Source organism: Chelmon rostratus, chromosome 17, assembly GCF_017976325.1.
Source record: "Chelmon rostratus isolate fCheRos1 chromosome 17, fCheRos1.pri, whole genome shotgun sequence".
Lineage (NCBI taxonomy): Eukaryota > Metazoa > Chordata > Actinopteri > Chaetodontiformes > Chaetodontidae > Chelmon > Chelmon rostratus.
This window is the reverse complement of record NC_055674.1, coordinates 17188391-17450803: the sequence shown is the minus strand read 5'-3', so window position 1 is coordinate 17450803 and position 262413 is coordinate 17188391. Positions and strand designations below refer to the sequence as shown.

The window sequence follows — 262413 nt, the reverse complement described above, 5'->3', positions numbered from 1 at the left end:
GGAGGGCAGGGCAGGAAAGACTCCCACACTCCATCTGGACTGACGCCTTACTTAGAAAGAGATCATAATTCATCCTGTTCGTAAACAGGACGTTTAGGTCTGCCTCTTCATTACATCTCCTGTCTAAAACAAATGATCAAATAATCTTTGATCTGGTCTTTGGTGGCCAGTCTGTCTGTGACAGTGTCAGAATAAAACACCAGTATCTTTGTTCATTTGACAATAGCAGATTAACTGTAGTTGTGGCTTATAGAATGGCAAAAAGGGGAAAAAAACACAGTCAGTGGAATGAGGAACTAACATTTTACCTTTTTACGCAGTCTGATATGTTCTGGAGACTTTCTGTTCAGGGCAGAGGTGGGGGAAAGCTTGCAGCGAGAGAGGGGCAAAGGTCACAGGAGGCCATAAAAGTGAAGGCTTGTGTGGAGCTGATAAATATTGTCTGCTGTAAAAGATGGGTGGATTAAGCCTATAAAAGTCTTAGTCAAACAGCCCATAAACCTCTGTCACCTCATTTTGAGACAGCTAACTGTAATCCTCACAATACATTACAATACTGAGCCCAATCAGAAGTGTAGACTGCAGACAGACGCATTCATTTTTATTTGTTTGGGTGCAAGAGAGCCAGTAGAGTTACAGTGTTTTGTTGCTCCCATCCCAACTCGTTTGAAATGTGTTGCTGGCATCAGTTCAGAATAAGCGGATATTTACAAAAAGTTGATGAGTTGAAATATTAAATATGTTTTCATGTGTCACTGCCCTGCACAGCCTCAGGGAGCTGATTTGAATTTTCTTGAAGAGAAGAATCAAATTGTCACACAAGCTTTAAACGAGAGAATGTTTGGATTAGTGCTTGAAAATAACTTGAAATAGTTGCTGATTAGCTGCAAGTGAATTTAAACGATCTTGCTTTCTGAAGTTGTCAGTTAGATTTGCCGTCCTTCCAAAAACTTCAGCTGCGAACGTGGAGAAGGACACGGAAGATCACAAACGCATGTCGTGTCCTGTGTTATCACGCAGTGTGATTCTACCGCGCAATACAAACATTTATTCCCATTTGGCCTCATCCTCAACATTACCAGGAGAGTACATCGCCAGCTTCCGCCACCGCCACCTTGGGATCATAAACGTCTTGACCAAACACACATGTATGACGCTGTAATAGCGCGGTTGGCATGTAGTCGTTGCAGTTTCAAGAGGAAAGGAACACGACTCGTTGTTTTATTGTCTCGTCGTGGCTGTTTGACAGCAGCTGAGTGCTGTTAACGGTGGCTGTCATTGTGAGTGTGTGAAAATGGGTCCAACTAAGCACTTTGCCTGCATGATGGTAGATAAGAGGTGTTTTAATGGAGGTCTTCAAGTCATCTCACAGAGTACGGTGAGCATGTAGCCACACACACACACACACACACACACGTATATTTACTGTATATATACAAAAGTGGACGGTTTAGGAAAGAAGAGAACATTTTAAAGCAAAACCTCAAAGCTTTTAGAGAATATCTTGTCTGATGCACATTTTTTTTGTGAGTCTTCTCCTCAAACTCCAGAGGACTCTATTTCAAAGATCAGCAAGTTTCCACAGATACAACAAAGGCCTACACCGGTTGAATTACTGGCAAAAACACAAAAAGGATGCATATTGCATGAGGAATTTAGCCATAAAATGATGACCTTTTGAATTTGAGCGCATCACTCCATGTACATGTAACACATCTGGAACAAACACTTAGAGAACATAAATGTTTTATTGTCAAGCTCTCTCTTTTTTGACTACATTTCCTATTATTACACTTAGGAGTGTTGTAATAATATTGAATATTGTAAAAATGCTTACATTCACATCACATGTCACTGATATGAAGAAGAAACATGTGTGTGGATTAACCTGTGTCCAAAAACAAACCCACAGTGTCCAGCTGTTTTCGGAACAGCTGTTTTCAAGCCATTTTAAAGATTAAGCTGTTTATTGACACCGTCAGCAGGAACAAATAGGATCGGGGTGAAGTGACAGATTAGGGAAGTCACAAAGAGGTTTGGGTCTTTTCAATTATTCATTGACAATAAGAAGAAGGAAAAAATGCCAGCCTTATCCCTTGAATTAAGGTTGGGACTGGGATTAAGGCCAAAGTCAGATAAAGGGGCTTGTTCATAAATTCAGAAGCTAATGATTAGTCTTTTTATGATTCGTCAATAATTGCCCTCTGCTGCTGCTTTCCTCATGCAATTTGACCATATCAGTTGGCAGCGTGCAAATAAATCAGGACATAAATAACTGACTGACCCCGATGACATCAAATTACTTGGCTTTTGCCACACTGAAGTGAACTCATTCAATCAAACATTAATAGCAGAAGGTGGCCAGGCTGCTCAAAAAACAGACAACCTACACATGCCAAGATACATAACATATAATATGAGACCAAAAGCAGTCATGCATCCCTCATTTTGAGCCCCAGGTCATGGCATTACTGATTTAAGATTGTCGTGAAATGCAAAAAAGAGAAGACATGCAAGCGATTTATGGCGCCCAAGACAAGAAGTCCTACAAACTGTTTTATCAGATGTTGGCAGAGGCTTCAGTCTGATGGTCCTGTCAGCACTGATGCAAGGGTTGAAATGGAAAATTTCAGTATTAGAGTATGCACTTAGTGACAATTCTTTACTTCTCTGTTTCTCTCGTTGTGAGAAGCCTCCTGTTTTGTCTTTGCTGACACGGAGCGCCAGTCAAGGTAACAGCTTATCTTGACTAACAGAGTGGGTGAGACCTTCAACTTCTCCTCATCCTCAAGCTCAGTGCCAGCGCAACATGTCTTCATGACCAAATATGGTAGTGTGCCTTATATCATTTCTTGTTTCTGTCTTTCCTGAATAAAAGAGTGGTGTAGCACTGAGAGGGCAGACTCTCAGCTGTAAAGCTGGGAGGCTTTGACTGAGTGCTTTATTTCTCATCTCACATTGGCAGGCATAGATGTGGGATTTCCACTACAAACTTGGTGTCAGAACAGGATATCTCTGTGACCAGCTGGACTTCTCAGGACAATGGTGACTGATTATCTGGAAGATAATTCCACCTCTACCTCCTTAGGCTGCAGAGAAGAGCGGGGCCGTTGACTGAGGAGGACGGGCCGCCGCTGCAGATATCCAACGGGCCGACGGACCCTAACTGTTTGACATAAAATTTTGATATCTGGCACACTAATTTGAAATAATTGTTATATAATAATATAATAATTGTATATTTGAAAGTCATATACTACTAAGGGACAAGGTGATTTTCCCACAACCCTTTTCCTACAGTGGTCTAAGACCACCAGCCTGGGGCCGAAAAAGAGTAATTTTTGGAAAACTACAGTGGTCTGGGACCACAGAGGTCTGGGACCTCCGACCTGGGGTTGCAGGGATAGTTTAAACAAGTTTTTAACCCTGATACTAAATAAGAAACAACACGGAGATGTCTGTGTCTAAAGCAGATTAAGTTGGACTTAAGTCTGCAGCGAAGAGCTCTTCCTAGGATGGGGAACGACAGTGGAAAATCACAACCTCCTCTGGAGGGTCCCATAGTGGATGTCATGACGAACAAATACTCACCAAATGCAGTGAAATTTCTCAATGGTTGGTCACACAAACATGGGTTTCCAAATGGAGGCTCGTTCAGTCGGAACTTAGAAGACTCAGAGAGAAGTTAGAAAAACAAGAAGATAAAGAAAAAGAAAAAGAAAAGAAAAAAGAAAAAGAAAAAAGTTAAGACTACCGCACGGAAGGAAGCAGATGGACAGAGGAAGTGTTTAGAGATGGACAGTGGAAGTGTTTAGAGATGGACAGAGAAAGAGTTAAGAGATGGACAGAGGAAATGTAAAGAGATGGACAGAGAAAGAGTTAAGAGATGGACAGAGGAAGTGTTAAGAGATGGACAGAGGAAATGTAAAGAGATGGACAGGGGAGTGTTTAGAGATGGACCGAGGAAGTGTTTAGAGATGGACAGAGGAAGTGTTTAGAGATGAACAGAGGAAATGTAAAGAGATGGACAGAGAAAGAGTTAAGAGATGGACAGAGGAAGTGTTAAGAGATGGACAGAGGAAGTGTTTAGAGATGGACAGAGGAAGTGTTAAGAGATGGACAGAGGAAGTGTTTAGAGATGTGGGAGAAAGAGGCTGAAGCAAGGGAAGGATGCATTGCAAAGTCAAATGGTGAAAATGAATATGAATGATGATAAGAATGTTAATGAACAGGGAAAATCTAAGATGTATGCTTCTCTGTCTGGTCACAAGGCTCCTCTCCTTGACTCGTGCCCGCCAGTGCCACCTCAAACAACTCCTCCACTGTACCTGCCAGCCACCACACGGCAGGCCACACCTGCACCTACAGCAGCAGTGTCCTCACCAGATGTCCTACCTCCGGCCCAGCCACCATCTGCCCTGAATCTGGACGAGCTCGAGGGAGCAGTTGGGGGTCGAGGGGGGCAGACAGCTGACTCCACCACAGGCTGGTCACGGACCAACCCCTTTAGCGAGGGTGCTGAGATCCAGTTCTCGCCAATTCGCACCCACTCCCACACCGTGGGAGAACGGCGCCCAATATTCCAAGACCCAGTGGTTCAGGTCACCAGGGCTGCTGGACCCGTGGTTGTCTTCCATCCATGGACTGATGGTGACATGAAAGACGTGGTCGAGGAGGTCCAGGACGTGGGGGCTCAAGCCGCAGACGCGGCCACACCGGGTGGTCAGCTGGATGTTTCATTTGGGGAAAAGCTGGACACTGGGCCAGAGACTGCCCTCAAACTCAACCAGCCCATCACCAGCTCAGATTGAGAGGATTAGGCGGGGGCACGGGGAGAGGAGACGAGCCAAAACCTGATCTATACTCAGAAAGAGGGAAGTGATACACACACACACTCACACACACGCTTGCAATGAAGATTTGCTTTCTGCACTAACCACTGCTGATACACAGACACAACTAGCTATGATACAGCAAGCAATTGATCATTTAGAGAAACAAAGACCACCTGTGGTAGGAACATATACAAAATACCACACTAATGCATTTTTTGCTCATGCCATTAGGATAGGGGGAACAGATTTTTCTTTCTTGGTGGATTCAGGAGCCACACACACTGTGCTAAAAGCTTTAGAGCTCACTACAAAAACAAAACTGAGCGGAAATTACGTGCACTCTATTGGCTCATCAACTTACTCTGACTCACATTTATTGGACACAACATAAATGTGCTTTATCAGTCTCTCTTACTCCAGCCTAATGTGGTGTGTACACCATGGATCATTCTGTCCCACACATCACACCTGCAAAACACGCATCAGACAACTGGAAACATCTGGGCCCATTTGTAAAATATGTCAGCGTGCAGCCGATTTGCAAGAAACATCTGATCAATCAATTTGTTTTTTCCACCAACACAGTAGTGCTATTATAAGACTTTAACATCTGTTGTGCTCACTCAAAGAACAACCCACCTGGTTTCACAAAGCACTTCTAAATCTTTTTCTTTTCTGACTGAAGAACAAGCTATAGAAATTCAGGCCTACAGGAGATCCCTAAGACACTGTGGGCTGTCAGCAAATATGATGTTGGCTTCATCAAAGATTGCGAACTTGTTGTCATTACTCCAAAATCAAACTTTAGACCTTGCAAGGCTCAATACCCACTGAAACAAGAAGCCATTGACGGCATAACACTGGTATTTGAGTCTCTTAAAGCAGCAGGACGGTGAACAACATGATTGTCTGGCTGAGTTACACGTCCAGTGCACACCTCGAGAGGACCTGTCAGACACTGTACTCTCTAACGCAGACTTTGTGTTTTATGTTGATGGATCTGCCTCCCGGGATGAAACCGGCTCTAACCATGTTGGTTGCTCTGTTGTTTCTGACAGTGAAGTTCTTCTCTCTGGTCCTCTCCCATGTCATCTCTCCGCACAGGCAGCTGAGCTGATTGCTCTCACAGAGGAAATGCAAAATGGCCAAAGGGAAGTCTGTTAACATATTATGTGGCTAATCTATAACATATTATACTATGAGGGAACCCAGATGCAGACACAACGGGGACGTAGATTCAAAAATAAGCGAATTTATTAAACACGAAGATAAAACAACAAAAACCAAAACTCGGGGAACTATGACTAAAGACACACTAGGGGAAAAGGATTCACACAACAATGAAACAACACAGGGAATGACCACACATGAACACAAGACACAACGGAGCTGGGGACAAGACTAAGAACAACTATCAATACAAAATAAAGAACAGAAAACGCTTCCGAAGGAGGAAGAAACAAACAGCTATGAAAGATCTAAGAACTACACTAATAACATAACAGAAACAAAAGATCACTCCTGAAACACGGAGGAAAAATGGCACTATGAAGAATAACAAACAAGGATACTACTACAATAAACTGAAAATCGGCTATCAAGCGGAAACCAAACAACAAAACTAGACTATGGAAAATACAATAAAAGGAAAACTCACAGGGGACATGGCACGGACATGAACACAGACAAACCAAGGGATAACACAGACATGAACAGAGACACAAACATGAACTAAGAAAACACTACGATGAAACACTCACATGAAACACGACTCGGACACGACAAAGAAATCACAACGACAAACACACACTATGGGGGCTATGGCTATGACTATGACTATGGCTATGGCTATGGCTATGGCTATGACTATGGAAATGCAGACAGCAAGGTAGCACAGACAACGACCAAACCAAGACAGGGGGGAAGACACAGACTTATATACACAAGGAGGGATCACTAATGACACACAGGTGGAAACAATCAGACAGGGACGGAAAACACAGGAAGTAAAGTAAACCAAAGACACATAACATGAACCTTCAAAATAAAACAGAATGTGACAAAAACCAGGCAAAGACAACGCACAATGGGACACTTAACAAAAAAACGCTGGTCATGAGACTCCAGCTCCCCCTCACGTAGGATTGAGTAAAGATTCCACTAGGGTGTCACCATAAGGGTGAGCGTCAAACTTGACGTATGCAGTTACGCTGGTCTCACACCAGCTGACCTGATCGCCAGCATGGAGCGAAGACGACCGTGGCATCCCTTCCGTCAGCCCGGACTCTGTGGTGTTAGAGGAACTGTTTGTTGTTTGTTAGTGGTGACGATTATCACCGTACTGCCTGTTCTGTTTTCTTTTACTCCACACCACACAGAGCAAAACAAAACTCTACCGCTCCAGTTATTGACACACACACCAGAACATGTAGATCTCCATTACCACGAACACGTAGAGGTCTTGATTGGTGCTCAACATTTCCGATTTGAGATCGTTTCAAACCCTCTGACTTAGCAGGCTCAAGCTGTATGTCCTGGTTTGAAGAAACTTTTGGCCCATGGGGTATGATTCTGTTTCAAATTCTGGTGCCTATCTCTGTTGTTCTGTTCTTAGCTATTTGCTTTTTCTCGTTATTACTCACATGCATGCGTGCATTAATGTTGAAATGGGTAGGTCAGACTCTAGGCAACTATATGCTTTTACCAGTCACTCCAGATGATACTTCAGTGAAAGATAATGATGTCTCCACAACTCCCTATGTCCCTGACCTTTTCCCCATCCTTCACTATGACTCTGATGATTCTGCTGCTGTGTGAAAATGCTTTCCATTCTACTGTACGAGCTCTAATGATGTAGCTGTTTAATCCTAGTGAAATGCACAACTGGACAACTTTGTGCTCAGAATTTTTTTGACATCTAAGGGGGGAAGTGTAATGGAAAATTTCAGTATAAGAGTATGCACTTAGTGAGGATACTTTACTTCTCTGTTATTCACGTTGTGAGAAGCCTCCTGTTTTGTCCTGTCTTTGCTGATATGGAGCGCCAGTCAAGGTAACAGCTTATCTTGACTAACAGAGTGGGTGAGACCTTCAACTTCTCCTCATCCTCACGCTCAGTGCCAGCGCAAAATGTCTTCATGACCAAATATGGTAGTGTGCCTTATATCATTTCTTGTTTCAGGCTCGCTCTGCACAGAGCTAATGGCCACGACAAAGACAATACCGTTTGACTGAGTGCTTCATTTCTCATCTCACATGGGCAGGCATAGATGTGGGATTTCCACTACAGGGTCCAGGTGATTAAAGGACTAACAAACAACAGACAGTAAATAAGGATCATCAATCAGATCAATCCAAGCTCTGGTCTCTGCTTCAGTACAGATTTAGGGTACTTGTGCTTGAGTATTTCCATTTCATGGCACTTTATTGTACACTCCACTGCAGTGATCTGTAGCTGGAGTTTCTTTTAAGATGAATGTTTCACATACAAAGTATCAGATACTTCTCAGATGGCTTTATTGAAATAACGAGGCTCAAAGAGGTAAGATTCTCCAATATTTAACTTTAACATTTATGTATCAGATCTTTGTTTTTCTTCATCTTTTCAACCCCATTAATTATCTCATCAACCTCAGATTGCGTGCATCAGTATAAACAATCAAATAATATCATATGTTATAATATATCACTCATAGGGATCATTGTAAAGCTGAATTGGTACTTATAGTTCTGTTCTTCAAGTATATTTATCTGATAACACTTAGGTGGGATTTTGAATGAACAACTTACAGCAGTATTTTTACATTGTTGAACTGGTGCTTGTTTTGGTTTGTTGTATTTTGGTATTTTCTTGCTTTTTCCATCTTCCTATAAAACAAAAACAAAGGAATTATGTTTACTTCCATGTATACTTGTACTCTTGTCAACAAAGTGTTTATCTAATGTTGCTTTATTTGTTAATATGAATGAAAAAATAGTTTCTTCTTCTCATGTAAACATTTCTCATTCACACGTGTCAAACAAATATTGTTAGAAATAATGGAAAGGGCCTGGCTGTTTGTTGTTTGAGCACTCTGCCCTCTTCTGGCAAACACGACCAGTTCATTCATCGCTTCAATCAACACAGTGTGACCACGCTGGACTTCGTACGAGAAATGTGGTGATAGCAGATCTGGACTGAGATGATTACCTGAAAGTCAGTAATTCACTGTGTTACAATACCTGCTTTGTTTTGGAGCTCATGGTAAAACTCAGGTAATCTTCTCAGATTTCTGCACAACTTGCTCGCCAAACTGAGGGAGGATAACACCACTGCTGAGGAGTGCCATCTCTACCCTCTGCCACTCTGCCCTCTTGTGTTGGCTCATTGGAGATACAGAGAAGTTGCTTTATATGAGGCACTTTGCACTATCAGTGAAAATGTGCATGCTGTTTTTGAAGACATTAAGCTCATAAAATGAGTTTTATGGCTGCATTACAGTTTGTTTTGGTAACGTGTGGCTGTGTCCTGGTTTACCGTTGGCACCAGTGAGTCACCTGTCAAACACTGAACTGTCTGTGATGTGTTGTTTGTCAGAGTGTTGACATGTTTGTTGTCTCATGGGAAACTATGCAGGTGACACATAACAAACTGAACATAAGAAATCTGACAGTACGGTACAGTCTAGTAAAAGGCACAGGCTAATCTATCGCAAATCCACTGCCATCTAATCTCATATAAATTCATCATGAGCAAATCTATTTCCATCTAATCGACCTAATCTATTCTAATCTACCTACTATATATTCCTCTAATCTATCTAATCTAATCTAATCTGAAATAATAAAATATACCTAATCTAATCTGCTCTAATCTAATCTACTATATAATCTACCTAAAATAATCTAATCTAATCTACGTAATCTATATTTATCTAATCTATCTAATATAATATAATATAATATAATTTTATCTAATCTACGTGATCTATTTTCATCTAATCTATCTAATCTCATACAATATGATATAACATTATATACCTAACATTTTGTAATGTGATTCTAGTTAATCTCATGTACATAATCTATGTTAATCTATTTCATGTAGTCCAATCTAATGTAATTTAGTCTAATCTAATGACAATGTAATGTAATTAAATCAAATGTAATCTAATCTATTTGTACATAATGCATTGTAACATTTATGTTATGTAATGTAATCCTAAATAATCTTGTTTTAAATAACCTAATTAAATCCAATATAGTTTCATCTAATTTTAGATCATCTAAAATAAATCCCATATTAGCTTGCAGAATAAGAATAGAATGAATTTATATATATGTGTGTGTTTTTGTCCCTTTCCCAAAGGTTCGGAGGTCGTCTGAGCAGTGATGCAGTGATGTTGTCAACAGAAGATGGGAGCAGCTCTGGTTGTTAAATTTGTTTGAGGCTATGATCTCATTAGTTGAAGGCTGCCTTCCTTAATGTAGAGCCATCAGTCGGCCTCGTGGAAGACCTCATGCAGAGATTTAATCAAGATGGAAGTCATCGACGCTAATACATAAATCAGAATGCAGTGATGTGTGGGGCTGGTGTAGCAGGCAGCAAAGGTGGGCTTTGATTAGTTAATTACTACTAATTAAAATGCATTACGAAACATTAACAAATGAGCAAGAAATGTCACTAAAATGGTGTTTCTCATCATCCATCTCTAAACATGTCAAACAATGAGGAACAGTCTGCCACACATGATCTGTTTAGATAAGCAACATTCTCCACAACTTGGGAGACTTTTCATTAAGTACAAAATACCTGCATCTATAGTCTTATCGACGCTGGTCTTCACTGGTTTCTCTATGACAAAGTTCCAGCTGTGATGACCCCTGGTGTCCTCTTGCAGTTTATCAGCCTGCATTTGGCCGATCAGTGTGACCCTGAGCAGGTGTGGCGCTCAGCTGTGCTGTAGGCTGCAGAAGTGTTGGCTGCAGTCTGATCACTGTCTCTCTGCTGCTCTTCACAGACACGCCACATCTTTGTTTGGTTACGTTGCTTTACTATATCCTTTTTCGCACCTTAAAACAGCCGCACCCACACCCTTCACTCACGCACATCACATACAGTGTTGACTTAACTGATTTCCAGTCACCACGCAGTGAATACCTTATCTGGTCTTCTTCAGTTTAATTTGATGTGTGACTCAGTGTTTCTCCCTTTTGTTATGGCAAAGTCGTAACACTCAACACAACACGAATTACTGTGACTGGTCAATAACTGAGTAATTATAGCCATCTCAAATTTACATAATTTCAAGACATACATGGCAAGTTTCATAGATAATGTTGTACAAATATATCGCTGTATATGAATATTATCATATCTTTTGGAACTTACTTGCACTTTTGTGATTTTAACATCTATTACATGTTTATTACTGATCAGCAGGCGATGCAGTCCACTACTGTCATGCGTTTTCCTCTCATTGACAACTTCTCCTCTGTAATAAACACAGTGTTTACATCACATAAACTGGCTGGCATTTAACTCACCCGCCCCGCCCCTTTATCTACGTCACGCCGAACACCTTGGCTGTGATTGGCTACCGTGAGCTACAGTGTTGCAAAAGAGAGCCGACACACACCGCGCAGTGTTTGTGTGCGAGCTGTGTGGGGCCACTGAGCCGAGCCGAGCCGAGTCAACAAGCCTGTGGGACTCGAAGAAGAAGGAGAAGAAGTGTCTGTCAGCGCGCAACAGAAACAGATTATTTCCTTTCTTTAAAACCTGTTTTATTTATTGCAACATTTCATTTCCCTCGCGTGAATTGTGCGCATTTTTAACGTGTTTGCTCGCACGAGCGTGGAGCTGTTGTGACACCGTGAGCTGAGGTGCGATGTGGAAACAGGAGAAAAAGCTCAGAGGAGGAGAAGGGACGGAGAAATCAAACGGCTTCTCGTCCGACCGAAACATCCTCTGCCTGTTTGACGTGGACGGCACTTTGACACCGCCCAGAGAGGTGAGCCCACATCCGATCAATCAATCAATCAATCAATACACAGGGTTTCGGTGCAGCTTCTGCTCCTCTCCGTCCTGTGCCGTCGGAATCAGCCTGTGAATTGTTTTTCAGGGTGGAAGACAGTATCTGTTCTCATTAACTCATGCACTGATTTCATTAATGTGAGTTTTTTCCTCCCCCCCTGCACAAACACCAGTGTCACATCATTGCCCTTTACCCTCCACCCTTGCTGTGACACGTGGGGTCTGTGTTGCATGGTGATGTAAAGGTCTGATGGTGTCTGCTGACCTATTTACTGTCTATCCTGCCTAAAGACACGTGTTTTGTCCTAAAACAAGCACTTCACGTGGGCTGTAATTAGTGTTTTTTTTTAATTATATACTCCAAATCCTCTGGAGAAAGACTGAAATAAATTACATGTTTCTGAACCTCTTCTTTAAGATGAAGCAAGTTAGACATTTGTGTAGGGTGTAGGGGAGAAATCATCTCTTTTATTATTCACTCTCAATTATTTTGTAATCATTTATGTTTCTTCCTTTCTTCTTTCTTCTTTTCTTTTGTCATTGGGTTTGAATGCTTGAGTTCATCTAGGGTAGCTGGTGTGTGTGTGTGTGTGTGTGTGTGTGTGTGTGTGTGTGTGTGAGTAGGCCAGCTCCCTCCTATTACATAACACAGCCTCCCTTGTGTGCAGCCCTGACGTTTGTCCTCCATATGTTTGAGATAATTGGAAATCTGTTCCAAATTGCCATATCACAAAGGCAGATTCTGCGGTCACGTCCGTGGCCCTCAGCTCTTTCTGTGTAATGATGCTTCAGTAACACGCTGCAGCACACTCGTCTTCATTTTTAACCACGGTGATGTAACGTGCGGTTCATTGTCCTGTGATTTGCAGAAAATCGACCCACAGCTGGACGAGTTTTTCCAGACCCTGCGGAGCAAAGTGAAGATCGGCATCGTTGGCGGGTCGGACTACTCCAAGATAGCAGAGCAGCTGGGCGAGGGGGATGATGGTGAGCAGCCCCCTTCCTGTCTTAACTTTGGATGGTTTATGCACTGTATGCTGTGTCAGTCATCCAGCTGGTTCACACTATATGACCTGACGCTTTTTACTATAACTTCTGCTTAATGGACACCAGTCCACAGGGGGAGTAAAGTAGGATTTAGGCCATGTATACTGACTCAGACTTGGTGCCTTGAGTATCTGTTATGCATCTTAAAAGAGAGTAACGCAACATCTTTCTAACAGCCTTACAGCGACCCACTATAAAAGGGTAATAACACAGGACTAGCAGTTAGCTCAGCCTGCCTTTTTTCCCTTCCCTTTATCTCTGTACGCCTTGGCTAATGAGTGTGTCATGCAGACTTATTGCTGCATTTCAACTCATCGTGGATGTCTAAGAATGATTTCACAACAGCGCTTTGGGAGCTGCGGTTAAAAAAAAGGGCGAACATGCAAAGACACCATCAACCTGTCATCAACCTGTGACTTCCACACTTCCCGGCTGAGTGAACACGCGGCTGCGCCAACGGGCTCGTCCGTGACTAAATATTAGACGACAACCGGAATGCAGACGTGTTGTGCCAAGAGGGAGCCGTGTTTTTTTCTTAACCACGCCAAGTGTGCTAAAGGTGAATCTTTGCACACTTGTGTTTGCCGTAGCAGCCGTATACTGCGGTGATCTGTCACAGTATTTAACAGAATCGCGCTCCAAACGGGTCGAACGTGCAGTGAAAAGCGGTTCATGTTGTTATGTCATTACATTATAACTGTATTGTTCATGGCATTATCAGTTAAAATGTGTTACACCCTGTAGGAACAATATAACCACTTAAAAATTAACTCCCAGAACAGCAACAATCATATCGCACTACCTTTTAACCCAGTCAGAGGAACATTTTATTGTTTTTTGTCAAGCAAAGCAGCTCCTTCATTAAGGCAGCGGTGTTGCTGGCAGAGAACACACAGAGCAAAGCGAGTGGAAAGGTCAGAGAGATTAGACCTGACTTTTCCAGGCGCTGTTACACACACTGTAATCTGCTTCCAGGTAAATATAGCAGGCCTTTCTGTTCTTCCAGTTCCGGGCCTTCGAGTAGGAGACCCTGCTAATTTAGCTGAGTGAAGAATCAGACGTGCTCATTTAGCCACATTTCACCTGCCTCCTCTTTTGCAGTGATACACAAGTTTGACTACGTGTTTGCCGAGAACGGGACAGTGCAGTACAAGGATGGGAAACTCCTCACAAAGCATGTAAGTGGACATACGCAGTCACATGTCATAACATCAGCTGGTGTGCAGCACACTTGCAGGTAGAGCAGATAGATAGATCTCATATGAACATAGATCAGGGTGGAATAAGATCCGTTCATGGTCGAAGTCAGCGTCTTCATATTACATGTGATTAGAACTAAGATGAATGTTCCACAGTTATGTTCCGTAGGTCGATACAAAATAATCATTTTGTTTCAGGCTGCATTAAGAAAACCATTTTCTACCAAGTCTGTGTTTTCTGATAAAAAAGTCCATGAATCAGCCTCTTTTCCTCCGTCCTGACTAGCCATTTTGATACACAGGCAATTTCATATCACTTAATCACTTTCAGTTAAAAACTGTGGGTTCAGTCTGTCACTTTGTTTATGGACAAAGTGCATTTTCATCCCATCAGGCCATTCAAAACCAGATCGGGGAGGAGCTGCTGCAGGACCTGATCAACTTCTGCCTCAGCTACATGGGGCTCATCAAGCTGCCTAAGAAAAGGTGAAACTTTGACTCACAAGACCATTAGGCCACTAGTTACTTATATCCTCAGGGACACACACACTCGCTCACCTTTGACCTGCATTCCTGGAACACAGGAATGCCAATTCTCTTTATTCACCAGCACTGACCTGTTGAAGCAGAAAAAAACATGCCTCCTGTGATCTCTTTGTAGGAAGACTCAGCTGTATTGTGTCAAATTAGATCCAGGTTTCTGCCTCAGTTAAGCCTTTAGAACAAGCATCGTGCCCTTTAACCATCCGTCCCGTGTTGCCTGCAGGGGAACGTTCATTGAGTTCAGGAACGGAATGCTCAACATTTCCCCCATTGGTCGGAGCTGCACGCTGGAGGAGCGGCTTGAATTCTCTGAAATCGACAAGGTAAAACCCTTCACGTGCTAAAAGAGACCAAATCATCACCGTGCTGTAAAGGCAGAAGTCAAACAAAGCATCTGCAGTGTCGGACGGAGTGGACACATTCCTGCGTTCAAACACTCGGAGCCCTGTGATCATGTGGTTTGTGGGTTTGCACACCATTCCCCCTGCTGTGAGCACTGTTCTCGTTTGTGCACGCTAGATCTGGGTTATGGCACACATGACAACGTTAAAACTGCACTCATTCATCTGGCTGCTTGTAATGTTCAAACTTATTCTGCTGCTTTTGTTGGCTTCTTTACCTTAATTGGGCTCAAGTTGAAACCTACTAGAACTTTATGAAAATGCGCAGTAGCCAGATTCAGCAGCTGAGATAAACAAACTATGTTTTTACACATCATGCTCTGAGAGTCGTGGACCGCCTCTCGGTCTCTGTCCCTCTGTGTCATGAAATGTGCTCAATTAAGCAGACAAAGAGAGGTCGAACAAGGTTGAGCTTTCAGGACAGCTTAACAGGCTGTCCATTGATGGTTCACAGAGCCGGGCGGAGGAGGCAGATAGCGGCAGAGGAGGAGAGGTTTAACCCTTCAGCAACCTGCTAACATTTATGCAGTCAGATCCTCTGCTACACTCACGAATAAAATAATTTATCGTCAGTTTGTCTGTACATGACATATTGCACGCATTTAACTTCTTGGTGCAGAGTAAGAAAGCTGACAATGTCTGACTGATCCGTTATTTTCTCCACAGAAAGAGAAGATCAGAGAGAAATTTGTCGCTGCGCTGAAGGAGGAGTTTGCGGGAAAGGGACTGCGGTTCACTAAAGGTGAGAGAGTCGACAGCTGAAAGGCCTTTTACAAAATCTCACATGTGCAGCCATCCTGCAGTGATACGGCAGACCAGCAGTGTTCCTGAGTGATGGCTCATATCTGATAAATGTGTCACTGAAGCCAAAATAACTTCCGCAGTGTTTGTCACCAACACTTCAGTTGAGTGCTGTAGCCAATACTGTTTTTAATTTAGTAAATAACCACCATGTGATGAGGTACAGGAGTGAGCTAACACTTGATTCACATGTCTGATGAGAGAGAGAAATCACATCTGCATCAAAACATACAACCCCGATTCCGAAAAATGTGCAGAACAAATTAAACAATGTGATTGGTGAATTGATCGGTGAACTGAATAGCATCAGCAGTGAGGGCAATGAGAGACACAATGACACCTGGCTGGTAGGTATGGCCTTGGTGGAGGCCTGCACAGGTGCCACCACATTGCCTTAACAATCCTCCCTGACGGCAAGCTCATGCAGAAAGAGACCAGCTGAACCGCCGCAGGCAGAGCAGGAGGGGTCGTAACAATGTGCTAATCCAGGCATGTCAAACTGATTCCATAAAGGGCCGTGTGGCTGCAGGTTTTCGTTCCAACCAAGGAGGAGCACACCAGGCTGGAATCAATTAATCAGCTGATCTCAGTCTTCAGCTGATAACTAAGTGATCCCATGATGTTGATTGGTTGGCTTGGTGTGTTCCTCCTTGGTTGGAACGAAAACCTGCAGCCACACGGCCCTTTATGGAATCAGTTTGACATGCCTGTGCTAATCCCTTTTGACATACACTCAACTGAAAACAGTACAAAGACAGTTGTCAGTAAGCCTCCCTGCTGCCTCAAAACACAGGAGGAGCACAGATTTTGAGCTGTTGGATAAAGCGAGCACTGAAGCACATCAGTATTGGCAGATACCCAAAGTTTAGAAATCGGTGTGTTAAGATCTGAATGCTAAAGAAGTCCATGGCCCTGAAAACCACATGTTGTGTTTAACCCTCTGAACCCTGATACTACCCTCTAATGTCTCCTGAAGTGGAGTGCAGGAGTTCAAAACACTGGGTGACAGTATTCTGCATGACTTTTACTAAACTATTTCATGTACTTAACCTTGGTAACCTTGGATATTGTGACTGCCTCTAGAATTTAAAATACAGCTCTGAATAAAGCTCGGATCCTGTTTATCCTCATGAACCCTGCGGTGGGTCTTACAGGCTTTGTGTTTTCAGGAGGAAAAACCAGCTCATGTTTACAGAAGTGTAGTTTAATGACAAACCAGTTTTACAGCATATCTGTCAGTCTGTTATCTCTGTTTAAGAAAGACCCTCTGCCTCACTACTGTGATGTGTGGAGGACCTTGTGGCAGACATTGGAGCCCTCAGTTAGCTATTACACACACACACTTGAATGCACTGTTTCCACACACAGCGCAGAAGCAGCAGTGAGGTGAATCGGGAACCTGCTGTTTGCTTACGTGCCGTGCGAAGCCTGAGCCTCCGCTGATGACGTGAAAGCTCACAGTTCACAGTTTAACAGAAGAGACAGACAAGCTTGTTTTCCCCCTCTGTTCTTCCTGTTATCGATCTCTGACGCGCAGCTGAAAACACAAAAGAGTTCATGGCTGCTGACTGAGTTCACAGAGGTCACCATGTATGTGTCATACGACACAAAGTTTAGCTGTCAAAGCCCAGGCTTTTTATTGTTTTTAAGGGTCAGCCACACTGCTGTAAATCATTATTTTCAGCTCCTAATTTTCTTAAAGCAGCTTTGACTTTGGATAGTATGCACCGCACACACACTCAGGCTGCTGAGGTGGAAAGCAGCAGCGACATCGGGGCCATTTGCAGATATTTTACTGGTGACACTGTTGACTCTGACAGTGAGGAAACAGCCGACGTGTCCGGAGGATGTGCAGAGCTAGAGGATCATTTGTTTGCCTTCCTCTGTGTTGATCTGCTTCTGCACGGCTGCCCTCATGAGATGATGCCTCTGATCTGTGCAGCGGCTGTTATATAAACCTAACGCTCTATCCATCTGCGCTGAGACTACAGAATGTATGGAACACTCAGAGGTTTCATTACAGAGGCCGATGATGGGAGGTAAAAGCTATTATTCTGGACTGACTTTTCCTTATTAAATGATAACAGTCACAGAGGATGAGATGCAGGCGAAGAGAAGCTATCAGTGTTTGCATTCAATTACTGGTTTTCCACACAGTGGTTGTTATGGTTTTATTACATTTAACAAGTGCTTAGTAACTCTTTTACATTTATGCAGGTTGTGTAATTAATTTAGAGTATTTGGGGATTAGCGTGCACATCTATGCATTGTCAGCAGCGTAGCAGCCCTTCACTCTGCTCAGGAGGGGCAAAGGCAGGCTGGGGGATGGGCTGCAGCAGATGTGGCTGAAGCACTGTGGTGCTTACAGTGTAAGGTTGAAGGTGTTTGGGATGGAGGCGTGTGGAGGGTGTGTGAGTGGAACAGCCCTCCGATTGGCTGGGCACTCCTCAGCTGTTGCCTTTGTTATTGGCTCTTTAAAACCCATCAGCTGAGCGATGGGAAGTGAGAAGAATCCGAGGGGGGAGGGGCGAGAGAGCGAATGAAAAGGGAAGCGCTGCAGAGAAGTTTGGAGACTTTTCAGCTGCATTTCACAGGTCAAAGGTCACCACGGTCATTCGATTGCAACAACGGAGCGGTTTCTAATGCTTGGCGTTGTTGGCTCCACTCTTGCTTCTTGTGCCGCATACTTTTTCCAAAAGCAGTGTGTCTCTCTGCCAGCAAGTTCAACAAGTCAGAACCCTGCCGGACAAGAGCTAACAAAGCCCCCATCGTCACAGCCGCTGCATAGGGCGTAAATAACATTTGTTCTGCAGAGCCGGATGGGTCGAGTGTTAATACAGGTGGAAGCATGCAGGAGGGAAAGTGTTCACCGACATATTGACTGTACTCGTGCATCAAATGGTGAGAAAGAGGCATATGTGTGTTAACTGGTCCCAGAATTGATTTTGTTGTAATTATACTTGGTAATCACAGTTGTCACCATCTTGTTTTAGGTGGTCTCATCAGCTTTGACGTTTTTCCAGAGGGCTGGGATAAGAGACTGTGTCTAGAGGTGCTGGAGAGGGAGGGCCTGGACACCATCTACTTCTTTGGCAATGAGACCTCAGATGTAAGTTCACTGGATAAAATGACTCATTTTAAAGGGGTGGCTCAGGCAGCTGACACCACTCTTAAGAAGGGGTGTCCACACGCTTTTGGCCATATATTAATTGCAACAGGCCACCATGTAGAAGCATATCTGTTTACAGTTCTGGTGACTCTCTCTTTAGGGAGGAAACGACTATGAAATTTTCAACGACCCTCGGACCATCGGTTTCACGGTCTACTCTCCGAAGGACACGGCCAGGCTCTGTCGGGAACTTTTCTTTGATGTTCCACCACACGAATCCTGATGCCCTGAGCCGCTCCCGCCCCTGCCCCCGACCCCTGCCCCCGACCCCTTTACCCACAAACCCCTCTGAACGCCTGCCTGTGGGCCTCTGCTGGTACGACAACAAGCCCCCTCAAACCCAGGCTGATATTCAGCTGCTGAAAGGTAGCACTACTGATTTTCTCCATGTTGTTAATATGCTTACTTACTTGAAATACAAACGGGCAGCAGCAGGGATATTTGACTGAACTTGGACAATAAATCCTGCTGTTTTTTTTTAAAGGGACATTTACTGAGGAAGTTTCAAATGCTGTGTTTGAAGGTGTGTTTCTCTGCAGTGTCACACCACTGCGACGTGTAGCATGTAACATAGAATTAACCAAAAAGCTTAGAGAGATCCTAAAACATTCTGCAGTGTTGAAAGTCAGTACTCCAGATGGAGAGTATAGAATGATGTTTTGCACTAAGGTTGGTATATTGTCATACCAGTCGTTGGCGTGGTCTTACTGAACACTACTGAAGGAGATGATACAAGTGAGAGAGAGCCGCATTGAAACAGGTGAGGCGTCCTTTTAGGAAATGAGATATGAGCGAAGCATTAAAGACAGTTGAGGATATGTGAATCATTCCAGGTACTCTAACGTCTCTGCAGCTTTTGAACTGGATGTGTTTTACTGTTGGTGTACTGTATGAGTGTCAAATGTCTGTTTTAACCTTGTGAGGTGCTGCTGGAAATGACAGAAGTTTGCTGGCGTTGCTTGTTTTGGTTCTCTGAAGATTTATCAGATTTCTATTTAAAACTGAACATTACTGACTCAATGAATTCATCCTAACCAGTGAATTAAGCTACTGTGACCTGGTCACTCGACGAACCCTCGTCAGTCAGTACGACGGCTTTTTATGTAAAATATTTTCACGCTGTATGCTGGGTGATGTATTCATGCCCGTTGCTTGGTTTCTTCTGTGTCTGTGATTTTCCCACAACAAGTGTTATGGGGAATAATCAGTCATAATCAGTGTTCTGACTGAAAAATAATGCCTCCAATGGAGCATTATTGCAAATATGATGTGATGATTTGATAAATCAGCTGTAAGCAGCCTTCCACCCTCAAAGACTACAAAGATCATGCAGACAAGGCTTGTATGCACAGGAAACATGTCTGATGATAGCTGTAAGATCGATCTTGTCATTGATGGTTAAAAACGTATTTTGTGTCTGTTCATTGTAATAAAACGGTTTTGATATCATTTCACTGACCTCCGCTCTCCAGTGTCATCCTTTACCCTGTTGGAACAAACATGTAACTCAGCACGCCCAGGCTGCAGATTCTCTCCTGGTTTACCAGCGAGCGCCTCAGTCTGCCACAGTGTCATTTTTTACCACTTGGAGTCGCCAAACACAACACAATTCAACTTGTGGCTGTGAAAACACCAAATGCATCATTTCCTCTCCAGTACAATCATCAGTGTGTTCTTCCAGTTGTATTCAGCAGTGACCAGACGGTGAGCAGACAAGTGGGCCACGGCGTTAACTGATTCACCTGTCCAGAGGGAACTCTTCTACCAATAAATAACTGATAAGCAGATAATTAGCACTCAAGTTTATATTTCAGTTATTTAGCAATAAAGACACCCAACATTGCTGATCTTATTATATTGACTTCTTTTGGTGTTTTTTGTCTGCATGGTGTCGAGGTGAGCTCTTAGCAATATCCAGCTGTTTACAGACTGATGATGTTATGCAGACACAAACAGCAGCTTTAAAAGAAAAACTGCAGTTATAGCACTCATTACTAACATGTAGCACAATTTCATTTATGCTTTTAATCAAGGAATTTACAGGAAACGGCAGGAAAAGGCTTCAGTAATAAAGCATTTCATCAAATGCAGTAAAGAGAAAATGTAATATGCTAAATATGCTATAAACATGGGCATTAAATGGCATGAAGGACACAAAAAGGCTTGTATCTGCAGCTGCTCTGCATTGCATTGGAGTGTTTCAAGCTTGGCGTTCACTGTATGTTGATGAAATTCAGGAAGTGACATGATAAATATGTCAGAACAAATGATGCATTTATCGCATCTTTCTTTTTCCTTCCTCTGATTTATCCAGAAATTCAAATATAAAAGGAATGCACTGAAATCAAGGAATGATACGAATCAAAGTGTCAGTTCAGTCTCATCATCAGGCTTTGACAGGACACGCTGGCTCTTCAAAACCAAACCTGTGACCTCCTCATTATGGAAGTGTCTCTCTCACCACACGCTGACCAGTCTCACGCACACCCACATGCATCTAAAGAAACACAGCTGTCAGATCTGTGAATCATAAAATGCTTTAATGTACTTTCAAGGCTCAGTAGAAGTAATGGTGTGGATCACCACCACAGTGACTCGTCCACAAAAGAAAGTGGCTGTGACAGAAATAAACCAGATTTAACAGATTCAGGCAGCGACGCTGACAGAGAGACGAGATGCATAGAGATATATGGAACAGATAGAATAGAAAACGACATACAGTCCAGTACATAACTGAGAAAACCTGAATAACTACATACAACAGCTCTGTGACAATGATCTCTATTGGCACAAACTATGAAGTCATGTAGTTCACCATCACGCGGACGACACTCGACACATCACACACAGACACATGTTTCTCTAAGAATAGAAAAAGAGGTTTAGAAATAGTTTCGTTTCTCAGCAAGTCGTGGCTCCAGGCGCTTTCAGAGCAGGAGCCTTCAAGCAGAACACCAAACGGAGAAGAGCCTGACGCGGACGTCGGCCGCACTGTGGCAGTTTTCTAAGTGGAACTTCAAATTTCTGAAGTGCAACTTTTGACTGTATTACCCAAAATATAGAGCTTGATCTGAGGACACACACAAATCTGAAGAAAAAAAAAACATCGAATAAATAAGTCAAATAAATAATCACAAACAAGACAATACAACCAAGGATATGCGTTTTTAAGGAAAATCGCTTTCCATTCACAGTAAAATATGTGGGTTTTTTTATGTTTTTCGGTGGACTTAATGTAATCGGCCTCCTTTCTCTCCAGTGAAGTCCTAACTTCTAACTTACTCTCACCTTCAGTCCTCTTCTCCATCTCAAAACAAAACTTTCCTCTTTTTGTCCCTTTAGGTCATCAAGGCTGCAAGCATAGGACGATGTTCTGCATGTTTTTTAGAGCTTTCTATTATTGTATAGATTTAATTTTCACTTGACTTCAGCTTTGCTTTACTGCTCTGAGAATTATCAACCTGCCCTCTCAGCTGTATTTTCCCCTACCACTACTTGCTTTTACCTCTTCTGTCTCTATTGTTGAATTCAGAGTTTCTTCTCATCTTTCCAAAGTCTGCACTCGATGTAAAAACAGAAATAACATGACAGCAAGTCATCAGACACACGCTTGCACTCAACATGTGATCCTGGAAACTTGGGTGAGGTAAGTGCACAACAGCTGCAAAGACGGGAAGTAAAACTGAATCCAGCCTTTTGTCCTAAGTCGCTCTCTTCCTCGCACACGCACACTCAGCTTGCGGGCCTCAGTTTGCAGATCTGCGGCACGGTTGTTTTTGCAGTTTTGTTGGCATTTTGCGCAGCTGATCCACATGAAAAATGAGGCCCACGAGCTCTACCTTGTCACATCACCCTTCCATCTCTGATCTGATTTTTATTACTGCTGTCATGACAAAACTTTAAATGCATTTGTTTTAAAAAAGTCTTTTTCCTAACAGTGAGTAAGTGGTCAGTTTCACATACACAGCAAATACATCAGTGCAGCAGACAGACAGTTTGAACAGAACATCAGCTGTGAGTGGACAATCTGTCGACACCACCCGCAGCTGAACTGTTGACACCTGTTAACGCTTTGCTGTGCAGGTAAAAAGAGCACAGAATGTACACTTTCAGTCCCACGACAGGTCCTCCACCCCCCACCCACCCACCCAGCCCTGCTTGGCACCACCCACCAGGCCCCAGAGCTCAGGCCTACGAGCTGATGATCTGCCCGGACCAGGTCTCGTGTTTCGTCCCTGGATTGAGATGTGTGATCTTCACCTCCACCGCCTGCACCTTCAGGTTTTTGGGCGGGACGCGGGAAACTTTGTACGTGACCTCGTCGCCCTCGACCGGGACATACTCCCCCTCGATGCTGAAACAGAGAAAAATCAGGACAAGGGTGAGTTCTGTGTCTTGGAAGGTTACAGGCAAATCATCACACAGTTTGTTTATTTCACTTTCACGGTGCAACAATGTGTTACTCCACAGGTACTGACTGAAAGCCCTCAACATTTTTTCTTATCATTTATCTCGATGTTATCTGTCCAGAGATAACACGTCTGCCTATCACCTCTGCATCCTTTGACCTTGGGTTTGACACTGTTTCTTGGCTCACAGCAGCCAGACACAGTGATTTCCTGACTTTCAACCAGCAGAGCCTGAAGGAAGTCACCATGTCCACTTCCTGTTTGCCAAAGAAATGCGAACAGCAAGTAAACCCCCATAATACCACAAGATGCAGTTTTTGGATTATTCTTTAAAGGAATAGCTCACTTCACAGAGTCTGGTTGTACACACACACACACACAGATTGTAGAAGCAAACACAGAAATCTGCTGGAGATCTGATAAGGAGGAAATTTGAGACAAGATAAATGTTGGACTTTCAGACCCATGATGCCGATGCTTGGCGATAACTTATCATCCTGCATAATCTGCTTGCTGGAATTTCACAAATTTGCTCTTGCTTGTCCTGAATAAAACCAGAACAGAGAAGTCGCTGTACTCTCTGTGCAAGTCTGCTTATTGCAGGTGGCACAGAGTCCTTGGAGAGTTGGGAAAAATAGTTTTCCATTTGAAAAAAAAAGAGCACACGTAAACCGTATTGTTTGCTGAGTTCTTACAGTCCTGTGAGTTGATGCAGGTCTGCACCAAGTTTGTGATGCTGTTTGCAATTCAGAGAAGGTGTGACGTCCTTGTCTGAGAGCTGCGACATCTTCATGATTTTGTCTTTGGAGAGTGTGTTCAGTGTTATCGCCACTCACTCTGAGATGTGAACGAAGATGTCTTCACCGCCGTGGGAGGGTCGGATGAAGCCGTGACCTTGTGACCTGGAGAAGTTCTTACACACTCCCTTAAACACTGGACCTGAGTGAGCACGTACCGTACTGCAGGCGAAGACAGAAAAGACAGGACGTTCTGCCATTAACCATAAAATGACTCATCTCGGTACAATCAGGACAGGTAAGACGTGAAGGAGCGGTTTAGAGGAACATGAGGACAGAGAGGAGGACTCATGCCACGATGCGTCCATGATTAGTAACAATTAATCAATTATAAAATCAGTTTGGTTAATGACTAATCGTTGAGTGTAAGTATTCAGATCCTTTACGCAAGTAAACACAGCAATGCCACAATTTAAAAATACTCCATTAGAAGTACAGTACAGACGTGTGCATCATTCAAGATTTTACAGACATATCAGCATCAAAAGGCTCCTGTCAGTGTTATATAACCACATATTATGTTATTATCATTATTATTACTGTTATGATCAAGATGAATTCAACTGTAACTACTTCACAAACTTTTATATGCATAACCATCATATTTAAGCTCATCATATGTTTGTATGTAAAATCTTTAAAATGACTTCAGCTGTCAGATAAATAGGTACCACTTTCTTAAAAAGCACTCTACAGAACGTTAATAGCTTGTAACCAGTGGATTTATTAATATTAGTCATTCAATCATCATCAATCAATCATTAACATTGCTTTATAGAGAAGTTATTATTATAATTTTTCCACAAATGTCCATAAATTGATATCAAAGGTTGTACCTGTTATTATCTTAGAATATCTTTTCTTTCCACCACACAGTGATATATGATAAAATAATCATGCTTACGCTGAGTAGGTGCGGGTGCGTTTGGTTGGCAGGGGGCTGGGCAAATCCCTGGGCAGCGGCTGCTCCTTCCCTTCCTCCCATACCCGGCTCCCCTCCCTCAGGAAGGGGAAGGACAGGGTGAGAGAGGTGCTCGGGGAACGCAGCGGTGTCCCGGAGGGCGACGTGAGGCTGGGGTCTGCCATGTCAGACGTGACGAGGAGGAGGAGGAGGAGGATGGGGGAGGATGGTGTGGATGCAGTGTCGGATGGTGCCGTTGATGGGCTGCTGACACCGTTGTCTGTATGCTGGCGTATCTGTAAGTCCGTCTGCTTGAAGAGGCCTCAGCGTGGGACACAGGCTCAGCGGATAGATCCAGGTCAGCTCTGTCGCTTCAAGTCTGTCAGGAGGACTTGCTGTGAGGAGAGGGACCACAGAGAAAGAACGGAGGAAGAGCAGAGAGTTGTCATGTGGCTTTAGACATGATGGGGGAAGGTGGGATGAGAGAGGTCACCCAGCCAAGAATATTCAAGTCAGAAACCACAAAGAGTTGAGCAACCTATGTGGGGAAAAAAATCAGTGTTCTGTCTTTTTGTCTATGAACATATTGTTTGATCACTATGCTAAATTCAAGTTGAGGTGACGCAGCTAGCCCTCCTCAGTCAAGTCTCAATTTCCTTTAATGAACATTGCAGCAAAGGCCAAGATATTCTGACTTTTAATGCACATGGGTCCAAAAACAGTGCATCGTACACTTCCCATAATGCAACTCAATTGCATGTTTCATCAGACCAAACCTCCAGTTTGCAGCAGAGGCTTTCTGTTAAAACGGTGTAGTCACTGAGATGTCAGTGGCAGAGAAAGATCCAGCTGTACTCCCCAGGACAAGTGGACTGATCTCCTTTAAAACCAGCCCAGAATTTTATCTAATGCTGAAAAAAAGATAAGAAAAATCAACTTTTCTTTTTTCACCTGGAGCTTTTGGGAATTTCCCTTCGGCTCAGTGTAGAGAGCTGCATCCCACCGCAATCCCCCACGATTACCATAATGCAAGGTTTATCTCTGAAGCCACCCGAAGCACAGTATTAATACATGCGGAGATTAATTTTTCACATCCACTTGGCGGGGCGCGATCATTGGACGGTGAATATTCAACACATGTGGGAGGTCATTAGTTCTGTCTCTCTTTTTGATTTTGTTGCAGTTATTAAATTATTAATTCGCTAATACTAAAATCCACTACATATTCCCGTTTAGTCGGGTGACCTCGCCGCCTTAATCTGGTTTCTCTCTACAGTGATATTCTCAAGGTTAGAATAAGGAGGCAACTGGCTGATCTCCTGTCAGTTTTCAAGGTTGAATTCACCTCAGGGACGCAAAGAACACAATCCGGACAACAACAACCGTGCCCATCTATACATGTATACGTGGGTGTGTGTTTATAGGATTTTTTTTTTTTTACGCCCACTCCTCTGTGATGATGCCGAGCTGGAGCACCGCACGCGGCGTGACGTCAGGACCGCCGCAGCACGCCGCCTTCAGTGGTGCGCTCGTGACGTGGTGCCCTGTTCCCAAAAGAACAATTAGATGTCCTCCGGGAGTACTCCAGCCTGGATGACCACAGCCTCTCCACGGCGTGGGTTATGATAACGCGCACAGAGGTCCAGACAAACACCGAGCTCCAGCGCCATTGTTGCCGTAATGATGATAATTAATCACCGTGCTGAGAAAGTAGTGAACGGGCACAGACATACAGAGCAGCTCAGAGTTTACATCCGCTCACAGACAGCAGCTGGAGAACATCTGGATGCGCCGAAATGACGCTACAGAATTAAGAGGGTCATGGCTCCTCTGGTCCGGGTCGAGGACAGATCTCTTCCCCGGCCCCTCAATACGAAAAGGCACGGCTAACGTGTGTGTGTGTGTGTGTGGAGTTTGTCCCGAGAGTTGAATCCATGCACCTCACTTTCCTCACAACACCTAACCATAAAATCTCACGCGCATTGATACACATTCACCTGTTTACTTTCCCCTTGTTTTGATTTTATCCGGTAACGAAACGTGTGAAGAAGTGAACCCCCACCGTCACCGCGATTTTATCAAAAAAAAAAAAAAAATGGGGGAAAGGGAGGAAAATGAAACCAACGCTGGTGGATAAAATAACTTGGGACAAAAGCAGGTGGAGAGGTCCGCTCACAAAGAGCAGCAGGCGGTCAGAGATGGAGGCGGCGTTACATCCATCAGCCCTTACACACAAAATCACAGATCCATGATAATAAAATGTCTCTTTCATTTAGCGGGTCAAGCATGCAAAGAATACAAACAAAGACACACTGGCACGCTCCCCCTCCGCGCGCGCGCGGGCACTTCAACATGCATATATTGGCAGAAATGTTACTTACTTGAGGACGATCGGTGTGTGTGTGTGTGAGTGAGTGTGTGTCTTCAAAGTCGGTGTGTATTATATAACGTTATAATTAAATAAATAAGTCGACCAAATCCGCGCAGAGCGACGGAAAACCCTGGTGTGACGGCGTGAGGGGCTGCTGAGTCTGCGCAGCTGGCGGAGATTCCGATGGCGTGATGCGACTGTGTGCGCGTGCGTGCGCGCGCGCGCAGAAAATGACTTTCTTCATTCCTTATCACGTATGTAATCTGCTGGGGTAACAGTGGGCTCAGTGTATAGAGCTGTTTCTTGCCTTTGCCATGATGTCCTGATGTTTATCACATTGCTCTCCTCCTGCGGTTCTTCCTGTCCTGCTCTCTTTTAAAGGATGCTTTATGTGGAAGACTTTACCCCTGTAACACTATGGATTTGGGATTTTACAAGTTCATTACCCTAAATACGTACGTTTCAGTAAAAAGCATAAATACGGCTTAAATGCTCAGAGGTGTTCGCATCATGTATGAGCCAGTATCTCAGTAACAGTAGTTATTCACATGGTAAATTATTTCATCCTGTTCTTAAGCTATAAGCATTCTGTAGGCAATATTTCTGAGTCCGGGGTCACATGCATGCTCTCTGTTTTTGTTGATGAAAACTTTAAGCAGGCCAACCTCGTTACCCAGCAGGTGACTGAGACAAACACTAGCCCGCTGCCTTCCTGCCTGGACAACAAACAGTATGCAAGTATGTGTGTGAGCTGCAAACTAAGACCGAGTGACAGAGCGAGAGCACAGATCTGCTCTGTGTCCTTCGCTGCCCTTCAAACTGTGGGATTTAAAGGCTGGTCACTAATCCCTTTTTTTTATGTACTTCCTATAATCACACAAATTCACAAACCGCTCGAGCTGATGATACGCCCTTTTACTGTGAGACAAAAACAGGAATACAAAATATTTCAAGGCTGTTAAATAAACTGAGGGTGTGTGCACAGACAATGAGGGTGGAGGTGACATTTCAAATAAAAGGGAACTCTAAATTTGACAAATTTGACTCCTACCAGAAAAAAAGACTGCTGCCACATTACCTTCGTTTGGATCATGATGATACATCAGAAATCTGACCCACAGGTCAGTTTATATATATATATATTTAAGAAAAAAGTCACTCCACCTTGATTCTCTAATCATAAAACTCAAGTCTGTGTTCTCACATCGTGAGGCAACACATTTATTCTTCCCTGACAAAGCTGTTCTAGTAAGTCAGATTTAGTAACCTGTGTATTTGTGACTATCATAAAGCAATGATAAGATTCACATAATGACAGACTTAATCATTATTTTGTTTTTTTTTTAACTGGGGGTCAAAATCTCACATGAAACATACCAAATGAATTTAAGTGTCCATCAGTCATTATCTTGTTAAATATACAGTATATTTTACATGTAAACATGAAGCTGGTGTGTTGAGGGCAGTATTTAAAACACCGTCAGGCTCAGGCACGTTGCGTCCACAGTATGGCGGTCCAGAAAGCAGCGTGACTTTGTGTCTTTTTAACCCTGACAGCAAGGTTCAGTGTCTCCAGCCGCCCGTCCCTCGTCCGGCCGATCAGTCGCGATGGTCGATCTGTTCATAACCACCAAATATCCTGCTGATCCGCGGCGGTGCTAATTGTTCCACCATGACAGCAGCCCCAGGCCCGGCTCACAGATGGTCCCCTGAAACAGCAGTGCAGGGGGTCAGTGCGGTTGTCCCGTTTTGTGTGTTTTACGTGGCGTTTTCAGCCATTTTGAAGAATTAGTCACTAAATGTTTTTAGACTTGTGATCAGGATGTGCACTGAGTGAGAAAAACAAACACATCTCTGGCATTTTGCTTCTGCAATTTCCCGTGACCTATTGGCCAACACACTTTATGTGCGCATACTGACATATCTGTGGCAAGTGTATGAGCCAAATGTGGTATTGTGAGACTGTTTATTTGACCACGGGGTGGCGCTATGGGTATTTAAGGGGACATTTCCTGTTAGAAAGGGTTTGACCCGGAAGGGCAAACAGGTTTTTGACCGCTGTCTTTGCCGCTGTGCCACGAAATTTGAATATGTGTTTTTTGACTCAGGTAAATCAAGCTGCTGTATTTTTCACTGTAGAATTAATAAAGTACTTTTTGCAATAAGAGGAACCGGTATATGGACATTTTTTAACTTTACACAACGACGGAAGGGTTTACAGGAGGCACAACAGGTGCTCCGGTCAGGAGTCGATGGTACCCATACATCTGCTTTAATGAACTGTGTTAAAGGTTCTCTGTAGAGTTTTATGCCTCTAATGTCACTATGGAGCCATTTTTCACTGATTGGGAGTCACTCTATTCAACTGACCTGCAGGTGGTGTTAACACGCCAAGATATGCAGCAATGCACCAACAAAGGGAGCAATTTCAATTACAATTACATCAAGCTCTCCATTTATGACACATTCAGTCCAGAATCTGCCAAAATAATGTTTTTATGAGAAACATTCAAGCAGATGTCCTGGTGATGTGAATGTGTGTCAGTCGTGAAGTGTGTTCTTACAATCAGAGTGTACGGCGCCTCCTTCTTCTCCCTGCTTTCCTCTGCAGGCGGTGCCGTCGACTGTCCCGGCTGTGCCGGTGTGTCCGTCGCTGCAGTGGCCGGGCCCGTTGGCGACGTATCCACAAAGACTTCATCCGTCACCCGGAAACGGATCTCCTCTCCCTGGTCCATGTAGAGGTCATGGGCCCCCTCGTCCGTCTCATACTCCCAAAGCCAAACTTGCTCTGCTTCGTCACTGGGGCTGTAGCTAAGGACGGCCCAACAGTTACACTCAATCCTACAAACCTGATTCCAGCAGGGATGCTGACGTTTGAAACACAAATAAAATCCTTTGCAAATAAAAAACTGTGTTTACTGACAACAGTTTTACAAAGTGTTCCTGAGCTCATGTAGTAACATCCTTTATACAATCATGAGTTGACAAAGTGGTGAACCTCGCTCCATCCTTGCTTGTGAATGACTGAGCCTTTTATTCCCAATCACGATACGATCACCTGTTACCAAGCAACCTGTTTACTTTCAGTCAGGATACAATTTTGCAGGCTGTTGAAGTGACTCTGGTGGAATGAGGATGTCATCAAAGAAGCCCATCGTCACTGTGAGACAGAGAGGATACAGTCAGTGATTCTATGTCATCTGGTACGGGTGACTGCAGGGACATGTGAGCGCAGACCGTTCTTAATGTTTTCTCTTTTTAAGCACAATTCAAACTTTTTAGTGAAGCTTAACTTGTTTTTCATAAACCAGATCTTCTTATCATTCCTACATTTAAGCGACTTTATATAAAAACGGAATATGACTAAGACTGATCTATCTGAGTGTGCTGCATGCACCAGGCAAACTTTTTTGACCACCTTTTACTTTTGGCTAAATGGTTGCAAATTCATGATAAATACTCTAGACGCTGAAATTATAAGTAAGGAACATGTGTAAGAAATGTCTGACTAAATTCAGTAGATACACAGTGCTATCTGCTACAGCTGACTAATTAGGATCATCAAAATCCAGAAAAGTGTGAAACATAAACATAACACGTCATCACTTCGTCATTTTATCCTATGTGACATTTGTGTGTTTTGTCAGAATTTGCACATGAACTCTTGAGTTATGGTCAAAAATGTGTTTGGTGAGGTCACAGTGACCTCTGACACTAAAATCTAAGTTCATCCTCGAGTCCAAGTGGACGTTTGTGCCAAATTTGAAGAAATTCTCTCTTCCTGAGATAACGACTTCACAAAAATGGGACATGCAGACAACCCAAAAACATAATGCCTCGGGCCACAGCTGTCACCCGTGCAGAGGCATATTAACGGTCCAATTAACTGACAATTACAATAACAGAGACTGAATCAAAGAGGCTGAAAACAGAAGAACATAAGTTACCATGGACTCCTTCTTGGCTGCAGTACTTGATCTTGCCAACCAGGATCTCATCGAGAAAAGGGTGAAAAACCACATACCTGAAATGAACTGACAGAGAGAAACAAATCAAAACCACGAAACTAAGAGGAAAAGGGCTCAAGTTACGATCAGGTTGCAATACTCTGAAACGTGTCTAAAATCTTGAAACCAGTAAAAACGCAGTGCATGGCTTGATGGGTGACGCATGAGGAAATAAGAGAGCACCGCTCAGAGCTACGTCACCATCATGGCACCTTTAGTGTGTGAGGCTCCGTCTCCTGGGAATATATAGGAGTCGTCCAGTTTAGTGATGTCGTATAAGCAGATGCACAGGCCGACATTGTAGACCACCTGAGGTGATGAGAGCAGGTCACAGTTCGGAAATCACACCGGGGGCTTTGGCTTGACTGCCACAACAGACGCTCAACAATCCAAACAGACGTGTTGCCTTAACTTTAAGCACAAGATTCTGTCCTCACATACAAAGAACAAAACACTGAATCATAAGCTCAGTCCTCAGAACACACCTGCCTGATGCTACCTGTGTGTTTTAGCGCTAGAGATTTTAGATTCTATGAGGCGTGTTTGTGATCTATACAAATAAAGAAATAAAGAAAGTCTTCAGTAGCAGCTGGAGGATAACTACTGATAACCCCCCCCCCCCCCCCCCCCCACACACACACACACACACACACACACACACACCTTGTTGGCCAGTTTCTTGTTCAGCTCCTCTGCTATGGCCTCGTTCAGTTGTCTCTGGAAGTTCCACGGAGGGATCCTGACGGTGTCGACCATCTCCACCAACACGAACATGATGCAGGCGGCAGCCTGAGCAGATACACACACCCAGAGAGACACAGAAACACACGCACTCAGAAACACTCACGCACGGGGCTGCTGCGGTAAAACAGCTGCTGAGGTGTTTTCAGGACAACATTTCCTGTTATTTCACCGCGGAGACAAACAGCAACGACTGTTCACAACCTAGCTAAAGGGAGAAAAGTCCATTATCGACAGCAGACCCACAAGTATCCATGATGTCTCCACGTGACGATTTACGGCAGGGCGCTTTTACGACGTGACGTAAATCTTAAAGGTACAGCGCACATTTTTAAAGCCCGATTATTGTTATTATATGTAATGATTTTTCTTTGCGTTAACATAACGAGCTATTTGGCTTCCATAATTTCCACAAACAAAAAAGTCTTAGTTTTAACATATTTTATCCTAATTTCATACAAATAGATGCACATTTTCTGTTTTTTGTTTTCTTAAAGGTATGGAAGCTCGATGTCAAAACTACTGAATCCTCTGTTAACGCAAAGGCTTTGAAAATGCACTCAAAATTACTTTAGGTTGTCATTAAATTGTTCCCATCTGTTTATTCTGTGTGTCTATATTACTGTTTAAATAATTATTACTGTTTGAATTATTCTCATGGACATATTTTTCATTTATTTCTGTTACTTCTTTGCATGCATTTTTGAATTCTATAAAGTGGCCAAAACACTATACTAACTCTATATTTACAACAAAGTTGTAAAAAAAAAAAAATGGTCATGAAGTTTAACATATCAAGTCTCCTTAGCTGTTTTTAGTCACATCTTTGATTAACTTTGACAATAAAACAACAAAACAGGTATTCAGCCCATTTAGATTTATGTTGGTGAAATTCACCCAGAATAATCAGCAACTGAATTGCTTAAAATATTCACCTCCCACTAATTACATTACAAGTAATTTCAATTTCATACTGTGTAAACACAGTGGAGAAAAAGATGCATTTTATGTTATGCATTTAATGTTTTCTAATTTCATCTTTCTTCTTCATCTTCATCTTTAATTTTTCTCTTATTTTTATTAATATTAAGTGGGCTTTTTTTTCTCTAGTTTATTTTACACATATTTTACAATTATGGCATTCTAGCAATGTTTTATGTCCATTTTGTATCGCCTTTTTTATTTCAAACACTTGGTTCATGTCATTTGTTTGTTGTAATGCACTTTGAGCTGCATTTAGGTGATTAAAGTTAACTATGCACCATAGCTGCTCTCTAATATTGGTATGGCAAGGTGTTTGTTAATGACAGGTGATGATTACTTAATCATATAGTAAACAGAATGTATGCCCTCAGATATGTACAGGTATGTGTTATACCAGTGTGAGTAAATAGATGTACAAACATGTATGTATGTATATTTTTAAGAGAAAAACATCATATAATAATCAGTGAATGTGTATCAAGTATGCCAAACATGGCTGAAGTTTACATGGAGCACATGAAGGCAGCATTCACAACTGAGGTGAATTCTTCCTCAGCTGCCAGGACAGTATATATGTATTGTAACACTGCAACTCTTACAATCACATGATCAATCTCTTTGCTGATTTCATAAAAAGAGTAAAGAAAAACACAAACAGTCATTTCAGAATTGAATCTTTATTAATATATCGTCTACTTTTACAAAATCAGGTTTAATGCTGAAACAGGAGTGTGAGGGGAATCATCACTATGAGAAAACATCTGCTCATAATCCATTTTTTTATTTGCTGTATCTGAACAAATGAAGCATGTCGAAAATTGATTTTCACACACATTAGAGGAAGCCTGACCAAACAAAGCACACCTGAGTACAAAATGACAGAATAGGCATGCCACCACACAATGCCTTCATGAACAACATCATTCCATTTGTCACTTTACAGTAGCGCTTTGAAAACTCAACGCCTGAACAACAAAGCATCATCTTACATCACAGTCGAAGCAAACTGCTTCTCAAGCAGCTGTTTTAAATGTGCAGACAAAAGAAAAAATCATGATCAAATGAATCAGTATTTTTAAGATGCTTGAAGAATTAACATTGATCCATTGTACAACAACCTGTACATAATCAGATAATTATGGACCTTTGGATGGGTGATTTTTCAAACACTTATGGATAACCATCATTTCTTAACACCGCAGTGTTTTCATTAGCCATCCTTGGCAATGAGTCTGATACATTGATGAGGAGGAGTGTTAACCAACCAGTATCTGAACACATAACCCCTATATGGAGCCATGAATGTCCAAGTCTTTACAGTTGGGATGCTCATATCATCTCTGTCCCTTAAAATAATTTGAACAAAACCAAAATGAAGAAAAATACACAAAGCCATCAAGACTAACATTCCTGAAAAATAACTGGTCAGTTTTGACTGTTAAAGCCCAGCAGAAACCAACAGCCACAACTCAACATCTGTGCTTTCATTTAACCCACAATCCACATGTCAACTGCTCTGTGAAACCATTAGATTACTGGAGCTTCAGTTCAATGAAGATCACACAGGAGACTAGTTCGCATGACACAATGTTACGTCACAAACACAGTTAACAGCTGTCGTTTAGATGGGCAGCATAAAGCATGTTATTTGCTCTCTCTCTCTCTGTTTATATATCTCTATATAATGATTTATCATATATGTACACACCCCTATATAAAGTGCAGTTATGTATCACATCATTTACACACAGGTCCAAACTCTGTGACTTCAGGAACTATAATTATTCATCCAAAGCCATGAGACAGCAGAATAAAGAAGTGACGGATTTATAGACTTTCTGGAAGATGATGAGAATTGAACACAGAGGACCAGCAGGACTCCCATATAAAACATAGAAGCAGAGACCTAGAATGTCCCTAAGCCCACAAAAATATATAATATACACTGTTTCAGTGGCGCATACTAAGTATACATCATGGCGAAATCCTGGTTTATACCAAACTAAATACAAGAGTGATCTTCAATATAAATGTTCTACTGTCTCAAAACTCATTTATCATTAATGAATATTATAAATTGTATGTCAGTCCTATAGAGTCACACACAACAGAGCTGTTCACTGAAGAGTAAAACATTTGTGAAGGATGAAGGAAGCGAGGCAAAGCACACCTAATACAACTTTGCTAACTCTACAAAGTGCTAGTGTACAGGCATCTGGACACTAGATTGTGCGTATGTTTGTGTAAGAAGACAGCAGACCTTCTCATATCACGGCAGACCAAACCTCAACCTGGAAAAACATTCATCTCAAAGACAAACACAACCTGTCATCTCCCATTACAGCTACACGAGGTCATTTCACACACTGGCAGCTCCAGATCATAGTGAGGACTGGCTGAAAGACTGAGACTTCAACACAGAGAAAAAGCACAACGTCTGAACTGGATGGCCAACTGATCTGTGCAGCTGTATTCCAGAGGATTTACTGCTATAGAAGTGTAGAGCTGTTTTATTACACTGATATGCTGCAATTTCCTAAGTAAATTTACATTAAAAATCTTGCCCGGTGCAGCTACAATGTCTAGCAACACACATCTGATTACAGTCTATTTCCATAAACTTTCCATATCAGGTTGTGGTTTGGACTGCTTGAACCAGCCTGGTGAGAGCAAAAAGAGAGAGAGGATGAGCAAAGAGGGACAGACAGATCCCAACTCAGACTGATGTTAACTTGATAAAAACAGTCATGCATCACACACGCACATACGCACACACAGGACAAAACACAGATGGAAAGGAAAAAATGGCAAGGCTAGCGCTAACACAATGGCAGTATGTGTTACGGCATGTTGTCCCGTCAGTGACGGACAACCACTCAGGACAGTTTTCTTACAATGGGGTTTTATATCGTGCAAAAAAACAGAGAGCAGGCAAGAAGGCATTGGAAGAGCAGGAGGGAGTGAACACAGATTCACGTCATGGCTGAAATGTGCCGGAGTGAACCACCAACTGGGTCAGCTCTAAATGTTCAACAACAACAGCATGAAAAGACAAGATCTCAGGCTGAGTGACAACAGGGTGGGCTGCAGTTGTACCATGACAGTGCAGGGGCTGATGGGATACTGTTTACAGTAAATAAGTGAGCGTGGTAGTTCGTTTACAGTGTGGCTCCAATCTACAACGGGTTCAAGTCTATAATGTCGTCAGAAAGCAGCAAATCCAGCAGCCCAGTTCAATGGGGGACAACTGGCCCCATTTGGTGAATCATGATTATAGAGAACGTGTAGAAAAGATGTTCTTCAGGTGAAAAGTCTGAACATAATGGAAAGGAAAAGTACATTCATATGAGTTGAACTCAGTCAGCTTATTGAGCTGTTTGGATGGAAACTACTGAGACGTACATTAAAGAGGAGGTGTAATGGAGTGGTCTTGGGGTGGATTTTGCAGTTAATGATATTAAAGCAGGAAGCTGTGAATTTGTCTCTGTATCTAATTTTTTAGGGTCTGAATTAGGTTTGTATCCTGCTAGATACAGTCATTCAAGATGGCATACAGTGTGGTGGACAATAATTAATGCTTCCGACAAGCCTGTTTCTGTAGGCGGGAGCTTGGAAAGACTTACCAAAAAACTTCCGCTTTAGAGAAAAACAGTGATTGAAGAGTGAACAGTGATAATGTCGCCACATTCAGTGGAGAAAGATGGCCGTCTGTGCATGAAACGGTCAGCTGAATGCTACAGGGTTACACTCAATGAACGGCCAAGCTTGACAAATCTGATTTGAAACTGAGGAGTGCTGCCAGTACGAACGGTTCTGCCTATAGCAGGGACATACGCTGCAAAGCTGCGCTTATGTGTGCTTGTTTGACTGTGTTTGTGTACGATATTTCTGGCTGCCTGGGGATAGCTTTCACAGTAATCCTGTTCATGCGTGTATGTGCTCGTGCTTATGTGTGTGTGCGCTTTTCATCTTAACAGCGACCTTGTGTGTGCATGTGTGTGTGTGCGTGTGTGAGCGGGTATTTGTGTGTGTTCTTTCTTTCACTGAGCATAAACAGGTGTCTCTGAACCAACATTATCTGTTCACATCGTCTCTTCCTCTTTGCTAAGCCCCTCTCTAGGCCCACATCTTTCTCCCTTGTAACCCACTCAAAGGCCCCTCAGCGGCCCCTACAGGCCCCACATCTCTCCTCTCCCACCAATTACTGGAGCTCCTTCATTCTGTTGAGGGCGGAGCCAGCCTGGAACCACTCGATCTGCGTCTCATTGAAGGTGTGGTTGACAGAGAACGACTCCTGGCTGCCGTCGCTGTGCTTGATCACTGCTGTCAGGGGCTGGTGGAGGACAAAGGAGGCAAACAAAATCATGTGTGAATCACTTCACCATCATCCGGTTTTCTTCAACATAATGTTAAGAGAAGCTAGGATGTCCTCAGGATCAATGTTTCATTTGTGCAGAATATTGCTCACCTTGCCGGGAACAAAGGATTTCAGCCCAACGATTGAGATTTTGTCATCAGGGCGAATTCTGTCATAGTCGCTGGGGTCGTCAAAGGTCAGAGGGAGCAGGCCCTGCTTCTTCAGGTTAGTCTCTGTAAGGAGGAAATATCAGACATAACGGCAAGACACTGACTCACACTGTACCTCCTTGACGTAACCAGAGAAGGACTCTTTGTCTGACAGGAGTATATCTGTTACACAGCAGTACAAAGTCATGGAGAATAATGCATGCGAGTATGTGTGTCTGGTGTCATTGATTCTCATAAGAAATTAGATTTTCCATTTACACAATTGGAAATCTAAGCTTTGTATACAGCTCTGTAACCTGTATAAACAGCATTTATTTAATGTGTTTGTGGAGGTTCTGAGGAAATCTTTCGAATGAACAAATGAAAGCAACATTCCTTACATCAGATCAGGCTTTTAACTGCCCACTTACCTACATCCAGCCACCTACATGCAACAAAGTGGCATTGACTGACTTTAATTATAACCTGGAGACTCTCTTAAATGCTGCTGGAGACATCCATATTCTGGAAGGACTGTAAATAGACTATTATTTGCTCTGGAACCCAATAACAACTATTCAGATACATCTTCCCTGTTAGCTCTAGCTTCCACAGAGATAATAAATTAACGTTTTGAGTGGAAGCATGACAACACTGCATATGACTCCAGCAGTGCCAGGAAATCTCAGAAATATGAGAGACGGATTGATGTTTGCTCTTTTTTTCTGTTCCCATGAAACTTACCATGGATTCTGGCAAAGCTCTTGACGATGATGGCGCGCCCTCCAAGGTGTCGTGGCTCCAACGCAGCATGCTCTCTGCTGGACCCCTCTCCATAGTTCTCGTCTCCAACCACCACCCAGCTCTCTCCTTTGGCCTGGAGCGTGTGTAAATACATACATACAAACTTAAACTGCTGTCAGGGCAAGGACAGAGTGCAGGGTAGAGAGAGGGATGTCGATCAGAGTTACATCTGACAAATAATTAAAAAAAAGGAGAAAATAGCACCGTCAAACCATATAAAACAATAAAGCAAATAGTAATTAGCCAAGAAATATGTCACCAAAAAACAGCACTGCAAAAACTAATAGACAACAACTCAATTCAGTTTTCAATAGGTGTACTGAATCAAGCAAGCAAAGCTAATTTGCTGTGCACATGTGTGTGTGTGTGTTTGTGTGTGTGTGTGTGAGTGCATGTGAAAGACTCATCCCACTGTCTCAGAGTTCAATCCACTGAGTAAAGAGTTTGTTGTGTTTTCACCCACAATCGTGAAACAGTTCAGTTCGGTACCATCAATCAGTCAGTCTGCAGTCAGCAGTCAGGTTTGCAGCGTCGGCCTTAGCTCTGCCAAGACCGGCAACTCCTGGAGAGACTCTGACCGGGAAATAGACCCATCCACCAGATTATTCCTCCTCTTGCCAGACTCCAGAAACAAGGCTTATGTTGAGGTGTCGAGGTGGCTACAGTGACACGGACTTTACAACGTGATCTGATACAGAGGGTAAACCTAGCTCTCCTCCAGTCATTCCAAAAACAGAGATTGGTGGCTCTGAGACACATTAATAAATTCCCCAGAGGTTGGTTTCACACTGCACAGGTTGGTTTGGGGGGGTTGATTGGATTATTGGAAGATTGTAGGTGTTCTGTGCTAATCCTGGTTATGGCTGGCTGCACATAGCTAACATTATTATTGTCTAATACAACAATTAATTAAAGTTAATACCTTAACTTGAACCGTAATGTTAATGAGAGGTGTTAATTGAACTGTATGATATCAGTTTGTGGTGCTGTTGAATTGTATTGCGTTATACTGACTGGTGTTTCAATTATTTCATCCACCCCATTTACATCGATAAGCAACAGAAGTACGTTTCTGTATAATGCAAAACAGTCCTACAGCAGCTGAAGTGTTGTATTAAACTGCGTCTGTTTTAGGTAGGTGAACCTAATAAACTGGCAACTGAGTGTATGTGTGATATTTAAGTCAATGTAATGTACATAAGACTTGTAAAACTCACCTTGTAGTGGCGGGCAACATCGGGCACACCTCCGTATTCTCCTGTCAGCTGGTTCTTGATCTTGTTGACGGCATCATTCTCGATGTTGACTGCACCAATCAGCAGATTGTTGGAGATGTTGTCCAGGTGGCCGCGGAACTTCAGCCAGGGCCCGGCAGCACTGATGTGGTCAGTGGTGCACTTTCCCTTAACCTACAGCAGCAGAGAAAAAGGGAGAAAGGCGAGGAGCAGGAGATACAGAGGATGAGCAAAGAAATGAAACAACAGCTATTTAGCACAACAACATTTCTATAATTCAGTGGAGTTTCACTTTTCAATCCCATTCTCTCCTACTGAAGACATAAATCTTTAAACTGCTGCGCTCATGTTCGTTGTAATGAAGAGGCATATGTCCTATTGCAAGTGTGTGTGCGGCTCACTGATGTGTTTTTAATAGTTACTGGACAACCATGGAGCTCGAGGAATGAGATACTTTTTTTTTTTTAATCATCTCCCCCAGTGGCTTTAAGATGCCATTTAGCTCTACTAGTTTGCCATTATCTGTACATCCACCATGACTTTGCTTCCGTTTCCTGCTCACCTTGATGAGGACCCTCATGTCCTCCAGGTCTTTTCCATGCCACTTGTCGAAGGGCTCCAGCAGCTGCAAACGGTTGCTGGAGGGGCTCACGTCCACCTGAGCAACATCAAATTGGGGTTAGATATTAAGGTTCTTCAAAGAATAAATAATTAAGAAGCGGGGCTGGAATTAAACCCGGGACGCAGTGGAAAGGACTCAGCCTTTATATGTTGTACTAGATCCTGTAACGTTTTTAAAAATGACCTTGACTGAGCTGCCCTCTGCCGGGGGGTGCTGGTAGGTGTCCTGGCCTGGGTCAAAGTCTCTGGCTGGCAGCTCGTCACCGGTGGGGGGTTCCAGCTTGAACTTCTCTCCATTGGGAGCAGTCAGGTAGTCAGTCTCTGGGTTGAAGTTGAGGGTCCCAGCGATGGCCATGGCAGTGACAATCTAGATTGAATTACATAATAGCCATTATGCAACAATGACAGTAAAATGTGATTATATCTGTGTGTTTAGACCACCAACATTAGGAGACAGTGTGCAAAGGAATACAGAAATAAGAACTCCACTGATACACACCCACCATGCTCATCATGAGCTAGTCCCTGTATTGATGTCCATATAATTATAATGACTATCTGAGCTTGGACTGTGCAGTACACATGCAGTACCTCTTACCTCAGGAGAGGTGACAAAAGCATGAGTAGCTGGGTTAGCATCATTCCTGGCAGTGAAGTTTCTGTTGAAGGATGTGACAATTGTATTCTTCTCTCCTTTTTTCACATCCTTCCTGAAGAGAGTCCAAATGCAGAGCGGGTTAGTCCGAGGCGCCAGTTTACAAGATTAAAAGCCTAAAGCCCTGCTATAAACCGACATCTGCATTTGACTGCAGAATCTGTAGGCAAGAGACAAGATTTTGGAATCTGAAAGGTCTGGTTTCAGTTTATAGTCCTTTTGTAGTATTGACCAATCCCGTTTCAGTGGGCTTTTGTTGCATGCAGCAAGCAAAAGAGATGGAAGGCCTTGATCAAAATGCAATCTAGAAACCCATCAGCCATCATCTGGCAATGTCATCTGAAAACGTTTTAAATTGCTAATTGACCTGTAAATAATGGCCGGTGCATGGAACAGGAAGTCTTGGCCTGGTTCATTCCCTTAAAAAGCATAAATGTGCTCAGGAAATTTCATTGCAATCTGCTTCTGAGGGATTATGAGATATACTGTATGTAAAATAGAGAGCAAAGTTTATGAATTGTCCAAAATGGGTTGAGAGAACAAAAATAAGTTCTGGTTAGCACAAATAAGTTTTTGTACAAATCTTCTTCTTTAGATTGATATTTCTTGTGTGAAGAAATGCTGGCCAAGTGGTACTGTGAGGGATATTTTGCTCTAGACCAAAGTGTTAGCAAAACAGATGAATCAACTGTCCCGACCCTGTTGCCAGTGTCGCACAATTAGCCTTCACAAACAAGGCTCATACCTGTCCCACTGGCCGATGCAGGGCCCACAAGCATTGGCTAGTACAATTCCACCAACATCACTCAGGATCTTGGCCTGAAAGGGGACAACATAAATTTGAAGAAATTCTTTCCTGCATCTTTCAAACACACACAATTTTATAAATGATATATGTAAGAAAAACCCTGCTGAAAAAAAGACTGGGGATCCTCTTGCTAAAAAATTGGTGAGATGTGTACTCACATATCCATCCCTCTCAATAGTGGCGCGGATCTGTTCAGATCCAGGGGTGACTGTGAACTGGGCCTTGCACTTCAGACCTTTATCCAGAGCCTGCTTAGCCAGAGAAGCTGCTCTGCCCATGTCCTCGTAGCTCGAGTTGGTACAGCTGCCGATCAGACCTGCAAGAGACAAGTTCGATGTTTGGTCGAGGGGTCCTGATGACGAGGAAACTAAAGTGAGGGCGTACACAGTTACAGTGGCAGACTGGAAGCACTAATCTATTTTTAATAACACGTCTTGCACATAAAATGAGAGCAAATTGTTGAAGAGGACAAGGCACAAAAGACGAGCATGTCTGTAATTATATATTTTGATCATCATAATTATACTATTCTATCTCATTCTGTCAGTGGCTGGAATTCTATTGTGCTCAGCTGTGCTCTTGTAGGCCACAATGGAAGACCACATGACAGGGCTGTAACGTGATGTGGACATATCTGGTCAATAACACGGCTACTAGGAACAAAGGAAAACTATCACATTTCGCTCGACATGGCATTAAAAATAGAAAAACAGGACAGATAATACAGCTGCATCACAAATACTGACCAACTTTAACCTCCAAGGGCCAGCCGCTCTTCTGAGCTATAGCCCCAATATCAGACACAGGATGGGCCAGGTCAGGGGTGAACGGCCCGTTAATGTGGGGCTTCAGCTGTCAGAGGAGGACGGAAACAAGGCAGAATGAAGCACAGTCATAATTTGGGTTAAGTGGGACATGTTTGTGTATGCTATAAATACTGTTTTCTATATTTGGAAACTTTTAAAAGAGGAACACTAATAAGCACTTAAGCTGCCTCGTGCATCATCATAACCGCATGACACAGAACAAGACGAGGCAAAAGTTTGGGACTACTTGAGAGGTGGATGCTGTAGTGTTTTTTAGAGGACAGGAGAGCTTTTACTCAACATAAGTAAAATTTGGCAGGTCAGTGATTCTTAATGATATCTAGACATTTCTGGTTTACTTTCTTCTTCTCCAGTGAAAGCTTTCACAAGCAGGTTTCTATCCTGAAATGCTTGTCTTAACATAACACACGCATGTTAGCAGCTCAAAAATAGAATCCAATCATCTACTCCACAACTTAAAATAATACTGTCCTGACTTCTCCTGATTTCCTGTGTCCACAAACAGACAACACAGTCAGCCTGATACCATTTATAATGGTGGTAGGATGTACCAGTGTGTCCCAAATCCAGACCACATCCCCATTCTGGGCAGGCTTTGAGTATGTACTATATTCACACTCGAAAAGTGATGCGATGAATTATATCCAAACCAGACAGCATGCATAATCAATCTGCTTAATTTTTGAGTGTGCTGTTAATGGATATTACTCTCCCACAATGCAATGCACAAAGCAAATGGAAAAGCTGTTCTGCTAGAATGAATTTCTTTGGGAAGTTTGATGGGCTTTGAAATCCTAAAGTCACAGATTTACCCTTTCACATACTGTATTGAACAATTTCCTGTTAGTATAAAATTGTAGTTGATTCTCTTTTGCATACTATGCAGCATTCTGCGACAATTTTCATTTCGTAAATACTCTGAATAATTAGTAGGCAGTATGGGTTTTTGCGACATGCCGATCATTATGTCCTACATCCGTCTATGTCCAAGTGTTTTGACTCACCTCGCTCAGGTTAATCTCAATGACCTGGTCGTATTCACAGCCATTATCTGGGACCAAGTCATCTTTGAACTGATCAGTCAAAGAGGCAATCTCTGAGAGGGGATGAAGGACACAAAATTGGAGGTAAAACACAATGAGTGAAGACTAGACATACAGAAACTTAACGGTAAGAGACTGACCTTCACGGCCCGTCTTCTTCAGATACGTCCTCATGCGGTGGTTGTAGGGGAACAGAGATGTAGTGGCTCCAATCTCCGCACCCATGTTACAGATGGTGGCCATTCCTGAAAAGTCAGTGTCATTTTAGTCTTGGAGTAAAATATACTGCACTAAAGTAAGACATTTATTACCAAATCAATCAAGATATAGATGGTAGTTGAGGCTGTTATTATTCTTCCTTTCTTCGGTTTTTATATCTAAAGACAGAGAATGTCTTTCACCAGCGTTCTAAATCTTGTAGTGTTTCTCATCTTTTACCAGTGCAGGAGATGGAGTCAACTCCAGGGCCGTGATACTCCACAATGGCTCCAGTGCCGCCCTTCACAGTCAGGATGCCAGCCACCTTCAGAATGACATCCTTCGGAGAGGTCCAGCCAGACAAGGTTCCTGTCAGCTTCACTCCAATCACCTGATGGAAAAACACACACAGGCTTAAACAAAGAAACAAACAGAGACATTCGGGGACACATTTAGTGGTTAGAAACCGGGTCAAAACTGAAATGCAAAGAAATTTGAGAAAGATCAGAGATCAGTCAAGAACTCACTTTAGGACATTTGAGCTCCCAAGGGATCCCAGCCATGACGTCCACGGCATCAGCTCCACCCACTCCAATGCAAACGGAACCCAGGCCACCGCCATTGGGAGTGTGGGAGTCTGTACCAATCAGCATCACTCCAGGATAGGCATAATTCTCCAGGATGATCTGTTCAAAGAAAGGGACATTCACAGTCAGACACACTTAAAATGTGCCTTGGACCTTAAAATGTTTTCTATTACTTGAAATGGACGACTTCTCTGGAAATGTCCTTTTCTGAAAGCACTAGACAAGAAGTTATATTAACCACTCTGGCACAAATTCTGTTTGGAAGCAAATGCATGATGTGAAGTTCACTGAAAAGAATTCATTAAAAAATCCCTCCACAGAAGTGTTTTAGGACATACTCAAATTATAATTTCTCTTTGGCATGGTTCAAAAGTTATACTACCAAGTTAAAATTAAATCTACTTTTCCTCTTTGAAAAAACCCAGAATCTATGAACATGCAAATGCTATCATTCTGGAAAGTAAAGGAAAAATATCCCAGAGAAATAACAATATGCAAAAATGTGTTTGTTAGTACCAGAAAAGCCACTTATAGCATCATTATGAATCAATGGACTGTACCTGATGGATGATCCCTGATCCGGGTTTCCAGAAGCCAACTCCATATTTTGCAGCAGCAGTTGAAAGAAAGTTGTACACTTCCTCATTTATTTCCTGTATTAAGAGTAATTTGGGAAAAGTTAAGGCTGCTGTTGAGTTATTTTCATCCATGATACATGAGTATCCCTGATAAACTTGGCTGCAGCACTTAATCCTAAATTTTGTTATTCAACATGACCTCCAGGCTCATGGTTAACCAGACTATTAGATCAAACTGTCAGGTTCTGAACCAAACAATGGTATCTACCGTGTCTGCAGACAACTGTTACTAGCTGCTACCTCCACCACCACATCAGTGTCTACTTGCTGAGAATCAAATCCTGCACAAACAATGTTAAAACACTCGCACCTGCCTGAATATGCCCTTGAGAAAAAAGTGTTGCCCAATTTTTAAATGAGTCTCAAGGCGTTAGTTCAAGACAATATATGATACCATTAGTTTAAAATATACTGAAAAATCATCTTAAAATGCAACTGCATGAACAACTCAAAGCAGGAATTGGCTGTGTTAATGTGTTAATTGACAGAACCTCATAATAAACTGAGCAACAAGTCAGAGGAGAAACTTCCATCACCACATCTCGCCAACACAGCAATTAGTTTGAGGCTGTTGTCGGATACATTCTTTGCAAGCGTACAGGCTTATTGTTGGTTGGCATCTGTTGTTTTTGGGATCAACTGTGTGTGCGTGACTGGCTGTGAAAACGTGAGCCAGCTCTAGTCACCTAAAATCAGCCTTACATGGTTATTTTCCATCCAACTACCACTTTCACAACAAAGAGCCGTCTGTCATTCCTCGTTTTGATATCCATAGTTTGTGGAAATTTGCACCCGATGACTGTACCATAACAATATATAGTCCATAATACTACATTCATCTACCCTCTGTCAGTTCTCACCTTAGCCCTCTGCAGGTCCTGAGCCCCTCCGATCTGAGCCTCAATCAGGTGATCACAGTGGATGGTGGAGGGGACCGCCACCTTCAGCAGACCACTGCTGATGAACTGAAGCATTGCCATCTGAGCAGTAGCATCCTGCATGGCCACGCGGTCTGGACGCAGTCGCAGATAGGTGCGGCCGCGATCAATCTCCTGCCCCACTGGGTCATCCAGGTGGCCGTACACAATCTTCTCTGACAGAGTCAGAGGCCTGCCAAGCCTGGTGGGGTGGATTAAGGGAAAGATGTGGTTAAAACTATATTTGGTTGGACACTGAGTGTGTGTAGTGTCAGATACAAGTTTTATCAATTTGGCTAAAAAAGTCTTTCATATAGTAGCTCTTTTACATGTTCTTGCAGTGTCCTTCTGTGTTACACTTTTGGAAAGTACCTTATGTACCAAAAGTAACTGTGGCGTCATATATCTAATAGTCATAGTCTACCAGCCACACAAAAAAAGGCTTTTCATATTCCTGGATCACAGCATGCAGTAAGCTCACTAAGAGAGGAACACTAGGTCTTCCAAAGTTAGCTCTCTGGAGCTTGCTGCCGCTGACAAGTCAACAATATAAATGTCACAAGATTTAAAGTGCAGCTGCAATAAACACCAGCCAATCCTCATGAGCCAAACTGCTATCAGCAAGGACTCTCTGTATGATCATGTGGATTTCTAAGAAGGGCAACTGCTGACCTCCTGCGTACAATGTTGATGTTCTCGTGCATCTTCTCATAGTTAATGCTGGAGCCGGGCTCAAAGCGGCTCATGGCCACCTTGGCCTTGGCGCTGAATGCTGCGGAGACATGAAATCGCCTTGCTCCGGTTCCGAGGGCCAGCTAGACCAGAGAAAACAGAGGTCAATTTTGAGAGATAACACCATAAACAAATCTTTATTGTACAGTTTAGGAGTAACACAATATGTTTTGAGTCATATAATAACTGTGCAGAGGAAAGAGAGGTAATTAAGTTATACAAGACTGAGACCACAAGTAAGGACAGTTAAAATGTTATCTTGCAAATGGCACCCGTAAAAATGTGGCCTATAGAAACACAGAAGAGGACTCTTCCATTTTGGTCACCAAAGCTTCAGTCAGGCTGATTAGACATCAGATCAGAAAGACAACTCTGAATGTCCCAAGCCGCTCTAAAAGAGCATTATTGGAGCCAAACAAGGCATATTTTCAATGATCAGTCACTGTTAATTGAGCTTATCTTATCCCACTGTACTCCAGCTACACTAGCTGAAAAAAATTCCCAACTGGCCTTTGTTGAAATACTAGAGGTCATTTCTAACACATGGCTTTGCCACGTAAGTAACAGCCCATAGTTTAAAAAAAAGCCAACAAAGCCAGTGGAAAAATTATGGGTTTGAAACTCTTTCACTTTGCCTCCGCTTTAGCAAAAACTTTCAGGGTATTTTTGGTGCTGTGTTGTGAAGAATGGCTTTGAATGTCAGGATTTTGTTCATGCTGGTAATGAAAAGAAGCTGTCAAAATACTGTCCAAACCTTCCTGCTACAACAGTATCAGATTGTCACTCATCTTGCAGTGGAGACTATATAAAGCATTACAAGATCTTTCTTCAGTTACTTTTAATGTACTTAAAGTGTGCAATGCACAGCTTTACTATGTAGTAAAATACATTACACATATATATACAGAATACTGCATAAAACTGGCAGCGACCCAATATTAGAAATGTAGTCAGGATACAGCTTCAAGCTTTTGAGGCATTTTATTAGTTGATGTCTTTTGCAAGCAGAGTAAACCATCAGAGGAATGGATTTAAACAACCTTGAACCAGCTATGTTCACTTGCTTAATATCTGTCCCTTGGTGTTGATATTCAGCGGAGAGTCACAGTGCTCAGAGGAAACTGGGTGAAAGTTTATACAGCTCATATTGCAGGGGTTAGCCTCACCCTCTTGGCTGTTGACAGGCTGACAAACAGAGTGGGTTCAACATTTCCCTGTGCTGTTAACTATGAATGAGCACTGGAAGTACACAAATACTGTCGGTACAATCAGTACTGGAACCATTACAGAGCCTTAATGCCAGTACCTCTCATCCGCAAATCAATTTGTTTGATTCAGACACTATGAGAGATACATTTAATGGCATGTAATTTTATATGATACAATATGATGTTAAGGAGAGCCTGCTGTGATCAAATGGTTATCATGAAATCATATGCAATGTTATTACCCAGTGTAGCAAACCAAAGGAGCACAGTCAATGTTCAATTGAAACAAGGTCAGCATAAATAGCAGTGGAAAATTTTAGTCAGTCAGTTTTGTCTTTTGCAGGCATTTCATTAGCAGAAACAGATATTTTGGGATGTCATTTTCCTTTGCAATTTATAGAGTAGCTTAAACCTAAATGAGGAAAATCTCCATCTAGTCCTACAAACTGTGTCCAGGTGTGTTTAAAACATTCACACCTGCCTTGGGAGAGGACTCTTTGACAAAGTGAGGTGGCAACACCATAACACAGTGAGACTACTGAGCAGCAGAGCCAGTGTTCAGGTGGTAACGGGCAGTAGGTGCAAGTGGTCACGGCACAGTGGTACAGTGGTTAATACTGTTGCCTCAATTATCATCTCACAGCAAGAAGGTTATGGATTAGAACCTGCAAGCCCCCAGGTGCTCCTGCTTTCTCCCACAGTCCAAAGATAAGCAGGTCTACTGGTGACTCAGAATTGTAGGTGTGAATGTGAGCATGAATGGTTGTTTGTCTCTATGTGTCAGCCCTGTGATGGACTGGCAACCTGTACAGGGTGCACCCCGCCTCTCGCCCAAAGCCAGCTGGGATCAGCTCCAACTCCAACCCCAACCCCCTGTGACACTCCAGAGGATAAGTGGTTGTAGATAATAGTTGGATAAATTGCTTGAATGCCAAGTGTTTCTCTTAAAATACAAAAAGACCACAGCGCCATCTCATAAACACTGGCTGAAAGAGGTGATGTTGCAGCTGAAACACAACACTCAGGCAACCATTTTAGTCTTATTTTAAACCTGATGTGTCTCCATTATTTTGTGTAATATAACAGGTGCATTCTGCTACCTGTATTTATTTCTCCTTTATGCCATATGATATTTATTCATGGAAACGATGGATGTAGGTATATATTACTATTTATATGTGTGATGACATAATCTGTGAGTACAGTATGTTTATTGATTTATGTTAATAAAAATATGGAGATGATAAATTGACAAAACACAGAGAAAAGCAAGACCTCACCCAGCAGTCACCTAAACAAAACGTGGTTCTCATTTACAGGACATGACATACAGTGCTTTGTTTTGTTTTGTCTTGTTTTGTTTTGTTTTGCATTGCCATGTGCTTAGTTGATGAAGTCTGCATCAGGGAAAGCAGGTTCATCAAAAGCGCGTGCTAAATCCAAAGGAATGACGGCTAGTTATTTTGTAAGCAACAGACTTATTTGTGTTTACATCCTCCTGTAAACACTTCCTTACCCATGGACCTGTGCTATTCAAAATAAACATAATAAGCGATTTGGTCCACTACCCAGCCCAAGGCCAGAAACACACCGCTGCGCATCAGTCCCAGCGGTCGCGAGAGAGCTGTCATGAAGTGCGCGTTGAGAAAACTCCGTAACCTTGCGATCACCTTGCAAACGTTAGGGCGCCTAGGGCGGTTTACTGTCACTACCGGCAGGTGCTGACTAATCTTGATACAGGTATTAACAATAACATGACACAATATTCGTTGCTGTCGGGTCGGACGTTGTTTATGACCGTTCCAATGCGTCGCTATCAAGAGTCAAACGGGGACACTGTGACCTGACTGACAGCGGCTCGGTGCGCACTCAGCTCTGCCTATACCCGCTAAAAGGCATCTTTAAAGCGACGGCGGCTGGACTACACGACAGAACATAACTGTTGTCACTTATGCACTCGATAGTAAGGCAGTTAAAAACTGTGCAAAAACAAAATAACGTTTTCTTACCCGCAGCCTAGTGACAGTCAAACAGTAAGACGCCATTTTGTTCACTGACAAAGATGATTGTCGCCCCGATGTGACGTCACTGGCTTAAGGAGCCCGTTATTTTACACTTTAGAATGTTAAACAATGTGTTAAATAAAAATTATTATTATTATTATTATTATTGTTGTTGTTGTTGTTGCTGCTGCTGCTGCTGTTGTCAATATTACATGAACATATTGAAGTGACATAAAAAGCAGTTAAATTCTCTACAGTCATCTCTTTCTATCAACATTTTTGAAAATTTGAAAAATGTCTATATAATTTCTATAAATTGCAAGTAACTTAACATCCAGTTACTTTTCTGTTTCAGATTTTTCTTAGGCTTACAACCCATATAATCAACAAATAAAATATTGTGCATTAATATCAATTGTGAGATTGAATTACCCCATAAATATATACAAAGTAGCCGGGACATGGAGCTAAAACTGGCTCCACTTCCACCAGATACACCATGCTGTTTACACAGTGACGTATGAGTAATGACCAGTAATGTTACACTTTGTCAGGGGCCATTCTGTTCTATAAGAGGTCATTTAAATTTGGACACTTCAAGTACATTTTACAGATATTTCTTTTACTTCTATTTAGGTAAATAAATGCTAGGAGTTTTTTGTTTTTTTTTACAGTGTAGTATTGTTTCTTTTCTTTTTAATAATATTTCTTCCCCCACTGGAACTACACTATATACAAAACACATAACATAATATCACAAATAGGATGATTCATGTAATGTATTATTGCTTAATGCAATAAGACACTCTTTTCACTCAAGGAATATAGCATGAAGGCCTTTCCTGAAGTAAACAAGCATAAAAATGTGTTTTTGGTAGGCTTCCTTTGTACTATCTGTGCCCCTTATTTGTCATTTCCAACCTTTTCTTATTTTGAAATTATTACACACAAAATTTAAAAATACACTCTGTCCTATTAAAAATAATGACAGTGATGCCAATCAATGTCAATAACTCATATATGCCTGAAACTGATCTTGTTTTACACCTTGTGAAATAAGACTCTTCAAATGAAAACAAATACTTTGATTTTGTGTAAATTTAAGTGATGACGTAAAAATAAGCTGATGAACATTTAAAAACTCTTCCAGTACGTCAATTCTAAACTGACTTTGGAATGTTTTTTTGTGCAAAATATGGCAATCCAATTCTAATCCAATTTTCTCGTGTAAACCTAAGATTTTGTGATGTGTGTATTTTAATTCATACAATTCAAAATAATTCATTTTGTGAATACAGAGTCCATCTCTTAACGCCTACAGTGAATAAAACTCTATTTTTGAATGCATAATAATAAACAATATAATAATAAACACGGAGTAAAAAAAAAAAAAAAAGCTGAAGCACGTCTTATTATTTAATACTCTCATTACCACACGCCATTTCGTGATAAGAACATCATTTCCCATAAGCCCTTGGTGAAAGTCAGGTTGCTTGAATGGCTGTATGGACGATGTAGCCCAATAATCTGCGGGTCCTCCCCCCTCTCAGCCAATAGAGACTCTGTTGCTATCACCACTTATATTTTTAGCAAATTGTTCAGCGCCGTGGGGAACTACAAATATCCCTCCGCCAATTAAACTAGAGCCCATTGGTTAAACTTGGACTTTATATAAGGAAAAGGCATCATAATTTTCTGTGTTTCTGGCGTCGCTACTTTACGAGGAACACGTGAATCTAAATCTAGTGTATAAAGTGAGGAGTGACGTTTTTATCATTCTTTATGTCTTTAAATGGGCAACATTAAAATAAGGGTTAATTTGGAATAGATAGTGTCCACAGGGGTGGCATTAATTATTTGCTGACGGGAAAACAGATGCATACATACGTTTAGATGGAAAACATCATAATAAAGCAGCAGCTACTACAATACGAAGAAAGTAGTCCCTGCCGTGACGGGCGTGTGGGCGAGTCACACTGTATAAATACGCCGGGTTGTCAAACAGTAAAGTTTCTCTGGACCTTCCATGCTTGTGTCAGCTGAAGACAAACTGGGAAAGCCTTTCACCATCTGAGAAGAGGGGCAGCATTTAAAAAAAATCAACAGCACTAAGGTGAAAAAAATCTACTGGTCAGCATCTGCGCCAAAGACTCGACAGATCCGCCTTGAAATCCGAGAAAACACAAGGGAATTAAAACAGAAACGCAGGAGTACAAGTCAAGCTAGGGCATCACTAACGATAGGTGAGTAAATGAATGGCAGCCGGTGCGCGAAATGGGCTAATCTAAATATCCTCATAGGCGTGTGCACTGACAACAGCATGTCGCTGTGTGTTGGTGTTTGTCTTTCCAGAAGCCCTGTCTATCCGTCAAAATGCGCTGGCTGTAATGAATGACTGCTAACGGCTCAGCCGTTGAATAAAAGCTCCGCTTTTGTTTTTGTATTAGCGCGTCAAATATATATTAGCTCGAGCTAGCTGCTGAAGTCTGGTAAGCTGTCACGCTTATTTCTCGTTTCTGTTTGTTGTTTGAACGGGTTGTTTATGCTGATGACGGACCCTCCTCTTCGATGCTCAGCGCACATACGCTGTCGATAGGTTGTTCGCCACTTAATTAGCTTTATAATTTAATTCTCAGCGACAGTTTGGCACGGAGGGATTCTTCACTGACCAGCGTCCTCTCTGCTCCCTATGACTGACATATGGCAGTAATCCCCAGGTAGACCCCCCGCTCCCTTATTGTCATCTTACATGCAAAGCTGGATGGTTTCCTCCAGCTCTTCTTGCATATTTACCTCCATTATTTGGCATCTGGTAGAGGTCGCAACACATTCCCAGCTCAAATCTATATTTATATATATTCTATTTAACATCCAGTTGGGTGAAAGCTGAATTCATCAAGACAAGAGGAAAAATCACAATAATATTCTGTCCTAATGTGTTGAGCTTTTGTGTGTGGTGGCCACTTGAGTTCAGACAGGCCTGTATGTTGCCCTTAACCCTCAGATCTAATATTTTTTTAAGGTGCTTTTGCTTTCATGTATTTGTTGGAGCTTGTGCTTCTTGTAAGATCGCAGCAGATCTGCTGCTTAATAGATGCAACCTGACATGTAGTGGATGCCTTGCAGAACACAGTGCCACACATTTGCAGCTCTGATAATGAGCCCATGTAAACAATAATAGCTCTATAGATCCCGCTGTAGCTCTGACCCGCAACAATAGGCCTGTAGAAGTGAATCCAAGCCGTGGAGCAAATGTGCATGTGAACAACGCACATAACAACATTAAAGATTTTGATGTTTTTTATGTAAATTGCAAGCTGTGGTTTTGTTATTTCGACTGTTTATTGCTCTCCTGAAGCAACACATCTGCTCACATTAACTGAGCTATGCCTCTAATGTCATTGGATGACATTGAATCTTGTGTATCGTCCTGTTGTCTTTTTGTAATGAGAGCTACGAAATGCAGTAGATGCTGTAGGTAGCTTAGCCGTGTGTGCACTCATTGTTTTTACTGATGATGGCTGTTGCAGGTGATGGAGCCGGGGACTCTCCTGTGCTCAAACATCCTTTCCTACAGCCACTTTTAATCATTCTTGACTCAGGTGGTGGAGAGGAATTTGCACCATGGATGATGCAAAGACGGGGCCCTATTTATAGCCCATTCTAACCAACCCCCATCTTATCCTTCAATGTCACCTTTTTTTCTTGTGATAGGGGAAATGTAAATCTCGTCTTGAACTGTCACTCCGGCAGCCCTTCATCCAGCCTGTGCAGCTTTATCTGTAATAACATTAGAATTGTCTTTAATCGGAGGCGTCTTTCTAATCTTAGCTGCTGAATCCCCATCTGGCAGGGAAGTGAATGTGAGTGAATTGTTTGTGTGCGCGTATTGGGGGAGGGGAGGGGAGGAGAGGGGGACTGATCGTTCGCACTGCATGTTGGGAAATGGTGTTCTGTGAAGTCGACTAACTGTCCTGCCATTTTACACTTCTTTCATTGCGAGTCCTGTGGCGTTGTTTTTTTCTCCTTGCATGTAATCTTTCACTCAGTTTGACTCGGCATGGTGATGAATGGACTGTGTGACTGTATTAAAGCATTAAGCGGGAGGCACTCCACGGGATCGGATTCAGATTATAAAGGATTTATGCAGCCCACAACACAGCATCTGCCACATCCGTCGGTACGCCCTGCGGTTGATAAACCAAAATATAAAAGGCATATAATTGCTGTGTGTTACTAAATAAGGATGGTGGTTGTGTAAATAAGTTTGTTCACCTCTTATCAAATGATATGCAGTATGTACAGTCAGTCAAACTGTGATGTTTTTCCCTCATCCTTCTTAAGTATTCACACACCTAGCAAATATGCTACATTTGTGCTGTACTGTGTTATAGAAAAAGAAGGCATGGTGTACACTGTTTCCTCAAGCTCTTTGAATTTATTTTTAATGGTTCACAACAGATTAGACAAGTGTCAAGTTTTGTATTTCAATCAATGTTTGGCCTCACAGGTCAGTAAAGAAGCGTTTCAGTCCATGTCACATTAAGCAGCGACTCCTCCACTGGTCTCAAACCTGCAGATGTGTCAATTTCTTGCTTTAATAAGAGCCTGTATGGAGGCCCGAGTGTGCCTCTCAAATAATTCTACAAATCAGTTAAGCGTTCACTTAACTGATGTACCAAACCATTCTGCCAGGATCTGTTGTGTGAGTTCATTAGGACCAAAAGTGCCTTAATTAGCAGCATGTCTTGACTGTGAGGCCATTTGTAATCGCTGCAATTATTCAAAAGACCTTCAGAAAATAATGATATGAAAGTTTCAGTATGTTCAAGTGCTGTTGGTGGTGAGACAAAAACCAAACATGTAAATGATGAAAAATTCTGTTCATTCTGATGACATTCTTAAGGCCCCATACGCCTGAGGCTTTCCATATCTGTGTGTGATTAACTGTCTGCAGCTGGATTAAAGTGTCTTCCCCACTTCGCTCTTGATCACCACTCAGATCTTCCTCTGTTTCTTGCCAGGTTGAGTGACAGCCTTCTTCTGTTTTTGTTTTTCACAGTTGGAACCCAAAACCGTCATTACATATTCGTGACAACGAAAAACCAGCCTGCAACCTGCTGCCCCTGCCGTCAAGGTGCCTTTACCATGGTGACACTAAAAGAATCATACACTTTACAATAAGCCAGAGGAAGAACTCCTTGTTACAGTTGCATTGCCTCACTTTCAGCATCATCTTGATCACTTTGCTCCCACGACGGCGCTAATCTGGTGCAGCCATGCATCTAGAAGTTAAGGTCGCCCTCAACTTCATCGTGTCCTACCTGTACAACAAGCTGCCTCGGCGTCGAGCCGACCTGTTTGGCGAGGAGCTGGAGAGGATACTGGTGTCTCGTTTTGAGGGTCACTGGTACCCTGAGGCCCCTCTCAGGGGTTCTGCCTTCCGCTGCATTCACCTGGGAGCGCCGAGGGACCCAGTGGTGGAGTTGGCCGCCAAGAGAAGTGGACTGGACACGGAAGAAGTGCGCGCAAATGTTCCTGCAGAACTCAGTGTGTGGATTGACCCTTACGAGGTGTCCTACCAGATTGGAGAGAAGGGGGCAGTGAAGGTTCTCTACCTGGAGGACCCTCCAGGCCTCGGCTGTGACAGTGAGAGGGCTGAGGGGGTGATCAGAGAGGGTAAGGGAGATGCAGAGGTGGAGGAGGCCAAGAGTCTGGGCTTCAACCCAGATGCTCAGGTGTTTGTGCCAGTTGGAAGCCAGGCATCTCCGGCCCTCATGCCATCGCTCTCTAGCTCTCCCACACCTCTGTCTGCCCAGTCCTGCTCCGGGCTCTTCAGCTACCCCAGCTCCAGCACGCCCACCGACCCTGCCGCCCACTCCTCCAACACCTCTACCCCTTCTCCTCCCAGCGGCGGATTGCCCTACCTCTCCACTCAGCAGCCACCCTCTGCTCTTCCCGCTGCCCGTCCTCAGCCCATCACCTTCACCACCGCCAGCTTCGCCGCCACTAAATTCGGCTCAACCAAGATGAAGAAGTGCAGTGGGGCCGGGTCGGCAGCCGGCTCTGCAGTCAGCTTACCGCCTGCCCAGAGGATGCTGTCCCGCTCTCCCACCACCATCTCTGCCCCAGAGCTGCTCAAGCACAAGCCCCTGTCCCTCTCCTTGCACTCCCTCGGAGGTCCCATCGCCAGCCAGCTCTCTCCCAACGCCAAAGAGTTTGTCTACCCAGGATCCCCAGGCCCCCTTTACTTCGATGCTGACACCCAGCCCATGCAGCCTCACGCCAGCCCATTCCAACCCCCCCACACTGTTAATGCCCATCCATCCTTTGACCCCTTCTCCAGCCCTCCTCCTGCCCAGAGCGTGGGCATCATTGGCAGCAACGGAGGAATCCCCTACATTGAGAAGCCGCCGTTTGTCGAGGGTTTAGGAAGCTACAACCTGCAATATCCCAGCCAGTCCTTCCAGCCCGTCGTGCTGGCCAACTAAGCCTTCATTTGTAATGATAAGAATTGTAGGTGGAGGAGGTGGGTGTTGGACAATGACGCTCCAGATATTTTCAGTTTTTCTAACGAATTGTTCTAATACTAATACAAGTTAAGAATTAGTTTTACTACAAAGATTTAAAATAACATGTCCACTGAATACTTCATGTGATTTGTTTTGTTCCTCCATTACTCCCAACTCCACCCTGCCTGTCCATCGCTGTTACTGTTCTGTGTGTTGGCTTTGATGACGGGGGAGGGGGGGTGGTTCCTTTGTACCTTGAGTCGTTGCCAATCTCTTTATGTTTATTATTTTGCATTGAATGTTAATGTGAGGGTTTTTTTTTTTATTCTTGTAGTTTAATGGACCCGGCTCTAGTATAGCTCCATTTTGCACTGCACTGTCATGCTGTGAAAAAGGACCTCGCCAAGTCCTGCAGGGAACGACGGCTGTGGAAAGCTCAGCACTTTGCTCTGCAATCTGCTGTGCCCTACTTGCCACAAATACAGAGAGGGGGGCTCTGCTCTGTGTGTGTGTAGTCCTGTTCTGTTTTGTTGTGGCTCAGCGTGATTGAGAGACTCATTGTTTGTACGGTGGGCCCGTTACCCTTGAAACGCGCTCGTGCACAGGCACAATTTGACTCCGTTGTTGTCACCGGGTGTATACTGGAAGCAGTTTATCGTCAGTTTAAATAAAATGAGAGCAGCGGAGGGAGCAGAAAACGAGCATCGGGGTGTTAAGGGAGTGATGTAGTGGAATGTGTTGTACCTGTCAGGGGAAACTGCAGCTGGGAAGGTCGGGGAAACCTTGGTGAATGTGAAACGCAAATAAATCTTGGCATTTTAAGAAAATAAGCACGTGCTGAGCCCTCAGTTATACACACGGATATGCAAGCTGTGGTTTCAAGCAGTATATGTATGCAAACGGACGGCCAATGCGCACACACGTGCAGAAATGCGTGCACATAAACACAGCTCCCCATCAGCAGTGTTTGTGTGAAGGTGAACAGGCGGAGGAGGAGCTGAGGGGGAGGGATGCAGCAGTTAAGCAGTAGGGATTGTGATAAATGGCTTAGCATGACTTTGACTATGAAGGAGAGGTTTTCCTCTGCATGGAGAGGAGAGAGGGCGACGGGAGAGAAGGGGAGAGGCAGCTCGAGGGTTCTGCTGCCTCGGCGGCGTCCGGGCTGTATTGGCTTCGAGAGTGACACTTTAAAACCCAGAGCACGTTTCTGGTGAGCTTAAACAGTACTGAAGCCAAACCCTCACACTATTCTCTCCCTCCTCTTGAAATTCTTCAGTGATCTCTGCTCCTCTGGCTGTGAACAAAGAAAAAACAGAATATACATACAGTCCAGGTCGTCTCTTTTCCCAGCTGCAGCGACGTGGACAAAGATGAATGTTCTTTCACGGTGTGTGGCTTCTGTCACTTCATCGGATAGCGTGTCAGATCTCTGGAAGTCTGCCGTTTCTAGCTATGGTTTGCTTACCAGCCGGGTCCTCGTGATCGTTGGTTAGTCGCTGCAGGGAAGGGCAACCCCCAGATGTCCATTTGAGCCGTCCAGCACTTTATTACTGGGCTCCCGATGCTGTGTGTCGGCCACAGGCACGAGCATTAAACCATTCCTTTGCCCTCTGTTTGGTAATGGCACATTTTATTCAGCCGTCAGTAAATGCTTTAGAGATTGAAGCGGGAGCTTAATTTGCATTCAGATGCATCACGCTGGTGAGGAGGCACCGTCAGTGTTGTCCGTTTATTTGAATGTTTTCTAGACTTGTACGGATAAGTGTTTTTGTATAAGATGACCCAAGGACCCTTGACTTGTGCACACGCTGGTTTGGCAATGTGACAGCTTGTCATATGCATGCAGGTTTTATTTGTTTTTGTCTTCTTTTCAAGGGAACGGGTGGGGAGATCCACATCTCTGTAAATGTTGACGATTGTGAGGGAAAGCGGCATTTATAATTTTTGTTTTGTAATTTATTTCCAATATTTCTATATTTTTGTTTTTGCAAATGATCACTTACATTTGTATGAGTAAGACATGACAAGTCCAGGAATATGTATATAAAAAGTTCTTATGTTCAGATTCTTTGTTTAGTTTCTTACATGCTGAGGTTATTTTTTCAGAAAATAACATGAATATATGCAAACTGAGACAAAAATAAAGATGTACAGAATAAAGTATTGAATGTGTATTGTACCTTGTACAGCATTTGTCTAATAAGACGGGTAAATGTATTCATTCTTCAAGTTGGATTTGGAGTTTAAGATGTGAATGTTTACAGTGGGTTTGTGTAGGAAAAGATGGCTGATCACTTCCTCTGTGCTCCCAGGGCAGTCTGGCAACACTACTCCCACAGGCAGTACATTTAAACCAAAAATCTCCACCTTTCGCATCCTCTTTTTCAGTGCAATGACCATCCTGACTTATGTGACTTCACTTAATATTGTGTGGCCACCATGCCTGTTTTGTTTTTGTTTCGTTCTTTTTCCTGAAAGACCTTTTTTTTCCTAAAACCATGATAGCACCTAACCCAGATATATTCAGATTTACATTAACAAAATGTGTTTTAACCTCCCTCATATTATATTTCCCATCAAATGGATCTTTTTTACCCCTCACTTTTTTTTTTTTTCCATTGGGTAATCTTCTCCCCATCATCCTTTGGTCCTGATACTAGAGCCATATCCCAGACTGTCTTTGCTTACACAGATGCTCACCCTTCTCCAGTGCAATGTAATGCCATAATTTAAATTACCCTGAAGGATTAAAGGGGTTACTACCTCTCTGCACCCTGGAAAAAAAATCTAATATATTTCCTCAATAGGAAGACAGTGTTAACGGCAGGTTTAGAAGGATGAGGGACATGAATGTGCTGTGAATGTGACTCTGATCTGTTGTTAGTTAACCCTGTTTGAGATGGCCTGCGGGGGGGAAAAAAGGGGGAAACTGCTCATTTTATTTAGTCTAAGAGTCAGAGATTTTTAGTCACACGCACGTTCGAAATGACTCCTTTTCCTCTCTTCTTTTTCCGACATTTGTCAGATTATTCAGCGCAAAAGAGGTGTGCTGTTAAATTTCCTCTGCATACAAATGGGACTGTTGAGGCGAGCGGTCTGAGGGTGTGAATGATTATTGTAAAAGCTGGTTTCCCCTCACATCCTTAAGAATCCATCCGTGGTTTGTGTTTCACACTTGGAGCACAGATTATAGTGTTTTAAATGCACCACAAATCCGCTCTGAACGCAGGCTATTCTCCAACCAGGGTTGAACGTGAATGAAGAGGGGGGAAAAAAGAATTTTGTATTCTGATGTCCTTTGCTTATATCGACGTGTGCGTTTTGTTTTGCACTTTGGAATATTTCATTGTCATAAAAGAAGTTTATTTTCTATGTAAGATTTAACATTTAAGAGTAAAATAGATATAATTAAAAGTTCAGATGATGTATAAATATAGTGCTTTCTTTCCTGCCTGTATTTTATTATTTTTCCTATTTTGTATCTGATCTGTACACCCTGTAGATGTGTAATGAATCTTTCACTACAGAAATGCAATGACCTGTTTTCTGTGCTGCCCCTCGGGAATGGGGAGTTACTACTGCAGTTTCTTATTGTATCAGATTCTTTTTTAAGTTTGTAATAAAAAAAACAGATTGGCAAAAAATAAGCATGGAAAATAAGCTAATTGTGTCGTCCTCATTGTTTACGGGTATGCAGAGATGTGGACCGCTGCGTGAGCGATGATGCAGATAAACGCAGGTGTCTCTCGCCTCCTCGCATCTTTGTGTGTCATGCTCGCTTTTTAACGCGCTGCAGATCAAAGGTTCTGGAAAGCAGATCCCCGTGAAGAGCCTCAGATTGAAACGCTGGAGCAACGTGTCCTCTTAACGCAGTAAACAAACTCGAGTGATGTTTGATCAATAATTCAAAGCGAGGATGAAAATTCTCCAACGGTGAGGAGCCAGATTGCTCACCACCCACCTCAAGCTGGACCCATCCCAGCAGATATTACTTTATATTTCATCACCCAGCGCTGTCTGTCTGTCTGCCTGTCTGTCCTGTGCTCGTGTCTCTGTCGGCTGCAGCCAGCTGTGAGGTTGGCTCGCTCGTGTGAACGCGCAGGGCCGTGCTTTCTATAGTAACATGTAGTGGTGTGATATTAACATGCATGGCCGGGCTCCTCCTTGGCTCTCCTCTGCATCTTCATCGCCCACTCACTGCATCCCATCTCCCTCCCTCCCTCCCTCGGCTCACATGTCTTTAGCTGCATCCCCGTTCTCCATCTCTCTCCATCCATCCCCCTTGCCGTTTTCTTTGCCCCATCCCGTTCTCCTTCGTCCCCCTGCTCTTCCCTCCTTCTGCCTCCATCCTTCCAACCACCTGATCCTTTCCTCTCCTTGGCCCCCCTCCCGATTCCCTCCCGAGCCCCTCCCTTGCTCGCTTTCTTTTCTCTGTCTTCCACACACACACACGCACACACACACACACCCATCCCGCTGGTCTTTGAGGCTGCTGCCGCTGTTACGCAACGCTGCTCCCCAGTGTGTCGATGTGATCATTACGCAACATCTCCTACTCCTCTGGAATACTGATGAGCAGCAGGACCGAGGCAGCGAGGGGACAGCGGAAAACAAGGAGGCGTCTGCAAGAAAACAGAATTGGAGGTTGTGTGTGCACATGTGCACTCGGGGTGCTTGTGCATCGAGGATAAGGTTGGATTAGCTCTCCATTTATCCCCCCCCCCCCAAACTGTCCTCCTCGTGTTATGTATTGTTTCTTTGTCTCTCAGCGGCACCAGCGTGCCTCCCATTAGAGCCGCCGCAGCTGTCCGATGACTCAGGCAAGGTCAAACCACAAGCCAACATGTCATTTCATCCCAATTTATTTCATATGCATGATACAAGATACAGTTAGGACATGGTACTGCAGTTGCATGTATCCTGTACATAGTTAGGACAATACAAAAACACCCAACATATGTTTATATAAAAAGAGAAAATAAAGCAAAACACCACAAACAAACAAAACTTTAAAAATGTTTTCAATAGAGACTTTTAAATATTTTTCCAGGAGTACTATAGCTACTTTGAATAGTAAACAAGGACATAGTGTCACTGATGCGAAGCACCCAAAGGCAGAGCCAACAGTTTTGTTTGTTTTGGTGGAACATTTGCAAGTGGGGAGGCGAGCCCTGCTATTAAAATGACTAAATCCCAGCAAAAAGAAAAGGTAACAGCTGCTAGCCTGGTTACGCTCACACTGTTACCGACCACGTTAGGCTAACTTGACATTTTCAGTGCAGATCTAAACCGCTGCTAATATTTTTCCCCTTTCTTGGAGAATTTGCAGCCTGCTAAACATCAATGAGCAGAGTTGCAAGCTTGTTCCATGAGGTGCTACGCATCAAAAAACAAAACAAAAGGAGGAAGAGGAAAGATTGCTACATACTGTATGCAGTACTATAAACGATCTTGACGTGTTGTCCTCTAAAAGGCTCTCCTGGCCAGTACCTTTACTCAGCCTTAGGCAGAACATTTTCAATTTAGTTAAAAAAAAGCCAAAAGTTTGCATTCGTCAGCTACATCGACATATAAACAGCGTAATGCAGCCAATGTCGAGTTTGAATGTCAATGCAAAATCAAACACATCGCTGAGAGATGTGTGTTATATTACGCCATCAGGAAACTTAAGCAGAGAATCTCTCAAGAAAACACAAAATCACCAACTGATCCAGTGTATCTAGATATAGATCAATCTTTAGTAAATAGAAAACAATCCACACAGTGATCAAAAGATGCTGTTTTCAGCTGATGTTCGCCCCAAGGTCAAGCACTGGCTGCACAAGGATAGGTGCTGCTTTTACGCGAGTCATAAACACAGGACATCAGAGAAAAGATGCCCTGCTTTCCTTTTGACAGAACTGTACAACAGACCATCAACCAACCCATCCAGAAACATATCGAGTTTTCAGTGATGGTTTACAGACGTAAGTACACTTGGTGTAAAATATGCAAAGAAAAGGAAAAAGAGACAAGTTTACTGGGTTTCATGCATTAGGATCCTGGACTACAGAGGATCTAAACTGGAAGCACAAATGACTTTGGGGCATGTCTATTTAGTACATCATAGCAACTTTACATACAACATCATCACTGAAATAAAACGAGCATTACATAACAGAGTATTATTGCCACATTTATTTTCTTTCCGAGATCACGGCGATAATGAGCACGAGCCGACCGATCACAAAATCCGCATCAGCCAAAGACACTTGAGATATAGAGTCCCATAACAGTCTGCAATGCATTTACTAATTTAGACACAGACTCAGCTGCTTTGGCAAAAATAACTCAATTTATCACCTCGGATTCAAGGTTTTGCCAAATGGAACTAAGCTGCTTTTTATGTGCTCTCTGTTTCAACCAACACCACTTTGTAGCCCTACTAAAACTTTTACCCATTCAAAACAGGAGGTGTTGGATGAGGTAAATAAGAGTGTGCCTTGTCCTCTGTGTGTACAGACACATATTGTATGTATATAGAGAAAAAAATCCCATAAAACTATATAAATCTGTTTTTAAAACAAACATCCAAAAGCACAGTTTACCCATTGAATTCCCTGCATTGGTTTCATAGAAGTATTGTTCCTCAAAGGAAATAGAATTATCTGACATATTGTTGTACATCACAATCAACAGATGCATTATTACCATCAGAATAAATACAGCACTCTTTGACTATTTGGCAAATATAAGGAATAGTACTAGGTTAATAAAGACACAGTCAGAATCCCTGCCTCAGGAAATAAAGACCATGAGACAATCAGTATTTACAAGATCAGAAGCAGTCAGCTTTGGGCCTGCCTAAATTTAAAAAACAAAACAAAACCAAAAATCAATCCAGCCATCACTACACCAGATCAGGCAGGTAGCGGCTCTAGCGCCCTCTACCTGCAGTGTGCAGTAAAATAAACATCCCTACCGTTGAACATACCCCTCCACCGGCGAGGGCCCTGGGGATCATCAGACATATGCCTTCAGGAGTAACCTACCGAACAAAAACGACTACTCTCTCTCCGTTTGTAAAATCATCATCTCTTAAGGAATCCCAAAATCTCGTGTGGGGCTCTGGAAGCTGATCTGAGGTTAGTAGAAAAGGATACTACGTAGCTTTTAAACCGGAGGACATGCATGTTTTTTTTTTCTTTTTTCCTCCTAACAAGAAGCTACCGTGTCTCCCATGGGGTTTGTGGTACATAAAGGTAGATACCTGCCACCACTGTAATCTTTACGCATTGTGGTTTTTTTTGAGAAAAAGTGCAAAAATGGATTCGACACTGATACACGCCACATATCTCTGTGGTGCAGGGAGATGACTATATATACAAACAGTTTAAATAGTGTTTGTGTGCGCAGAGGCGTGCATGTTGGTTACAAGAAGGAAGAACTGTGACTGAATCACACCGCTAACGGACTCTCATCCTCACCCCTCTGCCGACGTGGGGTCTTTGCTTCCTTTCTCTCCGGCCTAGAAGCGCCGCTGCGACTCTGATGCTGCCCCTTCATTCGTCTGTCCCTCTCCTGCACTGCCGTGAGTTCATCAGCGCCCTTCTTCTGAGCATCAGTATTTTAAAGGAAGTACGGACACAACAGACACTAAGTACAACACAAGGAAATGTGAGGGACGGCGAGTGTGCACCATTCTAAATACACAACTTCTAACTCATGCTTTGGTCCACTAAGTGCTGTGCAGTGATAAAAACTGATTTGTGTGGTATCTGAAAGCCTGTGATTCTTTTGTACCTGTCTGCTTTTCATATTTCCTGACTTTGTTGAAACCGTCTTTTGAGACGGACCATTTTTTCCACGTGTGTTTGACCATGGGAGTGTCCACAATCGTCCCCTTCCTGTCTGAGTGTAGGAGCCAGGCGCTCTCCACAGGCCTTCCTGTGACCTCCGCTCCCATCGCGCCTTGCTGCCTGCCAGTGTGTGTCCAAAACTCAGAGCTTGACACAGTGACTGGAGGTCAGCAAAGACAACAGTGCAAATTTAGATTCCCTCGGTGTTTGTGTCTGTGTTGAATTCTGCGGGGAAGGGAGTTCTGCTTTTTGTCTCATTGATACTTTGTGTGATTTATTCAGAGTTCTTTTACAGTGGGCCGTACTTAGCCTCATACCGGGCCAGGATGTTCTTGCAGCGGCCGCAGTCCTTCCGCAGCTCGGCCACTTGCTGCCGCAGCGCCGCGTTTTCCCGCTCCAGGAAGGAGGCGCGCACCGTGATCTGGTTCTCCTTCAGCCGCCGTGCGTCGCGAGAGCGCTTTGCTGCCACGTTGTTCTTCTTTCTCCTGGACCAGTATCTCTCATCCTGGGGGCGGGAGAGGGAAAGCGTGTGAAAAAAGACGGCTTTAATCGACAAGCCACTACCGTTTGCCGATGCTGAACCAGGACTGACCATAACACTGAGTCCAACTGCAAACATCATCGCTTTCTGCAGTCAAAAATAATGAAAACACGTGTTTTTTTTTTATGTATTGTTAACAGATTCCTTTCTCTCTCAGCAGGCTGGAGGGGCGTGCCTAACCAAAATAATGATCAATAAGTCACACACATTTGCTTCTTTGGTGCGCGCCACCAACAGACTGAGGAACAGCTTCTTCCCCAGAGCTGTCAGAGCTATTACCCCCTGCAGCCCCTCACTGGAGTGAGAGACTGTGAGAACTAGGAGCCACTGCACACTGCACTTTTACACCTTCACCTGCACCTTCTGTGTACTTAACATTTAAGCACACACACGCCTACCTAATTGTCAGCTGCATTTCATCATATACATTTTAGTATATATTCAGCTGTTGTTGGTATATTGCATTGTTTCAGTATATTTTTATTGTCTTAGTATGTTTTTATTTCTGGTATATATTTTCTATTGCATTTTCGCATATTTTTACTTCATGTTAGTCTATTTTATTCCCATATCTTTGTTTTATTTTCGTATCTTTCTTATTATCTACAGGGGGTTGCAATGCAAATTTCGTTGACATGCTCAATGACAATAAAGGGAATCTTGAATCAATGATCCTACCTTCTGCTCATCTGGAACAAACACTTTCTTGGCCTTCTTGATCATAGGCTGAGGTTTCAGCTCCTCCTCGGAGAACTTGTGCTTGCGCGGGTTGAACAGCTCTCCCCCCGGCACACTGGACAGGACCAGGTCTGTGGGGTCCGGCTGGAAATTAATGTCCACCTCAATGGCGTCTGGGTCGATGGGGGAGGGTGTGTTGCGCTCTGCAGAGTTAGAATCTGTGGGAATGGAAAGAAAAAGTCAGGCTGGATACGGGGGAGACCACTCAGATAAAACACTACTAACCATCAGGGACTTAACAGGTGTGTCATGTAAGAGCTGGCCACCTGTTGAGGGTCACCTTTAACAAATAGGGAGCAGCATATCACCAGAGTAAACGCTAACTACTGTTTTCCAGCGAGTTAATGCAGTTAAACTCTTCTGAGTTCTGTAGAAGAGAAGAACTTGAATTTAAAAGGTGTGAAGATGCATTTTTCTGTTAAATAAGGACAACGGGTGTAAGATTATTTGCTTGACAGTTTGTGAGTTTATTTTGTTTATTTATTGGACTTAAAAGCGAGGAGAGTGAAACGTCGCAGTCTCACCGACATCTAGCTGAAACTACGGGGGACTTTAACAGACTGTTGCCTCTTGAGGTACAGAGTGGTATCACCGGACAGGACGGCCACAGCTAGCAGCTTAGCATGCTAATGTCAGTAGCTATCTCTGAAACATGATAGATGTCTTTGACCTAACGTTCTTCTCATTCTGTTGATAATTTTGGTTTATTTTTGAATGTTTTAAACTAAAATTATTTGCATACGCATCACATATTGCACTGATTGCAAGTACAATACTGGAGCTCAAACGTGCACTGAACAGTAAAGACCAAACATCTGCTGGTCACTACAGGTCAAACACAACAGATTGATTACTTTGGGTACTTGTCTACTAATTCCTCAATAATCAAATATAATTCTAACAGCACTTCTATCTTTCTAGAGTGGCAAGAAACTAAACATAGATTGTAATTCAAAACAAAACAAAGGTCCTGTATAACGTCCTCTCTTTTAACGTTCAGTTTCTGTCTTTGTCTGGGAGGTGTTGATGCAGTTGCAAAAGAGAAAAACCTACCTACCCAGTAAGAACTATGTTGCCATTTTATTCTGATAACTTCAATGGCTGCATGTTTGGGCCTCTGTGTGCACACATGCAAACATTTTCAGGGATTGGGAGAGTTGATTTTCCCTCTGAGGGCTGTGAATCTGATATTTGCATGAACACATTACATTGATTTTTCATCATTGCTAACCTTTAGGATGTTTAAGTCAACAGGTGACATGATTTCTCTCAACAGTCCATGACAGTGTGTGCTTTTAGTTCACAGGGTTTTGCATATCACAGTGATATGGGCTGTCGTGCTGGCCACATGCCAAACATATAAAAGCTACAGCATGGGCTCAAAGGTCGGGGCTTTGCATGTGTCTACACATGCAATATTAGTTAATGGAACACCAGCATCTAGATGGCTACAGAAACACTTCACTTAACTACTAACCAACTACAGGCAGCTTAAATAAAGGCTTCACTGTCCAGTACTCAGGAGAGCATAATAACCAGTATAAGTTATCTAAAATGTCATAAATAAAGAGGAAGACACATTCACAAAGAAGCCATCAGCAGTCCAAATGTTCAACAAACACAAGCCCCTATAAATTCCTCACCTGTTTGCTTCTCTTTCACTTCCACTTCTGCTGTTGCCTCCTCAGACGAAGGGTCCTCATCTTGTCCTTCCTCTTCTTCCTCCTCTTCCTCCTCATCTTCTTCTTCCAGTTTAGCTGGTTGTAGCGTAGTGACCGTCACAGGTTCCTCTGGATCTGAGGTGACCAGAGAGGTGGCAGAGACAGAGGAGGAAGATGCTGAGGCGGAGTCGGAGTCGGGGGCAGCAGCAGCAGCAGCGGGGGCAGGGGGGGGCGGAGTAGCAGATGCTGTAGCTGTAACCTTGGGGATGAATTTGCCTTTGCTTGCCACTGAGGTGAGAGTCTTCTGCAGCTCCTCCTCCTCCAGGGTCACGGGGATCCCGTTCTCCAGGAGGAACTCATCCAGGTCCATGTACTCCAAGTGGAAGGTCTCCCCATCATAGGGAATGGTTTTCTCCCAAATGGCCGGGGTCAAGGAGGCCGATACCCCTCCACTGCTGCCGCTGCCTCCTCTGGAACCTCCACCAGCACTGGTCGCCCCAGCCCCGCCTCCCTCCACATCTTCAGATGTGCACAGCTTCTCCTTCTCTATTTCTGCATTAAAGACAGGAGGGAACAGTGGTGTGATGAATGTCTTTTTTCTTGTGCACACATGATTTCAAGGGTCCTTTCAAGAGTCTAAGACACGTGCATGCACAGGAAGAGCTAAGAATAGATGGAGAGAGGCAGGGTGGGAAGAATGGGGTTGTGACAGCAGTGTGAAATCTGACAAAAAAGGGGGTTGCAACCAAAGAGCCTGTCAATGAGTATGAAAGTGACAAAGTAGATGTGTAAATTGAATAAAGGACCGAATGAGTCTTCGGGGAAACCAGACAGTGGAACCGGAAAGGCACAGAAACAGCCGAGAGAGAGAGACCTGCTTGTTCCGCTCATGCACCCCAAACCACCACCACAAAAACTAGAGACCACATAACACTGGACCACAGTGATGGATGAAAAACCACGCAGTGTCTTTATCTTTCTGTGTGTTTCCAGTGTGTGTGCGCTGCTCGCAGAGCGGCACAGACCAGTTGGAACTTTTTGTTCTTTTTTTGTTTCCTCGCAGCCTCGGGTGAAACTGCTCTGCGCGACATATGGCATGTCCGTCCTAATCTGGCTCCATTAGCGGTCACACTTACAATCAAACTGCAGCAAACAGCCCGTGGTACAGCACTGAAGATTATGCACATCTATCTGAGTACTATGTTTTCAAAACCGTCGACAAAAGTCGCAGCTAATTCACAAGGCAAGAAACAAACTGGAAAAAGAGAGCGCTCGTTTTCGCGTTCGGGTCTTACCGTCGTCGCCTTCCTCCAGGATGTTTGGAGGCGGTATGTCCATAATCTTCTTTATAACAAACGGGAAGGACTTCTGCGGAGCCGCCGGAGCGGCGGTGCCGCTGGGCTGAAGCGCCACTGTCACCGCGGCTTTGCCAGGCATTGTTCGCCGTCAAGCTCCGAGCACACCGAGCGGTAACGTTACCGAGAGCCGCCGCCTCCACCGGGAAACGAGAGTAACAAACGGAACGCGGCTCCGAGCTCGTTTCAACACTGCTGTTGATGTCAGGCCAGTGTGACAAATTCAACGCGTTTGGATGCAAAAACAACACTACAGAGACCCCTTGTTCTCCTTGCCCACCGAGCGCCTTTGCCACGCCCACTCGCGGAATGGTAGCAGCTGGTTGGCTGTCAGTGCTGTCCGTATGAATGTTAATGATGTGGCTGTGCGTGCACAGAGTACATGGACACTGTTGTCAGTGTAGTAGTTCTACGACTGCTCATTGGCCGCATATTGTCCATATGGCGCTCAATTGTTTATATAGAAAACAACGTAATAAGAACACACAGTCTCGTGCTGGCAGCGTATGAATATACTTTAAGTAGAAAGTGTCAGTTCTCGCGCGTACAAACTGCATGAAAAGGATGCGGGGAGCACGCGCCTGAAAAATACTCGATCACACATGTGCAAAGTTTCATCATGCGCGCAGATTAAACTGCAAGTCTACACCCGCACGGATTCTCGATACACCCAAAAATCACAGCGCAATGTGCTCGTGCAAACACGCTCAGCCGCTTCCACGATCTTGTCCTCCGCAAGAACATAATCGTGGCCAAACACGTGCCCCCGCCCCTACAGGACTCACGTGAATGTACAATCTGTCGAGAGGCGTGGCTCCAGACATTTAGCACGTGTGGGCCAAGGCGAGCTGGAGCGGGCACGCGCCCATCTTTCGAACAGCTGGCACGGGACCCAGAGGTAACAGAGTACATGTTGTTTACTAGACGGTTCTGAATAATACTGCTCAGTATCTTTATAATAATTTACCACATTTCGTTTATACTTCACAACAAAACTACAATGTTTCGACCACATTAGTTTATAGTTCCACAACTCGATTTTAAGGGATTAACCCTCTAAAATTCAGCGTTAGTAGTGTGAAGTCGTCGTGCCATCTATTATTTCAAACAACTGCATATTTAACCAAAAACATTTACTGCTCTTTAAAATAAACGAATTTCTTCCACATCAATAATCCCAGCGCCGCAACAATAGAGGAAACCTCACGTTTCCGTGCACGCGCTGCTTTGTTGCACGCGACAGTGAGCGCGCGAGGCTCCGTCGCTCTTTTCAACAGGATGTTTGCGTCCAGGAACACGATGTTCAAACCGCGCAACACCCCACCTTCACCACTGATCTGTGGGTTTTTTCCCCAAGTTCTCCGCACGGTAAACAAAGCGCAGCGTGTCTGCTGCAGCAGCTCCAGCAGAGAGGAGGCCAGGCACATCCGTAACGCAGCAGCTTGAGTACAGAGAGGGCACTGCCTACACTCCCGTCCTATAGAAATGATTGTTGCAAGAGGCATAGATAAGTCTAGTTACTGTACAGCGTTTGAGTTGCCTCAGCCATAGTATTGCCCAGTTGAGACATACTGTCATACAATCATGTCAAGATTTTTTTTAGCAACGTTACCATGATTTGATCATGTCAAGTGTAGACGGATGGAAAATGCATAGAGAGAGTGAGTTATAATGATCCGTTCTGATTCAATCTTGTTGCATGCTATGCACCAACCAAGAAACCTATGTGAACCAGACACGCTGTCACACATAAGGTTTAGAAACAAACCAAACACAAGAGACTTTTTTTAACTTGCCCCAATCCAACTCTATGGTATTTTCTGAATATTTTAAAAAAAACACCAAAATGTCACATTTCATGTATCCATTCAGCTGGTCTGTTGTATTATCTGTAAAAGTATCTCACTAAATTATGGTCATGGTCAAATGTTGCTTTGGAAAGTTGTTTCCAAAATAAGTTCACAAAGAGAAAGACAGTTTTTATTCTTAAGATTTATTGTTTTTCTCATAAGATCTTATGTTAGTGGTCTCGCTACCATCTGCAAATTTGTCTTTGATTTTGTTTGCATTGCAATGTAGGAGTTCACTTTATTTTCTCAGTGTTAACATATAAACACTCCACAAACTCCCAACTTGTTTAAAATGGCGATGTAGCCTAGAACTGCTGCGTAGTTTGCGACTGCCTCTTTGTCAGGATGATTAATATCAAAGTGTCTTGTGGCAGGGGTAACTGGGTCAGTCTGGCTGCGTGTGTGGCACAATAACCACAACCCTTTCTCAAATAATGTGGGCTACCTTGCCTGTACTTGTACATACAGTTCACAAGGACGTCCTTGTTACTTGCTAAATATGATGCAGAGTTTATTGAAAAGCCTTGGGCTCCAGTCTGTTAGAATCTCAGAATAAACAATTCTAACACTGATGAAAACAGTATTTACTCTCATGAAGCAGCTCAGACAAGAGGGGGCCTCGTGGTCCAACGTTTGTTTCAGGACAAATGGGAACAGGAAGTTAAGCACAGCGAGATGATTGTGTAGCAAGATGAGAAAATTCAGCATGCAAACACCTTGTGTGCAAATACAAGTCTGAAGCTTCTCTCTCCTCAACATTAATCCTTGTTAGACCTGTTTACTGTCCTGATCAGATCATTTACTGATTGATCTTTATTTTGGTCTTCATGTTAAAATCGATCATCCTCAAAATAGAGATTTTTCCTTTTTCTGAATTGCAGCATGTTCTTGTTAAAGAATCTGCAACAATAATGCTGGATAAGGACAAGAGTCATGGCATCACCAAAATAATACACATAGTATTGACTGCAACTAAAGGAAAAGACCGGACATCAAGGTGAGCCATCAGTGTCATATTATCAACAGGCACAACAAACTGAAACTCGATCCACAAGTGTGAACAAGTATGTGTCTAAATCAATGATATGAATAAATCCATGCACCAAAGGCAAGTAAAAGTTGGAGGAATGAATTATACCACTTTGTTACTTCAATCAATTGAATATTTCTGTCAGTATCTTTTCATAAGTCATGTCTAATGATAAATAATTAATATGCTGAGTGGAATCGATGAGGAGGCCAACAGCTATGAGGCCAAGCTTGTACAGGTTATATTCATGTCACAGTTTTCATATCCAAACAAGTTATGCCAGTCGGATAATTAAAAAAAACTATGCTGTCAAGTGTATTTTGTCAAGCTTGAAACATGCAGCTGAATTAGATTCTGCTTTACGTTGCAGGTATAGCAGCAAATGCATCAATGCCTGCCCAAGAAAATGAAATCCAATGAATGATGCCATTTGTTTAGATTTGAGATCACAAGATGATAATTATTTTGCATTTGTTCCAATGGGACAAATATGTAGCTTCATAGATGTACCAGAAATAAGATGTTAGTCCATTCTTACATGCTGAATCCTAAATCCCTGCATTGTTGACCGAGGTCAGGGGTCAGTGTGAGTGGCCCCACTGTCCCTCTACCTATCCAAACCCTCCACACACCCAGACAGAAGATGAGCTTATACAGCTACTTCCACATTCTTCATCTGCATACCAGCAGTTTATAGGCAAATGTATGGTCCGTGATGGGAACTTTGAGGTGTGCAACATATATTTTTTCAAATTTAATGACAAAATATGCTGGCTGCATAGTAAAAGAGTGAAGAAACACAACACATTTTCTCTGTGTCACAGAGAGTGCCTTTGGCTGGGATGTGGAAGCCTGAGCATACACAGTAAGCTGAGCGTACAGCATGATGTACTAACCATCTGGAGGAGTGCTGTGGAGTGCAGGTGAGGAAAAAAACAAAACAACAACGCTCGAATGAAGAAAGAAAGGCAACTATTGAGTAAAAACTAAACTAAAATAAAAAAAGTAAGCGAGGAAGTACACATAAAGAGCGCAGGGAGAATGTAATGATGTGATGAAACCCGGAGTGAGGACTGTTTCAGTGCTGTTGCATCAGTTGCAGGCTGCTGTGTTGTCACTGCATGGAGGAACCACGCAGACAGTGCGCTGACTTAATGTGTGCACATTATGAGTGATCAAAGCAGCTGGACACATTTCCATGCAGGCCTGGACCTGCAACAGGAAGAGCTTCAACATGCAACCATGGTCACCGTTACTACAGTGACCGCTGCCACAATGAGGTCCTGTTTACAGCAGGAGTGATGATGAGACCAGGCTGCATTTAATCCCACTGTATTGAGTGTTATGAGGTGTTTTTCTAGTTATCTAGTTGTCCACTAGTTCTATTAGCTTTAAACCAATGCTGCAGGAAATACTGGGATCTTTAACTGGAATAATGATAGTAGCGATGGCTCAATGCAAAAAATACCAGACCTGCATTCCTGATTTTACTTGAGTAGCTTTAACAACAAAACATACTTGGAGCATCAAAAGTAAAGTATTTATTAGGAGAGTGACACAAGACTGTAGTGTATGATTGGATAACAGTGTGAATTGAGGCTAATTCCAACTGCTTTACATACTAGTTTAATCTATAAAAATGCAATGTGAATCATGTCACATTAAGTTAGTAAAAAGTACAATTCTCTTCTTAAATGTAGTGGAGTATTAGTAAAGTTGCATAAAATGACTCAGTAATATTCAAGTAGAGTTTAAGTACCTTAAAAGTGCTCTTACAATACTTGACACAAGTCAGACCACTACAGTTTACACAATACAATAACATGTGCAACGCTCTGACAAGCGTCCAGCCTGTTTTTGTGCTTGAAAAAGCATCAAAAAATATTCTTACCTGTGTCATCAAAGGCAGGGAAGGAGAAGGGGTAGTCTGCCAGGGACTTGAGCAGATCAGGAACGTCGCTGCTGTCCCCAAACAAGAGTTGCTGAGCCGATGTCATGATGACCGAGCCGTGAAACTAACTACTAATGTCTGAGAGACGAGAGTCCAGCTGAGAGAGAAGCGCTCCAGCAGGGAGTGAGTGCGCCGTCAGCTCCTCACTTCAGTCACTTTTCAATAACTTTGCAGCAGGTCACATCACGGGGACGCCTGCATGTGCCCAAACAACATGTATTACAATGAGTACAGAGAGCCACGCCCCCCAGATCCTGCTGCGCCGTTGACAGCGGAGCACGCGCCCGTCACTCACACCACAGAGCCAATAAGAAAGCAGGGGGCGGGTTACGACGAATGATCCTCACAACATCCCAGTTCTAGCGAGCACATTTCTCTCCACGCACGGCCGCACGTGCAAACTGGAGGAGGCTCGAGGCCAGCGCCACGCCATCTAGTGACGTGTTGGAGTAGTGCACGAACAGGTGCGGTGAAGTTTTACGTAGGTGGAGGAAGCGTTAGTGGCAATACCACACTGTAAAAATCCAGAAAGTCTTTCCACAGTGCTTCTGATGGATAAGCACTGCTTCACTTGGTTTACTTCTCATTTTGTTAAAACAATGATCAAAACTATAACTCTCATAATCATAATAATTTGGCCATCATGGCAACAACCCTCTCTGATGATGGAAATAATATAATATGAACAAGAATAAGACACACATGCTCCACATAAAATATACAAATTGAATCATATGACCAAAAACGCATGTCTTTGCTTGCGTACAACTCAGAACTGACTGTGACCATTTTAATTCATGTCAAAGGTTAAAACTTTGAGAAATCATGTGTAGGGAGTACAGTATCCTACAGTTAAGGCTTTAAATATCCTCTTTAAGTGAACCCTGGAGCGAATGCTCTCTTAACACTCCCTCCTCAGACACAAACAGAAGGGAAAAGAAAAAAACAGTATAAGAAAATTATGAATGTCACCCAGAACACAAAAAAGGCTGCATGTATGGTTAAATCTCTTTTCGAATATTCTTTGAGGAACTGTGTGTGTTTCCATCTGCTGTGTTTTTATTATTGGTGTTTTAACTGAACAGACATGAGCAATACAGGTAGCTCGGAAAATGTCCCATGACAGAAGAAATGAAAATATTTACCAATTTAAAGTGAAGAGTATATGGCATGTTTTAAAATGCAAATAAACATGCTTCATGTGTCAAGTGATCTACTGGCAAATTTCCACCTGCTGCTAGTTTAATCCCGTCACCTGCTGATTATCGTATTAAAATACTAGTTTGGCAGTTACAAAAATGGCTCACAAAATTAAAAGCATTTCTTCTCAGTCCTGAAGAAGAAAGTTGAACTTCCCAAAGTCAAACTCATCAGGCATGATGAGCATGTCTTCCCTGGCTTTGGCCAGCTTCTGGCGCAGGAAGTCCCGTCTCTCGGTCCACTCCTGCAGCTCCTCCGGACTGTGGGCGTAGTCGCAGCTCACGCCGTCGGGACAGCCGCCATCTGACCTGTCGAACGTGTACAAAATGCAGAACGTTTCAGTTTTTTTTCATTGGACCTTTACACGTTTACAAAACAGGATTTTCCTAACAAACAATGTTCGGACTCATACAAAAGTAATCTCTCTCAATCAGCCAGTATGACCCACTAGACGTGTGTGTGGCGCTGTGTTTGTCTGCAGAGACTCTGCGCTCTGCCTGTGTTTTCTTCTTATTTTGCTGTGTTCGGGATGGTTCTGGGCTGCAGCCTTTGGGCACTGGGTGTGTAGCTCCAAGCCAATAACAGCGCACAACTTTATAAAAAGGTAGCGACAAGATGCCACACCATAAGCGGCACGCATCCAAGACAAAGCTACGGCAATGGCAGACAGCGCTGAAATGTTGTGTTTACTAACAGTAACCAACATTTCCTGCACAGTATACTTTCAAACCTGCATGGTTAATTTTTGGACCACTGGAGGGCAGCACAACAAGTAGTAAACAAAACACTGACATATTATAGCAATATAAATAAACTGGTACACTGTGACAAAAATCAGAAATGCACCTTTGTGTACCAGGCAGCAACTGAACTGGGTCTGGGTTATAGAATGGACAGTGTCATGAATGGGATCACTTTGGGAGGACACTGTAAACAGTTTGCACAGTGAAGTTGCCATGGCTTGACGCTAACGATGAGTGATGAGTGCACCGAAATGTGGTGCAAGATGTCGGCCGCATCCACATCTAGCAGACAAAACAGGAGTGTTTTGTACAGCCTCAAAGAATTTCAATCATCCATCATCTGATAAGGGCAAAAAGAGCGAAGAGCACGTGGGTGTAGCACACGCTATTGCTAACAAACAAGCTAGTCCAATTAAGTTGGATGAAGACCGGGTCTTACTTGGGGCAGAGTTCAAAGCAAGTGCCAGGGAAGCGGTAGCTCCACGTCAGGGCTTCGTCTTCTCCCTCACAGCTGAACACTCGGTCCTTGTGCTTCTCAGACGAGATGTGCTGCTGCCACTGCCGCTCACCGTTGCTGTGCTTACCGCACAGACGGCAGTGGAGGCCACTCTGAAACGCAGATGGGAGGCATCATCGTCAGCTTCCTCTTACACATAGAAACCGATGCGGCAGTTTTTGGGCTCTGATTGTACGGAACTGAAAAACAAATGCATAACCACCATTGGCTCAGCGCAGTCAGTTGGCATGACGATGCATTTCTCTTCTGGGACGGGCTGGGTGAGCACGGATCCATCTGTTTGGCGGCTCTGGTTGTTTAATACCAGCCACATGTTGTATACCTGCTGCATGTCCAGCACTAGAGGCACAAATACAGATGTGTTACCACTGTGAGGAAGCTCAGTGACAGACAGAGCCAAAGACAACAGATCAAGGCAGAGCGATCGGGCACCGTGCTCCTCAGTGGAGACTTGAGATCATGCATTTACAGATTTCCATCTACATTCTGGCCATTTTAGCAACAACAAAGGCAGCAGGACACAATGTACTATTTACAGTAATTTAGCATAATAATTAAGCACTTTTAAGCCACAATTCAGTAGGAAGCTGCATTTAACACCATCAGCAACATCAGGTCAAGAGTTCACATTGTCCAACACTTTATGACCAAACATCTGCATTACATTAATAATCACATTCCCATCATCCTCAGCATGTTAACACTGTCACTGTGAGCATGTTAGCATGCTGACGTTAGTATTTAATTCAAAGCGCTGTTGTGTTTGAGTACAGCCTGGATACACAAGTAGCTCTTCAAACAGGGCTTTGTGATGTTGGGTAGGCTTCATATATTGCTTTGAGATGCATTCTGGGTAATCCAAGCGCCAGGTTTGGACAAAGAATAAAACAAGACTATTTCTCTGGTTCTGTTCCATCAAGTTTGACCTTCTTTGACTGTACATGAGGAATCTGGCAATGTTATGGGAGAGCAAAGCTAAATCAGTGTAGTAGAGTTTTAAAAGCAATATTTCAATCACTCACGGTCATTTTTCTTCATATACATCCACATCTCCTTCTCCTCTTGGCTGTGGGCAAAGGTGCATTTCCCCGTGTAGTTACATTTCCTTTTCTCCAAAATCTGGGTACACATCTGCCAGGAGGAAACGTAATGCTGTCAAACACAAACTGACACCATAATCACCATCAACAGGCAATTTTCAGCTTTAAAGCACCGGATACTGTACGCGAAACATACAAGACAAGAATAGCAAGAAAGCCTGGGGGGACAGAGCGCCTAGTTGAAGCACACCTACATCGTACTGCAAAGGGAAGTTCTTGACATGTGGCAGCGGTCGGACCTGAACCCATTTGCTTCTCTCCAGCGACTTGACCAACAATATCCGTCTCTCTTTAGTCCACCTGAAGATCACAACAGAGGAGGACAAAGGCTAAAATTAAAGACGGCCACCAAACACAGACCTGATCAGAGGCAGAAAATAGATGGATCATGTTGGCTCAATGTGATTCATCAGTTTTATATGTGGACAACACTTAACCTTTCACCTTTTTTCAGGCAGGCTTGAAAAGCTGTGGTTGATATTAAATAGGATATCAGATAAAACTTTGTGGCATGGCTACACTGAGAGATGACTTCTGTAATTTAAGAAACAAATTATTAAATGCAGTACACTTTCCACCATTTTCCAGACTTGTGTAGGAATTGTGCAAATATATTGCAACCCTGATTCCAAAAAAGCTGGGATGCTGTACCTAACACAAATAAAACAGAATGTGATCATTTGCTCATCCTTTTTGATATAACTGAAAACAGTACAAAGCCAATATATTTACTGTTTGACCTCATTGATTTCTGTAAATATCTGCTTATTCTGCTGAGTCTGATGCAGCAACATATTTCAAACAAGTTGGGACAGGAGCAACTAAAGACTGGGAAAGATGTGGAACGCACTAAAAACACCTGTTTGGATCATTCCACAGGTAAACAGGTTGATTGGTAACAGGTGATAGTATCATGATTGGATTAAGGCTGTTACTGCATGGGCTCTTTGAACTCTTTGACAGAGTTTGTTTGCAAATGATCGTATTCTGTTTTTATTTCCGTTTCACACAGCGTCCCGACTTTTTTGTGGAATCGCGTTTGTGTTTTTACTCACGCGTGTCGGGCCTTGGCAGTGCAGTACTTGAGGGCTCTGTCAGGTTCACTGATCAGGCCGCCCGACCAGCACTGAGCACAGACAAACTTCATCTTCATGTTGAGACTCCTCCCAGCTCCTGCTCCTCCTCTTGGTTTGCTGCCACCACCTCCGGAAGACAACTGATTAAAATCAAATGAGAAAGTCAGGCTAGCCAACAATTACACTGATTGTTCACAAGCTGCATCTGCACAATCTGTTTGCTGCGAGCACAGTACATTTGATTAATATCTCTGATAAATATTACAGTCTTTACATTTAAAGGTCTGTAAATGACAACTAAGTCCTAAAATGATTAAGAACAGTTTCTTACTCTATTTCCTTTCTGTTTGCTTGAGTTTTGCTCCTGTTTGTCAAAATACCGTGTGGATACTTTGACAATCTCATCAGGGCTGATACCTGTAAACACACACACACACACACACACACACACACACACACACACACTCTTACATATTTTTATTCAAGTGAACAAATAGAATTCAAACATCTTTATTCTAATATTTCACTCTTTGTGTCTGATCGACTGCACCTGTGTCCCGCTGCACCCTCCACGTTTTGAGCTCTATGACCGAGTGGGCATAAAAGCAGCTGTCCTCTCTCTGGCAGCCGTATCGGATGGCTTGGCGGCACAAATCCAAGCAGCACCTGACGCTCAGCGGGCGGACCTTGCTGTAGTGCACACTGTGGGTCCTCACCATGAACGCCAAGCACCTGATGGGCACAGATGTCGAGATTCAACAAGTGTTTAAAGATACGCAGAAAGACGTGAGAGTTTAAGAGCTGGCACGCGCTCACTTATTGGCATCGAAGGCGTGGCGAGCGTCCAAGTTCGAGCAGATGGTGGGCTTGTCCTTGCAGCGCTCGCTGATAATTCTGGGTTTACTGTCATAGCATTGCTTAGGACAAAGAAAGACAAAAATACGAAGATAAGTGCAGTGTCAGAGCTACAAGGATGAAAACACACACTGGCAACTGGTACTTCTTAGGATTCCTCTTTTTTTAATACACAACCAAGCTGTGCTGGAGTTTGTGCTCAGTTAAACACAGAAAAAGATGGCTTAGAATAAAAAAAAAAAAAGTTAATATACAACTATATAAATAATAAAAAAATAGGACATGAATGAATACTAATAATGAAAATAACAATAATCTTATTTTGACATTTCTATACATCTAAATATACTTATTTCATATATTTTAAGCCAACCCCTGTGAAGCATGATTGTCCTGCCTTACAGGGAGGTTAGTACAAACTGCACATCTAATTCTCATGCAAAAACAGAAATAAAGTAGAAATATAGCATACAAAAATGAATACAATATAGATAAATAATAATAAAAGCCACCATGTACATATTTATATATTCTTTCAGCTGGTATTATACTAAAATATTAATTAAATATGTATTAATGTACTTCTGTATTTATTCCAGCATTTCTGCATATATTTATTTCCTGATGAATAAGTAATGAGACACGGGATAAAAGCGATCAAACAAAGGTTGACTACAGTAAATGTACTACAGCTTTTTACTGGTTTAACCCTTTGTTGCTGGGCAGAAACTCCAGCCACGGTTGTATTATTTCTCTAACAGTATTGTATTTTTTAGAAGAATAGTAATAACACATATATTAGAACATATTAAACAGCAAGATTCATGCAACAAAATTCATTATTACCCCTAATAAATGACAGAACATTAAAATGACTGTCTAAGCGCACTGACCTGACAGAGGAACAGGAACCTGCCCTTGTTTTCGTGGAGAAGGCGTATGATGCTGTTTGCAGGGTCCAGTCTGCCAGCTGCTGTTTCAAACAGCAGGTTTCTGTCCAGCGTCCCCTTCCTCTCTTCCGTCCAAACGTCGATCTCCAGCTGGTTGTAGGCAAACATGCATTTCTCGCCGTAAAAACACAGGCCCAGATCCCCGGACTTCAGCAGCTCTGGACACGGGAGAACTCATTCAGTCGTGCGCTCACGGCCACATGTGACATAAACACAGTCCAGTTAATCACTCGCGTTTACTGCAAGTTCACTCTTTAACTGTGCAGATGTTTGAAGGCATTTCCTGACTTCATCTGTCATCAGCACTTCACATCCAACTGATTCTGACCAAAGGGGCCAAAGTGGAAGTTTCAGGATATGCATCATGATTTGTAGCTGAGTAATTCTGAAAGCTACATCTACCGTTAGCTCCACATGTGTATGGTCCATGTGCCAGATAGTCAGTGCTAGTGTCTATACTGTGAATTCCTGGATATCAGATGCAAATTTTGTCAGACTGATTGTTAGTCAGGGTGCTTTAACTGCTTGCTCTCCCTCTTGCCTCCAGCTGCATGGAGAGCTGCTTTCTCTCCTACTCTGCTCTCTGCTCCTCACTGCAGCTGCTTTTATCTTCTTTTCAGTTTCATTCCCTCATGGTGAGTATCAGGTACTGTACTGTCTGGAACTGAACGTTCACATCCGCTCATTTTGATAAAGCGATGACCAATGGGGAAACGCCAACACTCTGCGGTCCAGCCAAAAACTGCGTGTCTGTTCAGTTAATTCATTTATTCGACATGGACGTTACTCTGCAGCAAACTAATTACACTGCATGCACACAGTAAAACGCCATGTTCAGGAAATTCTGTCCACACACAGACACACACAAGACACGTTTTGTTGTCATGATACATGCGCTATGCAAATCAACGTATCTCCAATAATGAGCAAAGAGCAATGATTACCAATGAACTAATCACCAGAAGAGATGATTTTGAGATCCTTACCCTTGCATAGTACAAACGGCCCGTTGAAGGAAGTGTTGGCAGGAAGCTGACGCACTCTGGTCCACTCCGAAGGATGCGCTGCCTTCCGTCTACATAACAGAATGTCTCGCTTACAGCTGTGGACCAGGTCGGGCATGTGAACGAACGTGTATATCCCTTTACCTGAAAGTGGAAAAAATGCAAGCTATTCAACGTTGGATGTTGTTTGTGATGTACATTTGCAGCTTGTAGGACATATTTAGCTATCACCACCTCAGGATAAACATGAAAACACAAGATCATTTTAAGATATGCTCAAAACCGGGAACATCAAAGGGCATGAAGCAGCAGCTGGATCATTATGATTTTCACAACAGTTAGTTTGAGACAGTGCTGGACCGTTAACGCACCTTTCCGAGGGAAACAGGCCGAGCAGGCCTGCAGGAACTCGTGGGTGGAGGACAGGGGATTGTAGACAGAAACCTGCGATTGGTTGTTCCTCTCCTTTGTTACCTTGGCGAGAAAATTTCGGTTAATGCTAACAAAACAGACAAAAATAGAGCAGATAACACAAGCCAGATAACCGGTCTTACTTTGTAGTTATTCTTTGGAGATCGTGTTACAGGAGCTGCAGCACCTTGAGAGCCTGTGATACCTGAGGAGCAAAGACAGAAGTACAGCTGTGATGGTTGCACACTTCGTAGCATATGGGCTAAAACATGTGCAAACTTTTTAAAAAGGGAGCACATATTTATTTTGCTTGAAATTCAAACGTAGTGTTTTGTTTTCTCGTTTCGTTTCGTTTCTCCTGTAACTCAGCATAAATGTATGGACAACTGCTTTGTTGAGCCATGACATGCTCAAAGTGTTTCCTGCTCTCCTCAAAGTTGGCAAGTTTTCTAATTTTCATTTTTTTTCCTTGTGAGATACTGCTGACTTTCACTTCCTCTGGGCTCTAAAGTCCTTCAAATGAAGCAACGTCACAGACGTCGCTTCATTTTGATGCGCATCAAAACCATTCAAGCTAAATTTCAGAATCTATTAGTGGTCATGACACCTAAAACAACAGCCTTTACCAATAATATGTCACCAATAAATCATAATTACCGGCTGAGCGGAAACTAGAGAGCAAGTCCAGGCCTGTTAACCCAATGGAGACTGCTGGCAAAGCTGCCACACCACCTTCTTCTGAGGGGAACGAGTCCAGGACATCAAGGGAGTCAAGCTGGTCCACAGCTTTCACACCGAGTTTAGGGACATCACCCCTCAGACCAGCTGGTTTAGAAACAGCGTCCAGGGGATCGAGTTCATCTAGCAAATCATCAAGGGACTTTTCCCCTGCGCCCAGTTCTGTTTGGGATTCACTCTTGGCGGCAGCAGCATTTGGAATCGGATCCGAGAAGTCATCCAGGGAATCCAGGCCATCCAGAGCATCCAGCGCCGTGGAGGTCAGGCCTAAGTTCGGAACGCCTCCGCCGCCTCCGATTCCAGAGGTCCGGAGGTCGTCCAGCGCATCCAGCGTCGCCGCTGTGGTGCCGAGTCCGCCGCCTGAAAAGGAGTCCAGGGAGTTGAGCTGGCTGACGACTGAGCTGAAGAAGGCCGGGGGTAGCTGGGGCGTTGGAGGGGGCAGGACAAACGGGACTGTGTGTGTGCAAGTTGATGTCCTACTGGGGGCTGAGAGTGCCACCTGGGTGTGGGTCTGGAAAACATGGAGAGGGAAACTTCAGTGAAGATACATGAAAAAAAGAAATGAGACAGAATGTGAAAAACTGTGAACCAAGTGTGTCCTGAAAGGGGACCCGACTCTGCAGTTTCCCTCAGCTCTGCATGCAGGAGGTGTAAAAGCTTCCAGCATGTTAGCAAATTCCCTTTCTAAGGTTCTGAGGATATTACCAAGACATTTTGTTAGCTGCCTTCAAGTGGCCAAAATAAATAAAAAAAGAATGAAGCTTTGAAGGAAGTTTCGCTTTTTTCAATGAAAAAAGCAAACAAATGCAGATTGTGTGTTTCATGATCTCCATGTTTGCTTTTATTATTGGCTTTCTCGGTTTCATTTTCACTCATTTGGCAGAACAGCCATAACTAAAAATATACACAGATATTTGAGCTTCTAATTCAGAGAACATCTTAAAATTTATAATTCAACTGCATCACCAAGAGATAAAAAAGGTCTGATTAGCTATCCAAAGCAAGATTCAACTTTTCATTCTAGTGCACTGAAATGAATGACAATGTGGGGACAATCTTCTCTTCCAGACTTTCCAGCTTCGCAATCTTCTACACCCAAGGACACCTTCGTCCCATTATCAGTGGCACCTCGCAGAAGTTCACTGGTCTGCGAGGACAAACGCAGCACAAACACAGATTTTTACCTCAGCTGGCTCCTGCTCATTAGGGAAGCAGTCGAGCAGGCAGTCCAAGTCATCACCCATCAGCTCGTCCTCCAAAGAGTCCACTGCGTCAGGAGTGGTGGAGGGAACGGGGGACGGAGACATGCTGGAAAAGCTGACTGAAGGGAAGCAGGGGGACATTTATTTAGATCTTAGTCGGATTTGTGCAGATTGCAAACACACCTGCTGCCTGTAGTGTTAATGAGATACAATTCAGATTTAGTCAAAGTCAAGGGTTCACACCTGGTGCAAGGCCGCTCAGAGGATTCACACCATTTCCTGAATGAGCATCGGGAACCTGTGTGAGAAGGTACGAAAACAAGTACAATCAAGCATAAATGGAATAAAAGCCTGAGAAGAGGATCTGCATCTGCTGAACAGGACAACGTGCACGATCACTCATTCTGTGATAAACGGCTGTCAGAAAATTTAAATGTGAACTTTGCACAGCTTTTAGTTTTTGAACATCTGGCGGTGAACGTCAGAGATGATGTGGAACTTGCCTTGATGGCTTCAGGAGTCGTGCCTCCATTTGTGACCTCTCTCCTGATGAGTGTGTCCTCCTGGGAAAGACATGATAACAGACTGGATTCAAGAGACGCAGCAAACTGAGGACCAAATAAGAACAAATGCGCACCATGTCTGCAAACTGTGAGACAACAGAAATTAGTCAATCGTCAGGGAGTTTTTTTAGCGTATATACACCATTATAGCTATTTCTTTAATATCTCTGGGTGCTTCTTGTGCACTGCATAGCATATTTACAGGATTTTAGCATCAATGGAATAAAACAACTTGATTTTTAAAGTATTTAATTTGCTACATAATAAGTCATTGTGCATAAGCCAATCACAAAATAAAACTACTTACACTACGATATACGATTTTATCCATGTCCACCCCATGACTGATCCCTTAACATTATTCATTTATATTCCTCAGGAAACCAAATATAAACAATAATAATATGGAGAAACTTATTGTCCCTTACAATCATACAATGCGCAAAATCTGGATCTGAATCGGGACAGACTCCAGCTCTAATCCAGTCCCTTGGTCACGGGCCCTGTCCGGATAATCAACCTCAGACTTTACTAACCTTTGCGCTGACATAGGGTTTTCGAATTTTTAGTCCAAGGTGGACGGCCAGCTCCTGTGCGAGCTCATTCACCTGTTTGTCCTGTCAAGAGTCAAACAGAAAAAAAGAGAATCCATTGCTTTCATTTTAAAGGTTGATCTATTTCATACTAACTTTGTATTTAGATTTACAGTCAGGCATTTTCTCATGTCTGTCAGCATGAACTTCCTGTACCAGACGGCTGATGAGCAGACAGTCGGTGGTGCAGTCGTAGGCCTCCCTGTACTTCCCAAGCTCCTTCAGGCAAAGTGCCTTCCTGTACAGAGCCCTGCGGCTTTCCTTACACACTTCCAGAGCTCTGTCGCAGTCCGTCACGGCTTGGTCGTATTCAGCCTGTGGAAAACAATTGAGATAAAAGTCAAGGACAAGGAGCAGTTCAGATGAGGGGCACGGAGTAGGGTACGGCAAACTAATCCACAAATAAGGGAACCTGCCCCAAAAAAGCCTTCATTTCAGAATGTGGAACTACTGAGCATCACATCGACCGCAAATCAACAGGAAAGGAAGAATAGTTAAGTTACTGTGCTATACTGAGTTTATAGCACTTTTATGAACTTATGTGATGGTTAAATAGCTGTAGGAATATGTTTATGTTTATGTTTATATCGTCTTTGTACTGTTTTCAGTTGAGTATATGTCAAAACTGATCAGCAAATGATCATATTCTGTTTTATTGATGTTTTACAGTGTCCCAAATTTTTTTGGAATTGACGTTGTACCTTTTCTTCACATTACACTTTTAGCATTATCTGAAGTGTAACTTGACTAATATCATTGAATATAAATTATCAGTTCTTTCCCTTTTGTTTCTGACATTATTTGTCACTTCCATCAGAGGCTGCTGCGGACTACTGCAGGTCAAAGGTTCTGGTTTTCCCAGTTCCAGCATGTTGTAATAATGTTGTATGTTTTTTTTGTTTTTTTTTTAAGTGTGGATATGAGTGTATCTGTATCGATGGTCGGCTTGGCTGGATGATCAAGGACACGGGAATGTTATAGACCTCTGAATAGCCACATTAATCCTTAACAGCTTCAGTGGGATGATCACCAGCCTGAACTTGGTAGTGCTTTTGTAAACTTTGTGCCCCTGGTACTCTGCCAGACTGGCAGGCGGAAAAGGGGGACTACCTGTTTGACAAGCACACCCTGGGGGACAAGAGCTAAACGCAGAGCTCGGGGGTTGAGCCTCAAATTACAATCTGAATGATACGCCGGCTTTGAACTAAACTCACCCCTCTGCTCCTGCTGTTCATTCACAGTATCTCTTCTCCAGCTCAGAATGTTTATTAATGTGTAAAAAATCTTTACACTTCTCTTTTTTGAGGTCTGCTGACCGTCACATCCAAAAACACAAGCCCAGAAGGTTTAGCTTAATACAGATTCATAATTCATAGTAATCTGAAAATTAGTTTTTTGTTTCTTCTTATTTTGTCAGTTGTGACATCTGTTGGATATTATTACAAGTCTGTCATACTGTTTCTACAATGTGATAATCTAAACATCAGCAGATTTTTGTGATGATGATGATGATGAGGGTGATGATGCACTTAACTGGTAAACTTTCTTGGAATGACAATGGCAACTGTACCCCCCCCCCCCTCTTTTTGTCTTCTCTCACCACTGATGAAGGAACACTTATAATCTGTCGTTAGAGTATCTATAGAGTGATTGCTGGTTCAAAATTATTAAGATTTCAAAAATAATGTACGCATTATTTTCTAATCAAGTGTATAAAACACTCAAATCGCCACCGTAATAGCAAGAACCACATATTATCTCTTAACAGCTCTGCACTGGCAGCTCTGTGAGGCTGGACTCAGCACAGCAGTGCCTTGAGCTAAAAGCTATGGTAACATGTTGGTAGCATTACTATTATAAGTATTATATCTAACATTCACTTTGCACTAAACAGAAAGTACAGCGGAGGATGACGGGAAAGTTGTTAGTTTCACAGGTTCTCTGTCATAAAGGAAATGATTATTACCTGTTGATCCACTTTAATCTGACTCACACACGCATCAGGTTTGGGTGTGGAAAAGTGTTTGTAACAAGCCAAACACATAGCTGCATCTTCTAATCTTAATGTTGTTCTTTTAATATTATCTTTCATCTCTGTCTATTTAACCACTTGTTAATATCCCTGCTTTTACTGCAGTTCCTGTGTATGATACTCCTTTAAGTTTTGTTTTATTTCTCTATGACTGGCTAACTTTGACCATATATTGCATGGTACTGGAGTTTGTAAAGCACCTTGTAACGCTGGTGTTGAAAGGCACTATAAGTTTATTATTTTATCACTTCGTGAGTGTCTGTCTGAGCAGAACCGATGTGCACTGTAACCATCTGCTGCTAATTTGCATGACGTGGCGTCTCAGAAGCCCACAGGACCAAACGCGTCTCACCATACTGTGGTAGGCAGCAGCCCGGTTGACATACAGGCTCTCCAGCAGCACCTCGGAGATGTGGAGGTCCTCTGCTGCAGCGTAGAGTGAGACATTCAAGCCTTCAGTGAACTCTCTGGCCGCCTGCTCCCACTCTCCATCTCTGAACAAGGCGTTGCCCTCATCGAGCAGGTTGCACACCAACCGGGTCAGGAATTCCTGGGTCAGTGGATCACAAAAGTCATTAGGGATACATCGCCTGGGAACCATGAATGTCAATCCATAAAATAATTGTTGAAATATGTGCTTCTTTTTTGTTTCCCAGTACTGTTTTCTTGAAAGAACGGAAGGATGACATGAAGAGCTTCAGAGAGATACAGCACAGAAACCACTTACGACCAAGTGGCTGTATATCATAAACGCATGAAACCAACAAGGCAGGAGTGAGGAGACATTGTGGCATAACATTGTTTGTAATATGAGCTGGTACCTGATAGCCCTCAGGATCTGGATAAGCAAGGGGAGACCTGAAACACAAGATTAGACAAATACAGAGACAGCTCACTTATCAAGGATATGAGTCATCCGGGCACAAGGTAGGTTTCACTTTCCGCCTTCAAACAAAAAAAAAAAGTATCTCACTGTATGAATGCCAGAGATTTGCTGATCTCCTCTTTGCGTTTCACTCTGGCAGGGTCCATCGCTTGTTCACTGGGGAGAAAACAAAGACCACCTCTGGATTAGCAGCAACGACAGGCAGATGTTAGGCTGTCAGTGGCTCTGAACCGCGGCTGATGTACGCCCACTTGCTCCACAAGTACAACAAACACCAGCATTCATTCTCTGCACCGACATACAGCATGCAACCCCCAACCCGATCCTGCCTGCTCCCCTGCTGCCCCTGGCTTGTCCGTATCATGGCGCGACTGGGCCAACTTCTGACACACCTACCTGATGAAGTGAGGAAGTTCATTGAACCGAAGCAAAGTTTACAAGCGTGTCATTTGGAGTCCGAGAGGAGGGAAAGACGGGAGAAGTGTGGGCCGGTGAGCGGTGGAGCTGACGGTGGCTGACAGCGAGCCGCGGAGGAGGAAACCCGCCGAGGGTCCTGGTCGGATTTAACGCTCCCCGCTTAAGTTTCGATTCCCAGCAGCTCAGCACCAGTCCAGCCGTCTTCTTCTCTGCGTTGCAATACCAACTTTTTGGTGCGTACCGCCACCTACCGGACTGGAGTATGTAGAACAGGATATACTGCGTGTTGTTTTATAGTAAAAAAATACTTCCACATTCTATTAAACACTCAGTCTGTGTCTCCCACACATTACCTCTATTTGTTTAAAGTTTCCTTTCCAAATCATATTACACATATTACAATGTGCCCACACTTTTTTAAACAAGAGAATGACATGCACTCAAACCGGGCACAATTCAGTTCACGGTCAGCGCCTTTCATTTTATACTCTTTTGAACATGTCTTTTAGTGCTTCTTTTATAGGCATTCCTCCATGCTTTCGTTTTTTTCCCTCACTGATGTCACATTTGAGATCTCTCTTTTAGATCCACTCATTTGTTCTCATCCACTTTGGATTATTAAATGAACCAACGAACACACTTTAAAGCATATGATATAGATTCAAGATTCAAGATTCAAGAGTCTTTATTGTCATTGCACATGTCAATGAAATTTTCATTGCAACCCCCATGTTAGATGGTAAGAAAGATAAGACTAGAAAGAGTGAATAAAATTAAGATAACTACAATAAAATAAAATAAACCAACATGCAATAAAAAAAAATATTCGTGAAGCAATTAAAAATATAACAGAATGAAAATATACTTAGGCAATAAAATATACTAAACAATAAACAATAAAATATGGAAGTGAAATGTGCAAACAGAATAAAATATACAAGCAGAATAAAACATAAAATATACACAGTGAAATGTACCGACAGAATAAAATATGCCACTGAAACTGAAATGTGCTGATATACTAAAATGTATATAATTATAGTATATGTGTGTACATAAAAGTCAAGTACACAGAAGGTGCAGGTGGAGGTAGAGGTGTCGGTGTAGGTGTAAAGTGCGGTGTGCAGTGTTCACAGTTCACACAGTCTCTCACTGCAGTGAGGGGCTGCTGGGGGTGATAGCTCTAACAGCTCTGGGGAAGAAGCTGTCCCTCAGTCTGTTAGTGGTGGTGCAGATGTTCCTGTACCGCTTTCCTGATGGAAGCGGTACAAACAGTCTGTGGCCCGGGTGGCTGGGGTCCGTGGCGATGGATCTCGCCCTCTTTCTGACCCGACCTTCATATATAGAGTCTAGGTCAGGGAGGGGGCAGCCCACGATGCCCTGTGCAGTTTTAACCACCCGTGCCAGTTGTTTCCTCTCCTGTGCCGTGCAGCTGCCATACCACACTGTCACACTGAGGCAGAGGATGCTTTCAATTGTGGCCCTGTAGAAGTTAACGAGCAACCGAGAGGAGAGTCCAGCCCGTTTCAGCTTCCTGAGGAAGAAGAGCCTTTGTTGTGCCTTCTTCACCAGGCGGGAGGTGTTCATGGACCAGGAGAGGTCAGATGTGATGTGGAGGCCCAGGAACCTGATGTTGTCCACACGCTCCACCACTTCTCCGTCCATGAGGAGGGGGGCGTGATCCGTCTTCCTGGACCTCCTGAAGTCCACAATGACCTCCTTGGTTTTCCCTGTGTTCAGCACCAGGTTGTTGGCTGAACACCACTGGGTGAGCTGGTGTATCTCCTCTCTGTAGTGGGTCTCGTTGTTATCTGAGATGAGACCCACTACTGTAGTGTCGTCCGCAAACTTCACGACTGTGTTGGTGGGGTGGATGGCAGCACAGTCGTGAGTAAACAGGGTGAAGAGGGCTGGGCTGAGCACACAACCCTGTGGCGTGCCCGTGCTGAGGACCAGAGGGGATGATGTGATGTTCCCTATTCTCACCACCTGAGGCCTGTTGGTGAGAAAGTCTCTGATCCAGTGGCACAGAGACGCAGGCAGACCCACCGTGTGTAGCTTCAGCGCCAGCTTGTCTGGGATGACGGTGTTAAAAGCTGAGCTAAAGTCTACAAATAGCATCCTGACGTAGGTGTTGGGCTGCTGCAGGTGGGTCAGGGCTGTGTGCAGGGTGATGGAGACAGCATCCTCTGTGGACCGATTCCCTCTGTAAGCAAACTGAAGGCTGTCTAGGTCCGAGGGGATGAAGTCTCTGATGTACCTGAGAATAATCCGCTCAAAGCACTTCATGATTACCGGGGTCAGTGCAACAGGCCGGTAGTCATTCAGGCAGGTGATGGATGTCTTCTTCGGTACCGGAATGATGGTGGAGGACTTGAGGCACTCAGGAACCGTAGACAGCTGCAGGGACAGGTTGAAAATGTCCAGGAACACTCCTGCTAGCTGGTCAGCGCATGTCCTCAAAGTCTTGCCTGACACCTTATCCGGTCCTGCAGCTCTGCGGGTGTTGATCCTCCTCAGGGTGGATGACACCTGGTGCTGCTGCAGGACGAGGGGCTGGTGCTGCTCCTCCAGCTGGGGTAGGTGTGTGACTTCTCTGCTGCCTGATGTGTCGAAGCGGGCAAAGAAGCTGTTCAAGGTGTCAGGCAGGGCGGGGTCGTGGCTGGTGAGCTGAGTGTTCGGCTTGTAGTCCGTTATGGTTCTGATGCCTCTCCACATGCTCTGTGGGTTGTTGTTCTTGAAGTGATCTTCAATTTTGTTTTTGTACTGGAGCTTGGCCTGCTTGATTCCTTTCTTCAGCTCTGCTCGAGCCCTGCTATAAGCCAGCCTGTCTCCAGATCTGTAGGCAGTATCCCGGGCTTTCAGCAGGGACCGCACTGTGTTGTCCAGCCATGGTTTCTGGCTGGGAAACACTGTGATGGTCTTAACAGGGAGGACAGCATCAGTGCAGAACTGAACATAAGACAATACAGATGATGTGTACTCCTCAAGGTCTGCCTCTTCTCTGAACACAGTCCAGTCTGTCAGTTCGAAGCAGTCCTGAAGTCTTAAATAAGTATTAAATCAAAATTTAAATTAAATTAAAAGTAGTAAATAAGTCTTAAATAAGTTATTATGCACCCTTCATCAAACTAAATTTTCTTCCATTTTAGAACAGACACAGTTGAGTTTTAAAGTTAGTTATTGACCTTGGAAACAGTGATGTTTATCAGCCAGGTCCTGCCGAGCACCCGTGTGATGATGATGTAGGAAGAACTCTGCTGATACAAGCTTGAGTTGAAGAGACCTTTATTAGGCATGGCGTTATGTCTTACTCCACCCATTTCTTTCCTAACTCAAAAACAAGGTCATATTTTAAGAACTGTCTTACTGAGAGGTGTTTTCCTCTGCTGTTACCAATTATACGTGTTGACCTATGTCCATCTTCAGGGAGGATTGATGTCCAGATAGGTCCCTATAGATCCCTGTTTTTACCACCACATCTGGCCTCCCTCTTACTGACCTGACCCTGCGAGACCTCACATACCACAACCAAGAGTGGTCAATATTTTAGACCTCAGTTCACCTCTTATCATGCTTACTCTAACCTATATTTGATATTGGATTCATCTGATCATATACCTCAACAGCATAATCCATAATTTTCTGATGTGATTGAATTTTTAGCATTTGCATTTTCCAACTGTGCTGATGGAGATCAAGCGATGGCAAGAGGGGGTGTTTTGGAGAAGCACGCGAACGCACCGTTGTAGTCTGAATGAACTACAAGTCCCTTGTCTCCCGGCACTGTGGTCGTCAAGTCAGGTCGTCTGCTGGATTTGGTTTTGAACGACAAGAGCGAGCGGGAGCGGGGTTGGATTCAACCAGCAGAGCAGTGTTGTGGTAATGATTATATTCATTTCTGTCAGGCGTAGACCAAGTTCTGGGTCAGACTTTCTGTAATGACGAACGTAAACCAAGGGCCGGAAGGGTCAGACTAACTGCAGTGTGGGTAACTTAGTCGGCGGTTTTTCGATGCTCGACTGAAGAGGCCGAGTAAAAGCCACGCCGTGTAACACGCACCCGTGTTAGCTCACGGTAGCTCACTTAAATTTCCATTTTCTAACCCTATAAATACCGGTCTAAGATTGTCAAATATCTAGTAAACATGTGACATGTTACTGAACCGACAGGTGTCAACAACGGCTCCGCCGGCATCAAAGCATTTCGAAGTGTGTTAGCATAACGTTAGCAGCGATCTGCTAATGCTAGCCGCCGTCTGCGTATTGGGGGAAATGTACCCCAAAACAACTTTCAAACCTGATGACTGTAGATCGTAAAGTTTGTATTTATAAAACCCGGCGACTACCACAATGTGTTAAAGGAACTTAAACTCGTGTTTTTGAGTCAAGCTGGACGCCGAATTAGTGACTGACTCCAGCAAGATCTCGTCCCACTTTGTTAAAGTTACCTGTTAAATACCGTTTAACCTAGCTTGTTCGGTGTATACAGAGGAACTCCAGGATGTGGCCCTAACCTAATGTTAGGTGACATATTTACCATCCGTATGCGTTACAGCGTACAAAGAGACATGTTCAGATCCGTGAATGAAATCTAAGGTGCACAGTATTATCGTGCAGCAGGTGTAAATACTGTTTTATGGTGGATTGTCACTCAGCGTGAACTAGCGCTTTCAGCAGTTTCTGCCTAGTAGAAAGGTGGACCAAGCTTTCTAGAAAAACGTGGTGGTTACAGCCAGAATGATCACGCATAACAATATGTTTTGGAGTTTAAATTGCTTCTGTTAGGTGGTTTGTGTTTTGGATCTTTAGTGGTAAAGAGTGCTACATGTCGGCCAGACAAACCAGCTCTGTCAATGAAACAAACTGGTTGCAGACACCATGACTATCATGAAGCAGAATAACAGGTAAATCTCGTGTGTTTGTCCCTCAGGTGTCCCGATGGCGGCAGACATTGTTGCGCAGTTGGCCGACTCTCTGGCCAAGACTGGCGTAGAGGAAGGAGAGCTGAGCTTCAAAGGTCAGGGAAGAAAGCTGGATAATGCCAAATCAGGTGAGTGCATCAGCTGTCACTGGGAACACTTAGCGTCCCAGAAACACTGCCAATAAAGCAGTGAGGCCTCATTAGATTTGGTAAGTGCTGAAACACACTGTCTTGGTTTTAATAATTTTCCTTTCTCAACCCCTCTCCAGTGGAGGAGATTGTGGTGGAGATCCAGAACTTCGAGGGCTTGCAGGCTCTGAGGTTGGAGGGAAACACTGTAGGTGTGGAGGCAGCACAGGCCATCGCCAAAGCCCTAGAGACAAAGAGCGAGCTCAAGGTTTGGAGGGCCTACTCTTGACCTTTTTGGTCATCTTGCAGTCAAATTCATCACTTTTTTTGATACTGTGACCAAGACATGTTTGGTAATTAACTTGTTAAATATCGACTGATCTATAAAATATCAAAACATAGTTAAAAAATGTCCATAGTGATGTCAAAAAAATGCTTTTGTACCCAGTCAAGAAAATACTTGTCTTTGAAAAGCAGGGACTAGGAAATCTTTTGCATTTTTGCTGGAAAAATGACTTCAACAACTCATGGATTATTAAAATATATGAAGATTATTTTTGCCTAGTTGCTCTTTAGTTTTTGTTTGTTTGTAAATAGTGGAATATATGCAAGATTGTCTCTTGGCTGTCATTGACACTGTTAATCTTTATTCTCTCCTTTCAGCGCTGTTACTGGAGTGACATGTTCACCGGTCGCCTCCGTTCTGAGATCCCACCTGCCTTGGTAATGTCCGTCTTAACATTATTGTCTAAATCAAAAACAAGTATAGGCCTCCATTCCGAACTTGTTGAAATATTGCACACTTTCCATGACTGGCCTTTGAACTATTGCATAGCTGTAACTATGTCTGTTTTCTTTGTTTTGGTACACAGCCCTGCTTATCCTGACGTTAAGTTTTAGCCTTTTCTGTCCTTGTGTAGAATGCACTGGGTGACGCTGTGATGCTGGCTGGTGCCAGGCTGACTGTTTTAGACCTCAGTGATAACGCCTTCGGACCAGATGGGGTGAAAGGCATCGAGAAGTTGCTCAAGAGCACCGCCTGCTACACTTTACAGGAGCTACGGCTCAACAACTGTGGCATGGGCATCGGAGGTGGGAAGGTAAGTCATGGGGACGGCTTCTGAAGATGAGGCTCTTCTCCATCTGCACTGTTTGGTAATATACACTCAGTGGTCAAGATATGAGGCACACATGCACAGTCTAATGCCATTCAGTGCAATCTTTCTGTCAAAAAGTAGTTTTACGATGCCTATAAAGTCCAGTTTTCTTAACACTGTCATAGAGGTGTTAATTCTACTCCATGCTTTAGCATCAAGGTCATAATTAGTGATGGAGTGTACTGAATGCTGTCATATTCACAGTAATTTCTAATATCCTGCCCCCCTCATGTATGTAAATGGAAATGATGAAAAAATGTAAATACTAACTAATTTGATGGCAGTTTAAGTGGAAGTCTAAACTTAGACGAGTCGGCTCGTCTAAAAGTAAGAAAACACTCCGAAAACAGTCAAGCACAATTTGATCCGGTTAAACATTGTCTGAAAATATATTGTGTGTATTGTAAGAGCCATTTAAAACCAAATTGCATTTGCAATGCTGCTGAAGTGTGTGGCCCTTGGCTCTGTGCATTGTGAAGGTTGCAACCTTTTCTGAAGAAAATGCTGCCATTTTGAAGTAGTTGAAATATTAAAACGGCTGGATGAATGTTCTCGAACACATCTCTGTGTATGTTCTCCTCAGATCTTGGCTGCTTCATTGATGCAGTGCCACAAAAAATCTAGTTCAGAGGGTGCCCCCCTCAGCCTGAAGGTATTTGTTGCTGGGAGGAACCGCCTGGAGAACGATGGAGCCACCGCCCTTGCTCAAGCCTTCCAGGTACAAGACTGATGACTCTTTGAGCCTTGAACATTAAACTTGTAGACTGACAGTATTCTTTTACTACAGCTTGCCTTCCAGGAGCTATACTATAGTGTTAGAGTGTTATAGACAAAGCAGGTAGCAGGTCTCTGTGTAGAAGTATTCTACATACAATAACAATTTTTTTTTTCATAGTTGATGGGCAGCCTGGAGGAGGTTCACATGCCCCAGAATGGCATCAATCACCCTGGTGTAACAGCTCTGGCCACAGCAATGCAGCACAACACAGGCCTCCGTATCCTCAACCTCAACGACAACACCTTCACTGAGAAGGGGGCTATCGCCATGGCTCAGGTACAGAGACGTCTGATATTTGTACCATGACTGTTGGTAATTGAGGGGGCAGGTGCTGCCAGTGGTTTGCTCCTTCTTGAAATTATTGCTGAAATATTTTTTTTTTATTTATTAATGTATTTGGCCACGTGTGGGGAGCACAACTCCACAACAGGCTGCAAAACATAGACTTGAATATATTATCATCTTTATATTGTTATGGTGAATATATTATAAACAGTCACAGTTCGAGACCCCTTTGAGTCATTTCAGCCATTGTTTATGTACAATAAAACTTTTAAGTGGAGCTTTAAGAGTGATGAATAAGTAATAAAAATGTTGATGTTTTTTATATCCATGTTGGAGATGGACTTAAGTTGTGGCATGAGATCAAAATGTAGAATTCATCTGGAATTTTGCTCTCTTTAAAAAAGAAATCCGCAGCCACCAATTTGCCCATTTCCATCAGTTTTACTTCTTCCAGTGATTTTTCTCTTTTTGGGCTTTGAAATTGGTGAAGCTATAGCCAATAATGTGTGTATCCCTCACAGGCCCTGAAACACCTTCGCAGCATCCAGGTGATAAACTTTGGAGACTGTCTGGTGCGGCCAGCAGGAGCCATTGCTATTGCAGAAAGTGTATCAGAGGGACTGCCAATCCTCAAGGTGAGTGAGAAATACACTTTACTAACTGATCAGACCTGAGCTGTCACGAGTCTCAGTATGATAGTTTTTTTTGGCAAAGAGCCATCTTAGATTGTGTTTTTTAGGTCTTTTTTTTCTTAGCTTTTGTTGGACATTGTTCTTCCATTCTGAGCAGATATTCTGTTTTGTTTAACAGGAACTCAATCTGTCGTTTGGCGAGATTACAGAAGAAGCTGCCCTGGCTGTGGCCCACGCAGTAAAGGACAAGAACCAGCTGGACAAACTGGACCTAAATGGTAGAAACTTGCAAAGAGCTGACTCAACTCTTTATACATCTGCCTTTTTCATATTAGGTTGTAGAATTTCTGTCTTTCATGATCATAAAAAATTAGGTGATGATTCACATTTCAATCAAGGTGCAAATCGCTGTTAGCCTTTTCAAAAGTATAAAATCTGCCTTTTTGTGATTATAGAAGAATAGATGACTTTTCATCTCCAGTGCCTCTGATTAGTGTGTCATTTAGACATTTTCTTTTTGCTTAATATGGCTCCCCTGACTACACTTTACATTGATCTCTTTGGTCGTCAGGTAACTGTCTAGGAGAGGATGGATGCAAAGCTCTGAAAGACTGCATGGAAGGCATGAAGATGGGAGAGCTTCTAGGATCACTCAGGTAATCACATTGTACTCCTGCCCTGTTGTCATGGCTGCCAGGACAGGATGCTAGTTTAGGACAGAGTTCACACACACACACACACACACACACACACACACACACACACACACACACACACACACAATGCTTAATGTGGAGTCAGAATGTTTGTGTGTGGATTGTGGTAGGAAACAGCAAAGATGAGAGAACTCATTTTTTAATGATGTGTTCTCAGGAATTGAGGCCTTTATAACAAGAGACAGGACAATGCAACAGTAAGACATGAGGTTTTGAATGGAGCTCAAGTACACAGCAGGAATTTGACAATCTGATGCATATTTAACCCAGGTTTCCATTGTCATTACATAAAAATGCACACAGATGAAAATCAGCCCTGTGAACATGTCAGAGATAAAGCAGTAATACAGTACAGTAGATAATATTAATGCAGAAAAACAACTTGCACACATGTTTTGACATTATAGGGTAAAACAGACCCTACTGATCTTTTTAGCATTTCATCACTCCTCCAGAACTGGAAACATGTTGCATTGTGTAGAAGGACATCTGCTGCTTCTGATCCTCTTGCATAGACATTTTAACGAATATTAGATGAGTTTTATAATGTAGCATACAATGATAAGGACTGACAGAGCTGGAAGTAAATGAGAGAGTTCCTCTAAGACAGTCTTACGAACAGCTACCACTTTTTACACGCTGGCACTAATGAGAACAGTTCTCCGCCCACACAGTGCTGGGATCAGCTGGTTATGCCACTCATTTAATAGCCACGGTGAGCGGACGGAATGATCTGGTATTTGTGTTTTATAGCAATATCTAAGACTTATCGAAGTCATGTAAAATATGCACAAGCCACAGGGAGTGAGAGTTTGAAAACAGAGACGAGCACAAGCCGGTGTTATTTTACAGTCAATTTTGTTTTTTAGAATATAATTCTAATACTTGATATTATCTACTATTATTATTGAATACTGTTATTTGCTCTAATGTTCAAAGTATCTGGGGCAGTGTGCATCATGTCTGCACCTGGAAAAGCTGATGCAATCTGCCCCTACAGTGACTTTACACATGATTTTAGCCTTGTCTCCGCTGCATGGTGTGGCTTGGCTTGACTCACCTTTGGTACTAGTACTTTTCTTGATCAAGTTTTTGACTGTAGATAGTATCCCCTCAGTGTGGGCAGGATTCTTAGCTGGTCATCATTCCAAGCGAGTCGAGCTGAGGTGTACCGTTCAGTGGAAAAGAGGCATTTCTCCAACTCAAAAGATGCGTGTCGTCCCAAACAAAATCCTGACTAATGAGCGCCGTTTTCAATTTGCCTCAGTGACGATGAGGGCGAGCCAGAAGATGACGATGACGACGAAGATGAAGATGAGGAAGAGGATGACGAGGAAGTGGATGAGGAGGAAATAGAGGAGGAAGAAGAAGAGGAGGAGGAGGAGGAAGAGGATAGCAGTAGCATCAAGGTCAGAGAAATGATGGGGTGATGATGATGTGCATACACAAGTTGAGAGAAGGTTAAATTTCCACCGAACACATCGGAAGTTCACAATGAATGGCTGCTGCCAACAACCAAATTAACGACAAATTAAACGCCACTAGCTGCTGTTGTATGTACGTGTTTGTTTGGTGTTGTGGTCTTGTTGACTGTCTCTTCTCTCCCCGTCCACTCATAGTTATCCACACCTGCATCAGCACCCCGGCCGCCAGACGTCTCCTCCTTCCTCAGCTTTCCGTCCCCGGACAAGCTGCTCAAACTGGGAGCCAAGAGAGCGTTGCTGATCGAGCAGCAGGTAGACGCAAATAAGATGCCACGAGTACATGCACATCAGCTTCAGTTCTCACAGTCTGTTAATGAGAACTACTAAAGGCTAAAAGAGAGGTCTTGAAGTTGTCATGTGACCTCTGTCCTTTACTTCAGTTTGTGTGTAAGACAGTCATCAGTACACGCTTCTTCTTTTCTCTGTGTCGAGGTGGATGTGTCAGATGCTGCAAAAACAGCTGAAGCCTTCCTCAAGATTTCATCTGTGTACAAGGAGGAGAATAACGAGGTTAAGAATGCCGTGTTGGACAGCATAGGTGAGACACTTTGTTGATTTGATTGGTGTTGTGTACGCCTTTGCCGACAGAAGTGCTTGATTTACCAGGAGGAAACCTCAAAGTATTACAAATTATTTTATGCTGCTCAGCATCTTCTAGTCATTTTTTGTTTTTTACGTTCATGTACTCTCAACCTGTCTTATCCAGTGGTTCCCAGAATGAGTTTGAATTTGTTGTTTTTTGGGCAGATATGTGCAGCAGTATTTCTTGGCTGGGATGAGTTAATCTGTTAATTAGTGAGATTCAGGGGTGCTAGTAGGGGGGTTTGTTCATGTTGGACAGATCCAGGCTAGCTGTATCCCCTTGTTTTTAGTTTTTATGCTAAGATAACATAACAAGCTGCTGACAACAACTTCATATTTAGCTCTATTTTACCCTTAACTTTGTCTTTAAACAACTCTGGTTCATCATCTTCCTTTTTCTTTCTATTTCCTGTCCCTTTCCACTCTATTACTACTGCTACGTAGTAGTAATAACTAGAGATGCAAGTTAGATCATTTGATTCTGTATATTTAAAATGTTTTAGGGTGGATTTTTCCTTTTTTAATACTCCACAATGTGACAGTGTTAGGATATCATTCTGTAATAAGTTGTTGGTGTTTTTTCCCCTCACAGATGCCCTTCTCAGGAAAGCTTTTGCTACTCCTTCCTTCCAAGGCTACAGCTTCGTATCATCTTTGTTAGTGCTGCTCGGACTTCTCAAGGTATGCTTAGCCTGCACGTATTCACCAGTGTTTGCTGCAGTACAGAAACATGTCTTTCATCACCGTCACTTTGTGGTGTCATTTGTTGCCTTTACATTTCTCTTCCCAACATTCCTCATTTTGGCCTTTTAACTGTGTTTACCATTCTTGCTAACACTCCTCTCCGTCCTCACTGTCTGTCCCTCTGGCTGCTCAGAGTGAGGACAAGGTGAAGCCTGTGCTCGTGGTTCCCGGACACCTCCACGCCTTGGAGCACGTCGTTCGACAGGACTACTTCCCCAAAGAGAACGTGGCTGTGCTGCAGGCCTTCATGTCCCGGTAAGGACGTGACAGAATCAGCAGGCATCTTGCAGGTACAAAATACAGCGATTACCATCCCATCATCAGGAATGAGGCACATACATGAATGTTTTTGCACTTGGGAGCACATATTAACGGCAGTGGACACACTCTGGTGATTGCTTGTTTTTGTGTTGGAATGGGTTTATGGACGTTTTTGTTATTTAAATGTTTTGAATTCAACCCCTCAGTTTCAGTGGACTCACATGTTATCCTAAATATCAGTGTCCACGTATAAAGACGAGAGGGTCACACTCTGTGCATGCATTGTTTAATAACTTCAGTCTTGGCAAAACAGAAATCGTTTTGTGTATGGCCGTGACTGAAAGAACTCATTAAACAATATCTTCATATCTGTCCTTAAAGTTAGAATCCTTAAGATTTCACTCCTGGTTAATTTAGCAACACCAGTGGTTACCTTGGTAACAGCAAGTGTGGTTTAACACTGCAGGTCCCAGAGTTCAGGGGGCAGCAAACACTTGTTGAGCAGCTACTTTGTTAGAGATGCAACAAAACAGCCACCCTGTATATCAGTTTCCAGTCAAACATTGTTTTAATGAAGAAGCCAGTCCGTAATTGGACTTTTCCCATCATGCCTCGAGTAACACTAATATGATTTCAGATTACTTTTCCACACAACAGCCGGGCACAGTAAAATGAGTTGTTACCATGCTGAGGAGCTGGAGGTGCTCAGCCTGTCGCTCTCGGCTCCTCATCTAACAGCTCACTGTGGCTGCTCCTTCTGGTTTCATTACTCACTGCAATATTTCAAACTGATGCACTCTCTGAAAAAAAAAAGAGCAGAAAATGTCTGTTAGCGATCAGTGCTAGCCTTGGTGACAAGTACATTGGGTTGCGAGTGCTTTACAATAAAAGCCACACACACTTCTCATCGAAGGAATGTTTTGAATGTGCAGCAGCAGGAAATGTTGGGTTTGTTTTAGCAGTCACTTAGTACAGCCCTGATATGGCTGGAGGAGAGTAAACAGTGAGGCTCAGTAAGGTAAAATTGTAACCAGTGACTGTGGATCATATGCTGCATTGTTTCCTGTGAATCCCCTGTGTGTTGGTGGCCAGCTTGGGTCCAGCACAGGAACGTGGACTCCACCACTAACAGTGAAAGCTACTATATAGAGAGATCATTCCAGACTGGGAATACACTGAATGGCTCTTGCTGAAAAATGCAGAGCATAAATAGCTTCAATGATGAGCTTGATTTGATGTCGGGTAAAGCTAAAGGTGTTATTTTGTGTTATTTTTTCCTTAGTCAACAAATTCCATGTAAAGACCTAAACAAACAATGTGTTGGTCTTCACAAACCTGTCTGTGGCTCTCAGTGCCAGGCCAGTTTCCTTGTACTGATTACTTAAGAACAGGTCACAAATATGTTGTTTGATCTAGAAAAGAAAGTTTCCTTGAACAGCTAGGCCCACTTTTAGCAAACCGAAGGAAATGCTGCACATGTTGGGGCCTATTTTCAGCTGTAGATTAATACACATTTGGTGCAGTAGTGAGTATTTACAGCAGCAGGGTTGTGGACTGTACGTGGGATTGACTCAAACTGCAGTGCCAGTGATCATAACAAAGGAACAGGTACAAGAGTGGCTCACTGTGGGATTTTTGGACCACAGTATCTTGAGCTTTGGCCGCGTAGACGATGCTTGTTAGTATGTACATAGATCAATGCATTGTTAGATTTGGTGTTTCATGGGATTTGTTGACAATAGGAGAAATAAAAGAATATCACCTGACACCTGAGAAAGAACAATGAGTTAAAGGCTGAATAATATATCACGTGTGTGTGTTGTCGTTCACAGAAACAACAAAGCCCTGGAGTCATGTGGCAGTGCCAGAAACAGCCTCCAGTCCACACTGCAGAGGGTCAGGTCCGAGGGCTGAGGGCTGTGGAAAGACACACACACACACACACAAAAAAAACACACACACAGACTGAACACTGATGGACCTTTGAGAAACCAGCACAAATGAGCTCATATTTGAAGCAGAGCAGCACGTAAGATGAACAGACTCCACTCAGACACACTTGGCTGGTTCAAAATCGTCCTTCACAAGCTCAGCAGCACACCTCTTTCTGGACTCTGGACTGGACTTGAATGCTTTGTGTTTTGAAGTAGACTATGCGCTTATGGTGTGGACTAACTGAAGCGCTTCATATTCGCTCATATAACCACAGGACAGTGCTGACCACTTTGTCTTAACGCTCTTAGTATTCAGGTGAATAGGAAAAGGCCTCATTCCACACATAACCGTAGATCTGTGAGTCGTCTCCTGGTCACTTCCACCTGATTGGCTGAGGCACAGATTACACTTCAGTGCGAACTAGAAAAGCGCTGACGAGAACTGATCTGGGCTTGAGGCATCAGCTGTTGTACATTTTATATTTCATATCTACCTTTGCTATTTTGTTGTTTTATATTAAATGTATATTAAAGTCAATGACATGGTCAAACAATGTTAAAATATGTGTTGACCGATAAATATTCTCAAAACTAGACTTACAAGTACACTAGAACAATCACAAGGGTTGAAATAAGTTAAAATGTATTTCCTGCCTCTAATGAGGCGCAAGGTGCTGTGTTTTTGGATTGTGTTGTGAAAATAAAGCTGATTTGAGTGTTGGATATCTTTCGCGTATTATCTGCATAGAATTTTAATTAGAAAAATGAAGGTTGCTTTAAAGAGGTGATGTCTGAAGATCATACATTCTGTACATGAAAACATCTGTTTTATCCAGACTGCTCATGGCTTTATGAAAGAAACTCAGATTCATGTTCTACATATTTCGTTGTTCTGTTGTGAATTGTTTTGTGCCATTTGGGGTCAAAGATGTAAAAATCTGCCTTACACGTATCAATGAATGCAAATCAATTCGACCAACATGCTCAGCTGCCGGCTCTCTCTGTTTCAGCCTCTAACTGGACAGAAAATGTAAAGCCAAGGTGTTAATTTGCAGTGAGGGGGCTCGGGGATCAGGGGTCAAAGCGGAAGAATTTACCAAAGCCTTGTTTGTTAGCCAGCTGGACCACAGACCAAGTGCTGGACGCATTCAGAGTGAAATTTAAAAAAAGTCACCGGTAGATAATTGAAGCCTGAACTGGCAGATTCACATATAATCCGCCTTAAATGCGTGTTTGCAAGCGAGCCGTGACGGTGTGATATTCTGCTTGAAGGTAAGCCAGTGTTTGGTTTTTTCTTTCTCCAGTTTATGGTTGAGGCTTTGGATCTTTCTTTGAGTGATTTTTCACCTGATGAGCTAACACTTCTGGTTGTTCTTCAAGTGCAGATTTGAGATATTGAGAAGTAATACAGCATTTGACGACCAACAATATGTTTTTAGATACATGCATATTATTTCCAGCAATATCCGCATTAATATTTTCAAATTACTTCAAACAGCAAAGAAAATAATGTGTTCTCATCCAGCAAATTAAATATCAAAAGGCAAATAGATTATTGTCCAAAATTAGACCTTTGACTTGTCAGACATTTGGGAGATGACAAAAGAACAATAAGAAATAAAATTAAAACACATAAATGAATAAAAATAATTCATAGAACAACAAATAAAAATCACAAGTTTCAACAGTTCCTATATATATTAAGTCAGTTGTGTGTTGACAGTTTGTGCTTCAGCACATGCTGCTTCCCGGTCCTGGTTGGGGAAATCCTCCTCTATCCTCCTCTTCTCTCCAGGCATTAAGTTTTAGTGGAGAGGACTCGGAGGATCCTTTAACTAAAAGATAATATAGTTTTGAGATGATACGCTTTACAAAGTGGTTGTTCAGCATTTCTGTTTCCAAAATAGATCTAATAAAGTTTTACACCTGTAGGTATTTGAAGAGAAGTTTCCCTGGGATGTCATACCTGGCAGCCAACTCCTCAGATGATTTAAGGTCCCATTAACTGACACCATTAGATCCCCTAACGTCTTTAGACCTTTTTCAGTCCACTTCATAAAACTGGAATCTGCTCTGCCTGGTGGGAAAGAGTGCTTACCTCATGATGGCCTGAGGCATGAGAGAGAGGGTTTCACCCAAATATTTCTTCACCTGATACCACACTGTAATCATATTTCTAAATGTGGGATTTTATGTATTCTTTTTCAACATTTTGACTTTTGCTAAGTATAAATACTGAGGGAGAGACACTGTGACAGTTCAATATCTATCCAAGGTCGAGAGCGTTTATCTGAAAAAAAACCCACCATTGTTCTTTGAAGTTTTTAGAAATAAGAAAACAGCACACAAGCATGTTCAGATATAATCAGATTTGCAACAGAAAACGCCAAATTTAGGAAACTAATTATCCTCAAGTCGTAAATAATCACAAGTAGTTTGAACGTTGTAGCATTAACCATAGATTTTGTTTCAAGTGCTGTTTAGTTGTCCTGCATTCTTGCATATACACTGAATGGTGAAGAGTTTTGACTCCAGCTTTGACTTTTTAAATATCACATTTCTAACACGTGTTTTACCGGCACAGATGCATTTCCTCTCTGCTGCCGCCGTCCTGCTGATATTAGCACTGAGTTCACCTGCTGAAGCAGGCAAATGTCCCAGAGTGTGCAGCTGTGACGCCACCAAACTCACGGTCGCCTGCGTTGGCAAGAACCTGACGGAGGTTCCCCCGACTGTAGATGAGGTAAATGAAAGGTCAAGTGAGTCCTTTTTATTTCACACAGCTGTTCGAAGTAGACTGAATGACAGCTGTGGACTATCACTACACTCACACTGCTGTGCAGCCATACAGCAGAACTGTAGCAGGGGCCTCCTCTTGATTTCAGTCCTGTCCTTAGTGTGTCAGGTCTTCCTCGGATCCATCCTCTGTTCCGTGTTATTGCTCTCACAGATTACAGTGAAACTCGACCTGAGGAATAACAACCTGCAGCAGCTGTCCAGGGGGGCGTTTGTCCTCACGCCCTACCTCACCCACCTCAACCTGCAGCGCTGCAACATTATCAAGGTGAAGGAGGGCGCTTTCCGGACCCTGGGCCGCGTCGTCTCCCTGAACCTGGCTTACAACAAAATCGACATCCTTTACCAGGTAAGCGGAGAGGGCAAAGCCGCATCTCTAGGGAGGTTGAGTTGATATTTTTGGAGATACGATGTTACTTCCTGCCCCTCCCTCTCTCTTCCTCCTACCTCTGGACTGACTGTCACAGGAGTCCTTCGATGGCCTCTCCTCCCTGAAGGAGCTGCATCTGGACCACAACCGTGTGGAGGAGATCCAGCCTGGAGCCTTCGCACAGCTCGGTTTCCTTAACATGCTGGCCCTCACCCACAACCAGCTGGTTTACATTCCCAACATGGCCTTCCAGGTACTTGTGGACGAAGACTTTTTATTATTATTACGAACGGACACAAATGCAAAACGGTGTGAAACAAACATACATGTTTGCCATTAAGATCTCACGAGGATCTGACCCCCTCTCCTCCAGGGCCTGAACAACATCAAGTGGCTTCGCCTGAGCCATAACTCCCTGAACAACTTGGCCCCTGAGGCATTTGCTGGTCTGTTCAGCCTCAGCCGCCTCAGCTTGGACCACAATGAGCTGCAGTTCTTCCCCTCTCAGACCATGAACAGGTGGGACGATCTGAAGGATTATTATGGGTGGTAATACACATGACAGCACAAGTATTACATTAGCATTCAGCTTAAAGTGTTACCGCGCCTGAGTACAGCTCCACAGACCGGCTGCCATGGCTGCAGACTCTGTCTTGTTCTGAGTAAAGAGGTGGTGGACCATCCATTAATCTTTATATTTATTGCTTTTAGTCAAGATATTATTTGGGATAGATGAAGGGAGAAAAAAGAAAACAACAGAAAAGAGAGAAAACCAGAGGGAGATCCATGAATCTCACCTCTGGTCACTCATAACATCCCAGGCCAGATTCACCCACTGGGGTGAAAATGACCTACCGACACTGATAGCGACACTGCACCACCCTCTACAAGATGAGGCATCAAGGTTAGGTAGTGATATGCGTGTTGTTTTGGAGGATAAGTCAGGCGATGTCATACATTTCTCTTATTGTATTGTGTGTGTCCGAAGTCTGATATGTCTCATTCCTCTGTGTCACAGAGCGCCCCCGTTACTACCACCACTACTATACCGCGAGCTGCGACTCGCGGTATAGCGCCACTACTATAAACACCAGTGAGACACAGTGTTGCACTGGGTGGCATGTTCCTTCATTACCATAAATTTCATTATCTGTGTAGTTCATTTTTAATTGACAGAAATACCCACTAGTGCACCAAATGTGTATTAATCCGCTGCTGAAAATAGTCCCCAGCAAATGCGTACTCTTTACCTTTGTGTGAGTGACGTTTGATAACAACTGCAATGCCCACTTGTTTGGTATATGGTAAAGAATTACAGTAACAGAGGTAAGTCCAAACGTAAAAACTCCTGGAGGAGCTCCCTCTGAGAGACAGCAGAAGGAGGACACGGTGAATAATTGAATGTACAGCAGTAAATGTGTCTTAGATAGTTTAACTTTTTACTTTACTGTCTCCTCTCTGTAAAGACTACGTGAGGTCACGCGCCTCGACATGAGCCACAACCCCATGATCTACCTCGGGGAGGAATCCGTCACCATGGCTAAGCTCACACACCTCTACCTCGACCACATGTCCCTTCAGGACCTGTCAGATCGGGCCTTGTCCGGCGCCCCCCTCCTCTCCCACTTGGACCTCAGCCACAATCAGCTTCGTTACCTGGAGCCCCTCTCAGGCCCCAAGCAGCTGCGTAGCCTCAACCTGACTGGTACAACTGTGTTCTGACATTTTTCCCTGACACAAATGTATATTTAAACGCGGGGGATAATAACCCCTCATATGTCTTCTTTGATGCATCATGGTCATCACTCGTTGTCCTTAAAGGCAACCCAGTCTACTGTAACTGCTACATGCGGCCCCTGAGGGACTGGGCCAGTGTTGGTGGGCTGAAGCTGCTGGGAGCCTGTGCTGGACCTCCTCACCTCTCAGATGAGCCGCTGCAGGCTGTGGCCCCTCTGGACCTGCGCTGCCGCAGCCGGGGGGAGCCGCCGAAGGACGAGTTCGAGACGGACGACGAGAGCGCAGGAAGCACTCCGCCCACAGCCAAGCCCAAGCAGAACGTCAAGTGTCCTGTTGACTGTGACTGTGATGTGAGTGTTTTCTGTGCAGACACTGCTGGTGACAGACACGATATTTCTCTTTGGTGGGACAGATTTTGTGCACTTCCACAAGTTTTAAGCAGCAGTCCACCTCCTGTATGAGCTGCTTTCTCGAGAAATGGCTGCAGACAGTTTCCACTGTCCCAAAGTTATGTTTTGAGTAAAACATCTGAATACAGAATTTTTTTGATTTTGCGATTACAGTATGAGCCATAGTTTTAGTGGGAATGATAATTTTTGCATTTAATTTTCAATTCTAAAAAAATCTAAAAATGATGATTTTTTGAAGGCTCAGCACCAAACAAGCACGTCTCCATATGTCTGGAGACAATGATTTGTAGGCTGAGAAATCTCTGCAGCAGCACAATGCTTCCTACACTGTCACACATTTTATTTTTTATTGTATTTTAAGTGCAGTTCCTGTGATTTGGATATGGATCTTGGCCATATTGCAATTTCGCTAATATTTCAGTTAATTATTCAGTCCCACTGCTCCCCCGCTGTTTGTAATATACCGTTCTGATTTGAACCCTCCCCAGATTGATGCCCAGCATGCCACATGTGAAGGTCGGGGTCACACCAAAGTCCCACGAGGCTTCCCCGCCAAGACGCAGCTGCTTGACCTCCGCGGTAACCACTTCCACTACCTTCCTGCCAACAGCTTCCCAGGCGCCAGCCAAGTTGTGTCTCTTCACCTGGAGTTCTGCAAAATCCACGAAATTGAAGCCGGCGCCTTTCGGGGAATGAAGAACCTCTTTTATTTGTATCTGTCTGACAATGACCTCACAACCTTGGACCCCGGAGCTTTTGCTGGAGCCCCTGAGCTCACCTACCTTCACCTGGAGGGGAACTGGCTGGCAAAGTTCCCTGGATCAGGTCAGTGCTTAGTCAAGTCAAGTCTGGCTGTATGTGAATTAAAGTTAAAGGAATTTCCATGTTATACGCTGTATGTATGTAAAAAACACAGGGAACTAAAACACCAATATTTTCTGTGTCTTTGTGTCTCTCTGCAGCTCTGGCACTCTTACCAAGCCTGTTTGTGTTACACCTGGAGCGAAATGCCATCTCCAAACTGGAGCCCACTGGTTTGCTGTCCTCAGTAACCCCTAACCTCAGGGAACTTTACTTGACCAATAACACCATTACTTCTATTGCCAAGGGTGCCCTGGACTCTGCTTTCCTTGGTACACTTCACCTGGATTCAAACCAGCTGACGGAGATGCCGACCCACGCTCTGACCGTGGCCCCTAACCTGGAGGAGCTCAGCCTGTCTCAGAATTCAGTTCGCTGGGTGGGACCGAATGCATTCCAGCCCATGTCCCAAAGCCTGAAGAGGCTTCACATGGATCACATGGGCATGGAGAAGGTACAACAGACATGTTGTAATTGTGGCTCACTCTATGAGACTAAATGCTAATGCTAGCATGGTAATATGCTCACACTGACAATGCTAACATGCTGATGTTTTGCAGGATTAATGTTTAGCATGTTTGCATGATAACATTTGCTAATTAGCACTAAACACAAAGTGCAGCTGACTGAATGTCATTAGTTATGAACCAGAAAACTGGAATATTGACCTGATGATGGTGCCAGAAAAAAAGTTCACCAAACTTATTACAATTCATCCTGAGTGCACCGTGAATATCTGTACCAGATTTCAAGGCAATGCATCCAATACTGTCAATGCATGTCTCCAAAAAACAAAAATGTGAACCTTGTGGTTGCACTAGAGTAAAAGTCAGAGGATCAGCAAGGTCAGCAAAGACATGTGATTCCATGTAGTCTAGATGTGACGATATGTGGATGTTGGATTAATATTGCAGGCCTTGTTGCTGATGAGCTCCCTTAAATTACACCTCTGTCCAGATGTCCGGGGACTCTTTGGCGGGTCTGGGTCCAGGGCTGAGGGCTCTGACTGTGAGAGGAAATCAGCTAGAGGGGCTTCCTGACCTGAGCCCACTCACTGGTCTGGAGGTGGTTGACCTGCAGGACAACCCCCTGCGGTGTGACTGTACTCTGCTGCCGCTACGCAGGTCAGTGCAGAGAATTAGGGTTTTGCAAATCATTTGGTGGAGAAAGTTTGCCCAACATCATCCTCTTGGGAACAAATGAGCTGTTATTAGCAAATTAACTTTAAGGATTGTCCCCATAAACTGCAGGAGAGTTACTGCTTAGCTTTAAAAAAAAATGTGACAAATTCACCCAGATTATAAACTGTTATTAAAAGCTACATTTTTGACAGTAATTTTATGACTGGTTGTTCTCTGTCTTCGTCTGTTTCTTTGTCTCCGTCTCTCAGGTGGATGGAGAATGTAAGTTTTGAGATGATTGCCACCTGCGGTCACCCTCCTGAGGTCAGAGGTCAGAAGGTCAGGGACGTCCATGTTTTCACGTCCTGCCCAGAAAGCGCCTCTCCTCCAGTTGGGAAGGTTGTTGGGGCCCCCAGATCTCCAAAAGTGAAGAAACCCACACCCAGCCTCTCAAAGGGCCCTGGGGTCAAAGCAAGGCCTGCAAAGCCAAAAGCCAAACTCCCCAAACCGCCCAAGACAAGGCCTCAGCGGAAACCCGTGGCAATGAAAGTGACTAAGAACAAGAAAACCCAGCAATAAATCAACATAACAATTAGTCTTGGCACCGTAATACTGGATTTGTTATTGCAGCCTATCTGTGTGAAGATCCTTTTCTTTTTAAATAAAGCTCTTAAGATTAGGAATTTGCATGCAGTCTGTTATCTGAACATAATAAACACAGCAAGGTGAAACCTGAGTAATCAGCCAATTCCCCTCCCAGTCCTATAGTGGATGCACATGTTGCATCTGCGACAGACAGTCAAAATAGTCCCATTGAACATATAGAAGATAAAGGTGACATATGGTCGTTTTTGTATTTTATGTCAAATAAGAGCTGCAGTGAAATAATATTATAAACTAAATGTTTACTCTGAACTAAACATTTAACTGCACATGTGAGTCAGTTACGGGTTTTTATAAATTAACTCGATAGATGGTTGTCAGTGCTGTGCCATCCGTATTTGGAAGACAACATGAAGTCCACTTTTAGGAATTAAGTGTTCAGAGTGTGTTGGCAGAATCAGCGGCAGTTCAGTCACTCTGTTAGCTGTCCGAGATGCTGAATGTGTCTCAGCACAGGGCCTCTTTTTCACTCTCAGACACTCTTTGGCGTCCTTTATTTCTGTTTTCTCTCATTATAAACTGAATAAATTTGGTCTGCTGGGTCTGATAAAAAACACATCGGCTTGGTTTGATGTATCCGCATTTCATTCACAACCTAAACCTGCAGTGTGGGACGTCTCGTTGTAAAACACCCTGATCCCGTCCAGCTGAAGCTCCCTGTCTCCGTGGTCGGTTCCTGATCACCTCCCAGAACTGAACACACAAAAGCCCAGGCCAACACACCATCTGTCAGGAAGCTGTGGACTGTGATGAGGGCTGCAGTAAAAGCTGTGTGCGACCCTGTGCTGAATTCAAGACCTCTCTGTAATAAATACAAACGTCAATGTTTTGTATTGAAGCAGAATTGGAAAGTGTTAAAATCAACCGACGCGCTACAGTCGTCTGAGGGAGACTAGCTGGAAACAGCAGTAACTTCTGTAATGAAAAGGCCCAGCTAAAATGGTTTTGACCCATCCAACAATGAAATCCTGAATGGGAACAGACTGTTTAGGCCTTTCACTGGGGAGCAAGTGATATGTAGTTTCAGCTAATATAAATAAATAGCACTACCAAGTGTAGAAATACTCTATTACAAGAAAAGGTCCATCAGTATTTGCATCAAAATGGACTTAAAATAGCAAAAGTAAGATTATTCATTATGCAAAATGGCCCATTTAAAAAATGATAAATAGTACATAATTGGATTCGAATTATTGATGGGTTAATGTGTAAGCATCAGTTAAATGCTGCGTCTAGTAAAGGTCTTTTTAAGGACTTTATGCTGCTGGGTAGCCTCACCTATAATAATCATCACAACAATCATCATAACACAGCAACAGGCCTGTTTGTTGCTGATCTGTCTCAATTCTTTGTGGTGCTGCTGTCCAAAGTCCTGTTTTCTTGTCTCAGCCACTGACATCAGTTTGACCTGTTTCCCTGGAGACAGTCTTTGTTTTCCATCTGCTATTAGGAAAATACTTTTTATGACTCTCATCATTGAAATTCTTTAAAAGCACCTGTTGACACAGCAAAAGAAGATCACAGCTAAAGGAAAATCAGAAGACAAATCTAGCGAAGCATCCTGCTGGAAAAGGGTGGGAAGTCAACTCAAAGCCTTTGTTTTCCGCAGAGTCATTCATACACTCTCTGGCAAGGCTGAGGAAGAATTGTGACCGCATCCAAGCACCTGAAGAAGCATCCTCACTGAAGCAGCTGATGGATGTGGTGGACTGGATGGCGGAGGACATGATCTCACCACAGAAAGATCAGGCGACATCGAAGGGCACAGATGACTTGTGCCTCTACAAAAGAATTGCCAGCGACATTTCCTACTACACCTTTTTCAACTTGTGATTGTGGGTTTTCTCAGAGTGCTTCGGTTTCCTCCCACTAGTAAAAAAAATTTCACAACATAATAAGATGATGAGTTGTTATAAACAAAGTAGACAGATAATTGTCAGTGCTGTGCCATCCATTTTTGGAAGACAAACATTAAATTCAGTTTTAACAATGAAGTGTTCAGAGTGTGTTGGCAGAGTCAGCAGCAGTTCAGTCATAATGTGAGCTGCCTCTGTCCGAGGTGCTCAATGTTTCTCAGCTCTTTGCGCTGCTGCCAACCAAGGTTCTGATCTTTGGTTTGAGCCAGAAGAATCAGTTTTATTGGCAAATAGCTTTTTACATAGGATGAATTGGCCTTGGCGTTTTGGTGCATAACAATAAACATGGAAGCAGGACAATATAAAAAGCGAGAACTGCAGGTGAAGATGCACCAACAGGAAATAGGAAATTGACAACAAAACATGAACACTGTTGACACTCAGGGTTTGGATTGCCTACATTTAATCATACTTAATCATATTTTAGTAACCGCATTGTGGCTTGCTTACATGGCAGAAGAGCATAGTGTATTTGCACCTGCACTCCTCCGAGCAACACTCTTCAGTTGAGCCTCCATACTGCCTGGGGGGGGGGGGGCTCTAAGTCACTATGCATGATTAATTCATACCTCTTCAAGACACAAGTGTGTTGCTGAAACATGGTCAGTGTTCAGACCTTGTAGGTAATTGGATGATTTAATCGTGTGTGATTGTGCCCTACTCAGAGAAAGCAAAGTAAGTATTTATCAGTCCATGTAACAGGTGTGGTATTTCAGGAAAATCAGCATTAAAGAAATAACATACTGTATATACTGACAAATATAGTGTGTTCCTGGCAAAGTGTGTCGATATAATGTATGTATATTGTAGAGCAGTGTTTCCTAGCTTTAATTATTAGATTTTGTATTCAATTTATTTATTAAATTTGTTTTATATATTTATTTTAATAATTTGTGTGTGTGTGTGTGTGTGTGTGTGTGTGTGTTATGGTTACAATGAGAGAGTTAAGGTGTTTATTTTCTTATAAATTTGAAATATATTTCTACAGTACTTTTGAATTATTTCGACTAAACATATCTGTAAAAATAGGAGTCAGGTAAAGTTTAGGTTTTTGCAAACTCAAGCAGACAATGAAATAAGAAGACGGAACCAAACAGTATTGCAAACAGTTTCACATTGTACAGCAGCTATAACGGCAGATGCATTTTTACAGTGCTTTATCCATTAGTTTTTAATTAGATTGTATCCTTAAATTGCATCTTTTCTTAAAGAAAACTAACACACATTGCTACATTATGCAACCATTAAATACAACAGAGAATTACTATTTGGTTGTATGCCATTCGTAATAACCGTTCCTATTCAAATCGCCTTTTAAGTGATGTTTGAACGATTCATAGCACTTGGTAAGAGTTCGGGTTAGTGGAGATATGGTCCATGTTGGGATCGAACCGGCGACCTTTAGAACTAGAGTTCCCCCTACTGTACGCCAGCAAAAGTTCACATTTGGACGTATTTCTCAAACGATTGAGCATGAAAACTCGGTCCCATAACTTCCGGCGCGCAACAGAGCCAATAGTAACACTTATTTCACTTCATGTCCTCCTTTCATCTCTCTTTTTCTTCCCTCCCCATTACCCTTCTTTCCACTTTCTCCACCCCTATATTGACTATTATTCTCGACGGTAAGCGCCACATTGGTTCTATGGTGTAATGGTTAGCACTCTGGACTCTGAATCCAGCGATCCGAGTTCAAATCTCGGTGGAACCTGACTTTTCTATTTTTTTTTAACTTCACATTAACTTGAATTGCGCATTTCTTTTCGGGCGTCATGAGCAATTAATCTCCAGAATGACCATATAATATAAACGAATCAGTCTCGGGCTAACACACACTAACGTTAATACGCAGACGGAAATAGCTGTGTTTCTTCCGGGTAACTTGCTCATCACGTCAAACTTCTCCTTTCAAGATGGCAGCAGCTATGGATGTGGATACGCCGAGCGGCACAAACAGCGGAGCCAGCAAGAAGCGATTTGAAGTTAAAAAGGTAACTGTTACGGTTGAATAAAGTAACTCATTGTCGTGTTGTTAATAAACACTATAACCCTCCAGCAACCCCCAAATCACCGGTAACACAACTCACTGCCACGAACGAGCTACCTGCCGCTAGCATTCTAGCGCTTGCTAACTGTAACTAGCTTTATGTCTGTAGCTAGTTAGCTGTTAGCTTGACTCAAACGGGGCATGAATTTGCACTTCTCTTTTGGGACATGCGCTACCTAAAATTAAATCATAAAAAACCTAGAGTGATGTAATGGAGACCACCACCTCACACCGCAGTGTAATCAGAAAGCCATCGTAATGTCAACATTCACTAGTTCATTAAACATGAACTAGTGAACGTTAATCAGCCAAGCTCGAAACTCTGCGAGCTAACGTTAAACTAGCCTAGCCTACTCACCAGATAGAGTCGAGAACTGAGCTTAGAAGGCGTCTTCAAATGTAATATCATACTATGTAGGAAACCTAAAATAAGGTGTGATTGAACTTTGCTCTTACTTTTCAACGAATTAACTACTTAATTATCTAACTGCTAACCGTGACGTTATCTGTTTTGAAAACCCCAAATTAAAAGATAGCATCGTCAATCATTGCAGCAAACACATAGCTAGCTGTGATATCTATTATTTTTTGAAAGTATAAGGACTGTAATAATCCCGCTTGGGGAAATTCAATCTTAAATATTGTGTAATAGTCTAATAGTATCAGTGTTGGGATGTCAGTGTCTTGAATGCGGGGTATGACAAAGTTATGATAACCTAACATTTAATTAAATCTTAATCTTAATTTTGTTCTTTTCTCGTAATTATAATTGAATCAAAAATATGTCTTAAATGTTCTTGTGGAGTTCTGATTAAATGAGACTTTCTTTGCATTTCTCCATTGGTGTCCACAAGACAACCTGCAGGGAGTGTGTTGGTCAGATAACGTTTCTTTATGATTCTGATCTCCCACTAGTGGAATGCTGTGGCGCTGTGGGCCTGGGACATAGTGGTGGATAACTGCGCAATCTGTCGGAACCACATCATGGATCTTTGTGAGTTCACTTTCACACAGTTTTGGACATATTGGACTGTGCCCATCAGCAGAGATGTTGATCTTGACTGACATTCATCAGGTATTTCTCCCTCCCCCCACAGGTATAGAGTGCCAGGCCAACCAAGCTTCTGCAACCTCTGAGGAGTGCACTGTAGCTTGGGGTGTCTGCAATGTGAGTTTCCCTACCCGCCTCTAATATATGTAGCTAATCAGGTCTGTTAGTGCTATGCTGTACATTATTTTTTTCCCTCAAGTGCAAAATAGTTCCCAATGACAGCTTTTCACAAGATCTGCAGGGTATCCCTGCAAACATGGGCATTGTCTCTGGAAAAGCATGTTTTTAACAATGTAGCTTTTAATGCTATAAGTATCACAAGTGTCTTAAGTGTCTACAAAATTTAGTAAGATTTGATCATTTACACATAGTTTTCTTAACATAAACCCATATAAATAATTTCTAAGCATATACAGTCTGAATTTATGATGAAAGTTTTCCTAAGGTTTATTTGTGTTTCTCAATAATCTGCATGTTCTCATCCAAAATCCTAATTCCTTCAATATTTTTTGTCTGCAACATTTGTATCTGATGTAGAAAACTAATCCCAGAGGCCAGGTGGACGACAGCTTCAGCAAGGGTTAATTCTTTTTTATCAATGAAAGATTCCAAATGTTCATTAGCATCCGTGTTGATTGAGGCTACACTGAAAATCACTTAACACTCTTTGCTCTTGGATAACTGTTTTCGTTAAGCGTGCATTTTGCAGGTTTGAGCTGAAGAAAATGTTGCTCTGACAACAACTCTAGATACATTTTAAGATATCTTGAAGAAGAAAAAAATACAGACTCATTTCAAATCACCAAGATAAGATCTAACTTTATTGATAAAAAGGAATCAACAATTAAATCAAGCTGTCACTTCACTTTCTGTCTGTCATCGGACCTTTCTGTGAACTATGAAACATTTCGCAATACCAACGCTCCTGGTAGCATTAGAACTGTAGGACCCTTTCAGGAGTATGAGAGTTAACGTGCTTATTTATGCAAATCTCTCCCTCATAAAAATGCAGGAAATTGTTGTTTTTTCTCCTGTATTTTGAAACATTTCTGATGTAAACAAACCCATTACATTAAAGTTTAAGTACAGACGACAATTACCAACAAATCATGCAAGCTTACGTTATTTATTGGGGTAATTGGTTATTGTAAGCAATGTGAACAGTTGTGTTGAACTGTTGCCCTAACCTGTTTGTGCTCAGCTGCATGGAGCATATATTCATGTGTCTTTCTATGTTTTTGTTTTCTCTTGCTCAGCATGCCTTCCATTTCCACTGTATCTCTCGCTGGCTGAAAACCAGACAGGTGTGCCCACTGGACAACAGGGAGTGGGAGTTTCAGAAGTGAGTATCATTACTTTGTAGTGAGATACAAATGTGTGATTTTTTTGTTCGGTGAATCTTTCTTTGTTGCTCATTCGTTGTGAATATTTCTTGAATTGAACGTCTGGTTTTGATGGAATGTCCTCTCCCTCTCTCTCTCTCATTTGTTTTTACAGATACGGACACTAGCTGTATTATTGTTGACCTTTTTCTCGGCTACTTGAAGAGGCACCCTTACTGCTCCTGTCCCCTCCCGCTTGTAATCCTAGTTTTTATTTTTCACCCATGTCTTTGTTTTGGTATGTTGTAAGTACACAAATAAAAATGAATGTTGTCAGAAAAGAAGTCGTGTTTTTCTTGTTCAGGTTCTAGTGGTTTCTAACCGTATTAAGTGAAAATCGCCATCAACATAAGAGGTGCTGACTTACAGCTGCTGAAAACAACATGCAGTCGTCCACCATTCACTTTGGTTGTGTGCAGTCATGACTTGGTTAACAGTTAAACTATACTCTGGTGGACAAAAAGCTGTCCTCAGTGAGTGGAATTTGCTGTCAGATCAGCTTTGAGGCAGTGATTCAGGGCTCTATGAGAACTGGGGCTGATCGTGTGTTACAGAGCACTAATCCTCTGGCGGAAAGACAGATGCCCTGGGCGGATTAAGTGGCCCGGTGACCCACTCTCCCTCTGGGCCTGATTTATACTCCGGCACCTGTAGGGACTCACTTGTATATTCAGAGTAACTGTTAAAAAGGTATCTGCCAGAAGATAATTAAAACCAGTGTGTTCATTAAATAACAACCTGATTAAGGCTGTAACCTATATTTATTTTCATTACTGGCCAGACTCTAAAATAACCATTTGACAGAAAATAAGTGGCAACCACATTAACCAAAGATGCCTGGAAACTCTTGATTGGTTCATTGGTACAAAATCTTTTAAATTCCACTATTTTGCCCCCAAAACTCTGTCAGATTGCAACTAATCTGGTATAGTTAAACCTGTTTCTTGAGTACAGGAAGGTAAAGCAAACAAAAACCAACTGAACTAGAAACGATTGCAAACCTGCTTTGCAGCAACAGAGGTTTTATTATTGTGAATCATTTTTCAACAGGATCAGACATCAAGAAGAACTTTTTATAATAATCTGTTAACAAAAAGGTACAGACAGCTGTGTGTGAGAGTTCTGTTCAGAGAAAGAAAAGCCTGGCAGCTAAACCATTACCACGTAATAAATGGCTGTACAAATGTTTGTGAGCTAGCGTCTGAATGCAGGAGCTCCCGGTTTAGCTGTTCCAGATAACAGGTTAAGAAACGTCAACCTGTGGTTAAGTGAAGCCCCGGCTGAGACCAGTCAGAAGAGGTTGTGAGGCCTGGCTCCTAACCATGGGGTTGCTTTGTTGAGATTTGCTAAGTGCTAACAGGCTGATTAAGAACATTTAAAAAGTTGCCCTGCTTTCTCTACATCACACCAATGAACCCGCTCCCCTGTTTGAACTGAACACAGTGGAATAATTGTTGAAAAGCGTTGCGGCTCTCCAGATTGATTGAGCACGTATCCCCTCTCCTCTCGGCTTTGGTCCGTTTCCTGTCTATGGCTGCGGTGAAGCGCCAAATTTGGCGCTCAGCTTGGTGACCAGGGCCATGATTTTGGGGTTGTTCTGGTACTTGGCGATGTTGGCTGGGTTCTGTGCCACATCCTGGAAGGCAGCCATCACCTCGGGGTCCTGGAGTTAAACACAGATTAACAGGGTCACCTTTGTATAAATCAGCTGTAAAGACACAGTGAAAATGAAAAATATGTTGTTGAGGTTGTATTCCCGGGAGATGTGGGGAGATATATTTGATTTAAGCAGCATCCTCAGACCCTTTCTGACCACTGAGAGTATGGTTACAGAGTCAGGTGTGTTATGCTGTTAAGCTTCATGCAGCCTAACTGGTGTGTTCTGGGTAGAAAACGGGTGGAGCTTACGGGGCTTGCCTCTCAGGGTGGTGGTGGCTGTGAGAGTAAACTGGTTGTTCTGTGTAGACAGGATCTTTCCCCCCTCTAGCTTGTTAAATCTCTTTGAGTGAACAACAGGATAATGCATCTAAGTCCATCTCTATGTCGCACTGCCAAAGGCTCAAATACACATGGTCTGCTGAGTGGAATTAAAACATGTCCCTCCCCTCATCATCCTCCTCCGCCTGTGTAAGTGGGGATGATGATTTTGTCATGGTTGTCCTGAACCTGTTACATGTGAAAATACTGTATGTCTACACTAGCTGTGTTTTCGTAAGGCCTTCTGCGTGTTTGAAGCAGTATGCCAGCAGTGGAAGTGGTGGGATGTTGAGCAGTTAAATCACCTTCATGGCGTTGAGCAACTCAGGATCCTTCAGGAAATCCCCAAGACCAGGCATGCCAGCGGGGGCTCCGCCTGGGAACCCAGCAGGACCTGCAGAGCAACAGTGACACTCGGTAAACGTAGCAGCCCTCATTATTGCACTTAAAGAGAGCAATCGCAACATCGGAGAGAAAAAACTTTGGAGTGTTGTTGGCTGGAGCTGGAAATCTGAGACTTCTGATACAAACTCCTGTGACCTGTAATTCTCAAGGATGTGACTCCTAATATGAGAATCGCTCACTGTTTTGACCTTGAATGTTATAGCGAGTTGGATTATTGTTTATGTGTCTCTCCTGAATGACCTTTTGAGTGTTCGTCTCAGCCCGTCATGCAGTGAACTGGCTTGTTTTACACTCTCCTACCTGGGAAGAATCCTCCTCCTCCTCCTCCTCCTCCTCCGAACTGCCGTGCCTCTTCCTCCTGTCGAGGGACAAAAGAATGGATTGTGAGTTAATCAGCGTTGGAATCATGGACATAAGCAGTGAAGTATTGTACTTAAGTGTGCAGCTTTTATCAGCCAACTTTAGTACGCTGTTACCGTTGAGCATGTGGGCAGAACAGTTCAACTTAAAGGGCCATCCATTGTATTTTTCTCTCATGGCAACTCACCCTTTGAGCCCGTGCGTGCTCCTCTCTGGCTTTCTTTACCCGCTCTTGCTTCTCCTTGATCTCCTTCTCTTCTCTCTTGCGCTCGTATTTGCGTCTGTGCTCTATGATTTTGTTCGCCTGAAAACAAAGGACGATTATCACAAACTCATAGCTGGGAGCATCATCTTTGATTCCCTGTCTGCCATTGGTGGGCTCTGAAGACTTATGGTTGATCTGTATCAGGATCATGTAAACGCAGAGGGAGATCGTAAACACACTCCTCTATTCTGAACTCGCACACATTACAATAACATATCTGCATTACAATTACTACTGACAAATTAAAAAAGGCTGCAATGTGGTTTTCATTCCCTGTCGTTTCTGGTATTATACCTTAGGCTGGACCTCCTTCAGCATCGCATCTGCAGCATCATCATAGTCCAGTTTACAGGCTGTGGCCAGGTCTCTGGCTGCCTCCTCCCAGTGCCCCAGCAGCCTACACCAACACATTGTGCATGAAATTCGCAGTTTTGTCGCGATAAAATAACATTTAGTTTTCTCTCGCCTCGCGCAATACGTGTCACGAACACAACACCGTGGCATATTTCACAGGGGAAAAGTATTTTTAAAGAGATAAAACACATGCAGAGTTTGGCCACGTTATGAGCTGCAGCTACATGAAAGGAGAGTCGGTAAGAGCTAGCATGCTGGACCGACTCTACAAAGTTTTCAGTGACTGGTCATTGACCTCATGTATTTTTTCAGAAATTAGGTGCCTTGGTGGTCCACTGGAAGGGGACGGACTTCACCTCTCCATGCTACTGAGTTTAAGGTGAGCAGCACAGATGCAGGTTAATTCTACATCCCTGCTGTAGCCACAGTTAGCTCTGCCGAAGAAATATCAATATCTGCCCTGTGGAAGATTTCTGAACTATAACCGCACCTGTGAGCTTTTCCCCTCCACTTGTAAGGCTGTGCAGAGTCTGGGTTGATCTTGATGGCTCTGTCACAGTCTCTTATGGCTGCGTTGGGTTTCTGCATCTGGATGAAAACACTGACACAAAAGGGACAACTGATCACATGACGCTCTGCCATGGATGGCCTGAACGAAGCACTCTGAGGACTCTCACCTTGCCCTCTTGGCGTACAGGATGGCCAGGCAGGGGTTCAACTTGATGGCTTCAGTAAAAAGATCCAGAGCTTTCGGCAGATCACCTGGAAGAGAAAAAGTATTTTAAACGGGTTTTTGAGATCATATATCTAATTTATTTTGTGCATCTTTCTATTGATCTGCAAGCACTGTTGACCCTCCAAACAGAATAATCAACCTACCTTCCCCTAGAGCATTGATGGCATCCATCTTCTTCTCATTGGCCTGATCTATCATCTGCTCTGTGACCTGAGGAAACACGTGGACACAGATGCTCAAACAAATCCTGTCTCAAGTGTCAAAAGCTTATTTTCCCAGCTTTGAATCTCCTCTAATAAACTGGTTTTCACAAGAGAATAGGGTCTGAATTTGAGTAAATGTGTGCTTGATTCATAGATAATATAAGAAAGTTCAATATTTTACCTCAATGTTTTCAAACTCCCCCATCTCCTGTGGTTCATCAGTGTCTGGCTCGATCACTCCCTCATTGTCAATTTCTGGAAAAAGCAAACAGATGATGGGACACACAAACAACATCCAGTACTTTCATTTTTTAGAACCATTTTGCTAAATTTTGGTGAATTTCTCTAATATCTGTACAGTATCATCAGCAAATACGTAGCTGGAGTCAGCAACTGCTTAGCTTAGCATAAGACTGAAAACAGGGATACGGCTAGCCTGGCTGTGTCAAAAGGCAACGAAAACACAAGTGTAAAAGCGACAATTCATTGTTGGGCAGAGGGTTGTGCGCCAGGCTGCTTCTTGGACGGGACCGGCAACTTCCTGGGTTCTCCACGGTTGCCTGGCAACTCATCCTAGCTAAGAAATAGTAAATTGTATACATCCCTCTGTACCTATTTCACTCTCCTCACTCTCAGACTGCACAGGAGGCTCGGGCTCGGGAGGTGAAGCTGATGTAGGGGGAGGACCACAGGGACAGCCACCCTACAGTTGAGAGAGCGCTCTGTTACAACGTGGTGTGATGCGTGTGACAAACTTATAGGCATCTCATCAGCTGACAGTGCTATTCAACTCCAACTCCCTTGTGTTTCACAGTTTTTGTCTCTGAACAAATAGGAGAACTTAATACAATGACTAACAATATATATGAATAACAATATTTATGTGTCACCTGGCATGAATCCTTTGTCTTCTGAAGGGGAGGGATTGTGGCACCCATACTGCAATATAAAATTATGGAGAACAATTCAGCGAGCAACATAAGGACCCTGATTTTTCAGGTGTTCTATTTGCTGGGCAGGCCGAAACACATATTTCAATGTGGCTATTTTTTCTATGAACATTTTCTCAATTGACTTGCCCAAAATGTACTTTATGTCACAAAATATACACATCGATGTCACAATACAAACATATGTGTACATGATAAGGTTAAGGCTGCTGCTCCCAGGGCCCCACCGGTGCTGCTTCAAATCGCTTTCTCTAATCAAAAGTCCCTAAAGATTTTCACCAGAAAATATTCATATTAGAGAAACTAGAATTTGAAAAACTTTGGTGACTTTTGATGAGAAAATTATCAAGCTTGCTGTAGAATGTTCTAATCAATCGACTAATTCATTAACATTGAATTATCGTTTTTTCCTTTCACTTTTACTATTCACTTGGTGGCAAGAAGGCTTAACCACCCCTTGGTTTTTAAACAAAACTGTGACCTTCCTGATCTCAGAGCTTTGAAAAAGTAAGAATGGTTTCAATGTGTTTTGATTTTAATTCTACCTTTTAATAAATTTGGGAAAATTTAGTTGTGGTAGTGTAAATAATTAAAGATGAATAAATAATGCTGCCCTGTTGATTGCATGTTTAGTGTGCTCTTGACTGACAATACATGAGATTATTTGACTGCGCGCGCGCGCGCACACACACACACACACACATACATACACGCACACACCTTGTAGTCCAAGGTTTTTAACTGAGCGGTGGGCGGGACTGGGCACGTGGTAAACCTGCAGTTTGTTTGAGACTTAATCTAATATCTTCAGTGACATATTTAAATAATAAATCTTTTACGTAACGATCCGGATATTAGTGCAGTTCGTTTACAGGCCAGTGCCACAGTCCTGCTCCGAGGCATACTGACCTCTGCAACCATGTCCGGAGGAAGCCCATCTCTGGAAGGTGCAAGATGTTAGGGTTGGACTCGCACATTTGCACAAAGCCCCTTAACTCTGACAGTTTCCGTGGGTCCATACTGCCCTGTCACGTCCAGCACACCGCGCGCTGCATGTGGGGAAAACCAGAGAGAAAAACAATCAGCAACTCATCCAAATCTGGCTTTGTTAAACTTGCGTGCTCAGCTGCTAACGTTGATGCCAGCGATGTTAAGCTAGATATGCTAACGAGCAGGTTTGGATGAGTGTGCGCTAATAACAACCTTACTTTGTTCTATGCACAAAAATTCAACAATATTGGCATTTAAGGCGTTAGCAATGAAGCAACCACGCACAACTAGCATTAACGACTGTTTATATCACGATCGCAAATCAAACCAGAACTTTCTGGAAATGTGAATCCGTCCGTGACGCGGTAACGTTAACCAACTGTTTTGACGCATGATAACGTCGTTAGCTAGCGTTAGCTGCAATACGGGGCGCGATTAGCGCTTCTTTACAGCCATACATTCGAGCAATCGAAGTGAAACGCACCCGATCGAAAATACGCACCGTTGACCACCGACAAGAAAAGCCGCAGAGTGAGGATGCAGTTGTTTTTCTTTTTATCACCACAACACAGCCTCACTAGTGGTGGCGTCGCTCCTGTGTTTTCATTCAGGCGAGTTGCCGGACAGACCGACCGCGAAAGGTGGAACTTTATGGACCTGAGTTTGGCCTGTCAGGCAGCTGTCAGGATACCACATATCCGCAAGTTTTAAAAAGCTGGAGTATGCCATTACATTATGATAGTGGTTGATTCCAAACGATTAAAAAAATTTAACACCATTTTAATCAATAAAACATAATTAGCACATTGAATTACATTTGCATTACCGAATTGCATCATTGTAATACAATTTTAAGTAAGCACATTGTAATTTGTAGTGTTGCATATGTGCATCACAAATAGAATTAAACCTTGAAAAGCCTATTTTGCATAACCTCTCCCCTCACATATGCGTTTCATAGTGCTCCCTGACAGGCCAAAGTCAGGGAACAATTTAGTCATTGTAAACTGTCAGTTTATATCCCCTCATCTACCAACTTTTCTCCTGAGTGTGGGCTCTCAGGTAGCCCTCCCAGGCTGTTACTCACCAGGGCTTCCAGCAATCAATTGGTTATGTTTAGGTTTCAAGTGCTGCCAATCATTTATAGATCCATAGATTCCAGGTGGTAGATAAATTATAAAATATAAAAAAAATGTTTGAGGGGACAAGATTGGTACATTTTAGAAGATAAGAAATGTTAGTACTGATCACACTCACAAAATATTGCACATTACTTGATGCTGCCCAGAACAACCACATTCATCTGCCATTGGCCGCTGAATTTAAATAAAATTTTATATGATGTTATCATGCACATAGACATACATTCGTTTATATGTCTATGACCATGCAGACATGAGTAATTGTAAGATTTCATGGCTGGTCCACACTCCCAGATGGCAGAGGGAGGCGGTAGTGCAGCTTTTTCGCTGCTTGCCACGCGCCACTAAAAACCAAAGAGGAGAAGAAGAATAAGATTTGGGTCTTCCAATCGTAGCGAAGGAGGCGGGATTAAGCGTCTCTGCCTGGGAGGCGAAACTGAGGGCTACAATGCCATGCCTATACGAATGAATGCGGCTAGCAAATGCGAGGGCAGCAAGCTAACGAGGGTGTTTGACAACTGAAGGTAAATATTGTCTGAGAAGATTTTAAATGCTGCTAAGTCGATACAACGTGTCGCTGTGTGTTTCCGTAAATATCCAGTGTCGGCTGACTTCTTTGTACTGACTGGGCTTCGTGTCTACAGGCGGACGACATGCTGTAACCGGCTGGTGTCCTCCAGCCGCAGCAACAATGTTGCCCTCAAGCAGCACCTTGGTCCGGTCTGCTTTCAGGCTGCTGCCGCGGCGTGACTGGAGTCGAGGTGAGCCCGGTTTGCTGCTCTTAGTTTTGTCGCCAACTGCTTGAGTATTTCCATTTTTGTAAATGTGTAACTTTATACTTCTACTCCACAAACAGCCACTACTATATGGAAATACGAAGCCGTTACCCCACTACGTTTGTTTGACAGTTACTGGTTAGTTTTCAGATCATGTTTTTACATAAAAAAAACACGTGTTAAACTTGTAATATAATGTTACAGTCCAGTGTTAAAGATTAAATCAGTGGTTCCTTCCTCACCTGTCTGGCTTGTGACCCTTACAGTAAAGCAGTGTCTGGTTTGGGTCACATTTCAGTTGTTAATGAGTCATTAGTTCCTCTCTGTCTTTCTCACGTGGGTTCATTTAATTAGCTGGTCGAGGCCCAAATACATCAAATTATTATCTTAACTCAAAAATTAGTCCAAAAAAGTCCAAAATATTGATTTACATTTGTGTAGCAGAACTTTCTTTAAATTTCCTGTTGCATTATCTCATGATGCCTCAGATTTGCCTGACCCCTTGTATTGGAGCCACAGGACTAAACTACTGAAATGTGCATTTGACCAGCCACAATATGAAAATGCTGCTTTCAGTCAGTATAAATACTTCAATGTAGTATAATACTTGTGTACTAAGTACTTTTGAGTGCATCACTGTGAATACTGGAATATTTTTACAGTGTTGTATGTGGTGCTTTTGCTTGCATAAAGGATCCAAGTACATCTTCCAACAGTGATCTCAACTATAACTTTTATTATTAAAATAGTTCACCCCCTAATTGAAAAGTCAGTCATTGGCATTCATCAATACATAGCTGATTCATGTATTTCAATAACAGTACAAGCACATTATATTATAAATAAATCAAATTATAGTATTAGTAAAGAAAATGTACATGTTGTTGGCACTTAATTGATGAAGGGAAACCATATTCTGTGATTTTAAAAGGAAACCTCACTTCTTTCAGTTTGGAGATACATCATGACCTCCCTGCTCTGTTGTATAGAACAGGGAGCATTGTAATTAATCATCAGGCTAACAAATAAGCAAATGCTTTAGCACTCAGCTGATATGAAGTGACGCTATGACATGTAGAAGGTACACCAGATGTTGTTATAAATGTGTTTGGATCTATTGTTTTGCCAGAGATTTATGGGAACATTTTAAATACTGAGATCCAGGAATGTTGTGCATGACTTGTCGGCTTTGGCATTTCTGCGCTGCAGTTTCTTGTCAATTATCCGCCGAAATATGCAGTGCACCAATAGTGATGCATCTGTGATGAGCTAAAATCATAGAGTTGTGAAGGTCTACTTTGTAAAACATCTACAGACTGAAGGTGGAAAAGGATTAGCAGTTAAACCGACTGCATGCAGCATCATAGGTGCCGACAGTCTTTAGCATCTGTGTTGTGTGGCTGTCTGTAGGTTGTGTCTGGTGCCCGTGCAGAAACATTTCTGTGAAACCTGGAGGTTTGAAACCAAAGATGGTTCCACCTCGGTACCTGGGCCAGCCCAGCCCTTTCACCCACCCACACCTCATCAAACATGGTGAGTATTGTTTACAGTGGAATGCTAAGCCAGTACATTTCAATTTTTTTGTATATGGTCTGTAGTCACATCAGCAAAAGGGAGTTTGGATTCATCCTCTGTGGTGGTACAGGAACTAGTCAAGCACACATAGAGCATCAGAAGTTGTACACCACAAGGAGTGATTAGTGCACAGTGTAAGTGTAGGTGATGAGCTGCTGTTTGACACCACACATGTGATCTCTGCTCCTCAGGTGAGGTGACCCCAGGCTTGAGCCAGACAGAATATGAGCTCCGCAGACACAGGCTGGCCTCCCTTATCGAGGCCCAGGCAGACAGGCTGGGACCCTCTGCCTCCACGAGCACCCATGTGGTCATTGTTTTGTCCCATCCGACCCGCTACATGACCAATGACATCCCTTATCCCTTCCACCAGAACCAGGTGCATGTTTGGTCTCAAGTTGCATTTCTTCATCTTCAGTTTAATACTTTTGTGTCTGTGTGGGTTTGTCAGCTTAACAGGCTACAACATTTACATATTGTTCAATACTAACAGTTTAAAACACCTTATTTACACAAGGGAAGAGCGTGTGAGTAGTAGCATACTTCAGGTATAAAGGTGTACTCTGTTATGTGTGACTGCTCTTGCATTCCTGTTTGTTATTTATTGTCAATTGGGACACTGAATTTAGCAAGGATTTGCTTATTAACCTGGAGCCAAATGTTCCCCAGGATTTCCTCTACCTCAGTGGCATCCTAGAGCCTGACAGTGCCTTGGTCCTTTATGGGAAAGGGCGTCCAGACCAGGCCATCTTGTTCGTCCCCCGCAGAGACCCGGGGAGAGAGCTGTGGGATGGGCCCCGGTCGGGGAAGGATGGGGCGACTGCTTTGACTGGCATTGAAAGAGTTCATAGCACAGAAGAACTGGGTGTTGTGCTCAAGAGCCTGAAAGGTGGGTGGATGGGAGTGTGAGGCCGCATGCTCAGCAGAAACAGCAGCTCACAGAACATTATCTGATTTTTGTCATTGAACAAGATGTCCCTTTGCTTCATTTGAGCGGTTTGTGAAGCCCTGCACCTCTTAGTTACTGTTGCTAAGCCTGTCAACCTTTCTACTTCACTATAACCTGCAAGTATACAGATGATAACGGTGGGATATTCAGTATTTTTTTTTTTGAATGATGGCTTTGAGAAGCTAGCTAGAGTAAGCTAATGCCAAGGCTAAAACTATGCGAGTGGATTGAAACTTCTCTCCAGCTGACTTTTTAACAGCTCGATTATACCTGTTTTAAAACGGAAACCCTGCAAAAGGGTCTTGAATATGTACATTGTGGCTATGTGCAAAAAGACAGAGGCTAAAGCCACGTCCCCTCAGGCACAAAGTCAGATTCCTCTTCAGGAGCAGCACTGTTTGTGTACAGCTGTGTAGAGCTTAAACAGTATTATAGGACAGTATTGTAAATGAAAGTATTATTTGCTCCGACACAACCCTTGAGGGGTTTCAAGTCTTGCCATAGAAAAATATACTTGGATAAGCAACACAGACGTTGGATTTATGCTTTTCATCTTTGTGTTTTCAGACAGTATGTTTTACTTTTACAAAGAAATGTGACAGTATTTTACCCAATTTTAGCTGGAGATGTTGGAATATGAACTCCCCCAAACCAAAGAAAGAAAATATGGAAACATGGAAATTATGCTAAGATACTACTAAAGCTATTGGCTGTTTAATCTAATCGTTACACTTCTGCTCTTGTGCTTTTGGTTTTGGATGGGCCTGAAAACACGATTACATACCAAACTCTTTAAATGCTGCATATCGCTCTTACAACAGCCCCATGTGTGGCACATCAACAAGTGGAGAAATTCAAAGCCGAGCAGGTCTGCTGTGTGTAGCTGCAGTTTCAGGAAGTGACATTTGACCACTTGAACTCACTGTTCTCATTTCCTCTCCACTCTGATCCTCTTCTAGGCACAGTGCTGTGGTACGACAGTTCTCAGCCCACCCACCCGCGCCTCCACCAGACACACGTGTGTCCCGTGCTGGAGGCGGGGTCGATGCCGCGCTCTCTCAGGCCCCTCATACACTCTCTCAGGGCCATCAAGAGCTCAGCTGAGGTGGCACTCATGCAAGAAGCAGGTCACATCACAGCACAGGTTGGTGTTTTAATTACTTAAAGTGTCAATGTCATGAAGTTTATTTGTATTATACGAATAAACGCCTGCATTTTGGTTCTTGTATTGTTATGCAGCAGTGTCTCTTTATCATTTTTTCGCTGTTTGTTTTCTTTCAGGCTTTTAGGAGGACGATGGCTCTGTCTCAAGGAGACGTGGATGAAGCTGTGCTCTTTGCTAAGGTAACTGAAAATATTTGAGGACCTCTGTGTGGCTCTTCACAGCCTCTCTGTCGTGTGTGGCCTGTTATAATCTTCATGTCTTTAATTGATCAGGCTCTTCAATGTAATCACTGAGACAACAAGTGCCATCCATTGATTATTCAGTCAAATGCTTAAGCAATGAGCTGATGCTCAAGTGACAAATTGATTCACATTATTCTAACATTTTCAACAGAAACAACATGTAATATTCAGTATTGACAACTGAGGATCACACAGAAAATAATTTTCTCTGTGCTCCTCAAGCATTTTAGACTGAGGTCACTTTGATAAAACAGGCCAGCAGTGGCTGTTAGTCAGGGACTATTAATTATGTAGTTAGGATTTATGCATTGTTGTGGCACAGCAAAAGACCAGCTTGTATACACCACCATTAACAACAAATATCTATTCAAAACAACAGCTCGATAACCACTGCCTTCTTGTATATATGACACACTTGATCCATTAACCACTGACTCTTATTGTTTAAAAATTGGTCCCCAGCGTAGGACAGAATCTTACGCAGGCAAACTGTATAACAGATAATGCAATGCAGTATGTACAAACAACAACTTGTTTATATTAGAAAAGAAAATTTATTTAGATTATCTAGAGTCCAAATCTTACAGGAGTTAAATGTCTTCATTTTGCTTGGTGTCTGTGTCCGTTTACATTGAAATCTAATAATCGAGAAATATAGTTAATTAAAACTTGTATGTGATGCATAGATAGCTTAACCACAGCATGTTACAGTATTTACACTTTAGCCAAAAGTTGAGCAGGTAACTCCTGAGATCCGCTCACATAGTGGGTGCTTTAGTGGGTGTTCAGGTCGGGTATTTATTTTCTTCATCGTGATCGAATCTACAGGAGCTGATTTAGTTTTAGCTTTAGCGGGTGAGCGTATCTCTCTCAGCAGGCATGGCATCAAGGTCATTAAAGTCAATCTTGACCAAATATGTAGCTTTGCTTTTATAAGCAAACATGAAGCTCACAGTCCTGTTTCAATTAGAAAGGCTTTTTTTTAACATACCATCTTATTCCAGTTTGATTTTGAGAATCGGATCCATGGCGCCAACTTCCTGGCCTATCCCCCTGTTGTTGCTGGAGGGAATCGAGCCAATACTCTGCACTACATAAACAACAACCAGATTATCAAGGTAAAGGAAGGTGTTGACGGTGCTAAAGGATCAGCCCTGTCACATGGTGCACTGAACATCCACATTAACCATTCCAAAAGTAGTGAGTGGTTACATATATAAAGTCATCATTGAGTAGCCTGAACGACTGTTTTTCCCCCTGTTCCTCTCCTCCATCAGGATGGTGAAATGGTGCTGCTTGATGGTGGATGTGAATACTTCGGTTATGTCAGTGACATCACGCGAACGTGGCCAGTGAACGGAACGTAAGTTTGACAAAACCATCTTGAGCAATAAGTTGTGCTGCTCAAAGAAAATAATCCACATCCCCTTCTTAAAGTACGCAATTGAGTTGGCTTCACAGGTAAACAGAAGGTACGCCATCCTTATCGTGCTGATGCCAGATCACTACACAGCACAACAACACAGCACTGCCTGAAGTTCATTTTTATGTTGGAGTTTTATGAGTCGCAACCTGTGCTACAAATCTTTAAACCTTCGCTGTTGCCATGAAATATAGACTGAAATCCATCTGTTCTTTACATTACTCATCTCATCTTCTTCTTGTTCTTGTTCTAATCAATGTTCTTACTCTCATTGGATTATTTCAGGTAATGACATGCCTTCTTAAATTAATACATGATTTGTTACAGCTCTCTAGATTTTAGTGCTTTTTGAGAATGGTTGTTTACCAATAACAGACATAAACTGTCTTCTGCCCCCGCTTGCGTCCTACCAGATTCAGCCCGTCCCAGGCTGAGCTGTATGAGGCTGTCCTGGAGGTCCAGCACTCCTGTTTGTCCCTGTGCTCCCCGGGTATCAGCCTGGACCACATCTACAGTACCATGCTGGCTTTGTTGGGACGACAGCTCAGGCGGCTTGGCATCCTCAAGGCCAGTACCAGTGACGCTGATGCGCTCAAGGTAAGAATCAAAGAAACAGAAGAAGAGTGGATTAGGGCTGCAACTAACTGTTATTTTTGTTATTGATTCATCTGCTGATTATTTTCACGATAAACTAAAACAAAGTTCTTGTGCAGCAAGTAACAGGATTCCTCAAGGCGAGCTGCTGTACAAGAAAGTTATGTTTCCCAGATCCAAATATTCAGCTGCTCCTTCAATTTAGAGTCCTGATGAACAAAGATGCCCAAGATCATATTTCAGTCCACTAATGAGTAAAAATGTTGTGTATTTCTGCTTACAGACACACACAAACACACCGTATTTTGTATTTTGATATTGCTAATGCAAATTAAAGTCTATCAATCAACTACACCAGAGGGACACAAGATCAGATTATCACTGTTACCATGTCAGCTGGGCATTGAATTTAAACACTTTTGCTAAAGTTTATTTATGTCCTTACCAGTGGTTTGTGGTCAGGGAATAGCCATAAGCTTCATTGGCCAATGTAAATGATGAAATGACCTAATTACAGCCCTCCATGAAACACAATATGCTTGCATAACTCTGCATATTACTCTGCAGTCATTTCCTGCAGTGGTTCCTTTCAGGGAAATAAAATGAACAAGCCAAACCAAAGCTGAATGTAGATGTATCCACTGGTTTCTCATAAAAAGACAGAAAAAACAAGCATTGTGGGGGAATAAAGGGTGTGTTTTTGACTGCCAAGAATCTGATGCACAGCAAACTGAGATATTAATTCTTCATCAAGACACAGTATCAGGCACTGCGCACACTTCTGGATCGGCAAACTAATTGATGATGGGTTCCCTTGTGAGAGACCTTCATTCAATGCTGGGCTCATAATTATCAGCCCTCTGAGTGCATGAGTTTTAGCCATGCTCGCGGCATGACTCTGGAGATGTCAGTCTGTCATGTGGTCTGCCAGTTGGGGTACCACTTTGGTCCAGACCGAAATGCAACTACTGAAATGCAGACACAGTACTGTATCACACACATTCATGCATCCCAGAGGATGAATCCTACTGATTTTGGGGATTATATGTCATTTTCTCTCTGCAGCTACCAGCAGGTCAATGTTTTCACTATGCCAACATCTATCAGATGGATTGGAACCAAAGTTTGTACAGACGTCCATGGTCGCCAGACAGATGTATCTGCTGTTTTTGGTGATCATCTTTTCCTCATGGCGCCACCATGAGGTTTACATTTGTGGTTTTGAGTGATATGGCTAGACCATTATTTAAATCTAGTGTAGACGTGTCCTCTTCAGGATGAACTGTAATTGTTGTCATTTGGTCAAGATTTAAATTTATCCAGTACTTTGGTTTATGACCAAATGCCAACCAAACCAGTGAAATTCCCATCAGTCTTCATTCTACTTTGTGTTAAGTGCTAATAAGCAAATATTAGCATTCAGCTCAAAGCACGGCTGTGCCTCAGTGCAGCCTCACAGAGTCATTATCATGGCTGTAGACTTTGTGTTGATGCAGAACAACCACTTACGGTACTTGATCCACTTGGCCTCATCTCTCATAACAGATGCTAATGGGGTGGATGCGGTTTAGCCAAGTCATGCAAATTTCACTTTTCAGAACAGTTGTTAACAAATGCAGCTGGCAGGGATCTATGAAGTCAACAACATCTATTTGAGTCATTTATTTTAGGCCAGAGAAGCATCAGAAGCAGTGCTGGCTGACCTTCTTCCTAATAAAGTTTACAGGTTAAAGGGCAAATCCTACTTCCTATATATTTTTGACTTGGTAGCCAAGTCAATCAAAAATATTGGCTGTTTATCCTAACATTTGAGATTCAGCAATGTTCTATTTTAATTCTCGCGTCACATTTATACAGAGCGCAAGTGATCTCATATATGGAGCAACTTTTGATGTTGTTTAGCTGCTCCTGGATGATCTGATGAGGCTCATTCACCACAGTGAGCCCCTTCAATGCGTGGCACCCCTGACTTTCATGCTATTAATGTTTAGCAACAAGCTGCGACTGCTGTTAGGCAATGGCAAACTTCTATACAACTGCTCAAAGCTTTATTTTTGTTTGTGCTTGTCCCAGGCTGCACGGCGGTACTGCCCGCACCACGTTGGCCATTACCTGGGCATGGACGTCCACGACACTCCTGAGCTGTCCCGCTCACAACCTCTTCAGCCAGGAATGGTCATCACTATAGAACCAGGTATAGACTAACTAGGCTTTTAAATGCCCTCTTCCTATCTTGGTTTTTACCAAAGATGTCCAGCTTTGGCTGTTAATCAAGAATCTGGGTGAAATTGACCTTTAAAAATCTGCTGCACAAACACTCACAGCGTTACATTCCCCATTACACATTATCTATTCTACACTCTCTTTTATGTTCATGTTGTCCCTGTTTCAATACATTTACCACTTTTTTCCCTCTGTTGTCACAGGGTTGTACATCAGCGAGGACAATGACCAGGTGCCAAAGCGTTTCCGCGGCCTGGGTGTCAGGATTGAGGACGACGTGGTGATCCGAGACAAGGGAGGTCCTCTGATTCTGTCCCATGACGCACCAAAGACCATCGCTGATGTAGAGCATGCCTGCGCCCAGAGATAGGGCAGGGAGAGACAGACAGGTGACCAAGTGAGCCACAGCGCCGACAGCAGCCGGTGTGCCGTGCTTTTCCACTGTCTCGGGGGTGATGACATCATCAGGCTCAGAGCCCAGGTACATGAAAGGTGGGAGCACACTGCAAGACTCTGGTTTTACTCTCAGCAATGCCTCGAAAGTATCTGGTGTGGAAGGTCATAGACTTGCTGATGCTTTTGTTGTCTGCCGGTATGTTTAAAGACGTCTGCGGATAAAGGCTGATTTAGCTGTGTGTTAAGAGGTTACGGTGTAGCTTTGGAGCCTACACACGTATGCTACACCCCAGCTGATGTGTTCCTGCTCAAAAATGGAGACCAATCCTGATCAGGTACCAAACATCCATTTTGTGTTGAGATGGTGCTATATGGCGGGTGAAATCAACAGTGAACTGTAGATAAAAACCTAGGAACAACAGACAACCTCTCACATCAAGTACATATTCAGCTGAAGACCCGATGGTTAGATCCTACAGTATATTCCCCACACCATGTGTTTCAGTATTGCCACCATCATGGCACACAATTGTTTGTTGTCTCACTCAAAACATTTTAAAGCCCACACACACACACACACACACACACACACACACACACACACATCTGGCTCTTACACATGGAAATGCATCACTCTTTCCCGGCTCATGCTACAGTACAAAAGATAAAAACGGCAAATGTTAACATGCACCCACCTATCGCATTCATGTGGTGTCGGAATAATTGAAAAAAAATGAGTTCCTGACTGGGAAAATTCACGTGAAGGCCCCCTAAAGTCAAACACAACAGCCCAGAAAGTCAGCGGAAATGTTGGTACAAGACTTGCCAACTTTGATGTCATCCATGCAGAAACATGGTGGACAAAAGTGAGCATTTGGTTGATGGTAAGATTATTAATTATTGTCTTTCATAACATTGTTTTACTCTCATAGAATTTGTAAAACTGTATGAGTTTATGACCATTAGTTGCTGTCCATGTAGAGTAACCTTGATTGGTTAAAGTACAGCACATCTTCTTTGTCGTGTCCACCTTGTTTCCACATTGCGACTCATGAACACACCGAAGTTGAAAGAACGTCTTCCAAACTCGGAAAAAGTGACCATCCAAGGAGCACGTGAACGCACAGACTGTGCTTCAGATCACCATGACATCATGTTTATGCACACGTGATGAAAAAAGAGGAATGTGTCTTATGCAGCTGCTGCTGCTGATAAACCTGGATTGATAGTAATAATGACACCAATACACTGAAATGGCTGAAAAAGAATAGACTGAAAAGAGTTGGTGTGTGTTGTTGTGTATGTGTGTGTGAGAAAAATGTGACCTCTTTTAAGAATGTTTATTAAAAAGATCTCATTATTCCTTCTTTCAGAACAAATAAATTCTGTTGGTTTGACTGAAGTTGCTCATGACGGACGTCATGACGCGCGAGGTGACAATGACAATAAAGGTGGCTGTGTTGAACTAGGTTTTAAAAACCTTGACCGTAACACGGATGGAAGTACATGTTTCACCTCAGGGTTAGGTCACACAGGCATAGATTTGAGTAGAGACATCCCCCTCAGCTATAGGGGAAGGGTCACTTGTGGCCTTCTTTGTCTTGGTTAGTTCTATGAGCAAGCTGGGTTTTAATCTGTAACTCACAATAATTCACATACATTGTCACAGTTTTCTTTGAGAATTTAAGGTATGCCTACTCCACACAGAGGGAAGAATCTGTTCACAACCTAATCTGATGATCGTGTGTGTGGTTTTTGTTTTTTTTTCTACCACATACAACAAACAAGACTTGATTATGATTGGCTGGCTGGTGCCCATAGAAATAATTCAGGATAGCACAAGTATAATAATTACATTAAACAACGTTGTGTGAAATTCTCAAATCCAAAGCTCATTTTGCAGTAAACAAGTGTAAAAGAGTTAGCTCATCCTTTTTCGACATGTACTCAATTGAAAACAGCACAAAGTCAATATATTTAATGTTTGACCTCATCAGCTTCATTGATTTTTGTTAATATCTGATTATTCTGAATTTGATGCAGCAACACGTTTCAAACAAGTTGGGACAGGAGCAACAAAAGACTGGAAAGATGTGGAACGCTCCAAAAACACCTGTTTGGATCATTCCACAGGTAAACAGGTTGATTGGTAACAGGTGATAGTATCATGATTGGGTATGAAAGGAGCATCCTGGAAAGGCTCAGTGGTTCACAAGCGAGGATGGAGCGAGGTTCAACACTTTGTGAACACATTATTGTATATGTGTAAAATCATCGAATCATCCAAATGTTTAAGTAAATTTAATCTCCAGTTGACCCACTGACACATTGAGTTGATGTCTGTGACCAAAATGGATTACACTGACGTCCAAATGGTTTACAAACATGTTGTCTGTGAGCAGGACACAGCCCAGACATGTGGGAGAGGGTAGCACCAAACTGTGTATTCACCATGACGACATGAGCGATACATAGTAAATACAGCGTCTTTATCACTGACATTCATTCAGTCACAGTGCCTGCCAGCTCCACTGTCACAGCAATCCCTGGCCTCATGTTGCTTTACTGTACATAAAATGATCCCCATGAGTCCCAAGAGTCAGGGATACAGATTTTAAATGTGGGGAAAGAGAGAGCACTGTAGATCAGCAGATACCATCTGAGGGACTGGAAGAGAAAAGATTTGATCTTTTATACTTTACTAAATGATTGTGAAAGTCCACCGCCACCGTGCTGAGTTTGACACTAAAAAGCTGTTTTCACATTCATCAGCTAAAGGGGGAAAGTTTCTCTGTGCTCACCTTAAAATCACAGTTTGACGTGTACGAACAAACATTGCTGTGAGATTGTAACTTGTGTGGAAGCCAAGCACACACACTGAAAATTAACTTTCCAGCAAGGAAGGAGACCAGCATTAAAAAATAATAATCATATTTTGGTGGTAGGGATGCTTTTGACACAAGTCGATGTTTTCAGTTAGTGACAAACAAATAGCGTTGCACAGCTGTGTATCAACAGACGTGATGAATGAACATGTACTGAGGTATGAATTAGAGGAACTTGTACTTTCCTATTTTCATTTAACATTGTACTTCTACTGCACTTTATTTTAGAATTAAATATACTTTTTAGTTACAGGTACTTTATGTAGTAGTTACTTTGTATATTCATATTTTACAACAAAACATGAATTTATAAAGTATGTTGCATGGTTATAAATTAAACGACCCAATGCCATTTGCCCAGTACGGCATAAGCAACAACAATCCAATGATATAATTACTATAACACTCACAGAATCCATTTTTCTGCTAAGTGTTTTGATATTGAAGTACATTTTGCTGATAATATGTATTTTTTACATGCAGCATTCTGAATGCAGGCTGCTTGTAATGGAGTATTTATACACTGGGAAAGGATCTGAGTGTCTGAAGTATTCAGACTTTTGACTTTAGGGAAAGAAGTAAGACCAAAAATAGTCCATTGCAGGTAAAGGAGTTCAAAATGTTACTTATGTAAAAGTTCAGAAGTATTACTAACAAAAAGTACTTAAAGTACCAACCTTGAGTATTTTATACACTGTTGGTTCATTATAACAGATCATGTTGTAATTACTGATCAGATTTATAGCTGTCAGATAAATGTAGTGGAGTAAAACGCGTAGTATTTCCCACTAAAACGCAGTGGAGTGAATGCATAAAGTAGCATAAAATGTAAAAAGCAAGTACAAGCAGAATTACCTCAAAACTGTACTTCAGTAAATGTAATCAGTTACTTTCCACCACTAATGAAAGCTGTGTTTGCCTGAGGGAGAGTGAAGTGGAGCGCCACTGTCACCTACAGATTGAAAACAGCGACGGCCGAAAGAGCCCGGAACCGGTTTCCGGACAATTCCGAACACCTCCGAAGACAACCTCCCCTCTTCTTCCCTTCCTCCCTCCCTCCTCCCCTTCACGCCTAATGTTGCTGTACCTCCAACCCTCCCCCCCGTATCAGAGGAGTAGAAACAACAAGCCGCCATTTTGTTTGTGCGGACAGACCGTCAGAAACAGGAGGAGATAACCGAGGGAAGGAGCGACTCCGGCAGCCGACTGCAGCCGCTCCGGGAACCGCCGCGGGAAGAAAGAGTGGCGAAATCCCGTCCGTGTTATCAAGAGAGAGAGCAAGCATCGCCAAAAAGATAAGACGTCAGTGGAGGGAAAACCGAGTCGGCGATCTATATGTGTGCATGAGAAGGAAATACTCCGAAAAATCCAAGGAAGGGGTAATTTTGCGGAGCGGAGCCAGAGGAGAGGCGGAAGAGAGCTATATATTATCATAGCGAGGAGAAAAAAAAAGCTGCGAAAAAGGGGAAAACATCAACATGAAAAATCAGTATGTGTCCGTCGCGGAGGAAGGAAAGAGTCCGCATAGACAATTATATAAATAAATTGCTGCCGGGCAGAAGGGAGAGGTGGAAAGAAAGACGGGTTTAAAGAGAAGGGGGGAAATTGCCAGGATCAACACGAAGGGGGGCATTCTCCATCACAAAGAGTCAATGAGAGGATTTTGTCAGCCCAAAATATTTTAGAGGGGTGTCAGCGTTAGTGTGCCGATCTGAAGCTTTCCGCTTCCGAAATAGCCATAAATTCTCAGCGAGCCGCCGTCAGTTTTTATCACATTTTCGCCTGTCGCCGTAGCTGTGCTCCGTTTTTTCTTTCTGCTACAGATCTCTCTTTTTTTCTCTTCACTTTCCTTGCCAAGACATCCTATAAGCAGTGGGTGGTCGGCATGTTTTTCTTGAGAATATTACCCATTCTTTGCATTATCTGAGATTTGTTTTAACCACGCGAAAACCGGAGGAGGAACCCTCTTCTGGAGCACAACATAAGTAACCCCGCGGATCGTCCTCTGCAAAATAAAACTAATTGGATCAATCTGACTGCCCGCTGATTGGCAATCCGCGCTGTGATTGCCCCCAAGAACTGTTCAGTCACACAAATAAAAGTCTGCATCAGAATCGATTGCACAAGAGGAGCGATTTTTTTTTTTTTGGGACAAGATTTTTCTATATCCAACCTTTGCCAAACCCCGCTGACTGCAATAGGCATAATCGCGCAAAAAAAGGTTGCAACAACTAAATGTGCAATACGACTCTGTTCTTTCTGACCCAGTGCCTTGCATGGTCGAACACTAAGTGCACAATTTAGTCTGCATGCACATGCAAAAGAGACCTCATGCACGGAAATATAAATCCAGCTGAGTAAGTGCAAGTGTGGGAGTTCAGTGTTTTCATCTTTCTGCAGAACTGTTGTACTATTTAATCAGTTACTGTTAAGCCAATGCAAGTTGTTTCTCTCAGTATTGCACCTGGGAGTACCACTGACGCTTGAATTGTATTTTAAAACGATTGCTGGTGGTCTCCACACACCGGTTGACTGCCTTTTTGCTCTTGGAGACGCGAAGGAACCGGCGGCATTGCCAGCAGTGAAATGTCCGGTCAGGTGAGAGAAACTGTAAATGCGACCGAGGATCTGGTAACTGTTGCATGAGAGAACGGCCTCCAGAAGTTAACGCAGGAACACTCCTGGCTTGTGTTGTCGGATCACAATTAACATTTTCCTGCCCTGACCGACACTCTCCGCTGGAGCGATTCAGACCTGAAATGCAGGATTTCTTTGCCGACTATGGCGGACAGGACTGAGTGCAGCACGGATCTTGGGACAATTTTTGAGTCGCAGAAGAGGCTACATGAGGTTGTCAGAGGGCCGCACGCTTGCCTTTTTTGCCGACTCCACCTTCCCACCTCCTCCTGTTGAAATCTGTGAAGAAACAAAATCTCCGACAGGGGAGGGAGACTGATATCTGCTGAGAGGGAGAGCTGTGAGGGAAGGAGTTCAACATTGCTGTCTTCTCCCCTACCGTCCCCCGAGCGGTGGGGGAACGTTCAGAAGCATTTTTAAAGGGACAAGGAGACGCAAATAACGGAAATATCGTTTGCCCTCCGTGGATCTAAAGCATTTTTTTGAATTCGTCAAAAAATATGGCCGATAATGTCCTGGAGTCCGGCCCGCCTTCAGCCAAGAGGCCCAAGCTGTCCTCTCCAGCTCTGTCGGTGTCTGCGAGTGATGGAAATGGTAAGTATATTGCATGCATTACTTAGCTGAAGATTAAACATAAATTAGCTTTGGCTGTTTGTGTATAAATTACTGGCCAGTCTTGGTAGTCCCTGCAGAGTTGCACACTAACTTAGTTGGTTTGACACAGAGCTGGTCCATAACTAATGGTTTTAAACATGCATATATTCGTTGCTTGGTTTAAAATGGGCTGGTTTGAAAAAATTGGATTGTTTAGACAGAATATGATGGACAGCTGGCGGTTGGAGCAACTTTCCAACAGGGATGTTTTGATGTGTTAGCCTCAACAGGCTAACTAGCTAGTAACTATAAGGTCCACCTCCAAACAATGGAAGAGTCGAGTCACCCCAGTTCGCTTTAAGTTCTCTAGTTACTATAAAAGTCAATCAGTTTCAAGGATGATGGCGCATACTCATTAAACAACGGGCGTCACAAATACGCCGTAAACACAGAGGCAAATAACCATTTCCTAACTAGCTTTAGGAGAAAGTAACGGTAACCGAGCTAGCTAGCTAAGTAGCTAATTTCGGCAGATAACCCTACCGGACCGGCTCAGCTGTGCTCGGTAGCTGGCTAGCAAACAAAAATAAGTGATGGTTAACAAGCTAGACCCTGCTGCTCACCAGTGTAACGTTTTCTGTGTGCGCTAACCATTGTCGTTCTTACAGTAAAAACGTTGGTGGTCATGAATTTCGTGTACTTCACGTGTTGTTAGCCGATGTTGTTTTTCGTGAACTATTGTCGTACACCGGCTAGCTATTGTTCGACACTTCATTGAAGTTGCGCAGAGCGCTGTTGTTCAGACGAACATGTAGCCGTTTTTCCATTTTAACTGCTACCGCGTTGAAATGAAAAAGCAAAGTCGGCCGCCGTCTTTGAAACGTCTTCTTTCATGTCTTTTGTTCTCAGGTTTTTAGTTTCTCAATTGTACTACCGACGAAGCCCATTCTTGTCCTCCCTCCATTGTCTGACTGCACGGTGACACCGCGCCGCACTGTTTGCAGTTTACTTTTCAAAGTGATTTAACACTTATCCCAAGCAGACCCTGAATGCATTACACCTTGATTGTGAATTAAACTGTTATTGCAACCGAATTATTTTACACATATTGAGCAAGAAGCCGTGAACTCTTCGCATCACCTCCCCTTTTTGCATCCAGTTTTAACGGGAAGCAGAACTATAATGAGGGGATGGGGCTGTTTTTCCTCTGTGCTACGTTATACAATTACTGTCTTCAGCACAACAATTATTTCTTATTGCACAAACTTTACAGATCTTTGAAAGTTTTTCACGTAAACCGTGCAAAGTTGCAGACCGGCAGCTGCGTCACTAAATGTAGATTTTGATCTTGGTGCATGTTTAGATTTCCACCAGTATCTGGGCTCCTAATGCAGTCAGAACAAGTGAAGAGAAAAGTCAGGACGGGGTGCAACTAGTCTCTTGAATCAAGTCAAACGCTGGCACAGCGCATCTATGGTGGCATCGATTTTTGAGAGTATTTAGAGAGCTGTTACCAGGCCAGAAGCCACCATAACCAGCCAAACTGTGCATGTTTTCATGAGGCCTTCTGAAGAGAACAACTTGGTTTGTGACTGTTAAAAGTGGAAGTAGGACTGCTTTTTCAAGATCTACTTGAGGAAAATGATCAAGAGTGCACTAAAATATATATAAATCACAACAACTTTGCCTTTTTTGAATTGGCCTCCTGTCGCAGTAGATAAGACATTTTCAAGATAAGACCTTTTCTGTTTCATGCACTACATAACTGTAGATCTAATGCACACACCTACAGAGGCACTGCAGTGTTTACCCCTCTGCGGCTTCTCACCCTGACCCGACCACGTTCACTCTCCATGTTTGGCGCCCCATCAAACCACAAACTGATGCCCAGGAGAGAGGTCCAGGTTGTGAGAGGCAGCTACTCCTGCACTGGCTGCCTACCTGTGTGCTTTAGATTAATGGTTGATAGTTTTCAGACTAATGTCAGAGCTGTGTCACACTTACAAGACACAAGGCACTTCAATTATTCTTGCAAAACTGACTGTATTCAGTGAAGATTTTAGTTGAACTCAGCTACGTGAACCAAATTTTTATACTTCTAGTTGGTATGAATTTTGCTTCTTTTCCTCCATGCCTAGATTTTGGTTCACTCTTTGACCTGGAGCACGACCTCCCAGACGAGCTCATCAGTTCCTCGGACCTGGGGCTAACCAATGGAGGAGATGTCAACCAACTCCACACCAGTCTTACAGGGCTCGGAGGAGGCATTGGTTTGGGAGGCCAGGATGCAGCTGCGAAACACAAACAGCTGTCTGAACTCTTGCGCGCTGGAGCACCAGCACAGCAGGGCGGCCCTACTTCCAACAGCACAGCACCCGGGGCTTCCATGGGGATGATGGGGGGTGTCGGTGTCTCCCCTGGTGGACCTCAAGGCATGCCCCCACAGGGCCAGCAACAGCAGCAGCCTGGACTAATGCAGCAGGTTGGAATGGTTGGAGGGGTGGCAGCGCTCAATCGGGCAGCTGCCATGATGGGTGCCCAGAAGGGCAGTCCTGGACAGCAACAGCAAGGCCCGATGGGGGGGCAGGTGATGAATGGCTCCCCAAGAATGGGTTACCCTGGCAGTGCAGGCATGGGTAACAATACTAATCTTTTGGCGGAAACCCTACAGCAGCAGCAGGGCGGTCAGCAAATTGGACCTGGGGGTCAGGCAGGGATGAGACCGCAGCAACCTGGAGCACTGAACAAGGTAAGGACACACAGCACAGCAGGGCCAGACCTTACAGATGCTCTGGTTGTCAGCCAGAAGTTGGCATCTCAGTAGCAACTATTTTATCGTGAACTCTAGGCTAAGCTGAAAACTTTAACAGAGACTTCCAAATGCTGATAAACAAAGTGTGGTTTTGGTGCATGTAGATTTCTTCCAGTATAAATATTTTTACATTTTTTTTACATTAGAAAAGTTGTAGCATTCTTAATTTGAATGTATGTATTGTCAGGGATGTTCCTGTTACAGCCCACTGCCCCATATATACTGCATGTAAAATGTTAAAGTTTGAAATTGCTGCTAAAAATGGTGGAAATGTGCCTGATTGGTCTGGATACAATTTAAAAATATGACCTCTTTAGTTTAGTTAATTCATTCAAAAGGGAAAATTCATGGTAGTTTCACTCTAAAAGTCAGGTTTGTTTCAGTTAAACAGTATTTTCAGGTTTTGGGTCTTTTCAGATCCACATGACGCTGCAAACTGTAGCGCGTACTTATGTCAGACTGCTGAAAAAAATTTCCAGAGCAGGTGCAGGCGCGAGTGTGGTTATGTGTTGGACTCACAGCCACATCACTGTTGGCTCTGTGGTATTGATGGTTAACCTCCTCGCTAGTCAATATGTCACACGAAAGTTGTGATTTTGATCTAAAGTTGTGAAGACAGTATTGCAAACTATGGTAGATTGTTTAGCATAACTGTCTTGGCCTGACCACTGCAGCGGTGCACCAGCAATTTTTTTTTTAAGTAATATCCTGCCGTTAAAATGTGCATTATTATCCATGTAAATGCAGACTGTCCCCAGTTGTGCACAAATGAAACACTGCAGTTAAAGCAAATTTTAATCTAAAGTTAATACAGTTCAACATAGTTGGATACAAATTTACTAAGATGATCTTGTTGTATCTCCATATTTCTTCCTTGAATGTTTTGATATCAGCTGACTGGGTACTGAAATCATGCTTCCATAGGTCATGAAAAGTTTGTTATTTTGATCTTCTAATTTATTTCTTCCTCTTCTTTCATCTCCATACACTCTCTCCTTCTTCTCATCTCTCTCATTTCCTCTTTGCCTCCCTACATCCTGGTCTCCAGATGAATATGATGGCCAACGCGGGCCCCTATGGTGGTCCGTACGGCCAGTCTGCAGGCCAGGGACTGCCTGGAGCAGGGCTGGGCCCACAGCTCCAGAATAAGGCGGGCCTGCCCAACAATATGGCCACCCAGTTCAACATGGACAAGAAGGCACCACCGGGTCAAGGCATGCCTGGGATGGTAGGAATTGTTTGTATCTGTTCTGCACAGGTGGATAAACTCTGCAGCCACCATAAAAGCCACTTATTTAACCACTTATCAAGTATAACTAAAAATACATTTTAACGTCGCTCGTTTTCTCGTTTTCCATCCTTTGACACATCTTTGCATTTACGTCCTCACTTAAACCAGAACGCAGTTTAATTTTTGGTCTAACACATTATGGCCAGAAGTGTGTCTCAATGGCATTTTGCGTCAGTCATCCAAGTTATTGTAGTTTTCAGTTGCCACTGAAGTCTCATGTGGGTGAGATTCCAGTTCCTGGTGAAAGGATGAGTCTGATGATACTCTGCATTTTTCTCCCTGCCAAGAGCCCAAAACCAACAATGGACTGCGCCCAGCAATTTGTGTAACTTTCCGTTTGTCGACTATTTTCACAATCCCACCCACTTCAGGCAGTGATTGGCCTACTGTTTGAAGGTACTAGGCAGGAAGTGAATTTCACTTTCAAGCTTTTTTTTTTCCTTTCATTTTTCACACAACTTCTCCCATTACTTCTCATATGTACAAACAAGTACAGCACACCCTCAGCAAGACTGCAGGCCTTTTCTAACCCACTTTGCAGCGTTGCAAAGTTTGCAAGTGGTTTGATAATTACAAACACGCTCATTCAGACGCGATCAGATAATCTGTCATACAAACTAGTTTGTCTCGTGCAAGGAAAAATGCCAACGCACCTGCATGAATGTTATTACGTCACCTTTACTGTAGAAAAGAAAAATCATGAAGGTTGCAGAAGGTCTGATAGATGAGGTGGCTGAGGAGAGACTAGATAAATGATTATTCATGTTTCTGAGGAGAGGAGGTAGAGAGACCAGTTCCTCCACAACAAAACTATTCAAAATACATAAACACAGTGTAGAAAAGCACTTTTTATTTTGTTTTAATGATTTTATTATCTCTATGCAAGTCACAGTCCAGGCGAGCACCCTCTGTTGCACCTGTCTAACCCATCAAAGTCACGGACCACTTTGCTTGAACAAGATGTGTTTTGGCAACTTTATGTCAAACTTTTTCCTCTCGCTCTCTGTCACTGTACAGCTCTGTGTTCACAGTATGGACAACTGCAGTTTGTTTGTTTTTTTCCCTTAACACCACCACTGACAATGATGCATTTGTTATTTTTCCGTCTGCTAAGTCCTCACAGCAGGACTTCAAACTCTAACTGTAAAAGTCTCCTTTTTACTCTTTGGTAGTATTTTGTGATTCTAAACTGTCCATAAAATAGAGTGGAACTAGTGGCATATACTTTACAGTACCTTTAGGGCATCATTAATAGTAAAAATCAAGTCAATAAGGAGTGTACGGGTGGTACAGATGTACGTGGCTATTTAACATTTTAATGCGGAAATGACTCACTTTTACAGACAAATCTGAAATTGACTGTGGGATATTTTTGACAAACTCAGTTGTCTCAAAAGGGAAGCAGCTCTGGCTGAGTCCTCTAAGTAAGGAGGAAAACCATTGATAGGGTTGTCTTAAATGGATTTTTTGTAAAGCAGTAACTCAAATCACCATTACAGTTGTCTTACCCACCTCAGTGACAACAAACTAGGTGTGAGGTAAATTACAGTTTGTCCACGAGAGAGATCTGAGGGACAATGTACCAGGAGTGTGGTCCATTTTATGTGTTTTACTTCCAAAAAAAAGAGAATAAGCCAATATATTGTTATCCGATTTTTAAACTCTCACATATCTGTTGGTTTTGGCAGAGCTGCAATTTGAACAATAGTTGGACGATAGGGATGAATTGATAAATGAGGCAGTCATCAGTAGGCAGCAGAGCACTGTGTCAACTGCACTCTTGCATTACAAGCTTTCATTACTTATTATACTTATTATTATTATTTGACCATAATTAAAAACAGATTCTATTTTTTTTCAACCAAGAACGGTCCTATTCATTCTCTAGATGCTAGTCTCCTGTTTTTGATTACAGAATAGCTGTAAGCAGAGATCTGAAACTGACTTTCTGCTCCTTTATTCATAGAGCATTTTAGAGTGTTTGATTGTTGAATCCTTTCGCTACTTTTCTTTTTTCTTTAAGCTTTAAGGTATTAGACAAAAGCCATGGCCTTTGCTACATTGATAAAAAGCTTTACATGTTCTTTCAACAGTTAACGCTTCATCTATATCTACACGTAGTGACAACAGTAATTTTGTAGTTAGAAAATCTGCTGCACATGCAAACGAGTTGCAATGTTCTTTTTCCCCGACGTAGGGCTACAAAGTCCAGGAAAAATTGGTCATCGAATTGATTTATTAGTTGTCAAGCTGTGAATAAATAAGGCAGTGGAAGTGGTCCCATAACGCCTGATCATTGCAATGTTGTAAATAATTCTTTCTAAAACCACGTCTATGCCTCCTGTGTGTCCCAAGGCCGCCCAGCAGCCGCAGCCAACAGCGGTTGGTGGCGTATCCGTCGGCGGAGCGGCAGCGGTGGGAGGGGCCCAGGTCGGGCTCAATGCCGTCGGGGCAGGTCCCGGCGCAGCGCCCCCTACCGCAGACCCCGAGAAACGGAAGCTGATCCAACAACAGCTGGTCCTCTTGCTCCACGCGCACAAGTGCCAGCGGAGGGAGCAGGCCAATGGGGAAGTGCGGCAGTGCAACCTGCCTCACTGTCGCACCATGAAGAACGTGCTCAACCACATGACTCATTGCCAGGCTGGCAAGTCCTGCCATGGTGAGTCTGTTGAATTATGCTGATTGCCTGCTTTATGGTGTGTGGTTTATATAAACACTAGTCAGTGTTTAAAGTTGTCATGTATCTGCAGCAATTCATTTTTTCCTTGTTTGTTGTTTATATCCCTCTCGGTTTGCCTTCCAGTTACTTGTTGTATCAGAATGAGTTATTCTCTCTCTGGCTGGCTGTTCTACTGTAATTTTTCATTTCTCCTTCTCTCATCTGGACATAGTTTCTTGTGCTGAATGACTCATACAATAACTTTCTTGGTGTCTGGCTTCTCCCTCTTCCTTTTGACTCTTCTGTTTTCTTTTTTTCCCCTCTCATCCTTTTCTTGTCTCATTATTCATCTTCCTCCGTAACTTTCACGATTTCTCATTTCACTTGTTCTCCCTCTCTCTGCTCCTCTTGTCTTTCGCTTCTCTTCCCTTTTCTCAAACTTCTCTCCATTTTCTGTCTCTTCTCCCCCCAGTGGCGCACTGTGCCTCATCCAGACAGATCATTTCTCATTGGAAGAATTGCACACGACACGACTGTCCTGTGTGCCTGCCTCTGAAAAATGCTGGAGACAAGAGGAATCAGCAGTGTGAGTGTGTGTGTCTCGAGCAGTATGCATGCTCATGGCTCTTATTGAATTATTACACATCACCTACCTTAAAATGATTTGAGAATCCTGTGACTAAACAGAAGCGCACAACAGTAGGCTTGAGTCCACAGATCCTCACCCTTTGTTATCTCTCCACCTCTCTTTCTCCCATCAACACCACCCGTTCTCTCGGCAGCTCTTGTTAACAGTGCAGGGGTGGGTTTGGTGAACGCCTTAGGTACAGGGGTACCTGGTGGGCAGTCCAACACTCCGAACCTGAACCCTCCCAACCAGATTGACCCCAGCTCCATAGAGAGGGCCTACGCTGCTCTGGGTCTCACTTACCAGGGCAACCAGATGCCGCAGCAGCCACAACAGGCCAACATGCCAAACCAGGGGCTGCAGGGCCAGCCTGGGATGAGACCTCTAAACACCATGGGTTAGTTTGTTATGCCATTGTCCATCATTGGATTGTCCTTCTTGACCTCTCCCAGCTGTTAGCTGACATGTGGTCAACGACTTTGTCACATAAGATGACTTGTATTTCAGGGGATAGATTCACATTAATGCGTTAATGGGGATTATTATACTTTTCAGTCATATCCTTCAAACTCTGCAACTATCTCTTTCCAGGAGGAAACTCTATGGGAGTGAATGGTGGAGTGGGTGTGCAACCCCCCAACCAGCAGTCCAACCTACTGCCAAACGCCATGTTGCACAGCAACATGAATGCACAGAGGTAGGACTGCGCCTCACTGCTCACAGCTTTTTACTTCTTGCTGCTGTCATATAACAGACTTAAACCAAGTCAAAATTAGTTCTGTATTGGCTATAGTCTTACTCCTCGCTTCCCTTCCTGTCTGTCGCTTTCCCCAGCTTGATGAATGATGGTGTGGGGAACCTGGGCTCCATGCCCACGGCGACTCCTCCTTCTGCTGCAGGCATGAGGAAGTCTTGGCATGAAGACATCACGCAGGACCTCCGCAACCACCTTGTTCACAAGCTGTGAGTCTGCTGATCCGCGAGCCCCCCCCCAAAAAAAATCTCACTATGGCCACAAGCTAATAAAATAAATCTAATTTGTGTATCAGATCATTTTAAGCCCTGAATGTGAATTGGGTGCCCTTGTCCTCCATTTAATTGTAGCTGTGTGTCCTTTCTGTTTGTGCATGTGTGAGAGCAGCGTGCAGGCCATCTTCCCCACTCCTGATCCAGCTGCGCTGAAGGATCGGCGGATGGAGAATTTGGTGGCTTACGCTCGAAAAGTAGAGGGGGACATGTACGAGTCAGCCAACAGTAGGGTAAGAAACCAACCCACGTAGAGTGTAAGGTATTGTAGTATGACCATCAGTTTCCACTTAAGGGCTGATGAAGTAAAAGTATTTGATTATTTTGTGCACTGTTACAATGTATCCTGTAACAGCCTCCCTCTCTTGTGTTGCATCCCTTCTAGGCGGAGTATTACCACCTGCTGGCAGAGAAGATCTACAAGATCCAGAAGGAGCTGGAGGAAAAGAGGAGGACACGACTCCAGAAGCAGGGCATGATGCCGGGACAACCTGGCATAGGCTCCCCAGGCCTCCCGCAGGGGCCGCCCAGCATGGGACAGCCGCCCATGGCCCCGGGGCAACCTGCAAGTATGTAAACATACTGTCTTTACCTCCCTCGCACACTTCTGTACGTGCATAGACACATGATTGCATGCACATACTCGCTGGTATATAAATAATAGAAAAGAATTTGACCGCTCTGCTTTTAGATCAGTGACATTGATGTTGCTTGGGACGTATCTATATACATGATACTAAACACTGATCAAAAAAGAGAACATGCAGACTTGCACACCACTTTTCTCATTCATTAAAGTGTAATGAAGTTTGTGTGCCCCACTCTAGTTTTTCTCACCTTTTAAACATTTTTCAGTCATCTGTGGTTTTACTGGTGTTCAGTGATCTTGAAGGCAACATGTGTGTGATTCTTGTTACTCTTCTCACCCTGTCAGATGGTCCTCACGCTGATCCGTCCATGGTCCGACCAACTGGACCCAATCAGATGGTCAACAGAATGCAGAACCCAGCAGGTGTGTGTCTAATACGTGTAACTGACGTCATTACAAATGCTTGTTGAGCAGCCAGACTTACAGAAAGTTATTTTTACAGGAGTTTTGTGGAGGGTAATAACAAGTGTTTGATATAACTGTGTACTTCTGTTGTTAGCCTGTTAGCACATTAATCCTGCACATTTTTTTGCCTCAACACTCGAGTAAATTTCGCCAGGAGAACAGTTGTCTGACTGGCCAAGATTGTGCATTTGGTGATGTTACTTTAGAGCAATTGTGTGCAGCAAAGTCAGCAAACATGCGTCCCTTACTTCAGTCTGTGGTGCCAAATTCAAAATGCTTCCACACTTTACTTCAGATGTTATGGCGTCGAGATTATCTGTTCAGATGACTCACTTTTTCTTTCTATTTTGTGTTGGCAAAGAGAACATGCTGCCCTCCAAAGGTAAAATGCTGTAACTACAGATTTGCTAACTAGACAGCTAAAGTAAGAGGGCCTATATCAAATGGAAAGCTAGCTGGCGAGATAGCCACAACTTGCCTCAGCTAAACTAAAGTTTAGTTATTGATTTTCCCCTGGTTGTTATCTGTAAATGAAAGTTCATCCATTTAGATAAACTGACACATTGATATTCACATAGTCATATGGATATTCATAGCAGCAAAATCAATTTATGATTGTCACACAGTCACACAGTGACACAGATGTCCAACAGACCTTTACCAGTTGTTTATTTTCTTCCCACATTCAAATGATGAGTTTCAAATAACGAGCAACAACCCTGGTGTGAACACACCATCAGTGTTTTGTCTCATTCTAACTTGTCTCATTTCTGTCCCCCTTCATCTCTAGGAATTAACCAGTTTGGTCAAATGGGGATGCAGTCGATGGGTCAGAGGTCGACACCGCCTCTTCCTCTGAATGCTCCAATGAACCAGGTTGGCATCACTGTCACCATCTCTATCACAGACTACTTGAGGGTTATATGAGCTTCATGTATGAAAGTCCCAAATAGATAGTTTCCCAAAGTTGGTACTCAGGTATGCTAAAGGATAAAGTGATGTAAGTTCAAAAACAAGTATGTGAGGTTAATTCTCCTGTCAGTCTGTCCCTGGTGCTACACAGTGCCCACTGCTCATAATGTTAAGAATGGGTTATTTTCAGAGATCAGATTTCACTGTGTGTCGCACTGTGTATGATTCTGTGTATGTGCCAATAAACTTGATTTCGTTTTAACCTAAGTACTGTGAGAAGTCTCAGCTGCGATCTGTGTGGAGGAGGGTGCACAAAAGACAGAGAATGAGAAAAATCAGAAAAAGCATGTTTAGTGTATTCAAGATCACATTTGCATAAAAACACAGTTTGCTGAAATGCTTTTTTCCATCCCAGACTTCACATGTCCCTTGTTGTCTCGTTTCCAGATGGGTATGGGACCAACAAGGATGGGTCAGCCCAATGCCACGCAGTTACAGAACCAGTACCTCCCTCCAGGCCAGTTTCCTGGGTCCAGTCCTGGACGTGGTTCTGGTCCTGTTGGCATGAACCAGCCAGGAGCGCAGACTGCAGTGCCACCGGTACGGATTTAGTGACAGTAGCTTGTAATGCAGAGATGAGTTCGATTGCCAAGGGTCTTTGCAAAAGCAGAATAAGAATGTGATTCAAACATATCTTCAGTCGGATGTGGGGCACCTGCTGAATGACAGCAAATGAGGACGAACGCGGGCATCAACCCGCAGAGCTGCTTTGCAGGAATTGATGGATAATGATGAATATTGTATAATCAGTTGAACTGTCTTCAGGATTTTGGCACATAATTCTTGTCCGCTGTGAGAGATGGATCACAGTTCTTTATTGGCTCTATCAAGAAGTTTAAAGACCGATTACTTGTGCGTTTTGCAGTCTTCCCTATATCATTAATTTATGTTCTAGCTTTCAAAGAGGCCGATTAAAAATAAAATGTCACACAAAGTTCCAGAGTTGTGTCTAGTAAAACCTTTCTCTATAATTAGTCAGACCCATGTTGTTCTTAATGGAGATTCATCTTTAACAGAGGTTCTATAAGAAAAGATAATTTTTTTCTTAAAGAAGAGTAGGGACCTCCGGCTTTTCTTCTTTCTCTAACCTCTGTGTCCTATCCTCTGTAGCAGAACCAGATGTCAACACCGCCTTCCCTCCCAGCCAGTAGCCCCGCAGCACAGGCTGCCTCTTCTGCACCGGGCTCTGGAGCCCCTGGAAGTTCCATGGGGCCTGGTAGTGCCAGTGGTGCTGGGCCTTTACCCAACCTGCCTCCATCCTCTACCTCCACCCAGCCTAACTCCTACCCTCACTGTCCACCCATCCGAACAAACTCCCCCTCACCAGCACGCAGCTTAACGCCTCAGCCGCATCAGACGCCCCCCACGTTACCTAGATCTCAGACCCCGCAACCACAGACTCCTGGCACACCCCAGCTGCCCCCTCCCCAGCACCCCCAACAGCAGCAGCAGCAACAACAGCAGCAGCAGCAACAACAGCAGCAACAACAAGCTTCACAGCAGCAGTCATCAGGGCAGGCGGTGACCTCTGAGAAGACTAATCACCTGCCACAGCAGACGCTTGGGGGTGTGGCTTCCTCAGGCCCCCAAGCAGGTCAGGCTTCGTTGGTGCCTACCCAGAATGCTCATGTGCCATTGCAGCTGCCTCAGACCCCAGTGAGTAGATCACCCTGCTTCCATTACTTTTCCCACTCTTCCAAAGTCAGACTCCTTTTCCTGAAACCACCTGCAGAAGCCTCATTCAGTGATGCTCCTGGCTTCCTGCTTACTCTGGTTCAGTGAGCCTTCGGTTCTCAATTGCATGAGGGGCTTATCCCTGTGACAGCAGCAAGTGAGTCTAGTTGTTCTATAGTTTCGTCTTTCACATAGGGAATAAGAAAAATGCATAAAAATTCAAATGAAAAGTTTGCCAAAGTTTGTCAGTATTAAAAAAAAAACAGAGGTTTAGGTTTTGCAAATGAATGAATTATCTTCAAACTACTGAACTTTCTTTTGAAAAATTCACTGTTCCACAAATGAGTTTGAGGAAGCATTACCTGATTGTCCATGATTGACATTACAAAGTGAGTGGAACAAAAAAAACAAATGTTCCCTTTTTGTGGATTCTAACCTGCCATTTCTAAACTTCACTCCATCTCTGTCCCGCTGCCACAGCTATCTGCGAAGCCTTCTCTGACGGCAGATGGTCAGGTGTCCTCTCCAGCCTCGGTCAGTAGCAGTACCAACCCCAATTCCCAGCTCGCCCAGGCGGACTGTCCCGGTCCCAGCCAAGAAGACGTGAAAATGGAGGTGAAAAAGCAGGAGGACGACGACGAAGGGACTGACAGCCAAGGAGAAGGCAAGGGGAAGATGGGAAAGGGTCAGCCTGATATGAAGACGGAGGAGAAACCTGAGGTAAAATTGTCCACGCTGACTCACTGACGCTCTTATGAAGGTGTCTGAAAATCCTGGAAAATGTCTAACTTTCAGGTCTACATGGTTTTGAGTAGTTTAGAGTTTAATATTGTTTTTAAGGTCTTTATATATGCATTATATGCAATATGCATTATGCTGAATTTTTCTCTCAGATAAAGAAAGAAAAGCCGTCAGGAGATGGATGTAAAGGTGAGCCCATGGATACGTCTTCATCCTCGGTGTCATCGTCAGTAGCGACAGGTGAAGACAAGAAGCCGGAGGTGAAGAAAGAGCCCAAAGAGGAAGAGGAGGGGTCAGGGTCAACAGCCACCAACAGCTCCCCAGCCAGCGCTCAGAGCAAGAAGAAAAGTAAGTGTACTGATTAAACAGCGGCCTGCTCATTGATGGGTGGGTAGAGGGGCCAAAGAGTGTGCTCAAAAAATGGGCACAATTAAAATGATTTAGCCCTCAGTGTCAGGGTAAAAATTGCTCCACAACAAAGGAATGATTTGCAGACAGTTATGAGACAGTTATGCATCTTTTAAATGAAGTGTATGAATTTTCTTTTTAACAACCAAGCTGACTAACAAACGATGGGAGAGCTTTGTTTTCCCCCTTTAGAAACTGTTCTGAGCAAAATGCTGCCTGGGCCAGTGATTTAATAGTTAACTCACCACCCAGCCCTGTGAGTAGTAGTAGTAGTGACCTGAGTGGTGAGTAAATATAGCTCCAAACTTGAATGCGTGTCCAAAGTGAGCCATCTTTAACGCAGTGGTTCGTTGAAACTTGCAGAGATTCAGTCAAGGCGTTGTTGCCAACAGCGTACGATGTGCCTGGAACCACCCGTGCCTTCTGTTTTGTCTGTGTTGACTGTGTCACCAGAAAAGCACCAGTTTTATCACATTTACTGTGGCCTGACACAACTCCGCTACTGCAGCCTTAACACTCAGTCTCTTCTGTTGAATGACGTAACACGACGTGATGCAGTCAGTGGAGTTTTGCTGCCAGCCGTCCTCAGATGCAGCAGAGAGGAGCGTCTGCTACGCAATTTGCACCCCTTCCTCTCTTCCCCCTTTACCTTACGTCTCTAAACCTCTTCCATTTCTCATTTGCTCCCTCGCTTCCAGTCTTTAAGCCGGAGGAGCTGCGTCAGGCTCTCATGCCCACCCTGGAAGCTTTGTACCGGCAGGACCCTGAGTCCCTTCCCTTCCGTCAGCCGGTGGACCCCCAGTTACTGGGAATACCCGTACGTATTCGAACTAGTAACAAAACTAACCTGGTAAGGGACTGCACTGGCTGCCATTTTGCTTCAACTCCTTTGAAAACGTAGCTTTTTCTTTGTTTTTATTTCTGTTTTCCTTTTTTCATCATTAATGTTTTTTTCTCCTTTGTCATAGTTGTCATATTATCTGGATTTATTTTATATATCTGCTTCCAGTTTCTTTAATCTTTTAGTTGATTTTTCTCCCATTGCATGTCAGAAGTTGAGAAAATGAGATTTTGAAGTGTATGTGTGTGTGCGTGCGCACGTGTGTATGAGTGTGTGCGTGCGTGCTCTCTTTTTTGAAACTTCTTGTCATTTGTAAATCAAAGCAATGACTCATATGAACATTTGCCTTTACTTTGATGGAACTGTAGCAAAGGAAAAAAGTAAATGATATATGCAAATCAGATAAACAACATTAAAATTTTGCCTGAGTAATTACAGATTTTGACATTGAAATTTAGGTTTTTTTAATATTATTATTATTATTATATGGCCCAAGCATCCATCAGAGTATTATTACTAATTAAACCATAGCTGTTTGTCTTTCATTGCACTCCAAATCCAATAAGGAGAGAATGGAGACATGTCAACACTATGTATTTCAATGAGCAAAGTCCAAAGGAAGAACATCATTTGAACAACAGTTCATGAGCCAATTGCTTTCATTTATCACTTTAATCTTGTTTGACGTTTGCCTTTTTCCACATCAAATTTTAGGCTTTAATTTGAATCTTGATTTTTGTAGTTTTCATCCTAGCCCTCCATTGCTAGCTTTCTAGTTCAGTTCCTCACCAGTAGTAGTGTGTCAGTGTTCAGGTGGGCAGTGTGTAGAGGTGGGACAATACCTTTACCTTTAAAAGCCTCAGTATGTGCTTCAATAGATGTAAAAGTCATTGCTGCATTGAAAACAGAGCGACAGCGTCCGTCTTACCACTGCCTCATGCAGTATGAAGTTTGATAAATGCCATTTTTAGAGCGGTGATGAGCAAGCACCAGGCTATTGGCTCACCTCCCTTCAGGAACCTCCACAGTCAAGTGATGCAACTTTCCGCTGTTGTATAATCATATAACACCAGATAATCGTTCAGCCGCTTATTGAAAATGTAAGTTCCTCACAACCCGGTTGGATTTCCAAACACTGTTGTGATATTAATCATAAATTTGGCTCTCTAGGCTGACATGGTAATATGCATCACTTGTTTGTTCATGTGAGTGGATCCGTTCAGAGATGAGGGTCTGTTTCCTAACTCTTGTTGCCATGGTGACACCGAGATGGACCCTGCTCTTTGAAACTCACACCTCCTCCTCTCTTTTTTTTTTTTTTTTTTTTGAATCTCTAAAAAGCCTTTCATTTTCTCGCCCTCTTCTCTGCTGCTTTCTCAAATGGCGTTTTTAGTTTGAGACAAAGCGGAGGGCAGACGACGGGAAAAGGAAAAACAACTTGGAGGCCAATCCGTCCCTCTTACATTTGCCTTCACCTCGGCACTGTTGGCTTTAACTCTGCCATCATATTGCCACTCACGCTGCTGGCATTGTTAACGCCAACCACTATGTTGCTAAAAACAGTAAATCTGTGTCTGCCTGTTGCTGTTGCCGCTGCTCTGTTCTTCTTGGTTTTGCACCTTGATCGCTTCCTGGGCCTGAAAGCTTTGTTTGCTTTCATTCTTCAGCAGAGAGCCGTTCCCCCCCCAGCTGTTGGACAGTGTTCAGCACTGTGTTGCAAAATAAGCAAATGTACTATTACTCAAATTGATGATTTCTAATGATTTTCGTATGGCTTGGCTTCAGTTGCAATAAGATGTGTCAAATGCAATCTCATCCGTAATTTTTTTGACTGTGGTTATATGAGCGGCAGAGGACCGGACAGACTTGTGGCGGTCGCCTGGTCCCTGTCTGCAGCACAGATAGTACTTAAAGTGTAGGGTGCAAAGCGGAGAGCTGGAGGGCAGAAGTTGTCATGTCTCTCTGTTTGCACGTGAACCTTCTTTTCTGCAGCGCTCAACAACATTGTCCCCCTGCACCCTCTTCTCTCCCTACTCTGGTCCCACTCGGTCGACGCCTTCATCACACCTTCACCTGATGACCTCAACGCTGATGATGATGATGATGATGATCATGCTCTTCTCCCCCATCTCTCTCATCTTGGTCCCTCGGACGACCAAACCCTCCCACCATGTCGCTGCTCTCTCTTCTCTCCCTCCTCTGACCCTTTTTTAATTCCTGAACTTTACCTCCGCCCGCCACTCGAATCCCAAACCAGGACTACTTTGACATCGTGAAGAACCCCATGGACCTGTCGACCATCAAGCGGAAGCTGGACACGGGACAGTACCAAGAGCCTTGGCAGTACGTCGAAGATATCTGGCTGATGTTCAACAATGCCTGGCTGTACAACCGCAAGACGTCCCGCGTGTACAAGTATTGCTCAAAGCTGGCTGAGGTGTTCGAGTCGGAGATCGATCCCGTCATGCAGGGCCTGGGATACTGTTGTGGGAGGAAGGTGAGTCAAGAGCTTGTATTTTTTTTCCTTTTCCAAACTAATGGGGTCAAGGAGTAAAATCTTTCTTTTTTTTAAATGAGCTAATTGATGATCAGGATTGAGTTTTAAATGTGTATGTTTGCTCTCTGGTGGAGAGATGATTGACGCCACTCTTCATTTATACATGGTAAATATGAAGCTACAGCTAGCAGACGGCTAATTTAGCATAAAGACTGGAAACAGGGTGAAACAGCTAGTGTGACTCTGTCCAAGGGTAACAAAATCCTCCTGTAAAGCACCGCAGCTCACTAATTAACACGTTATATCTCGTTTGTTTAATCTTTACAAAAGCCGAAATGTAAAAACAACAATTGGCCATTTTACGGAGGCTTTGTGTCGGACTATATCTTGGCTGGGAGCAATAACTTTCTGGAGTCTGTGGCGGTTGCCTGGCAGCGGCTTGCAGCCAAGAAATAGATTAAACAAAGAAGATATAGCGTGTTAATTAGACAGTTTTAAAGGTGCTGGTTGTTAGATTTTTTACCTTTGGACAGAGACAGATTAGCTGTTTCTTTGTTTCTGGTCTTTATGCTGAGCTACCCAGCTGCAGGCTGTGGCTTCATATTTAACAGACAATTATGAGAGTGTATGGATCTAGTCTAACTCTCCTCCAGAAAGTGATTACGAGTATTTCCCAGCCATGAGTTTTGTCTTTGTCTGTCCTAGCACTGTATGTTGTGTGAGGAGTGTATGAATAAGAGGTGTCATTTGTTCAGTTTTTGTCTATGAAGTCTGCAAACAACTCTTTTTGTTTGTTTGTTTGTTTTTTTTGTCTCTTTACAGTTTGAGTTTTCCCCCCAAACTCTTTGCTGCTATGGAAAACAATTATGCACCATCCAACGTGACGCTGCTTATTTTAGCTACCAGAACAGGTAAGGGCTGTCTGCACATTGGAGCACAAGCACACAAGAGGTCACACACACAAATGGCATTCGTGAAGTGTTAGAGCACATGAGCATTTTACTGTGAAAATCCAGCCAATGAGGTCAGCTTATACGTGTCTTGTATTTTGCACATTGATGCTATGCTGTAGGAAACATTATCGATCAGTGCAATCACAGATGAGTTTTAATTTGGCTTCAACTGGTTGCCCTGGCACCATCTCCATCTTCATAGTTCACTGTTTTAATTTTCATTATGCTGTCATTCATAAAGTGGGCTCCTGTCTTCTCCAGCAGTTCTTTATTTGTTGCACCATTGTTTCCCACTGGGTAAATTTACATCCACGGCACATGACGGCTTGTGTTTTCTGATATTTGCTTGCGTAAATAGAGGGGAGTGGGGAAATATCCATTCTCACCACCAGAAGAAAGGTTCCCACTTTATAAATGATCTGAAAGGATGATGGGTCTCTGTTGCTTTATTTTTTTTCTCATCCACCCTTTCATGTTTGGAGACTCGCATCCTCACTCCCTTCCTCCTCCACAGCTCCTAGTGGTCTCTCATGTTGCTGTAATGTTGTTGTTGTTTACCACTGGACGTCTGACGCTAATCTTTGCTTTGCCTTGGCTCTCTGTCCTCTGTTGGTTGTTGTTCACATCCTGTCCGTCCCTCCCTCCTCCATGTCCCCCCTCTCCCTCTCTGTCCCCTCCATTGTCCTCGTCTGACCTGTAACGATTTATTTCACGCTTTTTTAATATTCATTTTGACCTCCCCTCCCCTCCCCCATCTCCCTTCCCTTCTCCCCTTCTCTCCCTCCTTTTTTAACGCTTGTGATGTCTGCATTGGCCTGTTTTGGTGTGACCAATCATCCACAACAAAATTTACGCGCAAAATCAAAACACCCGCCCACACAAAAACCCTGCATCACGATTGGCTGCTTCCTCCTGGCGACGACCTACCTTGCCCTCTGCCTCCTCCTGTGTGTCCGCCCCCTGGCCTGTCCTGCCCTGCCCTGATTGGCGGCTGCTTCTTCGTGCCCTCTCTGTGATTGGCTGTGCTGATGGTGGCGAACGTGTAGTTCACCAAAATATGGGCTTCTTGCTGACAGGTACCACTTCTGTGAGAAGTGTTTCAACGAAATCCAAGGAGAGAGCGTTTCCCTGGGGGATGACCCCTCCCAGCCTCAGACGTGAGTACCGTCACCCACCTGCCTTCCTCTCACACACCTCGATCCCATCTGAAACTTAGAGACCACACAAGCATAAATTTAAAGATCATGAGCAGCTTTTATTTTGGAATTGCTTGTGACTTTTGATTTCTTCTCTGGAGTTCAGTTTTACTTTGGTTCAAATCTATCAGATAAATCTAAATGATACATAAAGGAGATGTTAAAACATACAGTGCTCATGTCTTTATGGGTTATATCATTTTGTCATGTTGATTCATATTTATCATTAAGTAACGGTGTTATATACCTGCTTTCACCTCTGACGAGTACAGTACAACAGTATTTAGCGATGACGTATGTAGCCAGTTGGCACATTTTGAATTCCTCTAAGCGTTTTGTGAATTGAAGATGGAGGATTCTGCACACAGCCGGCTCTCTTCAGGGGGATTACCTTGTTGTGTCTGTTACAGTTATTCGTTTTCTGCTTTTTCCCACAGGTCCATTAACAAAGACCAGTTCCAACGAAAGAAGAACGACACGCTCGACCCTGAATTGTATGTCTCCTTCTTAACTCATTAACTTTCATTCAGAAATCATTTCACACCATCTCTGTGATGCTGTAAGATCTGTGACTTTATGCATTCAGATAATGATTCATTTATTTATTATTTTTCTGTGAGGGTTTTTTTTTTTTTTTTTAGGAATTTGATTAAAAGTATACTATGCAGGAATTGTTGGTTACTATTCGTAAACACAACATTCAAACTTGGCCCTTCCTCCCCGGCTCAATGGCGCCAACAGTTCGCTGCTTGCACGTACACTGCAAGCTGCTGTTGTTGGGACATTACACTTGTTGTAATGGAAAAGTAGATACTTTAGCAAGCTAACTAAGCTGACCGCCGGGACCTACCCGTCCAACAGGAAGCAGGCCAACTTTGCGTCGCTCTTCATCCTCATCCTCCCCTTCAGTGCTAACCAGCGGGTGAAAGACAACCCCAGATTCTCTCTTGTTGTGGAACAAGTTCTGTCTGCTCGGTGTTTTGCCTCACCATATTCCTGCTTTTTCAGCCCTCTATCTGACATTTTCATAGCTTACTCTTGGATGTGTGCTGCGTACTGTCTGGCACTTTGTTGCCTGGGAACAACACACCCACTACGCAAAGTTTGCTGCTCAGAAACATCCCAAACACAGCAAAAGAGGACAAGCATAAGAAAATACAAGCAGCGTCTCTGCAGATAAATTCACTGCCACACACTTCTAGTGGCTCCTAAGTGATGATTGAGAGGAATTCATTGTATATGAGTCAATAAATAGTTTTTAGGAAAATCCTGCGTAGTATACCTTTAAGTAATTATCATTTTCTCATGATTTCCAAAAAATATTTTGGATGTCATAACCTTTTACTTCTTTCCTGTAATTACTTATTTAGCACCTTTGTAGCTTGTGCAGAGGAACAGACAGGGTATTTTAATTATGTGTGACATATTACGTATTAACTTTGGAAACTGCGTCTGTCTTTTGTCTTCTCATTCTCTCTCTGCTCAGGCTTGTGGAATGTATTGACTGCGGTCGTAAAATGCACCAGATCTGTGTCCTGCATAATGAAACCATATGGCCGTCTGGGTGAGCCAGCTATCTTACATGCACGCACGCACACTCTGTATATTCTGTTACATGACTGGGTCTGGAAAATAAATTTGTCCTTGAAAAGCTCTCAGAATCATCCAAAACATGAATAAAAGACTTGAAAAGCGCAGCTATTAAGTCCAAACGCACGTGCACACATGTTTCCATGCAAATTGTGAAAGATCACATACAGTTCCCACATTCTGAGGTGCAGTTTGGACAAAGTGAAAATGTATACTAGGAGGCATGATCATTACATTAGGACAGAAAATGTCCGGCAGTGTGGCGGCGATAGATGCACATGTAAACAAAGTCCTGCAGCTCCAGTGTAGAGTGGGAGTCTCCTTCATGTGTGGTCTGTTTGTAATTAAACAACGTAAGCAATCTCACAATCATTATAGCTGTTTAAGTAAAGGAAGACTGACAGGAAAGGCTCAGTCATCTTTGTCATTAAAGCCACTTAATTACTGTCATTGGTGTTAATTGTGACAGAGATGATGGTAACCTGCAAATTTAACCATTGACTCTTTACTTCCTCCCTAACTACAGCTTTGTATGTGACAACTGCCTCAAAAAAGCCAATAAGACGCGGAAAGAGAACAAATACGCAGCCAAAAGTAAGTGCGTCTGTGTTTTCTGTTCGTGCCCGCCTCCTTCCCTTCATTCTCTTTCAGCCATAATACCAACATTTCATACCAACAACTATATTTATGATGAATAATCTCTTACTTTTACATTGTAGTGTCTATTTTAAACAAGTTCTTCAAGTTGGAAATAATTTTCTCCTTTTGAGTTGATCCATGGCTGCCTGGATCAGATCTTCTTGCCTGGAGTTCAGCTGCTGGGCTGTTTTAATGTCAGAGCCAGTCCTCACTTTGTAGCCACTATCAATTTATTAATGTGAAATTTTACAAACAGAGGAAGTCAGAGGAAAGTGAAAACAAAGACTGCAAATTTGCCAAACCATAAAATATAGAGAGATGCGACAGATGGTGACATGGACAAAATGAAGGTTCACATATTAAAGCGAAGAGAAGGACAGAGCGCAAGTTTCTGATGTTATATCACCACCGCCAGAAAGTGTTGGAAGAAACAAAAAGGGAGCTGTTATGAGTAACTGGAGCTGCCAGACAAAAGACCACCAGTATGATGTAGTGGACAGTCAGTGGTCTGTATGTGCTGTAATGCGGTGAGAAATGGAGTATCCTGGTGTGCAGCTCACACTGAACAAACCCTGACAGCACATTGGACTCTGGTCGGTGTAATATCTGAACTTAATCACAGGTTTCATTCTGAAAACTATTCTTGGTAAGGTAGTGTCAGTTGTTTAAATTGTTTAAATTTCCCATTTTTGTTGAAGATATTGTTTTCAGTGCAGCTTTTTCAAAAATATCTGGGAATGCTTCCAAACATGAACTCTGTTGTAGCCCAACAGTGACTTAACTACTACCATTGTACCCCAAATTTAATCTTCCTTGGATATTTTCTAATCCTTCCACTCTGTGATGATTTTTAAGGATCAAAATCAGTCATCAGGATACATGCGATGTATAACATATTAAAGAAATAGTTCACTATTTTGGAAAAAACACTTGGTTTTATTGGCAGGAGTTACATGACAGGACTGATACCACTCTCATGTTTGTGCAATATATAAGTCTTATTATTAGATCCTATTTGCTTGCAGTAAATTAAAGTCTTGTCATCACTGAGTTTGCCAGGAAACCAGCTGAGACTCTGTGGAATTGCTGGTCGTGGCCAAGAAAAAGTCTGACACATACCCGCCTTAAAACCACAAAATGCTGTTTTTACACTTCAGTTTTTTTACAGATTGAACAAACAATATACAATATGTTAATTAGTGGTTAATTAATAAGCTTTAGAGGTGCTGGAAAGCAGATTTCGTTACCTTTGGACAGACTAGCTGTTTCCCCTTGTTTCCAGTCTTGGCCGTTACTGAGTATCTACTGTACAGACTTGTGTGGGATATAAATCTTGTTTAAGTCGCGGTAAGGAAGCAAATCGTATTTCCCAAAATGTACTTTAGCTGCTGGTGCTGCTGTTGTGTGGAGCTCTACTTTATAGGCCACATGCTTAAAATCTTAAATTGTCAAAGGCAGTGAGGTGTCCTTGTTCTGTCCCTCATCTGCTGAAAACTTTCTGTCAGGCAGAGGGTGGTGACGGAGGTATCTCTCCTCTCTGTTCCCTCCCCTCTTTGTATTCCACCTCCCTTTCTTCATCCCTCTTCCTGTCTTTTGCAGGGCTTCCTCAGACCAAGTTGGGGGGCTTTTTGGAGTCACGAATAAACGACTTCCTCAAGCGGCAGAGCCACCCTGAATCTGGTGAGGTCACCATCCGCGTGGTCCATGTCTCAGACAAGGTGGTTGAGGTCAAGCCGGGCATGAAGTCCAGGTAGGGTCGAATTTCACTGCTGCTGCAGGTTTTGGCTGTGTCGTGAACATGTTTAGAATGGTTGTTTGCTAATTAGATTTTTGTCACAGTGTCACTCATCATGGCAGTAAAATACAAGGCAATACAGAGGCAAGTCATTAAATTAGGAAAATAAATTACTGGATAGCAGATATATTTGTTCAGTCGCCCAACCCCAGCTGAACACATGTTTAACTCAATAGACCAAGTACTGACCAGCGAGATTTGTACCATCAACGGCTGTGATCAGAGGGGTGTGAGGGGCAGCACCTCTCAAGGAAACCGTGCTCCTCCACACCAGTGTAAAAACAAACGCACAAGGTTGTTGTTGCTAGGCAACAGCTGGTTGGTCATGGTGCACAGCAGAGTATGTAACAGACAAGTCTGGATGGAGAGTTCGTTTACAGTGTGAGGACACTGGTGTAGCGTAAATGTTCTCCTGCGCACTTTGAAAAGGGAGGGGGGTATTTGTTTGGTTAGAATTTGCAACCTCATCACCAGGTGACACTAAATCCGACACACTTGTCCATTAAGTTTAAGTAACTGGTTACAATGTTGCATTTCATCTGCAATCCAGTGTAATCAAATATAACACTCCCTTCCATATTCAACACTGCAACTCCATCAAGAAGTCATCACTTTCTCACTTTGAACCAGCTGATTATGACTCAAGTTATATAAAAGCACCGTTTTGTCCATATACACACTCCTCATGCTGTGATGCTGTCTTGTCAGACAGGTCAGGGGGTGAAACATTATGCTAAAGTCAAAGCAGGAAAGACACGGCTGATGAAATGTCTTGGATTCCATAGCGGTTTTCTTACCCTGGCTGTCATCCCCCTCCTCCAGGTTTGTTGACAGCGGAGAGATGTCCGAGTCCTTCCCGTACAGGATGAAAGCCCTGTTTGCATTTGAGGACATCGACGGAGCAGATGTGTGCTTCTTCGGCATGCACGTCCAAGAGTACGGCTCGGACTGCCCGCCTCCCAACCAGAGACGAGTGTACATCTCTTACCTGGACAGCGTGCACTTCTTCAGACCTAGACATCTCAGGACTACTGTCTACCACGAGATCCTGCTTGGCTACCTGGAGTATGTCAAGAGGCAGGGGTAAGAGAAACATTTCAACCTTCTCAAGCATAATACCTCAACCTCAAACTGAGCAGCTGAAATTAGGTTATCGCAGCATTATAGCGACACAGACATTTAAATATGAGCCCATTATGCAGTATAAAGTGTATTCATTAAGCTTTCTGTTCCAGGCGCTGCTACAGACTCTTTTCAGCTGCATGAAAATGAGCAGGCAAATGGAATAAAAGGAAATAAATTGACTTCTTTTATAATGAATGCAGCTACATCTCTCCCTACATTAGGTTTACAACAGGTCATATCTGGGCCTGTCCACCCAGTGAAGGGGATGATTACATCTTCCACTGCCACCCAGCAGACCAGAAGATCCCCAAGCCAAAACGCCTGCAGGAGTGGTACAAGAAGATGCTGGACAAGGCTGTTTCTGAGCGCATTGTCCATGATTATAAGGTAAGACATGTTTTCTGTTAAGATATTGTACCAGTGATGTTACAGAATGCATTTATCACTGGGGAGAGCCGTCAAGCCTCAATACACTAACTCAACTGTTGCACTGCTGCTGGAGCTTTCTCACGTTTTTTTATTTTAAAACTTGGAAAATATAGAATATCTTTAATCCCTTGATAACTGGGGGGACACGCATGGGCATGACCACCATTACTAGCACTTAAACACTCTCCCTGTTTGTCGTTTAGGACATCTTCAAGCAGGCAACAGAGGACCGGCTGACCAGCGCCAAGGAGCTGCCATACTTTGAGGGCGACTTCTGGCCCAACGTACTGGAGGAGAGCATCAAGGAGCTGGAGCAGGAGGAGGAGGAGAGGAAGAGGGAGGAGAACAGTACCTCGAATGAGAGCACAGATGTGAGTAGAATAAGAGTCCACATGTAATCATCACTTTTGGGCTAAGTTTTCTTGTCGCAAATCATTGATGCTTCAGTTCATTGACACTAACATTACAACATCCACAGGCCACAAAAGGAGACAGCAAGAATGCCAAAAAGAAGAACAATAAAAAGACAAGCAAGAACAAGAGTAGCTTGAGCCGAGCCAACAAGAAGAAGCCGGGGATGCCCAACGTTTCCAATGATCTTTCCCAGAAGCTCTATGCCACCATGGAGAAACATAAGGAGGTATGTGAGTCTAATTAGATTATAGCAATAGCTGCTTACTCCTTTATTGGATTGTATGACCTAATTATAAGAACATTAGGGTGACTTATGTCAACAGGGTGATCACATTGACTCCACACTCTGAGTGCACATCATTAAATTTCGCTACATGCAACTTTTTGAAATGTTCAGCTGTTGCATTGCAGAGTCGATCGTACACTGTGGCAACAACTGTGCTTCGAAAAATCTCCTTTGCTGACAGGAGACAAATAATTGATTATAGCAGCTATGATCTATACATTTATCTGGAAAACGGATCTCACATATCACAAACCCTGTTTTACAGTTTCGAGCTAACACTTTCTGTTTGACTGCTGAGTTAGCTAATTAACAAACTACAAGAGAACAATGACATACTGTTCTGCACTGAAATGTCTCAGGAGAAAAAAAAGCAGCGAACTGACTCTGCTGTTGTTGAAACACTGTCCTCACACATAACCCACTGTGGGCGTTGATCGTTGTTTGTAAGTGCTCTGACAAAATAATATGAAGGATATTCATCTTTCTGTTAACATTTTAAGACGGCTAGGTTTTAAAGATGACTGTGAAGGGCCTAAATCGAACTCACACCGCCATAACTGCCTGTGATACAGTTTTAGTGTTTTAGTTTGAGAAACACTCAGCTAGTGAACAAAAGACAATTATGCATGAATAAACTGAAGTGAGAGTGAGGATATCTACAGGATAAAGAATCTGATTACTGTAGCATCTGTTGACAGTAGGCCAAGACGCTGCACTGTCTGTATAATCAGGGCCTGATTTAAGAACTTACAGCTCTCCACTCTAATTCTCAGGTCTTCTTTGTCATCCGCCTCATTGCTGGCCCCACCGCCAACTCGCTGCCCCCCATCACGGACCTGGACCCCATGATGCCCTGTGACCTGATGGACGGCCGCGACGCCTTCCTGACTCTGGCCAGGGACAAGCACCTGGAGTTCAGCTCTCTCAGGAGGTCCAAGTGGAGCTCCATGTGTATGCTGGTGGAGCTGCACAACCAGAGCCAGGACCGCTTCGTCTACACCTGCAATGAGTGTAAACACCACGTGGAGACACGCTTCCACTGCACAGTCTGTGAGGTAAGAACCGGGATTTGCTTTTTTCCTTTTAAATTTGACCAGAGATCAAACTACAGCAAGAAAAGAGTGGCACTTTTTGAATGCATATCCTCTCAGTTTTCCACACTAAACTGCGGTTTATCACACTCAAAAACACTCTTAATCCCACAAAATGCTCCGAGATAACTTACTTTGAAAGCCAGTATAGCCAATCACACCATGCAGCCGTTGTCTTCAGTATGCATTTACAATTATCAGACAACTCTGTGACCATAAAACAGTGTGTTCAACATTCATATTGCTGTTTGCCTTGCTTGGAACTACAGCAGTTTTACAATCCTAATCTATTTTGAAATCAGGTTGCATCACTTAAACATTCTCTCTAATCTCAAACATGCACACACTGCAAGATTTGAAAATAATAGCACGTCACACACTACAGGATGATATTAAGACATTTTGCAGAAATGCACCGCCTCACATGATCTCATGGGGAAGCAGCTGTAAAGAAAAACTGACCGTGGTGCAACAACTTTCTGTAGAATAAATCAAAAGCAAAGGGCTAAACGAGTCTGGGTGAGAAAATGTTGGGGGAGCCACGGTAAACACGGAAGTGAGATTCCCTCATTGGCTGTTGTCGCCTGCTCAGTAAGCACTGGCATAATCATCCAGATTTGAACTTCTAAATATCAACACTTTGAAATTATCAGGATGGACCAAATGGAGAGAGTTTGTGAGCAGTTCAAGTGGTTTTAGACTGGATCTGTGAACTCCTATTATTGTCAGATAATCTGGGCCAAACTTCGGTATAAATATCAAATTTGTCCCCCCCCATTCTCGGAAGGGGTGAACTGGGGATAAATCAGCCCAAAACTCGTGCACTCTGAGCCCAACTTAACAGGTAGTATTTTTTAGCTTTATCAAATTTTATGTAGTGAAAAAAATCTGTGATCATGGAGAGGAAGAGGTGACATGACAGAACTGGGACATGAGTTTTCTTTTCTTTTTTTAATTATTTGTTTGCAAAAATTCTTACAAGTAATGTAATTATTGTTGCAAAAGTAGTATATAGGAACACTGATCAAGTGGTTTCCCCTTCACTGCAGTAGCACCTGAATAAATCAGAGGGTTTACTTGTCAGAAGTTGTAGTTGAAAGCAGACAACTGAAGCTTGGTGGCTTAAGAGATCTGCTTTTCTTTCTCCCGTCCAATTTGGAACAGCAAATTCCATTGTACTGCAGTCATTGTCACTGCTAACTCCACAACCAGACTTATCAAAAAACAGGACGCCACACTTTTTCAGACAGGACTGCACACAATTTTGTGAATGTACAGTGTGCATAAAACTGATTTGTTACATTTTAGTTTCATGGGAAAGTTTTAAGATGTTTCCATTAATCCATTTTTCCCCATCCTTATTTCTCCAGGACTATGACTTGTGCATTACCTGCTACAATATTAAAGGTCATGAGCACAAGATGGATAAGCTTGGGCTTGGACTGGACGATGACAGCAACAACCAGGCAGCAGCAGCTACCCAGAGCCCGGGAGACTCTCGCCGTCTCAGCATCCAGCGCTGCATCCAGTCGCTGGTCCACGCGTGCCAGTGCCGCAACGCCAACTGCTCCCTGCCGTCCTGTCAGAAGATGAAGCGTGTTGTTCAGCACACAAAAAGCTGCAAGCGAAAGACGAATGGTGGCTGTCCCATCTGCAAGCAGCTCATTGCCCTGTGCTGCTACCATGCCAAACACTGCCAGGAGAACAAATGTCCCGTCCCGTTCTGTCTGAACATCAAGCAAAAGCTCCGGCAGCAGCAGCTGCAGCACAGGCTCCAGCAGGCCCAGATGTTAAGGAGGAGGATGGCCAGCATGCAGAGAGTGGGCCAAGCAGCCGGAGGGCCACCGGGAGGACCTGTAGTAGGACTTCCATCACCAGGGAACAATGGTACCACGGCGCCCAGTACCCCAACTTCTGGTGGAACCCAACCACCAACACCCCAGACCCCAACTCAGGCCATGCCTCCAGTCCCACAGCAAGGAATGGGCCCTGGACCTGGAGTCCAGCAGCAACAGCAGCCAGGTGGCATACCTGCACAAGGTGGCATACCTCCTCAGCACCTTCACCACCAGTTCCAGCAGATGGCAGGTGGAGGAGGTGGGGCTGGGGGGATAATGAATTCTCCCCAACATCAGCAACAGATGCTTCCTCAGGTCCAGCAGCAGCAAAGTGGAGCAGAGACCAACCCTCAACAGCTCCAACAGCACCCAAACAATTTGCCTCCATATGCCAGCAGACCCCCAGGCTCTTCCCCAATCCATCAGTCCCAGGGCAAACCAGTCCTCGGCTCTGCAACACCTCCCCAGCAACAGCCAGGTGGTGCTGGCATGGCTGGAAGTGTTGGGGGCCAACAACCTCCCAGTCAGCCCCAGGGTCAGCCACCCCTTCCACAGCAGCAACAGCAGCCCCCTTCTGGCCCTCCACCGGCAGCAGTAGAAATTGCCATGAAGATCCAACAGGTAGCCGATGCCCAGAGGAAGATGGCTCTGCAGAGGCAAGCAGCCCAAGCAGCTGCAGGCTTGATGCCTCCTCACGCCCACCATCAACAGGGTCAAGGTCAGCAGATGGGCATGGGACACCCAGGGGCAGTAGGGATGGTTGGACCCCAGGGCATGCCACCACAGACACAAGCAGCAGTGGCAGCTGCTCGGGCCCACATGGATCAACCGCAAGGTGCTCCACCAGGGATGATGGTTGGCACTGCTGGGCCTATGCAGCAACCCCCTCAGCAGGGTAACCTGCCCCAGGGCCAGCTCCCCCCTCAGGTGCAGCTTCAGCAGCAGAGGATGGGTGCTCCACTTCAAAACCCTCAACAGCAGCAACAGCAGTGGGCTGGCCAGGGGATGCCACCTCAGCAGAGGCAAGCTATGATGAATCAAATGGGCCATCCAGCCATGATGGCAACTCAACAGCAACAACAACAACAACAACAACAGCAGCAAATGCAACAACAGCAACAACAACAACAACAGCAGCAGCACCAACAAGCTCAGGGCCATGCTGCCTTGATGAATATGGCTCAGCAGCAGCAGCAAGGTGCTGGTGGTGGGGTCCCAGGGGGAGCAGTCCCTGGAGCTGCTGGTATCCCAGGGATTGGTGCTGCTGGTGGGAACATCCCCCAAGCAGCCCTGCAGGAGCTGTTAAGGACTCTCCGCTCGCCCAGCTCACCACTCCAGCAACAGCAAGTCCTCAACATCCTGCGGTCCAACCCACAGCTCATGGCTGCCTTTATCAAACAGAGGGCTTCAAAATACAAGGGGGTGCAAGGGGGTCCACCTGGACCCGGTGGTGTCCCTGGAGGTCCTGGACCCACGGGGGGTCCTGTTGGTAATGTCATGGCAGGAGGAGGCCCACAGGTGAACTTGAATGCTGCAGGTCCTGGCCAGCCAGGTATGCACATGGGGGGTCAGGGAGGCACAAATGTCAACATGGCCGCTATGGCCCAGCTGCAGCAAGTCCAGCAGCAGCAGCAGCAGCTACAGCAGCAGCAGCTACAGCAGCAGCAGCAACAGCAGCAGCAGCAACAGCAGCAGCAGCTACAACAGCAGCAGAGGCCAATGCTAAGCAGTTTACAACAGCAGCAAGTGGCAGCTCTCCAGCAGCAGCAACAGCAGCAGCAAGGGGGAGGAAGAGGCATGCAGGGCCAGGGGCCACAGATGGGAAATCTCAACAGTCCCCAGTTTAGAGAACTGCTCATGAGACGGCATCTCCAGCAGCAGCAACAACAACAACAACAACAACAACAGCAGCAGCAGCAGCAACAGCAACAACAACAGCAGCAGCAGCAACAACAGCAAATGGGAGTAAATCATGGTCAGTTCCAGCAGCCACAGCCACCACAGGGTCAGGGCTACATGGGACAGCCTGGGATGCAGCCTCCTTCAGTGGGACAGGGCCCACCTGGAGGACCACCGCTTGGCCCTCCGCACCCTGGTGGTCCCCCAGGCCAACAGGGGCAAGGTTACCCAGGGTTGGTGGCTCAGCAGCAGGTTACAGCTGCACTCCAGCAGAGGCTTCAGCACCAGCACCATCTCCAGATGCAGCAGCAGAATGCCATGGCTGGCCTGCCAGGAGGTGATGCAGGTGGAGGGAGTGTAGGAGGTCCTCAGCAACCACCTCAGGGCCCTCAACCCACTCAGAGTGGGCCCCCACCGCCATCGTCTCAGGCCCTGCTTCAACAGGCCATCCACCAGAGGCTGCTCCAGCAGCAGCAGCAGCATCTGGGCCCTGGCGGGTCACCAGCACAGCACAGCAATCCCATGAGCCCTCAGCAGCCACAGCAGATGGCTCAGTCCCCGCACCTGCAGGGCCAGGCGCTGCCCACGTCCCTGGCTAACCAGGTGCGATCCCCACAGCCTTCACCCAGACCCCAGTCCCAACCGCCACACTCCAGCCCGTCCCCACGCATGCAGCCCCAGCCCTCCCCACATCACATCTCCCCCCAGATGCAGACAGGTTCCCCACACCCAAGCCACCTGAACCAGCACCACCCAGGTATGGTGGTCCCTCCACAACAACAGCAACAGCCAACGACACAGCAACAGAACTCTGTTGAGCAGTTTGGGTCGGACCAGAGCGCCATGCTTTCTCAGCTGAGCGGCATGGCTGGTCTCCACGGGCCGGGGGGCAACGGCCAGGACCCACTGGGCCAGAATATGAATCACAACCCTTTAGACATTATGTAGGAATTCTACTTAACGTGTCAAGTTGAGCTGAAACGCTCTGATTCTTCGCACAAACTGCACTCACCCAGGACAGTGTTATTGTTATTACTTAGCCTTTCTTTTTTATACTATTATTAAATGTTATTTAAAATGTTTTCAATAAAGATGCATTGAACTGAACTTCCTATGGGAGATGAACAATAAGTCAAGCAGTCGTTAAATAAATTAGAATAAATGAATTGTAAGTTATTGCTGTTAATATATTTTTTTGCCAATTGTGGACAAAGAGGGGGATGGTTTCTCTAGCACCCCCCTCACCTCCACGTCTTGCTGAATACAAGAAAGGTGATATTTTCGGGGTTTGGGGGGTAAATAGGAGTAATTGCCTTTTTTAAGAAATGTTTTTAAGATTTTAAAAGTGGTCGAGAATTAAAGAGGAGATGATTTAATGCAAAGAACTTTTTTTATCAGTTTCATTTCCCATCATTCAGTCTGTCTATTTCTGTTTTGCAGAGTGATGTGGATTATTATTAATGTAAATGCAAACATGATGCATATCTTCATTTTTATATGTTTGGGTTTGCTTTATTTATTGTTTTCTTTTGCAGGGGGTGGGGTTGGGCGTATTATGTATCCTGACACTGCTACAATTCGTATAGAAATATATTTTTGTTATTGACTGTTAAGATGGAGTTAGTGGACATTTCATTTCACTTTAGATGTCTTTAGTTGGGTCTTTCCAGGTGGGAATAATTAAATGTCAGTGTTTTATTGCAGTGGTTGAGGGTCTGCTGTGAGTTTGACATGTTGAACGGACATGTGACGTCCCGGCCAGCTTCTGTATTGGGCATCGGTCATGCTGGAAGGGACTCTTCCCTCGCGAACATGCAAGCCCTCTCCCTCGAATGTGTGTGCACTCCTTCCTTTAAAGACACTTAATATGGAGCAGTGGAGGCTTGGGGAGGGGGGGTGCATACCTGTGTGCCTGTAACATTTTGAGTACATGGGCTGGGATGTGAAAAAAATGGGTGGGGTGGGCTCCTTTTAGTGTTTTTAGGATTCTACTGTTTGGAGTAAACAGAGGATTTTGATCCAAATGAACTGTGTTGCACAGAAATGAGGAGAAGGGAGGAGATATGAGCAGTCAGTCTCTGTCTCTTTCGGCCTCATCCCCTTTGCTGCTTCCCTTGGACTTTAAAACCCCTCCCCCAACTCTGGGGGAGGTTGCCCCCCCCCCCCAACTCCATCCTCTTTATCTTTCTGCTAAGAACTTTGGGAGTTTAATTTAATATTTTTTACTGTACAAAGGAAACACAAACTGTGGACTCAAATACTGTTTTTTTTTTTTATAATAAAATGAAAATTACCAACAGTGATGTGTCGCACATGTGGCTGTTTGTTAGACATAAGGCTGGGTATTTGATGAGAAAAGAGAGAGCTGTTGGATGTATCATACGTCTTCCTCTAAAAAAAAAAACAAACCCACACACCTTGTACCTGTGTCACCAAGTGAGACGTTACCCAGCTTCCTCTGGTTTTCCAGTATCATGAAGCTGGCTCACATTTAATTGTTAACCTGTTCTGGAGCAGGTGAGCTGCAGCATGGGTTACCATGGTGATGCACCTCAGAGGATCAGATCTGAAACTGCCAAGAGTGCGACCACTGACCAATGAGATCACTGCAAAAATGGAAAAACCACCACAAAGTACCTACAAAGACATAGCAACAATCAGTGCGGCCTTACATTTGGACTTTTGTGTCTTGCTCCTATGTAAAAGGGACAGAGTCAAGTATAATCAAGGTCTCACCCAGACCCCTGAAATCGCAACTGCTTTTTTTCCACAGTCAACAACAAAACCCCTTACTGCCCTTGTGATTTTACAGAGGTGTGTTTTTGGCTGAAGAAGCACCAACAGCTCAGTAATGTTTCATGCTGGTGTCTGCACCACACACTCCATCCCCCACTTCCACTGCTGCACTCTTTAAACATACTGAGCCCATGATTCACAGACTATTAACTTGCACTTGATGGCGTCACTTACAGTAATACGTCTTTCCTGAGAACAACACGCCCTCTAGTGGTGGCACGTAGTAGTACCAATATACTCCTACATGAACAACATGAAGTCTGTACTACCGGATGGTGTTCGGATATTTTACCAGAGTTTTCCTACAGAAAGGAGTGTTGTGGAGTGTTGTTGGATGGGGTCATTAGAGCTTCAAAAGGCTCACATGCATAAAAATTAGACTTTAAAGATGCTCTCCTTGGTTTTGTTGCGGTGCGTCACAATTTCGATTAACAAATGAATAAAAGAGCTGCTGTGTGTTGGCTGTGGGATTTGGGAGGGGGGGGCGCTGTTGACCGCAAAACTAAGTTGGAGTATCTTTCGAAAAAGTACAGTAATGTCTATATCAGGACTGTCTTCACTACACTCTGAAGTGTCTTGAAATTGTGATGTAGGTTTTATTTTTCCCCAACCCATCTAATATTTCATGGTCAGAACTACACGCAGTAATCCCACGTGATAAATATGCTGACGGAGGCGGTTGTTTTTATACATATTTATTGGAAATGCAATCAAAATAAAAATTCATTCTTAGAGAGAAGACATGTTTGACAGCTCATCTTTGTCAGAGAAACGACTGATTCCGACACATTAAGTGACATAAGTTAGTTTAGCTTATACATGTGACATGCAATAAATAATAGCTCACTACAGTCTGACCTAATGTATGTTTGCTTCCATTTGCACATTACCTTGCACAGCGTAACAGCGGCAGTGTACACCGATATCGCCTCTTTTGAAATGCACAAAGGCTAGAGAAAAGAGTGGACTATCAATTGGAAATACAAAAATAGAACCAGGTACCATTTCATACTTGAAAAGTAAAAGGACAGACAGACGGCAAACACAACTGTGTACTTCTTTTTGTGCATCCATCCTCCTTGAAATGCAGAACTGCATCTAAGTGGCAGGCATTAATTCTCGCTCTCTTTGTTTTATTTCTTTTGTGACAGAAATAAACCTCTTCAACAAACCACAGGACAGGGCTTTGTGCATGTGTGGCACAGACTGACAGGGCATGCGGTTAGCTCTGTGCGAATACTGAAGAAAAAGAGCAATATCATTACAAAACATTATTCGTAAGAAAGAGGGGCGACTGAAACAGGCCCCCGAGAACAGATCTGAGTGTGAGACCGACGTCTGGCTGGAAAGCACTGAGGACGACTGGAAAAGGTAACTGCATGGAAGTAGTAATGTGGACTATTACCATTTTAGACTGCTCTCACCATCTGTCTCTCGCTCTGAGTGAACCCAGCGGCCCCGCAACTGAAACCTGCCACTGAGATCCATTTAGTCCCCTGGATTGCAATGGATGATTTGAGCACATTATTTTGGGGGCCTCAGGCTTCCTATCACACCTAATAAATGAGCCACAATGATAAAATTACCACTCATTTTTTTTGTTTAAAGGCAATAATGTCTTCAGTGAACTCAGTAGGAAATGAGTGTAGCTTTGTAAACATGTGGAATTGTCTTACTTACACGACTATTTACATGAACAAAATGAGTGGCAAGTCTAATTATGGTTATTTTGATCTCCCTCCATCTCTCTATGTCGTCATTTAATAGCTCTTAAAGAAGCCTTCAGCCACCGTGGCTTCTTTAAAAGTCACCGTCAGAGAGTTGATAGTCACGTTCGTCACAATCACCTTCCCGGGATGCTCAGCTGCAGCGGTCTGACTGCCCGGTGTCACCGTGGTAACGCTCTGATTGTCGCCTCTCACTTCCTCCTTCCTCGCCTCAGCAGCGGAGCAGACGGCGGCGGCATCGCCCGCCGTCTCGCTGCTCCCCTGAACGCTCACTATCACCGAGGTCGTGTTGTTGCTCTGACACACGCTAAGCTCTACTGCGGTGCGCTCCGACTCCACGCCCTCTTCACCCAATCTGTCCCACTCTGACCTGTCGCCCACGGTAACCGCATCTTCTGGTCCGGCCTCAGGCACCGAGGCGCTGTCCTTTGATTGGTCGCATGCAAATGTCTGGTTCTGTCTTGTTTCGGATGTCCCTCCACCTCCTTCATCAGTCCACGTTTCTGTGCCTTCCGCTGTCAGGTTGACATCCACCTTCTCCTCCACCTCCATCTCTAAGTCCTGACGCTCCAGCAAGGGCGGGGAGCTGCACTCGGACTGACCTTAAAGAGAGAAGAAGAGAAACGCTGTTCATCTTTAGAGGTCAAAGGTCATGACCAGGCTACTGAATTTCTAAGTGATTAACTTAACAAACCAACCATATAAACTGTCTTCACGTCTCTCCTCGGCGGCGCTTTCGGACTCCGGCTTCTCTTCTTCGCTGGTGCCGCCCCAGTCCTCCTCCATGGGCTCCTCCTTCTTCCTGAGCGGACGGAGAGGTTTGTGCGAGGGTCCCTCTGGCCCCCGTTTGGAGGCCCTCTGCTTGCTCTTCCTCCAGGCTGGGCGACGGTACATAGCGGCCCGCTCGCCCTGGTCCACATCTGTGCTCATGGCGCGGGTGAGGGAGAGGCGCAGGCGTGGGGGGGGCTTCTCCTTGTGGGCACTGCGGAGGTCCATGGCAAATATGTTCTGGAGCAGAGCAGAGGTGAAAGGTCAACTGCGTTCATGCTGAGAAAACAGCGACACTTTGTTTTCGGGTGCACTTCTGTCATCTGAGTTCTTTCCACACTGAACAACTGTGTGACAGAAAGGACAAAAAATACGTCCTGTGATATTATAGGTTTATTCTTACTGTCAGCAACTAATGGATCCTGCTAACAAGTATTGACTGTACATCTAGAGCCTGACATAGCCTCGTCCTCCGTGCCACACAGCTCCATTGTTGTCCAAAAACAGCAGCTCAGTGATACTGTGACTGCCGACTATCCTAAATGCTAATATGCTCACAGTGGTAATGCTAACACAATGTTTAGCAGGCAATGTTTACCAAACTTGTTTAGCCTATTAGCATGCTAACATTTGCTGCTGTAAAATACTCACTAGGTCATCAAATGTGTATTAATCCACTGCTAAAAATGGTTCCTCAACTTACAGCGGCCAGCTGTTTGAGAAAACTACTTCACTTTAAAAAAACAAACTGCATCTTCACGGCCTATTTTAAGGAGTTATGTCTTCAACAGCCAGTGGGCTTTGGGCTGAGAGCGACAGAGGAGGGGGGTTGGATTTTGGGTTTTTTTTTTTGGTCTTTTCATTGAATTTGCTAACAATAACAAAAAACAGGAATATCACCACCCCTATACTTTAAAATAAACTAAAATAATTATGAAAACATATATTTTTATACATCAAAGTGAGAGTTATTTTGAATCGCGGGTTTGCTTCGTCTGCCTGTGTTTCAGTGAGCAATATCACAGGATTCCTGTGATGCAACTGACTGTGAGAGGGAGCGAGTGCAGAGGAAGACGAGCTGTGACAGTGATAGTAACACAGTAAGAGCAAGAGCGTTCTTTTCACCACACCCCTCGCTCCAAAACACAACAGGTCCTCTGGCTGCACCGCTGTCTGGTCTATGGAGGCTATTATTAGAGCCGAAACACGTCTGTCTGCTTCTGCTACGGCGTGACGTCCTCTGTCGATCTGGAGGAAACTTTCTAAAGTTTGGTAAAACAACCCTGGTGGTGTCACTTTTTCTTCAGACTTATCAAATCTTAACAGATTTGGGGGTTAAAAAGAAGTTGGGAATAATCAGGCAGGTGATTTCTAACGAAAGATGCTGTAGAACTGCATCATGGGGAATTAAGCTTGACGTAAATGAGGGAATAAAATTCAGGATATCTTGACCTCTGCTGCTTTAATGTCCACTTTTCTTGTTCTAATATGTTTCTCTGGAGTCCTTCAGTTTACATAAGCGCAATACTAAAAGTGCATCACAGTAAATTTGTAAAAAGTTCAAAACAAAGACAAGAAGAAAGGCAAGGGTCATTACCCGCAGGACGAGCCTCCTGGGTCTGAGACCTTTCCTGCGGTAGGCCAGAGCTCTGATCTTCTCCTGACTGAGAGGTGGAAACAGAGGGGCGGGAGAGGGCAGAGACAAAGTGACAAAGAGAAACAGACCGTGAGCGAGAGAACAAAAAGAAGACCAAAAGTGCTCTGCAAGCATAACAAAAAGCTTTTCCATGATTACTCACTTCTCTTCGTAGGCCAGGACCAGGCGCGGGTCCAAAATATTGTCCTCTGGTTCCCAAGTACTGTACCTGCCAACACACACACACACACACACACACATAAATCTATCTATCCTCACAGCAGATAGTGCTCAGGTATCAATAAACATGCTTTGAAAAGGCCACTGAGTGTACATTGAAGGGATGAGGTCACTGGGTGATGACTCAAGGCTTACTCACTTTGGGGGCCATCCCTGCCATTTCAGCAGATACTCCACATTACCCTGAGGAGAGAGGGAGCGGGGGTTAGGGGGGAGAGGTAGCACAGACACAGTCCTGGAACCTGCATTTCAAATGTGATGCACTAACAAGCTGCTGCGATGGAGTGAGCAAGAAAAGGATGACTGTCACTTTAACGCGTGGCGAGGGAGGGGAGGGGAGGGAGGGTCATGGACATCTTTCTCCCTTTCAAACGGTGTTTTTCTGAGGGGATGACGTCAATGACAGCGGGGCTGGGTGGCCTCCAAACAGCAGCTTTTCTCTCGAATCGCGGTGACGTGACCGCACATGGCTACGCGAGCCGGCTCCGGCAGCGCACGGGCTCCTCGGCTCGGATAGGTGGGGCCACGGAGCATGTAAACAACGTGGCGTTGCGCAACGCTCGACCAGCGAGCCTGGAACAATTATGAGAGTCATCCCCGAGAGAAAAATGACTGTATTACTCACCTGATGTGGGGGGGACAAAAAACAAAAACAGTTTGTTTATGAGGAAACATCGCACACATGGCCTCACCATTTGACCGTATCTGACTCAACTTTATAATCGCCTGCTGCGATTAGATGAAGGTGATGTCGCGCGGCGCTTGTCATGTATTTTGACTTTACTCAACACAGTGTGAGCACGTCAGATGCGTGTAATTCTCTACCGTGGGGACGACCCGTTCCATATCTCCTCCACGGCGAATCAGCGGGTCGCCGTTACGCAGCAGTCGCTGACATTACGCAGCAGTTTCACGCGGAACCCGCCGCTCCGCTCGCAGCTCCGCCGTAGCGCACCGGCCGCATACCCGCTCACAGGATACACACCCCCTTCCACACTCTACTACAGCTGCGTAGGCTCCTCCAAAACACGCTCGCGCTGCAGCATCGCAGCGGCTGCACGGCGCGCGGAGGCTACAGGATGTGACTCGGCCTGCGAAACACTCTCAAACTTCGGCGCAGTTAATCCAGGGCATAGATTAGTCCGAGGATCTATTCTGCGTAAATAGTTGGGAAACTGCGTAACCTAGTTTCGCTGCGCATGAGGACGGCAGGCGATGCTGCGCTGAACGCACCGCTCCGCCGGGACGGAAAACAAGTTATCGAAGTTAAATGAAGTGCGAATCGTCTTTCTTACCTTCCTCACTCTCTTCTTTGTTATTGACTCAACTGCAAACACTTGGTCTCCTATTGACGACAGCTCCATCGCTGCGCGCCGCTCCACACGCTCCGAACAGCGCACAAACTGGACGTGTGCTGGTGTTGTCGTAGAGCTGAAATAAAAACAGTAGAAGACGAGAGGGGGGCAGACCCTCCGGGGGGTGGGGGGTCGCTGCGGCCGCTTGCTTCCGCCGTGAACACTTGTTTTGAGCGCCGAGCCTCCTCGTTCCCTCTCACCGAAACTCCGGCCGCCTGCCTGCCTCACTTTTTAAAATCTGCGACACATCAACACGGGACACCGCGCTGCTTTAAGTCGGGCGCGCCCCCTTTCCATTGCGTAGGGCCGAGCCCCCAGTGTGCGTGCCCGCGCTCGCGGGGCCGCGCACGCAAATTGGAGCAGAGTGCAGAAGAGGGACCGAGGAGGGAGCGAGGGAGGGTCATAACGACAAGGTTACATGAAACTGGAGTTAGGGGGGGGGGGAACAGTGCAGCACAATGAGAGGTTTCATTAACATTTCTTCATTTAAAACATCGCCAACAATCCAGCAGCAATCATTTCAGGCAGCTCAGTTCACTCATGTTTTTAGTTCCTAAACTTTTAAAACCTTACTTAGTTAGATCCAAAGTGTTATGACTTTATGTTTTCTGTCCTCGTACAACTTTTATATGTTCTTGCTACTTTAAAGAAACATTTTGGGAAATACTCTATGCTTAATCGCGCACATGTGGAGAGTCAGACTCGCTTGATCTTTGAAGATGAATAACATTCTCGGGTCGGTGTGGTAAATAGAAAACTGGAGCCAGTAGCCTGTGAGCTTCGTTTAGTAAAAAGTCAGGCAACAGGGGGAAACAGCAAGTCTGGCTTTGTCCAAAGGCAACAAAATCAGCCTCCCAGCAGCTCTAAAGGTCACTATTGCTATTATCATTAACATGTTGTATCTCGTTTGTTTGATCTGTACAAAAACCAAAGCGTAAAAAAGGCAGTTCTTCATTTTAAGGGTGGCTATGTGCCAGACTATTTCTTTGCTGCCACATAACTAGTGGAAACTTCAGAAAGTTACCAAGAAATAGTCTGATACATAACTCTCGTAAAATGCGCATTTGTACACTTCCTGTACTGATTAAACAGCAATTAGTGAGCTTTAGACATGCTGATTGGTGGATCTGTTGCCTTTGGACAGAGCTAGGCTAGCTGTGCTCCCCCTGTTTCCAGGCTAAGATAAGCCAACCCGCTGCTGGCTGAAGCCTTAACTCTCCACCAGAAAGCAAGTAAGTTTAATTCCCAAAATGTCCAAATGTTCTCTGAAGATCTTAGCAAGCAGCAACATGCCAGTTCGATCGCAACCTCAGGATATGACCACTGCGACTGATCTAAAGGCCTTCTACTCTTTCACAGGTGAAAAACAGTCAAACAAGGTGGTGCAGCTGAAACACTGGACTCCAGCCTGAGCATGAAAACACAGTGTGAGCTCATGTATTTTTATGTAACAGTAGTAAAGGCAGGAAAGATCAGAATCTGCAATGGAAATGAAGGCCTTGCTTCACTCTCTGGTGGAAATGCCCCCCCTCTCCAGTCGTGTTTGATCCAAATATGGAACTAAACTGCTAAACACTGACTGAAAGTCTTTACATCCCAAATGCTAAGCAACCTATCTGCAGAGAGGAGAGCTGGTACAACACAGATAAAGACCTCAGTGATGATAATGACTGCTGATATGTTGCAGTCAACATTTACTTATCACAAACGACTGATTCTTAAATATCTCTGCTCAGTGGCGTGATCACAGCCACTGATCACACACACACTTATCTAACTTTTTACCTGAACATCTACTCATCCAGCCTCCAGGTGGGAACAGCTCATGAAGATAAAGTGACGACTGTGGAAAAAAGGCTCAGAGCCAATTTCCTATTGTCTTTCATTGAGGCAGGCGTGGATCAGTTTACAGTAAAACTCTGTAACTACACACACACACACACACACACACACACACACAGTCACTCAACAGTCCACGGTCTCTCTGCACCTGGAACACTTGCATCACTTACGGGCATAGGGTGTCATGGCAACTGTTTCTACGGCAACCGCTGAAAAGCTGGATGATGATGATGATGAGACAGCAGGAAGAGTTGATGAACAGCTCTGGGCTGGCTAAAGAGCGATCCACCTCTACTGACCCAACTGTGACCTTTGACCACTTTCTGAGATTATGTAATCAGCCCAACCAGAAATTCCTATAATAACCAAATGACATCACTCTGTGGCATTAAGTCAAGTTAAATCATTTTATGTTGATTATGGGGTTTGAAGTAAAAAAATCTGTTGGTGTCTATATCTGCTTTGGTGTGAAAAGGTTTAATTTAGAGCAACAACTGAAGATTATTCTCATTATCACTTAATCTTCCAATTATTTTCTCAATTATTTGATAAGCGTTTGGTATATAAAATGTCAGAAAACAGTTAAAAAAAAAAACCTGCCACAAATGCTCCAAGAACCCAAGCTGACCTACACAAATTGTCTGAACAAAAGAAAACCAGAACTACACGAGCAAACATTAATATGTGGAAAGCTGCAATCACCATTTTGGCTTCAAACATATTAAAATACGATTAACTGATGGTCAAAGCAGCTGAAGATTAAATTTCAGATATTTGTTTTGGCCTTTTCTTAAATCATCATCCTTCATTCCTGGTGATGTAATGTTCCTGGAATAAAGGCCGTACAGTGCATGTGCTAGGGTATTTAATATTTTGCTGATCTCACGAATGTTTGTATATGTCTGTCACTTCCAGAAAATTCTGCACTTATAAGAGAGATATATAAAAAACTACAAATCCCACATTCCCATAATAAAGCTGGACAGCGTCTCTCATTAGTTCCTGCCTGCTAAACTCCCCCTTCTTCTAAACTTCAAACTCCGTAACACAATTTCTGCTAAAGACTATTAGACAAATCCAGATAACCCTGATGACATCGCCATGACATCATCAGGGTTAATTTCCAGGAGTTAGTACAGCTGCCTCCAGAGGCACACAGGACAGTACACACATGTGTTTACAGGCTGCACAGTGATCTTCATGACTGGCAAACTGGAGTCTATGTGTAAAATTGGTGGAGTCCTCCTTTAAGTAGCAGAGAAGAGAGGAGAGTGATGCACTGTGCTGTTATCATATCCCAGCATATGGAAACAGGGACAGCGTGGTGTTCTTATAGCATTTCTATGGTGATCTCATGATGCATTACAGTGTCTTTGACCTTTACGGCACTCCTATAGTAGCACTACAGGGACCAGCTTTACGGTATCAGCCCAAAATGTAATGCGTGATGAAAAGAGCGCTTTTCCCGTAAGGAGGAGGCGATCTGCCGCGATTCAGAAAAGAAACACGGCAATCACGTGGCTCGTTATCTGCCCGGATACTACTGGAGCGGAGATGGAGCGGCGAAAACAACACGGCAGGGACGGATCGCAGCGCTCACTCCCACCCACATGTCATGACTCACGGATGAGTCACCAAACGTGACGGTAAAAATCACCGCTACTTCTCTGGAATATCAACACAGAGGAAGGAAAAAAAACAGTAGGCTAACTTAAAGGCTCATGCCGGGAATCCACGCGTTTCTGGTTTATTTCCCCTCTGTCCCTGCCTTTCCCACCCCGGGGCGCTTCACTTCATTTGGCTCGCCGGTTGCAGAGTTACAAGCAGCACTTCTGGGAAAAGAAAAACCATTCACATCCTGCAGCGAAACATAAAGCTGCAAACTTTGGCCGACAGCAGGCTCCCTGTCTGATCGCATGTGTGATCACAAGATCCATTTTTGTGCAACAGACCTCTTCACGTCAAACATTTGGTGTCAGTTAGACCTCCACGCTGTGCATGTGTGCAGGAAGGACCCAGGACCAGTGGAAAAGTACTCCAGAGCCACTTCATGCTCCTGCTCCACTGCATCTCAGAGGGAACTACTGTACTTTAAACTACACTACATTATTAGGCAGCTGTTACTGGGTGCTTTCATGTTTACATACAAAACATCTGATTATCATATACAATATTTACATTAACTGGTACAGTAAAATGCTACGTACATGACTTTACCAGCAATAATCATCCAACAACACAACCTTCACAGGGGGTATTCTAAGCGATTTAATGAAGTGTTTCTGCTTCTACTTTAAAAGGATAAAAGGATTTAGATACAGATAATATGATCAAATAAGCACTTTTTGCTTTATTTGCACTAACTACACTCGATGATCAGCAATGTGGCGTAACGGCGAAACTGAAAACGTTAAGCAAAATGCATTAAGGGATAGAGGTTTTAGATTGACTCATTACGGTCATTATGTGCAGTAACAGACATCCCGAGTTGAGCTGGCTGAAAGTTGAAGACTCAAAATAGAGCCAAAACCAAAACCAAAGGAGCTAAGAAGAAAATACAAAAGAGTCCACATAAAACCAAAACCAAAACCAAAACTCACAACATCAATCTGTGTCACGGCTGCAGAGATATAAATAAATGTGGAAGTTTAAGGTACATTTCTGTTTATTAGAGTCAGCAATGTTAAAATAGAAATCTTCAGTACTGGTAATTCCTCAGACAACCGGGAGAGGAGCCGGCCTGTTGGGGGGTTTTTGCACTCGTTATATTCACAATATAGAAACATAGTTTGCAGTTTTTCTCAACAAGCACCTTGATGAATCAACAGATGTGAAACACGTGGCTGCTGCTGAAGATGCTTAGTGATGGTGAAAATGACGACCACAAACAGGTGTTAATATTATTATTAATAATTACATCACTGATTATGAATAACCCCACATACGTTTTATTTAAAATTCACATTTATTCACTAAAGACAGCTTCTGTATCTGAATCAACCTCAATCACGGTTGCCGATACAGTGAAACACGACAGATTCATTTGATCCAAGACCAGCGGAGCAAACTTCCCATTAACTGTTGAGCAACTTCAGGTTGATGCAGTTATTTCTCAAGCAGCTCAGATTCTCAGAGTGCAGCTCGTGTACTCAGACAGTTTAAAGCATGCAGCATGGGTCTGCGCATGACTGCTGCACTAAGCTTTAATGGAAAAGTTAGACATTTTGGGAAATATGCTTATAAAGTTAATCGTCTGACACAAACCCATCTTGTAGAATGGTAGGCTAGTGAGCTTTGGAGGCTCTGGTAGGCAGACTTTCTTCGTAACCATTGGACATTCGCCCTGTTTCCAGTATTTATGCTAAGCTAACTGCTGGCTGTAGCTTCATACGTACCACATGGACATGGCAGTGGTATCAATCTTGTCATCTAAATTTTGGCAAGAGGGGGAATAAGTGTATTTACTAAAAAGTGGCCTTCCTGTCAGGAAACTGGCAGCTATGTGGCAGGACCTAACAGATACTGAAGGTTAACCCCCAACTCTCCCCCCAGGGGCCAGAAAAGGGCCGTTCATCTTGAACAAACACACTGCAGATCTGAGGAAACTTGAGAAATTAGAGCTGGATGAAAAAAGGAAGGACGGGTCTAGTTTCCAGACACAAAATCTCTTTAACATTCCCACGTTTTCACAACTGAATTCACAATATGCTGCACAACTGCAACTGGGAAATATAATAATGATTTCTGATTGGAGCCATAGTTATTACATGACTTACATGCTCAAAGCTGCTTTAGCCCTCTTGGAACTGTTATCAAAATGTAACGTTGCAGGAAATATACAGGGTCTTGGTTAAATTCTTACCCAGAAGAAGACACCCACCCCCTGAGGGGAGGTACTTACAATCTGAGTTGTTGCACATTTAAAAAAATAAAATCTGACTCCACACTTTCAAGTCATAGTCTTCCATGACTCCAAATAGTGTCTTTAAGGGGCCGTCACCGCTGAGGACAGGTGACTCGGGTGTGTCCTGGCGTGTGGCAGATGCCGCAGGTGCGAGGTTTCTTAGCAGCTGGAGGTTTGTTGGCGGTGGCGTCTCCCGTTGCTTTCCGTCCCTTCTTCCCTCCGTTTCCACCACCATTAAATCCACCACCAAAAGCACCTGACACGGGGCAACAGAGGTCAAACACAACATGAGGTGGTTTGAAGCCACTGGATAAAAAGCAGCAAGATTTTTCTGTGTGCGCTGGGACTGACGACACCGCGTCAGCCCGGTAAGTTGTTGCCTCAAGGTCTCAGCAGGAGTGTTTGTGAGTCGTGACAGCTTTTCTTTATCATTAAGTACAGATGTAGGTGAGATGCATCTCTTTCTTTCCAGTGTTTGATCTGAGCGTACATCTTTTGCTTTACCCGCTTGTATTAAGATATTCTTAATAAATGTGATGTGTTTTAGAAAGCACAGAGAAAGCATTAGCTGACTCCGGGCTCATGGTACAAATGATTTGACAGCACAGTAATGCGGTCAGATGTTTAACTGTGAGAAGTCAAATGAAATGTGCTGCTAATGACTGTAATGTATTGTTTACGTTAATGTATTAATGGGTGCATTTCCAGGGTCTGCTTGTGATGCAAGGGAAATTTCAGAGGGAGTAAACAGTAAAGAGTAAATACGGGAGAAGTACTACAGAATGAAGGTGGATTTTCTAAAAGTCCCCTTTTTGGCCAAAATTAAACCCAGGAGAGCAAACCCAGTGGTGAAACTCTAATTTTGAGAATTGAAAGGCGACTGTAGTCCTTTATGCAATGAAGGTGTTTCAGTGATCTATTTTTAATACAGTCAGAATTAGCAGCCCTTTTTAACTCAATGGAGCTGCTACAGAAATGAAAGAAAAACGTCTCATTTAACAAGACTTAGAGTCTATAGCAATGTACTTAAATGCTAACATTAGCATGCTAACAAGCGCACAATGACAGTACTAACATGCTTACATCTAGCCAGTATGTTTCATCAGTTCACCTTCTTAGTTTAGCATGTTAGCATTCTAAAATTTGCTATTTAGTACTAAACACAAAGTACTGCTGAGGCTGATGAGAACGTCTGTAGTTTTATAGGAATTTATTCATAAACCAAAGTTTTGGAAATTGAAATTGCGGCCAGCCGGTGGCGCTAGAGGACCAGTACAGGGATCAGCAAAGTTATCTAAGCGGGGTATGAATGTGTCTGCCAAGCTTTCTGGCAATCCATCTAATAGTTGTTGAGACGCTTCAGTCTGGATCACAGCGGTGGAACGACTGACACTCATACACAGGCTCCACCGCTAGCAAAGCTACAACAATGTCTCATTCAACAGATATTCATTTCAGACCTCAGGGTAAAAGCAGTGTAAAGTTTTGATGAGTGTATGTGTGTGTTGTCTTGCCTGGTGGAGGTGCATTCTCATCAGCCCACTGGAAGAAGCCACACTGCTGGTCTCTTGGTTTCCCGCAGGTGTAGAACATCCGGCCCTTGTTTGGACCGTCCTTCTGCACTGTGCGCATCACTGCCGCCTCATTACAGCTACACATTATCTGTCCCCCATATCCTCCTGCACCCCCTTCCTGCCCCCTGCCTTCTCCAGGGGTGTTCCTGAACCCCAGAGAGGGCCTCGAAGGCCAGGAGGTGTGAGGTGCCTGGACCGGAGGCCCTCGACTCTGCAGCGCCCCCTGCTGACTTGGCTGATCCGCCCACAGGAAGAAGTTGCAGCTCCCAGCGTTGCACTTGTAGAATTGGCGACCTTGGTTGGGACCGTCCTTGCGCACGGTCAGGAGGAGTGCACCCTGACCACAGTTACACACAATGGCATCATTGCTGGTGTCTACACTGATGCCACCGCCTCCACCTCCACCCGGCGGAGGTCGTGGCTGCGGGGTCCACGAGGGGACAGGAGGAAGGGAAGGTCGAGGATTTGAACTTGGGGCTCTGGGCGGCTTTGGCCCGGGGGGCCTTGGAGCTGGTGGACGATGGTCATCTCCTCTTCCTCCCCCTCCTCCCCCTCCTCCCCCTCCACCACCTCCTCCCACTCCCCCTGCTCGGAGGTATTTCAGGTCCAGCACCTCTCTGAGCATCTCGTCACATCCACCGACGCAGCCAACAAACTCTAAAGGCATCATGGGAGGAAGGCTGCCCCTGCGGAACTTGAACTTCAACCTGAAGAATGTGGGACACGCAGGAGACAAATGTTACAGAAGTACAGCTCAGTGTGTGTGATGAAACTGAACCAAAAACAGTAAAAAAAACCCCAAAACAAATGAACTACGCTGTGCTGGGTCCAAATCCACCAATTATTACAGGGCTGTGACTGTTTGTTGATAACAAAGCCAGAGGAGAAATTAAGATTTTCTGTCCAACATTACTATCTGATGCTGGCCTGTCATAGAAATCAGTTTCAGTATGCTACATATACTGGTATCACGGTATGTGCTGACAGTACATCATGTACAAGAATGCAGCTAATTACAGAGTAATTCTGTGTGTTCTGTGTATTATGTAAATGTAACAGCTTTTATGACGACTGGGACTTAAATACACTGAGTTCTGTTGGTGGTTGACTCTGAGTGAGAACATAATTCATGAGCCTTTCAAATAAAATTTGTGTCGAAGCAAAGAAAGTGACACACAGGTTAGTCCACACTGACTGTAGTTGTGCTGGTTGCGAAAAGAGGTTTGAAAAAGTGAACTCCGTGTTGAGAAATACATGAACTCAACTGTAAAAAAAAAACAAAAAAAAAACCTCACCATTTCACACCCTCAGTGCCGTCACAAAAACACTGTTGTACTGTGCACTGAGTAAAGGAGCTTGTCAAACAGTGGCTGAAGGAACCTGCTTTGGAATAATACAGTGCATCTGCTGTTAACAGCATCTGAAGTTATCCAACAAGCTCAAATTGCTGGGTGAGATCTGATTAAAAAACAGCGATGCTGTTTTAGGGTAAGTGCTGAAGTCAACTTTGAGCTCTCTACCAGATTGGTTGCTATGGTAACAGATGCTGGTGTGGAGCACTTTGGCTCGATGCTAGCGAGCGTGCCCTATATTTGGACTGAACTGAGGCACGTGCTTAAGGGGTTAACGCCCACTTGTGTAAACAAGAATTTGGAAAAGTTTCTCGCGCTGCTGAGGCCACTGAGAGCTTCATCTGTGCTTGCTGTTGTGTTTGCGCAGCATGGAGCGCCTACATACAGTGCACTTCTCATTAATCTAAGAAATATAAGACATGCGCTCATGGCAAAACATATGTACTTGGTGTTGCAGTTACCATGGATAAGAACATGTTCTTAAAATTAAATACATGTAGTTACTGTGGTTCTGCATCATGCAAAGAGGAAATAATGTGGACTGAAGAATCTCTCCCACAAACTATTTATAACTTAGTGCACAGTAAAAACAAAGCAGCAAGACAGAAACATTTCAACTCATTTCAAAGATCATGCATTCTGAATTATGTCTTTATCTGGTTAATATGATAACCAGGAAATGAAAAAAGAAGCCTTTTTTGGGTGAATCAGTGATGATCAACTCTTTAGGACCATAATATTCAAATGTCCTGGTTGTATATGTACAACATAATTCTTTCTCTGCTTTAAAACATTCTCAAGAGGCTATGTAGCAAACAGACTGTCATTTATTTATCTGTTTATTTAGATAAACACTGTCACATGCAGATAAGCAATGCGGCGGATGTCATGTACTGTATACATATCGGTCCCGCTGAAGCCAATTTGCAGCCTCCGTTCTCAGCTAAACTTTTCCATCCAGATTAACACAAATGAGACAATGATGTTGGAGGACTCACAAGAGACAGATTGAATACACTAAATTAAATGAGTAAATCAACCGTTCTGTGGAAATCTGAAACATTATAACTGCATGTATGTAGAACTGAAAGAGGAACATCTAAACGTTCTCATCTCATGTTCCTCAATTCATCTGATTGACAAAATACCTGAGCACAAAATAAAATGCAGGTGGGATGAAAAATATTTATGAAAGATGTCGGCTAACTATTGGCAGGGGCGAGAGTGTCACCAGTGTTATCAGAGTCTAAACTTATCTCCGTCTTAAACAATTTCAGTGGTTTCCTGTGTTTGATGTGAAGTGCACAGCTCTGTGACATGAAATTAAATACGGTCGAGTATAAATTAAATACTTACATGTGAACAGGATGCGGCTGACAGGTGGGACAAATGCTGTCATCTCTGCTGACCTCCTGCACCACGTCAGGGAACCACACTGCTGTCTTACAGGCTGGGTAGCCCGTGCAGGACAGGTACTTACTGAAAGGGGACGGGGGGGGGGACGGGTGGAGCTGTGTTGTTACATTTAGCAAACATGGATGTTTAAGAATAATACCGTATGAATTTGACAGATTGTTGTAAAAGGCTGCTGTTGTGGCAGCACCTAAAAGAAACTGCATTACTGTGAAATATCTTCTAGACCCTTAAAGTGTGATAAATGAACAGACACACCTATGTCACCAAGAGGAGATAAGCATGCAAGACACGCAGAATTCAGTTTTGAAGTTCAGGAAGACAGACGGCATCTTTATTTTTGGGGGTAAAGCAGGTTTAAGCTTCTTTGCTTGTCTCGTCTCACCTGTTCCCCTCCCTCTTCTTCTTCAGCACCATGTCCCGACCACAGTGAGGGCACTTCCTGACCGGCAGCGGGATCTCCATGTCCTGCTGCTCTGCTTCAGGGATCTGCTGAGCTGCACCCAGATATGGAGACAGGGCCTCATCTAACCTGAGGAAACAACAGAAAATGACTTAATCTCTGCATCACAACAACCACCAGCCCGCAGTGGCTGACAGGACAGGTGTAACTAATACAGCATTGTAAACATGACACCATTCTGCTCATTTAGATTCATATTAGGCCTTTTCTGCGTATTATTCAGCCCAAGTTCAAATGCTGCATCATAAATCCATACATTTACTACAAGATAAACAAAACTTACTTCTTTGCCTTCCTGGCAGACTCGATGAAGACAGTCTTGTACTTCTGGATGTGGTGCTGCAGCACGCTCCATTTGTCCTTCCTGCCCTCTGATACGAGCTTGAGGTCTGCCTCCAATTCAGCGCGCAGGTTTGGTTTGGACATCTCATAGCCCATGGAGTTGTAACCTAAACAACACACACACACATGCAACACACCTAAGTGATAAGGACAATATAATCATCATCTATCTATCTATATTAAAATATACTGCATAATGTGGCTTGCAATATATATATATATATATATATATATATATATATATGTGTGTGTGTGTGTGTGTGTGTGTGTGTACAGACCCTCCACCAGTCCCATGCCAAGCTCTCCAGGGAGAAACCTCTGGTCAGCTGTCAAGCCCACATACATGCGACTCTTTATAGTCTCAATGTGCTCTGCATGGGTTGCATCTGTGCCTGAAAATATACACAGTTCATACAGTTTGCATCAGACACCAAACAGCTAATCCTGAAAAGTCTATGTTGACTCGACAAACAAAGTCATCGTTAGGTTTGCTTTAGGTGAAGAGTTTCTGTGCTTTTACTGAAAAAGGTACCGTAAAATCAGTTACGCTACAAACAGGTCATCAAACACACCCCAGCACACATGAAAAAATCCACAGAGTGCTGCACACCACACACTAAAACTGACAATACGTGCTGGGATGATTTATCAACAAGTTCGTTTTTTTCTGTCCTTTTCATGTGAATTTCACTAAGGGAATGGGAGTCTATTGACTATTTTGGACAGGGCTTCACCAGTGTTCAAAGATTAAAGACACTTTCTCCGTGCGTGTGTGTGTGTTTACCGATGCCATGCTTCTCCATCAGCGATATGAGGTCGGCCTCAGTGAGCAGCTGCGGAGGACTCGTCTGTCCGTCCACCATCTCGATAGCGGAGGGCTGGAACTGGGAGCCTTGCTCATACACTGGAATCAGCTAGCACACACAAAACAGCTTTACTACAGTATGTCCACACAAGCAGTGGAAGCAGCAGGAAACTGGAGCCACACGCAACATACTCTATCAGAGCAAAGAACTTAAGCAAGTTAGTCAGTTTAGAAGCTTTAGATGAGACCAGCAATTAATTGTTTACAGTACAATAATTTACATTAGATGTGCTCAAATAAACAAAAACATCAGTACAGTGAGTTCACACACTCTGCTATGAGCCTTAACACATTCACCATACCTTCGTGCTCCACCTGTCATACGGGTAAACGTCCAGGTAGTTCCTTGCAATGATCATGAGTCCCGAGGTGGAGAACTTCTCCTGGGCAATGTCTATGTCCACCACAGTCTCCTGCCCCAAAGCATCCTGGGATACACAAGCCAGGAAGTGCCGGACAATGAACTCATACAATCGTGCTTCGTTGCCCTGGACACAGAAAAAACAGAACATCATTATTTCACACTGTCTGTTCTTTCCAAATCCATGTGTGTGTGATGTGCATAAAATATGACCAGCTGTTCAAGTGTGTGCATGTTTATGCATCAACGTTCACAACATGCCCATAAATTACAAGAGACCTGGTTGCTAACACTGCTCTGTTGTTGTTTTGCACTGATCAATGTTTATTATCTTGCATGAATACAACTTTAGTGACCTTTGGGCTGCTGTAGGTGATCTGTGAAACCTTCCCAGAGGGCAAACATTCAGACGGGACAGAAAAGGCACAAACTCAGCCCCAGTTGTGGCAGACCTACCTGCAGTGTATCGCTGTACTTGGTGGGGTGTATGGGCGGGTGGGCTTGGTCAGATTTTTTGCCCTGCCGTGGGTTGGGACCCCCCGGCTGGTCGAGCACCCGCTGGGCGAACGTCCCCCAGACCGGGCTTTGTGTCTGGTACTCGACCAGGGGGCCGAGCGCCAGGTTCGGAGGAAAAATGTTGGTTTCTGTGCGGGGGTAGCTGATATACCTGAGCAGAAAAAAAAGAAATAAACAAAGACAGAGAGCTACATGTCATCTCCACACTGACAAACAAGCAGGGAAAGCTTTGCAAATGTGACATTGCTGGTAAACTTATTTATTAAAAGGCTGAAAGACACCACCCTGCCAGATGGTGCCTTTTCATGTACAAAAATAGGTTGGCTTTGAGGTGGTATAACAACCTGGTAAACGAAAACTACCTTTGACCCCTTCACTGACACCACAAAGCCTCTAATAAGGAAGCTACAAGCCAGCTATGTGAGTTCAAATGAAAGCTCAAAAACACTGTGGGAGGAAAACCTGATAAGGACATTTAGCACATGGTGGGCCTAAGACAATAGTTTGCTGTGTGGATAGCAGTATGCATGCACATTATCTAACATGCACTCACCCTTGGGTATAGAGTTTTTCTGCAATTTTCATGGTCTCTTTGGCACTTATTTTTAGCTTACGAGATGCCAGTTTCTCCAGTTCCTGTTGGTCAGATTAAGATAGAGGACTGTTCAGCTTGGGACAAAGCAGGGAGGGGTTTCAATACAAGGACCCCGAGGACACTGAAGTGCACAAAATACATTTGCATACATTTTCTGTCGAGCTGGGAAAACAATTGCGCACATTTTATACCATAAACAGATGTGTTTTAAGATGCAGTGTGTGTGGTCGTTTAACTTTATATTCTTACCACAGTGTCCAAAGGCAGCGGTCTCCACTTGCTCTTGGGTTTGCTGGTTACTGAGGTGATTGTTGCTATGGGATCCTGGAAATGAATGAAAGGATATTCTCTTGTGTACCTTTCTACATGTGGCTTTTAGCCAGTTATATTCAGGCAGATTGACAACACATTCAGATGTACTGCTGTGTCCTCCTGAGGTAACAGCTGCAGATGGAGGAGAGGTTACACGTGTGTGGATGCACTTATGCCAAACACACACACACACACACACACACACACACACACACACACACACACTCACAGTCACAGTCACAGTCTCACACAAACACACACTCACACACACGTGTGTGATAAGGCAATGTTTTATGAGTGGATCCCTATTTTGTTTGAAATGCACACGAATGCGAGTGACGCGATGCACATTCCTGCCAATGATTTCACACAATGCCACTGATCAACAGGTGGCAGTCATACACCAAGAAACTCAGAAACGTGCTAGCAAACACAGACAAGAAGAAAAATGCTGGCGAGAAAACATGGATGTAAACAACAAGTCACACATGTCCCTCACATGTGTCTGAATTCCTCCCACCGAGGATGCATGGAGACACAGGGGAAACAATGCAAGGGGAGAAACGATGAAACATGGTTTTAGAGAAATGACACGCTCTTTCCTCGAAAGCATCACTTGACGTGAAGTTTCTGATGACAGCAGCAGCTGATCACAGCTGGATCAGCTGTCAGTCAGCTTTAACAGCTGTGAAAATTTTTGATGAGCTTGTGTCTGCACACATGTGCACTGTGCTCATACTAGTAAAGACAAAGAGTTATCAGTGCAGCAGTAATTGCTCTGTTTAGCAAACACCTGCACATGAATAACAACCTGCATTCTGCATCCTGCTCAGAGACACAGGAACCATTGTGGGGACTGTGGCTCAGGAGGTAGAGGGGTCCTGCACCTATCAGAAGGTTGATGGTTCGATCCCTAGCCTCAGCAGTCTACGTGTCAAATGTCCTTGAGTGTGTGAATGCGTTAATGCTTGTAATGAGCAGGTGGCCATTACCACCACTAGCCACCATGTGTGAATGGGTGACTGCAGGCTTGTGCTGTAAAGTGCTCTGAGTGGTCGGAAGACTAGAAAGGCACTATATAAATACAGTCCATCTACTAGCATTATATTCATTATTTGTATTTCTTCACATTCTGGATGTGAAATCATTATTTAACAACCCAGAACATTTGACAATATATAGAATAATAGGTGTGTTTTAACACTGGAAATCATTTATTAGACTAAATGTTTCAGGGAAACTGAAATTATGTAACCCATATCCCTGACGCTCATCAGCCCCACATGTGGCTGAATGGAAATGAGGATAAATGATGTAAAAAGTGTAATTTGCTGACTGACAGATTCTCCTACTCTCTCTGTGACTTTAATGGTATGGGGGAATAAGAGATCATGACAAGAAAAATCTTTGTCATAAATGAAGAAAGTTGTTAGTGTTTCTTTTTGTTGTTTGGACTTACAATTAACAGAGATTTGTAACTAGATGTGAATCAGAAAACAAAACATAAAACTTAGATAGATATTCCATGATCTTTGAGTCTGTTCACACTGATATAAGATCATAAAAATAGCATTAATTTTGTACGAGAGTAAAAAATTATGATAATTCTCTGCCTGAAAAGAATGAGGGATCAGGAGGCAAATAAGACCAAAACAAAGACAAAAAGCATAACTAAAAAGATGACTGAACTTCAACAAGAATACAATAATATGAAGATAACAAGACTTGATAGTCAAGAATATGGCCTTTCCTTGCATATATCAACAACTCGGCCGAGTTTAAACTCTCCTTGTGTTCAAACAGCACAGAGAAGATATGAAAAAACTCAGATTTGTCACATTAAATGTTCTGAAGGGCTCACAGCAACAACATCAGCTGACCCACAATGCTTACCAGTTTAGGCATCTTAGATATGCATGTGCAAAACTCTATTACATTAGAGGAGCTAAAGAGATTTATATGCCTGCTTTAATTCATCATAATGCTCAATGAGAGCATGTGACATAGCATAGATGTACATTTACACACATTAATATGCTCAGCCTAAAACACAGACACACAAACAGCCACATACCTCCATGCAGATCTGGTAGAGCACCAGGCAAGCTGTGTGGCTGAAGAGACGGTTTCTTTTCCAGCTGAACTCTACAGTGTCCTCCTCCACCTCATGCAGCACTGAGACAAACACAGACGCAAAGAACAGACGGAATGATGAAGAGGAGTGAGAGTCAGTTTAAGACCTGAATACTTACATCTCTATTGGGTCTTTGTGTCTGTGTACAAATAAGTTTGTACCTTTGATCTTGTAGAAAGTCTCGGGTATGAAAGCTTGGATGGCTTTGAAGCGCTCCACCACAAAGCCCAGAGTTGGAAACTGACAGCTGCCATATGAGATCAGCTGATTGGCCAGAGACTCTGGAAAGATCTTCTGCAGGCGAAGCGTCTGGAATCGAGTGAAGGACGCACCTGATCAAGATGAGCACAGGAGAGAGGATGAAATCATTTTATCTGACTGGGTTTTCCATTATGTGTTACGTGTTTTCTGATTAACAGAGCCACCAGTGTTGCATCTTGGGTAAAGTCTAGTCAAGGTCGTCATCCAGACTTTAAACTGTGATTATGCTGTATGAACTACTACATCTTTTTAACCTGCATTAGTGAGTCCCCATGTATTATCCAGCAGACTTTAAGAGCGCGACCATACCTATCCGCAGGTCCAGCTCCTGACGGACATCGACAGCATCGCTGATGTTAGCATCCGGCTCTGTTAGAGTCTCACAGGCTCTCCGAATGGAGTTTGGGGTGATCTCAGAAAATTTTGCCCGAAAGACTTGTAAATTGGGCTTCACTAAAAAAGCACACATAAAAAACATACATAAACACTTTTAGCAGGAGTGATTTGTGGACAAACATACACAAAAACCTGCTAATTTTTGCCTTTGCACAGTCACAGAAACATTGCTCATTCTACATAATCATTTATATGAATATTAATTTCACATATGAGGATGTACACTGTTAAAGTAATCGCTTAACATTTTGGGATGAGAAGATGAATTCCACACATGTCCGTACAGTAAATATAAAGTTACAGACAGCAGCCAGTTAGCTTATCTTAGCACAAAGACTGGAAACAGAGTAAAATGGAAACTCTGTAACTCTTCAGTTTTGGAAGGGATTAAACAAATGAGATATAAAGTGTAATTACTGTACTTTAGAAGCACCGATGGGCGGGTTTTGTCACTTACAGACACAGCAAGGCTAGCTGTTTCCCCCTGCTTCTGGTCTTTGTGCTAAGTTAAGCTAACCATACTCTGGCTCCAGCTTCATCTTTACTGCACAGATATCACATCACACTCTCAGCAATCAGCCTATTTCCCAACATGTACAAGTATTCCTTAAACCACCCACGCATATTACTGTCATACCTGCTTTGCAGACGTCTATGACTTCAAAGCCAATGTTTTCTCCCTCTCTGTCACAATCAGTCCAGATGACTAAGGCCTGGCACTGCCTCACCTCTTTCTCTAGTGTCCGCTGGAGAGACAAAGAGCAACGGAGAAAAAAAAGAGAAAAGAAAGAAAGAGGGTTAGATGGAGAGTTAGTTCCATATCCATCATTTTTTCCGCTGGATGAAAATCGTGGCCTCTTACTGTTAAGAGATGAAAAGACAAAGAAAAAAGCATCATCTGACCTACTGAATGTAATTCTGCAACTGCATAAGCTACTTGGAGCAAAAAGAAAAAGCTAAATAAATCCTTGTTCAAGGACTAAAACTATCTGAGTTAACATTACTAATATCAATCAAACATCACATTAATATACACAATGTGGCACAGAGACAGTGACAGGTTCCATGGGCCCATACAAATACAAGGTAATGACACATTTTTGTGATTCCTGGGAGGACAGTTATTAAACATACCTTGATTTGTGTCATGTTATCTGGACAATACTTCTCTACCTCAGCATCAAATAATAGCACAGGATTGCAGCTGTGCCTTTGGAGAGAAAAGGCAGAAATACTGTCAGTTGTTATGATACTGTGTGATGCTGAATATACATAAAAGAGAGATAAGAAAAAGAAAAAAACGAATCCTCTGTTAGCTTACCATTTCTGGAACGGAGCTTCAAACTCCAGACCTAGTAAATGTCCTGACACTGACGTCATTGTTACTGTCACGTTCTGCAGCGGGATGGAGACATAATGAGAAAGATCAGAGACAACGTAAAGCACAAAAGAACAGACATTCATCTACATGAGTGCAGATCTAATAACTTCACTGTATTCACTTACCTGACCAAAGAGATGATATTCATACTCATAGATTTTATTAAACTTTGACATCCCTTCCCTCTAAAATGGAAAAAAGGAGACAATGAGTGCTAGAACCGAAGAGAAATAGAAACTTACAACTTATTTTACCTCAAAAACTGTTACATCACAACATACATTGATAATTACATAAACAGTAAATGTACATATGCCTTGAATCGTGATAAAGATTATCATGTATAACAGGGTGCAAGTAACAGTTATTTTTTGACTATCAATTAAGACTAAGACAAGCAGCAAATATTTGCATTTGAGAGGCTAGAACCAGGGATTATTGCACAAAAACTGATTATGATTGATTATTAACTTCTGATCTATATACTCATTTCTATATGGGGTTTGGGGGAGCATGTGTACTGGTTTCTATTTAAGATTTCCTGATTCATCATGTATTTATGTTCAGCTGAAATTCTGTGTCCAACTGGGTGTTGAATAATGATTTGTGAAGGTGATCTTGCAATCAGTGTGGACTGGGCCACGAACTGGAGAGAGTTAGTCACAATGAGGAGACAAACTGAACTGTCAATCAACTGACTGGAAAAATTCATGCCATCACCATCCAGTTCCAGGGGCCCAAGCTGGTGTCCTCAAATGTCTAGTTTTGTCTGGTCAACCCATAGGCTATTATTTTTTATATCATTTACACAAACAGCAGCAGCAAATCCCTCGCATTTGAGAAACTGGAAACAGCTAATATTTGGCATTTTTGCTTGAAAGAAGACTTGTTTCAGCACTGTGCTGGCGAACATGTGATGGAGGGCTTTGTACAGTTGTTGAGACATGACTGACCCTCCTGGACCTGCCGTCTGACATGATCTCTGAGATGCCTTTGGCAGCATCGTTCTTCTCGGCTACACAGAGGACCCGCTTGATCTGAGCCCGGTTGCGGATCATGTCTGCCTCCTGCGGTGTGTCCGGACAAGATGCCACACAGAAACGCCTCCGTTGGACCCCCAGCCGCTGTAGTCCAGATCGAAGCAAAGATCTCCCGAGTAGGTGCACTAGCATACCTGGCCGCTTTCACATGAAGCAGCTGGTTCTCCAGGCAGCTCCACAGCTGGTGTCTCTCCACTGTGGTAGCATGTTAGCTGAAGTAACGCCAGCTAGCTAACAACATGGTCTCCGCTTCCCAAAACTTTAACAAAGAGCCAAAAAGTGGTCACCGGTTGAATAACTTCACTCCCGATAAATTAAATAGTGAAAACGTTGAAAAATAACGCTAGCCCCACAAAATTTTTTTAAAAAGGTGTACTGAGGAGCGACATCGTCCTCTAAACAGTGTTACCGTTAGCTATGTTTACAAAGTTACCCGCCAGCTGTCAAATACTGCCGTAATCAAGGTCGTAACACTGTCGTAAAAACCTGGAACTACCAACACGTCCAAGTAAAACAAGTTTATAATTATAGTACAATAACTGCATTCACATTGACTATTGTCTACACGTGTTGCACATGTCGTATTATTATTAATCATACACAGTAACACTGATATGGTAAATAATTATTATATCGATGTTAAACTAGAAATCCACCCTAATTCAGAATTTGCTTTTTGCCATTTTAACACCTGCAAACCAAAGACACCACTGAGGACGATGAGATAATGTCCTGTGTTTTTTTCTGAAAATGTGGGGCTTTAGCAATATTCTATACGGTTTTCAAAAAAAGTACAATTTGCCTGTATTTTTAGGCGTAGTATGTTTGACCTATGATTAAATTGGACTACATTTTGTTAAAGAAATGTCTAAAATACAACTCCACCATACTACACCTTGGAGAGAGCCCTGAAAGGTTTTCGTGTAAGGAAATAAAACTTTATTGTAAAAATCAAATAATAAAATATGTAGAGCTGTCTGGAGGACTGAGTCATGACCTCAGTATATCTAAAATCCTGGGTACGGCCCAACTTCAGTCATAGACAAACATCCTCCTTAACTGGGAAACTAACAATAAATGAAACTAACAGTAAATCTCCACAGACAGATAACAATAAATCTAATCACAAGCACTCAGCAGTCATCGGAGACAGAATATGTTACATTTCCGTTTCAGGGTGGAATTCCTCCAGATGGGGAGGCGGATTGGTCACCTGACAAGACTACAACCAGCTGGGTAAACATGGCGTCTGTGTCTGGATGTGAAAATTCCAGCTAGCGCTTCTGTCAGTTAACGATGCTCCAGTGCTGCTGTTAGTTCAGTCCAGACCGCAGCGACGTGATGGACACGACGCATGAAGGCAGGCTGACGAGAAGGCGAGAGGCGCTCCAGTGACTCCGCAGCACATTTCCTCTCTCTGCTCAGCATGAATGGTCTGATGTCTGCACGGGCTCTGTGGTTTTGGATAATTGCTTTTGTTAACAGACGCTCTGATGTCTGATTGATTTTCTTCTATTTTATCTGACAAATATCCAGGCTGTTGTTCAGTGGACTGGCTCCTGTCGGGGTGCAGCTGGATTCTGGTCCCATTCTGCTCTGGGGCCCTCTTTTTTATTACATAATTAGCTTGATTTTTTTTATGGAACCTCTCCATCTCTACAATCTACAGCTCTTTTAACCTCAACAACAAATGTGCAGCAGAATGGACAATCTGACTGCACTTCATGTGGCTGCCCTCCACCGCTGGGCTCTGACAGCTGGTTTATGACTGTGGACTTTGCTGCACTGTGTGTTGTGTTTCTCATGCCTTGCTCGACAACTCCACTATGATAGGCTCACCTGACGTGGTGGCTTTCACTAAAGAGGATGAGTATCGGGAGGCAAATCCCGACCCCTGGGCTCTACCCGAGGAGTTCTCTGTTCCCCTCCATCCGCTGGCCGACTCCAACCCCTGGGCCAAAACCTCCTATGCCAAGTTCACCAAAGACTTCATCCTCATCTCTGAGTTCTCTGAGCAGGTGGGCCCTCAGCCTCTCCTCACCATCCCAGATGACCCCAAAGTCTGTGGCACCTTCGATCTCAACTACTTCTCCCTTCGCATCATGTCAGTGGACTACCAGGCCTCCTTCGTGGGGCATCCGCCTGGCACTGGCTACCCAAGGCTCAGCTTTGTGGAGGACTCGAGGGTGGTGCTGGGCGACTCAAAGGAGGGGGCGTTCGCCTATGTCCATCACCTCACGCTGTACGACCTGGAGGCGAGGGGCTTCGTCAGGCCATTCTGTATGGCGTACGTTTCAGCAGACGAGAGGAAAATCATGCTGCAGTTCCAGGAGCTGTCCCTCCGCTTCTCGCAGGCCTCTGAGTGTCTGAAGGCTGGGAACAGGAGAGCGTTTGCCAAGGAGCTCCAAAGGAAGCTCCGGGACCTGGAGTAAGAACTTCAATACAATCCCTTCCACTGCCTTCCTACACAAGGGTCAAAGGGAGTTTATTAAATCAAAATCTGAAATTTTAATGTAAATTCTCTCAAATCTTTTGCTGGATCATTAAGGTGAATAGAAAAGTCTGTGGAAAAAAATGGTTACAGCAAGACCAGATTATTCAGTTAGGAGCAAAAAATAGCTTTAGGCCTCTTATAGGCCCCTCATCCCCACCCCTACCTCATACCTACCGCCCTCTGTGTATTGTCCATGGGCCAGTTGCCTCAGTGCGAACACAAGATTACACATGGCAACTTGATTATATACCCAGAGACCAGTCATGGCCCCTATACAGGAATAATACCACCACACCACAGGGTTTACAGTTAGTTAGTCAGTAAGTTTGCAGTGATTTGATTAAACACTGTTTGATCAGGGGAAATGCACCGTGTGAGCACATTGTAAACCAAGACAGTAAAGCTTCTAAAATTAGATTTGGATGTAGAATCTCTTTACTACATTTACTACTTTAGCGTCATAAAATAGGATACCAATAGTGCTGTTTCAGGAACTCCCCCCTGTGAAACTTAAATATTATTTGATATTGTGCCATCATAAAAGTCCTAACCAACATACAGCTAATCAAATTACCAAAAGCAATAGACATGCAGTTAACCTAAAACTTCTGAGCTGCCATATAAGTTGTTGTGTGTTGTTAGTTTGTAAACCAGCTGTGACTCAAGCTTGCATCTTCAAATCAGATCAACATGTAAGAGACTTATAACCAATGAGAGATTTGTTTGAAGAGGAGTTTATTGAATTAAGATCTTTTGCTCAGAAACAACCGGTTCCACGAGACCAAGAGTCTACAGCCATGCTGGCGTCTCTGTAGGACAGGACTGGCAAAGAAGTGCTTTGAGCTAAATGCTAACATGCTCACAATGACAGTATAATGTTCACCATGTTCACCATCTCAGTTTAGTGTGTTAGCAAGCTAACATTTGCTAATTAGCACTGAGCGAAGAGTACAGCTGAGGCTGAATGTTATTTGTTTTGCAGGTATTAGGGTATTTTAATTGACTTTTTATTTTATGGTAATCCATCCACAAGTTGTGGGAATATTTCAGTCTTGGCCAAAGTGGTGGGGCACACACCCAACTCACCAACATTGCCACCCCTAGCGTGGCTAACAAAACGGACCAATGAACCCCAAACTTAGTTTTGCAGTTCATAATGTCTCCTGCTGCAGGTTTTCAGTGTTTCTTGCGTAGTGGTTGATGCTCCTCTTGAAGGATTTTGTCAAACTCTCTCCCTTTCCGCGTATGAACACATGTGAATCAGTAACTCTGTTGTCTTCTCCTCAGGTACACCCACTCTGTGCTGCAGAGGGAGGAAGGCCTGCAGAGAGAGGCGGGGCCTCAGCGCATGTACTCCGCTCATGCTGTGGAAAAGGCCAACGAGCTTGCAAACGTGGAAAAGAGCATCTACGAACACAGAGACCTGCTGAGACAGATCAGCTCCTACCATCACCGTCCCCGCCGAGATCCTCACGCTGTTACCTGCCAGAAGTGTGTCACAGAGTGTTTGCGCGAGTGTGAAGAGCTGTTGGAAAAATACGGCAAGCTCGCCAACCCCTTCAGTTACAGAGACAAAGGGGAGAAGGGGGAGGAAGGGCAGGGGCAGATTGATGATGAAGGAGGAGAAGAAGAAGTGGACGAGGAGGAGGATGAGGGCGTTAAACGAAGGCCGTCCTACACGCCACAGCTGATCAAAGCTAAGTCTCCAAAGTGTTTCGACAAGCGCCTGAAGACCCTGCAAGAGCTGTGCGACGATACTTTCTACGAGGCCACTGTGGAGCTCCTGAAGGAGACAGAGAGGAGTTTCCGAGGGGACCTGTGCTACCTGCACACACGCCGCCTGGACAGGGTACTGCGCAAGAAACAGAGAGTTACCAACTTCCTGTTTGAGGAGGACCTTGGTGAGGATGATGAGGATGAAGGGGGAACACTAAGACCGTTCTGTGCTGTGAACCATGCTGTAGATAACTATACACACTTAAATCCACCTCCTATTGTGCTAGGACCAGAACCTCTAGAGCTAGATGTTCTGGAGCCTCCAGATCTTTTAGACCCAGCCTCTGAGACCAGCCATACTCAAGTGTTGTGTGAGCTTGGACTTGCGGAGGCCCATCTGGAGTCCTCCCCCTCAGACCAGACTCTGGAGACCCAGGAGAGCTCGGAGGAAACCAAAGGGAGCTTCAGCAGCGATAAGAGTGGGATGGGTCAAGGAGAGAGACAACAGAACCTGGCTAGTATGACGTCAGAAGCTCCTGATCCTGATTCTGACCTGACCCCTGACCCTGACCATAACACTGACCTGGAGAGGGAGAGCAGCAGTGAAGAGATCGAGACCACTGCTGGGGAGGACGAGGGTGACCAGACGCCTGTATCTTTGCTGGAAGTGATGTCTGAGCTGGAGGCCAGCAGGGAGGAGGAGTGTGAGGGCGTAACTGATGGGGCTTGTGAGATGGAGTCTGATTTGTTGGTTCCAATAGACACGGCGTGTTGTATGGCCCAAGAGGGCTTCCTTTATGAGGCTTCTGCCCCAGAGGCACCTCACCTTGGCCAAAGTTCCCACCTGCAGCCCTGTCAAACCTCTGTGGTCAACCAGGAGCCCCAGGCCCTACTTCCACTCCAGGACGAGTACGCTGTGGGTTCTCCCTGCTCAGAAAGCCCCGCACCTGGCCTGGAGCTGCCCGTTGGGGATGCAGTGTCCCGCACGTCAGCAGAGGATGGGTCAGACTGTACCATGAGTGCTTCTACAGGGTCTGATCGGGCTGCCTCACCTCTTGGCTACGGGGGGGTGGTGACCCTGCGTCAGAGGAAGAAGGCTGGACAAGGGGCCTTGAGGTTTGTGCGACAGTACCCATTTGCCATGCAAGCTCTGTGGTGTCTGCTGAGTGGCAGAACGCTGGTGGTGCTCGGGGCAGATGAGGGGAGAGTCCGCCGACTGGTCGCTGCTCTGGCCCTCTTTGTGCCGGCTCCTGGCAAGTGTGGAGAGAGGGTTCAGGCCTGGCTGTCCTGCCCCTTCACTCTTACTGACCTGCAGAGGTGGAAACTCATTGGATTACAAAGGTATTTTCCAATTTTTCTTTGTATTTTAAGCATTTGACACTCTTATACAAATGATGATCGCAGATGATAGAACATAGATTTTCTACAAGGCTGATGCTCACAGAAAGTTCAAAAGTCTGCATTAATGTGAAATTTGAAAATGAACTTGTATTCTGTTTTGTAGTTACTCTACTGTTACTCATGTGGTCTGACTCAGTCCTCGATGACTCACAATACACACTATTCAACTATTGAGCCTCCAGCCTCACGGCTGTCCTTGAACTTCTTTTCATTTCTACTCATCTTTCATCTTACAGACGACAGAGTGGGCTGTCAATTCCTCCAAAGTCTGACTACATTTTTAATTTGCTATATTGTCTCACACATCACACCTTAGTTGAGTAACAAAGAAATGAAATGTGAAGAGAATTCTGAAGCACTTTGAATTTTACTGAAACATGACACCGCTGTGATGAATGAAACTGTGGATTTTCTTCATTTTTACACCACTTCTTTATAAATGTAGGATGCATCTGTGCAGACAAATCTGTGCATTTATATATTTGCTATTGCTTTTATCAAATGGCACTGTTCTGGACCAAATATGGCGAAAAGAACGTTAACATAAAGACAGAACTGTGAACATGCAGACTTTGTGTGTGAGTGACTTCAAATATCTAAAACCAATGGTTGTGATGTTGATAATCCTTTCTGGAGAAAAATTCATTTCACTGTCTGTCTGTCCCCCACAGAGTAGCGTCCCCCGTGGGATCCAGCATGCTTTACTCGCTGTCCCGCTACAGTCGCTACATCTCCATCCTGGATGCCGACCAGAAGACCTTGCGCTGTCCACCGTATCGTGGCCAACTCCTCGCCAACATCGCCGACCACCGCACCTACATCCGCCGCGGTTCCACCTACTTCCTTCACTTGCAGAGCACGCTCTGTCGCCTGGCAGCCAAGGCCTTCCTGTTTACCTTCACCCACCACCTCCACCTGCCGGTCAGCTCCACGGAGGGGCCCGAGGTTGTGGAGGGCCGACGCCGCTGCTTCCTGCAGGAGCACCTGGGGCTGGGAGAGGAGGACAGCCTGATACTGTTCTACCTCAGCCAGCTCATCACTCAGCAGTACCTGCAGCCCGCCACCGGGAGCAGTGCAGCAGCAACTTGTTTTAGTTTTAACTACACCACCAGCGTTTTTTACAAAATCTGATATTAACCTGGGAGGAGGATTCCTACACACGTTTTTGCAGAAATCATGTTGACCCTTTGGTCTCTGGACCGAAGGGGATCTGGATAAGGTCTTTTAGTTTCAGGACAAACTCTGAACTGATTATTATTTAATCTCTCTCTGCCTTGCTGTCTTTTCTCTGGTTTTGCTCTTACCTCTGTGTGCCAGAAAAAGGAGACAGAGTGAGTCGTGAATGTCAGTGAGTGTGTACTTGCGTGTATTTGGTCCAGAGCATGTTGACACTCACAAACACACACATCAGAGCGGACGAAGGTCGGCTCTGATGATTGTCCTTTCACTCATTTGTGTGTCTTTTCACTTCCATGGAAAAAAAAGAGTTACTTGCACACACACAGACACACACTTCATTTTAAAAAACTCAATCCAACATGGCTGTCTGCATCTCCTAAGTGCTGGTCTGACCTAGGCCAGCTCGCTAAAAGGTTCAATCACAGCTCTTTGTTAACACCAACCAATCACTGAGCGGTTTGTCCGCCATGATATAATCTCCGCTATACGTGAACATGTTTGTCAGGATTAATGTAACAATCTCACGGAGAACAGACGTCTCTGAATCTGTCCAGGAAACCTTGTTAGCACCATGCAGGCTGGTCACAGCTGGTTTTGTGACATGTCTATTTGAAAACTAGCACACAACCTCCAAGGCCAGTATGTTTCCGAAGCCGATCCTTTTTATATTTCTGCCTCCCTTTGAGTTTTCTCTTTTGTGAATTCATTTTAACACACATTCCCGCAGTAACGGATGAACCTCCGTTTTGTTCAGATAGAGGCACAGTGTTGGATTTTAACTGAGTAGTATTGACCTTTGAGAGTAAACACTCCCAGAGGCTGCTTTCAGGTTGTGATGCATGAGGAAGCGTATTTGCTGTGTGAAGTAGACCCTGAGCGCTCCGCGTGATACTGCATGTCCAGAGAAATAACGTCATCACGCACACACTCACCCAGCAGCAGCAAAAACCTGTCGATATTAACCGCTGGCGAGCATTTTCATGGATATTACTCACTCTGTCAGGAGCATTTTAAAGCTACTTTACGTAAATGTATTGAATTTCACTGTTGTCTTACAGTTGTGTGAGAGTGTTGTGGTGTTAGCATGAGGCTGTCTTGTGCCAGGGTGAATCACCGTATTGATAATATTTCTGTTTTGTTACATTTGGATGAACAGACTTGGGCCAGATGCTGAACAGTTTGGGTGGTTGAGCCAGTGGTGTTGTGTTTGTGTAGATTTTATTATGGGAAAAACTGTTTTCCTGTGCCATCAAAAAGCAAAACTCTAAGCTTGACACTTGATTTAGGACAGTTGCCTATTATTTATATTTATATATCTATATATCTATAACAATCCTGTGCTGTGAAGAAAACTCAACGGTTCTATATTTATTGCAAAATTTCAATTTGACCATCATGCCGAGGGAAGCCAGATTTCCTCTTTGGAGGATGCTGGAGAATTTCACAAGTACAAAATCTTCACGTTCTAAGTTCTGTTACGTCGGCCAGCGAGCCGACACACTATCAAAGCTTCTCTGATAGTATTTTACATTTTACTGTTCCTAATTCTTTGGCGTCCCCGATGGGAGCTGTACTTCTGTATCTAGGATGGTAACTGTACTTGTGGACTGCATGGTCAGAGTTTTAATGTGAAAGGTCAAACAATGTGGGCTTATGGCTGCTGTACTTCCTGCTACGAACAAGGCAGATTTAGTTTTTTAGGCATATGCATTTTAACTAACAGCAGCCTCACATTTTTAATTCCATCTCATGTATTATTTTATTTTTGTGCAATTTTGGCTGAATTATCTTTTTTTATGCCATATGTGATGTCTTTTTATTTTTTAATGCTTGGATAACACATTTCTCTGCTTAGCTGTAATGAGTCTTTTTTTTTTAGTTGTTGTTCCTCTAATGCAAAAAGGTGAATGTAATCTGAATAAGCCATACCACAGTGTGCTTAACATGTCGTCACTCAGTGTCCTTATGTTGCCATATCATGTCTACCTTTTGTATCTCATCGGGAGGGGCTGTCGTGCTCGCTCCAGCCCTGTACGACGGCGATGTTGCCAGTGATTTTAATAAAGCACGTTGTGAATGTCTCAATGCTTTCATGTAATGTTGATATTCATTTATTCCATTAAATTATTTGAACCAGATTCATTTGTGTGTGGATGGCTGGGCGACACAGGAGTCGTGGTGATCATGATGATTATGCTGAATCTCACCAAGATACTGGAAGAAACAGACCAGCGCAACGTACAGCTCAGCATTAAATGTCAGACAAAAACTCCAACAGACTCGTGTCTGCGTGACTTGCTGTAGCGATGACGGATGTGTGAGCGTTTGAGGTGTCGTGAATAATAAATGTTGATCTGTGAACACGTCTAATTGGCCTGCTGGAGCAGCAGAAGGCGGGGCGGTGGACTGAAGGGAAAGCAGCTGTAAACGAATGGTTCGAGAACATGTTTGCAACAATACTGTTGAGTCTTTACAATAACATCCATCTGCAGGGACTGAATCAGTGGGCAGCTCTGTGTGTGTAACTCATGATGTAAATAAGTGTAAATTTCCATTTAAATCTTCAATGATAAACACTGTGGACATTTATAGGAGATAAGCCTCAAATGCAGCCGGTAATCGTTCTCTAGCAGCTCATTCATGATTGTACCGGGCTCAACAAAAGGAGAGCTCTCATAAATATGTCATCAGCTGGTCAGTATTTTTACAGGTGTACACTACAGTGAAAGATTTAGATAGGAGTGAAGACCATCTGCATAGTTTGTGCGTCAGATGAGAAAATACCACCAATATAAGAATATCTGCAACTTTCCCATTGGGAGGGCTCGTTGCATAGTAACTTATCTTCTTGTCCCGAGTAGCTTATACAATATATTAGCTTACGATGGAAAATGAATGATTTTGGGAATACTAACCATGTTTTTTTTCTGAAATTCATAAGTCACAAAGCCTCATCTCAGCCACACAAAGGCAAAAATCTCAAGATCAAAACACAAACACATAAATGAGGAATAGAGACACTGATTTAAATGCAGTTAGAGAATATTCTTTGACGTTTTCAACCATCTAGTGATCTATGCTAAATCAAGAAACAGAGAGGTATGTTGCAATCCAATTCTACGGTCAATGTTTTTTTATTCATACGATGAAATATGCTCAGGCATGGAGAACTATAAAATCGTAAACATCGTAAAATACAGAAAGTAAGAGAGAAAGTAAATCAGAATGGTTTTATTTAAAATTTCACTACAAGAACAATGAAGAAGAAACTGATTTAAGGTTTAAACACAATGGCATTTCAAGCAAAAATAACTTCCCTCCCAGCCTTGTTTACATGAAACCAAACACATCAGAATTTAAATGACCTTCACAGTGGGTATGACTAGCTGGAATGACAGGCCTGATGTAGAAACAGCTAACCTCAACTTCCTACTTTTGGAGTTGAGTGCAAAAATACAAAAAAAAAACCCCAGCAAAAAACAGAAGAACAAATGCACTACAATATGGCCCCTCTCAATGTATTCTCCTTTATCCCCTTGTGTTAAAAAGGAGTAAAGTACAAATACTGAGCCCTATTAGGGCAGCTGAGGATGGAGGTGAAGCTATCAGCGATTTGTTTCTGATGCAGGTGACTGAAATAAGACAATGCTGCTGTGGGGTTTTGACAGATGGAGGCTGGGTGAGCACCGATGCTCAACAGAAGTCCAAAAACTGCACTTAACCAGAACATCCTCTACATCCACAGTGGGTGCATTCAATGATCCTTCCCTGCAGAGAAGAAAAACAACAACAACTGGATTTAGACAACAAGGACACACAGAGAATGAACAGACCATCTTATGGGCCATAATGTCTCCTTTTAGGAGGTAACTGGATAACTGTCATTATTTCCTTTATGAAGTCCCTGGTTTCTAAGAATTTCTAAAATGTTTGTTTTTGTTATGCTGCTGTCGGTTTTTTTCTATCTCGACAAGGATCAGGTAGACTGATGGATAAAATTTTAAATCCTACATTAACAGTCTCCAGTGGATGAATCCTGACTTTCCTCTGGCGCCTCCAGCAGGTCAAAGTTTTTACTTATTCTGTTAAATACCTCAACATCTACAGGACAGACTGCACCAACACTTTGTAGATACATTCATTTAGCTCAAAGCACAGCCTCAAGTGCCGCTTATAGTCACACTGTTTTGTGATGGCAGTGGTGAAATTTTGTAATTGTCCAGTCGTTGAGCCTGAGATACTCTCTGGTCCAGTGAGACATCTTTGAGTGTTTCAGTATTGTGTTTATCTCACTTGGCCAATTTTCCTATTTGTACTGTCTGCACTCACATCTGTACAACAGCAGGAATGTAAAGCAAAGGTGCAGCCCAAGTCTTTAAGACATATCTAATATAAAGTTCTCACTGGGATTGTTTTTCAGAAGTGACTTTAGCGAGAATCACTAAAAATCTGTGACTTACGACTTCCAGCTTGCTCTTGGGGACTCTACAGATGCAGTTGGTTCCAAAGTTGGTGTCTCGTGTTTGGATGCAACGCAGGCAGCACAGGTTCTCATAGCCCTGCTTCTTCCACTTAGCAATCAGGTTCTTGTCTGCATAGCCTTCTTTTATACAGTACTCATACAGCTCTGTCACGAGACATACACAGAAAAGGTACACTGATTTGACATCTACTACACAGAGTATAACGATGAATGGGTTTCATATGTCTGATAATGTGCAAATACAAAACTAATACAAAAATGATTCTTGCAATGGAGAAAAAGCTTAAACATCTGAAATAACTGCAGATGGAAAATGCATTTGCAGAAAATCTAATAAACTTCAGATCTGATTCAACTCACAGAACTGTATTTTAAAATCTACTTGAGAAACCAAATATGTCATACTTGATTACAAGGGAGGATTATACCAAATATTAAAGGGAGAGAATGGGAAACATAAGTTTCCAAGTAGTTCAATAGGTCGAGTGAAAAGTCTGTCTACCTCTGCTGATGGCTTTCCTTTTGTAGAAGAGATCGTAGATGTATCGACTCCGCTGATGATGCAGCCTGAAAATTGGCCAAAGAGACTCCACCTTTCGCTTTCCTTCATGAGGCTCTGTTTCAGCTGAGAGGAGAGGAAAATTAGAAAATTTAGCTTTGGTAAGCAGAAGTTAAAATCAATGGCGCACTGGGTACCGGGGCACTTGTCTTGGGTACTTAATATACCTCTCTGGGCTAGGTGTGAATAGTGCCGGGGATAGTGATTCCACGCTTGATGCAGTCCATTAATCTACAACAACAGTTTGGAGCCTGTCTGCAGGGATTTACTTGCAGTCAACCACAACAGAATTAGTGAGGTCAGCCACTGATGTTGGGCAATAAGGCTCAGATGACCTTCCAGAACATCTGAAAAGTGTCGGATGGTGCTGAGGTCAGTGTTCTGTGCAGGTCATTTCTTCCACATCAAACTGGGAAAACCATTTTTTATTGACCCGGCTTTTTGCTTGGAGGCATTTTTCCCAAACTCTTGCCACAAAGTTGGAAGGACACTTGTGTCTTTGGCTGCATCTAACGATTATTTTCTTTGTCATTTAATCTGTGTTTTTTTTAGATTGATTGATTAGTTGTCTGTTCTATAAAATATCAGAAAATTGGTGAAAAATGTATCCTAAATATCGTTTTGTCCACAACCCAAAGATATTCAGGTTACTGTCATAGAGGGATAAACAAACCAACAAACCAGAAAACATACACATATGAGAAGATGAAGTCAGAGAATTTTGCCTTTTTTCTTTAAAAAAAATTCTCAAACTAATGATTTGATTATCAAAATAGTTGGCAGTTCATTTAATAGTTATCAATAGTTAACCTACTAATCGATTAATGGCTGCAGCTCCACTTCTGTCTTAAGTACAACTGTACAGTAACATTAACATTCCCCTTAACTAAGCGGAAGAGCCCAAAACAATGGTATGTGGACATTACAGGGCCACACAGTGTTGACCGTATGATGTTTGACATTAGACAGCAATACAGACAAAAGCCAAGCTGAAATTGAAAAACATTTGTATCTGACTGAACTACGGCCGGAGATGCAGACGTTTGATCTGATGAATACGACTTCCCTACAATCGTGTTAATCATCCATTTTCAGAATGTAAAAATACGACTCTTTTCACCAACGCCACCAAAACATTATTCATTTGTAAAATAAAAGTGAATGTTCATCCGTCTACAGTTAAAGAAAATACGAAGTGAAGGCTGAAACGACATTACCACCATAAACTGCACATTGTGCTTAACGTTACAGCCCGACGGCTACGTGTTGTGAGGACCATCGGGATAATCATCTTCTAACGGCTTACCTTCTCTCATTTTCTGATCCAGTTCGTCTAAAGTGGGCTCAATGAGCTCCCAGCCGTCTGGGGGAGGCTTCCGACTCCTTTTTACTTTGGGCATTTTCCTCTGTTTCGTACAAAATAGGACGAAAGTTCACGGTGTTTTCGTTTTGTTTAGCGAAACCGTCTCAGGCGCTACAATTTGTCGTCATATGGTGGGGGTCCATTCACCCTGTCGTCTCTTAATGACATCATCACCCCCAAATAAACATACAATTGATCGGCATTTGATATGTAATTACTTGGTCAATCTTCCCTTAGACTGGAACAGTACAAACGCTTATGTTAACATTCATTTTGGCCATTACAAAGATGTTAGTTGAGATTAAATCAAAGTAAATATATTTCTGTCGCTTCTAACATATTGCATCACTTTAGCAAACTAGTAAATTGCCTTAAGATAAACAGCATGATTTAGGTTATCTTATTTCATAACTCCTGTCATTTAGTCAAGTAGTTGGACATTATATAGAAATATGCGCATTATGTGGTTTATAGCAGCAACTCTGTTTATTAAATGCTTAAAAAATCTTTGTATTGAATATTTTTTGAAAGGCAAATACTTGAACTACTCAGAGTATTGTGTTACTCATCCCGACTGTGAGTTTAGCCAGCTGTCAGTTCGTGTCGCTGCTTTAACACTTATGTTTTGTGCCAGTATTTCCTTGTCAGTGACTTTATAATAAAGGCTTCGTTCGACAAAATGCCCAGAGGAGGTGAGAATGATTTTATAACCTGCGAGATTTTGTTGAAGTCATTATTTGTACATCTGTTAGCCTGCTGTTAGCCACCCAACAACAGGCAGCGGTCCAGGCGAAACGCCTCTGTAGAACGAGGATAGTTTCAATAACTTGCATATCTGTGCTTTGGATTGTGTTAAAACAGAAAGCAACAAGTGCTTACCCTGTGTTTGTACACCGGTCTGCCTCTCTTTATAATTGTTCGCTGTTTTTCTGCCCTGTCCTACGATGTGTACGCAAATCTGTGTGCGATGTCATTTTTCATCATGGTCATCGTTGCAGGTAAGAAAGGTGGCCACAAGGGTCGCGTGCGGACGTACACCAGCCCCGAGGAGATAGACGCCCAGATGAAGGCAGAGAAGGAGAGGAAAAAGGTATGTGGGGGGCTGGACATCCAAAGACTGCTCAATCATGTGCCGCACAGGGTCAAGCGTGTGTAGCTTTTCAAGTGAGTATTGATCGATATCAAAACATGCTAGATCCTACACGTCCCACAATGCAACACAGTAGCGTCTTTCCAATGGTGAGAGTAAATTATGTAACTGAGTAAACTGTGACTTTAACATTGCTGGAGTGGCCTTAAAAAGACCCAGAGCACTACAACTGGTGATGGCACTTATTAGCACTCCACCAGCCAGATGAGAGGAACTGGTGAATCAGCTGCTGTGGTGTTTGGATGGAGTAACAAAAAGCATACATAGGTGTTAAATGGTATTCCCTGTTGTAAATACATATGCTTTACCTGATGCCTTGGTTTATAACGTTCTCTTGTGTGTGGCTGCCTGCTTGGCTGTCATTTATATGTTTTAGCAAGAGCAGGAGGCGGAGGAGGCGGGTGCAGCTCAGAATGACATGGCAGAGGAGAAGCTACCAGCATCAGGATCAGAGGACAGCGATGATGAAAATTCCCTGGTACGGCCCCACTGCCTCTGTCATTCCTTGGCTCTATTACCACACGCACAGTGGTATATATAATAAAGTATTTCTTATTAGCATTTTATTTTATGCAGAACCTTGTATCCCTTCTGCTTGGCAGTTTCTTATGGTCATGTAGTTAAGTCATTGTTTGCTACATTCAAAGCATTCACTTTATACTGTATGATGTGTTTGCAGAGGCGGAGAGCAGGCGTGGAGGGCTTGATAGAAATCGAGAACCCCAACAGAGTGGCTCAGAAGTCCAAGAAGGTGACGCAAATTGAGCTGGATGAGCCCAAGCAGCTATCGAGGAGAGAGAGGTGTGTGTTTTGTGTCAGAACATATCAATCAGTCACATTTGCCATTGGTGCGGAATGGGAACTTTATTTTGAAAATAGGGTATTTATAAAAAAAACATTTTAACAATAGAAATTTCTTTTCATGTGATTTGGAGTACCATGGAGAAGTATGAAGCACTGAAATGTAAAAATGTTACGTTTAAAAAAAGCATACTACCAGCATATTTTGTAAAAGGATAAAACAGCTAAATATACAATGTTAACACCCTATTCTGAAAGTGTTGTGATGGTGGGACACAAGAGAATGAAGGCACAGTGTCATATCCTAAGGAAAGTCCTGCATGAGAAAGTTAGGACATGAACACGAAAAGTCTAAAGAGCGCGTTTGTTTCTTTATTTTTTACTTTCACTTTCCCTACCTTGACACACAAACGCACACACGCACACACTGACACAGAGAGGAAATTGAGAAGCAGAAAGCGAAGGAGCGCTACATGAAGATGCACTTGGCAGGGAAGACAGACCAGGCCAAAGCTGACCTCGCTCGCCTCGCCATCATCAGGAAACAGAGAGAAGAGGCGGCAAGAAAGAAAGACGAAGAGAAAAAAGGTAAGGAAAACGTGTAACAAGGTCCTTATCGTATTACATATTGAGCGCTCCAAGCAGGGAAAACAATACACGGTTTATTACCTGATTAGAAACGTGGCCACGAAGGCTTACTTTCATTACAGCTGATAAAATCGACAGTTGTCATTTTCAGCTAGCAAAGTCCATTAAAGCCTGAGTTTGTTTACCTGTGTTTAATTTTTTTTTTAATTGGAAAAAAAAGAAAGTGACTTGAACCCCGTCATCATTGCAACCTGCATATGTGCTGTACAAAAATTGAAAACTTGATGACAGCAGCAATAGGGGCCTGAGACCTAGCAAACAGTCAGTCGGGGAGTGAGGCCAGTAAAGTAGAATATGGTTTGTAATCCGCCCCTTTTACATGCAGAGCTCAAACAGCAGCCACAGTCTCCACACTGCCACTGTTCACATGTTCATGTTCATGCAGTGAGTCAAGCTGATTGTTTCTGTCTTTTATTTCCCACTTACAGCAAAAGAAGCAGCAGCAGCAGCGGCCAAAGGAATGAACTCCCTCTCATTGAAATGATGCACAGTATATATCAGAGGCACTTTCACATGTTCATGGACTGGCGCAATATATATTTGACTATTTTTAAAGGAGGAGCTATGATGTTGACATTACTGTAACGAATGACCATTTGGGAAAAATGGTTGAGGAGACACCAGTGGAGAGGGGTTGTGTATATTTTGGCATGGAGTCATGACCTCGTTAATCCCTCTGGGAGGTAAAGCTACATTTGAGAATACGATGGTCGTCATGTACACTTGGAATGAACCTCTTCTAACCTATGATCTTGTACATGGTATTAATAATGGTATCTTTATCATTGTATAATTCCAACTTTGCTAACTGAGCTTTGCCACCATGTTTTGTTTTGTTTTTTAGGCGGGGGGGATGGGGAGATCTTACATTGTACATAACAGACTCATGAAAATATTTCAGATTAATATGATGAAACCAGTAAAATGTGTGCATGTCTTTACTTGCTCTATTTACCTTTGAGAACACTATCACAATTGCTTTAGAGCAGGCTCTAACAGTCTCAGGTACAAGAGTCCACTGATATGAAAGTTAGAGTCAATATAGCAGATGTTTATTTTGGACTAGTAGGAGGAGAGTCAGGTGGTGCAGAGAAGGCTTTAGAGGAGTAAAATGTAAACCCTGATATCACTAGTAAATATGATCAATAAAAAACAAAGAATTTAGAACTACTGCAGTTAAAGATGTTAAGATGATGATGAACATATCAAGTGGTACATGAAGGAGTTTTTTTTTTTTTCAGATTTTATTAGCTATACAGGATGAAAGTGTGAGATATAGTTTCTGGGCCAGTATGTACAAAGCCTTTCAGAGTAAAGTTTCAATCTTAAGTGCATCAAAATTCTAAGGATTGCACAAACTTGCTCTAATTCTTTAATTAACAATAAATGTCATACATAAACTTTCCTAAGTTTAAGAATTGGCGCACTGAAGTCCACTGGTCTCTGACGTCAGCTAAGAGGGACTGGAAGAGCCAGCAGCTACACAGTTTCCATATTTTGGAACTGGATTTGTCCCAATCCCCACCCTCCCTATACAACACGAGAAAGTTCCTGAATTTGGTGGATTCCACATTGATACAATGAATTGTTCAAATTGGTCACATTTACAGTGTATTAGTTATGAAATGTGCTGTATGTTGCACATCAGCTGACTGACGAGAATTCAGGTGGGTTTAAACAAAGAATTTTAAAGAATCTAAATATATAAACTTGCAGAAAAAGCTGTTTATGTATATGTTTTGATCCTTGAGTTCTTTGTTTTGGGAAAAATAATTAAACATACCATTAGTTCACATGGAAGCATCTAATAAGACCTCCAGAGATTGATCTCACTTAAAATAGTTATTATCTTTATCTTTAACTATAAATGAATAAATATCAGTACACTAAAGTGTGTGCAAGCATTGCATACGTCAATGTTCAGAGCCATTCTTAAGACCATTCTGTACATACCAGTGTTACACCAAATTATTATTGGTGTAGCACTGTAATACTAGTAGTATAATACTACTAGAAATCACTAATCACTACAGGATCATGAAAAAAGATTATGACGCTTTTAATGAAGCAAAACAATCCAGCACCTTGTACAGTACCTGTTTCAGTGGTATTTGTTGTTACCGGGTCCACATGCAGAGGATGGCAGTAATGCGTCAAACATGCTGTTTAACGTAATCAAAAAACAGGAAAAGAAGAAGAGAATGAAGCGATTGGATTGGTGGAAAGTTTGGCGGACTTTATCCCACGTAGAGTAGCTTTTTTGTTTCGAGGCTTAAGCCCCGTGGTCTGATTTCAGCTCAGTCCTACCAGTGACAGCGGAGGAGAGAGTCTCCATTCAACTGGTGAGTTAAATAACTAGTTAATGTTTAATGGTGACAAGAAAACTCGAATACAGTGAAAATCAATGTCTGTGTTTTCAGAACCTTTCAAGAGGAAAGAATCTACTAATTTTAAACTAACGAGTTCGCTTTTAAACGTCTTATTTGGCCATTTGTTTGTTTTCCCGCGGTGTTGGAACTTAACGCACCACTGAAATGATATGAATGCTAGGAGTTTGCCAGCTAGCAACTTCGGGTGTTTCCTGTCAAAAGTAGAAAGCGAGCTAAGAATTTAGTTGTACTGAATGCTCACACGCGGATATTTTTAACGTTTGTTACACGGTAAATTTTCACACAGCCCACCTCACTAAAGATTTATCAAACGTTTCCACTATCACAATCGTTATGTTCGTCCACTGCTGCTAACTTTCTGGGTCAGTCGACCAGAGCAGATTATAACGTAAGTTAATAAATGGCTAGCTGTTGAGCAGCATTGACAGATGCATGACTGACCTGTGGTGACTTAACTCTGCAGCCTCATAAAGATTTTCCAAGTATAAACACAACTGTAAACTTCAGGGAATTGTGATTGTGATCTGCGAATTGCACAATAGTATGTGTTATGACAGTCTCCACAGCTTATCAGTCTGGTTTAAAGTTTATCTGGCCGAGGAGTTGCGGCACTGCTGCAGTCAGCACAGCTGCAGCTGCTGCATGGCTCCTCCACTGTGTGAGGCTGAGGACAACATGATAATGCATCTGTATGGCAGAAGCTAGTTTGTCTGCAGCGCTCATTGTTTACTCTTTTATATGACAACCACAATATTTTCTCAACGCAGCTTTTTATGTAGGAAGATTTATCCTTACTCGGACATTGTTTTTATGTTTTTTTTCTCTTTGTGATTCCTACCTTATCCCCGCATAAAGAATCATCTTCCACTTTGCCTGACCAGAGAAGCAGCGATCATGTCTTCAACAAATGGCCACACTGTGAGCAAAGAAACGTGGGATTCGCACAACAAGATGATGTTGGAGCCTCTGTCTGTCAACGACTCGGAGGTTTGTATTCATTAGATTTTAGAAACATGTTATCCATACAAAATATCCATGTTCTGGAGACTGCTGTAATGATTCAGCGGGATCGGCAGTACTGACAAACCTCTATAAAATATTGCTGACAGGACAGTTATTTTTGGTTATTTTGTGCATGAGGTTGGTGTTGACACTGTAGTTAATAGAGTTGCGACTAAAGATTATTTTCATTAGTCCAGTTATTACACATTTTTTTCACTGAAGAACTTATGTGACAAATTTTTTGTTTTTGAAAAGTACAGTATTTGTGTATGTTTGTGTTTCAGGTGTTTACCATCATAAAAAAAGAGAAGCACAGGCAGATATATGGTCTGGAGCTCATAGCGTCAGAGAACTTTGCCAGCAGAGCTGTTCTAGAGGCTCTGGGTTCCTGTATTAGCAACAAATACTCTGAGGGATATCCCGGGCACAGGTACAAGATTAAATAAGTTTGAAGCTTTATCCTATCTATTTATAAACAAATCTTTAGAGCAGTAATGATCAGTGTGATCATAAGTGATATGTGTTCAGGTATTATGGTGGTACAGAGTTTGTTGATGAGCTGGAGACACTCTGTCAGAAGAGGGCGCTGGATGTCTACTCTCTGGACTCAGACAAATGGGGTGTCAATGTGCAGCCATACTCAGGTAACAAATAGTGATTCAACATATTAAATCCTCTCAATGTTTTAAGTGTAGAGCCGGGCTGATGTGATCAATTTTTTCACTTGTTCACTCCTCTATACTCTTTTTTCATTTCCTCTCATTATAGTTTCCCTCTTCTTCCTCATTCCTCTAACTTGTCATACTTTTGTTTTCATGCTTCTCTTTAAGGCTCACCTGCTAACTTTGCTGTGTACACGGCCATCGTGGAGCCCCATGGCAGGATTATGGGACTAGACCTTCCTGACGGAGGTCACCTGACACACGGCTTCATGACAGAGAAGAAGAAAATCTCTGCAACATCCATCTTCTTTGAGTCCATGCCTTATAAGGTACCAAACCATTGCATGCATTGAGTTGAGTTGAGTACAAATTTCTATATATATGTATATAAAAAGAATATAAATTAAACCAGGCGTAGATAGCTACTGGATAGATGGAGTAGATGGAGAAAATAGATTTTAATAGACACTATGCATCCAAAGTCAAAGATTTCAGTGGATTAAAACGCAAATGATGAAACGGTGTACAAAATAAACAGAACACATAAGATTCAAATGTGGGGAAAAACCTAATAAAAAATGTTTTAATTTCAAATTAATTTCAGGTTGTTTCCGTCATTAATGGGCTTATGGCCAAAGCACAGTCCTTTAAATATTTTTGTGTTGTGCTTATGTTCTGTTTATCAGATGCAGCTGTTTTGATGTATTTGATTTGACATGGTTTTCTGATTTTTAGGTGAATCCAGAAACTGGCTACATTGACTATGACAAACTGCAAGAAAACGCTCGGCTGTTCCACCCCAAAATCATCATTGCAGGTTCTTTAGTACATACACATACACATACACGTACACACACACACACACACACACACACACACACACACACACACACACACACACACACAGTGTATGCTGACTTGTGTGCATGTCCAAAGAACATGAAAACCATCCCATTTACCTCTTTTTGTCTTTCCGCTCTAGGAACAAGCTGCTATTCCCGCAACCTTGACTACGCCCGGATGAAGCAGATCGCTGATGAGAATGGTGCCTATCTGATGGCAGACATGGCTCACATCAGTGGACTGGTGGCTGCAGGAGTGGTGCCCTCACCCTTTGAGTACTGTGACATTGTTTCCACAACAACACACAAGACGCTGCGTGGCTGCCGTGCTGGCCTCATCTTCTACAGGAAAGGTAGGAATGGAATAATGCTGCTTTCACTTTCCTGTTTTGTTTTGTCATATGTAACATATTTGTCTGCATGGGTACTTTCACTAACTTTCTGTTTTTCTTCCCTCCTTTTCCCCCCTCCAGGTGTTCGGAGTGTGGATGCCAAGGGGAAGGAGATTCAGTACAACCTAGAGTCCTTGATCAATCAGGCTGTGTTTCCAGGGCTGCAGGGAGGACCACATAACAACGCTATTGCAGGTACATCTTGCACTCAGTTTTTTCTCCACTGTCATTGAATTATGTCTATCTCATATCTATCTCATATCTATCTCATATCTATCTCATATCTATCTCATATCTATCTTATCTATCTCATTTCGGTCATGTTTTCCACTGGCAGGTGTTGCTGTAGCTCTAAAACAAGCCAAGTCACCAGAGTTCAAGGCCTACCAGATGCAGATTCTTGCTAACTGCAGAGCTCTATCCAGTGCCCTTATTGACTATGGCTACAAGATTGTCACTGGTAAGTGCCGCAGTGCCACCATGTATCTTTAATGTCAGTTGTCAGTGTAGAGAAGCTAATTGCATTTACCACAGAGAAAATAATGACTAACCGATTTTTATTCCCTCCTTAATTTAAAGCATTTGGACATATTATTGTCAGTGAATAAAGTAGGTTGAGTTAGTAAGGCATCCTGCCTGGTCAGTTTTAGTCTGCTCTGTTAAGGCAGTCAGATTAATTGTTTTAGCATTGATAATCGAAAGATCCTTTGAGAATTTAGTTAGTTTTCCTCATTATTATTCAGTGTGTTTCTTATAACATTACAAGACAAAGATTGTGGATCTTTCTTTTGATTACAAAATGCCAAGTTCAATTGGAAAAAAAAAAATTCTTTAATGAATGCAGTGCACTTCTCTAGCCTTGAAAATAGCCCTGACTTTAACTTAAATATTCATACCTACATATTGAATCTGTTTGCATGTTGTTTCATATGACAGCAGTTAAAATATGTATTTATATATATATATATATATATATATATATATATATATATATATATATATATATATATATATATATATATATATATATCCTGTAAAGACAGAGTGATGATGTACCATGGATGATGATACAAAAAATGGGATTGCTGATATCACTTAAATGCTTCATAGTCCATGTCGTGTCTTCTAAAACCCTTTTCTTCTCTTCTTTGCAGGCGGCTCTGACAACCATCTGATCCTGCTGGACCTGCGCAACAAAGGAACTGACGGAGGACGAGCTGAGAAGGTTCTGGAAGCCTGCGCCATTGCTTGTAATAAGAACACCTGTCCAGGTAGTGTGTGTGTGTGAGTTTTAGCACTGATACGCAATGATACATGCAGCTTTGTTTGCATACCAGTGTATCCTCTAGCGTGTGTAATCTTTGTCTCTCTGAATGATTCCTGTGAATATCTGTTTTCCACAGAGTGCCAGTATTAATTCTTCCACATGCATGTGTTTGTATAGGGGATAAGAGTGCTTTGCGTCCTAGTGGTCTCAGGTTTGGCTCTCCAGCTCTGACCTCCAGGGGCTTGGTGGAGGACGACTTCAAGAAGGTGGCTGATTTCATTCACAGAGGTAATTCTTTTTTTTTTTTCTTTTTAATTTCTAAGATATTCTCTGACAAATGTGTATCAGTGGAGGTAGAACAGAGTATAAGGTTACTGGTGCTAAAAGTCAGTCTACACCCTAAAAGACGTTAAAGCCATCCACTAAACCAAAATGGCGAGGGGGAAAAATCAAAACACGATTTTGCATAAATTAAATAGCTCTGAAAGCCCTCCCTGCTCTCCTGTCTCTTGCAGGTATTGTGCTGGCCTTAGAGGTGCAGAGAAGCCTGGATCCCAAGGCCCCTCTGAAGGACTTCATTCAGGCTCTAGCTCAAGGAGAGAAGTTTCAGCAGCGAGTGGCAGAAATCAGAACAGAGGTGGAGGCTTTCGCTGGTCAATTCCCCATGCCTGGCCTTCCTGAGCTGTAGAGGCTGCCACTTTACACACTGATGGCTTCTAGACTGATGATTGTAACAAACATTATGCCAATGTTGATGGTGTGTTGTTTCATATGTATGCTTACTTTGAGCGGACACCTCTTAAATCTGTCAATGCTGAAATCGAGATGCTTCCTCTTGACTTCACAACAGCTTTCTCTTGACAAAGACTTTTTTTTCTTAATCAAAAGATAAATTTGCATACTTCATTGTCCACCCTGTTTAGCATTGCTACAGTGCTGTTTTTAGATTTGGTTGTGTTTTCTACTGTAGACTTGGTCTCAGATTTTCCAATCACACTTAAGCTTTAATCTTGTCAGAAGTCAGTTTATTGTGAAGTTATTGGAAGACTGTAGCACAAAGAATGATTGCTTCTTTCATATGTGCACATTCTATATCAAATACTGTGTACATATACAGTATAATAAATATGAAGATTCAAGAGTCTTTATTGTCATTGAACATGTTAATGAAATTTTCATTGCAACCCCCATGTTAGGAACAGATAGTAAGAAAGATAAGAAGATTAGAAAGAATAAAATTAAGAAAACTACAATAAAATTAAATAAACATGCAGTAAAAATATTTGTAAAAGCAATTAAAAATATAACAGAATGAAAATATACTAAGGCAATAAAATATACTAAACAATAAAATATGGAAGTGAAATGTGCCAACAGAGTAAAATATACAAGCAGGATAAAATATACACAGTGAAATGTACCGACAGAATAAAATATACCAGTGGACAATAAAATATGCCAATGAAAATGGAATGTGCCAATATAGTAAAAAAGAATATAACTGTAAAGTGAGGTGTGCAGTGGTTCACAGTTCTCACAGTCTCTCACTGCAGTGAGGGGCTGCAGGGGGTAATAGCTCTAACAGCTCTGGGGAAGAAGCTGTCCCTCAGTCTGTTAGTGGTAGTGTGGATGTTCCTGTACCGCTTTCCTGATGGTAGCGGTACAAACAGTGTGTGGCCCGGATGGCTGGGGTCCGTGGCGATGGATCTCGCCCTCTTCCTGACCCGGCCTTCATATATAGAGTCTATGTCAGGAAGGGGGCAGCCCACGATGCCCTGTGTGCAGTTTTAACCACCCGTGCCAGTTGTTTCCTCTCCTGTGCCGTGCAGCTGCCATACCACACTGTCCCACTGATAAATAATAAAACCACATTTGTTACATTTCATTAAAGTATCCATAATGAATGAAACAACAGCTAGAAAAACAGTTAATCACAATGTTCTAATTCATCCTGAGGGGAACATGAATTTTATGCAAGTCCATCCAATAGTTGGGACATTTCACTCAAAACCACTTTCACTCAAATGTAACCTTAATGATGGCACTAGAAGAAAAGTCAGGGCATCACCAGAGTCATTAGGATTCATCCTCTGGGGATCATGGCAATTCACTCAGTAGTTGTTGGTATATTTTAGCCTGGACCAAAGTGGTAGATGACTGAAAACTGTCCCAGGTAAACTTATTCAACCATATGAGGACTTACAACTACCTGTAGTCACTAAAATATGAGGCAGCATTAGACAGACTGCTTCTGCACAGCTCCAATGAGATGAAAAAAAAATGAAGCAACCTTGCATATTGCTGAGTTCTATTTCAATGATTTCTTAAGTTATTTCATTTGTTGGTTAATTTATAATCTAACTTCATTTCATCATATAATTATGCATTTCATTGCCTTATTTAAACTGAGCACTTTGGAACTGTGTTGATGTTAGGAAAAGACTGTAACCTACTTAAGTAGAGTCAGTCAAACTGAATCAGTATCTTAGGAGAGCTTCCCTGTTTTCATCTGATGGTCCGGCAGAGAGAGGCGAACAGTATGAGGGGCACCGCTGTTTTCAGCTTTAACAACACTGATGAAATTCCAGTGAAACCTTGAAACAAATGTTTGCTGAATAGCTGACTGGCAAAGTACATATACATGTCAATCCAAGATCATTGTGGAGTGAAGGTAATTGCTGAATTTAGAGCAAATTATTAATTCAAGAGCGTCAAGTCCTAAACATGTACTTGAATTGTTCAACAGTACAAACGATTAAATGGAGAGGACAAATAACTTTTTTTCCTCCATGATGCCTGCTAGGTGCCATGTATTTCTTCTATGTGACAAATTATTTGTCCACTAATTTATTCCTGTCATAATATTAACAGTCAAGTACTAAAAAGGTACTTTTTTTCATAAATGTGCCAAAAAGAACATGAAGAAACAGAAAAAAGACCTTTTTGGCTTTTAGTCAAATTGCTTTGAGGGGGATAAAGGTGTGTTTTGTGGACCTTGGATCCAAGAACTCAGTATTTCTAAAATCCTGGCTACGGCCCTGTGTTTTGTCTCTAAATAATCTGTTTTTACAGTCTGTTTTTACAGTTATAATTTATCCTAGAAATGATCAATGAGTCAATTCAAATCAGAGGTAACTCACACTCAACGATCACGCCACTCGAGGATCGTCTAGTCTTGCCTTATTCCGTCAGGTCAGAGGTCGGTCTGCGCGCCTCAAGTCAATCCAGAGAGAACAAGGAGCTGTCCGTGACAAACTGAAAGTTACAGATCGACCAATATTCAGGGATTTTCTTTAAAACATTCCCGTAAAGCTACAGAGAGCACTATCTGTTGTGGTTTCTCACCAGGGAGCTTTTTGTTTAAGCTTGTCGGTTAGCCCAGCTAGCCTCGTTAGCCACTTTAGCTGGCTGATGAAGAAATTACCAGCTAACCAGCTCCACTCCATGCTTGCTAACTGAAACTTAGATTTGTTTGATCGGAGGACCGCAAACTAACGCAGACATGCAGGACATACTGGCTAACGTGGATCATATCAAGTTTGACCTGGAAATCGCTGTGCAGCAGCAGCTTGGCGCACAGCCTCTGCCCTTCCCCGGCATGGACAGTAAGTGCTTGGAAGCTAGCTGGTTATTAGCCGTATGTAAACTAAAATCAACTGGCGGTCTAACTGATAACGGCAGTTTGACACTGGCACCTGACTATTCATGTTAGCTTTGTGGACCCTCAATCCCATTTCTTTACTAGGGTTGTATTTCTTTGCTAAGGTTGTATTGATGTGTGTCCCCACAGAGTCCGGATCTGCTGTGTGTGAGTTCTTCATGAGAGCAGCTTGTGTTAAAGGTAAAAACACACTTCAACAGCTCTGCGCGCGCGTGCATGTGTGTATGTGTATACGCATATGATTAAAAATGGTCAAATGCAGCAGCAGAGGCAGATTTATTCTCACTTTTAGTCTCTAGTATGAGTCAAGCTTCACTGGATACTACAGCTCCCATAATGCAGCCAATATCATCTTTATCATCATCATCATCAATTATGCTGCTGTTAATAATGCTGACCTCCAGGTGTTCCAGGCGTGCCACTCCAGATGTAAACAAAAAACAGAGTTACAAGTGCACAGTTTAACTCTGAGCAGTGCGGCCTTCTTGCATGTATAAACGAAACAGGGGAGGAAAAACGACACCTGAGGCAACAGACGGCTGCATACATTTTATTTCATGGCACTTTTATACTTGGAAACATATTTAAGTATTCCATTTATTATTCTAATTCGTGCAAATACTGTTATCTGTCTACAAATGCATCCTACCCCCGTCCCCTATTGATTGAAATGTACAAGAGAAGAAATTAATTCCATGACATCGCAAACAAAATAAATGAAATTAAATAAAATATTAACTATTAACTTTAGACAGACATCTAAATTTAAGGCTAAACATATTAGATAGTGGTAAATATACACTACTTACCATTGCCTTTTATTTAATGGTTAACCATTTACAAAGTGTGCTTCACAGTGGGCTGCCATTATTTTGTGATGCCAGCTGCCTTTTCATGAAGTCGGGGTAGATAGATTTCTTAGTTTACAAGCAGAAACTCCATCTTTGAATTGAGTTCCATTGTACATTTTCTAGTAAGAGGTTGGAAATTTTCGAGCTCTATTATTCTCACACGGTGTCACAGTAAACAACTAAATGTGTGATTTGTTAGTAGAAAGCTATGTAACAAAAGCAACAGAAGGTGATCATTCCTGTTGACAAGCTATGTGTGGAAAAAGATTACCAATCAGCAAGACTGTGGCTGCTCAGTGTGTATGAATTAGGAACATTGTGCCATCATCTGTTGTACCTTTTCTTTGTTTTCCACTCCACAGGTGGGATGTGTCCGTTCCGTCACATCAGTGGAGAGAAGACGGTGGTGTGTAAGCACTGGCTCAGAGGACTGTGTAAGAAGGGAGACCAGTGCGAGTTCCTCCATGAATACGACATGACCAAGATGCCTGAATGCTACTTCTACTCCAAGTTTGGTTCGTGGACTCGATGTTTCACAAAGATCACACGGAGGATCTGGGCGACTGTTCTCGCCCAGGGAGTATTCTGTTGACGTTTTGTTACTCTGTTGACCCTCGCAGGCGAGTGCAGCAACAAGGAATGTCCATTCCTGCACATCGATCCCGAGTCCAAGATCAAAGACTGTCCCTGGTATGACCGAGGCTTCTGCAAACACGGTGAGTTCTGCTCTTAACGTAGACTTTCCAGCAGTAATGATATTAACAGCTAAACATACTCTTTTCTCTCTGCTTTGGATCTTCTTCTGTCGTCCTGTCTCAGGTCCTGACTGCAGACACAGACACACAAGAAGGGTGATCTGTGTGAATTACCTGGTGGGCTTCTGTCCAGAAGGAAAATCCTGTAAATTTATGCAGTATGTAATCCTTTTCATGTGGTTTCGACACAGCAGAAGCTGTTTTGTTGTTTCACTTGTGACTTCAGCATTAGGTTTTGTAATTAGGGATAGCTCTCACTCTGCCTTATTTCCATGGCATGAGTTATGTAATCTGGTAAAATATCCTTTAGCTGAAAATTGAGGCAGCAGTACAGTAAAAATAACTTGGATGTGGTGTAGAATTAACGGTGAGATGTTCCTCTACAGCCCTCGTTTTGAATTGCCTATGGGAGCTTCTGAACAGCCTCCTCTTCCACAGCAAACCCTGAACCAGACAAAGGTAACACCCAAGTACACACAGCTGCTGACATATAAGATAGGCCACCGTGAGCACGTAGATCCCTCTCATTCATTCAGGTAGCTCAAAATTCAACGATAAACACTCTCTTTGCTTGTTACCCGCCACAGCCTGTGCCCACCATCGGCCGCTCGTCGCTCTCTCTAATCCAGCTGACCAACTCCAGTCCAGGCCAGCGGCCGCAGAACCACGCACCGATGTCTGCTGCTCAGCAAAATAACACGATTGGCAACAGAGGGCCTCGGCCACTGGACCAGGTCACCTGCTACAAGGTGAGTCATCTGATCAGCTAATGAGCCCTTGTGTTCAAAATCTGTTTCAGACACCAGTCTCTGACTGTAGTCGTACTTATGGAAGGTGGCATTAGTTGCCTTAAAGCAATAGTTTGGTATTTTGGTGAATAAATTTACTCACTTTGTCTGAGTGTTAGATGATCAATCAAGCAGCCGTTTTAGGGTATTTTATTTCTACACATGCATAATTGCTGTTTCTAACTGTTACTGTAATTATATAGAAGCTTTTTTAATGCTGACAGAAAGACAAAAGAAAAAGGGAGTTTGATAAAATAAATGAAGATCATAATGATGAAAATACATTAACTAAAATTTGCATTTTGTTTTCATCATTTCCTAAAAATTTCAAATGGGTTTAACACATTTATATAGAAATGAAAACCCAAGCCTCATATGCCTACACTTCATTTATACTCTTATGTCTCTGACAGTTATATTTTTTCTTGGCTGGGAGCACCGCTGGTGATCTGACAACTGCTCCCAGCTCAGAAATACTCCAGCACATAACCACATGACAGTTCACTCAATTCCTTTTCACAAAAAGTGAGATGTAACATGTTAATTGGTGATCTTTAGAGATCCTGGTAGGCATATTTTGTTACCTTTGGCAAGAAAGCGTGAGTATTATGTCCTTAGAGGGAAAAAAAACAGCATGATCTTCTATGCATTTTGGTAAACTAACCAAACTTTTCTCCATCTAAATCTAAATGTTTGCTTTTAATCAGGAGTTGTTAACATGATTCTTCTGTCTTTCCTGTCTGTAGTGTGGTGAGAAGGGCCACTATGCCAACAAATGTACTAAAGGCCATCTCGCCTTCCTGAGTGGACAGTAACCTTCATCCTTGAGGTCACCGCAGTGCTGTAGCTCAGCCACTCCCACGTGGGCAGAGGAGAGGAAGCCCCTTTGCTCCACAGGCTGAAAGACTTTAACTGCCATTGTTGTGTGTGTCACTACAGACACTGGCAGAAGGAAAGATAAACAAAGCTACAATTTGTAATTTCTGCCCACCGTGGATGCATAAAAAAAAGGGGGGGGGTCACAGTCTGTGTGGCTGTGGTTGAATGACTTGTGGGCTAGTCTGCATAGTTTTCTACAATGTTTGTACTTTTCAGCACACTGAATATTTAAATGTACATCACACCCAGGGTCCAACAGAGGTGCAGTGCAGGAACATGGTGCTGCTTCTTACAGGATATTCACATTCACTCTGGTCATGTGACTGCATCAGTGACACCAAACCAGTGCTTCAATTCTGCTAATTCTAGTAAGTCTTGACAGTGTAAATTAAATAAAAAAAGTGATAAATGCCAGTGGGAATGTAAATTAATGCTGTAATCAATCTGGTAGAATTAATCAGAACCCAAATCCATCCTACAATGGTTTGGATTGTTCATTTTAAACTCTGGAAGTTGTTCATTATTTACCAGTTGTGCATTGAGGCCCTGTATTAAATCTCAATACACATTATTCAATTTTTACTGAAGAGGATGTGAGGGGGTACAGCAGTTTAGCTCAGAATTGCAAGGTATCTGAGAGGATGCATTTCATGGTTTTGGACAGTCAGAGGAAACAGTCTGAACATATTCTCTTAATCTGCACAGTGTGTACAATAAATGGTTCTTGTTAGAGATTAACCTGTTATGTACCTGATACTTTCATGTCACTACAACACCGAGCTAGCCTCAGTTTATGATGTGTTATACGAAGGTGACACAACTCTATGGATTATATAGCCTACTATAAACCTGATAGCTGAGAATTCTAACTTAACAGCTGAATTGTAAAAGCAAACACATGATACCCAACAATAAATCTTTATATTGTTTATTGGTCACAACAGTCACATATTCAACACAACAGAGAGCTGAGAGTAGAAAGCGCAGGGAGAACAAAGAGATTCAAGTTCAACCCCTGAAGGTCTGATGGCTGCTGAAGGGCCTTAGTGGTACTTCCTCCAGCGATCATGTTCTGGAAGAGAAGATCCAGAAATCAAATGTAAGTCTGTTCTTCACATTAGTGAGGTACTGAAGCTAGTTTGACACACACCGGAGTTAAAAACTAAAATATTAGATGTGACATTTACGCTTAGAAAAACAACTTTATAGTAAAAGGTTGAACATCCCAAACAGGAAGTAGTGGAGTGTATGCATTTCTTACGGATGTGGTCGTAGCTCCACAGGTAGCTGATTGCTATGTAGCCAGTCAGCAGCATAGCTATACCACCAATGCCTCCCTTCTTCACATTGATGTACTTGTTGTAGTATCTATCGTGGCCTGGAAGAGAAGGAGAAAAAAACAAAACATAAACTACTACAGAACGACATCACGCTATTCAGCATCATCCTCAAATTATAAACCATGTCAGTGGGCAATCTTAATGAGCTCTTAATTAATCCATCTTCCTCCCCTTCGTTAACTATTAGTGAGGCTGTATTCACAAAATATCTTATACAAGTACCCTCCTAAATTTCACTAAAAATGACGTTTAAAGTTGCTTTTAACAAATCTTCATTCTTTGATGAGGTATTTCTACATATTGTGCCAGTTTTACCAGGCAATCCAGCGGTGGTCATTAAATCATCTTTATTTACTGTAGTTGGTGATTGTTTAATGTACACTTAATGAACTGTTGAACAAACTGGGTGTAATAATAATTTGGCTGTCAGAAGGTGATACTAACTCAAGAGTCCTCTGAACGTCTCTCAGTCCTCACAGATTTGAAGTTGGTTTTGGTGCTAAAAAGCTTTGTGAATCACTCTTAGACTCTTATTTTAACACTCATTCGTTAAATTAGAGGCGGAAGCTGAGGAACCAAAATCAGTAGCAGAGAGTTCACCCCTGTGCAAAGGTTTTTTTTTCGGATCCTCACCCCTGCGGATGGCTGAGATGATGCCATTGGGACTGAAGTCTCGACCTCCAACCCAGGTCCCCAGCTCTCCCAGCTTCACATCCATCAGTCGCTTCTCGGTTACGGGAACTGGCCACAAGTGGAGACAGCAATGACAGTTTGATTACATGTAGTCCATAATGAGCAAAGCATGCTGTAGCTCTGGTAATGTGCTCTGAATTAGGCAGGGGGGTAATTAATCAGCCACAGCTCATAAAACGGTATTTGCAGATAAAAAGAAAAAAAAGTAAATGGGCCACAGCTGAAATGACTGATCACTTAACTGATTAATCAACAGTTTCATCACCGATTGGTTTACGTGTTACTGAAGATATTTGACTTTTAAACAGGCAATGTTTAGATGTCACCTTGGACTCTGAAGTCTTCTTCACGATTCTATACATGAGACTTAGATTATCGGCAGATACCGAAAATAATCATTAATTGTTAGCCTGTATTCTGCAAGGCAACTTGGTCGACAACTCCATCCTCTGGAAAGTTGGAAAACAAAAGTACTCCATCCAGTCGCTCATATTTTCACTCAAACACACCAACTGACTCGCTTGTGACTTTCCACCTGAACTGTGGGGCCACACTTCACATTCACCGGGTGTGTAGCTACTTTACAATTATGAATGAATGTATGATATGTATGAATGTATTCTTCGCCCACCGTTCTAAACACACTGTCAGGCAAAGCACTGTCTTTCGTATTTAAACTTACTTTAGGGTTTAGATTAACATGATAATATCAGAGTTTGCGGTAGGCACTGTGCTTTACGGCTACCGTGCAAGCTTGCTAAAAGATACCATTACGTAACTTATTAATGCAAAGGGAACTGTTTATAAAAGCTTCTTCCAGTCAAGTCAAATCGAAAGTCTCTGATGTCTGAAAATGACAGTTAAATGTTCAGAGGCGGCTCGCAGAGTAATTTTAACCGTAAAACTCGCAATGACACGCAAAGTCCTTGACGTGACTCAAAGGATTAAATGCGGCCTTTGGTCAAACAAAGACCGTCAAGTGACTCACTGACGGTTAGTCTGACAGAAAAAAACACACAAAGTCTGCGAATACGTAAAAGTATATCAACAATAAAAGATATAACAGAGAAGATTTGTCTTTTTTTTAGCAGAGGACACGCTATTTTACCTGGTCTGTCCGCCATCTTGACTGTTGCAGAGAAGTCGCAGCAAGGAATGATGGGAATTAAACGGAGGAAGTGCATTATGGGAGAAGATGTAGTTTTTTAATTTATCCGCTTGAGGGCAGCAAAAGAAGTAAAACCACACATCTAACAATAAGACCGAGAGGCTTTTCAATCACTGCACCACGCACAGAACGACGACAAGCTGCAGGCAAGCTGCGTTTGAAGAGCGTATTTGAATACATGTTGCCAGTTTAGCAGGAACACTTCTGAAAACCACCCCGCAATAAATCCTCCCTTCATGAAGGCTGTAATGTTCAGTTATGTTGAAAATCAAAGCGCGATGCCCAAAATAACTGGAGTGAGCTTTTTTTTAACCATTCTATCAACTAAACAATTACTTAAAAATATTGAGGGAGTATTTAATAAACAAAATAACTGCTGACTGTGGCCCTTCTTATGAACTATTTACATACTGCAGCTCATGATGGGTTACAAGCAGTGAGCCATTAACTTTAAATGGAGGACTAACCCTAACTCTTTACCTTACCCTTATCCTAAACCCCAACTGTAACCCAGACCTGGGCTGGTTGTGCATTTTCAACAGAAACACTACTGAATGATCATGGAAATGTTATAGGAGTATTGTAGAAATACTACCAGCACCAGTGTCTCTATGATCCCTTCGCTCTCCCACGACTACACAATGCTACTTGTCAATCACGAAGGTGACACAACTCTATGGCGTATATAGCCTACAATATAGTATATAATTGAGTCCTCATACCATATATTTTAAAGAATATTATAGATCCAAATGAAACTGACAAAAGAGCGGGACTGAGAGAAAAAGGTGCAATTACAAATCCATCTGCTGCTTCAGCACCACGGACAGCACCATGGAATTATCAATACGCAGCACAGTCAAACTGCTGATATTTCAGAGTCATGGCCGGGGCCATATATTCTAACTTACACAAACATCAGTCAGATAAAGGATCAATGAATCAGGAAGACTAGACTAACATATTCAGCTGAACCGCCCCTCTGATCCTGCACTCTCTCTGCGACCAGTGGATGAGAGGGGGGGTGGCAGGTTACCAATGGGGATGCATTTTGGTCATTTTGCTAACAAGGAGGATTGCATCTCCACTCGAATCACCTACTTGCTACCAGTAGAAAGTGCTTAATGTTGAGGGGGAAGCACTGCCCTTGCACAGCCTTGCTTTTTGTGTTTTTGTGTGGACCGACGCCATTGATGATAAATACAAATGTAGAGTTTTCATAGTAAATTTTGCATTTATACATTGACACAATCCAGATTCCAAAAACAGCTGGGACACTGTAAAATATATTTGCAAACAAACTGTTTTTACAGACAATAGTTTTCCAAAGTGTTCCCAAGTCAATGTAGTAACATCCTTTATCCAATCATGTGTTCACAAAGTGGTGAACCTCGCTCCATCCTCGCTTGTAAACGACTGAGCCTTTCCAGGATGCTCCTTTCATATCCAATCATTAAATATATTGTCTTTGTATTGTTTTCAATTGAGTACATGTCACGTGTATGTATACGTTTTATTTACATTTTTAGACAGCGCCCTTACCTTTTTGGACTCAGGGTTGTATATGTTCAACATCATAATATCATTTGAAAAGGTATCTAAATAGGTACGGTTATCTAAATTTTTTGTTGCACCACCCGGTGTTAAACCTCTCCCTCCTTCAAAAAGCACAGCAGCGTGACCTGAAGGGTTTACTACTCTGGTGTCTCCTGATGCTCTATCAGAGGAATCATTTTTTTCAAGGGAACGCAGCCAATCAATGGACAACACAACAGCCAGTAGCACTGCTGTACATAATATACCTGAAGATATACTTCAGATCTCACCCAGCCTGGTGTGTGTGTGTGTGTGTGTGTGTGTGTGTGTGTGCGTGTGTGTGTGTGAGTGTGTGTGTGAGTGGTAGAGGTGGAGCTGTGGTAGTTCAGGTCCCTTCTCAACACGCCCACTGATCAATACACCCCCTGTATCTCATCTCTCTCCCTCTCTCTGTCACACACACACACACACAAACACACACACACACATTGAGTGAATTAGGGTGTGTAGTAGTGGTTTTGGCCTTCATCCAAGGCTGAGCTGCAACCTCTTTCCTTTATTAGACTGATTTTTCCTGCTTCACTCTAATGACTTTCATTAGATGGAGGACTCATATAGATGTCCAACACCCACTCTGTTTTTTTCCCGTTTGTCTCTTTCTGTGCTTCTCTCTTTCTCTCACCACACACACAGGCCCATTTGATTACTGTTCAACATCTCTCTAATTTGGATACTTTTTATCGTGACGGTAGAGTACATGCAGTTTATGTTGTGTGTGCGCGAGTGTGTGGGGGGAGGGTGACGTAGGCGGATACATAATCGTGTGTGTGTGTTGAACATGGGTGAATCTTCACCAGGTTTAGTCTTTGATGTTGATGATTCAGCTCTCTTTCCTGCACGTTGACCCAAATGTTTCTCTTCAGTGTTGCCAGATCTGAATGACACCAAATCGCCCAATCAGAGTCTCCCAACCCACACAGTTGTCTTTAAATGTAGCCCAATTATTTGGTTTCATCCCCTGTACAGAGAATTTGAAAAGAGAATTAGACAGCCAAGGACCAGGTCTAACATGTTGCATAACCTTTTTATTCCTCTGGCCACCAAACAGCTCCTGATGACTCAGCTAACGATACATCCTCCATTCATCTAGTGCAGTGCCTAAATACACTTGACTTCATGACTGTATGTTTTTTGGATGTGGCTCTATGTGCCTATGTCACTGTGGGTTCTATGTTTTACACCCGGCTGCAAGATAAATTTCCCCCTGAAGACAATAAAGTTGACACAGAGCGTCTCTGAGAGCCTCTGTGGCTGCATGAAATCGTTGTGAAGATGCCCCTCCACTCGTCTTTTTTATTCATAGGCCATATATTGAAGTGAACCTGGAACTACAGCTACTGCACTGAAAAATGATCACCAGGAAGTCTGTTGGATAATGTGACATTAAACAGAAAAAGTCTTTCCTTAGATGAACTGATGGTAGCTTCTATGTAAAAAGCTTTTATTATAGGCCTATGACTTTGGAGCGGGATATAATTTAATGAAAAGACGTTTTGCCTAGAGCTCTCTTCTTCTTCTTCTGCTTGAACCTGGAATAACAGATTTTTTTGCCACTTGGGGACAGCAGAAACAAGCTTTGAACACAGCGCTGTCATATCATCACCTTTAATTTGCTATGATGAACTTGTCAGCACACAGTTTCTCATCACATGACCACTGTAAGCCAATATTCACTCTCTTTAAGCTCTGTTTTTGGTCTCTACAAACTCCTGAGAGAAGCATCCAGCTCTGTAGCTGCTAAATGCTCCACTGTTTTCATGAGGTGCTACTTCTGACTGTCAGCAGCAGATAGACAATGAGCTGAAACTCACTATATACTAAAAATGCTGGGTTTAAATTGAGCCAGTGTGGGGCCATGTAGCCTTCAGAGTACCCAGTGAATGCGTAGAAAACTCCAAAAGAATGCTTGTTTTGATCCAGTAGCCCCACAATAATCTAAAAATAACACATACAATGGGTGAAAAAACCCCACTGGTTCTGAGTAAAGTTAACCAAGTACTGTGTCAGTGCTCTATTGACCCTACCTTGGGTCAATTTTCCTATTTTCCTATTTTGTACAAATCTCTTCAACCAGGGCAGCTGCAGATTTAGGTGATAATCCTCTGTAGGTTCATCACTGCAAGCCACTCCTGTCACAGTTTTAAGAGCCATTGTTAATATAAAAATATTGATTAAATGCAGCTTTAAAGTTGTTGGCAGATTGACCACAGACACGGTGTCCCTGTCAATTTGAAAGCAGCCAAATGCCCAAATGGTTCAAAAAGTGGACAAACTATTACAAGCTGCCCAAAATCAGATATAAAGTCATCCAACTGGCCAGAAGAGAGCCCAGTCTGACAACTCTACTCCTCTCATCTGTCCTCATGAAGGTTACACACACTCACACACTTGGTTGAACCAACAACTCTGTCTGATTTACACACAGCACGGACCAGAAACTCTAATCCAATCTCAGCCTGTGCTGCTGAGAAGCCAGCGCACGGCCCCGGAGGTGGCACGTTCTCAGATGCACTTATCGAACACCTACACGCACACAAACGGACACACACACACTCGCACCCGGCAACCATGCAGAGGTAGACAGACACACAAGTACAAGCATACATACATGCACACAGATTCCATTTGGGATGTAAAGGTTAGAAACAACATTGTAGCACGATCTCATTTTGGGAACTACCCAGACGTAGAAATGACCCTGTGGTCAAGGCTCACCTGCTTCTTTATTGGTTTGGTTTGTTTGTTATAAAGCCGCCTAGGGCCTCACAGCACTTCAGAGTCTGTAGCACACACACACACACACACACACACACACACACACACACTTGTTCTTCTATACTTGTGAGGACCCCTCTTGGACCCTGAACCATCACAACTAAACACCTAGCCCTGACTTTAACCCTAACACTAACCAAAATCTAATTCTAACCTGATCATTAAAACCAAGTCTGGTCTCACAAAGATAGATGAACAAGTACACACACACACACACACACAAAAGCACTGGGGGACGGATGATTTTATTCCACCTCAAGAGGCAGGTGCCCTCGAGGTCTGCCACAGAGACAGCTCTTTGAAGCTGATGGAGGGAGATAGAGAGAGAAAGAACGAGAGATGGGGGAGGGAGGGAGGGGGAGATAGAGAGAGGTGGTTTGTGCATGGGGGGGGCAGTCAGACAGGGAGAGGAGACTGGGTTGAAAGAGGATGAGGGAAGCAAAGACATGAAGACTGTAAGTACAAAAGGGGAAACTGGCAGTGGAAAGAGAATGATGGAAAGAGATGAAGGATAAAGGAGAGGAAAGAGGAGGGAGCCCGTGTCTCTGCACACGGCTCTCAAATACACATGACCTTTAAACAGCCACTCTCCACAGTCACTCCCTGTTCATCCATCCTTCATGCGCCACTTCTTTCATTTCATTTTTTAGACTCCCCCCTTGTGCTTTCTTTATAATCGACACTTTTTTCTCTGCCCTTGTCAGTGATTTCTCTTTTCCCTCATCTGTAACTGTCTGACACTTCCCGTTTCCTCTCTTTCCTCTCTCCCACATTGATTTCTCTCCTTCCTATTCCTGATCTTTTGCCCTCTCTACTTCTTTCCTCTGAACATGTTCCTTGTCAGGAATGTCATCTCCTCCTCCTCCACCACCTCCTCTCAGTGACCTGAATCTTTATTTGTCCTCTTCTCTGTCCTGGTCGGGGGCTCCACGGTGGACAGACGAGCAAGAATCAGACAAACAGATAGGCAGGCAGACAGGCTGGAGGGAGGGTTGTGGGTAATGGGTTTATCAACTCTCCTATTACTACCATAATCTCATTAGAGATATGGAGATCACCAGGGGAGCTGCTAAAAGGAGCTCGCTGGCCTGATGAGGGTCCCGCAGGAAGTGTCTGTGTGTGTGTGTGTGTGTGTGTGTGTGTGTGTGTGTGTGTGTGTGTGTGTAAGACACACGTAGATGAAAAGAGAGAGAGAGAGAAAGAGGATACTACATGTGTAGAAAGGCTCCACAGGGACCATTTCATTCCTCAGCGATAATGGCTTTAGCCACTAAATCAAACTTTCCCATTCACATTCACTCACACACTTAAATGTAATGGACGCTAATGGTACGTTGACTGATGGAAGCTACACTTCTGCAGAATCCGAAACAGCACAACGAAAAAGAGACCTGCAGCGATTATCCATCTTTGCTTAAATTTGGTCGAAGAATTAATGCTCGAATTAGTATTTGTGGACAAAGTAAAGGGGACGTGATCAAGCAGCCGCCTGAATACGATCCAATACGCTGGTTTCTTTCTTTATTTGACGGCACCCAGTTGAATCCTTACTTAACCTTGACAAATAGTTTGAAAGCACAAAGCCTCATAATTGCACACATGAGGCTCGATATCCCTCGTGTGTGTAGAGCTATGGCCAGGAGGAGAATAGCTTAGCTTAGCCTGGCATAAAGACTGAAGGCAGAGGAAAACAGCTAGCCTAGCTCTGTCCCACAGGCTGTAATCGTAACAATAATATAACATGACAAAGTCCACTGGACATTTGGACTCCAATATTCACTCTTCTTTTTGCTCTGTTTTTGGTCTCTACCAGCTCCTGAAGGAAATATCTTGACTGTTAGCTCCACTATCATCACAAGCTACTTGCTAACCTTGCCTGTCTATCATTTTATGCTGAGTAGATTTGCTTTTTCACTTAAAACACAAAGCTGCAAGAGGCAAAAATGTTAAAGCTGCGAGCTGGAAAACCAAATCAACAAACAAAATGCTGAAAGAAGTTAAAAAGCTTCACAGAACAGAGGCGAGGTGCAGAGTTGGGTGATAATTCTGTGTGAATGCATCACAACGAGCAACCACTTTCACATCACACAGGTATTTGATACATTGTTACTAGAAAAATATCAAGCTGGTTTAATTTACAAATTGATAAATAAGATGTTTTTTTCTGATTTTATGCTGTTTTTATTTCTTCTTTACAGTCATACAGCGACTATACACATGCCTTGCTCAAGGACATCTCAGAGGAGCTGATGCTTCCATCACTGCAGACTGATACATCAAGATTCATGATTTAACCAAAGCCCCAAAGTAGCTAATAGAGCCACTTTAATACTTATCAATTATTCCGTGGCCTTGTAGTTTTAAACATGCATAAAGAAACCTGTCACCACTGCGCTCTTCTCCTACAGCTGAAGAGATATCAAAGTGACTTATGAACTTATTTTTGTTCAAATGTGAATAAGAAGAATAAACTACTTTAATCTAATTAGATCTCAGTACAAGTATCGACGCCATAGATTACACCAGTTTGTTTGACAATGTGATCGTGGCTTCTACTCTCTTCCACAGTGGAAAGTCTCAGTCATCCTCATCCCGAACAGAAACTGTCTGCAGCATCTCTCCTCCGCTCAGCCCTCTTATTTCCTAACATGAATTTTCTTTGCAACGCTAAACATTACCTGCTAAACATCAGCATGTTAGCATTGTCATCGTGAGCACTTAGCATACTGATGTTAGCATTTAGCTTGAGGCACTGTGTTCAAGCACAGCCTCACAGAGCTGCTGTCGCATGGCTGTTGACTCTCAGCCTCAATTTTAATTGCTAGAAGATTTTGGGGAGGTGTAACTTGGTTCCTAACTGGCCACTGCAGGACAAAATGAAGTTGGAGGCGGTGCTGTCTGTGTGGCAGGGAAAGGTGAAGTCGACCCGGCCTTAAGCCTCTGCAGCAGATTAGACACAGACTGGTGCTGTTGCTTTACTGAGAAATACTGCAGCTGAGGACAGAGAACAATAAAATTACAGTGCACACAGACGCTGAAACACACACACAGAGGACACAAATGCAGGAGCGCACACACACACGCACACACACTCACACAGAGTTGTGTAGCCGTATTGGTGAAGCGGCTGGTGGTTACATAGCAACCTTTAATAAACAACGGCTGTAAGATGGAGACGATGATAATGAGAGACACAGAGCGAGAGAGAGGAGTAATTGAACTCCTGCTTTTTGAGTGTCTCTGAGCTTTGGTTACGTGGTGTTCAGATTCAGAGCAGGGATTTGTTAAGGGTGTGTGTGTGTGTGTGTGTGTGTGTGCGCACGCACGAGTGTACAGTGTGTTAAACAAAGCTCTAAAATGTTGAACTGTCTGAGAGAGAAAGCACAACCACACACGAGCAAAAATACACAACAGAGACAAACCACTGCAGAGAGCATGGAACAGATCTGAAAAGGAAACAGCAAAAGAGAGCAGCAGAGCTATGAATAGAACGATCTCAGCCACGAAAGAAGATTTCTCTCCTTTGTCTGCAGCTCTATCTATCTGTCTGTCTGTCTATCTATCTGGGCTTCAGTTAAAGGACTAGTTCAGCATTTTAGGAAACACACTAATTCACTTACCCTGACTGCCTTGCTTTGCCTGCTGCCACCACAGCTCTGGAACATGGATGGATGGACATGTTCACTTTCTTCTCCCTTTCTGAGTTAAACAAGGAGACCACTGATACCACTCTCATGTCTGTGCATTAAATAAAAAGGCTACATTCTGCTACTGGTTGTCTTAGCTTAGCAACAAGATTAGCATGATTACATTTATATCTCGATATTATGATGAAATTGAATTTCTATATAAAGCGTTAATTAGTAAGCTTCAGGGGTGCCCGTAGGTAAAGTGTGTAGGATTTAGGGGGATCAGAGGATAAGAGTTGTGTTTTTGTTACCTCAGAATGAGCTCTTTATATCTACAGAGGGAGCATGTCCTCCTCCACAGGGTCCACCATGTTGCACCGCCATGTTTCTACAGCAGCCCGCTGGTGTCACTGCTAGATAGATAGAACCTGTCTCAAGAGGGCACCTTTCATGTTTTTTGCATTTTAGTGGCCATTGTAGGTGAGGTGGTGGGTATTCAGTTAATTGCAATCTGCAACCTTAACACTAGATGGCACTAAATCCTAGACGCTGGACCTTTAACGTACAAGTAAAACAGTGGTATCAATCTGCTCATCTTACTGTCTGCAGGAAATTTAATTGGAAGTGTATTTCCCAGAATGTCACTTTGAGAAGCATTTAAGGTGAAGTATAGTTTGGGATTGGTTTAGAAATAGTGCATTTGATGGGATAAATAGGGCTGAGGGATAAAGTGTAAAGAAAGAATGTAGTCAGTAGATGGTCCCATAAGAATATGGATGCACTTGAATGTGTGTGTGTGTGTGTGTGTGTGTGTGTGTGTGTGTGTGCGTGTGTGTGTGTGTGTGCGTCCCAGAGACAGAGCAAAAGACAGACGTTGTGCTACGCCAGTGTTGTCATGTAATTGCAGCCCAGAACAGATCACAGCCAAACATAACAATAGTGTGGATTTACAGCAAGTGCTTTCCAAGCGCTTGAGGCACTTTCCAGTTTTCACAGCTACTTGAAGTGTAAGAAGTGTGCTTGTGTGTATGTGTGTGTGCAAGTCTGTGTGTGTGCTCTGTTTGAGTGTGTTTGCATTTTTATGTCTACAGTCCTGGAAGAGAAAAAGATACAGAGATAATTTGTGCATCGGAGAGATTATGTGCCTTGTGTGTGTATCTGTGCAGCCTACCATACAGAAATAGAACACAACCGTGTGTGTGTATGTGTGTGTGTGTTTGTGTAGACACTATTATATTGTATTTTGAGAGATGTGTAGCCACAGTCACTTAACACTAAAAGCTTGTCCCCATCAGATTCTGTGACCCAGTTAGGAATTTCAACCATATTAAATGCTCCTTTGCTTTAACACATACTTCACCTTTACAGCAGCAAATACACCGACTGCACAGACTTAGCTTAGCTAGCTAGCGACACACACGCCAACCACATGGTCGAGCGTGTCTTTTTTTATTCAGCTCAGCCTCTGACTGATCTCAGAACTCACCTGGAACTCCAGTTCTTTCTCAGGTCTCCTTCCAGTCTGTCTCCTTTCATCTTCTAACATACATGAGGCAGATTCATAAAACTGGGACAAGCACACATTTTTCGCTCAAGTTAAAACATCCCCTGCTTGTGTGGACGCCTGACCCAGGAGAGTTCACATGTATTCACGCCCACCTACATCCAGCCGTTTGAACACTGATTAATATGTTGTATTGTTTCTGTAATCTGTCATATGTAATGTTCCAGGCTGCTTTACTCCCTCCCGTTTCCAGTCTCTCCACCCTCTACAACAAAGCAAGAAATGTGTCGCAAAATCTTTAACTGCTCCTTAAGGTATCCTATGCAGGAATTGTAGCTTTTTCTTGCATGCATGCTGCTACTGTCTGGCACCTGCTGACCTCACCTGTGCACTGTTATTGGCTGGGGGCCACACGCCCACTGCCCAAAGGTTGTTGCCCAGAAATGTCCTGAACATGGCAAAAGAAGAAGAAGGAAATAAGAAAATACATCAGAGGGCCGAGTCCTCCAGTGATGATTGAGAGGGATTACTTTTTCATGAGTTTATCTGTTGTTTTTTTAGGAAAATCCTGCATAACATAACTTTAAATACTAAGGAGGTGCTTGGTAACAGCTATGAAAATAAAATATGTGACAAAGTAATAAAAGAAACCCTGAAGGCTAAATTCCTAATCAGGTCACAGACTCTGATCGGTCACAGAATTTGGTGTAACACCGGGGAACAGAGACTCAGCCCTCACCTCTCTCTGTGGTCGACGGTGTCTCGCTGTCTGTCTCTGTTACCCTCTCTGTCTGTCTGTCGCTGTCACATCTCGACACTGTCAACAGACTCTTTCTTCCTCAGTGTACCTGTTCCCGCCTCCTCTGCCTCTTTACTCTCATTCCCCTTCAAATCCACTCGGCTGCATCGCACACCAACGGAGCGCGCTCAGTGTGGAAAACACTGGAGTCTGTTACATCTCTCTCTCTGCTTGCTTTCGTGTTTTTTCTTTTTTCTTTTTCCTCCCCTGGACTCTCTTCCTCCCCTCCCTTCCCTCGGTTTCTCCATCTGTAAGAAACTCATTTCTCGCTGTTTGTCTTTCCACAGACATTGCAGCTCTTCTCCTCCTCTCTCTCCCTCTCTCTCTCTTCTTTCTGCATCTTCATCCTCCCTTCAGTATCTTCATCTCTGGCCGTGTGAACTCTCCACCTCCTCTTTCTTCTTCATCCCCATGTCTCGCACCCCTTTCCATCTGTCTCCGTCCCTCAGTCCCCCTGCCTTTGCATCCACACCTGTCTCTTTCCTTTCATCCCTCGTCTTCTTCCTCACCTGCCTCGCACATCATTACCTCCCCCTTTTCTTGCTCCCAGTGCCTTTTTCTCTCGCTCTTTCCTGTCTTCCTCTAGCCGTGTGATGGGATTAAGGCCCGTTCTGTCTCTCTCTCTCTCTCTGTCTTTTAATTTTTAGTCGCTTTTGGTGGCTTTGGCCTCATTTTCTTGTCATAATTTCTTTAATTTGCCTATTTCCCTGCCTCCCTCCCTCTGTTTCGCCCTCCGTCTTTCTTTATCTCTTTCTCCAGAGGTGAGCGGAGGTGGTGATGGGCGGTAGTACTATCAGTATGCAGAGTCATGGTGCTGTGGCTCTGCCGTCATTGATTGAACCAGCGGCTAAATATAGACGCTGTTGAGCCTCAGCATCTTTACCAGGCTGGAAGGACGGATGGAGGAGTGGACGGATGGGGAAGACACACATACAAACACACACAACTGTAAGCTAGTGTTAACAGAGGACACACACACGATAAGTCATCTATAAAACCAATGCATTCACACAGCAGCACACACATAAAACGGCTGAGAGGAAGCACTCACACACACACACACACTTGCACAGACTTACAGACACTTCGTCAGTACAGTCCCGCAGGGTGTTGGTTGTACAGAAAAATAATTCCATTTGAGTGAAGGAGGCGTAACACGGCCTGACCTTTTTACACATTCATAACAGAGAGCTGCTGGAAAAATATTTATGGGACACACACACACACGCACACACACAGACACACACCAGTAAATCGACAGTAACTCATTCTTTTGTGGACAGATTGCTGTAGGCTAAAACAACACGACAAACTATTACTATCCAATGCGCAGCATAAATCCCGAGCTGCAAGCCTCCCCACAAGCCGAGCAGAGAGGAAGAAAAAAACAGACAGAGAAAAGGAAGGCATGCAGCCAAATGGAGGGCGAGACCTGCAGCATGACAGACAGATAGAAAGACAGAGATTTGGCAAGTCAATTATAACCCAGACAGACAGGTAAAGCGAGAGGCAGACAGGTAAACAAACATCCAAGCTGAAGAGATAAGCAGGCAGACAACCAGAAAACAACGCCCCCGTGATCCAGGGGATTTCACGCAGATTAAATTCATCTCAAGAAAGTGTTTCTGGTCCATCGTCAAAACGCCTGCTGTGTAACAGGATATGGTTTGTGTGTCTCACAAAGAATCGCTTGGTTGATAACTCGCAGATTAGTGTTGCCTCATTGTCCGGACAGCACTGTTTCAAGAACAGTTGGCTCTTCTTCGCATTTCTTTGGCTTTCATCGCTGCAGTTTTGTGGCGTTTTTTTGTCACTCTTGTTTGTGTTCTGTTTAATTGGATAGCCGCAGGGAACAGAAGAGGATTTGGAAATAAAGTATGTGTTAATATATACTTATTATGAGTATTTAGATCTGACTGTGACCAAAGATGAGCTGAGTGAGATTTTTTTTCAAATTCTTCCCACAGCACAACTCTATTTAAAAGCTCTCTGTTGGGTTTTAGACCTCTGCTAGTTCCACTCTTCTTTATCTGACACAACATTATTTATTTCTCGTGATGCTAGATTATTGGTGTTTTTGGGTAGCTGTAGCACAGACATCTGGTTTTGACTTGCACACAGGACTTTGGGGGCTTTGGTTAATTCTGGGTATGATGTAAACTCCTGTAAACAGCCACATGTAGTGAAAAAGAAAGAAACAGTAAAAGTCTTTTCATGGACATAAGTGTTGTGTATGTAATTGTTGCTTCACAGATTTTACAGATGAATATGTGCAGTAAACTGATGCATACAGCAAGATCCATGCAGCAAATGAGTTTCCTCACAGTTTTTCGACGTTTTTAATATCTCTACATGCGCTTCAGGCCTCTGCAGTCTCTCTTTCATGTATGAGTCTTCTCCCATCATGATATGCATCACTGGATTTGTGTGCCAGTATGCAGGATGTCGGAAATCCAGCATATCAAAGGGAACGCTCCCTGCACATGATCTTTGAAAGATCAGCATGACATTATTTGTAAATGCTAAATTCAACAGAGAACAGCCTCAGTCCAGCTCATGCGCTCTAAACCATCTGACACAGTTCATCTTTGATGCGATCGGTGATGTACAGTCAAAAGTTAGGCCAACTGAATTTTGTATCAGTGGAGTCAAACCGTCTAATTTCTATTAGACAGCAAAGACAAGCAGGGACACTGAGAACGGGATTCATATTCACAGCCTCACACCCTGTGATGCAGCTGCAGCAGCAGATCCTGGGTCTGTTGTGCTGCACCGACTGCACACCTAAAGAGACAGCTATACCATTCAGCTAATTCCCGTCTGGCGCTGCTCCTGTATGGCAACAGTGGGGGTGTGCAATATGACTGAGCTCCTGCCAGTAACAAAGCATTAGCATATTGAACTGAACTGATAAAACTGTCAATCACACAGAGGGTCCACACAGACAGACCCCCACCCCCTCTATTGTTCTTTTTTTTCTTTCCTTTCCACTGTTTTGCTTCCATGCCTCACCAGCACACACACACACACTTCACATATCATGCCAATAAAAACCACAGAAAGAGGAAGTTTATAATGTTCCTGCAGGATATTTTTTTAATCTTATATTCATACTTGACTTGCTGCTGTGAATTTGAGGAAGCTTTTGATTAAACTGTAAAGAGAAGATCTCTGTCTGTGGAGTGTGGGATGAATTAGCTGCTGGTCATGGTTGTATTATTTTAAAAATGCGTTTTTGTCTTTCTTTTCCCAGTAAAATAAAATGTTGAACCCCAGCTTGATCACTCTCTCTGTGATGTGCAGCCTGTTTTTAATAATTTAAAGCTCGTCTAAAACTGTGTTCTGCGTGGGAAAAAGAAGTTGTTTTACATGCATTTCGCTGGTTTCATCTGGCACTCTAATGGTGCCTTTGCAAAGACTGATTGCAAAAGATGTGCAGCCAGAGGCAACACCCCCTCCTCCTCTTCCTCCTCCTCCTCCTCCTCCTCCACCCCCCTTCGCTCTCCTCATCCATCCATCCACGCTGCCTGTGCTCTGCTGCTGGACGGAGCGTTAGGAGCGCACGCAGGACGGTACCGGGGCTTCCCTTTTGACTGATGGAGACGGGCTGAGGAGGGTCCGGCCGGCAGAGACCACCTCGAGGACCCCGCGGGAAGGACTCCCGTGAAAGCCGGCGGAGCGGACGCGAAACGGGGGAGCGACAGGGGGAGACGCGGGAGGTAAAGGGGCCATTAATAACCTGTTGTTTGTGTGTTTTTGTTTTTCATTTGAGGAGGATCAGGGTGGTCGCCGGCGCTGCAGACAAACACACAAACACGGACGTAAAAGCGACACCTCAGCCGCGCTGGACTCGTTTTAATGATGATTCAGGAAATAAAGAAAAACTGGGAGCGCGTCTCTGTGTGTCCTCCGCCGCTCCGCCCTCCCGTTCGTCCCTTTAATCAATTACAATCTCCCAATGCTCACGCGCGCCTGTAATGTAACACGTGAGCTTAATTGATTTGGAGTTAACGCTTTTAAAGCCAAAGACTGATCTCCCAGGTGTGTGTGGTCCACTACAGGCGCGATAGAAGTGCTTCTGCTCACTCTTGCTGTTCATGTTATTATTATTATATAAGTGGACGACAGGAGCTGCAGCGTGATGTTAGGCTGCAATTCAATTATGGTTCGCTGGCTGGAGCCTTTTAATTTAAGCGAGGAGGGGCTGAGAGCGCCGCCTGCAGGCTGCGGACGGAAGCGCTGCGGACGGCTCCCGTGCGCGAGGCGCCGGTGGACTGGCACCGTGATGAGATTTCAAACGACCACGCGACCTTTACTCAACAAGCAGCTCTCACTGTTTAATCACCTGCTCCTCTGCTGGAGCCGCGGACCACGACGACCTCCTCACAGCGGCCGATCAGCTGCCACTTCCCGCAGGTCATCAGAGGCCACACACAGGGCGGATGCGTGGTGACGGAGCAGTCCTCTGCATCTGCACCGTGTAACCACACGGGTCGACACAATAGATGCGCTTTGTGTGCGTGTGTTTGCATACGGAGCTGTGTCAATACCCGTTTCTATTGATCCAGCTCGCAACAATAACATTTTCCTCCAGCGGTTGCCTGTTGGCTGGAGCTAATGAAAACAGGCTGTTGAGCCGTGTTTCAGCTGCTGATGAAGTGTTTGAACACACTGTCATGTTTGATAGCGGGTGAAGATGACAGAGCTGAATATTCAGCCCATTAGTCAGCTGATCTGCAGACAATAGATCACAAACTACTGATAATCGAATCAAATAAAAGAATCAAATAATCAAAATCAGGTATTTCTCAGTTATATCTCTGTAAACAGAGTATCTTTGGGTTTTGGACTCATTAATGAGACAAAACAAGTGATCAAAAGACTTCAGATGGTCTGTAGGAAATTTACAACATGTACTAAAGCATTTACTAAATGCTTAATAAGTTAATCAATCAAATCTATAATAATAGTCAGGCTCAGCATCAATGTAATAGTCAGATTAAGTGATAAGATGAAAATCCCCCTTAATTGCAGCCATGTTCATAATTGGATGATGACAAATGTAATGCACTTTACACCAGCTGGTATGTTGTTTTTGTTGGTTAACTTCACTTTGAATGGCTCATAATTAAACAGCTAATTAGGAAGCTTTATGTCACGTGACTTAATTGTTTACTGTTCTGGCTCATTATCCCATTAAACACCTCTTGGTCAAATAAATACCTTATCTATACAGTATATACTGTGATATATATACTATAGGGCTGCAGCCAGCAATTATTTTGATTATTGATGACTTTTTTCCAGTAAATTGATTAATCAATAAATCGTTTAGTCTTTAACATGTGAGAAAATAGTGAAAAAGGCCTTTCACAATTCCTCGAATTTGAAAAATATTCAATATACACAGTTATAAGCAGAAAATCCTCCCATTTGAGAAGCTGCAATCAGTAAAGGTATGCTGTTTTTTGCTTGATTGATCATCAAAATTGTGCTTGATTAATTGCTTGATCTTCTCCGCTCGTCTACATTACACAATGATATATATTTCGGTGGCTGTTTATTTAATGCAGAGCTGCGTCTGCGTTCACCCTCTCAGTCACCCAGTCATGCATCCTTTGTCACTCTGTTTCTCTTACTTAATATGCCTCTCACACACAAACACTCACACAGCAAACTGCGTTTCTTTGGGGTGTCTAACCTTGACTCTTGTCACTTTCAGTGAGACACTGGCAGATTGTTGGGTTTTTTTTGTATTCTGCCTCTTCTTTCACATTTTAATTCTGTCTCTGCTTCTGTTTCCCCTGCAGATCCTCCATCATCTGAAGGTCTCCTGCCTCTCTTCCAGTGTGTGCTGCAGTGATTGTGTTCAACATGCACGCTCCCAAGAGTGTGTAGCCTGTAGTGTCGAGAGAGAGTGTTTAGTGTGTGTGTGTGTGTGTGTGTGTATATATACTTCAAGCGTGGAGATGGGCTCAGTGGGAGCGGAGCGCCGCAGGCCCACGCCGGTCCAGACGCCCGAGGAGAGGGATGTGTGGAGGGATGGAGGAAGAGCTGGATGGAGGGATGGCGGGAGGGAGGGCTGGAGAGAGGGAAGAGAGAGCGGCGTGGTGCAGAGCTACAGCTTCGACTCGTACCAGCTGGAGGAGGAGGAGATCAGTAAGGATGCCCCGGAGCGAGGAGTGCTGGCTCTGTCCGAGCCCGGTGAGGGAGTTTCTATTCTGACTCTCTGAGAGCGTGTGTGTGTGTGTGTGTGTGTGTACTAATTTTATAGACAGATAAACAAAGAAGGAAGGAGAAAGACAAATGTCAACAACAATTAATCAAACTGAATAAGAATATCCATCTTCTACTTCGAAATACCATGAAAAACAAAGAATGTTTAGATGGATTACATTATAACCTATATATAATGTATATATACAGGAGGTGGACAGACCATCATAAACATATGCCTCCGATAATTTCAGGGAATTGTGGTGAAATGATTGTGTCAAATTCAACATGATCAGTGTATTCTATACATTTAACACGCCACCTGCCTTGTTGTACACCCTTTGTGCTCGGGTAGAGTCTGATGGTGCGCCGCCATTTTTCCATTTGTCAGCAACAATAGACAGAGTCTTTGCACTGTAGTGCAGTAGTCTCATTGGAGCAATCCCATCCAGTCTTGTGTTATTTCTATTGTTATGCACTATGCATTCTATTATTCTAGATGGTAAAGTCAAACAGAAATTAAAAATTGTCTGCTCTGGTGTGATTTCTGCATGTGTGGGGACTGAAATGGTTTGTAATATCACTTCAGGCAGTTTTCCAGATGGCGGGCTGGGGTTGTTGGTCCCATGTGTGGTCTGAGCGCTCCCTATGTTTTCTTTGTATAATGCCGCAGCGTAGTCTGATGACTCAGCTGAAATTACATGAATGAAAAGGGACATCTAATCTTGGGGGGACTCAGTGCTAACATTAGCAGACTAAGCTAACTAGCTTCAATTTCCAGGTGGAGACTAGTTAGCCCCCAGTGTCCTGTATGTTGTGCGCCGTAAAGGGACAGATTGTTAATGAACATGTGAGATGATACATAAACAGTGTTTTTGTTGACAAAGATGCTAAAAAACACCCACACTTGAATGTCAGTCAACCGCTGCCATGGGAAACACCTGCACAGATGCTTGAAGTCATTATTTGCTCAATTATTTCCTTCCACTTTAAAAACATCCCTGGAACAAGTCCCCACATTGGCATGTTTTTGTTTTTGTTTTTTTCATTTTTTACATTTGGAAGAAAAAGACGTCAGGCTGATCTGAATGAAAGACGTGTTTTTGCAGTCTTTGTGCATGTCTTTGCGGCTGATGGTGGAGGCTGAGAGAATGAAGACAGTGACACAGAGAGGGAACGAGGGAAGTGCATGCGAGAAGCAGGAGGCAAACTGATGTGTTGCCTGGTTACTCAGGTCGCACAAAGGCCACGTTAATCAGATCACAAGTGACCAAGGATGCACAGTGAGGGTCCAAGCTTTTCAGTAACCCTCTCTCTTCTCCCAGCCTTTTCATCCTTTGCCCGTGACTCTCTTTCTCCTGCAGCTGTCAGTCTGCATATCTGTGTACAGCTGACAAAATAGAAAGAGTTGCAATCTCCACAGAGACTGAGTCTGCCTTTTCACAAAAAAAAGAGATGTGGAAAAGCAGACTCAGAGACTGAATCCCAGCCCGTCTATACAGCCCTGCATCTATACTACAGTCAGTGGTTCCACTGAGGGGCTGTATAAAAATTATTAGAGGGAGAGGGGGCTCAGAAAAGGGGGATACTGGTGTCATTTTTTGCATTATAGTTATAGTTGGAATCAAAAAGGCAAGTTTCACTTGTGCCGCATCTCATAAAGATGTGCTTTGCCACCTGCAAAGGACAACAGTCTGTATGAGGGTGTTATTAATGCTTACATTGGTGGCACACATTAAAAGTTCTATTCATGTATTCCTTAAAATTGGCTTAAAATTGGAAAGCCTATACTGTTAAAGTTTAATCATATTATTCTTTCACGTTGTGAGGAGGGAGTTATTTTTTCAAAGAAAACATTAAAAACCCTGGAGAGGATCTCGCTTTTGTCCAGAGTGAAACACAAAGTGTACTTCATCTCATCACCCAAATCATTTCTATGATTTTTTTTTTTTTAAACCATGAACGCAAGTAAGGCAAAAGCCACCCTACCACCTCCATGTTGTCAGTTTCCGCACTGAAACGTCAGTCACACAGTGTGGGCAGTGCTGCGGCCTCTTCCTCATTGCATCTTCACTTAATGAGGTTTGAGTTTCTGCAGACGGCGATCTTTTCTTCTGCCTGTGCAGCGCTCATGCTAACCACACAGTTTGCTTTATTCTGAACAAATCTGCTGCTGTAAGCTGGTGCTGCTTCAGTTCCTGTACCTACCCCAGAAACAACAAACCAGGAAGAACAACAAACACGAGTGCTTGCCAGGAGCTTTAGTTTGTGTGTGCACTTCAATTACATTTATGTCTATTAAAATCAGCATTTGTTTATGAGAAATTGATGTGGATTACTGAAGAGCTATGTGCAGGTTATCACCCAGCAGCAGATGAATAGGAAAATTATTTATTAGTCCCTGTTACCATAATAATAAATTACATAAAACATCAAGCAGTGAAATAAATAGTCTAAAATTCATGTTTTTTAGCTTTAGTCAGCTGTAAAATATGTATAATGCTCAAAAACCATTTGGAGCTGTTAATAGTGTCTCACAGGATTAGGAACGGATTATGAACAGTTACATAAAGAAGCTGCACATCACGCTTTAACCATGAAACTGAGTCAGCTGCAGAACGCACAAGTCAAGCTGCCACTACCTGGGCAGGTAGTCTCCAATCAGCAGCTCCTCTGATCAGTGTAGCACCAACAGGACAAGGTCTTCTGCTGCATCAGTGGAGCAGAGGCGCCACCGCTGCTGCTACAGCTTCATCCATCCTGATTAGCTTTAATGAAGAGCGAGTGCGTTGGCTTCAGTTCTAATTCATATGTTTCGATGTCATTTTCTTCATCCCCGCTGTTCGCCAACCCTTCACTCCCTCCTTCCCGCTCAGACTTTGAGGAGCCGATCCCTGACGACCGTTACCATGGCATCTACTTTGCAATGCTATTGGCAGGAGTGGGCTTCCTGCTTCCCTACAACAGTTTCATTACTGATGTGGACTACCTGCACCACAAGTTTAAAGGTATAAATGAATAAACCATGTGCTCAGAGAACTGCACCCACAGAGAATGCATGAATTTTACAGACACAAGTGCCCGGAGAGCGCACATCCATATCCAGTTCCCAGGAGTCATGGCTCTTGCATGTGTTTCAGGGACGTCCATAGTGTTCGACATGAGTCTCACCTACATCCTGGTGGCTCTGCTGGCCGTCATCCTCAACAACGTGCTGGTGGAGAGACTCAGCATGCACACCAGAATCACTGTGGGTAAGTCAGACAAGAACCCGCTCACAGATGGGGCTCTAATTGTGAAACAGTTCTCATTATGGGAACTTCTGCTGTTGCTCATTTATTAATGGCCTTCTGGGAACCTCAAGGCGTATCAGGGCAGAATACGCACAGCAAAAAATGGAAAGACAGCATAAAGAGAAAGAGAAAAATACACTCTGCCATAATTCTCCTGTGGTTTTATTCATAAAATGTTTCAAACAAACTTAGCCAAAGACTGAACTCACGAGGGGCCGCATTTCCAGAGTGTGGGTATTTTTTCTGTTTCTTTCTACTTTTTTCTTGCATCATCCTCAGTTTTCTTTCCATCTTTCAACACATTATTTAAAGTAAACTCACTTCGCTATTGTCGACACAAGTGTGCAGATTTAGGCACACTGTGTTTGTGAAAGACGAAGCCTGAATCTGGCCCAAATTATTCATTAAACAGTGGGTTTTTAAAGCTACTGCACGTCTTTACAGTGTGTATAATTCTCTGTAAAACACTGTGATATTGGAGACTAGCATAAAAAAATATTAAACTTGTTCAGCCTACCCAGAATAAAAAATGATTTTTGAGCAAAAGTGGAAAAAAAGTTCTTTAAAGATGTGCGTCCCCTGAGGAGAAGTTTGATATCTCGACACATATATACGGCGTGTAAGAGCAAGGTTCCCCCATCGGGGCCTCTGCAGCTTAAAATAGCTCCTCTCGCATCCTTGAGGAGATGTCTTTTGAAGCGTGTTGTCTGCTGGAGAGCTCGTCTCTGGAGTTAATAAACTCGGGATTGGACTTCAGATGAAGGCCATGCTTTTTGCGCGTCTGGCCCGTCAAACGTGTGTTCAGTCGCGCATTCAGAACGTGACCTCTGTCTGTCTGTCTGTCTCCTCGTCTGCAGGTTACATCTTAGCTCTCGGGCCGCTGGTCTTTGTCAGTGTGTTTGATGTGTGGCTGGCAAAGTTCACCACCAGACAGGCTTACATCGTCAACCTCGTGTCAGTGGGAGTGGTGGCCTTTGGATGTACAGGTACTACTAATAATGATGCTTTTCTATCTATGTATGTATCTATCAATCCATGTATGCAGGACTTTCCTTAAAGCTGCACTAAACAATATTTTTATATCAACAATGGCTCAGATGTGTAAAGTAAAAGGTGTGGCTCGTGGAGGTGAACCAACAGAGCATAATAGAGCAGAGCAGAGCATTTTAGCCACTTTCAGCTAAATGTTTTGGTTTTCTGGGCTGGAGCATTTCTGTTTTGACTCTCGCTGCTCACATCAACATTGTTTCTGGCCACAGCTGTTAGTGAAACAGCTCTGAAGCCCCATTGTGCTCTACCTGCCCAGCACCAAACAGCCGGTGAACATAGTGGAACAAGGTTCAGATATTTCCCTCAGGAGTTGGTAGAGACCAACACGGGGCTAAGTGGATGTGGATGTCCCATGGGGCCAGAAACATGACTCTCAGTTAATGGTAATGTGTTACCACTCTTTGCTAACATGTCCCTTAACACAACTTAATAAGGGGATAATATGTCAGTGTTGTGTTTACAGCTTGTCATACTGTCCTCAAGGTGTTAAAGAAATGAATTATCGCAGGTATTAACAATGACAAAATGGGGCTCCACCATTAAACTCTGCTGTTACAGCTTCAGTCTACTTCTAAGTGTGTTTGTTGCACATAACAAGACAAACTGAGGGTAAAATATACAGAATATATGTACTGGTAATGTTGAAGTTCATAGCACCATCAAATCCAGGATTTATGGAGAGATTATTGCAGTGAAAATGAATGATATTACATTATCATAGATGTACTGTTGGTATAGATCATAAAGCAATAGACACACTTATATAATACAGCTCAGATGTTACCTTACATTGCAAATCAAATGATAAAACTACAGAGGACATATTTATTGTGCAGCTTCGACTGAATGATGATAATCTGCCTTCCTCCTGTATGCACACCCTACACCCAGAGTGGAAAGCAAACTATTGGTGCTCGACTAAATATCAGTCCAAGCTGTCGAGTGAACAAGCAGCAGTGTCAGGGCAAACACAGTGGAGGCTTCAGTCCTCGGCTGCTGCTAATGGCTTGCATGCACTGAGCCAGTTTGTTGTTCCTGCCAGTGTGAGCACAGAGCCTGTCAGCCAGCACGAGTAACAGTTTAATTAGTGGAGGTCCGGAGGTCAGAGCGGCTTCTCTCGAGTGTGTGGAGGTTCAGGAAGTTGTGCCTCTAAATAAATTGTGTTGCCTCAGTGTTGACTGATAACCACTTCCTCATCCATCCCCAGTGCAGCAGTCCAGTTTCTATGGTTACATGGGGATGCTGCCCAAGAGGTACACACAGGGGGTGATGACTGGGGAGAGTAAGTACGCTCACACAGACAATGAATCACATCACTGCCATCATCCTCATCTCCATCTGTTTCTCACTTTTACGTTCTCTCCTCCTCCTCACTTCGTCTCCCCCCTTCCTCTCCTCTCCCTCAGGCACAGCGGGGGTGATCATCTCCCTGTCCCGCATCTTCACCAAGCTGCTGATCACCGACGAGAGGAGGAACACGCTCATCTTCTTCCTCGTCTCCATCAGCATGGAGATGCTCTGCTTCCTGCTTCACCTGCTGGTCCGTCGCTCCAGATTTGTCCGCTACTACACCAGCCACGCCCAGGGCAAGGGTCCGGGCAAATGTCACGACCCGCGGGACAATGGGACTGGATACCGCGTTCACCATGATGTCACCGCAGAGGAAGTAAGATTTGTAAGTTTGTGGACAGTTTCTTGGCTATATGGCGCATATGTGTGGGTGGTGTATGCTTACTATCTATGCATGGCAGTGTTGACGTTGGTATGTCACTCAATCCAACAGTCCACAACAACATCTCAAAAACTGTTGGATGGATTGCCATGAAATTTAGCACAGACATTGATGTCTCCCTCAGGATAAACTGTAATAACTTTGGTGATAATTTAACCCCTGGACGCCTGAATTTATTTAGAATGACATAAAAAAATTAATTCTTTGTGTTTTTGCTTTCAAATTGATCCTAAATTAAGAGGAGTTTGTTTATTGTTCTGTAGCACATACAATAGATATAAATTTTGGTAGGTTCACCAAATAGAATAGGGTTCAAACAAACAGTATATGTCCACTTTTTTCAATGCTTTAATGCAGTTAAAACATCTTTTTTGTGTGTTCAAAATTCATTTATTTCATCAAAACAGCCACAAAATTGGCTTACAACCATTACATTGTAACAACAATCAGAACAGGGGTTCATTCACTTTGACCGGTCTGACAAGAAACCAGTGCTTGCAAAGGTTCCTAGGTGTGTGCTGAATATACACAAACCGGCATTAGAGGAATGCATGCGTGATTTGGCTGCAATGTGGATTAAAGCGGTATGATGCGAATTCACGACAATCGGCGTTAAGGGGTTACCTTGTGGTCCAGCACCATCATCAGGTCAGATTTTACATTTTCCAATGCACCGTTTTTTGACCAAACACCTGCTTAACCAATGACATTCCCATGAACCTCAACTGTATTTTGTGTTTAGTGCTAATTAGCAAATGCACTAACATGCTAAACTAAAAGTTGAATATTGGTACAGCCTCAGATTGCTGCTATCATTATTGTAGACTTGCAGTGCGTGATCCAGATCTCTTTATTTACTGCTTACTGTAGAGTAAGCTGTTAAACTATAGAGTGTCTGTTACTTAAGGAGAAGTGAATAAGGGATCGGTTTGAGGCGCAGTTAGCCTCATGGTTCTCATGTCTTTTGCACCAACAGTCATTCATCCATCCATTTTGCTTTTACTTACTGTATATGGTTTGCAGTTGTGATTTATTAGCTTTTTTTAAGTCCTGTTTTTCAAGTTAGATTGAGAGATCAGCTCCCCGGCTTCACGTGGAGCAGCAGATTCTCTCATTAGAGTTTCTTGTACATGTTTCATTCATTAAACCCTTCATAAATGTTGCACCAGCGAACTGTTTCTGAGCCACGAGTCGGGCCGCTAAACTGTGGTGTCATGCAACTCCACATCCTTGTTGATTTCTGCGTGGAGTGTGTCTCCTGCCTGTTGCTGCTGTGCGTGCACACGGGCATGCAGGGCTGTTTTGAGAGCGTTTTAAAATGCAGAATCATTTATTTAAACCACCAGCTTTTTGGCTACGACTCAGAAAGAGACACGTTGAGAGGGAGAAAGCAAAGGGATTTGGGGAGGGGTTATTAGGGCTGAAGGATCGGGATAGGGATAGAGTGGTGTGGGTGATATGGGAAAAAAGATGGGGACAGATGGAGTTTTACAGAGAAAGGGAGAGACTGAGGCCTCCTGTGAACACAGAGAAAATAAGAGTCACGACACTGAGAGGAAAAAACGGTCGAGGTGAGACAGTGCTGAGAGGCAGGCGGCCAAGAGGAGGAATTACAGGAAATTACAGAGAAACCAAGTAAAAACCAGAACAAAGACAGCAAGTATGGAGAGGAGAGAGCAGGAGACCAGGCATGACAACAAGAGAAAGAAATTACAGAGAGGAGGTGAATCCACTTTGTACTCATGTTTGAAGCAGCACTTTGTAGCCTGAAGACATAGAGCTAAAACTCCTCATCACACCACATGTGTGTGTGTGTGTGTGTGTGTGTTCAGAGCCTTCAAAGGGCGACACATCACCTCAGGCTGTCATCTTTTCATGAGTGCGTGTTTGTGCGCCGTTACGCAAAAAGACAAGTGTGTGAGGGACGCCCCCCTGTGTTTTACAGTAGTGTGTGCGTATGTGTTGCTGTGTGTGCTTTCCTGAGTCTGGGGGCTGATTCAGGCAGCGCTTTGTTCTGGTTGCCGGGGGAAACCAAGGCAGCACTCTATATTATGAGATAATCAAGAAGAGTAGTGCCTTCTGGCCCGCAAGTCCTTCTAATCAGCAAATGGATCGTTCTGTGTGTGTGTGTGTGTGTGTGTGTGTGTGTGTGTGTGCGCACTTGTGTGCATAATTCATGGCGCACACCTGTGTGCATATGAAAAAGTGTGTGTTTGGAAGGAAGCATGAGGATGATGTCTCTGTATATTTGGATATAGAGGACGTGTGTGTGTGTGTGTGTGTGTGTGTGTGTGTGTGTGTGTGTGTGTGTGTATGTGTGTGTGTGTGTGTGTGTGTGTGTGGCTCCTGGGCTAATTTGCAGTGCCGTCTGCAGCCTCTCCAGCATCATTACGTCAACCTGCAGCCACTCACAGCCGTCTTCTTTAATAGCCATAAAAAGCTGATGTCATGCAGCCGGGAAGCCATTATTAATGAAAAAAAACCCTAAAAAGACTGAAAAGTTCAAACCAGTGCAAAAGAATATGGTTATTTACTGCGTGATGGCTACCTCTAGTGTTTTCTTAATGAACTGTTAATGTCCTTCAAAAAGCCTTGAAATTGTTTCCAGGAAATGGGGAACAATATGATAACCATTTGAAATACACATGATGTTTTCAGTCGAACCGACCCGTTTTCTGTCTGTCACAAATTCGCTTTATTACAAAAACTGAAGCCTCTGTGTGTGTCTGTCTTCAGGGAAATGGAGGGACAGGCCCGTCCTCCACAGAGGAAGGCGTCGAGGACATTGCGGGTGGGATGTATGTGCGATTTGACGCCCCGAAAGCCAAGATAAGGAAGAGCTGGCCCGGCGTCCGCGGTACTCTCTCGCTTTAATCCCGTGTACTCACTGCTCAATTACCCTCTGACTCGAACAGACAGATTTGAAATTTAAATGCATTCCCCGGTGATTACTGGGATGAGGAGAGTGTTCTCTGTGAATTAACCTGCTCTAGTGAGAGTTTTAGGTTTTTAAACATCACCCTGTGTGTGCCTCCTCTAACCAGACATGATCTTGCATCGCTACGTGGTGTCCCGTGTGATCTGGGCCTACATGCTGTCTATAGCGGTGACCTACAGCATCACTCTGTGCCTGTTCCCCGGGCTGGAGTCAGAGATACGAAACTCCACCTTGGGGGAATGGCTCCCCATCCTCATCATGGCCACCTTCAACATGTCGGACTTCGTTGGCAAGGTAAGGCGCGTGTTTTTTGAAGCGTAAAGGAGAATTAAAGAGGTGAAGATGCGACGGAGAAAAGAGAGCATGCATGTAAATACTGGATTACACAAGGCTGTTTTCATTCCTAAAGGCAGTTTTCCTTTATTAGGAAATATAACCGAATTTTACTAGCTGCATTTTAAAAATTCAGGTGTAGTGCAGTAGCCTACAATGCCCACTTTAAAGTCCCTGCACACCCATGGTAAACACTCCCACCGGTGATTTGACTTCTTCTAATTAGACCTGTGTGGGGGGAGCACAGACTGTGTTTGACTGACATGTCCTTGACTTTCTTTGTTGCACACGTTAGGGCGAGACAAGTTACGCTGTTATCATTCTTATTAACGCATAGATCAAATTTTCACCTTCTTCATTATACCCGCTGAGATTGAAAACTTACACATAATTTGAGGTGGCAGCAAATCAGCCCCAGACTCCCTTGAAAAATTGCAGAGTTTTGTGAGCTGTTGAGTTAGGGGAAGCTTTATAAACTTTGTGAAAGCCTGTCTCCTACAAACTTAGAATTATTTGTCCCTTTTTGCAGTTCAACAAATGCATTCATTTATTCCTTTCTTTGTATAAAAGATACAGTGTCCCAGTGTGTTGCAGTACCAGTGTGACGGCTTTATATATAAATAAATTATATGCCTTGTTGACAGCGGATCAGCTGCACAGATGAGTGTAATGCACACTGTCGCACTCACACTTACTTCTCACTGTATTGCTGTCTTTCCTTTCTCACCTGTTGCAGGGATTTTTTTCATGCACTTCTGTTGAATAACCGTTGGAGCTTTCATGGCACAGAAGCGACACACTGTATAATCAGCAATTATGTCCTGCCTGTCTCTTACAGCCTTTTTTGCTTGATCGCTCTCTAAACTTGAACAACAACCTAAAGTTTAGCTAAAACCAAACATCTGTATGTTGTGTGTGGATGCAGCCACCTTGTGCGGATTGTGTTTACGCATAAGATCAGGCAGATCACATCACACTGACACCTTGCGTTAACATGTGTTTTTCCTCATTGGTGTCCAGACACAGATCGTAATGGGGTTCATGGAGTCCTGTGACTTCACCTAATTTCCAGCACTGCTCCATCCGACTCCAACCTGACCAGTCTTTCATTCAGCCATAATAAAGGAAAACATGTAGAAGATGCAGGCTTCTTTCAATCATATGTAGCATGTGAAAAGTTGGCCTTTGTGTGTTCTGTTTATGCTCTTATTGTCTCAGATAAAGAGCGAATGTAAAATTCTGGATTAATTCTGGATCATTCCGATCACATTTTTATTGGCTTCATAATTGATTTGAATTGGCATAAGAGTATTTTTAATGATGGTTTAGAAGGTGTTTTTCATATATCTGTGATTTCTGGGTTAGTGTCAGACAAGCTGGCAGTAAGGGTGAGACAGAGAGGCTAAATTACTATTAGACTGTTAACAACTGTAGAAAAGCCTTTCCAATAATTTTTCACTGACAAAGTTAAAGCAGCTATAATCATTATCTTATATCAACAAAGAATGTGGAAAGTGTCTGTTACAGAGTTGAACCTACAGAGAACGATCCCCCTGAACCTGCTGTTCCTCTCAGCTTTACAGAGCTTTATAGTGACTTGAAGCTTTGGCTTAGGCCCACACTGTACTCACCACTCTCATACTACTACTACTGTTTGCTAACACATTTACCATGTTCACTCACTGAGTGCAAAAACGTCAGCGTGTGGTGTTCACAGCTTGTGTCTGCTGCCCCCAAGTGGCAAAAGAATTGTAGATCGTAGAATCCAGCCAGTGCTTCTTCAATAACAACCACAAAAAGTTTACACTTTCTCAATTAATATGCATTTTTATCATATATACCTGATAACTTCATAAATATTGTTACTATGTTCAGACTATTATACCATTTCAACATCAGCATGAGCCTTTAAACTGAATAGATAATGTTTTATGTCTATCTTCACAGTAAAGAGTACTGTCTTTATTTTTGGTTGATGAGAGCTATCTGCAAATAAAAGTCAAACATGCAGAGGAGTTCATGGACTTTTTCAGCCCTGAGTAGTGTCTGCAGTCTTCCGAACAAGCTGCATACAGGCAGGGGAAGCTTCTACGTTGCCTGAGAGAAAGTCTGGAAATCACTTGCTGCTTAAATGCTGCAAGGGCGCTGAAATTGCTGAAGGCGACTCAGAAGAGCATTTTAGCATTTTGATTGGATTAAGTGGATTTTGGTAGTTTGACAGGGAGAGGACGTGGTTTAGAGTCTCTCTAGTGAATTAATCAAACTGAAATAGTAAAGCTGAGGATCCTCAGTGGAAATTAGGCCCTCGCGTTCAAGTACAAAATAAACTTGATCAGCTGGGATATCAGCAGTCATGATTTCTTTTTTTTTTCTGTACCCTCGTTTTTGTGTTCTGCCAGAATTCAAGTAATTCTTGGCAAAGACATGGGAATGTCCTCCTTTCATTTCACACTTCCTCAGAATCTGGGGTTTAATTGTACGTCAGGCACTACAGAAGCAGGAAAGAGGCACACTGGAGCCGACCTTGTGAAACTGTTAAAGGAGTCGCTCCCATTATTAAACCTGAGAATAAGGATGGGAAAAAAAGGCTGGTTTATTTTTGGATAATTGCACTTAGCTTAAGGGCTTTATCTGAATATTCAGAAACGAAACTTTATCAGGTGTCCTGAAGTCATAATTTTGACTTTGAAGGGAGAAAAGTTGAGTGAAAGTTGTTCTGTTTTATGCTTTGACTTTGTCCTCGTGGCAAATTTAGCATTTTGTTGAAAAGGGGGGGAAAAAAGATAAGAAGAGAAATTAAGTAGAAAATAGAAAAGGAAAATTAATGTAGCTCAGAGGTTAAAAGAAGTCCTGATAACAAAGACTGAGGAACGGAGTGGAAATAATTATGCTTCTGTGGCATTTTGACTTATTTGTTGTGGTCTTAGGCAAGTGTCATAGGCAGCGAGTAGACCAAAGTCTGAGAGGATGACTGCATGTTCAGAAATGTGCAAATTCACATTTTTAACTTTAATAAGTAATTAATGAAGACTTGATGAGAAAGCAGGAGAGGATTTCACTGAAACGCCCCCTGCTCTCTCCTCAGATCCTGGCTGCGCTGCCGTACGACTGGTCTGGAGGCCGCCTGCTCTTCTTCTCCTGCCTCAGGGTGGTCTTCATCCCTCTGTTCGTCATGTGCGTGTACCCGGCCAGCGCCCCCACCCTGTCCCACCCCGCCTGGCCCTGCCTCTTCTCCCTCCTCATGGGAGTCACCAACGGGTACTTCGGGTCTGTGCCCATGATCCAGGCTGCTGGCAAAGTGCCGCCCGAGCAGAGGGAGCTGGCAGGTGAGTTATTCACCTCGATGGGCAAATCTCTGCATGTAGAGAGAGATGATAGAAGCTTAAAGAGACACTGAAAGATTTTTTTGTCCACTTTTAGTCTAATTTCAGGTCAGAAAATAACACATCAAACTCTAAATGGATTAGGTGACGACAGAAAATGAATAAAGTAATGAATCAACTCATTTATGAAGCAAAAATAGCAAATTTACACTGGTCCAGGCTTCTCAGGTTTAAGGATTTGCTGCTTCCATGTATTGTTGGACACATGAAGCTGTTTGAAGACGTCCTGTTGGGCTTCTGGAAATTCTGATGGACATTTTCACTGTTTCATGACATTTTACATACAAAGGTAAATACATTCATCTAAAAAACAATCAAGAAATTAAGTGATAATGAAAAGAGTCATTGTTGCGATCATGTTCATTTTATATTACTGTTTAAATTTCACATGCTGGTGCTGAGATGCTAAAGATTCAGTAGACACAAGAAATAGCAGGAAATGTGCTAAAAAAAGAAGTGTGGTTCTAAGTGCTGTTTTAACACAGTGTGTGGGAACAGAGAGAGAGTAGTACAAAAGGATCACTAATCAACATGATGTATCTTGTTGTTTTAATCCATTCAAAAACCGAAGTGTTTTTTCGGTTTGTTGGCCAGGCACAGAATTTCCTGGGAGGAAGTCACTGATCCTGGCCCGGCCAAGAAGCAGTTTGGCACCAAACCTCCCTTTAAAACCACCACATTTTTACACTTCAGGTTTTGTGCAGATTAAACAAACAAGATATAATGTGCTGGTTGTTGGATTGTTACCTTTGGACGGAGCCAGGCTTTCCACTTCCCCCTGTTTCCAGTCTTCATGCTAAGTTAAGCTAAACGGCTTCTGCCTGTATGCTCGAATTCACAGCGCAGACATGAGAGCGATGTTGCTCTTCTTGAGGAGGCCTTGTACTTTGTGTTTGTTGCTAATTAGCAAATGTTAGCATGAACTAAGATGGTAAACACAGTGAGCATTATAATCAATCAATCACGTGCAGCGGCATTGTCAGCATTGTTACTGGGAGCATGTTACTCGCTGTCCCAGGCGTTGTTTAAACCCGCTCAGTCTGGACCAGCTGGTCCTTCATTCTGTCCGTGTCTCAGCTCCGCAGTCACTCTCTGCTCCCCGTGTCTCTCTTCAGGGAACACCATGACAGTCTCCTACATGACGGGCTTGATGGTGGGCTCGGCTGTGGCGTACGCAGCCTACAGCTTCACCGCTCCAGGATCAGGAATGCGCTTCTCCACGCTCAACATGCACACTCCTGCCAACGGTACCGGGTATTGAATGTCCACACACACACTAACGCATACACACACGCACAGATAAAACACACATACATGCACACACACACACCTGCAGCCATTAACCCACATGAGAACGTGGCCAGGAGAAGCGGCGCAGACTGATGGACTCGAGTCCAGCTGCAGAGGAGGAGAAAACATCTGTAAAGAACTCTGAAGGTTCGTGTTTGTACTCTGGGAGACTGATTCATGCTTCGACTAGACTCACCGGATTAAGAAAGTGGAACAAGAGCCAAAAAAGCAGTGGAGGGAATGATGTTAAACAGTAAAACCGTAGCAGATTTCTCCACTCGCTCATTCCGCAGCCTGGTGGTCCAGTGACCTTCAAATGTCTCAGCTCAGCTGTGATGAACTTTTCCCTGGAGGTGAAGACAGGGAGCCGAGTAGACCTCTGAGCGTCCCGCGGTGAAATGATCGTCTGCATGCGTGTGCCAACAGATTGGCTGACATTTGTACAGTGTAAAGAGTCACGAGGTGTTTCGCTGCAGGGGACGAAGGACGCCTAGTGCCATAGGTCACATGTGTTACATTTCATGACTTCTCCCAACTGTAGATGTTCAGAACAGAGAGTCTCGTCTCTCATAACGATGAAAATATGATTGAGATTTCTGGACAGTGAGCTCCATCCATGGTTCTCTGGTTCAGGTACTGATACTGAAATCTCCACCATTTAAAAAACTACAACAAAAGTAACTCAAAGGGAGCCCAATTTAATTCACAGTAAAACAGCCATGTGATGTATTTGTGAGTATAGTGGAATCTGTGAAGCGGGTGTAATCATGAGGGGAAGTTAAATAATTGGAATGCAAACCACTTTTTTTTTTGCAGGCTGCGATCGAAACACCTCTGAGCCATAATGTCGCTCTGCTAGCTGCTACAACCTGCAAGCTAACGGTGAAGTGTGGTTTTACATGATGTCCCTTGTTTGCTCGTCAGCCCAAATCACATATGATTGGATAAATGTATGTACATGTATGTATGTAAATGTTTCACAGAAGAGAAAAGAGGGAATTGGATAAAAAAAAAAAGCTTTTCTTTCTTTCTTCCTTCCTTTTTTTAACACGTATTTATTATAAAAGATGTGAACAGTTAAATCCACAACACAGAATTAGAACTTGGAAAACATATTTTTTATTTTATTGTGCCTTAAAAGGATTTTTTTTATTAATAACATACACGCGCCATTCAGATACTATCAAAACTAGTTATCATCCGTCTTTTTGTGGACAGAAGATGCATCGACTGACCTTGACTGATGTCCCTCCCCAAAAATGCACTGCAGTCTTTGCTGTGCATCTTCAGATCGTTTATCTAATGTGAACTGGAAAAGCTCCTGTTGTGTTTATATCTGATTATGAAGAACATTATCAGCCTCATATAGTGTATTTGAAAGGAAATGAATTAGAAATGGACAATGTTAAACCTTTATGAAGTTTCTTCTCTGCATTAGCAGCTCTTGCTCCGGTTTGTTTTTATTTACAGTAACGCTAAAGGAAAAAGAGGAGAACAAGCAGATTTGTCTGCTCGGTGGGGTTTCACGTCACTTCTTGCACCCTCTGATGGCGGGAAAGAGAACAAAATGTCGGTATGAATTCTCCAGATGAGGTGTACTGGCTGCGTGCTGCAGCTGTTGTTGTTTTCTTGAATGGTTTGTGTCCCCTCGGTGTCCCTCTGAACCGTGTCTGTGTGTAAACACCCATGTAATGATGTGGTATATCACGGGGAACCGAACTGGTGCCAAAAAGTCTCATCAGTGTTAGTAACTGAGCAGAGAGTGAATGTAATATAACAGTTTAACAGGATGAAAGCTGTAAATATATAGAATGAAATGCACTCAAGGCAGTGAAGAGCTCTTATTTTATTCACGCGAAAGCCTCCAGAAAATATCGGATTCATATATTTTGTAGATTAGTTTGGAAGAAGCGACCCGCGGCGCACCTGTTTCCCTCTTTCTTTCAGCACAGCAGCCTCCCCAGCCTCTTGGTTCCTCCACGTTCCCTGTTGGGTTTGATTAAATTTTCAGCGATAAAGAGGATCTCCCGGTACTGCAGAGTTCAGAGTTTATACATTATGGAGAAAACAGGCCTCAGTGTGTGGAGCCGTGAGATGCACCGCATTATGGAGGTGACAGCTTGAATGGAGCGTAGCGCCGGCGCTGTTGGGGTGCCGTTTGGGAGCTAACCTCATTACTGTATGTATGTCCCGCTGTGCTGATGGTGCCATGCTGCCTGAGGCCTCTGTCCTCTCAGTGAGCTGCTGGGTTTGAAGGTGTTTTTAGTTATTTTTGGTCATGTGTGTCATTAAAGGACATGAAAAGTCTCTTTGCTTCTCTTTCTCTCTCTTGTACAAACTACGGGGCCATTTCAAAGAACTGCGTCTGACACCAGTATGTTATTGAAAGTAAAGGAAGAGTTTGGCATTTTGGGAAACAAACTTTCTTGCAGAGAGATTAAAAGACACTAAATATGAAGCTATAGCCAAGAGCCAGTTAGCGTAGCTTAGCATAAAGACTGGAAGCAGGGGGAAACAGCTAGCCTGGCTCTGTCCAAAAGTAAGAAAATCCATCCACTAGCATCTTCAAAGCTCCTGTTACATCTTGTTTCTCTTAACAAAGTCTACAAATGATGATTCAACATTTTACTCTTGCGTAGTAGCACTTCTTTAAGTCGTAAAGTGGTCTTTTTACACTGTAGTGGTTAGAGCCTTAGAGGTACCTGTAGGCAGGTGTCGCTGTGCGACAGAGCCAGGCTAGCCGATTCCAGTCTACATGCTAAGCTAACAGGCCTCTTTCTCCAGCTTTGCATTTCCAGACATGAGAGTGGTGTCGATGTTCTCATCAAACTCTCTGCAAGAAAGTAAACAAGCATATTTGCTAAGACGTTGAACCATCTCTTAAAGATGTTTGCAGTGGCAGTTTGCTGTTTAAAATAAAAAGCAAGTGAGAAGTAGGGTATTTTTAATCATCGTCTTATCATGATGAGTTTCATGTGCTGAAGTTCTGTCAGTTTAATAAACTGTTTAAGTTAAAGCTGCACTGGAGAAAATGAATCCTGCTGAATTTGACCTCAATGACCCTTTGATTTTGTTTTAAACTGACACTTAAAAATCTTATTAAAGACCTACTGCAAAAATAACTGCATGCACAGTCTTCATTCTTTTTCCACTGTTGATGAATCATTTATCATTTTCTGAACATATTTTTAGGATTGTCTGACGCTTTAATCCGGAGCGATTTACAGTATGATGAGTTTAACAGTAGAATAAGATGAGATCACCCTATGCTGCAGCATGAAGGCGCTCGGACAAAATCACTATGACAAGACAGAACAGTGAGGAAAACACATAGAGCAAGCTGCAGAGGGAATGTTTGGATAGCAATTAGAGGGAACTAGAGCAGAGACACTCCTAAGACGAGGTTTTCTCCTCTGATGGGAGATGGAAAGTAAATCTGGTATTTGAAGGTTATTCCACCGCTGGGGGATGACGTTCAGTCTCCATTTCAGTTGGCTGTGCAGCTGCATGCAAACACACTGACCTGTTTTATAAAAACCAGGGGGGGAAAATCTTTTAATTCTGCATTTTATCTCATCCTCAAGGTCTGATATCTGTCAGCCTGCCGTGTGACTCACAGTTTCTATTTTTTAATCAACCACAGACTTCATCTTCCTCCCTAATAACAGCAAAGAGTTT

At 43.3% G+C, this 262413-nt stretch overlaps 22 protein-coding genes and 1 non-coding gene across 34 annotated transcripts; 13 read left to right on the top strand and 10 right to left on the bottom strand.

Moving 5' to 3' along the window:
- Positions 1-11456: 11456 nt before the first annotated feature.
- Positions 11457-20465, top strand: LOC121620621 (phosphomannomutase 1). The gene is made up of 8 exons (XM_041956745.1): positions 11457-11824; positions 12717-12834; positions 13996-14072; positions 14488-14579; positions 14860-14959; positions 15704-15779; positions 18832-18947; positions 19108-20465. The coding sequence occupies exons 1-8, from the start codon at positions 11702-11704 to the stop codon at positions 19228-19230; spliced, it is 825 nt and encodes a 274-aa protein (XP_041812679.1). The 5' UTR covers positions 11457-11701; the 3' UTR covers positions 19231-20465.
- Positions 20466-23167: 2702 nt separating this feature from the next.
- csdc2b (cold shock domain containing C2, RNA binding b) lies at positions 23168-27633 on the bottom strand. Of its 2 annotated transcripts, XM_041957203.1 has the most exons (4): positions 27496-27633; positions 25118-25509; positions 24253-24375; positions 23168-23361 (listed from the first exon to the last, which is right to left on the bottom strand). In XM_041957203.1, exons 2-4 carry the CDS (start codon positions 25297-25299, stop codon positions 23199-23201), a joined length of 468 nt encoding a protein of 155 aa, XP_041813137.1. In that variant the 5' UTR covers positions 25300-25509; positions 27496-27633; the 3' UTR covers positions 23168-23198. The 2 variants fall into 2 exon arrangements, with proteins under 2 accessions (XP_041813137.1, XP_041813138.1); XM_041957204.1 differs by lacking the exon at positions 27496-27633 and having other exon boundaries at positions 25118-25822.
- Positions 27634-28385: 752 nt separating this feature from the next.
- polr3h (polymerase (RNA) III (DNA directed) polypeptide H) lies at positions 28386-32500 on the bottom strand. The gene is made up of 6 exons (XM_041957435.1): positions 32156-32500; positions 31705-31801; positions 31433-31519; positions 30582-30645; positions 30050-30284; positions 28386-29194 (listed from the first exon to the last, which is right to left on the bottom strand). Exons 1-6 carry the CDS (start codon positions 32264-32266, stop codon positions 29144-29146), a joined length of 645 nt encoding a protein of 214 aa, XP_041813369.1. The 5' UTR covers positions 32267-32500; the 3' UTR covers positions 28386-29143.
- Positions 32501-35816: 3316 nt separating this feature from the next.
- LOC121620821 (aconitate hydratase, mitochondrial-like) lies at positions 35817-50056 on the bottom strand. The gene is made up of 18 exons (XM_041957043.1): positions 50006-50056; positions 46729-46871; positions 46000-46258; positions 45062-45154; positions 44442-44600; positions 44155-44305; positions 43857-43961; positions 43678-43769; positions 42593-42698; positions 42005-42162; positions 41784-41857; positions 40982-41093; positions 40568-40750; positions 40325-40420; positions 39745-39936; positions 38468-38600; positions 37686-37807; positions 35817-37550 (listed from the first exon to the last, which is right to left on the bottom strand). Exons 1-18 carry the CDS (start codon positions 50039-50041, stop codon positions 37419-37421), a joined length of 2346 nt encoding a protein of 781 aa, XP_041812977.1. The 5' UTR covers positions 50042-50056; the 3' UTR covers positions 35817-37418.
- A 1985-nt stretch (positions 50057-52041) lies between these two features.
- On the top strand, positions 52042-60150 carry LOC121620630 (protein Tob2). The gene is made up of 2 exons (XM_041956756.1): positions 52042-52242; positions 55062-60150. Exon 2 carries the CDS (start codon positions 55279-55281, stop codon positions 56488-56490), a length of 1212 nt encoding a protein of 403 aa, XP_041812690.1. The 5' UTR covers positions 52042-52242; positions 55062-55278; the 3' UTR covers positions 56491-60150.
- Positions 60151-61355: 1205 nt separating this feature from the next.
- tefb (TEF transcription factor, PAR bZIP family member b) lies at positions 61356-73682 on the bottom strand. 2 transcript variants are annotated; one of them, XM_041956164.1, is made up of 4 exons: positions 73416-73682; positions 67272-67841; positions 65569-65786; positions 61356-64854 (listed from the first exon to the last, which is right to left on the bottom strand). In XM_041956164.1, the coding sequence occupies exons 1-4, from the start codon at positions 73519-73521 to the stop codon at positions 64639-64641; spliced, it is 1110 nt and encodes a 369-aa protein (XP_041812098.1). In that variant the 5' UTR covers positions 73522-73682; the 3' UTR covers positions 61356-64638. The 2 variants fall into 2 exon arrangements, with proteins under 2 accessions (XP_041812098.1, XP_041812097.1); XM_041956163.1 differs by lacking the exon at positions 73416-73682 and adding an exon at positions 68585-68949.
- A 569-nt stretch (positions 73683-74251) lies between these two features.
- LOC121620210 (zinc finger CCCH domain-containing protein 7B-like) lies at positions 74252-87949 on the bottom strand. The gene is made up of 23 exons (XM_041956162.1): positions 87742-87949; positions 87433-87501; positions 87281-87317; positions 86812-87009; positions 84584-84742; positions 84371-84451; positions 83775-83834; positions 83515-83569; positions 83254-83390; positions 81989-82580; positions 81475-81536; positions 81292-81394; positions 80903-81064; positions 79860-80074; positions 78928-79028; positions 78662-78843; positions 78443-78528; positions 78091-78251; positions 77230-77335; positions 76958-77066; positions 76138-76274; positions 75858-76027; positions 74252-74983 (listed from the first exon to the last, which is right to left on the bottom strand). Exons 2-23 carry the CDS (start codon positions 87489-87491, stop codon positions 74803-74805), a joined length of 3153 nt encoding a protein of 1050 aa, XP_041812096.1. The 5' UTR covers positions 87492-87501; positions 87742-87949; the 3' UTR covers positions 74252-74802.
- A 3615-nt stretch (positions 87950-91564) lies between these two features.
- Positions 91565-102110, top strand: rangap1a (RAN GTPase activating protein 1a). 2 transcript variants are annotated; one of them, XM_041956935.1, is made up of 16 exons: positions 91565-91644; positions 92695-92814; positions 92955-93082; positions 93478-93537; positions 93735-93914; positions 94555-94689; positions 94867-95025; positions 95556-95669; positions 95845-95944; positions 96238-96322; positions 97650-97791; positions 98002-98118; positions 98299-98404; positions 99041-99129; positions 99326-99447; positions 101286-102110. In XM_041956935.1, the coding sequence occupies exons 2-16, from the start codon at positions 92703-92705 to the stop codon at positions 101365-101367; spliced, it is 1731 nt and encodes a 576-aa protein (XP_041812869.1). In that variant the 5' UTR covers positions 91565-91644; positions 92695-92702; the 3' UTR covers positions 101368-102110. The 2 variants fall into 2 exon arrangements, with proteins under 2 accessions (XP_041812869.1, XP_041812870.1); XM_041956936.1 differs by having other exon boundaries at positions 99326-99482.
- A 1861-nt stretch (positions 102111-103971) lies between these two features.
- On the top strand, positions 103972-109261 carry chadla (chondroadherin-like a). The gene is made up of 10 exons (XM_041956480.1): positions 103972-104130; positions 104338-104532; positions 104651-104806; positions 104927-105072; positions 106020-106258; positions 106375-106640; positions 107189-107525; positions 107663-108015; positions 108519-108685; positions 108952-109261. The coding sequence occupies exons 1-10, from the start codon at positions 103972-103974 to the stop codon at positions 109259-109261; spliced, it is 2328 nt and encodes a 775-aa protein (XP_041812414.1).
- A 3639-nt stretch (positions 109262-112900) lies between these two features.
- On the top strand, positions 112901-112972 carry trnaq-cug. Its single transcript has one exon. It is a non-coding gene; the product is annotated as a tRNA-Gln (tRNA).
- Positions 112973-113127: 155 nt separating this feature from the next.
- Positions 113128-116019, top strand: rbx1 (ring-box 1, E3 ubiquitin protein ligase). The gene is made up of 5 exons (XM_041956980.1): positions 113128-113252; positions 114224-114302; positions 114406-114476; positions 115616-115701; positions 115857-116019. Exons 1-5 carry the CDS (start codon positions 113175-113177, stop codon positions 115867-115869), a joined length of 327 nt encoding a protein of 108 aa, XP_041812914.1. The 5' UTR covers positions 113128-113174; the 3' UTR covers positions 115870-116019.
- Positions 116020-116740: 721 nt separating this feature from the next.
- st13 (ST13 Hsp70 interacting protein) lies at positions 116741-122608 on the bottom strand. 2 transcript variants are annotated; one of them, XM_041957083.1, is made up of 13 exons: positions 122484-122608; positions 121901-122040; positions 120932-120980; positions 120654-120744; positions 120223-120296; positions 119982-120048; positions 119780-119864; positions 119593-119703; positions 119043-119145; positions 118671-118787; positions 118424-118481; positions 118024-118112; positions 116741-117404 (listed from the first exon to the last, which is right to left on the bottom strand). In XM_041957083.1, exons 2-13 carry the CDS (start codon positions 122008-122010, stop codon positions 117270-117272), a joined length of 1089 nt encoding a protein of 362 aa, XP_041813017.1. In that variant the 5' UTR covers positions 122011-122040; positions 122484-122608; the 3' UTR covers positions 116741-117269. The 2 variants fall into 2 exon arrangements, with proteins under 2 accessions (XP_041813017.1, XP_041813016.1); XM_041957082.1 differs by having other exon boundaries at positions 122466-122597.
- Positions 122609-123572: 964 nt separating this feature from the next.
- xpnpep3 (X-prolyl aminopeptidase 3, mitochondrial) lies at positions 123573-134084 on the top strand. Its single transcript, XM_041957371.1, has 12 exons — positions 123573-123647; positions 123768-123884; positions 125310-125432; positions 125666-125853; positions 126144-126363; positions 127383-127567; positions 127705-127767; positions 128835-128948; positions 129108-129193; positions 129667-129850; positions 131921-132041; positions 132274-134084. The coding sequence occupies exons 2-12, from the start codon at positions 123815-123817 to the stop codon at positions 132438-132440; spliced, it is 1521 nt and encodes a 506-aa protein (XP_041813305.1). The 5' UTR covers positions 123573-123647; positions 123768-123814; the 3' UTR covers positions 132441-134084.
- A 3446-nt stretch (positions 134085-137530) lies between these two features.
- On the top strand, positions 137531-170703 carry ep300b (E1A binding protein p300 b). Of its 7 annotated transcripts, none has more exons than XM_041958040.1 (30): positions 137531-138582; positions 140721-141331; positions 142443-142622; positions 145041-145344; positions 145817-145930; positions 146127-146369; positions 146564-146669; positions 146807-146935; positions 147114-147231; positions 147384-147567; positions 147933-148010; positions 148843-148928; positions 149412-149564; positions 150138-150680; positions 151179-151418; positions 151592-151787; positions 152546-152664; positions 154946-155185; positions 156008-156096; positions 157215-157295; positions 157772-157828; positions 158821-158898; positions 159451-159518; positions 161163-161313; positions 162181-162441; positions 162705-162870; positions 163116-163283; positions 163391-163552; positions 164386-164667; positions 166074-170703. In XM_041958040.1, the coding sequence occupies exons 1-30, from the start codon at positions 138489-138491 to the stop codon at positions 169386-169388; spliced, it is 8616 nt and encodes a 2871-aa protein (XP_041813974.1). In that variant the 5' UTR covers positions 137531-138488; the 3' UTR covers positions 169389-170703. The 7 variants fall into 7 exon arrangements, with proteins under 7 accessions (XP_041813974.1, XP_041813971.1, XP_041813973.1 ...); XM_041958037.1 differs by having other exon boundaries at positions 157185-157295; XM_041958039.1 differs by having other exon boundaries at positions 150135-150680.
- Positions 170704-171920: 1217 nt separating this feature from the next.
- On the bottom strand, positions 171921-177211 carry cbx7a (chromobox homolog 7a). Its single transcript, XM_041957284.1, has 6 exons — positions 176903-177211; positions 175747-175790; positions 175531-175596; positions 175329-175395; positions 173662-173971; positions 171921-173565 (listed from the first exon to the last, which is right to left on the bottom strand). Exons 1-6 carry the CDS (start codon positions 176969-176971, stop codon positions 172997-172999), a joined length of 1125 nt encoding a protein of 374 aa, XP_041813218.1. The 5' UTR covers positions 176972-177211; the 3' UTR covers positions 171921-172996.
- A 4304-nt stretch (positions 177212-181515) lies between these two features.
- On the bottom strand, positions 181516-196140 carry top3a (DNA topoisomerase III alpha). Its single transcript, XM_041956894.1, has 19 exons — positions 195627-196140; positions 194799-194858; positions 194614-194687; positions 194427-194502; positions 193930-194038; positions 193206-193349; positions 192797-192967; positions 192576-192676; positions 190439-190513; positions 190148-190230; positions 189535-189745; positions 189020-189205; positions 188637-188766; positions 188131-188244; positions 187794-187959; positions 187433-187579; positions 186991-187113; positions 184223-184989; positions 181516-182964 (listed from the first exon to the last, which is right to left on the bottom strand). Exons 1-19 carry the CDS (start codon positions 195843-195845, stop codon positions 182801-182803), a joined length of 3120 nt encoding a protein of 1039 aa, XP_041812828.1. The 5' UTR covers positions 195846-196140; the 3' UTR covers positions 181516-182800.
- An 823-nt stretch (positions 196141-196963) lies between these two features.
- Positions 196964-204564, top strand: smcr8a (Smith-Magenis syndrome chromosome region, candidate 8a). The gene is made up of 3 exons (XM_041956901.1): positions 196964-198141; positions 199495-201264; positions 201996-204564. Exons 1-3 carry the CDS (start codon positions 197540-197542, stop codon positions 202453-202455), a joined length of 2832 nt encoding a protein of 943 aa, XP_041812835.1. The 5' UTR covers positions 196964-197539; the 3' UTR covers positions 202456-204564.
- A 1155-nt stretch (positions 204565-205719) lies between these two features.
- bud31 (BUD31 homolog) lies at positions 205720-209025 on the bottom strand. The gene is made up of 4 exons (XM_041957651.1): positions 208852-209025; positions 207489-207611; positions 206964-207130; positions 205720-206271 (listed from the first exon to the last, which is right to left on the bottom strand). Exons 1-4 carry the CDS (start codon positions 208943-208945, stop codon positions 206221-206223), a joined length of 435 nt encoding a protein of 144 aa, XP_041813585.1. The 5' UTR covers positions 208946-209025; the 3' UTR covers positions 205720-206220.
- A 447-nt stretch (positions 209026-209472) lies between these two features.
- On the top strand, positions 209473-212580 carry pdap1b (pdgfa associated protein 1b). The gene is made up of 6 exons (XM_041957475.1): positions 209473-209600; positions 209907-209998; positions 210435-210536; positions 210738-210859; positions 211296-211447; positions 211936-212580. Exons 1-6 carry the CDS (start codon positions 209588-209590, stop codon positions 211989-211991), a joined length of 537 nt encoding a protein of 178 aa, XP_041813409.1. The 5' UTR covers positions 209473-209587; the 3' UTR covers positions 211992-212580.
- A 1167-nt stretch (positions 212581-213747) lies between these two features.
- On the top strand, positions 213748-219201 carry shmt1 (serine hydroxymethyltransferase 1 (soluble)). Of its 2 annotated transcripts, none has more exons than XM_041957006.1 (12): positions 213748-213849; positions 214753-214884; positions 215184-215329; positions 215428-215543; positions 215730-215890; positions 216297-216378; positions 216544-216756; positions 216877-216990; positions 217133-217255; positions 217950-218066; positions 218240-218350; positions 218578-219201. In XM_041957006.1, exons 2-12 carry the CDS (start codon positions 214792-214794, stop codon positions 218748-218750), a joined length of 1449 nt encoding a protein of 482 aa, XP_041812940.1. In that variant the 5' UTR covers positions 213748-213849; positions 214753-214791; the 3' UTR covers positions 218751-219201. The 2 variants fall into 2 exon arrangements, with proteins under 2 accessions (XP_041812940.1, XP_041812941.1); XM_041957007.1 differs by having other exon boundaries at positions 213832-213849; positions 214779-214884.
- Positions 219202-221260: 2059 nt separating this feature from the next.
- On the top strand, positions 221261-226163 carry cpsf4 (cleavage and polyadenylation specific factor 4). Its single transcript, XM_041956727.1, has 8 exons — positions 221261-221667; positions 221853-221903; positions 222937-223089; positions 223195-223290; positions 223394-223487; positions 223716-223788; positions 223917-224078; positions 224864-226163. Exons 1-8 carry the CDS (start codon positions 221565-221567, stop codon positions 224930-224932), a joined length of 801 nt encoding a protein of 266 aa, XP_041812661.1. The 5' UTR covers positions 221261-221564; the 3' UTR covers positions 224933-226163.
- On the bottom strand, positions 225919-228181 carry atp5mf (ATP synthase membrane subunit f). Its single transcript, XM_041956728.1, has 4 exons — positions 228138-228181; positions 226970-227077; positions 226258-226374; positions 225919-226068 (listed from the first exon to the last, which is right to left on the bottom strand). The coding sequence occupies exons 1-4, from the start codon at positions 228151-228153 to the stop codon at positions 226040-226042; spliced, it is 270 nt and encodes an 89-aa protein (XP_041812662.1). The 5' UTR covers positions 228154-228181; the 3' UTR covers positions 225919-226039.
- Positions 228182-244469: 16288 nt separating this feature from the next.
- On the top strand, positions 244470-258706 carry slc29a4a (solute carrier family 29 member 4a). The gene is made up of 10 exons (XM_041957778.1): positions 244470-244704; positions 247593-247724; positions 247857-247970; positions 248867-248995; positions 250267-250341; positions 250466-250734; positions 253528-253648; positions 253836-254023; positions 257148-257388; positions 258561-258706. The coding sequence occupies exons 1-10, from the start codon at positions 244470-244472 to the stop codon at positions 258704-258706; spliced, it is 1650 nt and encodes a 549-aa protein (XP_041813712.1).
- Positions 258707-262413: the final 3707 nt, after the last annotated feature.

Bases quoted from the DNA above. Each gene is read 5' to 3' on its own strand.
- LOC121620621 (XM_041956745.1), top strand. From the start codon at position 11,702: ATGTGGAAACAGGAGAAAAAGCTCAGAGGAGGAGAAGGGACGGAGAAA. The intron at 14,073-14,487 runs GTAAGTGGACAT...TCATCCCATCAG, and splicing joins GGAAACTCCTCACAAAGCAT to GCCATTCAAAACCAGATCGG. The intron at 15,780-18,831 runs GTGAGAGAGTCG...ATCTTGTTTTAG, and splicing joins GGGACTGCGGTTCACTAAAG to GTGGTCTCATCAGCTTTGAC.
- csdc2b (XM_041957203.1), bottom strand. From the start codon at position 25,299: ATGGCAGACCCCAGCCTCACGTCGCCCTCCGGGACACCGCTGCGTTCC. The intron at 24,376-25,117 runs GTAAGCATGATT...CTTCGCCTGCAG, and splicing joins CGCACCCGCACCTACTCAGC to TACGGTACGTGCTCACTCAG. The intron at 23,362-24,252 runs GTGAGTGGCGAT...TCTCTGTTTCAG, and splicing joins ATCTTCGTTCACATCTCAGA to CATCGAGGGGGAGTATGTCC.
- polr3h (XM_041957435.1), bottom strand. From the start codon at position 32,266: ATGTTCGTGTTGGTGGAGATGGTCGACACCGTCAGGATCCCTCCGTGG. The intron at 30,646-31,432 runs GTAACTTATGTT...TCTGTCTCACAG, and splicing joins CAGCCAAGAAGGAGTCCATG to TGACGATGGGCTTCTTTGAT. The intron at 29,195-30,049 runs GTAAGAACACAC...CTGCTGTTTCAG, and splicing joins AGGCGCCGTACACTCTGATT to GGGACCATCTGTGAGCCGGG.
- LOC121620821 (XM_041957043.1), bottom strand. From the start codon at position 50,041: ATGGCGTCTTACTGTTTGACTGTCACTAGGCTGCGG. The intron at 43,770-43,856 runs GTCAGTCTCTTA...ATCCCCTCTCAG, and splicing joins GAAGAAGACGGGCCGTGAAG to AGATTGCCTCTTTGACTGAT. The intron at 40,421-40,567 runs GTCATTTTTAAA...GATGTTGCTCAG, and splicing joins CAGAGGGCAGCTCAGTCAAG to GTGGACGTGAGCCCCTCCAG.
- LOC121620630 (XM_041956756.1), top strand. From the start codon at position 55,279: ATGCATCTAGAAGTTAAGGTCGCCCTCAACTTCATCGTGTCCTACCTG.
- tefb (XM_041956163.1), bottom strand. From the start codon at position 68,726: ATGCCTGGCAAAGCCGCGGTGACAGTGGCGCTTCAGCCCAGCGGCACC. The intron at 67,842-68,584 runs GTAAGACCCGAA...TCTTTAATGCAG, and splicing joins CCTGGAGGAAGGCGACGACG to AAATAGAGAAGGAGAAGCTG. The intron at 65,787-67,271 runs GTGAGGAATTTA...CCATTCCCACAG, and splicing joins AGTGAAAGAGAAGCAAACAG to ATTCTAACTCTGCAGAGCGC.
- LOC121620210 (XM_041956162.1), bottom strand. From the start codon at position 87,491: ATGGACCCTGCCAGAGTGAAACGCAAAGAGGAGATCAGCAAATCTCTG. The intron at 83,391-83,514 runs GTGTGAACCCTT...GCTTCCCTTCAG, and splicing joins TCTGAGCGGCCTTGCACCAG to TCAGCTTTTCCAGCATGTCT. The intron at 78,844-78,927 runs GTGAGCGCGTGC...TGTGCCCATCAG, and splicing joins CACGCCTTCGATGCCAATAA to GTGCTTGGCGTTCATGGTGA.
- rangap1a (XM_041956935.1), top strand. From the start codon at position 92,703: ATGGCGGCAGACATTGTTGCGCAGTTGGCCGACTCTCTGGCCAAGACT. The intron at 94,690-94,866 runs GTACAAGACTGA...TTTTTTTCATAG, and splicing joins CCCTTGCTCAAGCCTTCCAG to TTGATGGGCAGCCTGGAGGA. The intron at 95,026-95,555 runs GTACAGAGACGT...TATCCCTCACAG, and splicing joins GGGCTATCGCCATGGCTCAG to GCCCTGAAACACCTTCGCAG.
- chadla (XM_041956480.1), top strand. From the start codon at position 103,972: ATGCATTTCCTCTCTGCTGCCGCCGTCCTGCTGATATTAGCACTGAGT. The intron at 104,131-104,337 runs GTAAATGAAAGG...TTGCTCTCACAG, and splicing joins TTCCCCCGACTGTAGATGAG to ATTACAGTGAAACTCGACCT. The intron at 104,533-104,650 runs GTAAGCGGAGAG...TGACTGTCACAG, and splicing joins AAATCGACATCCTTTACCAG to GAGTCCTTCGATGGCCTCTC.
- rbx1 (XM_041956980.1), top strand. From the start codon at position 113,175: ATGGCAGCAGCTATGGATGTGGATACGCCGAGCGGCACAAACAGCGGA. The intron at 114,303-114,405 runs GTGAGTTCACTT...CTCCCCCCACAG, and splicing joins GAACCACATCATGGATCTTT to GTATAGAGTGCCAGGCCAAC. The intron at 114,477-115,615 runs GTGAGTTTCCCT...TCTCTTGCTCAG, and splicing joins TAGCTTGGGGTGTCTGCAAT to CATGCCTTCCATTTCCACTG.
- st13 (XM_041957083.1), bottom strand. From the start codon at position 122,010: ATGGACCCACGGAAACTGTCAGAGTTAAGGGGCTTTGTGCAAATGTGC. The intron at 120,049-120,222 runs GTAAAATATTGA...GTGTTTCCTCAG, and splicing joins GGGAGTTTGAAAACATTGAG to GTCACAGAGCAGATGATAGA. The intron at 118,788-119,042 runs GTATAATACCAG...CTTTGTTTTCAG, and splicing joins TGAAGGAGGTCCAGCCTAAG to GCGAACAAAATCATAGAGCA.
- xpnpep3 (XM_041957371.1), top strand. From the start codon at position 123,815: ATGTTGCCCTCAAGCAGCACCTTGGTCCGGTCTGCTTTCAGGCTGCTG. The intron at 129,194-129,666 runs GTAAGTTTGACA...GCGTCCTACCAG, and splicing joins ACGTGGCCAGTGAACGGAAC to ATTCAGCCCGTCCCAGGCTG. The intron at 129,851-131,920 runs GTAAGAATCAAA...TGCTTGTCCCAG, and splicing joins GTGACGCTGATGCGCTCAAG to GCTGCACGGCGGTACTGCCC.
- ep300b (XM_041958034.1), top strand. From the start codon at position 138,489: ATGGCCGATAATGTCCTGGAGTCCGGCCCGCCTTCAGCCAAGAGGCCC. The intron at 145,937-146,126 runs GTGTGTGTCTCG...TTCTCTCGGCAG, and splicing joins GAGGAATCAGCAGTGTGAGT to CTCTTGTTAACAGTGCAGGG. The intron at 152,665-154,945 runs GTACGTATTCGA...ATCCCAAACCAG, and splicing joins CCCAGTTACTGGGAATACCC to GACTACTTTGACATCGTGAA.
- cbx7a (XM_041957284.1), bottom strand. From the start codon at position 176,971: ATGGAGCTGTCGTCAATAGGAGACCAAGTGTTTGCAGTTGAGTCAATA. The intron at 175,396-175,530 runs GTGAGTAATCAT...TCCACCTCTCAG, and splicing joins GTCCTGGCCTACGAAGAGAA to TCAGGAGAAGATCAGAGCTC. The intron at 173,972-175,328 runs GTAATGACCCTT...GCTCTGCTCCAG, and splicing joins CCAGGAGGCTCGTCCTGCGG to AACATATTTGCCATGGACCT.
- top3a (XM_041956894.1), bottom strand. From the start codon at position 195,845: ATGCTAGTGCACCTACTCGGGAGATCTTTGCTTCGATCTGGACTACAG. The intron at 192,968-193,205 runs GTATGGTCGCGC...CATCTTGATCAG, and splicing joins GGAGCTGGACCTGCGGATAG to GTGCGTCCTTCACTCGATTC. The intron at 192,677-192,796 runs GTACAAACTTAT...TGTTTGTCTCAG, and splicing joins GACTTTCTACAAGATCAAAG to TGCTGCATGAGGTGGAGGAG.
- smcr8a (XM_041956901.1), top strand. From the start codon at position 197,540: ATGATAGGCTCACCTGACGTGGTGGCTTTCACTAAAGAGGATGAGTAT. The intron at 198,142-199,494 runs GTAAGAACTTCA...TCTTCTCCTCAG, and splicing joins AGGAAGCTCCGGGACCTGGA to GTACACCCACTCTGTGCTGC. The intron at 201,265-201,995 runs GTATTTTCCAAT...TGTCCCCCACAG, and splicing joins AAACTCATTGGATTACAAAG to AGTAGCGTCCCCCGTGGGAT.
- bud31 (XM_041957651.1), bottom strand. From the start codon at position 208,945: ATGCCCAAAGTAAAAAGGAGTCGGAAGCCTCCCCCAGACGGCTGGGAG. The intron at 207,131-207,488 runs GTAGACAGACTT...GTCTCGTGACAG, and splicing joins AAGGAAAGCCATCAGCAGAG to AGCTGTATGAGTACTGTATA. The intron at 206,272-206,963 runs GTAAGTCACAGA...TCTTCTCTGCAG, and splicing joins CCAAGAGCAAGCTGGAAGTC to GGAAGGATCATTGAATGCAC.
- pdap1b (XM_041957475.1), top strand. The intron at 210,860-211,295 runs GTGTGTGTTTTG...ACACTGACACAG, and splicing joins CAGCTATCGAGGAGAGAGAG to AGAGGAAATTGAGAAGCAGA. The intron at 211,448-211,935 runs GTAAGGAAAACG...TCCCACTTACAG, and splicing joins GAAAGACGAAGAGAAAAAAG to CAAAAGAAGCAGCAGCAGCA.
- shmt1 (XM_041957006.1), top strand. From the start codon at position 214,792: ATGTCTTCAACAAATGGCCACACTGTGAGCAAAGAAACGTGGGATTCG. The intron at 214,885-215,183 runs GTTTGTATTCAT...TTTGTGTTTCAG, and splicing joins TGTCTGTCAACGACTCGGAG to GTGTTTACCATCATAAAAAA. The intron at 216,757-216,876 runs GTAGGAATGGAA...TCCCCCCTCCAG, and splicing joins CCTCATCTTCTACAGGAAAG to GTGTTCGGAGTGTGGATGCC.
- cpsf4 (XM_041956727.1), top strand. From the start codon at position 221,565: ATGCAGGACATACTGGCTAACGTGGATCATATCAAGTTTGACCTGGAA. The intron at 221,668-221,852 runs GTAAGTGCTTGG...GTGTCCCCACAG, and splicing joins GCCCTTCCCCGGCATGGACA to AGTCCGGATCTGCTGTGTGT. The intron at 221,904-222,936 runs GTAAAAACACAC...TCCACTCCACAG, and splicing joins GAGAGCAGCTTGTGTTAAAG to GTGGGATGTGTCCGTTCCGT.
- atp5mf (XM_041956728.1), bottom strand. The intron at 226,375-226,969 runs GTGAGGATCCGA...CTTCTCTTCCAG, and splicing joins CATCTCAGCCATCCGCAGGG to GCCACGATAGATACTACAAC. The intron at 226,069-226,257 runs GTAAGAAATGCA...CTTCTCTTCCAG, and splicing joins GTGGAGCTACGACCACATCC to AACATGATCGCTGGAGGAAG.
- slc29a4a (XM_041957778.1), top strand. From the start codon at position 244,470: ATGGGCTCAGTGGGAGCGGAGCGCCGCAGGCCCACGCCGGTCCAGACG. The intron at 247,725-247,856 runs GTATAAATGAAT...CATGTGTTTCAG, and splicing joins CCTGCACCACAAGTTTAAAG to GGACGTCCATAGTGTTCGAC. The intron at 253,649-253,835 runs GTACTCTCTCGC...TCCTCTAACCAG, and splicing joins GAGCTGGCCCGGCGTCCGCG to ACATGATCTTGCATCGCTAC.